At 41.1% G+C, this 243793-nt stretch overlaps 2 protein-coding genes and 1 long non-coding RNA gene across 3 annotated transcripts; 1 reads left to right on the forward strand and 2 right to left on the reverse strand.

Annotated features, from left to right (window-relative positions):
* Positions 1-48101: 48101 nt before the first annotated feature.
* Positions 48102-97030, reverse strand: AKR1D1 (aldo-keto reductase family 1 member D1). The gene is made up of 9 exons (XM_045792569.2): positions 96842-97030; positions 85086-85253; positions 81880-81996; positions 76043-76120; positions 71899-72021; positions 66655-66764; positions 65760-65925; positions 50947-51029; positions 48102-48790 (listed from the first exon to the last, which is right to left on the reverse strand). The coding sequence occupies exons 1-9, from the start codon at positions 96932-96934 to the stop codon at positions 48748-48750; spliced, it is 981 nt and encodes a 326-aa protein (XP_045648525.2). The 5' UTR covers positions 96935-97030; the 3' UTR covers positions 48102-48747.
* A 34241-nt stretch (positions 97031-131271) lies between these two features.
* On the reverse strand, positions 131272-133570 carry LOC148110340 (uncharacterized). The gene is made up of 3 exons (XR_015723808.1): positions 133044-133570; positions 132021-132286; positions 131272-131621 (listed from the first exon to the last, which is right to left on the reverse strand). It is a non-coding gene; the product is annotated as an uncharacterized LOC148110340 (long non-coding RNA).
* A 257-nt stretch (positions 133571-133827) lies between these two features.
* CREB3L2 (cAMP responsive element binding protein 3 like 2) lies at positions 133828-242031 on the forward strand. The gene is made up of 12 exons (XM_045792570.2): positions 133828-134332; positions 197010-197226; positions 210514-210689; positions 212072-212159; positions 215753-215937; positions 217981-218127; positions 219126-219184; positions 220479-220547; positions 232692-232791; positions 233079-233205; positions 234576-234792; positions 236452-242031. The coding sequence occupies exons 1-12, from the start codon at positions 134231-134233 to the stop codon at positions 236525-236527; spliced, it is 1563 nt and encodes a 520-aa protein (XP_045648526.1). The 5' UTR covers positions 133828-134230; the 3' UTR covers positions 236528-242031.
* The last annotated feature ends 1762 nt before the right edge of the window (positions 242032-243793 follow it).

Below are 243793 nucleotides of genomic sequence, written 5' to 3' on the forward strand. Positions count from 1 at the left end.
TCTAGGAAACTAGTACAGAGGGTTAGAGTAAAAGGAAAACAAGTCCATGGAAGGGGTTGGATGACATGATTCAGAGCTGTGGAAGAATGAGGCCTTGTACCATGTTTGTATTTGGATCACATAAGTTTCTTTCTTTCTTTCTTTCTCGTAGCTTTATTGAGATATAATTGCACATGACATCGTGTAAGTTTAAAGTGTACAACATGGTGATTTGATGTACATATATATTGCAAAATGATCACCATAGCAAGGTTAGTTAGCACATCTATCATCTCACGTAGTTACCATTTTTTTGTGTGTGGTGAGACCTTTTAAAACCTACTTTCTTAGGGGCGCCTGGGTGGCTCAGTCGTTAAGCGTCTGCCTTCGGCTCAGGGCGTGATCCCAGGATCCGCTGGGAGCCTGCTTCTTCCTCTCCCACTCCCCCTGTTTGTGTTTCCTCTCTCACGGGCTGTCTCTTTCTCTGCCAAATAAATAAATGAAATCTTTTAAAAAAAATAAAAATAAAAAAATAAAGCCTACTCTCTTAGCAATTTTCAAGCATACAAAACAGTATTGATAACGATAGTCACCACACTGTAAATTAGAGCCCCAGAACTTATTCATCTATAACTGGAAGTTTATACCCTTTGCTCTCAACACCCATTTCTCTCACCCCTCTCCCCACCCTCAGATACATTTCTTTACTGACATATCTCACGAAGCACCTACACCAGTTCTCAATAACTATCAGTAACCATAGGAAGAGGATTTTTTATCTAAGGAAACAGAACATGGAAATATTAATCTTTAAAAAGAATTTTTTATCACTCTACTTTTAAATCTCTTAATGAAACATGGTCATTCTCAGCTTTATTTCTGCTCTCTCTCTGATTTCCATTCTTAAGAGGAAGGCATTTTCACCTCAATTATTGTTTAACGTTTTTCCCCCACATTTAAAAATAATAGGGAGTAGTACTGTTTCTTGACGTAGGATTTTTAGGTATTATTTCTTGACCTCCTGTTGTGGAAAAGCCCTTGTAACCCTTCCACCTTGTGCCCCACATTATCTTCTCTCTATCTATCCCAAATAATATTGTTGAGTTTCCAAACTCTGCCAGAAGACTAGATCTCTCAATTGACAAAAGTCAATGAGAATAAAGTGACTCAATAGAAATAAGGGCAAAGGACAGGAAAAGTTACTTCACAGAAAAGAAATATAAATGTGAAAATATTTATGAAAAGTTGGCAAATATCATTTATAGTTTGATAAATGGAAATTAAAGCTGAATATACCATTTTCACTTCTCAGAACAGCAAAAATCTAAAAGTTTTACAATGCATGATGTTGGCAAAGTTGTGGGGAAATAGACACTTTCAGACATTGTTGGTGTGATTGCAAAGTGTTAAAATCTCTAGGAAGGGCAATTTTGCAATATCTATTAACATTACAAATGCATTTATTCCCTGACCTGGAACTCCTACTCATAAGAACTTATCCTGGAGATTTATATACTGAGAAATATATAAAATTACTCATTATATAAAGGAATATTGAAAGGACATGCAAGAAACTAATAAAAATAGGTAAGTATATGGAAGGGGTAGTCAGGGTGAATGAATTCATCTGCTTTTTGCTGAATCATATGAATGTGCTACCTATTATAATTCATAACAATATATATATAAATGCAGAGCTTATCCTTTAAAATAAAACTTGATAAATATCAATTAGCTTGCCAGCCTTTCTCTTCCTCTTGCCCTTGCTCTGTCTCCAACCATTCATCCATCCACCCACCCACCCACCCATCCATCCATCCATCCATCCACCCATCATTCATCCATATATCCAGTTGGAGACATTGCAGGTGTTTCTCCTGAATCCACCATTTTCCTTTCTCCTTTTCCATTCTGCGTGACTTATTTTCTCTCTTGTTTCATAGTTATTTTAGGAAGTCTCCTCATCATCATTTTCAGAATTTTCATTGTCTCTGTTCTGGGCTGCATTGTCTGTTAATGAAGCCACAAGTCTTATTTTCAGTACAATTCTCTGTTTAGATGGATTTCTCTAGTCACTTCAAGATATGGCATGTAAAAAAAAGTTTTTATTCTACCTTCATACTTAATATTATTTTTGTACCTGTGGGTTGCAAATAATTTCTCCTAAGAATTTCTGAAGTCATTGCTTCATTGTTTTCTAGCTTTCAGCGTTCTTATTGAAGTCTGGTGCCATCATGATTCCTGATCCTTTATACTTGAGATTTTTTCTTTCCTTCCTCTGGAAGCTTTAGGATCTTCTTCTTCTTCCTTTCTTTTTTTTTTTTTTGATGTAAAGTTCCATGATTTATTCCTTGCGTATAACACCGAGTGCACCATGCAATATGTGCCCTCCTTAATACCCATCACCAGCCTATCCCATCCCCCCCCCCCCCACCGAAGCCCTCAGTTTGTTTCCCAGAGTCCATAGCCTCTCATGGTTAATTCCCCCTACTGTTTACCCCCTTTCTTCTTCCCTTTCTTCTCCTACCGATCTTCCTACTTCTTATGTTCCATAAATGAGTGAAACCGTATGATAATTGTCTTTCTCTGCTTGACTTATTTGGCTTAGCATTATCTCTTCCAGTCCCGTCCATGTTGCAGCAAATGTTGAGAAATCGTACTTTTTCATGGCTGATATTCCATTGTATCTATGGACCACATCTTCTTTTTTTTTTTTTTTTTTTATTAATAATGATTTTTTATTATATTATGTTAGTCACCATACAGTACATCCCCGGTTTTCGATGTAAGGCTCGATGATTCATTAGTTGTGTATAACACCCAGTGCACCATGCAATATGTGCCCTCCTTACTACCCATCACCGGTCTATCCCATTCCCCCACCCCCCTCCCCTCTGTAGCCCTCAGTTTGTTTCTCATAGTCCATAGTCTCTCATGTTTCATTCTCCCTTCTGATTACCCCCCCTTTCTTTATCCCTTTCTTCCCCTACTGATCATTCTAGTTCTTATGTTTATGGACCACATCTTCTTAATCCAGTAATCTGTTGAAGGGCATCTTGGCTCCTTCCATGATTTAGCTATTGTGGACAATGCTGTTATGAACATTGGGGTGCATATGGCCTTTCTCTTCACTACGTCTGTATCTGTGGGGTAAATACCCAGGAGTACAATTGCTGGATCATAGGGTAGCTCTATTTTTAACTTTATAAGGGACCTCCACACTGTTGTCCAAACTGGCTGTACCAACTTGCATTTCCACCAACAATGTAGGAGGGATCCCCATTCTCCACATCCTCTCCAACAATTGTTGTTTACTGCCTTGTCCATTTTTGCCATTCTAACTGGCATAAGGTGGTATCTCAATGTGGTTTTGATTTGAATTTCCCTGATGGCTAATGATTTTGAACATTTTTTCATGTGTCTGTTGACATTTGTATGTCTTCATTAGAAAAGTGTCTGTTCATATCATCTGCCCATTTTATGATTTGTTTATTTGTTTCTTGTGTATTGAGTTTGAGAAGTTCTTTGTAGATCTTGGATACCAGTCTTTTATCTGTAGTGTCATTTGCAAATATCTTCTCCCATTCCGCGGGCTGCCTCTTAGTTTCTTTGACTGTTTCCTTTGCTGTGCAGAAGATTTTTATCTTGATGAAGTCCCACAAGTTAATTTTTTCTTTTGTTTCTCTTGCCTTTGGAGATGTGTCATGAAAAAAGTTGCTATGGCCGATGTCAAAGAGGTTGCTGCCTATATTCTCCTCTAGGATTTTGATGGATTCCTGTCTCACATCGAGGTCTTTCATCCATTTGGAGTTTATCTTTGTGTATGGTGTGAGAGAGTGGTCAAGTTTCATTCTTTTGCATGTAGCTGTCCAATTTTCCCTGCACCATTTATTGAAGAGACTGTCCTTTTTTCCACTGGATGTTTTTTCCTGCTTTGTCACAGATTAGTTGCCCAAAGAGCTGAGGGTCCATTTCTGGGCTCTCTGTTCTGTTCCATTGGTCTGTGTATCTGTTTTTGTCCCAGTACATGCTGTCTTTGTGATCACAGCTTTGTAGTACAGCTTGAAATCCGGCATTGTGATGCCCCCAGCTTTGTTTTTCCTTTTTAACAATTCCTAGGCGATTCAGGGCCTTTTCTGGTTCCACACAAATTTGAGGGCTGTTTATTCCAGTTCTTTGAAAAATGTCATTGGTATTTTGATCGGGATGGCATTGAAAGTGTAGATTGCTCTGGGTAGCATAGACATTTTAACTATATTAATTTTTCTGATCCATGAGCATGGAATATTTTTCCATCTTTTTGTGTCTTCTTCAATGTCTTTTAAGAGTGATTTGTAGTTTCTAGAATATAGATCCTTTACCTCTCTGGTTAAGTTAATTCTGAGATAACGTATGATTTTTGGTGCTATTGTAAATGGGATGGATTCCCTAATTTCTCTTTCTTCAGTCTCATTGCTCAAGTATAGAAATGCAACTGATTTCTGAGCATTGCTTTTGTATCCCGCCACATTACTGAATTGCTTTATAACTTCTAGTAGTTTGGGGGTGGATTCTTTTGGGTTTTCCATGTAAAGTATGATGTCATCTGCGAAGAGAGACAGTTTGACTTCTTCTTTGCTGATTTGGATACCTTTTATCCCTTTTTGTTGTCTGATTGCTGTTGCAAGGACTTCTAGTACTATGTTGAATAATAATGGCGAGAGTGAGCATCCTTGTCGTGTTCCTGATCTTAAGGGAAAGGCTTCCAGCTTTTCCCCATTGAGAATGATATTAGCTTTAGGCTTTTCATAGATGGTTTTTATGAAAGTGAGGAATGTACCCTCTATCCCTACACTCTGAAGTGTTTCAATCAGGAAAGGATGCTGTGTTTTCTCAAATGCTTTTTCTGCATCTATTGAGAGGCTCATATGGATCTTGACTCTTTTCTTGTTGATGTGATCTATCACACTGATCGATTTGCGAATGTTGAACCACCCTTGCGTCCCAGGGATGAATCCCACTTGGTCATGATGGATAATCCTTTTAATGTACTGTTGGATCCTATTAGCTAGGACCTTGTTGAGAATTTTGGCGTCCGTATTCATCAGGGAAATTGGTCTGTTATTCTCCTTTTTGATGGGGTCTTTGCCTGGTTTGGGGACCAAGGTAATACTGGCCTCATAGAGTGAGTTCGGTAGTTTTCCTTCTGTTTCTATTTTTTGAAACAGCTTCAGGAGAATACGTATTATTTCTTCTTTGAATGTTTGGTAGAATTCCCTGGGGAATCCATCAGGCCCTTGACTCTTGTTTTTGGGGAGGTTTTTGATCACTGCTTCAATCTCTTCATAATTAATCAGTCTGTTTAAAAAATCAATTTCTTCCTGTTTCAGTCTTGGTAGTTTATAGGTTTCTAGGAAGGCATGCATTTCTTCCAGGTTGTTTAATTTATTGGCATAACACTGTTGATAAAAGTTTCTAATGATCCTTCCTATTTCCTTGGTGTTGGTAGTAACCTCTCCCTTTTCATTCATAATTTTATTAATTTGGGTCCTTTCTCTATTCTTTTGAATAAGTCTGGCCAGTGGTTTATCGATCTTATTTATTCTTTCAAAGAACCAACTTCTAGTTCTGTTGATCTGCTCTACTGTGCTCCTGGTTTCTAATTCCTTGATCTCTGCTCTAATCTTGATCAACTGCTTTCTCGTGCATGGGTTAGTCCTATTCTTCTGTTCCAGCTCCAGTATCTTGAGGTGAGAATATAAAAACTGCTTTTTAGAGTTTTCTGTTCTTTTGAGTGAGGATTGGATGGCTATGTATTTCCCCCTTAGGACTACCTTTGCAGCATTCTGTAGGTTTTGGACCATTGTGTTTCATTCTCGTTGGTCTCCATAAATTGTTTAATTTGATTTTTAATCTCCTGGTTTATCCAACCATTCTTGAGCAGGATGGTTCTTAGTTTCCAAGTGTTTGAGTTTCTTCCAAATTTTTCCTTGTGATTGAGTTCCAATTTCAAAGCATTGTGGTCTGAGAATATGCAGGGAATAATTTCAGACTTTTGGTATCAGTTGAGACCTGTTTTGTGACCCAGTATATGGTCTGTTCTGGAGAACGTTCCATGTGCATTCGAAAAGAATGAGTATTCTGTTGTTCTGGGGTGTAGTGATATCTATGAGTTCCATCTGGTCTAGTGTGTCATTCAAAGCTCTTGTTTCTTTGTTAATTTTCTGCTTAGGTGATCTGTCTATTGCTGATAGTGGAGTGTTGAGGTCCCCTACTATTAACGTATTTTTATCTATATGTCTCTTTTTTCTGGTTAAGAGTTGGCTTGTGTATCTAGCTGCTCCCCTGTTGGGGGCATAGATATTTATAATTGTCATATCCACTTGTTGGATACATCCTTTAAGAATAATATAGTGTCCTTCTGTATATCTAACTACAGCCTTTAGTTTAACATCTAATCTGCCTGATATATGAATTGCTACCCCAGCTTTCTTTTGAGGTCCATTGGTATGAAAAATGGTTTTTCATCCCTTTACTTTCAGTCTGGATGTATCTTTAGGTTCAAGATGAGTCTCTTGTAGACAGTAAATGGATGGGTCATGTCTTTTTATCCAATCTGCAGCCCTGTGGTTTTTTATGGGAGCGTTTCGGCCATTCACATTGAGAGTGATTATTGAGAGATATGATTTTAATGATGTCATGATGCCTGTGAAGTCTTTGTTTCTATAGATTGTAAATTCCTGTTCTATATCAGTCTTGGGGCCTTTTTACTTTTATAGCACCCCCCTTAATATCTCCTATTGGGCTGTTTTCATAGTTATGAAATTGGTCAGTGTCTGGTGATCTTGGACGGTCCTTATCTCTCCATCAATTATGAATGACAGCCTTGCTGGATAAAGGATCCTTGGCCGCATGTTTTTCTCGTATAGAGCTTTAAAAATGCCCTACCAACCCTTTCTCTCTTTCCAGGTCTGTGTAGACAGGTCTGACGTAATTCTTATATTTTTGCCTTTGTATGTGAGAAATTTCTTCATCCTGGCTGCTTTCAATACTGTATCCGTGGATCTAATATTTGCGATTTGCACTATGACGTGGTGTGGCATAGGTTTGTCGTGGTTAAACTTGGGAGGGGTCCTCTCTGCTTCTTGGACATGAATGCTTGTTTCCTTTGCTAGATTAAGGACGTTTTCAGCTACAATTTGTTCCAATATCTCTTCTAGACCTCTCTCTTTCTCCACCCCCTCGGGGATGCTGATGATTCTGACATTGGAACGTTTCATTGAGTCAGTAATCTCCCATAACCTACATTCTTGAGATTGGATTTTTTTGAGCCAAGTTTCTGTTTTAACTTTCTCTTCTACCATACCATCCTCCAATTCACTAATTCGTTCTTCTGCCTCATTTACTCTGGCCATCAGAGCATCTAGTGTTGACTGCGTTTGATTCATAGCATTTTTAATTTCTGCCAGATTCGCTCTCATTTCCGCCCGTAGAGATTCTATATTCTCGTTAATATTTTCGTTAATATTTTTTTCAAGCCTACACATCATCTTGACCATTGTTACTCTGAACTCCATTTCTAATAATTTCATTATATCCATATCCATCAGTTCTGTGGCAGAGGCCACAGACTCATTATCTTTTCTTGTTGGGGGGGATTTCTCCTCATCATTCTATGAGGAGAGGTTGCGGGGTTGCCCAGAGCAGAAGTTATTGACCAGGACCCAGGCAGTGTGCACTTGTTTTATAGGGGATGTGGGCTTCTTGATTTTTTAGCCTGTCTTCTGCGGGAGGGCCCTGCTGCACCAATACTCAGGCAATCCTGTTTGGGTAGAGTTTCTGTGTCCCCTGCAAGGGGGGATGGGGATGGGCACAATGTGAGCCGGTATTTCAGGGCTTTTATTCCCTGGCGGCTTTCCCTGGAGGTTTTCTGTGACTCTTCTGAGAGTCAGAGGAGCAGTAGCCGAATCCTAGCCTCTGTCTCAGAAAACAGAGATCGTAGTCTGCTCTCCACTGAACTCTCTTGGCCTCTTTAACTCTGTTTCTGTTGGTGCTGCTTAAAACCCTGCAGTGTCCCGGGTTGTACACCTCACAGCCGGCGTCCCAGTCTTCGCTTCCAGGGCCCACATGTCTCTGTCCTTCGTGTTTCTAACAGTGCCAGCAGCCCCCGCGCGCGCTCCCGAGCTCCCTGTTTCAGTGTGGTTCACGTGCACTCTGGAGCTCCGGTTTTCAGTTTGGACATGCACACTCCTGAGCTCCCGGTTTTAGTCCGGTTCCAGTGAGCACTCCGGAGCTCCGGATTTCAGTCTGGTCTCTCACATGTTGCAAGGCTCACGGTCTCAGTCAGCTCTCTCGCGGGTGCTGTCCTCGAGTCCGGCCTGCTCCCCCGTGCAGGTGGCTACCGCTTCCCAGCGCCTGAGCATAGCGGCTCCCTCCCCCTTACGTTTATCTTCTGATATCTGTGTGCGGGTTCACGGCTCCCCGCTTCGTACCTCAAAACTCAGCGCTGGAGATGTTCATTTGTAGAGATCCAGATGTATCTTCCTTTGTCTCAGGCTGATTTCGTGGCTGTTCAGGATGGTCTGGTACCTATCCAGCTCGACTCAGGGGACCAGGTGAGAAAGGGTCTCTTACTCCTCCGCCATCTTAACTCCTCTCCTAGGATCTTCTTTTTATCTCTGGTATTCTGAAATGTCATGACAATGACCCTTGATGTGATTGTTTTAAATTTATTTTTTATTTTTTTTTTAAAGATTTTATTTATTTATTTATTTGACAGAGATAGAGACAGCCAGCGAGAGAGGGAACACAAGCAGGGGGAGTGGGAGAGGAATAAGCAGGCTCCTAGTGGAGAAGCCTGATGTGGGGCTTGATCCCATAACGCCGGGATCACGCCCTGAGCTGAAGGCAGACGATCAACGACTGCACCACCCAGGCGCCCATTGATGTAATTTTTAAAAATCCCTCCCCTCAATTCATTGTGCAGGTCTCTAGGAGGTCCCTTTCAAGCTAGAAACTTACTTGCCTTAGTTTGAAGAAAACTTGCCATTATTTCATTATCATCTCCTCATGTTAAAACTTTTCCTCCCTCCTACATGATCATTATAGATATAGATATAGATATAGATATATATAGATATAGATATATTTGTGTGTGTGTGTGTTCTGTTTTCTATCTCTACCTTTTGTTCTATCTTAGGGGAGATTTCCTTGGCATTATATTTCAGTCTTTCTGTTGAAATATTATCTCCACTATCATATTCTTAATTTCCAAGATTTTCTGAATGCTTCTTTTTATACCATCTGGGAAGAAAAAGGGTTAGCAGCTGGTCTGTTACTTATCCAACCTTCCTTAGGAATGCCAGAGGAAAGGGGGAAAAAAGGACCATGTCAAATCTTCTTTTGGCAAGCCAATGGTATGGTATGGAGAAGCAGAAAGAATGATCATTTTTAGAATGCTTTTTACCAGGAGGTACCTGGTCTGGCTAAGTTGCTTTTGGTTAGCAAGTCTAGAATATGTGGCTATATGGGGGCAGAGTCTGCTTGAAAATGTCAGCATCTGGTATGAAATTGTCAGCATATGAAAGGGAGATTTTTTTGTGTGTGTGTGAATAAAATAGCTTTTTTCTTTTGTGGTAACTGATGCTCGTATATAAAACTTGGAAACTTATATTTGTTCAATATATGTGTGATATATGGGTAATATATGTTAAATCTGGGGTAAAGCATGTCCTAAAGTGGCAAGAAGAATCCAAAGACCTGCCCTGGCCGTTTCAAACTTTTCCATGTTTTGCCTGCATGTCCTAATTATCTGCATCCTTTGAATCATTAGTAAATCTTGATATTGGCTGAAATCTGTGGTTCTTTTGAGATCTTAAGATCTCTGATTCGATAAGATGATCATTTGTGCCACTGCAGCATCCCATTTCATAGATCAATATTTTATCTCTTTGAGGATATCAGTTATGTTTGTTTTAAAATGAATTTTATCTCTGCATAGTCTCCATTTCCTTCAAATTCCTTCCTTCCACGTATTTGTTAGAATCTTTTTCATGTTAAAAGCTTTCCCCAAGGGTCTAATGATCCTTACCTGTCCGTCAATATTCAGATTTAGGGACTGCATGGCTGAGTGTGGCTTTTTAAGAGGGGGGTTTCACTGTAGGGTGATCAAGCAAGGCCCTTGGCTATTTCTTGGGAGACTTCAAAATGTCAGTAAGTATAAAAATTTCCCCTTGCACTGGTCAGTTTTTCAAGAGAAGTCTACACTTTCTGGAAAGGGAACTGTATTCGTTTTCTATTGCTGTTGTAACAAAGTACCTCAAATGTCTGTCTTAGAACAATATATATTTATATCTTATAATTCTGGAGGACAGAAGTCTGACAAGAGTCTCACTGGGCTAAAATCAAGGTGTCAGCAAGGCTGTGTTCCTTTCTGGAGGCTCTAGGGAAGAATCTGTTTTCCGGCTTTTTGTAGCTTCTTCTTTTTTTGTTTTTTTCAAAATTGATTTATTTATTTTAGAGAGAGAGACAGTGAGAGACAGTGAGGCCGACTGCCTGAGCGCAAAGTCCAATGTTGGGGCTCAATCCCATAACTCTGGGATCACGACCTGAGCTGAAACCAAGAGTCGGTCACTAGGCTGACTGCGCCCCTCATGCGCCCCTTTTTCCAGCTTCTTCTAAAGGTTTTCCCCCATTCCTTGGCTGTGGTTGCCTTCCATCTTCAAAGACACAAAGACCAGTTGAGTCTTTCTCAAATTGCATCTCTCATATCCTGATACTCCTGCCACCTGCATTCACTTATTAGGACCCTTCTCGTTACATTGGTCCCACCCAAATAATCCAGGTTTATTAGCAACCTTGGCTTTCCCTTACCATGTAACATAACATATTCACAGGTTCTGTGGATTAGGATGTACACATCTATGGGGGGGCATTATTCTGCTGTTATAGAGGCATATTTCTGGTTACTAGTATTCTGTAGACCACGTAGGTTTGGGAAGTAGAGAAGGAAAGTGGCATGTAGAATATTAGTTTCCCTTATTCTATAGCACCTGCAGCTATGTTTGTTGTCCTGAGTCCAGAGTTCAAGGCAACATCCAGAGAGCGAATTTCCAGTCTTCTGCCAGGGTGGAGGAGGAATGATGTCCTACCTTTGTGTGTATGGGCAGGGGGGAGGGACGTGTAGAGACCCAAATACTTTTTCACTTTCATCTAGTTCAAAATATTTAAAATTGTTCTTGAAACTTCTTCGTTGACCCATGTATTATTTAGAGTTATGTTGTTTAATGTCTAAATATTATGAGATTTTGCAGCTACTTCTTTGTTACTGATTTCTAGTTTAATTTCATTGTGATCTGAGAGCATACTTTGTATGATTTCTATTCTTTTAAATTTGTTGAATTATATTTAATGGCCCAGAATGTCATCATTATTGGTGAATATTCCATGTGAGCTTGAGAAGAATGTATTGTCACTGTTGTTGGATGAAGTAGTCTATAAATGTCAATTAGATCCGGTTGATTGATGGTGCTACTCACTTCAACTATATTCTTACTGATTTTCTGTCAATTCCTGATAAAGGGGTGTTGAAGTCTCAAACTATAATAGTGAATTTGTCTCTTTCTCCTTGTAGCTCTATCAGGTTTTATCTCATATATTTTGATTTCTGTTGTTAGGTACATACACATAAAGGATTGCCATGTCTTCTTGGAGAACTGACCCTTTTATCATTAGGTAATGCCTTTCCGAATCCCTGATAATTTTTCTTATTCTGAAATCTGCTTTGTCTGAAATTAATACAGCTACTCCAGCTTTATTTTGAATGGTGTTAGCAAGGTGTATCCTTTCCTTTTCTTTCCTTTTAATTTCTTTGTGTCTCTGTATTTAAAATGGGTTTCTTATATACAACATATGGTTGGGTCTGATTTTTTATCTACTCTGTCAGTCTCTGTCTTTTCACTGGTATATTTAGACTACTCGCATTTGAAAGAGTTATTGATATAGTTGGATTAATAGCTACCATATTTATAACTGTTCTGTATTCATTGTACTTTCTCTTTGTTTCTTTTTGTCTTCCCCTGTTTTTCTGTCTTTTCTGGCTTTAAATGCTCTTTTTATGATTCCATTTTTTTCTCCTTTCTTAGAAAATCAATTATGTTTCTTCTTTTAAAAAAAATTTGGGGGGTTGCCCTGGAGTTTACACAATACATTTACAACCAGTCTAAGTCCACTTTTAAATAGCACTATACCACTTCATAAGTGATATATATACCACTTTCTCCCTCCTTTCTCTTATAATATTGCTGTTATTCTTTTCACTTATCCATACAATATGATCACCTAATACATTGTTGTTATTATTTGAAGTGAACAGTGAACTATCAGATCAAGAAGAATAAGAAAAAGAAGATTTTATTTTCTCATTCCTTCTCTACTGTTCTTCCTTTATTTATGTAAATCTGGGTTTATGACATAAATAATATACTCCTTTTCTCTGAAGAACTCCTTTTAACATTTTTTTGAAGGGCAGATCTACAGGCAATAAATTCCCTGTTTTTGTTTGTCTGAGAAAATCTTTCTCTTTCACTTTTGAAGGATAATTTTTCTGGATACAGAACTGTAAGCTGAGTTTTTTTGTTCTTTCAACACTTTAGATATTCATTCTACTCTCTTCTCACCTGCATGGTTTCTGGAGAAAAGTTGATCCAATTCTTAACCTTGTTTCCCTATGGATAAGGTATTTTGTATTCTGGTTTCTTTCAGGATTTCCCCCCCCCTTTGTCTTATTTTCTGTAGTTTAAATAATATGCCTTAATATAGATCTTTGGTATTTATCCTGTTTGGTGTTCACTGAGATTTCTGGATCTGTGGTTTGGGAATTCTCATTAATTTTTTGAAAAATTTCAGATATTATTACAAGTATTTTCTTCTCCTTTCTCTCTTTCTTCTCCTGATATTTCCATTTTGCATATGCTATGCCATTTGTAATTGCTCCACATTTCTTGCCTTTTCTGTTTTATTTTTTCCCATTTTTTTCTCCTTGAATTTTTAGTTTTGGAGATTTGTATTGACATCTTCAAGCTCACTTTCCTTGGCTGTGTCCAATTGACCAGTGATCTCATCAAAGGCAATCTTCTTTCTGTTACATTTAAAAAAAATTTCTAACATGGCTTTTTGGTTCTTTTTTAGAGGTTCCATTTCTCAGCTTACATTATCCTTCATGCATGTTGTTCACTTCTTCCATTAGAGCACATGAGTCATAATTATTTTAAATTTCTGCCTAGTAATTCCAAAATATCTACCATATGTGAGTCTGGTTCTAATTCTTGTTTTGTCTCTTTAGACTGTATCTTCTTGCCTTTACCTTGCCTTGTAATTCTTTGTTGAAACCTGGTCATGATGTATTGGGTAATAGGAACTGAGATAAATGGGTCTTTAGTGTGAGGTTTTATGTTTATCTGGGTAGGAGTTAAACTGTGTTTAATGCTTGCTGTTGTGGTAGGTGCCAGAGACTTCAATTTTCTGTAGGGTCCTTGTTTATGTATACCCTGTTGTGTTTGTGCTTCCTTAGAAAGTCCTTCTTAAATAGAGGCTGCTTTTTGCAACTCTGTCATTTGTAATTCACTCTTGTTATACTGGAATTGTGTTGATATGGTGGTGAAGTATTGTAGAAGGGAAGCATTCTATAATTTTATAATTGAATCTCAGGTTTTTAAAAATGGGACTATGTCCCTGGGTTGTGACCTTCAGAAGTTTTATTTTAGACTTTCCCTCTCCTTTCATGTGAGACAGGAAAACCAGAGGAAGCTGTTTTGTCTAACTGCTCTTCCCCTAAATCCAATTAGGCTCTGGTAAAGTAGTTTCTCTGAGGGCAGACATTTTTTGTGGAGAACAGAACTCTCTGGGTGCATTTCATAGTGGTTACTTTCCTTCTGCCCCAAGTATGAGGAGGCTTTTCTATGATTTTCATCATGAGAATCTGTTGGAGCTCTTGGAAGTAAACTCATGAAAGTATCAGGGTCCATCCTAGGACTGGGCCCCAAGGAGTTTTTAACTCTCATGCTAGTCCTTGTTCAATTTCCAGGAACTAGTCAATAACATTTTAAGTGTTCTTACAGGCTTTTTTTCCAGTGGTTTCTGCTCTCTGAAAGTGGTGATTCACCCATCTCTCTATTTTTTAGAGTGGGAATTTGCCCTGTGACCTCAATTTTGCGATGGTTCTAAGAAGAATTATTGATTTTGTGTAGACTTTTTCTCTTTCTGAGGATGGGAGTGATGACTTCCAAGCTCTTTATGTATCGGAACAGAAACCAGACAGGCTTGCAGTTTTTTGGTCATAAAAATCTTCCTATCAATTTCCTTTCGAGGACATCTTTTGCAGGACTTGGGTTCAGAGAGTATCTGTGGGTGGTTTTCCAAGACTCTATCATTCATAAGTAGCTCAAAGTGGGAGTTTAGGGCTCTTTCCCTCTCCAGGTAGCTCTCTAGATAGTAGGTATCTCCTAGGTGGCCCTGAGCCATGATTGCATTGCAGCTTACAACTGAGGCAAACTCCACATGTAGCCACCTGCTTTGTAGACTCTATTTCACTTTGAGCTCTCCTGCTTTTACCCAACTACTTTTATTTAACAATTTAAAAAAATTATTTTCCCCCAACTACTTTTAAAACAGACTTTCAAATAATCCTCTTGTTTTTAGACCCACCTAAAATAAGCCAGTTACCATTCTTTCATCTTCCTTCCACCTCCCAAAGCTTGATTGGCATCCCCCCCGCCCCCGCACCTCCTAACTTTCCTATTCCCCTTGCTCTTTTCGGTTTATGACTTGTACTCCTTTACTATTGTCTTCAATGAAGTTTCTAGATAAGGAAAAGCAAACATGTATTCAATTCCCATATTCAACTGGAAATGTTTTCCCCCTACCTAGTATCAAAGAAAAAAATGATTCATGGCATATGTGTTGAAAGATAAACTTAGGCATATTGAATTTTTTTAATAGTTTATTTGAAGACAAATCAATAAGATTCAGGCAATGTCCAAACCAGAAGTGGTCAGGAGCACTCCAACAACAGGAGTTGAGTAAAAACTTTTTTTTTTTAAAGATTTTATTTATTTATTTGAGAAAGAGTGAGAGAGCACACAAGTTGACGGGGGGTGGGGGGAGGCAGAGGGAGAAGCAGACTCCCTGCTGAGCAGGGAGCCCAATGAGGAGCTCAATCTCAGCACCCTGGGATCTTGACCTGAGCTGAAGGTAGCCACCCAAACAACCAAGCCACCCAGGCACCTGGGAAAAACTTTTATAGGGAAGAGGTGGAAACAAAGCGAGGAAATTATCTGATTGGTTGAAGCTTAAGTATTTATTTTATTTGGAAAAGCCTAGTTGGCTGTTTGTGACTGGTTATCCTTAAGTTTTGATTTCTTAACCTTCAGGCATTTTAGGCTTAGGTTTTGGTTTGCTTTTATAGGAGTGTTAACAAGACTGACTTCATCTTTGGTCCTCCATATTCTTCATGCCTGCACAATGACCTCCCTCAGAGCTAAGTGTTCTAGGCCCTCTGGAGGTTAACCTACACCCTGACCAGAATCCGAGAAGGCTTGTTTTGATTTTCTCTAAAGTGGGGCACTGAAGACTCCACTTTAGGTAACTAGTAAAGACGACTGGCACACGCGTAGTGCCACTTTAGATAACTATCTGTGACCTCACCACAATGCCCCTCCCTCTATAAAAGCTGTGGCTTGAGGTCTGGACAGGGCAGAGAATAGTGATCGAGAAAGCTGTGTAGCTCTGGATGCTCTGTCCAATCTCCTGGTCAGTAAGTTTCCCCGAATAAAACTTGATGTAAGTGGTATGGAGCAGCTTCCTTCCTCTATGAGTCTTAAAGTGCCTTCTCAGTCTGGAGGATGCATTACTGACCCTCTTCCACCTTCTAACACTTATGTAAGCTACAAAGCCATTAAAACTGTAATCGAACTATTGGGAGTTCACTCATCAGTGAGTTACAGATAGAAACTACACCAGGTGGAGTTGTCACACAGAAAAACCTTGTTTGCAGCAAATAAGGAGATCATGGGGTAAGCCATGACTCCCTGAGCAAGGGTGAATTTAGGGTTAGGATTAATATTTAGAAAGGGGAACCTTGTCATCATGTGCAGAGGTGGGCATAAGGTGGTGCATGAGCCTTAAGGAAACATGCCTATACATACATTGTATGTTATGTTAATGAAGATTGTGCTCCTCCTTGGCCGAGATTTTAGTATTATAATGAGGTAAAGGTAACTATCTTCCACTCCCTGGTCCATTTGCATAGGTGTCAGTTGGTAGTTGAGCTCAATCTGGTCGGGGCTGCCAGAGCATTTCAGGGCAGTCATTATTGCTTGAGGGTAGTTTTGTTTTTCATCACAGGATGCTACGGCTATCAGGTCTTTTGCCCGAATTAAGAGATAAACTGGAAGGAAGAGCTTAAGGAAAAATGTGGGACAAAGGTCAGTGGGTAGAAGCAGCTGGGCTGTAAAGGTCAGGTCTTTGAGTCTAGCTGGTGACAAACCACCTGGGTCTAATGGCCTCCCTCTTGAGTTAACTTAACACTTGTTACAGACACTAAGGCAAATTTTATTCAGGACTATCGTAATAGGTACAGGTGCTACGGTAATGGGGTTTTGCGGTAGGGAGAGAGATTGGGCTCAGCTCTGAATATGACCAGGAAGAATAGGGATTTATAGCCAAGAAATGGATGGGGTGAGGGGGGTCTGTAGATGGGAAAGTACTAACAGAGAGGGTAGTTTACCCCTAATCTGACCTAACAGGATTCTTACTGAAGGCAGGCTAAGGTGATAAGATATTCCCCAGTGTGGGGGTGTAGGGGGGGTTGATGGGGAATGAGGAATTTGATCAGGTACAGAGTGATTAGATATCAAGGCTGGCGGATTCTGCCCTACTGACTTCACAGGATTCTTGCTAAAATTAGGCAATTCAAAGACAGACAAATAAGTTTAAGGTCAGCAGGTATAACTACAGAGGGCTCAGAGAAGCCTCACCGAAGTTCAGTCAAGGAGAGAATCTTTGTCTCTCCTCCTCCTCCTTCTCCTCCTCCTCCTCCTCCTCCTCCTCCTCCTCCTCCTCCTCCTCCTTCTCCTGTTTAATGATTATGACCAGAAGGTAAATAATATTTAGCCAACTCTTTCTCATTTATACTGTACTGCCAACCCAGCATTTCAGATTTCATCAAGCTTCTTATTGAATATAACTGTAACTTATGCCTATCATTATTGTCAGTCTAAGAAAATCAAAGCTAATACTTTCTGATTTCTGCAGACCTCTGTCATTATCTGGTGTTTCTTGAAGCCTAAAGCTCTCCTTTTGTAATATATCTGATGGTTGCGTGTGAGGGAAACAGAGTTTTTGGGTAAAGGTGGCTCTGCTATCAGATGCTAGAGGAAGGGGCTAAAGAACCTCATAAATTCTTCAGTAGAAAGCTGCAGGCTGAGTCCCTGCTGTCTTTGTTTGGAATTTAAAACTATTCCCAAGGTATGTGTGAGCATTGCTCTCTGTTCACAACACCTCCCCCATAACGTGGTGATCTCTCCAACCCATTATCTGTTTGCTTTTGAAAGAAGTGTGTGTATGTATGTGTGTGTGTGTATGTGATTACTTTGATTTTGCTTCTGCTCTGTTTGTTCTGATTTCTTTGGTAACTGCCTGCTTTTCTTTCACCTTTATCATCTCTTTATTTTATCTATTTTATTTCAGCTCTTGTGTGTTTTGTTAGATTATTTCTCTTATGAAAGTCTATTCTGGCTAAATAAAGGAAAGCATTGCTTCCTTTACCTCACTGAGAATAAACTGCATATAGTTTATTAAGAAATCTTATGCTTTATGAAGAAACTCTATTGGAGGTGGAGTTGCATGAGATTTTCACATGAGACTTTGTTATCTTGCTCTTCTATTGCTTGTAATTCTGTGCCATTTTTGTTTGTAATACTAGATTAATTTGTTTTTCATCCTATGCTTTTATTTGTTTATTTTTGTTGAAATTATCTGGCTCCTTTTTCTGGGAGAGAGGGAGTGCTGGTTTTAAGGCTGGTGACTTAAAGCCTGTTTGACCACAGAGTCATCCAGAGACAATATTAGAAAAAACTTGGCATTGAAAATTTTTCTTTTGAGTTTCCATTCATTTTGGAGCTCTCCTCTGTCTAAAAGTAGAGGTGAGATTATCATAAGGAGTGCCTCCACAGTGTCTTCTATAGGACTAGTGACCATTCAGTATTTCTTAGTTGCCTTTGTAGATGCAAATTATCAGTTCAAATCATCTAAGCAAAGAAAAAAGACCTCTTTAAGTCTAATCTGAGAAGAAAATCTTGGGAGTGAAGTCCCAGTTCAGAGAACAAAGGAAGAATAGACCAGAGGCTTATTTACCTTTCACTGCTTCAGGGATTCAGAGGCCAGCAAGCATACAGATGCAAAAGAAAGCTTAGGGCTAGACATTCTTTTTTCGACACTTTCTTTCTTTTGTGAGATGCAATAGGCAAGCCTGCCTGGGGGCAAGGGAGCTAAGGAGTTTCTAAACATGGGCTGAAGGCAATGTGATGGTAGGACTGCAAAGGCCTTTGTTATTAAGGTCAAGGGGATGGTAACATATAGAATGCAGAGAGGGATCCCATGGAAATGCAGTCTAGGAGGGTGGGGCTTGGGAAAATGATAGCAGTTTTCCCTCCTGGGAGGATTAGATCTTTTTTTTAGGATTTTTTTTTTCTTGGAGGGGATGCTTCCCCGACATCCCACCTCCTCTTGAGAATCTTGGACTATATTGAGGAGGGTGTTGTTTATAAGACAAAAAAGGACTTGAGCTCCCTAGTGATCCCCAGGCCTTAAAAAGATGTCCTTCTTAAAGGCAGGTGATGAGCCTCATCTTCCATAGTGAATGAAATACTTGTGCTGCTTTAAGTCAGACTGGGAAATATAAAACAAAAGAGAGAAAAATGAGCATTTGTGATTAGATTATCTTTACACTTAAAGAAAGGGGCAAAGGGGTTCAGGACAGGTCTCTCCAAAATACGCCACTTTGGCAAAGGTTATTTTGAGTTAAAAACAATAAAAATCCAACAATTTGAGGGAAAGCTCTTTGTCTCTCCCTTACCTGCCTAAGTTTACATTGGAAAGCAGGCCTGTACCAGCTTGAGAACTATTACCAGAGGTTCCTTTTTACTTAAGAACCCTATCTGTATATCAGGGCAAGCTTTGTTTTTTACACGTCTCTTCTTCTTCCTATGAATGGCCTTCCTCCCCTTTGTATCCCCAGACCCCTACACCTCTTCCTACATTTTGCTTTACCTGTCTTTGGAATCTCTCATATTTCTGTGGATTACCCATAGTACATAATTAAGCTTTTGTTTGGTTTTATCCTGTTAACCTGTTAACCTGTCTCATGTCAATTTAATTTTTAAAAACAGCCAGAAGAACCTTGAAGGGTAAGAGGAAAATTTTTCCTCCCCAACACTAGTATTATGTGTCCCAGTCAGTTTTATTCTCTTCTTAGGAATGGTTACTTGACATTTGAAGACCCCTAGTTGGGAAAACACATTCCAGGTGTGGCAGGTTAGCATTTGAAATCTTCAATTCAGAAGCCACATTCCAAAGGGGTTATGTTATGGCTTCAGCCATCCTTATCTTATATTTATCCCAGGAGCTTTGTATTGAGCATAATGAGATTAGAAAGGATTTTTCATTGATGAAATGAGTTTCAATTTATGTGGATTGGGGAAAAAACAGTTTTTAGGGATATTTTTGCCCTTATAAAGGTTAAAAAAAATTAAGACAGACTAACAGATTATACACTTTGGATTATCTCTCCATGCTTGAAATGTTGTAATGTTATACTGTGTCTAGGGCTGACTTGAGAATTAGTTTAGTCCTGCTCCAAAGCTGGAACATTGTTCTTCCTACCTCTAATGTCTGTAGGGTGCAGTTGGACAATCTTAAGGCCAAAAAGCCAAGACTTCATCAAACTCACCAAACCATTTATTTGACTGTTTGGGGGCCTAAATATTAAATATTTATACATGTGTCAGAATGAGATCTGAGACTGCTTACAGTATAACATGTCATCTGGAAGTGAGGACCCTATATTTGTCACCTGCCTCTAATTATTGGAATCCATGGATATCTATCAAAAAGCAGCTGATCACTGTGCATGACCAAACTGGCTTAGGTACTTTGAAACAACACCACAGCTCCTTCATGATAATGTTTATGGTGTTTGACCACAAATGCATGCAAGTAACCAGAGGAATATCTGCCATATTTGCATTTGTTTTAAAGATAATTTCTTCTTTCTCATATTATTCCTTTATAGCAACTAGAATTTAAATAGAATCACAGAATCTGGTAGAATTAGAGAAAGAACAAAATCCAGAGATGATCTAAGAAAATAATAATAATTATTATAATGGTGGTATAGGGGAGGGGTTCTGTGACTGGTATAAGAATTGACATAGGGGCGCCTGGGTGGCACAGCGGTTAAGCGTCTGCCTTTGGCTCAGGGCGTGATCCCAGCGTTATGGGATCGAGCCCCACATCAGGCTCCTCTGCTATGAGCCTGCTTCTTCCTCTCCCACTCCCCCTGCTTGTCTTCCCTCTCTCGCTGGCTGTCTCTATCTCTGTTGAATAAATAAATAAAATCTTAAAAAAAAAAAAAAGAATTGACATAAAACAGATTAAAAGGAGAAAAAACCCCAAACCTAATAATATATGTATGTGTAAGAGCCACACAAAGATATGAGACTCCAAAAGTGGCCAGAAGATTGAGACTTTTATACCATTGTTAGCTAAGGAAAGGCATAAAAGTTGGAGGCTGGAGGGAGTATGAAATTCATGGGAGGGTGAGAGGAGGGAACATATGGTAAACAAAGTTTACCCTGTCATGCATTTCAGTCTCTCAGGTGAAAAAAGTCATTTCTGATGAAAGCTCTCTTTTTTGGTACAGGCTCTCTTTCAAATGGAAGTTTCCTTTATTAATGTAGATTTCCCCCACAAATGGGGACTTTTTTTTTTTTTTTTTTTTTTTTTAGGCAATGAAGGGGGAGGTAAGAGCTTCTTCAGAGTCATGCTGGTTCTTGATTGCCTTTAACTCAAAATAATCCACTTGCCAAAGTTGCATATTTTGGGATGGCATGTTCTATACCCTTCATCAATAGTAATAGCTTTTTCCTTATTGCAAAATTAACTCTCTCAGCATATACAAAAATGCATTCTCCATGTATTGAAGAAATAGATATAAACAATTTAAAAAATTATAGAAGAAACTAGTAGTATTTTAATAATCTTGGGTGCAGGGAAGCTTTCTGAAATATGACCCAGAATAAAAAAACCCAGAAGATTGAGAGAATTAGTTAGATAAAAGTGAAATACTGAGGTACGACATAAGATATCAGGAAAAATGTTAAAAAGCAACAATCTGGCAGAAAATATTTTCAGTGTTTAAAAAATCAGAAAATAATTACTTGCAATTGTACTAATTAAATGATGACAGAGATGATGGTTCTTAATCACTTGGAGGGTGTGTCTATCTGTCATCTATTTCAATATCATAATTTTTCCTCACTTAATGACATAATTTGAATATATTTCCATATTATTAAGTATGCTTCTAGAAAATAATTGTTAACAGCCCAACAGAATTCCACTGTGCCGTGTGTGGTATAGAAGTTGCAGCTATTGCAACAGTACTGCTCTGGAGGAGATTAAGTTGAACACTGTCATCAGAGACCCTCCTCCATCCTTCTCCCAGTCAGTGATACACACTCGCTCTTTTAGATAAATGCTGGACAAATATTGAGCTTGCATGGTGTGCCTTTGTCTCATGGTCCAGTATTGCCTACTTCTCATGGTTCAGATTCATCAAAACCTTTCTTCTTTTTCTTCCTTTTAAGCAGAAGGTGAAAAAACATGCAATAACATGAAACCAGTAAATGTGTGAAAACTCCATGATGAATTTTCTCAAATTATAAGCAGCCTTCTCGATAAATATAGATTTAATCCTTCTCATCAATAGATATTTTCATAAAATAATCAGAAGCCGAGTTTCACATATGATCAAATACAATAACTCCTCTCTCCTGATACCCTTAAATAATCCTTTAATTGAGAGAGATATCAGATAAGACTCATTTTAAGAGTAGTTTCTTATTGATAGATTTTGCAAATTTTTTTTTCTATTTGAGGAAACATGGTATCATTTATCTAATTAAAATGAATTATAATTTTGGGAAGTTCAATAATTTTTCAGAAGATTTTTTTCAAAGTGTTAAAAGCTTTACATTTAACATGTTACATTCATGTAACAAGTTAAATAAAAACAATGAGATTGCTTTAATGAAACTAAAATACATTTTAAAATACAGTATTTTAATGTTTTTATAAATTTATGACATAGTAATAAATTCTCCTGATTAAAGTAAATTCTCCTGATTAAAAGGTAAAAAAACCCCATAAATGTGAAAAATCCATTCAAAATCTCATAACTCTTAATATTATTATATTTCTTTTAATTTTCTAAGCAGAGGTCTCTCTCCTCTTTCCTCTGTGGATATTATTACATTACACATACAATTTGAATTCTTCATTTTTCATGTGATATAAAGCAAAAAATTTTAACAGAATTTAAGTCTATAAAAAGGATCTTTCATCCAAATAATGCACATTTAAGATATGGACCTTCTCTCTAACAGCCAGAAAGAACACCATACTAAAATAGATGTGTCCATAAGTGAGTCCCTGTTCTGTACAGAACCTTTTTGGAATTTACAGAAGATACTTGGATAACATTCCTCATTTCAGCTTTCTTCCCAATGGCAAAGAGAATGGCTTTTGGCAGCTCGGCTTGTGATATACTGCCAATCACCAGAGGCAATGCCTGACAATTAACTTAGAGAATCTCATTGCTTTTGACTGATAGAAAAGGAAAGGGATAGTTTCCAATTTATAAATATTTGGTTTATTATTGCATGGCAGACATGAAGCACACTTTGTGAAAAGATACTGTTTATGTAAAATATATGCTCCCAATAGGTTGGCAAACAGACATCTTCTGTCTACAGATCAGTGATAGTTATAGCAGACATCCCTTAGGTACAGGCAGCTCTGAGGGTCATTGTACCTACAACCGTTTCAAGCATTGAGCCAGGCTTTTACATTTGTTCTTAACCTGGGTGCAGAGAGGAGCCACTCACTCCATTATGCATTTCCCTTCAATGAAGTCTAGCCTCCCTAAAGAAAGCCTGCTGTGGAAGGCGTGGTCTTCTCAAACATCACTTACATAGACTGTTTTATATAGAGGAAATAATGCATAGAACATAAAATTAATGCAACTGATCGGAGGTATTTTATCTATTTCTGACACCGGAATTTCCATCCTAGAAGTAGAAACCCTGACTATATGGAGAATGAAAGGCACATAGTACAACCATTTCAAAGCAAAACCCCCAGTGTGCACAAAACACAGCTTTGGATAAAAGATGGCAGCTGCGGAGCTGGAATGGTAGCTGGTTGCCATGGTTACCAAGGCTCTGATTCAGCCACCATATGCCACCTGGTGTTCTTAGCCTGAAAAAGCAGGTCTGTGGTGTCCTAGATTGGAGATAGAGCTATGATGGCCATAGTTGTTGAGAGAAACAGTACTGACCTGGTGTTTGTGCTATTTTACCCATTGACGGAAGATTTTGGGGCTACAGAATTATCATTTAAGGCAGGGGTTCAGTTGGGGAAAACACAAACACATGCCCTCTTAAAAAAAATCATTCTCACATAGAAACACTGCTATGTGTACACTCATTCTCAAAGATCAATCTTTGTCCTCTTTTCAGAGCAAATTTGCTACCCAAATCTGCTTGGTCATACAATATTGCAACAGCAACAAACTCAAAATGTTGGGTATAATCATTGCTCAATATTAGAGTATACCAATTCTCAGGCATCCAGAATCTTTAGTACTCTTATCTCCTTCTAAAAGTGCTGTAAGGTAAAGAATAGCTGTTTTGATTTTAATGTTGAATAGTGTCCAAATTGTATTTATTTATATAAAATATAGAATTTATATACTTATTATTTTCTATACTATATTTTAATATATAAATATAAATTATACATCAATTATAATACAATATCTATATAAATTTTTATATTGTTTCACAATGGAAGATAGAGATTTGGGCACTTGGGATTCCTTGAGAGTGTTCACAGTCATTAGGTTATTGTTATGCAATAGTAGAGAAATAATATAGCATACTATACAATAATAATACCATCTCTCAAATTTCAGCTCTTACTGTAAGTTTTGGGGACTTCATGTTTGATTTTTATATTTGTGATAAAGACACCAAGCAGATTTAGATTTTGCTGGTGATTTAACTTTGAAGGTTACCTTTTTCTCCAGTTGTGAGAGCTATTGAAAAAATGATTACTGATTTCATATTGACAATTTGAGCACTCAAAATTATATATGTTATTTTGCTGTCATTTTTACCAGTGCTGAGGAAGGAATTATGAACATAATAAATAAAATGGTTAAAATATAAGAAATATATGACTTTTAGGTTTTACTGCTATTCCTCCATTGTGTCAAGAATTTTAAGACTATGCAATTAAAAACAAAAATTCTAGAGACTGCTATAATATTTCATATCCTTTTAAGTTTTGGTATTCATTCCAGATAGCCTCATTGTTTTAATTAACTGTCTTTATAATAAGTAAATATTATAAATTTGAATTTGTAAACTGTATTATGTCAATAAAAAATAACTTTTATTTTTTATTATATTGGGGTCCCAAATATAATTTTTTCTCTCCAAAATGGAATGCTGCCAAAAAGCCTGAAAATCACTAGAATTGATGATGTCAGGACCATAGTCAAATACATTTTTTGAGGAGATTTGACCCAATCCCAGTAGACAAATCAGTTGAGGGACTTTCAGGGAATTTGGCTTCTATTCTGACGCAGATAGAAGTATGAGTCATTTTAATCACCCCTAAAAGAAACTCCATTAGGAGTCACTCTCCTTTTCCCCCTACATCTCCAAACCCTAGGCAACCACTAATCTACTTTCTGTTTTTATGGATTTGCCTATTTGTGACATTTCACATAAATGGAATTATACAATATATGGTCTTTGATGCCTAGCTTATTTTTTAAAAAAAAAACATTTATTTTTGAGAGAGAGGGAGAAAGAGAGAGAGAGAGTAGGTGGGGGAGGGGCGGAAGAGAGGGAGAGAATCTCAAGCAGACTTCCCACTGAGCGTGGAGCCTATCTCGGGTCTTGATCCCAAGACCCTGAGATCATGACCTGAGCTGAAACCAAGAGTTGAGCGCTCAACCAACTGAGCCACCCAGATGCCCCAATACCTAGTTTATTAACATACCATTTTCCATGTCCATGTCATAGCATGAATCAATACTTCATTCCTTTTTATGGCTGCATAATATTCCATTGTGTGGATATACCTGTCCTTCCTCACAGCCTCACCAGGGACTTTGTAATTCCTCAGCTAGCCCCAACATTGAGTAAGCCAGTTCCTTTTCATAAATCACTTCATAAACATACATGTATACATACTGGTTGCTTCTCTGGTGGAATTCTGACTTATACAGATTTTTCCCTACTTTTTGGCTATTATGATGGTTGCTATGAACGTTCATGTATGAGTTTTTCTGTGGGCACATGTTTTCATTTCTCTCGTATATATATCTAGGAATAGAATTGCTGGGTCATATAGTAAGTCTATGTTTGACATTTTGAGGAACTGCTAGGCTGTTTCCAAAATAGTTACATTTTAATTCTCACTAGCAGTGCATGAGGGTTCTATTTTCTTCACATCCTTGTCAACACTTGTTATTTTCTATCTTTTGGAGACTGCCATTTAGTGGGTATGAAGTGGTATCTCGTGGTTTTGATTTGCATTTCCCTGATGACTATTGATGTTGAAAATCTTTTCATGAACTTCTTGGCAATTTGCACATCTTTTTTGGGGAAATGTTTATTCAGATCATTTACCCATTAAAATTGGGTTGTCTTTTTTATTAATGGCTTGTAATAGTTTTCTATATTCTAGATACAAGTCCCTTATCAGGTATGATTTGCAACCCATTCTGTGGGTTATCTTTTCACTTTCTTGATGGTGTCTTTTGAAGCACAATAGTTGTGAATTTTGATGATGTCCAACTGATTAATCTTTTATTGCTTGTGCTTTAGGTTTATATCTAAAAATTTTCTTTCCTGACATTCTGCCCTATGGATTTTGGACTTGGATAGCCAGCCAGTCCCCACAATCCAAGCCAACCCCTGAATACAAGGTATTGAAGATTTATGTCTGTGTTTTCTACATGTTTAATAAATTTTGCTCTTACATTTAGGTCTTTGATCCATTTTGAGTTATTTTTTGTGGATAACGTGAGGCAGGGGTCCAGATTCATTCTTTTGCATGTAGATATTCAGTGTTGAAAAGATACATTCTTCATTGAATTGTCTTGACATCTTGTAGAAAATCAATTGGCCATGGATGTATAGGTTTCTTTTTTGACTCTCAATTCTATCCCATTGATCTGCTTGTCTATCTTTATGCCAGTACCACACACTTGTGATTATTGTAGCTTTGTAATAAGTCTTGCAATCAGGAATTATGAGCCCTCCTTTTTTAATATTGTCTTGACTATTCTGTGTCCCTTGCATTTCCATATGAATTTTAAAATCAGCTTGTCAATTTCTTCAAAGAAACTACAATAAGATTTTAAACAGAGTTTTACTGAGGCTCATGCATTTGAACTTTCCTGACTCTGTTTAACACCACTGGGAATGTATTTTGATAGAAAAATATGAATAGATATAGATATACTGACAGTCTTGCTTTGCATGGTTTTGAAATGTACAAATTTCATTTATCACAGTTTAGCTAGCACCAGCACCCCCAACAACATGGTCCAAATTTCAGTTACCACAATAAACTAACTGTGAATGATTCCAAACTTCACTGCTAGTTCTTCAGTCCACAAATCATTACATAGATAACAGATATGTATCATTATGAATAATTAATCATTAACAGACAGTCAGTGATGGGTTATTGTGCCTCTTTTTTCCCATCACACACAGACAGCAAAACATGTAGTTGTATTGCCTCCTTGCTTCCCGTTGATAAACCCATGCAACATTTTACAAAATTGGAGAATTAAAATAGAGAACTGGCCAGCGAAGATAAATGGAGAAAATAAACCAACCAACAAACAAAAAATGATAATGTCGAAGTGAAGTTTGAATCAAATATAAATGGAGTTATGAAAGAGATCGCTGACAATGGGGATGTGGCCATTGTCACTATGTGAGAGCTTCTAGACATGCAGCTGGAGGATCTTAGTGAAGGCAAGTTTATTGACAGAAATCTGGAAAGCGGGCATGAGGAAAAGTCTGAAGATATCCCAGAGGAAGTGACACTAGCAAAAAACTTCACATTGAAGGAACTCTCAGAGATGCCTCATGATGTTGAAATCACAAAGAATAGAATGTTGGTATCTGATACAAACTTAAAAAGGAATATGACAGTTTTCCAAAGTACAGAAAAGATGCTTGCTGAGTATAAGGTGTGAGAATTGTTAGTCACTAAATTAGGTAAAACCTGTTCAAAGTACTTTTGATAAGTTTTTCACAAAAAAAATGAAACACTTTAATTCTCAAATTTCTAAAATTTTAAATTATGGTATAGTAAATAAATATTAGTTGTCTTTTTTTAAATGTCCTGATACATTAATAATTAGGAGTAGTGTTTTGACAAAAATCGTGAACATCACAGTCAATTGTAATTTTTTTGTTGATTATTAAGATTGCTGTGCACTTTCAGCTTGCATGGTCTTTTTTCTAAAGTCCCACATGCAAAGGGAGAATTGCCTATAGTTGATATAATGTTGTTTATTGGTATAAATTTATGTGCACTTATCTTATTGAAACTAGTTTAATATGATCAATGCTTCTCTACATTAAACTTCAACCTTTTCCGTTGGGCCTGGCTCATAGAAGTTGCTTAATTTTACATATAGATAATTTCTTTTTCCTGAATACCTCATTTTATTATGTTTATATTTGTTTATATTTATTTCTGGATACAACATTTACTTTATGTATTGGTAAACTAAATGCTTTAAAATTTTCCAATTTTAAAAAAAAATTTTTACTATGCTGTGCTAGCCACCATACAGTACATCATTAGTTTTCAATGTAGTGTTCCATGATTCATTGTTTGCGAATAATACCCAGTGCGCCATGCAATACATGCCCTCCTTAATACCCATCACCAGTCTAGCCCACCCCCCATCCCCCTCCCCTCTGAAACCCTCAGTTTGTTTCCCTGAGTCCATAGTCTCGCGTGGTTCATTCTCACTTCTGTTTACCCCCACTTCATTATTCCCTTCTTTCTCCTACTGATCTCACTGCTATTTTTTATGTTCCACAAGTGAGTGAAACCATATGATAATTGTCTTTCTCTGCTTGACTTATTTCACTTAGCATAATCTCCTCCAGTCCTGTCCATGTTGCTGCAAATGTTGAGTAATCATTCTTTCTGATGGCTGAGTAATGTTCCATTGTGTATATGGACCACATCTTCTTTATCCATTCATCTGTTGAAGGGCATCTCAGCTCCTTCCACAGTTTAGCTATTGTGGACAATGCTGCTATGAACATTGGGGTGCATATGGCCCTTCTCTTCACTATGTCTGTATATTTGGGGTAAATACCCAGTAGTGCAATTGCTGGATCATAGGGTAGCTCAATTTTTAACTTTTTAAGGGACCTCCACAATGTTTTCCGAAGTGGCTGTACCAACTTGCATTCCCACTAACAGTGTAAGAGGGATCCCCTTTCTCCACATCCTCTCCAACATTTGTTATTTCCTGCCTTGTCAATTTTTGCCATTCTAACTGGTGTAAGGTGGTATCTCAGTGTGGTGTTGATTTGAATTTCTGTGATGGCTAAATATTTTGAACATTTTTTTCATGTGTCTGTTAGCCATTTCTATGTCTTCATTGGAAAAGTGTCTGCTCATATCTTCTGCCCATTTTTTTGATTTGATTATTTGTTTCTCATGTATTGAGTTTGAGAAGTTCTTTATAGATCTTGGATATCAGTCTTTTATCTGTAGTGTCATTTGCAAATATCTTCTCCCATTCCGTGGGTTGCCTCTTTGTTTTGATGACTGTTTCCTTTGCTCTGCAGAAGGTTTTTGTCTTGATGAAGTCCCACAAGTTCATTTTTTCTTTTGTTTCTCTTGCCTTTGGAGATGTGTCATGAAAAAAGTTGCTGTGGCCGATGTCAAAGAGGTTACAGCCAATGTTCTCCTCTATGATTTTGATGGATTCCTGTCTCACATCGAGGTCTTTCTTCCATTTGGAGTTTATCTTTGTATATGGTGTGAGAAAGTGGTCAAGTTTCATTCTTCTGTATATAACTTCCAATTTCTCCAGCACCATGTATTGAAGAGACTGTCTTTTTTCCTGCTTTGTCAAAGATTAGTTGACCATAGAGTCAAGGGTTCATTTCTGGAGTCTGTATTCTGTTCCATTGGTCTATGTGTCTGTTTTTGTACCAGTACCATGCTGTCTTTGTGATCACAGCTTTATAGTATAGCTTGAAATCCGGCAACGTGATGCCCCCAGCTTTGTTTTCCTTTTCAACATTTCCTTGGTGATTTGGTGTCTTTTTCTGGTTCCACACAAATTTGAGGGCTGTTTGTTCCAGTTCTTTGAAAAACGTCATTGGTATTTTGGTAGCATAGATATTTTAACTATGTTTATTTTTCCGATCCATGAGCATGGAATATTTTCCAACTTTTTGTGTCTTCTTCAACATCTTTCATCAGTATTCTGTAGTTTCTAGAGTATAGATCCTTTACCTCTCTGGTTAAGTTTATTCCGAGATATCTTATGATTTTTGGTGCTATTGTAAATGGAATTGATTCCCCAATTTCTCTTTCTTCAGTCTCATTGTTCATGTATAGAAATGCAACTGATTTCTGAGCATTGATTTTGTATCCTGCCACATTACTGAATTGTTGTATGAGTTCTAGTAATTTGGGGGTGGATTCTTTTGGGTTTTCCATATAGAGTATCATGTCATCTGCGAAGAGAGACAGTTTGACTTCTTCTTTGCCGATTTGAATACGCTTTATTCTTTTTTTGTTGTCTGATTGCTGTTGCCAGGACTTCTAGTACTATGTTGAACAATAATGGTGAAAGTGGGCATCCTTGTGTTCCTGATCTTAAGGGAAAGACTCTCAGCTTTTCCCCATTAGGAATGATATTAGCTGTAGACTTTTCATAAATGGTTTTTATGAAATTGAGGAATGTACCCTCTATCCCTACACTCTGAAGAGTTTTAATCAGGAAAGGATGCTGTATTTTGTCAAATGCTTTTTCTGCATCAATTGAGAGGATCATATGTTTCTTGTCTCTTTTCTTATTAATGTGATCTATCACACTGATCGATTTGTGATTGTTGAACCACCCTTGCATTCCAGGGATGAATCCCACTTGGTCATGATGGATAATCCTTTTAATATACTGTTGGATCCTATTAGCTAGGATCTTGTTGAGAATTTTGGCATCCATATTCATCAGGGATATCGGTCTGTAATTCTCCTTTTTGATGGGGTCTTTGCCTGGTTTGGGGATCAAGGGAATACTGGCCTCTTAGAATGAGCTTGGTAGTTTTCCTTCTGTTTCTATTTTTTGAAACAGCTTCAGGAGAATAGGTATTATTTCTTTTTTGAATGTTTTGTAGAAATCCCCGGGGAATCCATCAGGCCCTGGACTCTCTTTTTTTGGTAGGTTTTTGATCACTGCTTCAATCTCTTCACAATTAATCAGTCTGTTTAGATAATCAATTTCTTCCTGTTTCAGTCTTGGTAGTTTATAGGTTTCCAAGAAGGCATCCATTTCTTCCAGGTTGTTTAATTTATTAGCATAAAGCTGTTGATAAAAGTTTCTAATGATCCTTTCTATTTCATTGGTGTTGGTTGTGATCTCTCCCCTTTCATTCATAATTTTATTAATTTAGGTCCTTTCTCTGTTCTTTTGAGTAAGTCTGGCCAGTGGCTTATCGATCTTATTAATTCTTTCAAAAAACCAGCTTCTAGTGTTGTTGATCAGCTCTACTGTGCTTCTGGCCTCTAATTCATTGATCTCTGTTCTAATCTTAATCAACTGTCTTTTTGTGCCTGGCTTAGGCCTGTTCTTTTGTTCCATCTCCAGCTTCTTAAGGTGAGAATATAAGGACTGCATTTTAGATTTTTCTATTCTTTTGAGTGAGGCTTGGATGGCTATGTATCTCCCCTTAAGACTGCCTTTGCAGTGTCCCATAGATTTTGGACCGATGTGTTTTCATTTTCGTTGTTTTCATAAATTGCTTAAGTTCTTCTTTAATTTCCTGGTTTACCCAATCATTCTTAAGCAGGATTGTTCTTAGTTTCCAAGTGTTTGAGTTTCTTCCAAATTTTTCCTTGTGACTGAGTTCCAATTTCAAAGCATTGTGGTCTGATAATATGCAGGGAATAATCTGTCTTTTGATATCAGTTGAGACCTGTTTTGTGACCCAGTATATGGTCTATTCTGGAAAAAGTTCCATGTGCATACGAAAAGAATGAGTATTCTGTTGTTCTGAGTGTAGTGTTCTGTATATATCTATGAGGTCCATCTGGTCCAGTGTGTCATTCAAAGCTCTTGTTTCTTTGTTGATTTTCTGCTTAGGTGATCTGTCTATTGCTGAGAGTGGTGTGTTGAGGTCCCCTACTATTAATGTATTATTATCTATATGTCTCTTTATTCTGATTAATTGTTGGTTTATGTATCTGGTTCTCCCCTGTTGGGGGCATAGATACTTATAATTGTTATATCCTCTGTTGGATACACCCTTTAAGAATAATATAGTGTTCTTCTGTATTTCTAACTATAGTCTTTAGCTTAAAATCTAATCTGTCTGATATGAGAATTGCTACCCCAGCTTTCTTTTGAGGTCCATTGGCATGAAAAATCATTCTCCATCCCTTCACTTTCAGTGTGGATGTATCTTTAGGTTCAAGATGAGTCTCTTTTAGACAGCATAGGGATGCGTCATGTCTTTTTATACAATCTGCAACCCTGTGATGTTTTATGGGAGCATTTAGGCCATTCACATTGAGAGTGATTATTGACAGATATGATTTTAATGTTGTCATGTTGCCTGTGAAGTCTTTGTTTCTATATATTGTAAATTTCTGTTCTGTATCACTCTTGGGGTGTTTTCACTTTTATAGGACCCCCCCTTAATATCTCATGTAGGGCTGACTTGTTGGTGGTTACAAATTCCTTCAATTTCTGCCGATCTTGGTAGGTCCTTATTTCTCCATCAATTCTGAATGACAGCCTTGCTGGATAAAGGATCCTTGGCTGCATGTTCTTTTCACTTAGTGCTGTGAATATGTCTTGCCAGCTTTTTCTGGCTTGCCAGGTCTCTGTAGACAAGTCTGATATTATTCTGATGTTCCTGAGGAATCTCTTCCCTCTTGCCACTTTCAACATTGTTTCCTTGGATCTAAGATTTGCGAATTGTACTATTATATGACATGGTGTCGGTCTGTTCTCATTGATCTTGGGAGGGGTCCTCTCTACCTCTTGGACATGAATGCTTGTTTCCTTCAGCAGATTAAGGAAGTTCTCAGCTACAATTTGTTCCAATATCTCTTCTAGACCCCTCTCTTTCTCCACCCCCTTGGGGATGCTGATGATTCTGACATTGGAACATTTCATTCAGTCTGTAATCTCCCATAGTCTTTTTTCTTGAAAGTGGAGTTTTTAAAGCCATGTTTCTTCTCTTTCCATCTCATCCTCTAACTCACTAATTTGTTCTTCTGCCTCATTTAACCTGGCCATCAGAGCATCCAGTTTAGACTGCATTTGATTCATAACATTCTTAATTTCCACCAGATTCATTCTCATTTCAGCCCTTAGAGATTCTATATTTTTGCTATTTTTTTCAAGTGTACACATTATCTTGACAATTGTTACTCTGAACTCCATTTCTGACAATTTGGTTATATCCATATCCATTAGTTCTGTGGCAGAGGCCACAGTCTCTGTTTCTTTACTTTGTTGGGGGTTCCTCCTCCTTGTCATCCTGATGAGGAGAGGTCATGGGGATGTACAGAGCCCAAATTATTGACCAGGACCCAAGCAAGATGCCTTGGTTTTATAGGGACTTAGGGATGTGGGGTTCTTATTTTTTCAGCCTGTCTTCTGGGGGAGGGGCCTGCTGCACTGATACTCAGGCAACCCTGTTTGGGTAGAGTTGCCCTGTACCCTGGGGAGGGGGATGGGCACAGTGAGAGCCAGTTTTTTGGTTTTTCAGGGCTTTTGTTCTCTGGCAGCTTTCCGTGGCGGCTTTCTGTGACTCCTCTGAGAGTCAGAGCCGCAGTGGCCATATCCTAGCCTCTGTCTCAGAACAGAGAGATCGCCGTCTGCTCTCCACTGAGCTCTCTTGACCACTCTAACTCCGTTTCTGTTGGTGCTGCTAGAAACCCACAGCATCCCAGGTTGTACGCCCCACAGCTGTTCTCCCAGTCCTTACTCCCAGGGCGGGCACGTCCCTGCCCTTTGTGCTTCTAACACCGCCAGCCGCCCCTGGTTCCCACGCATGCTCCCAAGCTCCCGGTTTCAGTCTGGTTCATGCATGCTCCTTAGCTCCCAGTTTCAGTCTAGTTCACGCATGCGCTCCCGAGTTCCCAGTTTCGGTCTGGTTTCCTGGCGGCTACCGGTAGGCAAGTCCGGCCCGCTCCCCAGTGCAGGAGGCTACTGATTCCCAGCACCTGAGTGTGGCGGCACTCCCTCCCCCTTCCATTTATCTTCTGATATCTGTGCGCACACTCTTGGCTCCTGCTTCGTACCTCGAGACCCAGCGCTGAGATGTTCTGTTTGTAGGGATCCGGATGTATCTTCTTACGTCTCAGCCTGATTTCATGGGTGTTCAGGATGGTCTGGTAGATATCTAAAATTTTCCAATTTTTAAGCAGTATTGTAAGCATTCTGCTCACCTGTATATGTGTAAAATAGAAATAGTTTGACTCTGAATTTTTTTTCCTGCTTTCTCTGGAAAAAACAAACAAACAAAAAAACAAACCAATTACCTATCACATTCTGATAACTGAAAATTCAAGATATTTAAATTTTGAAATATACTGTTATGTATGAAAAGATAGTTTAGAATGCTCTCTAGATATAAAGCATAAAAAAATCAATGACTTTTCTTTTTCTTTGTAATAGTATACCAGTTAGAAATGGAAATTAGGAAAAAAATTTACAGTAGCAACAAATCTATAAATTACTCAAGAATAAATTAAACAAGAAAGGTGAAACACTGTCTGAGGGAAATTACACAGTTTTACTGAAGAACATGAAGTAAGAGTTGAACAGAGATATACCATGTTTCTGGATGGGAAGATTTTGTATAATAAAAGTGCCAACGTTTCTCATATATAAGTAATATATTTCATGCAATCCCAAATAAAAATAATTACCAAGAAATTGCTGAAAAAGAATAATAGTGAGGGAGGTCCTAACATACTAAAATATATTATAAAGCAACAGTAATTGGTAGCTTTGCTAGAGAAATAAACAAATAGATCAGAGGAATAAAAAAGAAGCCAGAAATAGACTCATGTACATATGGAAGTTAAGCATATGATAAATGAGGCATTTAACATCAGGGAGGAAAGGATGGCTCCTTGAATAAATGGCATTGGGACAACTGGATTTACATTAAAAAATGAATTTATAACTATACTGCATAGCAAATACAAAAGTATTTCCAGATGAGATAAAGATCTAAATGTAAAAACAAAGAAAAAACCAACTAGGATGATTAAAAAATAGAGGTGATTTACATAATTTCAGGATAGGGTAAAAAAGTCAGAATATCTAAAGGAAAATACTAATAGTTTTGACTATATAACATTTTATTTTATGTATAATATTATATATAAGTTGTACTTTATGGACAGGGGGTTGAGTTAATCATATGCTTATTACGAGTGCATTATTACAAGTGTGGGTGAGGCTCTTCTTTTTTTAATATACATACATTTGTATTTATGTATTGTCATTTATCCCTTTTTATCTTCTGACTCCCTTACATATATAAGCAACCATTCTAGTATTTTAAATGCATGTTCTTTTGTTTGCATTGCTCTAAATGGGTAATGTTGTTTAGGATACATGTCCCTGTGCAACCTGTATCATGTTTTGGATCTCATTCTGTTTCTTTCTTTTTTTCCCTTCTCACTTAGTGCTGTGTTTTAAAGATCCATATTGCCATGTTTACAATTAGCCTGTTGCTTTTCCTGGCTGCATAGTACTTCATGGTGTGCATTTTACTCACTCTCTCCAGCCATGGACAACTAGATTACTTCTAATACCCAACTAATATCAAATGATGCTTCCACAGATATCCTTGTGCATGCAACCTTATGGACATAGGTGGGAATTTCTTTTGGGTAAACACTCAGATGTGGAATAGATGGATTATAGGGTACACACGACTTAATTTGGTTAAGTGCCAGATTGCTCTCCAGAATGACTGTACTGGTAGACTACACTTGAATCAGGAGTTCATGATGACCAATGTTCCCCAATTTTTCTAATTTAACAGGTATAAAGTGAACTCATTGTTTTGTTTTCTAATTTGTATTTAAAAATAAATATATTTAATACAGATAGCATATAGTTGGGTCTTAAATTTTTATTCAGTCTGACAATCCCTGCCTTTAAATTTAAATTCTCAAATTACTTTAGATGTAATTCTGAATATTGACCAGGTTTGTGTCTACCATCTTGCTATAAGCTTTCTATTTTTTCCATCTGTTCTTTGATCTGTTTCTCTTCTTTTTCTGCCTTCTTTTGGATTAACTGAATATTTTTATGATTCCATTTATCTCCACTATTGCCTTATTAGCTCTTCTTTTTTTTTTTTTAATGGTTGCTCTAGAGTCTCCCTGATGTATGTTTAACTTAAAACAGGCTACTGTCAAATAACATCATATTCCAAATGTTATTGCAATATCCTTCCATTTTTCTATCATGTAGCTAGTTGGCAGCTAGTCTATAGGTCAGTCTGGGTACTTTGTCCTTGACAAGGCCAACTATTGGTATCTAATAACTTCACTGGTTTATGGATTCTCCAGAAGAATTTGGGAGTTTACATACAACAGCTGTTTCTGTGTAAGGTCTGCTTGGGTCATTCTGTTAGCCCTACCCTTAGTTAGGCCAGTGAGGTACCAGTTCACTCAGAGGATTTTCTCAACTCCCACTTTTGGTCAAATAAGTTCCAAATGGAGCAGATTTGGCCAGAAGGGGTTAGTCTCTTCTTGACACATTCTTATGGATGTCAGCTTGGGATAATGGAACCGCTGTGGCGTGATATCTTAGCGCCTGGCTATCAGGCAGTTGGGGAGGACACAAAAGTATGAGGACAACCATAAACATGAAGAGAAAATCAGGAACCTAAGGTTTGGCAAGAAAAGAAGCTTCCCTAAGTTTATATAAGCCATTTTCTGTGTGCCTTAATGGAATAGTTTTTTATTTGGTTTATCATCAGAACTAACTTAAAGATCACACATTTGAAACTTCTCCTCAGAGCAGAATCTTTGTAGAAATCAGTGAAGTCTAGTGTCTTAGATCCTTTTTGATAAGTTTTGATGTCAGGCTTTGTTTTAAATACTTGGGAAGGCTGAAAATAAATGCAACAATTGGACATTGATAGTGGTGCCCATGCTAAAAAGGGAAGGAAGGAAGGAGAAAAGGGAGTTGAGATAACAAAACCTAAGCTCAAACACGAATCTTGTATTCTGATTATGAATTGTGATTTGAAGGCCTTGGCAGGCCGCTGTTGTCTTGATTCACATATTCTTGAATTACAGAATTCACAGGAAGCTGTCTTCTTTGCTGGTGGTCTATTTCTGGGGCCTTTTAGTTGGCCTTGGGGTCATGTCTCTAGCCAGTTTGTATGGGCAGGTTGTAGAATCTTGAGTTCTTCTCTCCCTTTCTCCTTTCTGTGGTATATATAACATGAAATTTATCATTTTAACCATTTTTATGTGTACAGTTCTGTGGCATTAAGTACAGTCACATTGTTGGGCAACCATCTCCACCATCCGTCTCCAAAACTTTTTCATCTTTCCATACCTGAATCTCCATACCCATTAAATGCTAACTCCCCATCCCCTCACTCCTCCCCAGTGCCTTGCAACCACCATTCTACTTTCTGCTTCTGTGAACTTGACAACTCTAGGAACCTCCTATCAATGGAATCATACAGTATTTGTCTTTTGTGACTAGCTTATTTCACTTAGCAGAATGTCCTCAAGTTTCATCCAAGTGGTAGTACTTCTAGACTATCTAGTCTGTAGAGGTGTATTGCTGGTGTCCCTTTTGGATATGTGGCTGGCACCTGCACTATATAATGAGCTACATAAATAAGTAATAATACTCAATGAGATCAAGATATCTCAAGGTGCCTTTTTTCTTCTTAGAGCTCTGGGAATGATGTGGGCTTTTCATTTTAACATGAGTACTTTGCATACATTTAAAAAAATTTTTGTCTATAAAGTAAGTTTTCATCATTATTGATTATTGAAGATATTTCTGGGCAGGAAAACAAAATCCATTAAGTTTTTGTATCAGCATGTAAGTCTTTTGGCGAGAGACTACTTCAATTCAACCAGAATATTTATTTATAAATAATGATTAAAATATATATCAAAGCTTGAAACAATAAAATGAAATTCATTTGTTAATGTTCAAATGATTCTTTAGCTAGGGTTCAGTTCTTGCTTACAGCTTCAGTTTTTTAGGGGTTTGTAAAAATTATGCATAAGGCAAGATTCTGACAATAATTAAGGTTTTTTTTTTCTTACAGAATCTAGATTAAGTAACTGTCTTTCTTTTGACTATAAAGCTTTAGTTTCTGTTTGATATAAACTAGTAGGGATCAAATAATGCATTTTCTTCACTGGTTTTAAGCTTAAAAATGAGATTTTTTGGTGATGGTGGATTATCTCCAATAATTTTATTTGATTTCACAGAGAAATTGGGAAAATCCTTGATTTTCATAGCACAGCAACTTCATATACAACTTTGAAGGCACAATATCTACTATTAAGTATAGATGTTAATTCTTAGGCCTCTGATCATGTGGCATGTTTGGGTATCAGATAACTGTACTGAACAGAAGTGTTTATGAATAGTGAAAGAGGTTTAACATCGTTAGAAATTGCCAGAGGTTTGGGGTTGCTGTATTATCTGTTAAGGAATGAAAAGATCTATTTAGGATCTGGCTTCCAAGAGAGGGCTTTTGAAATCTTCATCTATAGCACCCAACTTCTGTATCCTTCTGAGAGAGAAGATTAAAAGGCAGAGAAGTAAGAACTATCTAGTTGTGTTTGCCCATGAGTACTAATTATCTGTCATCTTATCAAATTTATCTTGGCAAAAATAGACCTCATTATCATTTAAAGGCATATTCATCCTTTAATCTGCTAATTGATGACCATTCTATATAGTTTTCATTAAAAAAAAGAAGGGCAAATTAAAATGATGTTTAGTGACCAATGTCTTGTACTTTATCTTAGGTTAAAAAAGATTCGACTGAGTTAATTTTAAAGATTTTATTGGCTTTATTCAACTATTCATGAATCAGGCAGCATCCAGTCTAGCAGATGGAAAGGAGTGTCAGTAGCTGCACAAGATGAAAAACTTTTGTAGGCAGAAGGGAACAGGAACAGTTAAGTTGTACTAGGCAAAAAAGTAGATTGGTTGGGGATGGCAGGGCTGTGTGAGGCAGATTACCTAACTAGTGCTGATCAGATGATTCCTGACTGACCGCTTTCGGATTTCATTTCTAAGAGAGCTCAAACTGGAATTAAGTCTTGGTTTGGTGAGGCGAGGCTTGGCATCAGAGACTCCATTTTGGGCCTGTTGTTTTGATTTTAATACTTAACCTGGAAAATTTCTGGGTATTCAAAGATAATTCAACAATTAACTCAATTTAATATTAAAGTTTTACAAGTAAGGATTTGGGTATTATAATTTATGCTGGCATATTAAGTCTGTATGATTTATAGCATTGTAAGGATTCCTCTTACAAAGAATTATCTATTACAATTTAATCTAGTTTGACACATAATTTTAATATTTTATAATCTTATGTGAATTAGCTTATTTAACCATTAAAATCAGTAAAGGAAATTTAGAAAACTCGAATTTATTAGCCTTTTTATTAGAAAATAAATCCAGGAAAATATGCTAAATAATTTTATATAAGTAAAATCAGCGAAAAGATAGGTATTTCTGAGCCAAAAGTATTAAGCCAGTCTAATTTATCCAAGGAATCATCCTGATTATTATATAAAACTTTTATATAACTGTATAACTATGTGTCAGATATTAAAAATTTAAGTTGTTTAAAAATAATTTTTGCTTTTGACATATTTCCAAGTAACCAACTAGTTAACTGTTAAAGTCATAAACTTTTAAAAATACTTTTCCTTTTATCACTTTAACAAAACATTTGTTTCTTAGACTCAGCTCATTTAAAGCATAAAAAAGAAAGAGAATCCCTGGAAATCTTTGAGTTTCTCTTGACATTTATATTAATATTTGATATACTAATATTGTTTCTATTGGATAATTAGAATAAGAACTTGCACCATTAAATTTTAATAAATCTTATAATCTGATTTATTTTTCCTAGAGGTAGATAAGATATGTGTTTGCCTGAAAAAAAAAATTACATTTATAAAATGGGAAATTTTATCAACTCTTGTGCAAGTTGAAGTTGTGATGGTGATAAAACGACAGAATGGAAACAGGGATGTTGGTATTTATGAGAATATTGATCCATTAAAGAAACAAAGACCTATAATTATATATCAGCAGGACCTTCAGGGAAAAATTATTATTGAAATGAAAAATTATTATTGAAATTTTATCAGTTTCTTCTGAATATAACAGCATAAACTCTCCTTTTTTTCCGTCTCTACGTCCCTTACAATAACAGTCTCCTTTCTTTAGTGTCTTGTGTAGGACAACACCAAAACAAAAGGGTCCAGATAATTGCAGCAGGAATAACGGTCCTTCCTGCTGTTGTACAGCCATTGTTAGGCTTCTGCTAAGCCACTCTTTAGCCTGTAGCTGGACCTTGATGAGACAGAGAGCCTCCTGCCTCATCAGAACCTGGGAGGCGATAAAAAACTGCCTCATTTCAGCCTCCTTGGTAGATAGGGAAGTGAGTGACAAATGGCCTGATAGCAGTACCTCACAAGCCTCCTATGCACTCATGTTTTGAGAGGATGTTCAGCCAAGACTTGGATCAGCTGTGGTTCAAGCTTTGTCTCTGTGGCCTGTGTGGATACATGCAAGGTCAACAGGTATCAACACGTGGCTGTTCTTTTACATGACATACTAAAAAATCCGTCTTCAGGGACTTATTCTGAGGGATACATGAAGTATTCCAAAGGGACCTACTACCAGGTCAGAATGCAGTTTCCTGTTAAAAGAGCCTGGGAATAGAGGTAGAAAGTAGTGGTGCTGATAATAGATGCAGCTGGGACACCTGTGAATAAGGGCAGACCTCTTCATGTCACACACCTCTGAAGAATGCTGCTAGAATTCTTGATGTCATCTGTGTATTTAGAGCCTCTGTTCTTTTGGTTGTCTCCTAGACTCTCAATCACCCAAGGCCATTGTAGGCAAAACCCTCTTGCTGTCTTCCTTGCAGTTGGCTGGTATAATCTGTGAGCTGTTCTTGTTTCTAGTCTTCTATAGTTGGTCCTGGTGTTTAAATTTCCTTTCAGAGGCTCCTTGCCCATATGATACAGAGTTGGCAAGAGATGTAGTTTATGGTTTCAATGATGACATTCACATATTTGGCTTCTTTGTCTCTCCCAGGGAGATGCTAGAGGATAATATTAGTTTATACGTGACATAGCCATATGTGGAAAGAAAACTCTCTTCCTCTACCCACCTTAGATTCTCTGGCCAAGGCATACAAATTGGACTGACAAAGGACAGAATAACAAGAAAAAATATATGGGAGACTAATGGAAGGTAAAGTCTAGTTAGTATGGTGTTATATGGATTCCTCTGGTGCTCTCTCCAGGCTGATAAAGGTCTTAAGTTGTCTCCAGTGATTAACTTTGGTCTTTTTTGGTAGAAAGGGAGGACACCTTTGTAAACTGATGTCTCCCTTAAGGGAATGGGAGGGCAGAGATTTTTCCTTGTATCTGTTTCTTCTCAGTTGCTTCAACTCAAAATAACTCTCTCTCTTTTTTTTTTAAAAGATTTTGTTTATTTATTTGACAGAGAGAGAGACAGCCAGCAAGAGTGGAAACACATGCAGGGGGAGTGGGAGAGGAAGCAGCAGGCTCCCAGTGGATCAGGGAGCCCGATGTGGGGCTTGATCCCAGGACTCCGCAATCACACCCTGAGCTGAAGGCAGACGCTTAACGACTGAGCCACCCAAGCGCCCCTTAAAATAACTCTTGGTCAAAGTAGCATCTTTTAGAGTAACAAATTCTGGTGTCCTTCACTCATAATACACTGGTCCTTAGAGAGCCATGGGACCCCTTTAATCTTGATATGTCCTCCTATTTCCTCCTTCTATTGTCAATTTCTCCTCCCCTGCCCCACTCCATAGTTTTATCCTGGAAGTAAATGCCAGAACTGGCTTTGTGTTTTTCTTTCTTTTTTTTTAAATCCTGTCTATTGTGTGGTTCTTTGAAGTTGCCCCAGGCTGTGATCTGTTTTTCTCTCTAGTCTCAGGATTGTGATACCGTCTGCCCTTTGCTAGAATAGTATTCGCCTTGATTAGAAAGAAGTGGGTTTCAGCTTGAAGAACAAACACAGCTATTGTCTGCCCCCTCAGAACCATGTGTATGGAGGGAACGGCTCTAATGGAATGTGAGGTCATTGGAACCTCCAGTTTTCTTTCTTTCTTTTTTTTTATTACTCTAAGTTTGAAGCATATCTGAAATTGCTGTTATTTTTTGCAGCAGTTGCTTTGTGCTAGTACTTTGGGCTACAGTTTTCTGTTCTTATTTCTTTGTCAATCCAATTACTTTTGCTTTCTATCCTTCAGGATTTTTCATTCACTGATGGTACCCTGTCTTTATTCTAGAGATGCTGTGGATTTGGTCTATCTAACTGGCTCTCTGCTTAGTTATTTCAAGAAATTTGGGGCAGGAAGGAAATTAGATTACTGGCTTAACCTAATCCTTCAGATTGCTTCTATTTCTTAATAGCAGTCTGTTATTTATCAGAGCAAATTTCTCTTGACCCATGTTGTGGAAATAATTTAAAATTTCTGTTTCCTGCGTTAACTCATTTTCACTGGGACTCATTTCCCCCATGTGCTTTAAACTAAAATACTAAAAGCATGAAACCTGTTATCAGTTTAACAATCTGAGGGAAGATAAAATGCAAAACAAAAATATGAATGAACTGTAAAGGATGGGTGGTTTACTTTAACTGCTGTAAAAAATGAGCCCAAACGGATTAGTTTTAATTTATGTACAATGAGCTGAAATTATGGCTTTAGGAATAAACACGTCGTAACATCTAGCGAGAAAGACTCTTGTGTTAGCAGGGTTTCTCAACCTTGGCACTACTGATGTTTCAGCTCAGGTAATTCTTTGTTGTGGGGGCTGTCCTACTCATTATAGGATGTTTTGCAGCATCCTTAGCCTCCACCTACTAAATAGTTATCACCTCCATTTGCCTCCTACTAGTTGTGACAACCATAAATGTCTCCAGATGTTCCCTAGGGGGAGGATGGGATGAAACTGCCTCCAGTTATGAACCTCTCTGTTAAAAGAAAGAACCACTACTCAGAATAGCTTTTCTAATACTAGATGATAAAAATGTGTAACACAGAATTGTATGTCCATTATATCCAATTCAGTACTTTAAAATAGAATGTATCTTGTCACAGTCCCATGAAATACTTAAAAGATTGATTGATGATATCTGAGCTCAGCATGATTGGAATATAAAAGCTAGGGGAAGAAAAGCTCTAACACTACAAATTAAAGTAAGACAGGAACTTTTATAAACAAGGATAAATCAAGAAGAAAGCAAAACCAAAATTCAGAATGTCTAGAAGAATAGCAAAATTGATTTATCAAATTTTAACTAAGGCAGTTCAGAGTAAAATTCATTATGTTTATTGTTTATATTACTAACCAAGATAAACTAAAAAAAAAAAAACAATGAAAAATCAATGAAATAGGTATTCAACTTAAGAAGTCGGAAGTCTAGGGGCGCCTGGGTGGCACAGCGGTTACGCGTCGGCCTTCGGCTCAGGGCGTGATCCCAGTGTTATGGGTTCGAGCCCCACATCAGGCTCCTCCGCTATGAGCCTGCTTCTTCCTCTCCCACTCCCCCTGCTTGTGTTCCCTCTCTCGCTAGGTGTCTCTCTGTGTCAAATAAATAAGTAAAATCTTTAAAAAAAAAAAAAAAGACTACAAGCTTATAAAAAAAAAAAAAGAAGTCGGAAGTCTATAGACAAGGTAAGAAAAATAGGCAAAAGATCAGTAAAAGAAAAGAAGAGATTAATGAATTAGGAAACTGAAAAACAGCAGAACTAATTAATGAATTTTCTTTTCCTTTGGGAGATTTGTTCTAAGTGAAATCCAGAAGAAAGCAGAAATAACTTGACAGACCACTAATTAGGTAATAGGAAAAATTAAAAAAAAATAGACATACAAAGTAAGAATGGAAAGGGGAAAGTAAGCCCAGGTTTTGGAAAATTAAAGTGACCGGAAGAGTCCAAGAGTGTAAGAGCGGAGAGTTCAGGGACTTTTGTTTACTGATGTATCCCAATTGCCTAGGATAGAGCCCAGCAGAGTGGCACACAAAATCCTTTGTTGCTTAAATGAACAAGTATATTTACACTTGCTAAATTATATGACACTGATAAATTTTGAGAAGATGAATTTGCAAAATTGATCCTAGAAGAAATAGAAAATGTACAATCTCCCTATTGACAGAGCTGAAATTCTCAGGTAAATTCCACCAACACTTGAAGAACAAATAATTGTTTTTTTTTTATTTTTTATTATTTTTTTTAAAGTTTTATTTAAATCCTAGTTAGTTAACATAGTGTTATCTTAGTTTCAGGTGTACAATATAGTGATTCAATTACAACACCTGGTGCTCATCAAAGTGCCCTCCTTCATCCCCATCACCTATTTCACACATCCCCCCACTCACCTCTGGTAACCATCAGGTTGTTCTCTATAATTAAGAGTCTGTTTCTCGGTTTGTCTCTCTCTCTCTTTTTCCCTTTGCTCATTTGTTTGGTTTCTTAAATTCCACATGAGTGAAATCACATGGTATTAGTCTTTCTCTGACTGACTTATTTTGCTTAGCATTATACTCTCCAGTTCCATCCATTTTTTTTTGCAAATGGCAAGATTTCATTCTTTGTCATGGCTGAATGATAGTCCATTGTATATAGTATACCACATCTTCTTTTACCATTCATCAATTGATGAACGTTTGGGCTCTCCATAATTTGGTTATTGCTTTTTTTTAGGGGGGGGGTGTTGGCTTTTGTTGATAATGCTGCAATAAATATGGCCTTTATGATATTGAGGTATGTTCCCTCTCACCCTACTTTGTTGAGAGTTTTTATCCAGAATGGGTACTGTACTTTATCAAATGCTTTTTTTCTGCATCTATTAAGAGGATCATATGGTTCTTATCCTTCCTTTTATTAATGTGGTGTATATGTTGATTGATTTGCAAATATTCAACTACACTTGCAGCCCAGGAATAAATCCCACTCAATCATGGTGATTGATTCTTTTAATGTACTTTTGGATTTGATTTGCTAGTATTTTATTGAGAATTTTTGCATCCATGTTCATCAGGGATATTGGCCTGTGGTTCTCTTTTTTAGTGGAGTCTTTGTCTGGTTTTGGAATCAGGTTAATGCTGGCCTCATAGAATGAATTTGGAAGTTTTCCTTCCATTTTTATTTTTTGGAATGGTTTGAGAAGGATAGGTATTAACTCTTCTTCAAATGTTTGGTAGAATTCCCCTCTGAAGCCATCTGGTACTGGACTTTTGGTTTGTTGGGAGATTTTTGATCATTCAATTTCTTTGCTGGTTATCAGTCTGTTCAAGTTTTCTATTTCTTCCTGTTTCAGTTTTGGTAGTTTCTATGTTTCTAGGAATTTATCCATTTCTTCCAGGTTGTCTAATTTGTTGGCAGGTAGTTTTCATAACATTTTCTTTTCTTTTCTTTTCTTTTTTTTTTTTTTTAAGATTTTATTTATTAGAGAGAGGGAGAGCACAAGCAGGCGGAGAGGCAGGCAGAGGGAGAGGAAGAGGGAGAAGCAGGCTCCCCACTGAGCAGAGAGCCTGACATGGGTGGGGCTTGATCCCAGGACCCTGGGATCATGACATGAGCCGAAGGCAGACACTTAACTGACTGAGCCACCCAGGTGCCCCAGTTTTCATAATATTTTCTTATAATTATTTGTGCCTCTGTGGTATTGGTTATTATTTCTCCACTCTCATTTGTGATTTTATTTATTTGGGTACTTTCTCTTTTCTTATTGATTAGTCTGGCTAGGAGTTTATAAATTTTACTCATTTTTTCAAAGAACCAGCTCTTGGTTTCATTGGTCTGTTCTACTGGTTGTTTGTTTGTTTCTATCTCACTTTTTTCGTTTCTTTTTTTAAAGAATTTATTTATTTATTTGACAGAGAGAGAGACAGCCAGCGAGAGAGGGAACACAAGCAGGGGGAGTGGGATAGGAAGAAGCAGGCTCCCAGCAGAGCAGGGAGCCCAACATGGGGCTCGATCCCAGGACACTGGGATCATGCCCTGAGCCGAAGGCAGATGCTTAATGACTGAGCCACCCAGGAGCCCCTCTATCTCATTTTTTTCTGCTTGAATCTTTATTATTTCCCTTCTGCTGGCTTTAGGCTTAGTTTGCTGTTGTTTTTCTAGCTCCTTAAGGTGTAAAGTTAGGTTGTTTATGTGATATTTTTTCTTGCATCTTGAGGTAGGCCTGTATTGCCATATACTTCCCTCATAGGACTGCTTTTGCTGCTTCCCAAAGGTTTTAGACGATCATGTTCCCGTTTTAATTTGTTTCCATGTATTTTTTTTAAATTTCTTCTTTAATTTCCTAATTGACTCATTCATTCTTTAGTAGGATGTTCTTTAACCTCCATGTATTTGTGGTCTTTCCAAATTTTTTCTTGTGGTTGACTTCAAGTTTCATAGTGTTGTGGTTAGAAAAGATGCATGGTATGATCTTAATCTTTTTGTACTTGTTAAGACCTGATTTGTGACCTAGTACATGACCTATTCTGGAGAATGTCCCATGTGCACTTGAAAAGATTGTGTATTTTGCTGCTTTAGGTGTGTTCTAAATTTATCTGCTAAGCCTATTTGGTCCAGTGTGTCATTCAAAGCCATGGTTTCCTTGTTGATTGTCTGCTTAGATGATCTGTCCATTGATCATCTAGGGTGGGGTGTTAAAGTCTCCTACCATTATTGTATTATTATGCATGAGTTCCTTTATGTTTGTTATTGTTTTATATAAGGAACAAATAATTTAAAGCATCACTCTGATCTCTGTCTTGATCTGTACATGGTGTTCTCCCTGTATGTTGTTTGTGTCCAAATTTCCCCTTTTTATAAGGCACCTACTCCATTACGACCTCATCTTAATGAATTACATATGCAATGACCTGCAATGACCCTATTTCCAAATAAGGTCACATTCTGAGGTGCTCAGGGCTAGGACTTTAAGGTTTGAATTTGGGGGAAAGGGGACATAATTCATCCCAAAATAGATGGGATGCTTGTGAGGGGTGAGAGCAGAGGGAGAGGTGACACATAGAAGCTCATATCAGACTGTCAATCTTTCCTGGACTTCCTGTTTTCTGTCTTCAATTCTTCCCTCTCATCTCTGTATAACTAAGATAGGGTTCTCCTCCTCTAATTTTTAGAAATATTTTTCACCCTCAGAAATGGTAGGACTCTTTCCCAATGCCTGTCTTTTAAAAATGGTTTGAAAGGTATGGTCCCTCCTCCACACCAGCCCCCTGAAATATTTTGAAAAAGTATGATAACAGGGAACAGGGCTTAATTTTCTGTTACTGTACTATGATGCCCCTTTTTTTCCCCTTTCCCAGTGCTAAATGTACAGTAAGAACTTAATCAAAAATCTTTTATTGAATTGAATTCAGGTGATTCTTTCCCTCTCTCTATCTTTAGCAACAAAATGGAGATTCATGTGGTTCAATAAATCATCACATTTTATTATTTCTTGTAAATAAAATATTTTCCAGAGAACAGCATTACATTAGAATCAGTGAATACAGTGAGTAGAGATCAAATTTTCTTAAAGTACTGATTTCTCAGAAATGTATGTTTTCAGGTCACCGAAGATTATCTGCAAACAATTGGTCTTGGAAAGACATAGTTTTTGAAGAACTCTCTTGCCCTATGAGAGTGACTTAATATGAAATAAAAAAATACATTGCTGTTGTTGAACTGACCATTGGTATATCTCTATTGCAGAATTCTAATAATCTTCTTACTCAAAAATTAAAAATTTACATACAGTAAAATTACCAGTTACACCCAGCATCGGGTTTGAAATCACAACCCCGAGATTAAGAGTCACGTGCTCCACCAAGTGAGCCAGCCAGGGACCCCTACAGCCTCCTTTTTAAATACCTTCTTTTAAAATAGTCATCTTTGGGGGCACCTGGGTGGCTCAGTCAGTTAAACACCTGACTCTTGATTTCAGCTCAGATCTTGATCTCAGGGCCATGAGTTCTGGTTTCCCGGCATGGAGCCTACTTAAAAAAATAGTCATCTTTGGATTATTATATGATTCAGGGTTTTTTTTGTGTCTGTTGATTGTCTGAAGCTACTTCACATAATGGTGGATATATGATGAGTAGGGCAAGAGTGATAGGCATTGTAAGAATGGATCACCAGTTATGTTCATCCTCAGGTCCTTGAAAGCATGCAAAAGAGAACCAGCAATTAGTCATCCCTCAAACTAGGTAAAAGCTAAATGAACCCACACTGGATGGAAACAAACAACAACCAAATCATTATGTCTTTGCCGACCACTGTGGTGTTTAATTAGCTCCATTTTAAGACTTTTCTATGCTTAGACTTTTCTCTTTACACAAGGTGCAGCAAATCACTTCCTTGTTAATAATGCACATGTGGATCTTATCTTGGCTGCATCTGTGTTACAGTCAATGGTCCAAATCATCAAAGTCACTGCCAGCACGGGCATGCACTCACTCACCACCCTCTTTGTTGCCCTGTTAACTGCTATAGTAAGGAACTCAGACTACCAATGGCAGTGCTCACATTCGTGAGTTATGTATCTTCATATATTGCCTCATAGTCTTTTCTAAAGCCTGATGTTTTTCTGTCCGGAGCCCAGAAGACCTTGATCCAATAAAATATTAGCTTATAGTTTCTAAACAATTATTTCAACAGATTTAAACATATTTTTTCTTCATATACTTAAGCCAAAGTCATTTACATTGCACAAAACTTGAGCATGATAACATCACCACTTTATCTAAAGATAGTAAAACTTTTTCAAATTTCTTCCTCTGGGGGAACCACCCAGCCGAAGGTTCTGGCATGCATGGGAGGGAAAAATCAGTTCGGGAGCATTCTGAAGTCAGTATTCATCATGAAATGGGTATTCAGGATGATCACTCCACCTGTCAAAACAATTCCCCAAAGGGAAGAAGTTCACTGCAAATGTTGCACAACTGCGTATGTGACTAGCCTCCTTTAACAATCACTGACCCCTCCCTCTCTCCCTTACTCATTCTCTCTTTGTTTCTCACCCAATCTCCTCTGCTTTCCCTCAAGCCAGCATCTTTTACTGAAGCCCTGGACAGCACCCTTGGGTAAGTTCATGTGTACCTGTGTGTGTGAAGGCTGGCCGCCTGCCTCCCCATCAACATTTTGCTCAGAACAAAAGCACAGGAGGTGAGCAATGCCTGCCTGTGGTTTTTCATGCCCCTTCTCAATTCCTTCCTTCCCTCTGCTGTTTTGGCACAGGCTGCCTTCCATGTCAATGATCCACATAAGCACTTCTCTTCAATTTTCTATTCTCCATCAGTATCACTCTCTTCTCAGAGTTTTTACCTGCCCTTCTTACTGGACCTCCCAAGCATTGAAAGTTTGAGATTTAGAACGGTGATTAGTGAAGTAAGTTTCCACAGTAATAATGATGATAATAATGAACCTCTCCCTCACACAACAGTGATGGAACAGTCAAAAAAGGACTGGTGTGTGTTGTGCCTGCCATGGACCATGTCTAAGATTCAGTTCTCTGCAATTGCTAGGAGTTTTAAATTAAAATATAAAATAAATAAAGCCTCTTCAATATCAAAGATCAACTGGATGAAAAACAGAGAAGAATCATGGCCTAGCCTCCCTAAATGGTACATTTTTTTAATATAAATAAGGCCTACTGTTTATTTCTCCCTGCTGATTTTTCTAGTTATTTCCTATGAGTTATTTTCCCAGTGTTGTGAGAATTAGGTAGTAAACATGTCAAATGTCAAACTAAATAATGTCACCAACGAACTGTAAAAAAAAAAATCAGTACATTGGTGGATTGACTGTCTCTTACTATCTCTTCTTAATTTAATGATATTTATTCAATAGGAATAGTTCATCTTCAAGAGCTATTAATTAACCAGTAAGTGTTGGTTAGGTCTGTGTTTGTGTTTACCTTTTTGTTCCCAAGGCTAGGTGGCACCTTTTAATGTCAAATAATGTTTTGTCCTGGAAAATTCACATTAGGAGGCTGTTGTACTAATTCAAAAGTTGATTCAGAAATTTGATATTAGCATAGTCAGTGTGCTTTCTGACTCATGAGAAATAGTGGGACCAATAAGATAAGTGTTCAAACTATATGAACTACCCTAATGAGTGTTTTCCAAATGCTCACCCAGAGAGGAGATTACAAACAGATTACTAGCCAGGTGATTTCAAGAACTAGAAATAGTGGGGCGCCTGGGTGGCACAGCGGTTAAGCGTCTGCCTTCGGCTCAGGGCGTGATCCCGGCGTTATGGGATCGAGCCCCACATCAGGCTCCTCGGCTATGAGCCTGCTTCTTCCTCTCTCACTCCCCCTGCTTGTGTTCCCTCTCTCGCTGGCTGTCTCTCTCTCTGTCAAATAAATAAATAAAATCTTTAAAAAAAAAAAAAAAGAACTAGAAATAGTAATGAACAAAAAAAAGTGTGTGTGTATATATATATACCATATACGTATGAACTGTAGTCTTTTGTTATTTTAAAGGCCCTATACTATTTAGCGAATAAAGGGCTACTTCAGTTGATTAGCTGAAATTAGCAACATTTTGAAGGAGTATAAGGAATTTTCCTTGTGGGAAGTCAGCTGATAGGTGGTTAGAAGTTCCACATCTTACCGGCAAGCATTTGCCTAAAACCCTAGGTTCTTAGCTTCTAATGTGGTACTCTCTCTACTACGTTCCCAGGTCTCTTTCTTTTTTGTTGATAACTTTGCTCTAAATTGTGCATCACTTTGCCTTTTAGGCAAAGTAAATAGGTTCGAATATTTGTGTTGCTGTCGTATTAACACACATACACTATGACTTAATTCTCATCAAGGTATTTAGCCTGCCATTCCCCAACCTAAGTCATGGGATTTCCTAAATGCCAGAAATATTTTTAATACAATTGTAGCTTGTAGGAAGTTTCTAGAGTAAATGTAATTTACCCAGACCTGTTTAATATTCAGAACATGCTGCCCACTGGCCTTTACCCTTGTGATTTCTCTGCACCTAGGATAATCCGGTACCACTGGGCGGTACTTGATGAATGGTCCCCCCATACTCACATGAGCATCTCCACAAAGCGGACATTTTTATTCAAGGCCTCAATGTCCTTCATTTCTTCTTCAGTGAGAGAAAAGTCAAAGATCTGAAATAACAGAAATAAAAGACATTATTTAAGGTAGAAATTGGGTCAAGCCTAGGATCAGGGAATGGGGCCAGCAGCAGGAGCCCTTCAAAAATTTATAATCATCCTTTTTTTTTTTTTTTAATGAACAGGTTTAAAAGAATTATTCACCATGACCAAGTGGGATTTATTCCTGGGTTGCAAGGGTAGTTCAGTATTCACAAATCAATCAATGTGATATACCACATTAATAAAAAAAAGAATAAGAACCATATGATCCTCTCAATAGATGCAGAAAAAGCATTTGACAAAGTACAGCTTCTATTCTTGATAAAAACCTTCAACAAAGTAGGGATAGAGAGAACATACCTCAATATCATAAAGGCCATATACAAAAAACCCATAGCTAATATCATCCTCAATGGGGAAAAACAGAGCTTTTCCTCTACAGTCAGGAACAAGACAGGGATGTCCATTCTTACTATTGTTGTTTAACATAGTAGTGGAAGTCTTAGTCTGAGCAATCAGATAACAAAAAGTAATAAAAGGCACCCACACTGGCAAGGAAGATATCAAACTTTCACTATTTGCAGACAACATGATACTCTATGCAGAAAACCCAAAAGACTCCACCAAAAAATTGCTAGAACTACTACATGAATTCAGCAAAGTCTCAGGATAAAAAAATAAACGTACAGAAATCTGTTATATTTCTTTTTTCTTTTTCTTTTCTTTTTAAGATTTTATTTATTAGAGAGTGAGAGCATGAGTTGGGGAGAAGCAGAGGGAGAGGGACAAACAGACTGCGCTGAGTGGGGAGAACAATGCAGGCTTGATCTCAGAACCCTGAGATTACAACCTGAGCTAAAACCAAGAGTCGGATGCTTAACTAACTGAGCCATTCAGGTGCCCCAGAAATCTGTTGCATTTTTATACACCAATAATGAAGCAGCTGAAAGAGAAATCAAGGAATCAATCTCATTTACAATTGCACCAAAAACCATAAGATACCTAGGCATAAACCTAACCAAAGAGGGAAAAGATCTGTATTCTGAAAAACTAGAGAACACTTAAGAAAGAAATTGAAGATGACACAAAGAAATGGAAAAACACTCCATGTTCACAGATTGGAAGAATAAATATTGTTAAAATGTTTAATCCACCCAAAGCAATCTATACATTCAATGCAATCCCTATTAACATATAGTTTTTCACAGAGCTAAAACAAATAATACTTAAATTTGTATGGAACCACACAAGACCCCAAATTAAAAAAAAAAAAAAGTGACCCTGAATAGCCAAAGCAATCTTGAAAAAGAAAAGCAAAGCTGCAGGCATCACAATTCAGGAATTCATGACATATTATAAAAACTGTAGTGATCAAAACAGTATGGTACTGGCACAAAAACAGATACATAGATCAATGGGACAGAATAGAAAACCCACAACTATATGGTCAACTAATCTTCGCAAAGCAGGAAAGAATATCCAATGGAAAAAAGACCATCTCTTCAACAAATGGTGTTTTGTTGGACCACTTTCTTACACCATACACAAAATAAATTCAAAATGGATGAAATCAGGCTCCTCTGCTATGAGCCTGCTTCTTCCTCTCCCACTCCTCCTGCTTGTGTTCCCTCTCTCGCTAGCTGTCTCTATCTCTGTCAAATAAATAAATAAAATCTTTAAAAAAAAAAAAAAAAAACCAAAATGGATGAAAGACCTAAGTGTGAGACAGGAAACCATCAAAATCTTAGAACAGAGGCAGTAACCTTTCTGACACTGGCCATAGCAACTTCTTACTAGACATGTTGCCAGAGGCAAGGGAAACAAAAGCAAAAATGAACTATTGGGACTTTATCAAAATAAAAACCTTCTGCACATTGAAGGAAACAATCCATAAAATGAAAAGGCAGCCTATGAAATGGGAGAAGATATTTGCAAATGACATATCTGATAAAGGGTTAGTATCCAACATATATAAAGGCCTCAACACCTTAACAAATAATCCAGTTAAAAAATGGGCAGAAGACATGAACAGACACTTTTCCAAAGAAGACATACAGATGGCCAACAGACACATGAAAAGATGCTCAACATCACTCAGTACCAGGGAAATGCAAATCAAAACCATGATGAGATACCACTTCACACCTGTCAGAATGAGTAACAACACAGGAAATGACAGGTGTTGGTGAGGACATGGAGATAGGGGAAACTTCTTACACTGTTGGGGGGAATGCAAACTGATGCAGCCATTGTTGAAAACAGTATGGAGTTTCCTCAAAAAGTTAAAAATAGGGGCGCCTGGGTAGCGCAGTCATTAAGCGTCTGCTTTCGGCTCAGGGTGTGATCCCGGCGTTCTGGGATCGAGTCCCACATTGGGCTCCTCCGCTGGGAGCCTGCTTCTTCCCCTCCCACTCCCCTGCTGTGTTCTCTCTCTCGCTGGCTGTCTGTCTCATAAATAAATAAAATCTTAAAAAAAAAAAAAAGTTAAAAATAGAATTACCCTATGATCCAGCAACTGCACTACTAAATATTTACCTAAAGGATACAAAAATACATATTTGAAGGGATACGTGCACCCCAATGTTTATAGCAGCATCATCAACAATAGCCAAATTATAGAAGGGGCCCAAATGGCTAATCAAGTGATGAATGGAAAAAGGTGTGGTAGATATATATAATGGAACATTACTCAGCCATAAGAAACCATGAAATCTCTCCATTTGCAGTAATGTAGATGGAGCTAGAGAGTATTATGCTAAGTGAAGTAAGTAAGTCAGAGAAAGACAAATACCAAATGATTTTACTCCTATGTGGAATTGAAGAAACAAAAGAGATGAGCATAGGGGATGGAAAAGAAAAAGAGAGAGGGAAGTAAACCATAAGAGACTCTTAACCATACAGAACAAACTGAGGGTTGCTGGAGGGAAGGTGGGTGGGGGATGGGCTAAATGGGTGATGGGCATTAAGGAGGGCACTTTCTGTAATGAAAATTGGGTGTTATATGAGTGATGAATCCCTAAATTCTACTCCTGAAACCAATATTACACTGTATGTTAACTAACTAGAATGTAAATAAAAAATTGATACAAAAAATAATTGTTAGTTTGTTTCTTTCAGTTCTGTCAGATATTTCCTTTTACTACTTCTTCTATGTTGAAGCTCTATTATCAGTGACATACACATAAAAGATTTTTATGTCAAGAACTTATGAATATTAATGATGTACTATATGTTGGTTAATTGAATTTAAATAAATTTAAAAAATAATACAAAAAATTTCAAATATCTGCAAATGTGAGAGAAGTTGGGCTGGGGCTGGGGGCCCACATCCCCGTGCAGAGTTGGGGTTCTGTTCTGCTCTTTGTCTTTGAGACATTCCTGCTGGGGCCATCTTGCAGGACCGCAACAGCATATGTTCAGGACATCTAAAATCCAAGAGATTTTTTTTATTGTTTCTGGATAAGATGCTAAACCTCTGATTTTGGACTATGGCCTTTGTATGCTTGTTTTTAAAAAATATTCCCTCATTTCTAAATTTGCTTATGTGTTTTTTAAACTTTTAATTTGCTTTGTTTTATCCTCTTAATCATTTCTCTCATCATTTTTAATGTCTTCTACCTTTTAAATCTATTACATTTTCATTGTTTTATTTTTCTTAGCTTGTACATCTTTTTTTTTTTAAAGATTTTATTTATTTATTTGACAGAGAGAGACAGCCAGCGAGAGAGGGAACACAAGCAGGGGGAGTGGGAGAGGGAGAAGCAGACTTCCCAGTGGAGCAGGGAGCCCAATGTGGGGCTCCATCCCAGGACCTTGGGATCATGCCCTGAGCCAAATGCAGATGCTTAACGACTGAGCCACTCAGGCGCCCCCTTTTAGCTTGTACATCTTATACTCTGGTTTTATAATTGTCCTTTATTAACATTTTAATACTTTAGCTTATTTACATTTTTAACATTTGGTTTATTTATAATCATTTTCTCTTACTTTATTGTTTTAACTTGCTATCCCTTAACTTTTGTTTTAGTAATTTATATTTATAAATTTTAATTATATAAGTGATACATAAATATATGCTTTTTTTCTGAGAATTAAAACACTACAGAAGTGTATGGACATGCATGGAATAATAAATGAAAGGTCCTCTTGTTACCCACCACCCCGGTCCTATTCTTCTTCCCAAACATTCCTTCCAAACATCCAACATACTAAGAGCAAAATGCAATTAATTGGATAATATCTTTATTATTCTGCAACTTTCATTCATATAATATGTCTTGGTGATCTTTTCTGTCAAAAAAGACAGACTGACTTTAATTTAATCATGGAATTCATAGTATAGATGTAACATGATTTACCTAATCATTCCCCCACGGATTTCTTCCAGGTGCTCTTTTCAGGGAATGCTTTTCTTTGATTATTATCCAAGTATTGAGTTTATGAGATTGTGTCATGAACCTGAGGTATGCATTACATAGAAAGATTCATGAATGACCAATCACTTATAAAATAAATCCTTACTCAAACTTTCTTTTTGTTTAACATTAGGTCCACTTTTTAAGTATTGGTGAGTCATTTTCTGACTCCAGTGAATATATAATGTAAAGGGAAGTTGCAAATGTTGCCAAAGATGCAGGATTTCATAAAGTCAATGAAAGTGATCTTGGTTTGCTTTAATTATAGGCAAAATGTTTTTCAAATAGGAATCTGATGCAGTTAAAGTCGACTTTAGTAGATATATCAAAAGAGTGTGCTTTGAAAAAAAAATCAAAGGATTTATAATCTTCCGATGAAGCCCTGTGAAATTTTACCAGAATTATTCTTTTGATGATCACTTAGCAAAAGCCTTTGTGAAGTAGAGAATGTCACATTGTTTTTTTTTTAGTTAAATTTCTTTTTTTTAATTTCTTTTATTTTTTATTATAATTTTTATTATGTTAGTCACCATACAGTATATCCTTAGTTTTTGATGTAATGTTCCATGATTCATTATTCGTGTATAACACCCAGTGCAACATGCAATACGTGCACTCCTTAATACCCATCACTAGCCTATCCCAGTCCCCCACGCCTCTCCCCTCTGAAGCCCTCAGTTTGTTTCCCAGAGTCCATAGTCTTTCATGGTTCATTCCCCCTTCTGTTTACCCCCCCTTCATTCTTCCCTTCTTTCTCCTACCGATCTTCCTGCTATTTCTTATGTTCCATAAATGAGTGAAACCATATGATAATTGTCTTTCTCTGCCTATTTCACTTAGCATAATCTCCTCCAGTCCCGTCCACGTTACTGCAAATATTGGGTAATCGTTCTTTCTGATGGCTGGGTAATATTCCATTGTATATATGGACCACATCTTCTTAATCCAGTCATCTGTTGAAGGGCATCTCAGTTTGTTCCACAATTTAGCTATTGTGGACAATGTTGCTATGAACATTGGGGTGCATATGGCCCTTCTCTTCACTACGTCTGTATCTTTGGGGTAAATTCCCAGTAGTGCAATTGCCGGATCATAGGGTAGCTCAATTTTTAACTTTTTAAGGGATCTCCACACTGTTTTCCACAGTGGCTGTACCAACTTGCATTCCCACCAACAGTGTAAGAGGGATCCCCTTTTGCCACATCTTCTCCAACATTTATTGTTTCTCACCTTGTCAATTTTTGCCATTCTAACTGGCGTGAGGTGGTATCTCAATGTGTTTTGACTTGAATTTCCCTGATGGCTAATGATTTTGAACATTTTTTCATGTGTCTGTTAGCCATTTGTATGTCTTCATTGGAAAAGTGTCTGTTCATATCTTCTGCGCATTTTTTTGATTTGATTACTTGTTTCTCATGTATTGAGTTTGAGAAGTTCTTTATAGATCTCAGATACCACCCTTTGATCTGTAGTGTCATTTGCAAATATCTTCTCCCATTCCTCGGGCTGCCTCTTAGTTTTTTTGACTGTTTCCTAGGCTGTGCAGAAGCTTTTTATCTTGATGAAGTCCCACAAGTTCATTTTTTCTTTTGTTTCTCTTGCCTTTGGAGATGTGTCATGAAAAAAGTTGCTGTGGCCGATGTCAAAGAGGTTACAGCCTATGTTCTCCTCTAGGATTTTGATGGATTCCTGTCTCACATCAAGGTCTTTCATCCATTTGGAGTTTATCTTTGTGTATGGTGTGAGAGAGCGGTCAAGTTTCATTCTTCTGTATATAGCTGTCCAATTTTCCCAGCACCATTTATTGAAGAGACTTTTTCCCACTGGATGTTTTTTCCTGCTTTGTCAAAGATTAGTTGCCCAAAGAGTTGAGGGTTCATTTCTGGAGTCTGTATTCTGTTCCATTGGTCTATGTGTCTGTTTTTGTACCAGTACCATGCTTTCTTGGTGATCACAACTTTGTAGTATAGCTTAAAATCAGGCAATGTGATGCCCCCAGCTTTGTTTTTCCTTTTCAACAATTCCTTGGCGATTTGGGGCCTTTTTTGGTTCCACACAAATTTAAGGGCTGTTTGTTAGAGTTCTTTGAAAAATGTCATTGGTATTTTGATCGGGATGGCATTGAAAGTGTAGATTGCTCTGGGTAGCACAGACATTTTAACTATGTTTATTCTTCCGATCCATGAGCATGGAATATTTTCCATCTTTTTGTGTCTTCTTCAACATCTTTCAAGAGTGCTCTGTAGTTTCTAGAGTATAGATCCTTTACCTCTCTGGTTAAGTTAATTCCCAGGTAATATATGATTTTTGGTGCTATTGTAAATGGAATTGATTCCCTAATTTTTCTTTCTTCGGTCTCATTGTTTGTGTATAGAAATGCAACTGATTTATGAGCATTGATTTTGTATCCTGCCACATTACTGAATTGCTTTATAACTTCTAGTAGTTTGGGGGTGGATTCTTTTGGGTTTTCCATATAGAGTATCATGTCATCTGCTAAGAGAGACAATTTGACTTCTTCTTTGCCAATTTGGATACCTTTTATCCCTTTTTGTTGTCTGATTGCTGTTGCAAGGACTTCTAGTACTATGTTGAATAATAATGGTGAGAGTGGGCATCCTTGTCATATTCCTGATCTTAAGGGAAAGACTTCCAGCTTTTCCCCATTGAGAATGATATTCGCTTTAGGCTTTTCATAGATGGTTTTTATGAAAGTGAGGAATGTACCCTCTATCCCTACACTCTGAAGTGTTTTAATCAGGAAAGGATGCTGTATTCTGTCAAATGCTTTTTCTGCATCAATTGAAAGGATCACATGGATCTTGACTGTTTTCTTGTTGATGTGATCTATCACACTGATAGATTTGTGATTGTTGAACCACCCTTGAATCCCACTTGGTCATGATGGATAATCCTTTTAATGTACTGTTTGATCCTATTAGCTAGGATCTTGTTGAGAATTTTGGTGTCCATATTCATCAGGGATATTGGTGTGTAATTCTCCTTTTTGATGGGGTCTTTGCCTGGTTTGGGGATCAAGGTAATACTGGCCTCATAGAATGAGTTTGGTAGTTTTCCTTCTGTTTCTATTTTGTGAAACAGCTTCAGGAGAATACGTATTTCTTCTTTGAATGTTTGGTTGAATTCCACGGGGAATCCATCAGGCCCTGGACTCTTGTTTTTTGGGAGGCTTTTGATCACTGCTTCAATCTCTTCATAATGAATTGGTCTGTTTAAATAATCAATTTCTTCCTGTTTCAGTCTTGGTAGTACAGGTTTCCAGGAAGGCATCCATTTCTTCCAGGTTGTTTAATTTATTGGCATAAAGCTGTTGATAAAAGTTTCTAATGATCCTTCCTATTTCATTGGTGTTGGTTGTGATCTCTCCCCTTTCATTCATAATTTTATTAATTTGGGTCCTTTCTCTGTTTTTTTGAATAAGTCTGGCCAGTGCCTTATCGATCTTATTCATTCTTTCAAAGAGCCAGCTTCTAGTTCTGTTGATCTGCTCTGCTGTGCTCCTGGTTTCTAATTCATTGATCTCTGTTGTAATCTTGATCACCTGCCTTCTTGTGCTTGGGTTAGGCCTGTTCTTCTGTTCCAGCTCCAACTTCTTGAGGTGAGAATATAAAAACTGCATTTTAGATTTTTCTGTTCTCTTGAGTGAGGCTTGGATGGCTATGTATTTTCCCCTTAGTACTGCCTTTGCAGTGTCCCATAGGTTTTGGACCGATGTGTTTTCATTTTCATTGGTCTCCAAAAATTGTTTAATCTCCTTCTTAATTACCTGGTTTACCCAATCATTCTTGAGCAGGATGGTTCTTAGTTTCCAAGTGTTTGAGTTTCTTCCAAATTTTTCCTTGTGATTGAGTTCCAGTTTCAAAGCATTGTGGTCTGAGAATATGCAGGGAATAATCTCAGTCTTTTGGTATCGGTTGAGACCTGTTTTGTGACCCAGTATATGGTCTATTCTGGAGAAAGTTCCATGTGCATTTGAAAAGAATGAGTATTCTGTTGTTCTGGGGTGTAGTGTTCTGTATATATCTATGAGGTCCATCTGGTCCAGTGTGTCATTCAAAGCTCTTGTTTCTTTGTTGATTTTTTGCCTAGGTGATCTGTCTATTGCTGAGAGTGGAGTGCTAAGGTCCCCTACTATTAAGGTATTATTATCCATATGTCTCTTTATTCTGGTTAAGAGTTGGCTTGTGTATCTTGCTGCTCCCCTGTTGGGGGCATAGATATTTATAATTGTCATATCCACTCATTGGATACATCCTTTAAGAATAATATAGTGTCCTTCTGTATCTCTAACTACGGTCTTTAGTTTAAAATCCAATCTGTCTGATATGAGAATTGTTACCCCAGGTTTCTTTTGAGGTCCATTGGCATGAAAAATGATTTTCCATCCCTTCACTTTCAGTCTGGATGTATCTTTAGGTTCAAAATGAGTCTCTTGCAGACAGCAAATGGATGGGTCATGTCTTTTTATCCAATCTGCCACCCTGTGGCATTTTATGGGAGCATTTAGGCCATTCACATTGAGAATGATTATTGAGAGATATGATTTTAATGATGTCATGATGCCTATGAAGTCTTTGTTTCTATAGATTGTAAATTTCTGTTCTGTGTTACTCTTGGGGCCTTTTTACTTTTATAGAACCCCCCTTAATATCTCATGTAGGGCTGGCTTGTTGGTGGTTACAAATTCCTTCAATTTCTGCCGATCTTGGTAGGTCCTTGTCTCTCCATCCATTCTGAATGACAGCCTTGCTGGATAAAGGATCCTTGGCTGCATGTTCTTCTCAGATAGAGCTTTAAAAATGCCCTGCCAACCCTTCCTGGCCTACCAGGTCTCTGTAGACAGGTCTGACATAATTCTGGTATTTTTCCCTCTGTACGTAAGGATTTTCTTCCCCCTGGCTTTTTTCAATACTGTATCCTTGGATCTAATTGTGAATTGCACTATGATGTGACATGGTGTAGGTCTGTTTTCATTGACCTTGGGAGGGGTCCTGTCTGCCTCTTGGACATGAATGCTTATTTCCTTTGCCAGATTAGGGAAGTTCTCAGCTACAATTTGTTCAAATATCTCTTCTAGACCTCTCTATTTCTCTACCCCCTCAGGGATGCTGATGATTCTGACATTGGAACATTTCATTGAGTCAGTAATCTCCCGTAATCTACATTATTGAGATTGGAGTTTTTTAAGCCAAGTTTCTGTTTTAACTTTCTCTTCTACCATCCCATCCTCTGATTCACTAATTCATTCTTCTGCCTCATTTACCCTGGCCATCAGAGCGTCTAGTTTAGACTGCATTTGATTCATAGCAGTTTTAATTTCTGCCAGATTCACTCTCATTTCTGCCCTTAGAGATTCTATATTCTCATTAATATTTTCGTTAATATTTTTTTCAAGCCTACACATCATCTTGACTATTGTTACTCTGAACTCCATTTCTGACAATTTGGTTATATCCATATCCATCAGTTCTGTGGCAGAGGCCACAGTCTCTGTGTCCTTTTTTTGTTGAGGGTTTCTCTTCTTCATTATTCTGATGAGGAGAGGTTGCGGGGATGCCCAGAGCACAAATTATTGACCAGGACCCAGGCAGTGTGCACTAGTTTTATAGGTACCCTAGGGATGTGGGCTTCTTGATTTTTCAGCCTGCCTTCTGGGGGAGAGCCTGCTGCACTGGTACTCAGGCAACTCTGTTTGGGTAGCGTTGCCCTGTCCTCTGCAGCGGGGGGGGGGGGGAGGGGGTGTGGGGATGGGCACAATGTGAGCTGGTATTTCCGGGTTTTTGTTCTCTGGTGGCTTTCCCTGGCGGTTTTTCTCTGACTCTTCTGAGAGTCAGAGCTGCAGTGGCCGTATCCTAGCCTCTGTCTCAGAACAGAGAGATCACCGTCTGCTCTCCACTGAGCTCTCCTGGCCACTTTAACAATTTCTGGCGGTGTTGCTAAAAACCCCGCAGCATCCCGGGATGTGCGCCCACAGCCACTCTCCCAGCCCTTGCTTCCAGGGCCAGCTGGTCTCTGTCCTTTGTGCTTCTAACACCGCCAGCTGCCCCCGGTTCCCACGCATGCTCCTGAGCTCCCTGTTTCAGTGTGGTTCGAGTGCGCTCTGGAGCGCCAGTTTCTGTGTGGCTGCACATGCGCTCTCGATATCAGTCTGGTTCTAGTGAGTGCTCCGGAGCTCCGGTTTTTAGTCTGGTCGCATGCGCGTTCCTGAGCTCTCAGTTTCAGTCTAGTTCTAGTGTGCGCTCCAGAGCTCTGGTTTTCAGTTTGGATGCGTGCACGCTCCCGAGCTCCTGGTTACAATCCAGTTCCAGTGAGCACTCTGGGGCTCCGGTTTTCAGTCTGGTTGTGTGCGTGTTCCCAAGCTCCCAGTCTCAGTCCAGTTCCAGTGAGCACTCCGGAGCTCCGGTTTTCAGTCTGGTCGTGTGCATTCCCGGGCTCACGGTCTCAGTCTGTTTTTGCAGGGGTGCCAGTCCGCGAGTCCGGCCCACTCCCCAGTGCAGGTGGCTACTGCTTCCTGGCACCCGAGCGTGGCGGCTCCCTCCCCCTTCCGTTTATCTCCCCATATCTGTGCACAGATTCACGGCTCCCTGCTTCATACCTCAATATTCAGCGCTGGAGATGTTCGTTTGTAGAGATCCAGATGTATCTTCCTGCACCTCAGGCTGATTTGGTGGGTGTTCAGGATGGTCTGGTAGATATCCAGCTCAATTCAGGGGATCAGCTGAAAAAAGGGTCCCCTACTCCTCTGCCATCTTTTCTCCTCCTCCGAGAATGTCACATTCTGTTATCATGTAATTTTGTCAAGCATATTTTTAAGTTTCTACTAAGATTTAGTACACATATACAATTGTAACCTAAATTTTGTTGAATATAAAACAAGTAAAAATTATTTCATAATTTATTATTATTATTTTTAAGTAGGCTCCACACCCAGCATAGAGCCCAGCATGGGGCTTGAACACATGACCCTGAGATCAAGACCTGAGGTGAGATCCAGAGTTGGATGCTCAACTGACAGAGCCACCCAGGCACCTTTTCAGTTTTAATTTTAAGATAAACTTCCAAATTCTTCCTCCCTCCTTCCATTCTTTCTATGCAATGTTTTTCTTTATTTTATATGGATTTGTTTTCATTTTTTTAATGGCACAAATTATCCTAAATTATTCACTTATTTAGGATCTCACATAACTGAGTACCTGATATTCTGCCCCCCAACCAATCTGCTTCTCTTGTTATAAAGATTTCAAGAAAGAGAAAGGGTTAACTGTATTAAATGCTGTTGAATGACCTAGTAGGACAAGGACAGAGAAGTGATTATTGGATCAAGCAAGGTGGAGGTCATTGGTGACCTTGATAAGAGCTGCGTCAGGGTGAAAGGTTGGTTTCAATGGGTTTAAGGGAGAGTGGGGGAAAGGTACTTGGAGGTAGTGAGAATAGAATTCTCTTTTAAGGGTTTGCTGTGGACAGAAAGAAAGGAATGGATAATCGCTGGAGAGGAACGTGAGTCTAGATTGGATTTTACCTTTTAAGACTGGAGGTTACAGCATATTTGTATGTTGATGGGAGTTATGCAGTAGTGAGATAATGCAGAAGCGAGAGGGGGATTTTTGAGGGGTGCAAAGGAGTTATTAGGTATTAGTAACTGCAGTTTCCAAGGAATAACAATGGGAAATAGTGGCTGAAATACATAGGACAAGATCATTGTGGGGGAGGAGGTTAAAGAACCATCAGGCCAGGTTATTGGAAGGACTATCCATATGTATGTTAAATTCACTAAGAACTGTGATGGGAGTAGTTTTGGAAAGAAGGAAAGTGAGTCAGGAGATAAACCTTAAAAGAAAGGGGGTAAGTGGATGATGGCAACAAGGCAGATAGTGGATGGTAAAATTTGATTTTTTGTTGTTTTAATGTTAAAAATACCCTGCTTTTTAATTTTCTTCATTCTTACCTTTAATTTTATATAGTTTTTGTTTTTAATTTATGATTTAACTTTTTACTACATGATTCTTATTTCTATGACTTTTTCTTCTTTTATGGTAAACATATTTAATTTTCTCTTTGCCCTTTATGTTTTGTGGATATTTCCCATTCTTTTAAAATATTATTAAAGGTTTACTTTACCTTAGTTCTAAAAGAGAATAATTTTCTATTTTGTCGATTCTTGGTTTTAATACCCAGCAAAATTTGTGGTTACAGGGCAAGTCTAAACCCTATAGAGTGGAAATTGGCTATGATTTCCACTGTCATTTTCCTTGGAGATTTGTATCTCTTTCATAGTTTCTTGTGGTACGTGAACCTCTGAACTTCATTTCCTTATTATCAGGGCTACGGAAATATATCGACTATAACAGAAATAGTTGCAATAAAATTTTTAAGGAGAATGATAGTACCTTTAGTACAAAATTGTGATTCACTAAATAACATAAAGTCCAAAGGCTTTAACCTTCCTTTGCACAGACCACTAATAACCACTCTCATTTTCAGAACAGTAAAATTTTGAATCTTTGAAGCTATTTGTTTCAGGTGCATCAAAACGTGTTTTAATTTTTGATGAACTAACACATTAGCCATTTGGATAGCTTATTCTTTTAAGATGGCTGAAAACAGTGTCAACCCCTTTTAGTAAGAGGTATTTTGTTAAATATTAAAATGCTGTCAGTAGTGGTATAACTGTTTATCATTCTTCCCTCTTTTTGCTAGTAACAGCATCCCCTTTGTCCTTTTACGAACTTCTCTTCCACCACCTAGTAGGGCTGTTTGTCACATGAATTCATTTCCAGCACAGGAATAGGGATGCAGCCCAGGGGCCAATCAAAGCGTCTTACTCACCGGATATGATTAATATGGGAATGGTACATGACCCACAAAGGGACAGTAAGGGATTGATAGAGATCCACACAGAAGCTTTTGCCTATGATCCTCTTCACTGAATAGGAGTAATAGATTAGCCTGGAGCTGTCAGGGACTGTCTGTGCCACCATGTAGAGATAGAGAAGGTTGGCAGGGGGGAGGAGTGTGGAGGGAGAAAGGGAGCTCAGTCCTTTTTTAAATCATTTTAATACCCCTGGTCTGTCATGCCTGATTTATCCATGGACTTTTCAGTTATGTGACCCAATAAATCATGTCTCTGTTTGGTAAGTTTGAGCTGCATTCTGTCACGTGGTAGCAAAAAAGCTCTGAAGATAAATTGTCTGATATCATGAATATCTTCCCATGGCCATACTTATATTTTCACTCTATTGTTTTAAAAAGGCTATATAATATTTCATTGTACAAATATATTATAATTTGTTTTACAAGATTCTACTGAAGATTGTTTCCAGTTTTTTTTAATGACAAATCATGCTGTAGTAAATATCCAGATATGTGTGCATGTACGTGTAAATATAGTATCAAGATTGTTGGGTCAAATGGATATGTGGGTTTGAATTTTGATGGATCTGGAAAAGTGACATTCTACTCCTTCAAACCTTATACCCAGTTAGTGTTTCTAACAGGAGTATATGAAAGTGCCTGTTTTTGTACATATTCAATATTCTGAGTATTTTCCTATCTGAGGGGATAAATCTTGTCTCATTTTTATCAACTTACTTTTTGAGATTATTAAATTTATTTAACTACTTATTTTATTTAATAAAACTTATTAAACTACTGAGATTATTAAACTTATAAACTACTTATTGAGATAAAAACAACTTACTTTTTGAGATTATCAACTGATGAGTAAATAATTAATTTTACATGGTACTTTTCTATGGCTATACTTACCTAGAAGTTTAGTCTTGAATAGTAGCAGAGTAAACTAATCACTCCTTTGTCTAGTGGCCTCTTCTCACCTCTAAATTACGATGCTGATCACAGATTATTTATGGAAGAAATAAAGGCAGCTAGTATTCATGAAGTCTAATGATCCTCTTCAATAATTTCCAAATTTGTCCCTAACTTTTACCAGAGACATTAAGAAGGTGGAAAGTTTACTATTATGAATTTCAAATTTTATACCTTCCATTGCTGCTGCGCTGGTGGAGAAATGAGTAGGTAGCATCAAGAGTCAATAGGTAAGGAAACAGAAGAAATGAGGGAGCTAGGTAATGTACAAGCAGTAAAGCAATCCCCAAAGTGCTGGGAACTGTTTCAAATTCAGCTCAAGTTAAATTCAGATACACAGAGTGTGGGTTGGGGAGCAGGTGTAAAATAAAATATAAAGGCATTACAAGTTTCTTATTAATCTGAACAGAAGGTTCTCCAAAAAACAAAGAAACAAACAAAACAACTCTACTTTTTACATTTCCAGAAGCAGTTCTCTTACTTGAAAGTTTTCTTTGATCCTTTCAGGGTTAAAGCTTTTAGGAATAACAACCACTCCTCTCTGGATGTTGAAACGCAAAACAACTTGAGCTGCTGTCTTCTTATACTTTCGTCCCAGTGCATTTAGAAGTTCATCCTTGAGCAAAGGTGGAGAAGATACATTCACCCTTAAAAAAAAAATCAAAACCTGTATCATATTTAGCTCAAGTAATGAGAGCAGGTGGTTAGTCAATTACCCCCTCCTCTGTCTCCCTATCCACGTGGTCACCTACCAGGACACTTCAGGTCCCCTGTAACCAATTTCTCAGAGTGCGGAGCACTCAGTGAAGAGTTGCTTTTACCATGAAAATATTGAGAGAGGCAAGTTGAGAGAGCTGCCTCTTACAGAGGGTAAATAAATTTCTTTGATGGGTCTCAGAGACAGAGAACTGAGTTGGAAGTAGGCCTACAAGGGAAGGCAGGATGGCCAAAATGGAAGAAACAGAGGCACAACTCTTAGAGTCATCTTCACGCAGAAAAATTTCTACTTAAGTCTGTGGAACACATCACATCAGAAATGCTGCCTTTGAATCCAGAGATCAAGAAATGCTAAAATTTCAGGATATGGTCATGGCGAGTCGTTGTCAAATAATACCTAAACTAATGTTTATTGAGCATTTCCTATGTTTCAGGCACTGTTAGGTAATTTTATACATACGGTGTAATCAATTCTTATACCACCTCTGTGAGGAAGGTTTTATTAGCTCCAACTTGTATACATAGAGACTGGCTTGAAGAGATTAAATTTATTTCTTAAAATCACAGAGCCATATAGTCATGCCAGTCAAGTAATTCACATTAGTCTCATACTCTGCACCAAAGGAAACACTGCTGAAGAGACATACAGCATTGCTTACCAGGTTGGATTCCTAGAGGTCCCCAAAGGGCTGTATGCAATAATGACAATGTCATGTTGTTGGCAAAATTTCAAGAGTTTTGGCTGGGTGAAATACGGATGGCACTCAACCTACATGGTTGCATTGGAGAGCAGAGCACAAAATTAAAGCCTTGTGGTGAATGCAGTTTTACAGTTTTTAAAGAGTTTTTCAATAAAGTCCATTTACAAGTATGATGGATAATGAGGCAAATGCCAAATATTTGTTCCTAACAAGGAAGTTTACATTGTTTACTGGTGAGATTAATTAAAACAAGGTTAGTGAGGTCACCATCTGTGGAATAATTCTAAAATAAGTGGAGAGCAAATTCAATTTCATGAAGTTATCATAGTTTAAAACTTTGAGGGAACAGACTTAATTATTTACAGTCACCATTCCAGCAACTACAATTTTCTGTAACAAGAAAAACAGTCTCAAGGTTCAGGTTACAGTCTCAGTAAGTAGAAGTGACATGTTGCAGAAGCCCTCTCTCTGTAGCTCTCAAGCATCTCAGAATATTTTCACAAGGGGTAGAGCGTGTATAAAATGAAATCTCCCGATGAATTCTGTCGTTTTGGCCGGGAGTTCTTTACACCACCCAGTGCAGGCCTACGTTCATCTTTAGTATCTTACTGGCAAGATTCCTGCACCAAAAATACTTGTGTCACAAAGTTCTCAAAGTTTCTTCTTAACCACTATGGTAATTTTTGACCTATGATTTTCTTACCTTTTTTAATTAAAATCAACCAAGGGTGAATTAAAATAATGGAAACATATAGTTATTATCCTCATTGTCTGGAATAGTGCGTATTTGATGAGTTTTATTTCTAGAAGGCACAAGGAGATGCTTCTGATGAAATGACAAATGTAAACTGGGACTCTTCACGGTGGGTCTTCTTTCTGTTCCCTAATTTGATATACTTTTTTTCCCCTGATATAATCTTGTTCCCTTACCCTAAGAAACACTTGTAGGACTTCTCCCCCTTGGAACATTTCTTAAATAATTCTAGAAAGTAACACACAGACTAAAATAAAGCAGGAATCACACTTCTTAGTGTTTCCTTCCGTTACCCTCTCCGACTTCCAACATCGCTCTCTACTTTTTCAATTCCAATCTTGTCTATTATTGGTAGACCAGTCTCTCCAAAACATGTATTTTATCACGTCATTCCACTGCTTAGAAACTAAGTATGAATTCCTTAATTTAATGCCTGCCTGCTCATTCCAAACACAACATTTCATTTTCCCACAAGGATTCCTTTCTAATCAGATTGGCATCCCGTTGCTTGTCCCTGGCCTATTAAATATGTAGAAGTATGTATGTATATATCCGTATGTATATATGTGTGTGTTTATATATGCGTTGAACAGTTTTATAACCTACACTTTGAAAAAGGACTTCATCTGGCTTGTGGCAAAAGGTATGCATAATAAGGCTGTTACAAATAGAAATAAAACAAATAGGTATGCACATACCAAATCAGTGACTGAACGGAATCTGTGAACTGAACTTTGGGACTATACAGAGAGTTGCATTGGGCAACATACTAGAAACATCTGCTCAACAAAAGCTTTTGAGTTAACATATAAACTCAACAACATAACTTAAAATAATATAACTTAAATCTTTGCATAGACAGTTGTTAGGTAAAAATTCCAGGGCATATCACTAAGGGGACAACCAGTGGGGGAAATTCTGGGGGTCGGAGTGGATAAGCTAATAAGTTTCATGTGCATATGAATTCACAGAGAACCATATTCCTTCTTTTCAGAGCATTTATCTCAGTTTCTAATTATCGATAACTTTTGTGATTGTTTGATTAATGTGTGCTCCCCACTAGACAGCTAGTGCTGCAAGAGGAAGGGCTGTATCTGTCTTTGGTCACTTATGCATGCCTAGTACCTAGCAAAGTGCCTGGCATAAGGCAGTTGCTCGATGACTGTTGAATGAAAACATAATGATACAGAGAGGACCAAGCGAGCATCTTAGGAAGTATTACTGATGCTGCTGACTGTTACAGGAGGGGCTTCATCAGGACTATAGCTTGGTGGGGGCATTTCAGGCCAGTGAATGATCCTTGTTCGGTATGCTGGCATCTAATGCTCAGTTTAAGGTAGAGGGTAGTGATGGTTTCTGTTGTCACAGTGCCCTGATGTCATCACTGCCCTGGAACTTGTTCATTTTCAAGGAGAAGCATATCTATGTACACTTGCTTCCTTCTTTGCTAGGCATCTTGACATGTCTGTGGCTTTTACAACACTATTTGGTAAGTGTAGAACTTCGGATATCAAAATCTCACAAGGTGAAGTTAAGCTGGACAGAACCTGTGAAGGAAGACATTGACCCCATCCTGTGTCTTTCTGCAACAAAACGGTGTTGAATTTTCATTTCATTAAGTCACGCAAAAAATATTTATTGATTCTGAAATCAGGACACCTGTGATTTAGGCATTAAGTAAATAGGGTTGGGAAAAAATTGAAGAATTTGGAGATCTTTCCTTTCTCCCCACCTCGCTCCTTTTGTCTGTTAGTAGAGCTAGGTGTGTGAGATTAAATGGCCTGAGGTAGATCCACAGTCTTCTTTGAATTAGGTTGGGGGAACACCCCATGACAAATTGCCCACCAGGAAGGCTTTTAGAGAGATTAAGCCAGGGATGGAGCCTGGAGACACATTTGCTTAGATAGACATTAGGGGTGGTACTAAGGAAGCTTGGGAAGCTCAGGCTCTGAGAATGAGTATAGAGTGAGGTCATACTGTATGTGCCCTTGTTCATAAAGTCTATGAAAAAATACAAAATTTTGCCAATTATACTTTAGATTTATTCTAAAGGGAAAATTAGCTTTTAAATATGTGAATTCTGAATTATGCAAGATCTTTATGTATGTATCCCTTATATATAAAATATGTCCACCCTCTATAATGCCCACAACATGTCATCATGTTCCTGGACTGAAAGCTGCTCATTTTGTGTCTCTGGAGTAGAGGTAGTCCTACCCAGGGCACAGGGTAATGGGTGGTGGCCAGTAGACCGGCACTTTGATCTGTACTATCTCTAGAGTGTTGGTATATGCTATTTTCAAACACCATGAAGCAAATGAATAAGTTTGGGATATGATCTTCCAACATGTCTTGTTTCCCTTTCAGGGTACATTTGTGAAGCTATTCGTGATTCTTGTGCCAACATATCAGGGTATTTCCTCCTTGGCATGAGAAGACACACTGTCAAATTCTTATTCCACTTTTCATTCTGAGGTCAAACATCGCCATCTTTCTTTGTGTATTTGTAAGAGGAAACATGTGTCATTTTAACCTTTGATAACAGTATTATTCTTGGGGGGTGCAGGAGGGATTTGTGCTGGTAAGGATTAGAGTAGGAATAAAGGGATAGATTGAGATCAGTTAGGAAGTCAAGGGCTGTTGCTCTCTGCTCCTAGAGCATATGGTATAATGTTGGCTTAGGTGTCAATTAGGAAGTGATACTTCTAAATATAGCGACACTTCTATTTTAGCTGGCTATTGTCCTGATAGGTAATAATTCATTATTTCTGTTATGAACTCAAGACTGTTTTGAGTTACTAAAAACAATGAATCAAGCAAACAAATCAACCATAACTCCAAAACGTGAATATTTACCCTAAGAACATTTTTTAATGTAGCCTCTTAGTGTTTTTTGAAGTAGAGTGAAGAGAGTATCATTATCCCCATTTAACAAGGTGGGTAACTGTATTTTGTTGTGATTATAAAAGTAACATATGCTCACAGAAGATTTGGAAAATACAGAAAATCATAAAGAAGAAAACAAAATTCACTTGTAATTCACAGCCAGAGATAACCACAGTTAGTATTTTGATATATTTCTTTCCAATATTTTTTCTATGCATGTTTTTAAATAATATATTCACATCAATATTGAATTATATTTTGTATCCTGGTTTTTCCCTTTAATATCATGGCCATTGCTCTTTTCCTCAAAAATGATTCAAGAACATCTTTTATTAAGATTTTACATTATATGAGTTTTATAATTTATTTAAATATTCCCCTAATTTTTCATATTTGTGTTGTTTCCTTTTTTTTTTTTTGCCTTTATAAATAGTGCTGTGACAAACACACGTAAAGGCTTTCAGATTTTTTTTTTCACAAGGATAAATTCTTAGGAATATAAGACTGTGAATTTTTTTAAGGCTCTTGACACTTATTGCCAAATTGCTTTCCAGTAAGGCTGAACAAATTTGTACTTTCCAGCACTTTATCACTTGCTTATATGGAACATTATATTAAAAAATAAAACAAAAGCTTGCTAATTTGATATACAATACAAAGTAATACTTAAATTTCTGTAATTACTAGTGCTGTTGAACATTTTTCATGTTTACTAGTCTTGCAATTTGTCATATCAATTTTCTGTTCATAGTTCTTTTGCTCACTTTTCTGTAGAGCCTTAGTGTATTATCTTTAATTTTTTTCATTAATTTTTATTGGGCTTTTAATTCATAAGGATATGACCCCCCTTTTCTATTATATTTAAAAATATAATTATTCATTTTTTTGCTCTTTGTTTCTAATATTTTTAGAGTTAAATGTTTTTATACTGTTAAATATGTCAGTTTCTTTTGTAATTTTCCCATGGCTTCATTTTCTATCTATAGTTCTAGAAAACTTAAAATTGTTTTGTAGTATTCACAAATGACTTCCTCTTTCTTCTTTAACTCCTGATTAAAGAGATACTAGGAGTATGGCATGAGGCTAAGGTCTATATTTGTTTCTATATAACTAGCCATTTCCTCCACACTGTTTACTGAAAAATTTATCCCTTTGCCATTAGTTTGTGTTATTGTTTCTACATTAAGTTTTTAATATACTTGGGCCTGTTTCTAAGGTATTTCTTATTTTCTATTAATTTGTATGTTGGTTCTTACACTAATCTTACATAATTTTAAGTACTCTGTATATTTTAATATCTCACAGATCTAGTTCCTCATTATTTTTCTTCAAAAAATTTTTTGGATTATTTTTGTCTAGATTTGAACTTGCAAATCTTTTTTTAAGAGACATAAATTGAGAGAAGTTAAAAGACTTGTTCTTGGGGCCTTATGATGAGATATACGTAGAGTGACCCAAGATTTCTGACTCCTAGTTCAGGGTTCTCCTGTTAAGTAAATATTGGAATCTCCCCTTATCCCTCACACTCCCCCTCTCACCTCCCACCTCCTATCAAACTGTACCTGGTTGCTGACTGGCTTATATTTGAGTCCTGGTTTGTTCAAGATGAGCTCCAGCTGCCTGCGGTTAAAATTGGATACTCCAAGAGATTTCACCAAGCCAGCATCTTTGCAAGCTTCCAACGCCTGTTGAGCAAAGGCCAGTGGGTTAAGAAAAAAGCCTCAAAAAAATGAGAATGTTTATGAGGGTGACTATGAATTTTTTGAGAAGGAAAGTCCTTGGGTATGTTAATAGGCATTCTGTGAAGAAAAAAAAAAGTGGGAGAGACAGGCAGGAATTCTATAATTGAATTAGTTTGGGAACTATTGTACAGCATATCTTCCCCTTGCATTTTCACAATGTATACCAGTCCATTAAGAATGATCTTATTTCTTGAAATCTGTTGAGATTTACTTTATGACATGGTACCTGATCCATTTTTATAAATGTCTGGTGTGTGTGAAAATGTATATTCTCCTTTTATTAGATACAAATCTCTCCCTCCTCTTGCTCTGTGTCTCTCTCTCATGCATTTATGTATGTAAATACACACACACACACACACACACACACACACACACACACACACACACACATTACATACAAAATTGGGTCTAGCTTTTCCTGGCTTCTCAATAATTTAAAGGAATATGTCAGAAATTTCCCACCATATTAGAAGAATTTATCAATGTCTTCTTATAGCTTATTGACTTTTGCTTTATATATTTTGAAGATATTTTATATGGTACATATGTGTTTAAAACTGGTATATTTTCTTGGTAAATTGAATCTTTTATCATCATACTGTTTACACTTCCCTCTAAATTTTAGAATCAGCTTTTCAATTTCTTTTGGTATTTTGATTGGGATTCTGTTGAATCTTTCAATCAGTTTGGGGAAAATTAACATCTCAATTTTGTATTCAGTCTTTCTATCAAAAAACATGATATATCTCTATTCAGTCTTTCTACCAAAGAACATGATATATCTCTCAATTTATTTAGAGTTTTTTTTTTTTGGCTTAGTTGGTAGAGCATGTAACTCTTGATCTTGGAGTTGTGAGTTCAAGCCTCATGTTGGGCATAGAGATTACTTAAAAATAAATTGCTCTCAGTAATGTATGACATAGTTTTTACTGTTTAAGTTTGCACTGATTTTGTTAAATTTATCTCTAATACTTAATATCATTCAAAAAATTTCATTTCCAATTGTGTGTTGCTAACATATACTTTATATTTAAATACAATTTTTGTTTCCTGTCCTATGGGTTATTCACATGTATGCGTTTTAGTTTCCAAATAGGATGGCTTTTCAGATTTATTTTGTTATTGACTTCAAATTTAATTCTAATTTTATCAGACAGCCTACTTTGCATAAAGAATATTATTAAATGTATTGAGATTTGTTTCATGTCTCAGACAATAGATTATTTTGTAAAATGTTCTATGTGCACTTGAAAAATAACATTTTGTTATATTTTGGTGAAGTAGTCTATAAATGTCAATTAGGTCAAGCTGGTTGATAATGTTCAAATCTCTTTCATAGATTTTCTGTCTACTTATTATCTCAATTATTGAGAGAGAGGTTTTGAAATCTTTGACCATAATTGTAGATTATTCTCTTTTTCTTTTCAGTTCTCTTCATTTAAGCTTCATGTATTTTGGAGTTCTGTTATTAAGTACATAGATGTTTAGGATTGATCCCTTCATTATTATAAAACAAACTTCTTTATCCTTGGTAATACTTTTTGCTCTGAAATCTTTGCTGGTATTAAAATAGCCACTTCAGCTTTCTTTTGATTATCGTCAGCCTAGTATGTCTTTTTTATTCTTTTACTTTTTTTTCTTAACCTTTTACTTATTTGTATCTTTTTATTTAAAATGGAATTCCTTAATATATATAGTGGAGATTTGCTTCTTATCTATTCTGATAACCTCTGCCTTTTAACTGAGTTGTTTAGACTATTTACATATATTGTGATTATTAATACAACTGAGTTTAAATTTCCCATCTTGCTCTTTATTTTCTATTTTTGCCATCTATTCATTTTCCCTCTTTTCTTCTTTTCCTGTCTTTTCCTTGATTTATTATTATTTCTTCAATTTTTTTTTTTTTTACTTTATTGGTTTGTTTGCTATACCCAGGAAGTTTTAACATTTTCTCTGTATGTTTGATATTCTGAAATTTCACTGTAATGTATTTAGGTAAGAGTTTTCTTTTCTCTTTGGTAATCCATGCCCTTTATCTCTTTTTTTTTCCTTCAAATATTACCTCTTTTTTTTTTCTTTCTTTTTTTCCCCTGAGATTCCTATTGCATGAATACTAGAAATTCTAATTTTATCCTTTACATCTCTTAGCTTTTCTTTCATATTTAAAAAATTTTCTTGTCCTTTCTTTCTTCATATTGGGTGGTGGGGTTGCTCATTCTGATTTTTCAATCTGATAATTTTTTCTTTGTCTATATCCATTCTATTTTTATCCCATTGATTGCATTGTTTTACATTTTTCTAATTATTATTTTTTCCTTTTTAAAAAATGTATTCTTGTTCTTGTTACATATTGCTAACATCTTATCTCCCTGAATATATTAATTAACTAAAAAAGTTAAAAGTTCTTGGTCCTCTGCTCTGTTTATATTTGGATCTCTAATTAAGATATCAAGATCTAGCCTCTGCCCTCCGGGGTTTGTGACGGCAGCAGGATGGCTACTTTGCTGCTTCTGAAATCTGACAAGGTCTGCGTTAAGATGAAGAGGACCTTTATAGGCATCCCGATGTTTTGGTTTTTAATCATTAAAAGAAAAAAAAAAGATATGATGTGTCTTTGTAAAATAAATGCCTTGTAATTTGGGGTTGTGAACACATTTTTTCCTGGGGATACTGGCTATGTTATAGGGCAGTTCCTTGGAAGGGAACAGCAGATTCCAAACCTAGTCATCTACATTGAGGTCAGGAATGAGTGTATGGTCTCTTGGGTGGAGAGCCCCAGGCACCAGAAAACTCAATCAATGCCTCCTCACCCCCCAGAACAACTCCACAATTCAGATAATCAGCTATTACCTATAGAGGGGATGTCCACTTTCTAAATACCTTAGAAAGAGGTACTTGTTAGAGTGTAATTTCCCAGCCTTTGGGGTTTGGAATGGGAGAGGGAGGGAAACAACTGCCAGAGGTCAGATAGTAACTTATGTTTTTCTCAGCCTCTCACAAGTTCAGGATTTCAGTGCTACTCTGATTTGATTCCTGAAGACATCTGAACATGAGTCTTAAGTTTCTGCATGTGTGGAGCAGACAATATTTGTTCCAAGGCTATAGCAGGAGAGAAAAAAGAGCAAAAAGAACTCTAAGGTCCTCTCCTATGTTATCCTCTTACAGCTTATTGGGCTGCCTTCTACTCCAGGTAAAAGCTGCCATATTACCTCATAAAGAAACCAGTTCAAAATATCTGTACCCCTCACCCCCAACATGAATCCATACAGGTTTTCTCAGGACTTTCCCCTAGTTTTCCTACTCTTATGATCTTGGGGAAAGAGCCAACAGCTTGCTCAGAATTATTTTCAGTTTTTCATGTATCATTTAAAATTTGTTTCTTTTAAATATCATATTAATGATTTTTATAAATTCAACTTGAGAAACTTCAAAAATTTGTGAACTTATCTCATTTTTATATATTTTTTATTTTTTTAAAGATTTTATTTATTTATTTGACGGAGAGAGAGATAGCCAGTGAGACAGGGAACACAAGCAGGGGGAGTGGGAGAGGAAGAAGCAGGCTCGCAGCAGAGGAGCCTGACTTGGGGCTCGATCCCATAACGCCGGGATCACGCCCTGAGCTGAAGGCAGATGCTTAACGACTGCACCACCCAGGTGCCCCTCATTTTTATATTTTTATTTATGGTTATGTTAGAACTTATTTCTTTTCCTTTCTTTTTCTTTCTATACTTCTCTCTCCTTTGGCATTCTTCTTTTCCAACAAAAGAAAATCAAGAATTTTTCAGTGCAGAGAAGTGGGAATTTTACACATCTTTGCTTATGGTTAAAAATACCTGTTCTGACTATTACTTTCCATTAGGAGTAAAGGCTGCATTTCTCCATAAATGGAACAGGAATAATCAGATTGCAGTTTTAAAAATGTAGTCTTCAAGAAAAGAGGCCCATTTAAACTTACCTCCCAAGTGGCACACAGATTTGACTTGTGATATAACCATTTGCCATTCTCATCTTTAGGATAGATTTCATCTCCAGGCTACAAAAAGAATGAGCATAACTTATTTTATTTATATCTGGGAATTAAAATTATGGAACTTGAGTTGCCATTATGCCATACATCCTGGCCCTGGGTAAGCAAATCAATTTTAATTATTTATATATTTATATATAATAAATATTACACATTAGTCTCATTATCTCACCCTGGCATTCATTTGCCTTTATTTATTGACAGATTATTATTGTTCTTAAACCATGAAGTTCTCTCGTAATGAAAGGAATCTGTTCAACACCCCCCCCAACCTGGACTCCAGCCATACTTACAGACAAAACTCACAGGTGTCTGCACTTTTCTCTAACTCTGTTTTTCTAGATCATGGTGCTTTATATTTTTGGAAAGTAGACCCCAACTACAAAACATATTCTTCTCTAGCCAGACCACAGCCCACATCCCGGATGAGCCCTGGACAGAGCCCCTTAAAAAACCTGCCATCTCTTGCTCTACCTGGCCAAGAGTTGACCCCCCACACACACACACACCATGGGTACAGCTATAACCCTCTCACACCCTTCAAAACCCCTTAAGAGGCCCAGGCTGACAGAAACTTGGGGTCGACATTTATCTGGATGTCTGGCCCCCCTCCTCCCTTGGAGAGTGAATAAACTCTGTCCTGTTTATTGCTCCACTCTTTGTGCAATTCTTTGTCACCCTCATCACCAGCCACTCTAACCCTTAATAACAAAATCACTCATAAATAAAGGGTAGAAGTCGAGAATTAGGACTTTTAGGCTCATTTTTTTGACCTAACCCTAACCCTTTGCCAAACAGCAAATTTCTTACTCTGATAAGAAACCAAAAATCATTAAGTGTGAGAGGAAGTTCTTCAGCTAAGAAAAGTGTAGCTAATGAATGGAACACTGTCTATGTATAAGGGAAAACTCAGCACATTACTTCTTAGTTCTGACTAATGTACCCAGTGGTTCTCTTCTTTCCCCGTCCAGGCTCTCCAGGAGTTTAGCATCTGTTTCCTACTTCGCAAATTATCTCATATCAAACCTAGTTTTTGAGTGATCCTGTTCCAATGAAGACTAACCATTGGTTTTCAGATTTTTCCTTTTTTACCATATCTAAAAATGGGACCCATCTCTTATGGGCTTGGAAATGGCAGGATACAGAAAAATAAAAGATGATTTCTAGGTTCCTTGGTTGGCTGGTGGTGATCATCCCCTGAGTTTAGGCTAGTTATCTAGAGTTTTATTTTGGATATTTTGAGACTGACATGGCAATTAGACATTCACTGGGTATTTGAGGAGGCAATTAAACAGAGACGTCTGAGAGAGGCTCAGAGAGAAGTCTTGGCCATAGACAAATTTGGGAGTCCTCAGCATATAAAGTGGTATTCAATCCATGCGACTGATCACCTTGAGGATAGAGTACTGGGCATAATGACATTTGGAGGTTAATAGGGAAGAAGCTGTCAAAGTATCTTGAGAGGGTGATATCATAGAACCATGAGCTGAAAATATTTAAAGAAAAGGGTAGTAGTTGCCTGTATTGAAAGAGATCAAATAATATGGGAACGAAGTGTCTTTTAGATTTGGATGACAGGATGGAAGTCCGTAGACCTTGATAATAGGAATTTTTTTGCTGTTGTTGAAAATCAAGCAATTGGACAAAATCAATTATACTCCTAAAATTTTTTAAAATTTTTCCTTCTGTCATCTCACCTGAATGAAACTTCCCCCTAGTGATAACATTTTCTGCATTGTCCTCTTTAGTGAAAATAATTTCTTCTTAACTCCTCCTGTCTCATTGAGAACAGGAAAAGGGCTCCTTTTTCCTCAATGCCCCCTAATCATTCATGTTAATTACTCTTTCTATCTCTGATTTCTAAGCTCTTTGACCTTCTCAACACTTATGACCCACATTTTCACTCCAGTCTTTTTCCATATTTCTTGCCTTTTGCATTTCCTGGTTTTACTTCTGTTCTGAAATGGCTTTATGCCTTCATTATGAACTCTATTAAATAATTTTTACTTTTCCAGATTTTAATTAAGTCCTTATCAAGCTTGCACCAATGTTAAATATTTCTATGATGCCTCCCTTAAGCTTCTGCTGTGTCTACTTTACTAACCCATTCATTCTGATAAACCTATTGTCTTTGTCCTCTATTCCTGTTCCTTACTGCAAGACATTGCTAGAAGAATAATCCAACCCTCTAAAAACCCATGCTATTGATTCTCATTTCTGCTCAGCAGTAATTTCATTCATCTTTTAAAAATGTCTTATTGTGGGGCACCGAGGTAGTAGAGTTGGTCAAATGTTAGACTCTTCGTTTCAGCTCAGGTCGTGATCACAGGGTCCTGGGATCGAATCCTGCGTCCAGCTCCAAATAGTCTGCTTGAGATTCTCCCTTCTTCTCCCTCTGCTCCCCCCACAGCTCATGCTCTCTCTCTCTCTCTCTCTTAAATAAGTAAATTTAAAAAAATCCTTAAAAATGTCTTATTGTGATTTTTTGTATTTTGTTGTTCTAAAATTGTGTCTGCTTGTTAACTTGACATTTAAAAAAATATTAAAGTGCTAAAATATTTTAGCAAGAAAGGTTTCTTGTTAAAAAAATCATGAGATTCAAAAAGCATGCGATATTTTGGCTTCAAAGATTGATTTCTCAATTATAGGAATTATAGGTTCATGTGGGAAGTAATGTCATTATACTGTGTCATTTCTCACTGTTAAAAGTTTTACTGTCTCTCTGTATCCTTGAGCCTTGATTCCATCTAAGAATAGGAGTGGAAATTCTCTATTTACCTTTCCCAAAAAGATTTTACAAATCATTGGTCAGTCACAGAGAAGTAAATTTCATTTTCTCACTTTTAGATATAGGCTCTTTCCAAATCTTTAAGATTTGGCTTAGAAATCTACCATTTGAACACGACTGAAGTTAGTTGTGTGAGGATGAGGGCTGAGGCTATAACTCTCAAGAACCTGAAATATAATAAATCACTATAGTACACAGGGTATTGGGATTGCTAAGTTTGGGAGGACAAAGCAGAGGACAGTGTCATGTAGGAGAACAAATATGGGGTTGGAATCAGGGAACCCACCATTTGGTCCCATTCTAATGAACTTTAAACCTGAGTGAGTTACTTCCTTGTTTGGGGCCTCAACTTTATCTTCTGTGAAATTAGGTTGTTGGGATATCTTATTACTAAGGTTCCCTTCTATCTGAACATTTCAGAATATTATCTTTCATTTATTATCTATAAAATATTAGACATTGTGCCAGTAATGTCACATATATAATTTAAAGAGTCCTCACAGCACTTGTCAAGGTAGTTGCTATTGTCTCCATTTTACTGCTAATGAAATTGGAGTTCAGAAAGAACCAAAAAAAAAAAAAAAAGAAAGATCAAAGTGACTATTGCTAGTAAGTAATAAGGCTAAGGTCAGTCCCTCTTCTGTGTCACTCCAAAGTCCATACAGACTTTTTCCACTGCCCCGTGTTTAGGTAATGTGGAAAGAGATCAGGTAATAACCTGACCAGGTCATCTGGCTTGTATGTGACAGAGCTGGGATTCGAACTAGGCAGCCTACCTCTGGAGCCCATGCTCCTTACCACTATGCTAAGTGGTCTCTGATTAATTATAGTAGAAATACGTTATTTTGTTTTCTATCATACCTATGCTGTCTCCTCTGGAGGAGCTCTTTCCATGTTGTTTGGGTGGGCTGACCCAGCTCTTATTCTTGATCTTAGATGTCAGTCAGTCACCCATTTGGCCCTTAGCAAATATTAATCAAAGATTAATCAGTGACAGGTACATGACCAAAGGAAGGCTAGTCAGTATTTGTCCATGAGGTTTAACGTGTGGTCTCTCTTTCTCTGAATTCTCACATCGTGTTGACAATGTAGGCTTGGCAGGTCAACGGCCATTTTGCCATCATATAGAGAAGGATTTTCGAGAATGAAGCCAACCAAAACAGAGATAAAGGGCCTTGGAATTCTTAGCTCCTTTTTTAGCTAACACCAATTTGAGTTGGATTTCTGCCATTTATAACAAGTTCTGACTAATACAAAGATGTTGGGGTATGGCAAATAATGGGCCCAAAGTGGAAAATTCGTTAGGTCAGTATGGGATAGTGGACAGTGAGAAACATCCCACCTCCAGCTGAGAATTGGAAATCCTTGCTCTGCAATAGCATAGAATGTGTGAAATTGTTGCTTTGTTCTGTCTTGAGACTCAGACAAATAGGCTAAGGTTGGAGCTTTAGGGGACTTAGTAGAACACCACTGGGTATTAGAATTTGTTGGCCATTTTTGCAGTCTTCAGGTAGGTCTTGAAGAAAGATGTGTTTATTGCTAATGGGCTTATAAGATGAGAGATAAGATGCTATTTTGCTAAAATGGGTACTCTGTACTTCTGGATATCATGATGTCATCCAAGATGACAGAAGTTCAAATCTGAGCCTTCTGGAGATAGAAAAGTTAGTGACAGCCAAGGCAGGAAGGTAAGAATCCTGAAGGGAAGTAATATTGGACTTTGGCAGAATTCTGGTTGTGTCTGAAGGCAAGATCTCAGGCCACAGATGCCCTATTGGACAAAGGTGCACCATCCAATGAGTTGCAGACTGGGTGCCAGGAACACATTAGCTGTGCCTGCCTTATTTCAAGTCAGATGGAGGTCAGTAAGCTGAAGATGGGGCAGCTGAGTAAAACAAGGAAGTTCTTTACTAAGAGACAGAAACCATAGGCCACAGGTTAGATATAGGAAATGTGACCCTGTTAGATTTCTAGTTTTAATTACTCATTCAGGGACCTGACTGAATTTGAATTTACTGAAAGCCTATTACATTTTAAGGGATATTGCCTTGTCAACGAAATCTCAATCTAACCATAAAAGCCTACGAGTACCAAGGCCATTGTGAAGCCTCCAAACTTATATCTACATGAAGTAGAATGCAAAAAGGCACTCTTTCCCAAAGTCCTTGTTGGATGTGACCACAGAGGACAGTCAACAAGGAAAGTGTTTCCAGAGACAGAACAGGGGCAGCCAGTCAGGTTGGCTGCATAAGGAATTCTGGCCACTGTAATGGCAGAGTCTTTGTTCTTCCTGACTAGCAGCAGGATCTGATTTATCTTGTGGACAAGTAGCCAATTTTGTTTTTCAATCTCTCCTGCCCTCAATGAAATTTTAAAGCAGTGACTGCTCTTTAGCAGTGTATATGCAGGCGTGTTGGTGGTTAAATTAACAAGTCCAGAAATTGAGAAAGTTCAAAGAAGGAGTGAATTTGAACTACAAGAATAAATATCACATAGACACCCTGACCTTGAATCTGGCTCCAAAAAGATGACTATTCTTTGGGTTATTTCTTTTTGGAGAGGGTGGGTAAGTTTTCAGTTGTATATATTATGTTGCATTATGTCCTGCAGAGACATTTTCATGACTGTGTGAACAGGAAGAAGGGTGTGCCTGAATGCTAGGTAACTAAAATGTAGAATACAGTCAGGGGACTACATGTTGGTTTGATGGAGAGAGTTTAAACTATAATTGTAAAGACCAGATATAAGAGCAAGTGCATTGAATTATGAATCCAGAAACTAGGGTTGCAGGCCTGAGTCTGGTACACATAATCTTTGTAGGCATTTGTTGGGGTTGGTCAGTACTGATGTATAGCAACAAAACCCCTTAACACTCAATGGTGATAAGTAATAAACTAGCTTCATAGCTTCACATGCACAGCTGCTGGTTCATCGTTGCCAAAGAGCAGAGACCTAACCTTTAGGCATTTGAACTTACCTTGAAAGCCATGGGTATTTCAATGATGTAAAGATCCACATAATCTAGCTGGAGGACATTAAGTGTCTTCTCCAGGGTTGGGCGGACCATCTCTGGGACATGCCTTGTAGCCCACAGCTGAAAGAATAAAAAGGTGATAGTTAACTAACATCTATACTGATTTTTTAATAAAATGCAGGCCTTTATTCTTAACAAAGCACTCACATACATTATTCACTCATTTCATTTTACAAAAATATCTTTATGCTGCAGTGTCATCTGGGTATAGGATGAGCTCACACGACTCTTGACACCTGGAGTGTATTTTAGCCAAATATGTCCCAGAGGTTTGAAGATCCACCTGAAGCACAGAGCACCTAGCTCCGTGACAAAGTCTTGCCCTGCTCTCTGTTAATTTCTGAATTGACCCTCAGCACTTTCACTTCTCCTCATTGTGTACATAGGGCACATGCATCTGACCAGCTGGTTGGGCTTAGCGCTTTATTTTCATGACACTCTGATAAAAGAGGTGCTTTAGCGGAACAAGAAAAATGGTTGTGAGAGTGACTTCACTGGATCCTCCACCTTGTGACAGGTGGTGCAGAAGCTGGCAAAACTTTAAATTATTGCAAATGTTTAGATTTCCTTTTTCTGCTCCTTTGTTCTCATTTGGTCCTACTCAGACCCCAGGGAAATTCTGCCAATTTCTGCTAAGAAATTACTGGCTCTCTGGTTAAACTGATCATGTCACCAAAACAGTAGTGTGGAAGACCCAGCCTGGGCCTCTCCAATAAAGGTCAGTAATTTGACAGCTAGCCACAGATGAAAATGGGGAGATGTTGGTCAAACACTACAAACTTCCAGTTATAAGATGAATAAATTCTGGGGATCTATTATAAAGGATAGTGATTATAGTTAACACTACTATATTATATATTTGAAAGTTGCTAGAGAATAGATTTTAAATGTCCTCACCACAAAAAGGAAATTGTAATTACGTGATACGATGGAGGTGTTAGCTAATACTATGGTGGTAATCATTTTGCAATACATAAATGTATCAAATCAACATGGTGTCCACCTTAAGTTTACAATATTATATGTTAATTATACCTCAATGAAGCTGGAAAAAATAAAAGAAACTTAGCTTAACAAAAAAAAAAAAAAGAAAGAAAGAAAATGAAATTACTCAATCTCTAAAGTGTTAGGTAATGAAAGATAAAGGCTTAGATTGTTGAACTGGAGCATGTGTACCCTGAAGGTCTATAAAGCATAGGGTACTGAGGGATCCTCAGAACCTTGGGGTAAGTTAAAGTTAACACATCTTCTTAGAGCATCAAATTTGTTCAAAGTGTTTTTGCGGAAAAAACTTAAATTTCTGTACCCTTTTTGTCACAAGTAAGGGCAAGCAAAATTGGTAAAATTTGATTTTTCTCTATGTTGGACAATAATTTTTTCTTGCCTTAAATGCATAAAAAAGAGAAAACAATGTGGAAAGAGTAGCAGAAAAATGTGTTTTTTCATTACCGTGGGCCCCTTTGGTGTGTTATTGCTGCCATCCCATCTAGCTGAAATTTCTGTTTTATACATTTTAATTTATTTTTTATTCAACAAACATATATAGTCCTAGCTCTGTGCCAGGTACTGTGTTTAAGTGCTTTGTAAACATTAACTCATAGCAACTTTATGAAATAGATGACTTAATTGGGTTCAATTTTTCCAACACAATAAATATTGCAACAGCTTTAGCTGTTTACCAGGGGAGATGAGAAAAGTTTTTTGGTTTATTTTTCTGGGTGGTAACTTAAAACCTTATTTTTACATTGAAACAAAATAAACAAATGGGAACACATTATGGGGGGGAAATATAAGTCTGAAAAAATTTTAGGATGAGACATAAATCTCCATAACTATTTCTGGCTTTGGGTAGGCAGCTTTGTCCTAAGTTCTCAGGATCTGAGTTCAAGATTATTCTTCACCAGAAACATTTTGGGAATACCAGGTTAAGATTTGGTGTTTAGTCTAAGGAGACACTGTAATAATAAAATCTTAAAGAATCGAAATTGTAAAGCTATAATAAAGTAAAAAGCTTCAGGCTGATATTTTGGGATAGTGGCCCTATATAGCCCCTTAGAATCATAATCCATAAGTGACTGGGGACTTGGGGAACCACAAACTCCTAGGGAGCTTGGCAAGGAGCCTGAGTAAGGAGCTGGGAGGAGGGGATGTCTGGGGAGTGGATGAAGTCAGAAGCCGTATCTTCTTCTCTTTTAGAACACTCAGGAGAATTGTATTACTCATTCTCCAAAGTTGTACAGCTTTATTTCTGCAAAGCTGCCTGTAAATATGCATCTATATTTCCACTGGCTTGCATTTTAATCATGATGCTTTATCTTTCTGATTGCTCTTCAGTGGATAGTGATTTCTAACATTGGAAATTTCGAATGCTCCAAAGTAGTGATATAAACAAAACGTCATATATCCATACAATAGAGTTTTATGTGGCCATGAAAAAAGAAATGAAATTCTCATACACGCTATAACATGAATGAACCTAGAAAATGTTATCTCAGTGAAAGCAGATAGATACAAAAGGCCACATATCATATGATTTGGTTTGTATAAAAGGTCCAAAATAAAAAATAAAACTATAAAGACAGAAAGCAGATCAGTGGTTGCCAGTGACTGGGGGGAGAAGGAAAAATGGGGAGTGACTACTGGTGCGTATGGGGCTCTTTTTGGCGTCATGATAACATTCTGGAATTAGGTAGCAGTGACGGTTATGCAACTTTGTGAATACACGAAAAGCCACTGATTTAAATTGGTGAACTTTATGGTATGCGAATTGTAGCTCAATAAAAAAATTAGCGATTTATGGACAAATAGGCATAGAAAAAAAAGACGGCTGACCTTTTAAAGAAAGCTTTGGCAAATGCTTATGTAATATGAACCACCTCCCCCCCCACCTTGCCTCTACTCCCCAGTTTTTCCGCTTTGTAGATTTGGCTCTTCCCATATTGTCTTAAATCAATGCCCATGTATGAAGAAGGAGATTTGCCCTAATCTTCAACGGGCTAAATAATCAGTCCCTGAATTCTGGGCAAGAATGAGGAATTTGGGAGTTGAGAACTCACTCTTCTGGGTGAGCCCAACATTCTTTAACAGAGACAAGTGATACGAGATCCAATATTAATATAACGAGTTGGAGGGTGAAGGGAAGATCTTACCTTTCCACAGTAGAAAATATCCTCCCTCCGCACCTTTCCTTCTGCTATCTTCTCCCTGATGGCCTCCCCCACTTCGTGCTCATTCTGGTAGATATAGGCCCCGTCAATATGCCGGTACCCTGTGTCGATGGCAATCTTCACTGATTTCGCACAGGTCCCCTTAGGGGTCTGAAATGGCAAGGGCATTGTAGTGGGGAAGAAGAGAAATGGACCTTTCCTTTAATCATTCTTCATCAGGATACTCTGCACATAGACATTGTTTTACAACAAAAAGGACAAATTTCTGATTACATGCTGTTGTGCTTGGAAGATGGTGTCTGGAGGCTGAGGACACTGACCTCACAGGGAGTTTCCTTTCCACCCTCAGTGGGGGACTCCTTCCATACCAAGTCTGCCCTAGCTTTGTGGCCTCAGAAACGTAACTTGACCAGTTTTACCAGTGACAAGAGATTGCATGACAGCTATGTTGTTATAGGAAGGTACATGTTCATTGAAGAAGGCTCCATTATAAATCAAAGTTTTGGATAAACAGAGATACATCCCCAGAATGGAATATCATTCAGTAATAAAAAGAAATGAAGTATTACTATAACCACATGGGTGAATATCTATACAATTATACTAAGTGAAAGAAGCCAGATGAAAAATAAATACATTATGATTCCATTTATATAAAATGCCAGAAAATGGAAACTAACGTATTGACCAGATGCAGATCAGTGATTACTTGGGGTGGGGGACAGGGAGTGCAGGCACGGGTGGCAGGGAGGGATTATGAAAGAACACAAGGAAACTTTTGCAGTGATGGATATGTTCACCATCTTGATTATAGTGATGGCTTCATGGGTGTACATGAGTCAAACTTATCAACATGAATAATTTAAATCTGTACAGTTTATTGTTTGTCAATTATTCCTCAATAAACTGGGAAAGAAGAGTGTTGGGTGGCATGTTAGATTTTCAAGATATATTTTTATCAAATTCAGTAGCCAGATCTTTGTTCGTTTTATTAACCTTCATGAAGCATAAGACTATCCTCTCTCCTGAACATTGACAGAGCCAAAAGACCTGACAAACTCTTGACCCTGGAAGTATAAATTATCCATTCTTCAGATTGCACAGAAGTCGCTGTTCTTTAGTTATCATGACATTTTAAATGTACGAGTGTGTCTCATTTTAGTTACATTTTTTTCTTAAGGGGAGATAGAAGCGTTGATGGATATTTCCATGAAGACAAGCATCTAGTCTCGGTGAATAAAATGTTCAAATCATCTTTTAGGTTGTACGTGGAGTACAGGGTTAATCTTATTTGTAGATTGTAACTGAACTCATATTCAGACGGTGAGCATTCTGATCTCGTACACAAATGTTGAGAACTACTTGTGCTTGCTTCTAGATCTTCAGTGTTCTAACCAAATGCTTGACAAACCTCAACGGACCTGTGAATTCTGGCCCTCAGAAGTCAATTTATTGAGAATGAGTGAGACAAGAAATCTCTTGCATTTCCAGTGACTTTATCATCCTGGGCTGGATAGAAAAAGTCCTGGAAGCATAAATTATATTTTCTTTCCCTACTTCAGTTGAAAAGTCATCACTATTGAGAAGATGAGAGGATATGAAAAATGAACAAATCGGCTATACAGATGGTATTAGAAAATAGGATTCATAGTCACAAATATCAAATAGCTAGGAAAAGAGACACACATTCCAGGAATGTCATAAATACCTCTTTGGTTTTTTAAATTGACACGATTAATAGAGCTTGAATGGAAATTGAGGCCAAAAAGCCCCACAAAACATCCCGTAAAATGAGATGTTATGGACGACAGCAAGTATGACAACAAAAGTACACTGGAAGAGGAGGCTTAGGGTAGAATCCAGAAATTAAAGGGAAAAAATTGAAAATACTACTTCCATTATCAGGTATATACATAGTATTAAGAGAGAATATAGCTTCATATGAAATGGTAAATATAATCTCAGAAATAGCACTGAGATTTTGTGGCTGCAATTTGAGTTCTATAGAACTCAGATTTAATACAAGGGAAAAACCCCCAAACAATGCATATTAAAGTATATGCTTATATTTTCAAAGAACAACCCAAGACAAGAGGCTTAGGGGAGAGCATTTAGCATAAAGATGAGAAAGACAGGGGCGCCTGGGTGGCTCAGTCGTTAAGCGTCTGCCTTCAGCTCAGGGCATGATCCCGTGTTCTGGGATTGAGCCCCACATCAGGCTCCTCCGCTGGGAACCTGCTTCTTCCTCTCCCACTCCCCTTGCTTCTGTTCCCTCTCTCGCTGGCTGTCTCTATTTCTGTCAAATAAATAAATAAAATCTTTTAAAAAAATGAGAAAGACAAAGACTAAGTTAGGAGCATGGTACTGACCATTAGCCTGAAGTAATAGACGAATGATGTTTTATTTCATAAAGACATGGTGCAGAAATAAGTAATAGTAGTGAGAGTCTTCTATTATCCAGCTACCATTAAAGAGCCTTTTCTAAAAGCTGAATGTCTGGTACAGTCTTTGCTTGCTAAAAATATTTTCCTTCAGATGGCAGAAGCAGCCGTGAGGTGAATAACTATTTTGGACTTAATTCTAATCAATATGGAGGAACTAGTTGGAAATGTGGATGTGAGAAAAATGTTTCTTTATAATTCTTAAATGTAGCATAAGAGAACTGTATGTACATTCTGACAGATTCTTTAAGAAAATTCACTTTAAGGAAAATTCAGAAAGATCAAAGAGAATACCATATTTGGAGACTCAAATAAATGATATGATAGTAGAATCTTAAATGCAAAATTTTGACTCCACCATTAGGGATGATATCAGTGAAATAAAGAATTCTGTTTCCTAAAATGGTCAACAGCACCCTTCCTCCATTTAAGAAAGGGGAGAACCCTATAAGGTTGCGGTGCCATCTTCTAGGATGTAACACGTACCCTAGGTCAACATCCATTATATGGTGTTGTGTCCCCAGTAAGTAGAATACACAAGTCTGAACACACAGTAGGAGTGGTTCAGATTAGCATTACTCCCTTTGACTCACTTAGAAAATGAGTACTTCTTATCCCTGAATTTGAGGCTCTGTGGATCCTAGTTCCTAGTCTTAGGTCCCAGGGGTACCCCGTCTCCTTATTTCAAGAGCTCAGTATTTGAGGAAAGATGTTGCCATACTGGCAGGGGTAAGTAACTTTATCCCTGGAGGAGAGAGGGCTCCTTCACTGTCACATGATGAGCCAGGGAGGAAAACATTGGGCACCTAGGCCATCCAATGATATACCCCATCCCACTTTTGCTAGTTAATGGATAAGCGCAGCAGCCATGATCTGAGAAGGATAAGTGGACCAGGGACTCAGACAACTTGCGAGATGAGGATCTAGGTTGTAATATTTCATAAGCCACCTAGACCAGAAGAGATGTTGGTTAAGGGTGAGAGAAATCTAGAATGGGTAGTCCACAAGGAAGATAAGTTGCAACTTGAAGACAGCTTAAACAGCAGGAGCCATTTCATCCTGTTAACCTACCCCTTTAAAAACTTTTCCAGGAGAGAGACAAAATCCTGGAAGAGATTTTCCCAGGAGTGAACTTGGCACACAACGCCAGTAGGTTCAGTTGGCGCCGAGGGTAAACTGTAGTGGCTGTCATGGTGTACCACAGGATAAAGGCACTCGTTTGCTCAGCTGCCAGCAGTGTTGGCTGCTGGTTACTCACATCTGAGCCCCTCTATGAATGAGACAGGGTATAACAGCCTGGCTCTCTTACCTCAACTTAGCACAACGCTGTAGCACCATTCCAGAGCACCCTGTGGGACTAATGAGCAACTCTCCCCACTGCGCGGACTTACTTTTCTCACTCCCCTACGGGTCTGATTCCTGAGAGCACTCCCCCCTAAGCCTCCTGCATGCCAAGCTCCTTCTCAGAGGCTGTTCTCCAGAGTAGCCAACCTAAGACACCAGGGTAAAGAAGGATTTCTTAAACTGCGGAGAGTACTAATGATTCATTAAGAGCGATAAACGTGACCACATTAAAATCAAGAAACTCCGTTCATTAAGACACCATTAGAAGTGTAAAAAGACAAATAGGAAGAGATATTTTCACATAGCTGTAACTGACAAAGGACTCATACCAGATCTTTTACAAATCCACTACCTATAAGAAAACATTCATTAAAGAAAAATGCACAGAAGGCACAGTCACTTTGCAAAAGATATCAACATGTTTAATAAAAATATAAAAATCTGGGCAATTTCATCAATAGTAAAGGAAATGGAAATTAAACCACAATAAGAGATTATTCCACACTTACGAGAACTGCATAAATTAAAAAGACACCAAATGTTGGTGAGAATGTGGAGCAGGGGTACTCTCATAAATTGTTGGAAGGGGTGCAAATTATATGAATACCTTGGAAATTATTTACATTGACATCATTTCCGAAAATTGAAGATACATACTGAATGTTAGATATACACCTAGCATTGCCACTCCTAGGTGTATATCTTAGTGAAACTCATACGTGTGTACAATAAGACCCCTGTGTAGGACTCTGCACAATAGTGTCTGCAAAGCCCCCAACTGGAAGCAATTCAAACGCCCATCGACAGTAAAATGGATACTGACATATTCTTATAATTAAGCAATCACAGAGCAATAAAAATTGTCAAAGACCATGATTAATAACATGGGTGACTTTTACAACATTATATTTAGAAAAAGAAGCAGGAAAAAAAGTGCGTCCAGTGTTTCTATTCACATAAATTTTAAAAGTTGTATAGAAATGTATGTTACAGTTGCATAGCTCTTAGAATAAAGCAAGAAAGTCATCACCATAAAAAGTAGAAGAGCAATCCCTTCTTGAGGGAGGAAAGCATTCAGGTTGAGAAAGTTTCTGGGGTTTGGTATGTTCTAATTTTGGATCTTATAGCTAACAGTGTTAGCTATAAAAGTATTTGTCCGTCCTTAAGTCCATTGTATTTCAAAATTTTAACCATAAAAAAAAGAAAAGGAGGTAGATCAAAAATAAGAGGTAAGACAATAAGTTCCAAAGCCTTAGATTTGAAGAACTTGGGCCTAAAGCATCATTTTTGGCCTTGGATCTACCATGTTATCTGTTCTCCTTAGCCTAGATCCAATTGGTTGCCAGCTTTGTAGAGCTTCCCCCAACAATGTGTGCCTTCAGCCAAGTTACTTCCTTCCTAGGCTCCAGCCAAATTAATTTCCTCACAGCTACCAATCACATTCAAGTCTTTGTTCTTTTTTGCCTGATTTATTGTAGAAGCCTTCTCACCTGATCTCTATGTGTCCTGTCTCTTCTCCTTTTGATTCATTGTAACTTGGGCAGGTTAGTATTTTTAAAAAATAAACCAATGTTTTACTCCCTGGTATTTTTTTTGTTATCCCCAACTGCTCCCTCCTTCCCCACACCATTTTTTTGCAGCTTGATGTTTAGTACTAATTGCCTCTGGAGAGGAATGGTATATATGTATATATATACATATATACCATTATTCCATATATATATGGAAGGAGTGCATATATATATATATATGGTATATATATGCAATATATATATAATGGTATATATATATCATATTCCATAATATATGGAAGGAGTGATATATATATATCAGTTCATTTATATTTATTTATTATATTTATATAATGTATTTTATATACATATATATAAACAAAATGCAGAGGTCATTTCTTAGTGTTTGATTTTTAAAAGCCAAGGCTTCTGCAGCAGGTGTGTGAGGGTAAGGAGATCATAGGTACTGGAAAGAACTCAGGATATACACTATACTAAAAGTAAAAATAAACACCAACTGAATTCTTGACCCTCAGCATATTAGCCCACAGAGCGTTTTACAAAACTACAAATGAGTTGCTATTACTTAAAAATTAATAATTACTTTATAATATTTTCTAAAAACTGCTAGAAAATCAGGCCACATTGGACCCTTGCTCATGCATACCATCGGCTGTAGTGGAGAAAGTTGCTAATCTTGGACTGGTCAGTAGGATCTCTGGTTCTACTTATTCTTGCACTCATTCCCGTTATCAGAATGGGAAAGCAGGACAACATGGAGAAATAGACTTAGCTCCCCAGGACACTTAACTGTGCTTCCTGCCTGTTTCCTGGTCTCTTTAGGTAGAGGCTATAGAACCACCATCACCTCTGACAAAGATTTTTTGCCTTTGCATCATCCAACTTCAGCAAGAATCCTGATAAGTCAGTTTAGCAACACCCACCCAGCCTCCATATCTGATCCCCCTCCCTGTCTAATCAGGTTCCTCATCTGCCACCATTGCCCAGGTGATGTCTAGGTGGCTAGCAAGAATCACCTCTTATCCTGGATGTGTCCTCTCAGTAACTTTCCATCCACTGACCCCCACCTTGGTCCTTGGCTATAAATTCCCACTTGTCCATGTTGTACTAGGAGTGGGAGCTCAACCTCTCTGTCCCCCTGCAAAATCCCATCACAGTGGTTCCTAGACCTATCACGACAGCACTCATCCTTGAATAAAGTTCTCCTTATCATGCTTAACAATCATCATTGCATTATTCTTTTCCTTTAACATGCTGTCCCCAGTGTATAATAAACATACCTGGTATAAGAACAAGGTGAAACAGGGTTTCTTAGGTTGAGAGAAGGGACGGGATTCAATGGGCATTGAGGAGAAAGCAAGGGATATTTAAAGGATGGCAAAATCCTGAGAAGGAGTCCTAAGCCTGTGCCCCCTATCCTCTTCAAGCTCAGGGGCAGAACAGACTTGATGTTTCAGGCTCCCCCTTGGTACTCATCAAAGGTTTGGACTTCACCTCTCCTTTGCCCCAGATACAAAGCCTTTGGCTCACTCTCCAGACTGTGAAAACTGCTTGCAGCTACTGAAATCTCAACAAGGACAACCCAGGAAGGAATACTGGATCATTTACGACCCCCAATCTACTTCTTAGACCACTCCTTCTCCATAACTTGATGTTTCTCGATCTACCTCATAATTGGATTTGCTTATTGCTACTTTAATTTTGAACCAGTGTTACCTCTCTTAAAGCACTTCAGCTTTTCCTTACATTTTAGTTATATGTATCTTTTTTTCTGTCCTTGGTCACTCCACTTAAATCCCTTGTTTCTAGACCTCATTGTTTCAATCCCTGTATTACCTAGAAAAATGCCCCGCATGTGGTAGGCACACAATTAATATTTATCAAACTAAATTATTGCCCATTATTCAAAATATTTACCATTAGTCCTGGATTTATCTCATTTGCATGTCTGGTAACATTCTTGAGTTTTACTTGAAGTTTTTGATAAATATGGGGTATTGACTCCATGGACTGATGTTCATAAAAACAGAATTAATTTCTATCAAAATTGAAAAAAGGTATAAGACCCAAACTGTCACCCATCAGACCTTCCCTGATAGAGCTGTAGGGAAAATCTGTTGGGAGGCGGTTATAGACCATTGCATCCCTATATGAAAACATTTGGGAAGCTTTTAAAAGGAAAAAGTCACACAGATAATTTGCACGTTTTAGTTTTCATTAGTCATCATCAGGCGGGGTAATGCACAGAGTGGTTGGTGATACTAAGTGTTGGTTGCATCTCAAATTCCCTGAGTCCACAGGCATGAAACACCTTTATAAGAAATTTGGGCACATTAAGAGAAAGAAAACTCTTTGAAAGCCAGGAGAAGCTGGGCTGGGGACCCTCACACAGCTTCATAGTATTGTTCCTCCAAGTTGCTTTCCCAGTTCCTGTCTCCACATATTCTGGTGGAATCTAAATGGGGCAGAGGTCAGAGGAGGCACTGTTAGCCTTCCTTACTTTGGCCTTTCATGTCTGCTCCCACCCTTCTCCCCCCGAAGACCTGCCTAGATCTGTCCCTGGCACTCTCCTGCTCTCTAACTTCCGTGTAAAAAGTGAACAGGATCCCAGGACAGATACTGACTGACATGACCACATACACAAAACACACATGAATTTCAGTTAAAGAGTTACCTCAGCCTGGCATTTGCCTTGCACCCCTTGTTGTGGAATGAAGGTTTGAAAAAAATCTTGGGCATGTCAAGTAGAGAAGACTAAATTTTGGCATCAGACTTTGCCTTTAGGACTAAGACTGATTCTGAAGCTAAATCTACTTGAGTACTTTTATGTCACGGTGGCTGACTTGGGCATAGGTGGTTCTAGCCTCTGCTTCATCAGTCCTGGGAAGATGACAAAGGAGTTTTATCAGTTGCATAGCTTGGAATAGAAAGCCATGAATCTGCTTTATGTCAGATTCTCCTTTCTTCCCATTCCTCATCTCCCTCTGCAGCCCAACAAACCTTCCAGATAAATGTGGTGTATTTTTCTTTACATTAGAGTTTCTGATTTTGTGAGACATACCATTAACTCCATTTATTACTTTACAACTGGTAATATTTCACAAATGTAGTTGGTGTATGAATGATCTTCATTTCTCATGGTATTCTTCTTATGTCATATTGTCTAACTTGTGTATGTCTTCTGAAGGGAACTATAACTCTTTTTTGGGGAAATAACACATGACTGGTTTTGAATGTCTCTAACATATAGCATTTAATATTACTAAACATAGAGTAGGTCCTTAATAGTACTAATTGCTAGGCACAGCACTTTGAGCCCGACTGAGTTTCAGGACACACACACACACACACACACACACACACACATTCTACATACTTTCAGGATGTATATTCGTAGGTACTTTCATAAATGAAAATACACATAGAAAGTTATAGTTAGATATATGCAGTTTCATTGACATTAGATATATTCTTAACAGGTAATAGAGTATAGGGATTAGAACATTGGATCTGGGGGGCATCTGGGTGGCTCAGTCTGTTGAGCGTCTGCCTTTGGCTCAGGTCATGATGCCAGGGTCCTGGGATCGAGCCCTGTTTGGGGCTTCCTGCTCCTCTTTGGAGCCTGCTTCTCCCTCTCCCTCTGCCTGCCACTCCCCCTGCTTGTGCTCTCTCTCTCTGTTAAATAAATAAATAAAATCTTAAAAAAAAAAAAAAAAGAACATTGGATCTGGACCCAAAGTACATTGGTTCAAATCCAAGCTCTGTTCCCTAGCATTGTAAGTTTGGGGCAATTTTTTAATCTCTCTATACTTCAGTTTTATCATCTGTAAATGGAGTTAAATGGTATATCTTTACTAATGTGTTAAGGATTAAATTAGAAAATACATGTAATGTGAAGCACTTAAAGGAGTTCCTGGCACATGTTAAGTGTCCCCAAAATGTTAGTTGTTATTATCATATCCATTTATATCTCCCTAGCTTCTGATGCTCAGAAACATAGAGATCCCCTTTTACAAACTTATTAATTCGAAAGTATCAGCCGAATACCCATTACATACTAGATACTATCCTGGAAATAGAGAATTGAACACGACATTCTCCCTTTCATAATGAATTTCACAGTCTTGTGGGGCAGCTTTCAGAGAAACAAGGATTATAATACAGTATGATAAGAGCTACAGTAGAATCAAGTAAAAGGGGCCAGATGAACATGCAAGAGGGGCAAGTTGTGGTGGCTGGAGGGATGGGATTCTATGGAGCAGTGTCCTTGAGCTGAGTCTTCAAGGGTTAGTAGAAGTTGTCTAACTGAACAAACCAGGAGAAAGCATGTTCCAGGTAGAAGGCAGCATGTTCACAAGCATGGAGACGGGAGAGTTGTTCAAGGAACTTAAGCAGTTATGTTCCACACACAGAGGGAGAGGTGGAAGAGTGGTGGTAGATTCTGCTGGACAGACGGGTCTTGACTGAACCTTGAAAGCTCAGTGTGCAAGGTAAGGAATGTGGACTCTACCTTGTAATTGATAGACAGCCATTGAAATAATTAAGCACAGGAGTGACATGATCAGATTTGGGTCTGAGGAAGATCCTGACAGCCCCACTTTGGATCATTAATTGGAGGGGACAAAATAGAAAGAATAGCCTAACGATAAATTAAGAACCTCAACTAAGACAGTGACAAAGGAGATAAAGAGGAGAGTGTGAATTGAAAACCGATTTCTGAGATAAGTTGAACAGCCATCGTTTGGATGTAATGTGGACAAGGAGACATGAGGAAGAGGGCAGAATGAAGGAATATACTCAGACTTCTGGCATGGGGGGCTCAGAGTGGTAGTGTTATTTGCCAGGAGGAGAAGTATTTTGGGGAGTGGGGGAAGGGGAGATGGATAGTGTACTTTTGTCATACTGAGTTAGAGGTGTCTGTAAAGACAGAGTACATACTTGACTGTCCAACAGAATTATCCAAAGAGCTTGTTAAAAGCAGCCTTTACCTCTAAAGACCCAGATTCAGTACGCTAGAGGTGAGGCCTAAGGATCTGTATTTTTTTAAAAAATCCCCAAGTGGTTCTGATGTAGCCAGTCCACAGCTGTATGGGGATATGTAACAAAAAAATAGGAAATAGAGATTTAGGTGTCTCTGCATGGATGTTGTTGCAGCCAAGATTGTGAATGAATGAGGTCATAGACAGACAATGGGCAAAGTAAGAAGAGGAAGGGGCCAATGACTCAGACCATTGTAATTGTTCCAACAGTGGTTTTCCTTTGCATTATCAAAAACAAGGGGACTGGGCAGTTGCAGTGGAATGTGGGATTGTGATACAAGAGTTAACTACTCTTGGCTTATTTTTCTTTTTTCTGCCTTCCATTCTCTATGCTGCCACAGAGTTATCTTTCAAATGCACTGATCTCGTGATGCTTTTCCTCTGTTTCCAAACTTCACATAATTCCTCCTTTTATGCAGAGTGAAGCTCCAACTCCTTGGCATGGTATTCAAGGTCCTTTATGATCTAGTGTCAACCTGCATCTCCAGAGCCAGCTGCCGTTGCTTCCACCACTAATTCCTTTGACCAGCCACTGCGGGCTTGGTCTTTGCCGGACGTATCATTTATCCTTGTGCCTCAATACTTCCCCTTCTGCCCCAGACGTCCTGCCTCAGCTCTCCCTCTCTGCCTTCTAACTCACAGTTAGCTTTCCAGAAGTCATTCCTACGCAATCCCACAAATCTGGTAGCATTTTTACACATACCACTCTTTGTTCTGGTAATCAGCATTAAATTTGAATTGCAATGAGGAAGGCAGAAAGATATTTTTCTTATAAGTAGAAACTGTGTTTAAATGGAAACCCACTCAATCTTGAAAGTCAAATTTAACTATTCCCTTGTCCGTGTTTTCAGAGAGATGATTTATAGTTCTAGGATAGCATTTACTCTTATCTTCATTGTTCTACAATTAGCTATTAAAGAGTCTGCTTCCTCTATTTGATTTTTAATCCCTAGGCAGCACAGACACTGTTCTCTTCATATTTGAAGCTTCTATAGCCTAGTGCTTCATACCTGGGAGGTTTTTACTAAATGTTTGTTAGACTGAACTGGAAATTCTCAAATATAAGTTTTAAAAACCCCCCACAAGCAGTAAACTCAGAAACTTCACGTGCCTCAGTTCATTCTAATAATCCCCATTCAGCTAAATTTCAGCGAAGGAAGAAGAAAGGTCCCACTTTCTAATCCAAGATAATTTTAAATTATACCCTGATATAATTTTAACCTCTGGCTCAGTATTCAGGATGCCAAATAGTACTCCTTGGAGATTACTTTCATTATTATAAAAACCAAATCAATGAGATCCACTCAAAACGAATTAAAGATTATGCTCTAGGAAAGTTTCAAAAGCATTAAAATAAAAGAGAAAGAGAGAAAAAAAATTACCAGTTTAGGTTCTGAGTAAGTCCCCAGACCGATGACAGGAATGCTGTTTCCATCACTTAGAGGAACGCGGTGGTTTGCAGGGCTGAGGTTCATCCTGGAGAGAGTCTGTGTTTCAAGTTTTTAGGAGTGATTCTGGATGCCTCTAGAGAAGTCTTTTTGAAAAGATCTTCTAGGGCCTCGTTAATCAAAGAAAGGAGAGCCAGAGGGAGGAGCAGTGGGTGGGAAGAGAGATTAGCAGATGTATTTCTCAACCTGTTTTTTTTTTTTCAAGTCGTTTTGAAAAGCCTGAGGTTGTCCTTTGAACTTTATCAGAGGCATGTAAATAACATCACCCACTGAGAGCTGATGCTTACTTCTCTATAAAGAAAAGAGGGAAAACCCCAAAAGAAACAAATCTAGATGGCTTCTACCAGTTAGGATGCTTTCCCAGGCAAGTAACAGGCTAATCTCAAATTCTCTTAAATTATAAAGGACATTTATTGGCTCATATTTCTGAAAGCTTCAACATGAGGGCTAGCTTCACGTGAGAATACAGCAGTTTCCCAGGACTTGCCTGGGCATTCTGATGCAGCACAACTGAGAAGGCATCTGGGATTTTATTACCTAGTTAAGTTTGGAAAACACTGGGCCAGAAGAACAAGTGATGTGGCCCGGAACCAGTTTCTTACCTTCCAGTCCATGTCTCTGCTTCCTCGCTCTCTCGGCAGACTCGCTCGCCCCTTATTGTTAAAAGATGGTGGCCGGTCCTTGGAGTGACATGGTTCCAGATACAAACTCAACAAAATAGAGATTTTTCCTTACCCCATTGCTCACACAGCAACCTAGAAGTGGTCTTTTTGGTCTCCACTGCCTTTCTTGCTTCATGGATCCATCACTAAGCCAATCATGATGTCAAAGTGGAAATAAAAGATTGATCACCTGCAGACAACTAGAAGCCATTTCTAAATTAAGAGTTGGGGTTAATCTCATCTGGGCATAATCTGGAGATTGTTAAGGGAAAGGAAAGAAGTAGTGGGTAGAGAAACAACCAACAAATGTTTAATACAGTCTTCCTCCAAAGGATTGTGCTGTGTATAAAATGTGAGCTTTGGACCTGGTGACCTCAGCATGGTGAAAGTGTGCTGAAAATTGCCTCTCATTCACTTGCCCTCTTCCTGGGACTGTCATTCTCGTTTACATACATATGATCAGCCAGTGAATACAATGATTTAAACTAGGTTGGGGCAGATCACATGGGCAATAGTGACCTTCACCTACCTTTGTAAATCCATCCAACAAATACCTACTGTACACATTTACGTGTTAAGATGCTGGCTCGTATATGTTTCTCTATTTTTATTATTATTGACTTTTTGGTGTTTAGCTCAATGAACTTCTTGGATATTTAGATTCATGATTTTCATTTAATTTGGGAAGTTTGGGGGCATTATTTCTTCAAACATTCTTTTAGTTTCTTCCTCTCGTCTCCCTCTGGGACTCCTGTTATGTATATGTTGGTACTTGATAGTATCTCATAGGGGTCTTAAGTATGGTTTATTTATTTTTTTATTCTTTTCTCTTTTTTCTTCTTAAACTGGATGATCTTAATGGATCTATCTTCCAGTTCCCTAATTCTTCTGCCAGCTTAAATCTACCATTGAAACCCTCCAGTTAGTTTTCATTTCAATTATTGTACTTTTAATCTCCACAGTTTCTGTTTGGTTCATTTTTACAATTTCTATCTCTTTACTGATGTTCTGTATCTGGTGAGATGGTGTTTTCCTGGTTCCTTTAGTTCTTTCCCTGTGACTTCCTTTAGCTCTTTGAGCATATTTAAGAGAGTTGATTCATGTCTTTGTCTAGTAAGTCCAATGCCCGACCATCCTTACGGACACTTGTGATTTTTCCCCTGTGATATTTTTTTGTTTGCATGCTCTGTAATTTTTTGGTTGAAAACTGGAAATTTTGAATATTACAGTGTGACAGTTCTGAAAATCAGATGTTTCCTCCTCCTCGGGGTTTCTGCTGCTGCTTGTTTGTGGGTTGTTACTGTTTGTTTTTTTACTGACTTCTCTAAACTATTTTTGGCAAGTCTGTGCTATTTGTTATGTGAAAGCTGTGTTTAGCTAACTTAGCAGTCATGGTCACTTGGTGTTTTGACCGTTTCCTTCAATGCCTAGAGCAAAAAGTGAAAAAAAAAAAAAAAAAGAAAGAAAAAAATATTCTCTTAGTCTTTGCAGATTGGCCTCTTCAGGGCACCAGTTCAATGCTTAGCCACACTAATTACAATGCTGCCTTAGTCTTTGCTTCCAGCTAGCATGGAGCCTGAAGGCCAGTCGGAGATAAAAGCTGAGGGTCTTCTCAGAACTTTTTGACCACATGCCTAGCCCTGACAGTATGTGTGACCTTCTTGATTAAAGTGTCCCCCACCCCTCACCATCACATATCTCCTTTCCCAATTTCTTCCTTCCCAGGCTTTTCAGTCTGTTGGTTGTCCCAACTAACCCCAGGCTGCCAGAGCCAAAATTTCTTTCTTCTTAAGTTTATTTATTTAAGTAATCTCTACACCCAATGTGGGGCTTGAACTCATGCCCCTGAGACCAAGATCCACGCGCTCCACTGACTGAGCCAGCCAGGTGCCCCTGAAATTTCTGTCTTTAAATGCACACAGCAAAAGCCTCCTGAGCAGCTACCTTTGTCCTAGGAATGCTTCGAGTTAGGCAAAATAAAAGCAAACCTTTGCATGTTCCTTCACGGAGCCACCAGACAGACTGGGACCCACAACAATTTTTTGAGAGTAACATCTCCATTGCTTCCTGTGGCACTAGCATCCTCTACCAGGAATGTGGGCTTAGTCCTCATGGCTGCCATGGATCAGGGTTGTGGGGGATGGTCAGTGGGCCATTTGAACCACCACAGCCCTCTCTCTTACTGCCAAGCAGCGACTTCTTTCTTCACTAAGCTTACCCCTTGTTGTTTTAAGTTCTTGACTAGACTCCGCAGTTCTGCAAAAAAATGAGTCTGACACTTTAGCCAACTCATTAGTCGCTTTTTTATAAAAGGGCAGAACCCTGGAGTTCCCTACTCTGCTACTTTCCTCTTTCCTTTTTTTTTTTTTTAAAAGAATTATTTATTTATTTGAGGGGGGGAGCAAAGGAAGAGAGAGAGAGAGAATCTTAAGCAGGCTCCATCCCCAGTGTTGAGCCCGACTTGGGGCTCCATCTCACGACCCTGAGATTGTCACCTGTGCCATAACCGAGTCGGACATTTAACCAGCTGAGCCACCCAGGCACCCCTCCTCTTTTCAATTTTAAAAGTATTTTTTATTTCTGTTTTGCAATTGGATTATTTCTACTGAATTATATTCAGGTTCACTAACTCTTTCTTCTGTCTTCTTTCCTCCATTCTGCTACTGAGTCCATCCAGTGAGTTCTTTTTTCTTAGATAGCCTTTATTTTTTAGGGAAGTTTTAGGTTCACAGCAAATTTGAGCAGTAAGAACAGAGGGGTTCCATCTACTGCCCTGACTTTTCCCACTATCAATATCCCCCACAAGAGTGGTACATTTCTTACAGTTGAGGTACCTGTTTGACATTACTATCCACCAAAGTCCATAGTTTACATTAGGGTTCAGTGTTCACATTGTACCCTCTATGGATTTTGAAAGATGTATAGTGTCATGTATCCACCATACTGGTATCATACAGAATAATTTGATTGCCCTAAAAATCCTCTGTGTTCTGCTTATTCATCCCTCTCTCTCTCCCTGGCAGTCACTGATCTTTTTACTGTCTCCAAAGTTTTATCTTTTTTCAGAATATTGTACAGATTTTCAAATTGGTTTCTTTCACTTAGTAATATGCACAGGGTTGCTCCATGTCTTTTCATGGGTTGGTAGCTCATTTGTTTTTAGTGGTGAATTATACGTCATTGTCTGGATGTACCACAGTTATCTCTGTCTGCACTCTGGTGCCCGCTTTCTGACTGGTGGCGGGATACTAAAAGACTCCAATGGTACATGAGTTCTGCTCTTCTTTCCACTTCTACCTGCTGCTATTAATTTTTCAAACTCCTGAAATAACTTTCTCATATATATTTCATGTTTTGTCATTATTCAGTGACACTTAATCACATTTTGACTACTCAGAAAAACTAAATCTTTATTCAAAAAGAGCTAAGGATTGAGGTGTTGGTTTGCTCAGTCATTTGGGCATCTGACTCTTGATCTCAGCTCAGGTCTTGATCTCATTGCTGTTGGAATCCTGCATTCTATAATTCTGGAAAAGTTATTTTTGTTTCCAGAAGTCTTAGACCTTCTTCCCCTAGACCCTTTGAACACCTTACAGCTGGACTTCAACTGTCTCTTAGTGTGTGTTATCGAGATGTTCTTGTTATTGTTTGTATGTGTTCTGGATGGGTTGAAGCTTTCCTCTGCTGCAAGGCTGATGTTCTTTTGGTGGCAAAAAAACCTGCTAGAGAATGTGTTTCCCACTTGGGATACATTTTCCACAATTTCTAGTGATGGAAGCTCCCACTTCACTGGACAAAGCATACAAACTAACGAAATCTTGCAAAACCCTTGGAATTCTATCAGTATACAATCTTCCATTGATCCTTTGTTGTCTTGTGCTAGGATGGCCAGCTACTGTTAAGACTTTAATGTCTTATGTTCAAGCCTTTGTTCTACAGAGCATGGTGACCGGGTATTTTATAAATGTCATCAGAGGAAGACAGCCTTCAAGCCTTCAGGCCTCATTGAAAGGGATCTTATCAAGTGCTGCTGACCACTGACACTGCTGCAAAACTAAAAGGTATTGAGCCTTGGGTACACATCTCACAGTTGAAAAAGGCTGATCCTGTACAGGTGTTGGAGATCTCTAAATCATATTGACCAGGAGAAGATGTAGCTGACATAGAGGTAGACTGCTTCTGCCCAAGACAATGCATCAAGACTTCATACTTTAACTAAACATGAAACCTTTCTCCTTCTTTTCCTTTCCTTTCCTCTGACATTGGCCTGTAAAGATAACACCCTCCTGTTTATCTCCCAGATCATTCCTAAGCTGTGGTAACCTCTGGAATGTAGAACAACCTTTTATTTCAGGCTAGGAGAAAAATCTAATTTTGCCCCTAACTTTCAAAGGCAAAATAAGTGATCTCATTGGCCAACTCTAATCCCTGAATTTATAGTGTTAGTTTAGCAGGAAGTGTTCATGATTCAGGATTTGCTTCTTTGGTAAGTCCCTACTTGCTTGATTAGGTATAAATGTAATTGAGGCTATAATGAACAACTACTTCTTATTTCTTGAAATTATTGCAGAATCCGCTACTGAAGCAATAGGAGCCCAACAAAGATTCTTAGACTCTCTGGCCAAAGTTCTTGGTAATAAGATAGTCCCTGATTATCTTTTAGCTGAGCAAGGAGGAGTACTCATCTGCTCTACACTTTGACACTAGAAAATGACACTTCAATTGATGTAGCCCAAAGCTCCTTTCCCAAAATATTCTTCTTGTCACTCAAGTGTAGTCCCAGGCTTAAAGATATATGAGGATATGAGACTCCCCATTCTAAGGGACATAATGGACCCAGAACAGGTACTAACCACTCTGGCAACACAATGGGACCAGAACCAAAAGTTTGATCATTGATGCTTTCTTGTCAAGAAAGATTTTGATCAAAGGGAGGAAACCTAAAAGGAGATTTCACAATGGAACAAGCAAGCCTAGTTAAAAGAGTCTCTTTTAAAATAGGCTCAGGAGACCATAAAGGAGAAGGAATTTATGCATTGTCTTATCAGAGGAACCATGAACTGTTTGCCAACTGCATGTCCTCAGCCTGGACTTAACTCCTTCCTCACCATGACACCTGAATTGTTCCCACACTTCACATTGAAAGAAGCTAACACAATTTGACAAATTTTAATCTATTCACATATTAACTCAACCATCCCGGTTAACCTAGTTTCAATTCCTATTTTGTATAATGGACCTGACTGAGAACTGCCTGCTACTATTAATTTTTCAAACTCCTGAAATAACTTTCTCATATATCTTTCATATTTTGTCACTATTATAACCTTTCACTTTTATAACCCTGCCCTCTTTATGTCTTCTTCATAACAAAATTTAGGAATCCATGTTTCCTGAATTGCAATTTTAATTGCCCAAATAAAAGCCTGTCTGCTTTAATTTTTAGTGAATTCTTTCTTGGTTGACACCATTTTGCTTGAGATTTTATGGGAGACTTCTAGAAAGAGAAAATGATGATTGTAGTATAGTGCTTGAATCTTTCCAATTGCCCTCAGACTAGACAGAGAGCAACTAGGAGGGGAAAAAAAAAACACAACAGACAACTTCAATAAAATTGGTGACAAAGTAAACTCCATGAAACCTAGTGAAGCTTTATGGTGGGGCTTTATGCCCTAAAAATGTAGGATCCTGTGTAACTCAGATTTAGTCTATTAGAAGTTGTGGCTGGAACAGAAAAAGAAGTTCTGATGTCCAGAGAGTGTCCCCAGAATGCAGAAATTCCCCCTAAACCCTTGAGTCATCGAAGAGAGCATCTACATCTGAGTGGAAGCCTCAGAAAGCAAATCTGAAGATAATCACTGACACTGAGAAATGGAGCATCCAGTATGCAGGTAAACACAAAAAGCCCATGAATAGTCCCTGAGGGCTGCAAGAAGATCAGCAAGTCTTGAGGTAGTGTAATTCTTTTTTTTTTTTTAAGATTTTATTTATTTATTTGACAGAGAGAGACAGCCAGCGAGAGAGGGAACACAGCAGGGGGAGTGGGAGAGGAAGAAGCAGGCTCCCAGCGGAGGAGCCCGATGTGGGGCTCGATCCCGGTACGCTGGGATCACGCCCTGAGCCGAAGGCAGACGCTTAACGACTGCGCTACCCAGGCGCCCCTGAGGTAGTGTAATTCTTTAAGGACATCAGCAATAGCCAGGAAAAACTCACCTCAACAAAAACAGAATTATATTTTGAGGAAAAGACTGCTGGGAGTAGAGTAAAACACTGAGAACAAGGAAGAAAAGTGTTCCAGCTACTGGCAGAATGGACCAAGAGAAAGCAGATCTCAGAATTGCAGAAGTGGCTTCATGGGGAGATCATATGTTTGGATTCTTGATGGTAACAAGAGGTCTCCCCAGTAGTGAAGATAGGAAAATTGTTCTGGCTTGCTCCCACCCTCTACAAAAATACAGAATCCTTCTCAGACAAAAAATACAAGAAAACATATTAAATATCACAACAGAAAAGGATTGCAATCAAACCACATAGAGAGATGGCAAAAGGAAAGCATGATGAAAATGAAGCGCCTAATATCAACATATCCAAAAATCACACCAGAAAAAAAAAATGTGATCATTCAACACTTTTAAACTGCAAACTAATATTACAAAATGTGCTAGAAATTACAACATATTTTTTACCCTAAGTTATTTTGTACGTTTAGTATACTCATAACAAAAATGTATGGTTTTTTTTCCTGTAGCCAGACAAATTGATTATAAATACCATACAGAAAATACCTGAGTAGCTAAGAAAACACTTTAAGAACAGGAATGAAGGGAGCTAGTCCTAAAAGGTTAAAAAACGTGGGTGACCTTACAAGTATAGAAGAAAACTCTCCTATATTCAAAATCCAAAGACAATAATAATAAAAATATGTGCACACACACATTTAGGACATTTAAATTGGATCATATTCCTAATTAATGAACAGTGCTTAAAAACTGGAGAATAGTTAACAACACAGTAAGTTACTTAAAAAATTGAATGTTCAGATTAAAAGAAATTAAAATGGCCCTTAAGCATGTTAAAAGTTATTCAACCTCTCTCATAATAAGGGAAATGAAAATTTAAACTGAGACATTATTTTTTACGTATTAGACTGTAAAAAAATCTGCCCTATTGGAGATATGAGGAAGCAGGGATTTTCATGCTTCGATGATGGGAACGCAAGATGGTACACCCCTCTGGAGGGAAATTTGGCACGACCTAGTAAAATCAAATATACATTTACTCATTGATCCAGAAATCCTTGTTCCAGGAATCTATCCATAGTTACATTGGCAAAAGCATAAAATTATGTGTGCATAAGTATTCACTGTATAAATTATTCATATTTGCGAAATACTAGGAAAAATCCCAAAGAACCACTTGACAAAGACTATATTGCTGGCCCTAGAGCTGAGTCTTCAGTAGTCCATTACACAGTTCTATTAAGCCAGCTGCTTCCGCTTGAAGCTTAGACCATGATTTGTGCAGACATGAGCCCACTGCCATTCTTTCTTTGCCAATAAATGTGATCTCTGGACAGAGGCATTGTTGTTTGTTAAATAACTGTGATAAAGTATTCTGTAAATTTTTACTTTCTGGAAGAAGTATTGTGAGCAAGGAAGGCAAACCTGTGTCATATGTCCATTTCATGGTCAGTTCTGATACCTGGAAGTATGAGTCTTCCTAATTTGTTGTTCTTTTCCAAGATTGTTTTGGCTGTTCAATGTTCCCTGCAATTCTATATGCATATGGTGTCTAGTCTTTTTAGTATCATTTGTTGAAAAGACTTTTCTTTGGCCATTGATTTACCTTTGCTTCTTTGTCAAGGTGACCATATCTATGCAGGTGTATTTCTGGGCTATTGATTCTGTTCTACTGATCTGTTGTTTCATCAATATCACACTGTTTAATTACCCATAGATTAATTACCTATGGATTTTTTATATGTAGCAATCTTTTCATTTGTGGCTTATGTAGTAGTGGAACCAAAGGATTTTTATTCTTGTTTGCAAGCATGGATTTTATTAACAATAACTGAGGAAAGAATCAATCATCAGAATAAACCTGGATTAACTCTGCCTTTGATTTTTTAATATATAGGTAATTTTTAAGATCAGACAAAAACTGTACTGTGAATTAATAAGTTTTATAAACATCTGGAAATATGCAGGTTAAGTGGCTACAACTTTTTTTCAATTAACAGACTTTATTTTTAGAGCAGTTTTATGTTTACAGAAAAGTGAGCATAAAGTACAGATTTCCCATGTTAAACTTCTGCTCCCAGTTTTTCCAATGCATTTGTTATAACTGATCCAATATTGATACATTATTATTAACTAAAGTCCGTAGTTTACGCTAAGGTTCACTGTGAATTGTATAATCTATGGATTTCGACAAATGTAGGATGACATGTACCCACCATTGCACAATCCCACAGATTAGTTTCACTGCCCTAAAAATCCTCTGTGCTCCAACTATATTCATCCCTTCTTCAACCCTCTGCATGAACTCCTCGTAACCACTGATTTCACTGATTTTTTTTACTATTGCTGTGGCTTTTCCATTTCCAAAATTTCATATTGTTGGAATCATACAGAATGTAGGCTTTTCCAATTGACTTCTTCAGCAATGTGCATATCTTTTTGTGGCTTGATAGCTCATTTCTTTTTATCATTGGATAATATCCCACTGTATAGATATCAGTTTATCCATTCCCTTATTGAAGGACATCTCGGTTGCATCTAAGTTTTAGCAATTAAGAATAAAGCTATTATAAACATTCATGTGCAGGGTTTTGTGTGGTTATAAGCCTTGTCAGCATTTAGTGTTGATGTTTGCATATTAGTCTTCTAACATGTGCAATGGTATCTCACTGTTGTTTTGATTTGAAATTCCCTCATGACATATGATGTTGGGCATCTTTTTGTATGTTTATGTGCCATCTGTGTACCTTCTTTGGTGAGGTGTCTGGTCAGACATTTAGCTCAGTTTTAAATTGGGTTGTTTGTTTTCTTATTGATGAATTTGAGTTCTTTGTATTATTTTGGATTAGATACCAGTTCTTTATCAGATATGCAGTGTGCAAATATTTTCTCCCAGTCTGTGGCTTGTCTTTTCTCTTAACTGTATCTCTTTCTTGCAGCAGAAGTTTTTAAATGTTCATGACATTCCCCTTAATCCATTTTTTTCATTTATGGGTCATACTTTTGGTGTTGTACGAAAAAACTCATTGCCAAACCTGGGGCCACGTAAGTTTTCTCCTATGCTATACCCGAGAAATTTTATAGTTTTGCAGTTACACTTAGGTCTATGACCCATTTTGAGTTCATTTCTGTGACTGGTGTAAGATCTACGTTTATATTTGTTTATTTATACATAGCTGTCTAGTTGTTCCAGCACCATTTGTTGACAGAAGTATCCTTTATTGATTGCCTTTGTTCCTTTGTCAAAGGTCAGAGATTAGTTCTACTGATCTATTTGTTTATCCTGTTGCGAACACTTCACTGTTATGATTGCAGTAGCTTTAGAATAATTTTTGAAGTCAGATAGTATCAGTCCTCTGACTTTGTTCTCCTTCAGTATTATGTTTGCTATTTGGGGTCTTTCCTCTGACTTTGTTCTTTTTCAATATTGTGTTGGCTATTCCAGGTCTTTTGCCTTTCCAGATTAGTTTGTTCATATCCACAAAATAACTTGCTGGGATTTTGATTGGGATTGTGTTGAATCTATAGATCAAGTTGGGAAGAACTGACATCTTGATAATATCGAGTTTTCCTGTCTATATACACAGAATACTCTTCAGTTATTTAGATCTTTGATTTCATTCCTCAGTTTTGTAATTTTCTTCATATAGATCTTGTGCATATTATTATTTATTCTTGTACATACATATATATTTCATTTTTTATGTGCTAATCTAAACATTACCATGTTTCAAAAATCAAATTCCAAGTATTCATTGCTGGTATATAAGAAAGCATTTGACTTCTGTGTATTTAACCTATCCTACAACCTTGCAATAATTGCTTATTAGTTCCAGGAAATTTTTATTTGATTCTTTGGAATTTTCTATATAGATAGTTATGTCATTTGCAAACAAAGAAAGTTTTATTTCTTCCTTCCCAATGTGTATATCTTTTATTTGCTTTTCTTGTCTTATTATATTACCTAGGACTTCCAGTAAGATGTCGAATAGGAGTAATAAGAGAAGACATCCTTGCCTTGTTCCAGATTTAATTAGGAAAGCATCTAGTTTCTTACTATTTTTTAAAAAATTTTAAATTTAAAATTTTTATTTTTTTATAATAATTTTTTATTATATTATGTTAGTCACCATACAGTACATCCCTAGTTTTTTATATAAAGTTCCATGATTCATTGCTTGCATATAACACCCAGTGCACCATGCAATACATGCCCTCCTTAATGCCCATCACCGGCCTATCCCATTCCCCCACCCCCCTCCCCTCTGAAGCCCTCAGTTTTTTTCCCAGAGTCCATAGTCTCTCATGGTTCATTCCCCCTTCTGTTTACCCCCCCTTTCTTCTTCTCTTTCTTCTCCTACTGATCTTCCTATTTCTTATGTTCCATAAATGAGTAAAACCATATGATAATTGTCTTTCTCTGCTTGACTTATTTCGCTTAACATTATCTCCTCCAGTCCTGTCCATGTTGCAGCAAATGTTGAGAAATCGTTCTTTTTTTTTTTAAAGATTTTATTTATTTATTTATTTATTTATTTATTTATTTATTTATTTATTTATTTATTTATTTAACAGAGAGAGACAGCCAGAGAGAGGGAACACAAGCAGGGGAGTGGGAGAGGAAGAAGCAGGCTCATAGCAGAGGAGCCTGATGTGGGGCTCAATCCCGCAATGCCGGGATCACGCCCGGAGCCGAAGGCAGACGCTTAACCGCTGTGCCACCCAGGCGCCCCTGGACCACATCTTCTTAATCCAGTCATCTGTTGAAGGACATCTCGGCTCCTTCCATGATTTAGCTATTGTGGACAATGCTGCTATGAACATTGGGGTGCATATGGCCCTTCTCTTCACTATGTCTGTATCTTTGGGGTAAATACCCAGCAGTGCAATTGCCGGATCATAGGGTAGCTCAATTTTTAACTTTTTAAGGGACCTCCACACTGTTTTCCACAGTGGCTGTACCAACCTGCATTCCCACCAACAGTGTAAGAGGGATCCCCTTTCTCCTCATCCTCTCCAACATTTGTTGTTTCCTGCCTTGTCAATTTTTGCCATTCTAACTGGCATAAGGTGGTATCTCAATGTGGTTTTGACTTGAATTTCCCTGATGGCTAATGATTTTGAACATATTTTCATGTGTCTGTTAGCCATTTGTATGTCTTCATTGGAAAAGTGTCTGTTCATATCTTCTGCCTATTTTATGATTTGTTTATTCGTTTCTTGTGTATTGAGTTTGAGAAGTTCTTTGTAGATCTTGGATACCAGTCTTTTATCTGTAGTGTCATTTGCAAATATCTTCTCCCATTCCATGGGCTGCCTCTTAGTTTTTTTGACTGTTTCCTTGGCTGTGCAGAAGCTTTTTATCTTGATGAAGTCCCACAAGTTCATTTTTTCTTTTGTTTCTCTTGCCTTTGGAGATGTGTCATGAAAAAAGTTGCTGTGGCCGATGTCAAAGAGGTTGCTGCCTATGTTCTCCTCTAGGATTTTGATGGATTCCTGTCTCACATCAAGGTCTTTCATCCATTTGGAGTTTATCTTTGTGTATGGTGTGAGAGGGTGGTCAAGTTTCATTCTTTTGCATATAGCTGTCCAATTTTCCCAGCACTATTTATTGAAGAGACTGTCCGTTTTCCACTGGATGTTTTTTCCTGCTTTGTCAAAGATTAGCTGCTGAAAGATCCAAAGGTCCATTTCTGGGTTCTGTATTCTGTTCCATTGGTCTATGTGCCTGTTTTGTCTAGTTTCTTACTATAAAGTACTTGTTAGCTATAGGCTTTTGAAGACTTTATCAACCTGAGGAGTTTTCACTACTCCTAGTTTGCTGAAGGTTTGTTTGTTTGTTTGTTTGTTTGTTTGTTTTTACCATGAATGGGTGTCATAAATGCCTCTTCTGTATCTATTATACTTTTTCCTCTTTAGCCTGTTTATGTGATAAATTACATTAATTGATTTTTGGCTGTTGGACAGGTCTTGCATACCTGGAAAAAATCCCACTTGGTCATGGTATATAGTTTCTTACACGTTGTTGGATTCAAACTGCTAATATTTTGTTGAGAATTTTTGCATTAAAATTTGTGAGATATATTAATTTGTTGTTTTCCTTTCTTAAAATGTCTTTGGTTTTGGTATTAAGGTAATTCTGACCTCATAAAATATGTTAGGAAGTATTCGCTCTGCTTCTGTTTTCTATAAGGGATTGTAGAGAATTGGCACAATTTCTTCATTAAATGTTTGATAGAATTTGAAACTGAAATCACCTAAGTCTAGTGCATCTATTCCCATGGCATCAGTAGTGATGGCTCCTCTTTCATTCCTAATATTAGTAATTTGTGTCTTCTCTTTTTTTGTCTGAGTAAATCTGGTCAGAGTTCTATCACTTTCATCGATTTTTTTAAAAGATCATTGATTTAAAAATCATTGACTTTTCTCTACTGATTTCTTATCTCCAACTTCATTGATTTCTGCTCTAATTTTTTAAAATATCTTATTTATTAAAGAGAGAGAGAGAGAGAGAGAGAGAGAGAGAGAAGCAGACTCCATGCTGCACAGAACCTGACACGGGGCTTGATCTTATGACCCTGAGATCATGACCTGAGCTGCAATCAAGAGTCGGTTGCTTAACCGGCTGAGCCACCCAGGTGCCCCGATTTCTGCTCTAATTTTTATTATTTCTTTTATTCTACTTATTTTGAATTTGCTCTTTATTTTTTAATTTACTTTATTATTTTTTATTATGTTCAATTAGCCAACATATAGTTGGCTAAACATCATTATTATTTTTTTTTAAGATTTTATTTATTCATTTGACAGAGATAGAGACAGCCAGCGAGAGAGGGAACACAAGCAGGGGGAGTGGGAGAGGAAGAAGCAGGCTCATAGCAGAGGAGCCTGATGTGGGACTCGATCCCAGAACGCCGGGATCACGCCCTGAGCCGAAGGCAGATGCCTAACCGCTGTGCCACCCAGGCGCCCCTAAACATCATTATTTTTTAATGTAGTGTTCAATGATTCATTAGTTGCATATAACTCCCAGCGCTCATCACATCATGTGCCCTTCTTAATACCCATCGCCCAGTTACACCATCCCCCACCCCCTTCTCATCTGTAACCCTCAATTTGTTTCCTGGAGTCCAGAGTCTCTCATGGTTTTTCTCCCTCTCTGATATCTTCCCATTCAGTTTTCCCTCCCTTCCCTATGGTCCTCTGTGCTATTCGTTATATTCCACATATGAGTGAAACCACGTGATAATTGTCTTTCTCTGCTTGACTTATTTTGCTTAACATAATACCCTCCAGTTCCATCCATGTCGATGCAAATGTACGTATTCATCCTTTCTGATGGCTGAGTAATATTCCATTATATATATGAACCACATCTTCTTTACCCCTTTCTCATTCATCTGTTGAAGGACATGGCTATTGTGGACATTGCTGCTATGAACATTGGGGTGCATGTGCCCCTTCTTTTCACTACAATCTGTATCTTTGGGGTAAATACCTTGTAGTGCAATTGCTGGCTCATAGGGTAGCTCTAGTCTTAACATCTTGAGGAACCTCCAAACTATTTTCCGGAGAGGCTATACTGGTTTGCAATCCCACCAACAGTGTAAGAGTGTTCCCCTTTCTCCACATCCTCTCCAACATTTGTTGTTCCCTCCTTGTTAATTTTAGCCATTCTAACTGATGTAAGATGGTATCTCATTGCAGTTTTGATTTATATTTCCCTGATGGCTAGTAATATGGAGCATTTTTTCATGTCTGTTGGCCATTTGTATGTCTTCTTTGGAGAAGTGTCTGTTCTTGCCTTCTGCCCATTTCTTGATTGGATCATTTGTTTTTTGGGTGTTGAGTTTGACAAGTTCTTCATAGATCTTGGGTACCAGCCCTATATCTGACATGTCATTTGCAAATATCTTCTCCCATTCTGTGGGTTGCCTTTTAGTTTTGTTGACTGTTTCCCTTGCCATGCACAAGTTTTTTTTTTTTTTATCTTGAAGAAGTCCCAATAGTTCATTTTTGCTTTTGTTTCCCTTGCCTTTAGAGACGTGTCTTGCAAGAAGTTGCTGTGGCCAATGTTGAAGAAGTTACTGACTGTGTTCTTCTCTAGGATTTTGATGGATTCCTGTCTCACATTTAGGTCTTTCATTTATTTTGAGTTTATCTTTGTGTATGGTGTAAGAGAGTGGTCCAGTTTCATTCTTCTGCATATGGCTGTTCAATTTTCCCAGCACTATTTATTTATTTATTTATTAAAAGATTTTATTTATTTATTTGACAGAGAGAGATAGCCAGCGAGAGAGGGAACATAGGCAGGGGGGTGGGAGAGGAAGAAGCAGGCTCCCAGCAGAGGAGCCTGATGTGGGGCTCGATCCCAGGACTCCGGGATCATACCCTGAGCCAAAGGCTGACGCTTAATGACTGAGCCACCGAGCGCCCCCCACCCCAGCACTATTTATTGAAGAGACTGTCTTTTTTTCCATTGGATATTGTTTCCTTTGTCAAAGATTAGTTGACCATAGAGTTCAGGGTCCATTTCTGGGTTCTTTTTTTTTTTTTTTTTTTAAGATATTATTTATTTATTTATTCGACAGAGATAGAGATAGCCAGCAAGAGAGGGAACACAAGCAGGGAGAGTGGGAGAGGAAGGAGCAGGCTCATAGCGGAGGAGCCCGATGTGGGGCTTGATCCCATAATGCCGGGATCACGCCCTGAGCCAAAGGCAGACGCTTAACCGCTGTGCCACCCAGGCACCCCCATTTTTGGGTTCTTTATTCTGTTCCATTGATGTATGTGTCTGTTTTTGTGCCAATACCATGTTGTCTTGATGATCACAGCTTTGCAATATAGCTTGAAGTCAGGCATTGTGATGCCCCCAGCTTTGGTTTTCTTTTTCACTATTCCTCTGGCAATTCGGGGTCTTTTCTGGCTCCAAACAAATTTTAGGATTATTTGTTCCAGCTCTGTGAGAAATGTTGATAGGGATTGCATTGAATGTGTAGATTGCTCTGGGTAGCATAGACATTTTAACAATGATTATTCTTCCAATCCATGAGCATGGGATGTTTTTCCATCTCTTTGTGTCTTCCTCAATTTCTTTCATAAGTGTTCTATAGTATCTAGAGTATAAATCCTTTACCTCTTTGGTTAGGTTTATTCCAAGGTATCTTATGGATTTGGTGCAATTGTAAATGGGATCAATTCCTTAATTTCTTTTTCTTCCATCTCATTGTTAGTGTATAGAAATGCAATTGATTTCTGTGCATAGATTTTGTATTCTGCCACGTTGCTGAATTGCTGTATGAGTTCTAGTAATTTGGGGGTGGAGTCTTTTGGGTTTTCCACATCAAGTATCATGTCATCTGCAAAGAGAGAGAGTTTGACTACTTCTTTGCCTGTCTGAATGCCTTTTATTTCTTTTTGTTGTCTGATTGCTGAGGCTAGGACTTCTACTACTATGCTGACCAATACTGTTGATAGTAGGCATCCCTGTCATGATCCTGACCTTACAAGAAAAGCTCTCAGTTTTTCCCCATTGAGAATGATATTCACTGTGGCTTTTCATAGATGGCTTTAATGATATTGAGTTATGTTCCCTCTATCCCTATACTTTGAAGAGTTTTAATCAAGAAAGGATGTTGTATTTTGTCAAATGATTTTTCTGCATTGATTGAGAGGATCATATGGTTCTTGTCTTTTCTTTTATTAATAAGTGATTGATTTGCAAATGTTGAACCACCCTTGCAGCCCAGGAATAAATCCCACCTGGTCTTGGTGAATAATCCTTTTAATGTACTGTTGGATCCTATTGGCTAGGATCTTGTTGAGTATTTTGGCATCCATGTTCATCAGGGATATTTGTCTGTAACTCTCCTTCTTGATGGGGTCTTTGTCTGGTTTTGGGATCAGGGTAATGCTGGTCTCATAGAACGAGTTTGGAAATTTTCCTTCTGTTTCTATTTTTTGAAACAGCTTCAGTAGAGTAGGTATTATTTCTTCTTTAAATGTTTGGTAGAATTCCCTTGGGAAGCCATCTAGCCCTGGAGTCTTGTTTTTTGGGAGGTTTTTGATTACTGCTTCAATTTCATTACTGGTTATTGGTCTACGCTCTTCTAAGGTGCACCCTTCAGATTGTCTATTTCTTCCTGTTTCAGTCTTGGTAGTTTATATGTTTCCAGAAATACATCCCTTTCTTCCAGGTTGCCTAATTTGTTGGCATATAGCTGCTAATAATAAGTTCTAATAATTCTATTTCCTTGGTATTAGTTGGGATCTCTCTCCTTTCATTCATGATTTTATTAATTTGGATCTCTTTTCTTTTGGATAAGTCTTGCCAGAGGCTTATTGATCTTGTTAATTCTTTCAGAGAACCAGCTTCTAGTTTTGATCTTTTCTAGTGTTCTTCTAGTTTCTATTTCCTTGATTTCTGCTCTAATTTTCATTATTTCTCTTCTCTTGCTTGGTTTAGGCTTTATTTGCTGTTCTTTCTCCAGGTCCTTTAGGTGTAAAGTTAGCTTGTGCTTTTGAGATTTTTCTAATTTTTTGAGAGAGGCTTGGATGGCTATGTACTTCCCACTTAGGACTGCCTTCACAGTATCCCATAGGTTTTGAACCAAATGTGTTTTCATTTTCATTGGTTTTAATGAATTAAGTTCTTCTTTAATTTCTTGGTTGACCCATTCATTCTTTAGCAGGATCCTCTTTAACCTCCAAGTGTTTGAGTTCCTTCTCAATTTCTCCTATGATTGAATTCCAGTTTCAAAGCATTGTGGTCTGAAAATATGAAGGGAACAATCTCCATCTTTTGGTATCGATTGAGACCTGATTTGTGACCCAGTATATGATCTATTCTGGAGAAAGTTCCTTGTGCACCCAAGAAGAATGAATATTCTGTTATTTTAGGATGGAATGTTCTGTATCTATGAAGTTGATTTAGTCTAATGTGTCATTCACAGCTCTTGTTGATTTGTTGATCTTCTGCTTAGATGACGTGTCCATTGCTGTGAGTGAAGGAACCTACTATTAATGTATTATTATCAATGTGTTTCTTTATTTTGGCTCTTAATTGGTTTATATCATTGGCTGCTCCCATGTTGGGGGCATAGATATTTACAATTGTTAGATCTTCTTGTTGGCTAGATGCTTTAAGTATGATATAGCATCCCTCTATATCTCTTACTACAGTCTTTGGTTTAAAATCTAATTTGTCTGATATGAGGATTGCTACCCCAGCTTTCTTTTGAGGTCCATTAGTGTGTTAATGGTTCTCCATCCCCTCACTTTCAATTTGGAGGTGTCTTTAGGTTAAAAAATGAGTCTCTTGTAGATATCATATGGATGGGTCCTGCTTTTTTATCCAATCTGTTACTCTATGTCTTTTGACTGGAACATTCAGCCCATTTACATTCAGAGTAACTATTGAAAGATATGAATTTAGTGCCATTGTATTGCCTGTAAAGTCCCTGTTTCTGTAGATTGTCTCTGTTACTTTCTAGTCTGTATTACTCTTGGAGTCTTTCTTTACTTACAGAATCCCTCTTAATATTTCTTGCAGGGCTGGCTTGGGAGTCACATATTCTTTCAGTTTCTGCTTGTCCTGGAATCTCTTTACCTCTCTATCCATTCCAAATGACAGCTTTGCTGGATAACGTATTCTTGGCTGCATGTTCTTCTCATTTAGTACCCTGAAAATGTCTTGCCAGCCCTTTCTGGCTTGGCAGTTTTCTGCGGATAGGTCTGAGGTGAATCTGATGTTCCTCCCTTTATAGGTAAGAAACCTCCTCTCCCTAGCTGCTCTCAGGATAGTTTCTTTGTCTCCACGATTTGCAAGCTTCACTATTATATGTTGGGGTCTATCCTTATTGATCTCTGCCTCTTAGACATGAATGCTTGTTTCCTTCTCCACATTAAAGATGTTCTAAGCTATGATTTGCTCGAATATACTTTCTAGCCCTCTCTCTTTCTCCACCCCCTTGGGGATCCCAATAATTCTGACATTGGAACGTTTCATGGCATCATTTATCTCTCCAAGCCTTTTTTCAGTATTAGTTGTCTATCTCTGTTTTCCTCAACTTCCTTCCTTTCCATCAGCTTATCCTCCAGATCACTTAGACGCTCTTCTGCCTCATTGACCCTAGCTGTTAGAGTATCCAGTCTAGACTGCATCTCATTCATAGCATTTTTAAGTTTGGCCTGATTAGATCTCATTTCTGCCCCTAGAGATTCTATATTGTCACTTATGCTTTTTTCAAGCCTAGCTATTAACTTTATGATTGCTATCCTGAATTCAATCTTTGACATCTTACTTATATTCATATCGATTAGCTCCATGGCAGAGAACATTGTCGGCTCAGTTTTTTTTTTTTTTTTTGAGTTCTCCTTCTAGTCATTCTGCCCAGAGAATGATGGGTGGGTGAATAAACAGAGTCCAAAATATCAACCACGACCCAAGCAAGATGCACCCTAGAAAAATCCAGAGTGGTTGGAAGCCACCACAGAAAAACAAAGCCAAAATGAAACACAAGAATAAAATTTTAAAAAGCGGGGTGGGGGCGTGGGGGAAGAGAGACTATAATCTCACAGTGTGGACAAAGCAGGGTGATCCACTTGTTCCTGGGTGAATTTTGATCTGTGTGTTAGAAGACACTATATTCCAAAATTGCAAGGAAAGTAAAACATATATCTATATCTATATCTATCTATATATCTATATACATATGTTTTACAGTGTGTATATAAATATATAAATACAATATGTGTATAAAATTGAATAGAGTAAAAAAAGGATTAAAATGAAGGATATATCTATAAAATGTAGATGTGAAAAAATACAAGTTAAAAAGCAACTATGAAATATAAGTTGGTATAATAAGCATCTAGTTGAAATGGGAAAAAAGTAAAAAGAAGAAAAAGGGAAAAAGCATAAGACAAAGAAAAAAAAAAGAAAAGGAGAATTTTATCTGAAAAATAAATGAGCTGTGAGGTGACACCTAGATCTCAATATACTATTTTCCCCTGGTGTTGGAATTTTATGGTTTTGTGGGAACCATAGGCTTGTTGTCCACCTATTCTTCTGGTCTGTCTTCTGGGGGAGGGGCATGCCGCACTGTTTCTCAGGTATCCTTGCCTGGGCAGAGTCATCCCACCCCCTGTCAGGGAGATGGGCTCAGTACAAACTGGTCCTCTGTGTGGCTTTTGTTCCCTGGAGGCTTTCTGAGTCCTTCAGAGATCAGAGCAAAAACGGCGGTGTCCAAACTTCTGGCCCAGAGCAGAAAGATTGCAGTCTGCCCTCTTTGATAAACCCTTTGGAACAAACAATCTCTGCTTCTGTATGTGGCGAAACCGCAGCCTCCCCCAGTGCATGTCCATTGTAACTCTCTCAAAGGTAGCCTCAGGGACCCGGGAGTGCCACTGTTCTTTGTGACTAATGTCGCAAGCAGCTGAGGACTCACACGTGCACCTGAAGCTCCTGGATCATGTCTGGGTGCTGCCCTAATGTCCTTTCTGGGCTGCTACCACCCTGTGAGCTTTTGCTCAGTTGTGGGTATGGCTGTCTCACCCCTCCCAGGGGATGGTAAATGGCCACCAGGTTATAGTCCTTTTCAGGCTGCTCAGGAAAAGAGTGATTACCCACTGGCCCAGCTTTTAGTTTATGGCGACCTGAGCTGAGAGTCCACTCCTGGGCTTGCTGACCATAACCTGCTTCCCGGCTCCACTGTTTGGGCACTCTACCAGTTCAGGCACCCCCATTCACTCTGTGACTCTTCAGATCCCAAGACCACATGCCCCACCTAGAATTCTGCCTTTTCATTTCCAGAGTCTCTTTCAGAGAGGGATCTCTCTCACTACAGCAGATTTCCAAGGGTTCCGATTTTGCACTCCAGTGTTATATCACTTTCCAGGAGCCAGCTTATGGATGTTCCCTTCCCCTTCCATTTATCTTCCAATATCTCCCCACAGATTCATGACTCCACATGTCCTACCTTGTAAAAAGCAGTTGCTTTTCTGCTTGTAGAGGTCCAGATATATATTCTTACATCTCAGGTTGATTTTGTGGGTGTCCAAATGGTTTGATAGATATCCAGCTAAATTCAGGGGACCAGTTAAAATGGGGTCCCTTACTCCTCTGCCATCTTGCCTTCTCTTATTTATTTTTGGTATGATCTCCACCCCCCCACCATTGGGCTCAAACCTAAGACCCCAAGATCAAGAGTTGCACCCTCTCCCAACTGAGCCAGCCAGGGGCCCCAAATCTAATTTGCTCTTTATTCTCTAGTGTCCTAAGGTGGAAGCTTAAATTATTGATTTTAGATCTTTCTTCTTTTCTAACATATGTGTTCAATGCTATACTTTTCCCTTGGAATACTACTCTTGCTATATCTCTCAAATTTTGATAAGCTGTATTTTCATTTATTTCCAAATATCTAAAAACTTCTCGAGATTTCTTTGATCCATGTGCTATTAAGAAATGTGTTGTTTAATCTCCAAGTATTTGAGAAGTTTTCCAGCTATCTTTCTGTTATTAGTTTCTAGTTTAATTCCATTGTAGTCTGAGAGCATACTTTGTGTAATTTCTATTCATTTAAGAATGGGCATTAAAGAGGGCATGTGATGTGTTGAGCACTGTGTGTTATACACAAGTGATGAATTGTTGAACACTACATCTGAAACTAATGATGTACTATGTGTTGGCTAATTGAATTAAAAAAAAAGATTGTTAAGGTGTGTTTTATGGCCCAGAATTTGATTTTTTTAAAAAAGATTTTATTTATTTAAGAGAGAGAGAGCATAAGCAGAGGAAGGGGCAGAGGGAGAGGGAGAAGCAGACTTCTCACTGAGCAGGGAGCCCAATACAGGGCTTGATCCCAGGACCCTGGGATCATGACCTGAGCCAAAGGCAGATGTTTAACGAACTGAGCCACCCAGCCACCCCCAGAATGTGATTTCTCTTGGAGAATATTCTGTGTGAACTTGAAAAGTATGTGCACTCTCCTATTTTTGGGTGACAGTCTATGGATATTAATTAGATCCAGGTATTTGATGGTGCTGTTCAGCTCAATTATATCCTTATTGATTTTCTACCTTCTTGATCTGTTAATTTCTATTTCTCGTCTTAGCTCTATCAGCTTTTGCATCATGTATTTGTAAAAACTTTAGTCTAACTGTGGTAGGTACACACACATCAGGAATTAAGTTTTCTTGGAGAGTTGACCCTTCTGTCATTATGAAATGCGTTTCTTTGCTCTGAAATAGAATATTTGTAAGAGTTATACATAATAGGAAAAAAACCCAGAAACAACCAAACACCATTGACAGAAGGATAACAGATGACTTGCAGTGTATTCACACAATGGAACAGTATACCTCAATGAAAATAAGCATGCAACAGTTACACAGAACAACAGGCACAGATCTCGTAATAGAATACTGAGCTACCAAAAGAGACCTAGAAAACAACACACAGTAATGTATCTTTTCTATGAAGTTTAAAAGTTGTCAGAACTAAAATATATATTGCTTGGCACAGATATTCTACATTTCATTGATTATAAGATGCAAGCTGAGGAGAAAGTTTTGAAAGAGAAACACTGGAATGACAAAATAGAAATGAATAAAAATAGTTCCCTCTAGTGGAGATGGTGGTAGTTTGGAGTCATGGTGAAAGGTTTTGGAATAAAAGCAAATTTGTGAGTATATATATATATTTTTTTTACATAGTTTCCACCTTAAAAGTATGTATTTTTCATGTTAAAAAATTAGATCATAAAAGGAAAAAAGGAAGCCTTAAAAATAGAAAAAAAAAAAGGAAACAAATGAACCTAACTGTATGTCCACTTAATAAAATGATCTCAGAGAAAAAGAATTATTCCAAGTGACTTTTGAACACAGACCTTTGTACATCTTTAGTGAGATATAGATTAAGGATAAAAGAAAAAAAGAATGAATTTGAGCATGAGGGAACTACAAATAAATCTTATTCCTCTGTCAATAGTTTTATTTTTAGTAGTAATACTGGTATTGTAATTTTGAAAGTATTTTATGTTTAAGATAAAGCAAATAAATAAATATATTAAAATTATTAGGAACCAAGATTTTCAGTGTTGGAGAGCTATAAATATAAAATCATGCCATGTCATGTTAAATCTGAGTTGGATATACCAATATAAATTCAATTTAAAAATATATACATATATTCCGCATACTGAACAGGTCTAAAAGCAATGATGTTCAGCAGTGAACCTTGCTAGAGCTCAGATTTAGGTATTTACATACTTTTCTCCACTCTAGGGAATTTGGGCACTTCAGAGATGTGGTCAAATATGGATTGAGGCTGGGAAAGGATAAGGTGGGCTTGTCACTTGTGGATGTGCCAAGAGAAGGAAGCACCAAAGACTATTCTGGTGACATCAAAAAGACAGAAGTCAGGTTGTTCAAGCTGCTACTGGTAAAATTTGGGGCAATTTGATTATCAAAAATATTGGTGATTAAAAAACATTAAACAAATACAACTTCACAAGTCCAAAGTCACTAGAAAAGAAGAGCAGAAAAGATTTACAGATGACCATTGCAGACAATTATTATATAAGATACAATAGAAATTGGTAGTTAAAGAAAAATAATTAAAGTTTCGTTCTTCCTTTGGTAAGGAACAACAGTTCATCTCCACTTCATGAGAGATGACTCTTCTTGACTGAAGGATGCAGATGATTCATGTAAGAATGACAATATCACCATTTTGCAACTCCCATTAAATAATCAATTTAGGTGAATATCGCAGTGATTGACTCTACTTCCAAGTATACTGGGCAACAAGATAATTTGCACTGTGCCAAAATATCACCCCAGGGAGAAAAACATACCTTTGTATCAGTGTGATCTAGGAACTACCATCTTTTCTTTTTTAAAAAAAGATTTTATTTATTTATTTTAGAGAGATAGGAGAGAGAGAGAGAGCACAAGTGGGTGAAGGGTAGGGGGGCAGGGAGAGAGACACATTCATGTGTACATTGAACATTCACCAAAATAAACCAAGTCTCAAAAAATTTCAAAAGATCAAAAAACTTATGTTTCACAATATGTTCTCTGACCACAACAGAATTAAACTAAAAATCAATAACTAAGAGATACTCAGAAAATTTCAGCATATTTGGAAATGACGAAACACTTCTAAGTAAACTGTGGGTCAAAAGGAAAGTTTACAATGGATCTTGGATGGTATCTGAACTAAACAGTGAATACAAAACATATCAAAATAGGAGCACCCGGGTGGCTCAGATGGTTAAGCATCTGCCTTTGGCCCAGGTCATGATCTCCAGGTCCTGGGATTGAGTCCCACATCAGGCTCCCAGCTCAGCAGGGAGTCTATTTCTCCCTCTCCCTCTGCCTCTCCCCCTGCTTGGGCTCTCTCTCTCTCTCTCTCTCTCTCTCTCTCATATGAATAAATAAAATCTTTAAGAAAAAACATATCAAAATATATAGGATGCAGTTAAAGCAGTATTAAGAGGGGAATGTATAGCTATAATACATTTATTAAAAAGAAGAAAGATCTCAAATTGATGCAACTTTCTTCTCAAGAAGGAGGGTTTTTTAGTACTAGAGTAATTGGATGTCTGTATGAAAAAAAATCAATCTTGATCTCTACATCACATCATATAGAAAATCTATTTTGAAATGGATTATAGACCTAACTATAGAAGGTAGAATTATAAAGCTTTTAGGAATAATAAGAGAATGACTTCATTACCTAGGAGTAAGCAAAGATTTCTTAGAACACAAAAAGCACTAACCCTAAGTAAAAAATTTACAAAATGGACTTAATTGAAATGTAAAACTTCCACTCATCACAAGTCACCATTTAATACATGAAAAGGGAAACCACACACTGGGAGAAAATAGTCACATTACTTGTTTTAATACATGTATTTAAAAAATATATATATTTTTTAATTTAAATTAAATTAATTAACATGTATTATTAGTTTCAGAGGTAGAGGTCAGTGATTCATCAGTCTTATATAATACCCAGTGCCCTCCTTAATGTCCATCACTCAGTTACCCCATCCCCTCACCCCCCTATATTACATGTATTTGACCAAGGATTTATATGAAGAATATAAGAAGGACTTCTATATATCAGTTATAGGAAAGATAAACACCCCAATCAAAAATGGACAAAAACTTGAGAAGGGGCTTCATAAAGAAATATATCCAGATAGCTAACAAACGTATAAAAAGGTGTACAACATCACTAATCACTGGAGAAATACAAATGAAAACCACAGTGCACACCCACCAGAACAAATACAATTAAAAAGACTGTCAATGGCAGGTGTGAAGATGTGGAACACGTGAAACTCTCATATTGCTGATGAGAGTATAAAATGGCAAATCACTTTGGAAAACTGTTTGAAAGTTTCTAATAAAGCTCAATATGCACAGTAATTTCACACCTCCAAGAGAAATGTGTACATTTTCACAAAATAGCTTTTAAAAGAATGTTTGCAGAACCTTACTTCATAGTAGCCCTAAATAGGAAACCACCCAAAATTCCGTCTATGTGAATGGATAAACAGATAGTGCCATATACATACAATGGAATATTACTCAACAATAAAAAAGAACAAAGTATAGATAGAATTGATCCTCATTATCTATGGATTCTATGTTTGAGAATTTTCCTATTTGCTGAAATGTATGGCTAAGCCTAAAATCAATACGGCATTCATGGTCATTCATGGACATGCACAGAGTAGTGAAAACTTTGAATTGCTTGGTGTGCAGGTTTCTAGTGAGGATGAAGAAAGCCATGCTCTGTCTTTCTGTTTCAGCCCTCATATTGGAAACATGCATTATTTTTGTGGTCTATTTAGTTTTATCTTTTTCATATCTTTATGCTTTTTGATGGGGATTTCACTGTTTATTTTATTTTTTTTTAAAGATTTTATTTATTTATTCAACAGAGATAGAGACAGCCAGCGAGAGATGGAACACAAGCAGGGGGAGTGGGAGAGGAAGAAGAAGGCTCATAGCGGAGGAGCCTGATGTGGGGCTCGATCCCATAACACCGGGATCACACCCTGAGCCGAAGGCAGACGCTTAACCGCTGTGCCACCCAGGTGCCCCTGGATTTCACTGTTTAAAATGGCCCAAAGGTAGTGCTGAAGTGCTAAGTGCTTCTAAGTGCAAGGTTGTGACATGCCTTACAGAGAAAATGCATGTGTTGGATAAGCTTCTTTCAGGCACACAGCTCATATAGTGCTGCTGGCAGTGAGTTCAAAGCTAATGAATCAACAAAATATATTAAATAAGGCATCTTTAAACAGAAACACGCATAAACAAAGTATTTGTTTTGTTTTTGCTTGTTTACATGTATTAATCAGTTGACATACATTTATGTATATTGGTATGTTTGTTTATATGTATTGATGAGGTGAGTTAAGACTGAGCTTCACAGGAACCTACTGCTGTATTTCTCCTAGAAGCAATGACCCAGTATTCACTAATTCACTGTTTGTGGAGAATTTATTCCCATTACTGGGAATAACCAAGAATTGACTATATGCAACAACATGGGTGAAACTTAAAGACACTGTGAGCCACACACAAAAGGGTATGTACTATAGGATTCCATCTATATATTGGTCAAGAACAGCAAATCTAATGGAAGTTGGAAACAATGATGATGGGGAAGTACTGATTGGAAATAGCGTAAGGACACTCTTTAGGTTGATGGAAATGTTTATACCTTGACCTGGGAGGTACAAATTAAGATAGAACATGAGAACTGATTCTATTTAATAATTACACAGCTCTTCCAACCCAAACTTCGGTTTGCTAGCTGCAATGTTCTACAGCCACATGATGGCAGTGTTGTAGACATGACCAAATTTCTCACTGAAACTTAAGTTCCTTTTCCCTCTAGTTCAGATCTTTAGTTTCAGGCTGTCTTCCATTCTACTTTAAGTAATCTATGGCCTCTCTTGTGATGCAGTGTGAACAGTAGCCTAAAGTCAGGACCCTACATTGGTCGGAGGCAAATTTGTGGTATGGCAAAGAATATTCCTGCAGCCCATGTCCCTTCCCTGGCCTTCATGCCACTTCGGCTCCCTACTCCTTCCTAAGTTCCACTCCTGGAGCCCTGTCTCCATTCCTTGGGCACTTGGGGCTCATAGGCTGTCAAATTCAACAACCTGAGCCTAATCTTCCATTACTAGGAGAAGGTCACTTATAGGGACATTCAAAAGAGAAAAACACATTCTCCCATGTCATCTAACTGATGTTTCCAGAAGTAAAATTTGGAAATGGAGTTAATGCCTACCAATTGGGGAATAAAAAGTGCTTTATTTTGTTAAAAACAGGACAATAGGCACAAAATGGAGTTGCTTATGCTAAGCCCCATATCACCAAACCAAGTTTTAACTTAATTACAGGTTCTGTGCTGCCAGAAATGCAATCAATCAAGAGCCACCTGACCAGCACTTGTTAGTAATTTGTCTGATAGACCCCTGCCATCTCTCAAAGGTAGTAACCTTGCATAACTAACCTGCTTTTTTGCTTCATACAACTTCCTTGTTCCTGCTCTCTTCTGCCTATGAGAGTTTTTCATTTTGTCCAGCTCCTTGGAGTTCCTTTGTATTTGCTAGATTGGATTCTGCCTGATTCAATTGGTTTTTGCTCAGATAAAATCTTAAAATGTTTAATACGTCTCAGTATATCTTTTAATGGTCCTTTTTCAATTAGTCATTAACAAGAATGCACTAGATCTGTATCAGAGAACTAGGGGGATTTTCAAGCTTTATTGTTAAGTGAGACAAGCCAAATGCAAGGAAGTGTGCATAATACAACAATGATTAAGGTCCTCTGTCTGTATATTTGTATAGAATTACACAGACATAAAGACAAGTGTGGAAAGGTACATACTAGGCTGTTAACACCATTTACTAGGGATGAGATGGGATACCAGAAAAAATAAGTAAAAAAGACCTTCACTAAAAAAGACTCAGGTTAACCAAGAGCATGGATAATATTTTAATTCTATTTACTTAAATTACATATTCTGTGTGGAGATAAACACGTGCACACACACACACACACAGATATACATACATATGCACATCAGTCTATGTATAAATAAATCTAGTTTTTCCTATATATTTTCTGCCTTTTATGTCTAGTCCTTTCTCACACTAAAATTATGAAAGTATTTTATCGCTAATTCCTCTAGATAGCTTTATTTTATTTTATTTTATTTTATTTTATTTTATTTTATTTTATTTTATTTTATACTTTTGTCCTTAGTCTGTCCATCTGAAATTTATTTCCATGTAAGTTATAAGGTAGGGATTGAATAAAATTTAAATTTCAAACAGCCAGTTGACTCAGAAAATATTCTCTAGCATTCTAAAAGGAGCTGTAGTGTATTGGCAGGCTCAGTCTCAGTGGCAAAGCACTGTGAGTATGGATTCAGAACATGATTGTGTAGCTGCTCTGTGGCACTGGAAGGGTGGGGATCAAGATCTCTGGGGACAGCAATGATAGAACAGAGCCAAGGACAGGTGGCTGTAGCTGCTCGCACCTGTGCAACCCCTATTGTTCATGGTGGCTCCTGCCATCTCTGATCTTGCTAAGATGGGAAGAGGTTACAGATTTTTTTATTAGATTTTCTTTCTTTCTTAATATTTATTTATTTGAGAGAGAGAGAGGATGAGCAAGGGGAAAGGGGAGGAGCAGAGGGAGAGGGAGAAGCAGACTCCTCACTGAGCAGGGAGCCCCATGAGGGACTCGATCCCAGGACACTGGGATCATGACCTGAGCCAAAGGCAGACGCTTAACTGACTGACCCATCCAGGCACCCTTATTAGATTTTCAATACGATTTTATTAGTCTGATGTCTAGGCATTCATCTTCCCCTTTCTCAGATATTGAGGGACAGAGACCTGTTTCCTTGGCTTCAGGCAGAGTGGCCCCATCTAAGACCCACCTCAGAGGCTATTCTCTATCAACAAGCAATCCTATTTGTAGCCAAGGCCCCTGTGACTTCCAGCCCTTTCCAACTCACTGTCTACCCAGGGCATACTTCTCAGAGGTTGGAAATGGTAACCTTCACCTCCTCCTTTTGTTTGATTCTTTATTTCAGTGCTCAGAGTTCTCATTACCATTTATTTCAGATTCCTCAGGGTCAACAGGACTCTCAAGTCTACCTTAAAACCCTGGATCTCCTAGGGAGAGATTGTAGATTGTCCAAGATATCTTCTTTCCTCCCTGCTCTACATGCAAGAAAGAAAAACTACTGTGAAATAGAAAGACACCATCACTAGTTAAGTAATGATAACTGAAAGAAATTCCTTAAAGCTGGGAATTTTCTTCGTTATACCAAAGACAGAACAAGAAGAATTAAAAGAAGGAATGTCAAGTGATAGTAAAGGTTTGACTCTATTCCAAATTAGAATCAAAGGATAGAACATGTTAAAATAGAAGGAAAACTCTCAAAGGATGGTAGAAAGCTGAGTGTTATAGAACAAAATAGACAGGTGCATCTTTAGAATCCATTAAAACAATGTTGAGACAAGATAGATGGGATCACATGGTTGGTTATAATAAAAGAGAAAACTGCTCAAGAGGAATGAGAAGTTCTCAAAAAATGCAAATCTGATCATTTAACCACAAATGGTTCAATACAGAAGGCAAGGGGGCTGTACTTGGAGAACTCTGTGTTTGTTGGGGGAGTACTAGGGTGAGCTCTTGAATGAACTGCATGAAAAGAAGACAGAAGAGGAGTATAAGGGCATAGCATACACCTTGCAGAGTAACAACGGGGATGCTAAATTCTAAATGTAATGAAAGTTGCTTTTTCTTTCTCTCTCTCTCTCTTTTTTTTTTAAGGCTATGGTGGTTTTACCAAAGAATCAAACACATGTTTAGGGGCATTAAAATGATCAAGGAAGAGATATGCTTGCAGTAGGAACTCATGGGGGTAATGTTGATGATGGCTTGATAGGTGTTATGGGTTGAAATGTGTTCCCCCAGAATATATGTTGAAGTTGCCAGTAATTTAGAATGAGACCCTATTCAGAAATATGATCATTGCAGATCCAATTAGTTAAAATAGGTCATACTACAGTAGTGTGGGCTCTTAATTCAATATGATTGGTATTCTTAAGAGGAGGGAGAGAGATATATAGGGAGGAAAATTCCACGTGAAGACACAGACACATGAGGGAGGGTGCCATGTGACGATGGAAGCAAGGATCATAATGACAAAGCTGCAAGCCAAGGAATGCCAAGGTTGGACAGCCACCCCCTGAGGCTAAGAGGAGGCAAAGAAGGATTCTATCTAGAGTCTCACAAGGAGCTTGGCCCTGCTGACACTTTGATTTAAGACCTCTGGTATCTAGAACTGTGAGACAATTAATTTCTGTTGCTTTAAGCCACCTGCTTTGTGGTACTTTATTATGGCAACCCTAGGAGACTAATAGAGTTAGGCACTTCGTTGTGATGGCATCCTTTCTTGCCTGCCCCTCCTCTTCACAGAGTTCTCACCATTGATGAGGGAGACCTTTGTAAGCCAACTGCTGTCCGGTCTCACACGTATTCTCTGGCATACAATTTCACTTGGGAGGACCAACTCTTCAAGGCTTGTGTCATATATCAGTATCAGGATATGGCTCTAGGGATGCTTTTGCTTATTATTCTGTATTGCTTTTTCATGTGGGCTTAGGAAGGTTTTTCCTCTCAGCAAGAGAGGCAACAGGCTTGCCACTGAACTCTTTCTCTGATTCATGGGAAATGGAGGAAAGATCACAGTTTAGGACTGAGAACCAAAACAACCATATCTTTCTATCACCAACTTAAATTTCCTTAGGTGCTGTGATATTCATCTACTGGCTAAGTCTTGAGGTCAAAGTTAATCTCCAACTCCAGAAAAGCTTGAGAAATACCAGACTGGAACACATCTGCCATTGGGTCATATCTTCATACCTGACTGAACATGGCCTTTTCTTCCCCTAACCATTAGTCTAGGAAAAGGGTAAGTGGTGAGATTCCATTTCTTTTTTTGAGAAAGTTTTATACCCGGGATATATGGACATTTTATGTCTGGAATTCAAAAGGTACTTAGCAAAGTCTTGTGGATCAACTAAGAAATTATAGGACATAAAAACAGAAAATCAATAGACTAATATTTATTGAATACTCAGATTGAAAGCATATGGATGCGCTGGGATGCCATCCTTCAAGGAGGGTTTTATTTTCATGATGTGAAAATCTGTCACGTGCCCAATTCTGGACACAATTTGTCTTAATAATTAGGATGAAGGCATAGATAACATGTAGAGCAAATTTGTAAATAGATTGGCACATGGAAATATAGTAAATAATATCACAAAAAATCAGGAAAATATCTTGTTGGCTTTGTACTTGATTTTTGTTTTGGGAAAATATGACTTCTAATCATTCAGGTACCATTTATTTATCAAAAACAGAAAGGAGGCTCTGATTCAAGATGGCAGTGTGGGAGAATCCTGAACTCACATTCTACCATGGACCCACTGAAGCTACATGCAGAACAATTTCTTCTGAAAAAAAAAAAAAAAAAAAACCCTAACTAGCTGAGTGACTCCTATACATTGGGCAAATAAGAGAAAACCCATATCAAAATGGGTAGAAGAGCAGTAAATGGCTACATTAAGAAACAAGGAAAATCCCAACTAAACAACCTAACTTTATACCTCAAGGAATTAGAAAAAGAAGAACAAATGAAGCTCAAAGTTAGTAGAAGAGAGGAAATAACAAAGATCACAGTGGAAATAATTGACACAGAGACTTAAAAGACGATGGAAAAAAATGAAACTAAGAGACTTTTTTTAAGATTAAAAATATTGACAAACTGTTACCTAGACTCCCCAAGAAAAAAGAGAGAAAACTCAAATAAATACAATCAGAAATGAAAGAGGAAATGTTACAGCTGATATCACAGGAATATAAAGGATCATAAGAGACTGCTATGAATAATTATATGCCAACAAATTGGACAACCTAGAAGAAATGGATAAATTCTTAGAAACATACAGCCTACCAAGACTGAATCATGAAGAAAGAAAAAAAAAATCTGAACAAATTACTAGTAAAGAAATTTAATTGGTTATCAAAAACCTCCCAATAAACAAAATCCAGGACCAGCTGGTTTCATTGCAGAATTCTATGAAACATTTAAAGAAAAACTAATACCAATCCTTCTCAAAATTTTCCATAAAATCGAAGAGGAGGGAACACTTCCAAACTCATTTTATGAAGCCAGCATTACCCTGATTCCAAAACCAGACAAGGACACCACAAAGAAAAAGAAAATGACAGACCAATATCCCTGATAAATATAGATGGAAAAATCTTCAACAAAATATTAGCAAACCAAAGCATTAAAAGGATGATGCACCATAATCAGGCGGAATTTATTCCAAGGATGGAAGGATGGTTCAACATTCATAAATCAATGTGATATGGCACAGTAACAAAATGAAGGGTAAAAATCATATGATTATCTCAATACATGTAGAGCAGGCATTTGACAACATTCAACATCCATTTATAAGAAAAACTCTCCACAAAGTAGCTATAAAGGGAATATATCTTGACATAATAAAGTCCATATATGACAAGCCCACAGCCAACATCATACTCAGTGGGGAAAATCTCTAAGATCAGGAACAAGACAAGCATGCCCACTCTCAACCATTTTTATTCAAAATAGTACTGGAAGTTCTAGCCTGAGCAATTAGTCAAGAAAAAGAAATAAAAGGCATCCAGATAAGAATGGAAGAAGTAAAACTATTGCCGTTTGTAGATGACACAATATTTTATATAGAAAATCCTAAAGAGTCCACCAAAGAACTGTTAGAACTAATAAACAAATTCAATATAGTTGCAGGATACAAAAATCCCACATACAAAATCTGTTGCATTTTTATACACTAATAATGAACTATCAGAAAGAGACATTACGAAAACAGTTTCATTTACAATTGCATCAACCAGAATGAAATATCTAGGAATAAATTTAACCAAGGAGGTGAAAGACCTATAACTGAAAACTAAGACATTGATGAAAGAAATTTTAAAAAATTCAAACAAATGGAAAGATATTTCTTCATGAATTGGAAGAATTAATATTATTAAAATGTTCACATAACTCAAAGTGGTCTACAGATTCAATGTAATCCCTATCAAAATTCTAATGACATTTTCCACAGACATAGAATAAACAATCCCAAAATAGGCAAAGCAATTTTGAGAAAGTAAAACAAAGCTGGAGACATCATGCTTCCTGATTTCAAGCTATATTACAAAGCTATAGTATTGGCATAAGAACAGACAGATCAGTGGAACAGAATAGAGAGCCCAGAAAGAAACCCATGCATATAAGGTCAACTAATTTATAACAAAGGAGCTAAGAATATACGATGGGGAAGAGCAGTCTCTTTAATAAACAGTGATGTGAAAACTGGACAGCCACAGGCAAAAGAATGAAACAAAACCACTATCTTAAACCATACAAAGAAATTAACTCAAAAGGGACTAAAAACTTGAAGGTAAGACATGAAACCCAAAAAACCCTAGAAGAAAACATAGGTGGTAAGCTCCCTGACATTGGTAATGTTTGGTTTTTTGGATCTGACACCAAAACCAAAGGCAATGACAGCAATAATAAACAAATGTGGCTACATCAAACCAAAAAGACAACCTACCAAATGGCATTAAATATTTGCAAATCGCATATCTGATATGGGTTTAATATCCAAAATATATCAAGAACTGGGGTGCCTGGGTGGTTTAGTCAGTTAAGCCTTCAACTCTTGATTTCGGCTCAGGTTATGATCTCAGGGTCGTGAGACTGAGCCCTGCATCAGGCTCTGTGCTAACTGAGGAGCCTGCTTAAGATTTTTCTCTCTTCCTCTCCCTCTGACCACCGCAGTAACACACACTCTCTCTAAAATATATCTATATCTATATCTATATCTATATCTATATCTATATCTATCTATCTATTCGTACATACATAAAAAATGTTCAACATCACTAACCATCAGGGAAAGGCAAGTGCAAACCACAATGAGATATCATCTCACACCTGTTATCAAAAACACAAGAAACAGCAAATGTTGGCGAGGATGTGCAGCAAAAGGAACCCTTGTGTACCGTTGGTGGGAAGGTAAATTGGTGCAGCCACTATGGAAAACAGTACGGATGTTCCCCCCAAAAATTAAAAATAGAAGTATCATATGGCCCAGGAATTCCACTTCTGGGTGTTCATCTGAAGGAAACAAAACCACAACCTAGAAAAGATATCTGCAGCCCCACGATCACTGCAGCATTATTTATAATAGCCAAGACATGGAGGCAACCTAAGTGTCCATCAGTGGATGAATGGATAAAGAAAATGTGGCGTATATACACAATGGAATATTATTTATCCATAAAAAGGAGGAAATCTTATCATTTGCAACAACATGGATGGACTTTGAGGGTCTTATGTTAAGTGAAATAAGTCAGACAGAAGACAAATACTGTATGATCTCATTTATATATGGCATATAAAAACAAACACAAAAAAACTGAATATATAAATACAGAGTGTTCAGATTGGTGGCTACCACAGGCAGGAGTGGGTAGGCAGAATGGGCGAAGTGGGTCAAAAGGTATAAATTTCCTCAGGTATAAAATAAATAAGTCCTGGGAATGTAACGTACATCACATTGACTACAGCCAGACGTTGTGGTGATTTTTTTGCAATATATACAAATATTGAGTAATTATGTTGTACACCTGAAACGAAAGTAATTAGTCAATTACAATTATATGTCAATTATATCTAAAAAAAAAAAAGAAAAAAGATAGGGGAGCAAGTGCTGCTACTTTTTAAGGATGACAGAGAAGCTGGGGGAAAAAAAGTCATCACACTTGCTAAGTCCTAAGAATGAGAGGGAAAAAGACAGATGCTAGACTCAAGTGTAGAACAAGAAATGAACTGGCGAGAAGTCTTGTGTACACTGAATGGAAGAAGGAAACATTAAACAAAGGAGGATGAAAAAACTCACCATTAGGGATTGTGACAGTGTTTTTCGAGTACAGGTAAATTTCATGAAACATTTAGGGCATCAACTATTATATTACTTATTTTATGAAGAAAAAATTTAGTGGCTTAAAACAACATACATGTATTACCTTTAGTGTCTGTGGGTTGGCAATCTGGGTGCAGCTTAGCTGAGTCCTCTGGTTCCGTCTCTGAGAACGTTATAGTTATCTCCAGGTTCACCTTGGGGGTGGGGGAAGGAATCTGCACCCAGAGTCACTCACATGGTTTTTAGCAGGATGCGGTTGCTTGTTGGACTGAGGGATTCAGTTCCTTGCTGGCTATTGGCTGGACATCTCCCTCAGTTCCCTGCTATGTCGGCTTCTCAATAGGGCAGCTCACATGGCAGCTGGTTTTCCTTGGAGCAAGGAAGCAAGAGAGCAAAAGAGATCAAGCAAGTGAGAAGCCAGAATCTTTCTTGAAAGTCCATTACTTTTGCCGTATTCCGTGTTTTGAAGGCAGTCCAGCCCACACTGAAGGTTAGGGAGTTACACAAAGGTATAAACACCAGGAGCCCGCATAATTGGAGCCATCTTCGAAGCTACCACATGGGGCATAACTAGGGGCTGACTTCGTCAAAAGCAGAAATGCTTGATAGATAAATGTTTGCATCCCAACATTAAGGAGGATGTACATGTTTCTAACTTACTCATGTTGAGGGTTATGCTAAAACGATGTGGTGAAGGAGGGAGCAGATTGAAAAATGAAAATCAAGGGCCAAGAGAAAAATGAGAAACCTATTACACAAAGAAGGTACATGCCCATAAACTGGAATTTCTACTCAATATTAAAATATTCTCAAAAGTCCCAGGAGATAGGACCAGAGAAATGGAATAGTTCATATGACAATCTGCTGCTTAAGACAACAGAGTTCCAAGACCTTTGACTGACCCCACTCACCAAGAAATACTTACAAAGGAGGGAATACTTAATTTCTGAATGTGCCACTGAAAGAAACTTTTAAAGACAATTGGCAGACTCCTTTATATTTAAAATGAACAAACTAATTAAAAATGCCAAAAACAAAATGAGCAAATTATATTTTCAATGACTTTGTTTCCCTTAAAGGGTGAGTCTAAAACGGAAGAAAAATCACAGTGTTGGGGGACGCTTACCTGACTGAGCCACCCGGTGTCCCCGAATTCAAGGTCTTAACTCGCAGCTCTTTAGGATCTGGAAAAGCAAGCCATTGGCTTTTATCAAAAGTGTCTGCAGAGTGAATTGAAAGAAAAAAAAAAAAAAAAGCGAAGCCCATAAAAAAACATGTCAGGAGAAGAGCATAGCAGGAGGGCGAAAATGTGATGAACAACCTGACAATTTGCTAGAACTGTGCTAGTACAAATTCATGCACAATGGGGAAAATTTATATTTGTGAATATGTAACTTATTTTTTAAAAATCTCGAAACTCAAATGAGCTAATCTACATTAAGAAAATGGTTAAGACCATATGTAAATATATACTATTTAAGACAGTATATAAATCTGCCCACACAGCGGCTCTCTTTCCTTCCAGAAGCGCGCGCTAACTTTTGTGGATTCTAAGCAAAGATATTGAGTTCACCCTCCCTCCTCTATGAAATGTATTCTTGTCGCTATTTGATTGGCTATTCCTCCCAGGCGCCCCTTAATCATTGGCTACAGTTCCAGTCCATCACTCCCAGACTCAAGAACTCCATTGGTCCGCTGCCTCAAAGAGCGGTGGCTGGTTTCGCTCTGGCCGGAGTTCCCCGGTGACGCCAAAGGCGCTCCCCGCCCACATTCCAACGCCTGGGCAGAGACTTCCCGCTGCCCAGCCTTTCCGGGCGGGACGGGGCGGAAAGCCAGACTTCTGATTGGATAGGGCGGGCGAGGTGAGTATCCGATTGGTCACTGCCCTAGAGGGAGGTGGAGTCATAGTTGGGTCCTGGAGCCGAACTGAGGAACCCTGGGGAGTCTCAAAGTTTGTGTCTGGAGCGGTAGTGGAAAGTGGGCTTATTGCGAAGGGATTTTTCTTGGGATGAGAGCTGATCTCCTGCCTTCATTTTGGATAAGCGCCCTGCTTTAAGCCCGTTAGCCTTCAGCTAGATCCCTGGACAGCCTGTCTCCCCCGGCAATTCTCGATTTCCGAGGACACCGGACGGGAGCCCTTGGCAGTACTCCCTCAGGCAGAGCAGAGAACGTTTTCCCTTTTTAAGTGCATAAGCTTCAGGCACACGCGCACGCACGCACACACCCCGCGGAGCCGGACCTTACTCTCCGAGGCGGCTCTGCCCGCTCCCCTCCTGCCCTCAGCATCCTCGGCCCAGCGTCCCTCGGACCAGCATGGAGGTGCTGGAGAGCGGGGAGCAGAGCGTCCTGCAGTGGGACCGCAAGCTGAGCGAGCTGTCAGAGCCCGGGGAAACCGAGGCTCTTATGTACCACACGGTGAGGACTCGGCGGGGCGGGGAAGGGGTGGCTTGCAAGGGGGAAGTATTGTCATTAAAGGAACAACTGGGGACAGGGACCTGGGAAGGAAGTATTCGGGAAGAGACAGGCATGCCCACGATGAGGAGATCTAGGGAGAGGTGTGGTTTTCCCCTCTGAACAGGTAAATGTGGGCCGCTGGCCCTTTTAAAGTTCAGTAATAGTAATGACAGTTTGTATGCCGTTGGCAGTTCATATCCTACTCCCGAGTCTTTCACATCTGCAATATCATTAGCTCTTGCTCTCAGTATTGTAAAGCAGAAGGGGGAGGTGGTGGAGAATAATATGCCACTGTTGAGTTTGCTACTGATTTTTTTTGGAAGGCTTTAAAAAAACTAAACAAAGTAGGCATTTTCTTTCCTTCGCTGTCATATTCTCTCTCTCTCTCTTTACTTTTTTGTTTATATTTCAGGAAGTACACGTGTGTGTGTGTGTGTGTGTGTGTGTTTTGGAAAAGCCCCTTTTATATTAGGAGAGAGGCTACGTTATTTGGTTTCTTTAGCTGTACACCCAAGAAATCTGCTTCCTCTCTCTTCAGAGGAAAGCTCAGCAGAGCATGGAAAATCTGAGGCAGTTGCATATTTCAGAAAAGCTTTGGAGAAGGTGGGAAGGCTCACCAGTTCTTTGTTCAGTCTTATGCCTCAGGGACCCCTTTGGGGATTGAACTGTCACAGGACTACTGCACATTTCTTTTAGAAGTTTCAATTTTGCATTTTTGGTATTAAATTTGCAAAATGAAATTCTGTTTCCAACAGCCAGCAATGTTAATATGATTTTATGTGAGATCTGTTTGTTTGTTTCTTATAAATGGAGAAGTTTGTAATGAGAGAGTGAGAGAGAGAGAACGCTAATGGGAAAACGAGAAGCTTGGCCGTTTCCCCTTCATGATTTTTTTAAGGGGGTCAGTGCCAGGATATTTGAAACTTTTGCAAAATGGCCTGCTGGCTCCACCTCCTTGGCCTTTGCCTCTGGTTGACGTTATTTTGGGAAAAGGGATGAGGGCCTCCCAGTGATTCCCACCCGAGCATTTGTGATGGCTGAGAATGGCTTGTGGAAAAAATGCAGAGTGCAGGGCCGAGAGGGAGCGGTAGTTCATGCTGGGGCAAAAGCCAGATGTGTAGTGTGATCTGGGTTTTGCTCACTGAGGCTTTCCCTGAGGAGACCACGTGGGCTGCATTTGGACTGAGGGCCCAGATGTGCTTCCTGTTGTCAGTACAGAACTTAGAGCCCATTGGTCCTCAGATATCTTCTGGTAATTGGGTGCTCCAGGTGTTTCTACTGACATGGACTGCATTTTAACTGTGTGTGTGTGTGTGTGTGTGTGTGTGTGTGTGTGTGTGTGTGTTTGTGTGTTGGGGGGAGCAGTTCTTCTCTTTTGTTCTTAAACGTACTGTGAAAATGTATCATCCAGCAGCTGTGGCATGAATTATGCACAGGCGTACATACACATTCCCTTTCAGCCCGTGACAGACTAGGATTTGAGACGCTACCTGTGACTATGACATTGAGTCCAGACAGAGCAGTTTGGACTGGCTCTAATTAAGATCTTTATGCGCAGTTTCAGGGGTAGAGACCTTACATTCCTTTTGGTGTTAAGGGCTCAGTTTTTGTATGTTGTTGTGATGAAGCAGTGATGTGGGATTATTTTTCTTCTCATTTTATTTAATTTTTTTTTAACGACTTTTATGTCTACACTATGGGATGTGTCTCTCCTCTGGGCGGCTCACTTATATAAAATGCCACTCTTCCTTGCTCCAAGTCATTGCCAACACACTGTGTATGTGAATTAGTGTTGAAAGAGGTATTGCATTTAGTAGCACAGACGACTGGATTATATTCCTTCTAAACTAAGGGGAGTTTGGCAGATTTGAAAATAGATAACTTTCCCATCTGTTTCTTGAACTCTGTGGGGTATCCAGTTGCAGAGCTGCTTATTGCAGCTATTTGTCCAAAATGTGGAATAGCCTGACCTCCAGGTCTAAATAGGGATTTAGTTACCACATGCATGATTGCTAATGCCCTGTTTTAGCAAAACCCGTCACCTGCCTGATTTTAAAAACATAGAAGGTTCAAATTGCCTGAGGCTGGGATTGTACCGTCTCTGGGACTTCTGTGAACCATCAGGAGCAATGTTTTTCTCATTTGGTTAGTTGTAAAGGAGACTTCTTGGTTCAGAAGGACAAAGGCTTAGAGGGGACAGGACAGACGTCTGCGAAATAATGAAGGACATGGATAGAATGAATATGCACTTGCTTATTAGATCCTAACTTATTAGAGTGTTGGGCTTCTTCTTGAAGCTTAAAAAACAGTTTCCATACAGATGACAACATATTATTTTAAATCAGTGAGTAGTACTTTTATGAACACTGTTGTTTTTGGAGTATGTACAGGCTAAAAGTGGGTTTAGAAAAGATGGCGGATCTAAAAATGAGGAGTGTGTCTCTTTTCTGGTTTGAAATTATTGTGAGAAAACTCGTTCCTTCCCCTAAACCTTCCTGGATGCTGGAGATTTCTAAAACATATGTCGTGTTCCTCTAAGAGTCTGTGCAAATTACATTTCTGGGAATTCGTTGTGGGATTTTGTAATTTAAAGAGCAAAACAGGCTATGCATTTTATCTACTTATATATACACAGCTCATATTCAAAAGGATGCTCAAGAAATGGATACTTGTTTCTGGCAAGGGAGCCTGGGGATTGGAAGTCAAGAGAGAGAGAGCAGGGGTGAGGGAGTTATTTACATACTGTCCCTTTTGTACTGTTCTAATTTTTACCTCCTGAATGTATTTAGAAAACGTAAAATTAAAGCTTAAAGGCACCACGTAACACTGGACTAGAGGTAATTTTGGTCTGAGTCTCCCTAGGGAAAGAGGGGATCTGGTGCTCCATTAAAACTCAACACTTCCCAAGTCAGTGGAGGCCTTGGGTGAAAAGAGGAGGAAGCAGGAGTGCTTGGTGGAAAGGGGCTCTAAGGATGGAGGATTAACCGTCAGTCTGGGTCTGATAAACTTTATGATCGTGGTAACTTTCTTATATCTCAATTTAAGAATCTGGAAAATAAGGATTTTTTTTTCAATTTTTCCAGTGATGTTAATCTTTGTAAAAAAAACTCTACAATAGGAACTACGAAGTTTTCGCAAACATAATGACAGACATTCTGCTTGTTTTCAAAGCTCTTCATATAAATCCAGTACTTCGTAAGTTTGTTTAGTGGTTATGCACTACAATTTTATATCTAGTTGGTGCTTAAAGTGAAATGACCGATTCCAGATAGTGAGAGGTAGAGAGTTAAGGGGATGTTTAACCTGCCTGGTATCCGGATGCAAAGGTCATCTGGCTTCCACATCTGTCACTGAGTGCTGGGATGCAGTTGGCTAATGTCACAGGCTGGTGGTTTCCCCTTCCTCCTGACTGGCTCAGCGACTCCTGTGGCTCCAGTGGGATACTGAAGCTTTTGGGTTGATGTTCCACCTTGGAGACAACTATTGTTGCCCTGGTCAGGTTCTGAGGGGGAACCTGGGCTCCTCCTGGCTTGAGAAGATCATTACTTGTCATCTGATCTCCACAAACTGAAGGATGAGTAATGAGTTCTAGTAGGAGAATTGCAAAGCAAATATACTTTGTCTTCAAGGCCCTCACTTCACCTTTCTTGACCTTTGTTTTCATGTTTTCCTCCCTTCTTGGACCCCAAGTACTCACTGTAATGGTATTCTCTAACTCCCCTTAAATTTTGCTCTCATGAAAGATTTGATGAGCTTACACTGAATATTTAAATATTAGTAAGGCTTAACATATGACCCCTAAATGGGCATTTATATTTAACAGTAATTACTTCAGCTCAAAAGGTTGGATCTCTAAATGGAGAACTTAAGGCAATACCTAGGTTGTAGGGGAAGAATATTTGGGGAGTCGAGGGAGCGCTCACTATTCTTCTATTCCATATATGTGGCCCTTATTCATAAGGCAACCAGGTACCTGTCTTGCTAATTATCTATGATCTAAAGGATTTTCAATGGCTTTGACCCATTATATTTTTGTCTCTGAAATTGTTCTCATGGTGATAACACAGGTTGGGGGAAGGTAGACTCAGGCACAGCTCTGAAAGATGAGAGGGCAGTACTGAGTTTTGTGCTTGCCCTCTTTCTTGAAAGACCCCCAAATAATAACGTTGTGTGGAAGCAGAGTTGTCTGATGAGAAGTTGATCTTGCAAGAAATGAGACATTGCCTCTAGATTAATAATTGCATTAAATTATAATGTTTGCAGCTATCAGTAAGTGAAATTGATTCAGACTGCTATACAATATTTAAATTATTATGTCATATCATAGGAGGCCTAGAAGTATAGCACCATGTTTGGATGATTCGGCAACTCCTCTATTTATTTTTTAAAAGATTTTATTTACTTATTTGACAGAGAGAGAGAGAGCACAAGCAGGGGGAGCAGAAGAGGGAGAAGCAGGCTCCCCACTAAGAAGGGAGCCTGATGCGGGCCTGATCCCAGGACCCTGGAATCATGACCTGAACTATAGGCAGATGCTTAACCGACCGAGCCACCAGGTGCCCCTGAGCAACTTCTTTAAATGCCATCCATCTATGTGCAGATTTCATCTTTGGGTTGAACGCAACCAGAAAACAGCTCATTTCCAGATGAGTTTTGGGTGTTGGATTCAAAATGGCAATATCCAGAGGAAAAAGAGAGGTTAAGTCTTCCCTTGTCCCTTTTTAGGGTGGAAGAAACTTTTTTCAGAAGCCCACCTGCTGATTTCTCTTTGAGCTTCAGCGGCAAGGATTGGGTCACTTGACCATCTTAAAACCAATGGCTGGAAAGGGATTTACATGATTGGCTCAGAGTAGTCATTGAGGGATTGAGGAGCTGTTAGTGGCTCAATCAGCATGTAATGATCATTAGAAAAATTGAGTTGACAGTCCTTTCTTTAGTGTGTTTAACCAGTGGCTGTTTTCCTCAAAGAGATAGGCTAGCAAATGGAAAATATTTTAAAATCCACAATAATTAGCCTTGGAAATGAAAGATCAAACCGAGTCCTGTGCCCCTTGCAAAGCTCTAAGAGTGTTATTTAGCTGTGATAATAGCACCCAATGAAGGAAGACTATAGACACAGGACTGGCCTCTGAAATGCACAGAAAGGCTATCAGGGAGGAGGGTGTGCTGCAGTGTCCCAACCCACTAACTAGGAAATGTAGAATTAACTATATTATCTGACCCATCTGTATCAGGGTCAAATATTGGGGCCGGAGGTACCTAAGGAAGCCTGCAATCATGCTTATCGTGCAAGCCAAGAATGCCTTGTTTTGATCGAGGTCCACACAACCTCAGATCAGCAGGTGGAAAGCTGAATGTCAGTTTTCAAAGAAGCTGTTGTTTTTTCAGTTGCTTATGGCTATTCTAATATTGATAAGCCCGTGTGTGCTAGTTGGCATCTTGAGCTGCCTGCCTCAGCCTGGCTAGGCTCTGACCCATCTGCTGTCTTGGGCCAAATGGCCCTCGGCCTTGGTGGGGCGTCTAGTAGGGTTTTGGGCCTACGGCTGTAGGATGTCTGAATTGTCCAAGAGAGTAATTTTATGGATGAGGGGAGTGTTCATGTTCCCGGCGGCGGCAGAGTCAGGATTGAAAGAAAATGATGAGACCCATGATCTTTGGATCAACCTTGAGCCTATTCCTCTTCCTCCCTGCTCATCACATGCTCACCGTCTCTTTCAAATGAAATTCTAAGTGACCTCGATTTTCCCTGTAATCGAATCCTATGGGTCATCTACGAGGCACATTGGCCTGTTTTATCTACCAAGAATCTGAGGCCTGGACCATTAAGGGGATTTGCTCAGCTGAAACACAAGCTCCTTGAGGACAGGGGACATGACTTTGGCTTTTCTGTATTCCCATGATGCTTAGCCATGTGCAGGATACTCAGAGATACACAATAATTGCTTGATGCCTAATTAAGTGGAGTGGAATGAGGCAGTCTTGGAGAATGGATAAGCTTGCTGGTCTTGACCTCTTTTGTTCATATATTTTTTTAAACTCTGAATTCTTGTAAATGCTTCTGGAAATCTGAAAATTTAGTGTGAAAGCGACATGGGTAATTCAGCATCAATATCTTTTCTTGTTTAGTTTATGGAGAACAAGGTGGGAGCGTGGGTGATTGTCGAACAGCCCTGGTCTCCACTGGAGTGGAGGGCAGCTTGGAGGAAAGGGTGGGCTTCGGAGCCAGGCAGATTCGGTGTCAGGGGTCACTGGTTCTCCAGTGACCTTGGGCAAGGTACCTCACATATCACTGCCTGGCCCATAATAGATTCGCTTCTCTACCGTCTCCCCTGAGTGAACTGTCTTCTCTCTGGGGAAGAGATGCCCTGACCTCAGGAGTCTGACATCACTCAGGAAGCATGGGGGCCTGTTATTAGTCTCTCTCACACATCCTCATTTCCTGTCCTCCCCAGCTCCTACCTTCTGCTGTAAACACAGGTCTCTGCCTTGAACACATGTTTGCCAGATGCTGTTGCCCCTTCTTGCTCATTTTTTTCCCCTCTTGTTTACTGCCAGGTTTTCTCAAATAAGTAGTCAATACCTACTGCCTGCACGTCCTTCCTTTCTACTTACTTCTGCACCCTGTCAGTTCTGGTTCCCACTATTGCTAGAAGCTCCTGCAACTTCTCTCTAATCACTACATCTAGTCTTCTCTCTGTCCTTACCTGCTAGGCCTCATGGAAGTAATTTCGCAGCATTGACTACAGGTCATTTTTGCTTTGGCTTCCATGATGCTCTGGTGGGCTCAGCTTTTCCTTCTTCACTGGCTTCCTTGCTACCTGTGAAATGTGAGCGTTTGGTACTTGGCCTTTTGTTCTTTCTGTACGCTCCCCTGGGCTCCTCTATCACCTTTAATACAACTGGTTCTCAGATCTTTGTATCTATTATTTGTCTACTGATGAAAAGTGGGAGCTCTTTGGTATAACCCAAGATTCTTCTGGGCCCTCATTCGCTCTGGAAGAACTCTGACTGGGTAATCCTTGAATCTTCACGACACATCACTCTAAGAGTAGGGGACACTTTCAACCCCCTTTATCACTGCACCTCATTTATCTCAGGGAATGTTTACTGACTCAGCTCTCCTGCAGTATCAACCCATGAGAAGCTCACAGGTCATTACGGGGATGCTTCTAGAGTCAGTGTAACCCATCAGATGCGAGCTGTGTTTTGGCTGGGCTTGTGCTTCTTCTACGGGTTTGAGAAACGCTTTGTGGTGTTCCGGGGTTATATGTCCGATTTTTTCTAGGACTGAAGGTCGATGCAAACATCAGACATAACTTCTTAGAATCATGTACCATATATTCCTCTGTTTTGTATAGCTGACGTCAAGCTCAGTTGCCATTGGCTCATGTTGAACTGCCTGCCTCTGAATTGCTCTCTTCTGGAGTAGTTTATTTACCTAAACTATGCTGACGTTACTGAAGAGCTTTGAGGTTTTTTAAGAATTGAGATGGGTTACTCTGAACCACCCACATTCCTATGCCTGCGTCTCATTAGAAGTTTCAATGGCGGCTCTTGGAGGAGAGTTTTTCTTTGGCGCATCAGTCATTTTGTAGTGTGAACTCGTCGTGTTGCAAGTTGCTGGACATTCTGGGTCTCCCTTTATCCAGCTGTAAAATCCTATGTTTGTATCACACGGCCCCGGAGGTTTTTTTTTAACCCCATAGTTCTGTTCTGGGTATCCTGCTTCTACCTTTGAAAGGCTCTCAGCTTTAAAAAATGATTTAAAACACCAACAAGAAGATTGAGTTGATTGCCTGTATCATTGGGGCAACTCAGTTGGCAGATGTTGTGTTGCATTTTATAGCCTCTCTTTCCTGACTCAAGACCTTGCTTCAGTAGAACCCAGACAAAATAAAGAATGGAAAAACAGAGAGGCACAGAGAGGTAGGAAACATTTTTTTAACATCAGGAGAAAAAAAAAAAAAAGTCCTCTTCAGACTTCTTGGCAATTAAGAGGAGTCTGGGGGAAAAAAAATCCACAAACAGTTTCCTAGTTGTCTGAGTGGAAAATCCTGGTTTTTAACATTTCATATCTTGGAAATGTCTGAATAGTTTTTGTTTAAAGGGAAATTCCTTTTGGCTGAGAAAGAGCCTTCAGGATTCAAACTGATAGGGTGATGTTTTTAGAAAACTTGGAGGAAATAAGGATTTGTGATGAAAGCGCTTTCTCACTGGCCAATTGTGTTAAACAGAAATTCAAATCCAAGGTTACCAATCATAGCATTGTAAAGGTTGAGCTATTAACTCCTTCCTTCCCGTGGCTTCCTGTCCATGCATCCTGGGGAAACATCTCTCATAGCCGGTCCTTCCTCCAATTTGAGGAACTTAATGAATTGCTTTGCTAAACCTGTACGTGTTCTAGGCAAGAGGATATAAATTCTTGACCTTGTGGCTCTCCTGGTTGAGGGGGAAGGAAGCTATATAAACAAGTCATTAAATACCTGGTGTACATTTTGCATTAGAGCTGTATTCAAAGTATTTCTGGAGCACAGAAGATGGAATGACAATTCCAAAGGAGATGAAGAGTTTGGGAACACATCACAGAGCAGGTGATATTTATAGCAGGTCCTGACATATAAACAGGAGCTCTCTAGGCAGTGGGAACAGCAAGTGGAGAGTTGGAATGTGGAAAATGTCATGGTTGATTCTAGAAATCCCAAATAGTTTTATGTACTTTGAGAGTACTCTATGACAGGTGTTGGGAGATATGATAAGATCATAAAAGGTCTGCATGCCTTGTTAACCATTTGGATGTTCTTTTGTGGGCAGTGGAGTGGGAGACTGCTGGGCCTTTAACGAGAGGGACAGGAGGAAAAATGTGTTTTAGAAGGGAAACCCTAGTGGGTATGAAGGGTGGATTGGAGGGTAGAATTAATGGTGGCAAGATGATCTGTGGCTGGCTTTTTCATCCATGAGGTTGAACAAGACACTGCGAGGTCCTTGAACCTGACAGAGAGGAGCACATGAATAAGCAAGGGCTAAGAGCTAGACCGGGAGACTTGGTGACCTTGGGGCATGGGAGGGATCTGGGAGGCCTCCTGTTTTCTGAAGTGGCAGACTGAGTTGGCCATGCTTCCAGTGACCTGAAAGGGGATATTTAGACGTGGAATGAGTTTGGTGGGGAAAATAATGAGTTTGCTTTCAGACATAGTGAGTCTGATGTGTTCATGGAACCTCCAGGAGCTCTGTTTCAAAGGCACTTGGGAACTTGGGTTTGGAGTTTGGAGAAAGGGCTGGTCTGCAGGTGTAGACTGGGATGTTGCAAGTCTAGTGGGGATCAGTGAAGCTCATAGCCCGCAGAAGCTGGTCCAGGGAGGTTAGCTGAGAGTGAAGAGTGAGGGGAAGGCCAAGGACGGAGCCCTGGGGGCCCCAGAAGGGTTGGCTGGGGACCAGGAATCTGCAGATGGGACTCAGAAAGAACCGGCAGGAAAATGTGGAGAAAATCCAGGAAAATCCCATCACAGGAACCAAGAGAAGAGCTCGTTGCTACAGAGTGGTGAAGATAAAGGCTGAGTATGGCTTTCACCTGGCTTCAAGGACTGTGTGCAGGTCGGCTCAGCACAGCACCTGTGTCTCGGGGCCACAGCAGCCTCCCCGTGGTCTGAGCCCGTGGCACGCTCTGTGGCATTGTGCTTCAGGAGCAGAGGCCTGGCTTCCGGGCAGGAGCGGAAGGCCGACGGACAGGAACTAGGAGTAAAGAGGCATGGTGGATAAATAGACAACACTGCCTCTTTCTTTCCTTTGTTTTTGTATAAACCTGAAAGCAATCCTTAATATTGGCCTCGGAGACTGTCAGGGTGCCCATGCCCTTTTATGAGGGTACTTTCTTCATTCTTCTCTCTAGGCTGAGACATTCTGTCCCTGGATGTCCTTCTGGTTCATGACCAGGAGTTTGTGCATGTGTTCCTTTGTGTACATGTCATATCTGGCCTTGGGGCATACAAAAGGCTGGTTTCTGGACTTTGACACCTGTATGAGAGTGTTGGGATTTGCCAAGTGCCTGTAAGGTTTGAGCCTTTTCCTTTCTTTATTTCTTCTGATTCTTCCCATGAAAAAAGTATCGGGTAGACCCACTGATGACCAAAGATGAGTTTGATCACAGATACACCAACAGTATTCAATAGGAAAAAAAAAAAAAAAGCTAAATGGCTCCATTTTTGTATGATATACTAATAGGGGCAGGTGAGGACAAATGGTTTTGTTATAAGGATAGGAGTCTGAGGGTTTTCCAGTAGAAGGAACATTAAAATAAATGATGCAGCTTCAAAGGAAATGTGCAGCTGCAAGAAGTGCCTGGGTTTCAGGACCTGCAAAGGGGACTCTGGCGGGACATCCTGCTGCCCTCCCCGGCCCCCTGCATGTCCCCTGCACGCTGGGGCTGGCTCCTACCTTTGTTCTCTGCTGTGTGGGCGCCCTCAGTCCTCCGTGGTCCATGAGGAAGAGGCATGGGAGGGGGAGCTGTGCAGCCAGGACCCAGGGCCAGCACAGGAGGGGTGAAGGAAGAGGGAGTGGTGAGGAAGGAGAATTCCGCTTCCCTGCTGCCCAGGGAGGAAGCAGGTGGTCCCTCTCAGCCCGCCATGGCGCAGACACCTGTGAGGAGACACGAAGTTTGGGAACCACCCCCAATTCCAGCTGCAGTGTGGGGTGAGTGGTCTCTTGGCTGACCGGGAAATGGATGATTTTTTATCCCATTATTTCAGTAACGAAACATCTTATGCATTGGAAGTACCAATGTGTACAAACTTAAAAAAATAGACCTAATTTTTTAGAATAGCTTTAGGTTCACAGTAAAACTGAGCAGAAGGTACCGTGAATTCCTGTACACCCCCTGCCTCCCCGCACCGCACGCAGCCTACCCCCCTGGCGACATCCCGCTGCTATGAACTTTGGAACATGGATTCGTAAGCTGGGATTACCTGTGGCAGCTTTTGATTTTAACTTGGCTTTTTAAAAAGTATGTTGACTAATTGAATTTAAGTAAAAAAAATAAATAAAATCAGTCACAGACAAGGTTCCTTTTGTAGTCCAACAAGAGGCCAGATTGTCCCACAAGGGCCTGAAGTGTGGGGGGAGGGCAGTATTTTGTTTTGTTTTAATAAAATCTTACATCAAACAATTTAGGAGCAGACCTATGGATTTCAGTAGAATACAATTAAAAAGTTAAAATATGGTATTTCCCCCACCCCCAACTTTCCATTTACAAATGGGGTAAAGGACGCTGTCCTTTGGGAAAAAGGGTGGGATCGAGAGGGGAAATACCATATTTTTTTTGTAACCAAAGTGCCCAAAGCCCATCTTTGTAGCTGTGACTTTTAACTTCCTACCCTTCCTACCCTGAAATGGTATTCATTTCTGAAGCACGGCCAGGAGTTGTTTTTCTGGTTCTGCTCTGGATTTGCAAGTTTTCTTTCCAGGGCTCTTGGCAGCCCATGACCCACATTTGGGAGCAGCTGGAAGGCCTGGCGCTCTGGGCTGAAGAGGCGGAGGAGAACCGAGCCCAGGTGGACACAGACCTGCCCCCCTTGGGCGCCAGGGCATCGCTTTCTTACGAAGGTACCCACCAACCCCAGCCGTCTTGAGCAGCGGCATTTTCGTGTGTGATGAGAACGAGAAGCAGAAAACTAGCAGCCAGAAAACCATTTGGTGTTTCAGCTTGTTTACATATTTGGAAGATGAGGTGGGTCGAAACCCAGTGTTTCCTTCTGATTTAAATACACACTTATAGGAGGAAACTGAAATTAAGCCTGGGCCAGCTGAGAGGTGGGATGCTTGAGTAACTGAGCGTGATGAATGTGCAGCTTTCTTATTCCTACCCTTCCTCTTTCTGGTGTGGGATTCTGAAGGTCCCGATGTCTGCCAATGGCTCAGCCACTGGGGACGGGGGCTCTAGAAAAGACAGGGATTTGGAGGCAGCACGAACTCATAGCCCTTACCACCAGCAAGCCATGATTTCTTCAGTGCTTCCAACCCTTTTGTTGGCCCGGCACTCATGGGCAGTGATGTTGTCTGCCGGGTGCACCGAAGCAGTGGGTGAGGCTGGTCACAGCCCAGGGGTCCGTCCGCTCCAGCCTCTGCCTGGGACCCTCCTTAGGCACCCTGGGTGGGGAGCTACCAGAACAGTCCTGGGCACAGCTCAGGTATGCAATGCAATATCTGCTGCTTGAGTGAACGAATCCGTGACTCTGGGCTTACAGTCTGGTGCTAACACTCCTCCTCCCTTCTGAGGCTAGCTCACAGGCCATGAGCAAGGGTGAGTGACAGGGTATGAATAATGTGTCTATCTCCATGCCTGGTGTGTGGCCACTGCTTAGGAGATAGTAGTTTCCTGTGCTCCTTTTTTTTTTTTTTTTTTTTTTACTTCAGTAATTTCAGGGATGCTGAGGAAGAAAACCCTTGCTGAGTTCTAAACTTCGGGGGAAAACAACCAACCAAACAATAAAGCCTCTCTAATATGACCTAATTGTATGTATGCACGTATGTGTGTGTGTGTATTTACTTTCTCCAGTTTTATTGAGATACAATTGACATCTAACATCGTGTTGTGTAAGTTTAAAGCGCGCAGCATGATGACGTGATATGTGTATCTATTCAAAATGATCACCGCGATAAGTTGAATTAACGTCTGTCACTTCACATAGTTGCAAATTCATTTTCGTGGGATGAGAGCTTTTAAGATCTCTCTCAGCTACTTTGAAATATATAATACAGTGTTGTTAACTATAGTCGTTGTCTTGTGCCCACACCTCCGGAACCTATTTGTCTTATAACCAGAAGTTTGCACCTTTGACGCCCTTCACCCTAATGTAGCCTGATGGACTGTGACCAGACATTCGGGGGGAAAAAAAACCTCAAAGTTTTTTTTAGTTCCTTTCTGAATCTTTTTAGGCTGAAGGCCTGGTATCGCTTTGCACGACTAAATTCACACTTGGATTTTTCAGGCACCTGCTTCTGCAAAACTGAAATTGTTTGGAGGTTTTGAGGGGTGGGTTGGTAGCAGGTGTTAACATTTTTCACATCACAGGAGGGAAGGCTAGAGGGGTCTGGCCCATCCCCTGTTCCTGCCATCCCTGAAGCAACTATTTATGAGCGGGTATGAAGATCATTTGCAGTGTTTTTCTAATAGCGGGTATGAAGATCATTTGCAGTGTTTTTCTAATATAAATAACATTTCTGGCTAATTGTGAGATGCTGAGGAATACATTAGCATGAGAGTGGGAAGGGAACAGTAAGCCTGGGGGAGCAGCCCTGTGGGGCCCAGCTGTAGCACCAGGGAGAAGCCTGAAGGGCTCTCTGCTTGGCCCCTTCCCGGGGCTGAGCAATTTTGAATGCTGTTGATAAGCTGTAGCAAGTGGCATATAAGCCCCAGGCTCTCTTTCTGACCCCTGGCCTGACTGCATACAGCCTTTGACCTTCCAAAGTAGTTGATGTAAGGACAGCTGAGCGAAAGAACCTGCCCAGAGCCTTCTTGGGAAGCGGGTTCTAAGTTCGTCTTCCCTGCCTGCCTTTTATCTGGACTAACCAGCATCCTATCCAATAGAAGTTCCACAGAGATTGCGGCATATGAATGGACCCCCTCCCATAATGCCTTATTATTACTAATTTCAGTAGGGCTTTGGGAGGGAGCTGCTAGAAACCTGTGCCCAAATCGCCACCCTCTCTGGAAGTCATATGTCTTCTTTTTAAACAACAACGACATCACCAAAATTGCCGATAATGGGGCTGAATGCCAATGGGAGAAAATCCTTAGCTATAGAGGCTAGCAAATTTGAATGAGTTACCTGATGGTTCTTCTCTGCGGAGCTGCATGACTGCAAAGCAGCTGGCCGATTGGGGGACTGGTTCGCCCTTTGCTGGTTTTTCATGAGATGCGGATGACTTTCACGACAAGTTCGTTCTCTGGTATTTGCCAACCAAAAGAAAAATATCCTGGTGGGTAGATTTATTTTTCCTCCTTGCCCTTTTGAGAAACTACTACCTATGCCAAATTTGCTTCTCAAAAAAAAAAAAAAAAGAAAAAAAGAACAAGAACCGAAGTTTTAGGATTGGAACCGTATATGTCTCTTAGCTTCAAAATACACTAAGTTAAACATTAGTTTAGCTTTATGAAGCAAGAAGTCCTGAGCCAGGCTTTCTAGGACCAGTGTAGTGGTTGAACAGTGCTAGTGGGTCCCAGGATTGTGTCATGTTTTCATCCTGCCATCTTTAGCAGGTAGACCTTTGTCCTTCTGGGCATTGCCTCATGATTGCAAGATGACTGCATCACCTCCAGCATTACATCAGCTTTCCTGACAGGAAGAAAGTGGGAGGGCAAAGCAGAAGGGGGTACTACCTGTATTTGATAAGCCAACGCTTGCTCTGAGGTCCCAGCAGGGTTTTGCTGGCTATCCCTCACTGTCTCAGAGTGTCCAGGAAGGTGAGTGGTTTAGCGGGACGCCTTGCTACTCTGAACAAGATGGGCATGCGATGGTGAGGAGGGAGGACAGGATGGATACTAAGTGGCCAAGCAGCAGTGTCTGCCTCACTACAAAATAACACTTTTCCAAACTTATAGGATTGTAGATCTCATAGGGTCCTTTGATATGGCTGAGCACAGCCCCTTCATGTCACAGATAAGGGAACTGCTTTGTTTCCTTTCTACTTCTCTGCTCAGTGTGCCAAAACCCCCCAATTGTGCTTTTTGGCACTCCTGGGCTGAGCGGCTCGTCCCAGATGTATAAACTGTGCCCAGAATGTGAGTGGGCTGTGAAGTCCCTTTCACCAGGGAGGAGAGTGGCAGGGACACAGGCGGTTTGTATGTGGGAATCAAAAGGTCTGATTATGCTTTCTCAGGAAAAGCAGCTGGCCAACAGAAATTACTGGGTGCCTCTGAGTATAGAACCTGGAATCTAGCCTCCTGGAATGATCACAAAAAAAGAGAAGCTCAGCCCTGCCCTTGAGGAGCAAAGCCTAGCAAGGCCTCCAGAACCACATGTGTAAGACCCAGCAGAGACTCAGGCTAACGATGAAGAAAAGCCGTGGCGGACGGGGGAGCCAGGCCAGGAGGGCGGCTTGGAGGAACTGGCCGTGAGCAGGGTTGTGTAAAGGCCTATCATTTGGTGGAGAGCAATGGTGTCCCAAAGCAGTGGTTTGAGAGTAAGCAGCTTTGCCTGGTTGGAGCCATTTGCTAAGGGCTGCCTGAGGCCTGCTGTGTTCTTTAGAAGAGTGGCCTGAAGGCGACCCTGTTTATGGACTCCTCACAGGGGGAGGATGAAGTTTGCCAGATTTATTGGGATGTATCTGAAAGACCACTAGCTCTGTAGCAGCTTTCCCTGGATTTTTCGGTTTCAGTCCTCTTCTTCCCTTCCCCCATCTCCTAGGACCGCCTGGGAGCCCTGATCTTTCTTTTCTGCCCTTACTTCTGTGCCCAGAATGTGAGTGGGCTGTGAAGAAGCCCACTTCTTTGGGGACCCAGCCAGTCTCCTCAGCGCTAGATCTGTGTGCCTGCTAGTGCTCTGGAGGGCGTTCTCTGCTCTTGCCTCGGGGCATGTGACAGGAGGCAAAAATGAGGGGACCGGTGTCTCGAGCTCTCCCGCCCCACAATGGAGCAGGTGGACAGTGTTTTTGGCATTGAGAGTCTCTAGGAGTCTTAGCTTGGGCTGCTGCCACAAAATACCATAGACTGGGTGGCTGAAACAATGGACATTTATTTCTCCTGGTTTGGAGGTGGGGAAGTCCAAGATCAAGAGATTAGCAAATTCTTCCTGGTGATGGCCCTGTTCTTGGCTTTCTTTACATTGTGTCCTCACCTGGAGAGAGCGAGCCCTGGTGTTTCTTTCTCAAAGAACATTAATCCTATCATGGGGGTCCCACCCTTATGACCACATCCAGATACCATCATACATCAACATATGAATGTTGGGGTGACACAGTCTGTAGCAGTGAGGGTTCACTAGAGTTTCATGAGGCTCCCAAGTGACAAGTCGTGGTGACCAGAGCAATGTGCTCTCTGCTGAAAGAAACCTATGAGAAGTGAGCACCTGTCGAGTGGCGGTTCTGAAGCGGGGTCCGTGACCCAAGTGGGTCTGGGAACCTCCTGAAATGCTCTCCAGGACATTGAGGTGTATGCAAATGTGTGTTTTTCATCACATTATGACCCCCAAAATGTTAAAGGGCTAATGTCCTGGAGATCGTGGAGGCTGAAAGTGATCCGGTGTGTGCACAGTGGTACCCCCTGCCAATATCCTGTGTGCGTGGCTGAGAACCATTGCTGTGCTGCTGTCCGTCCCCCAGAATGTTCCAGAGAGGCCCTGCTCCCGCTTGCTGCTGTGCGGTCACTAGACCCTGACCGCTGACAGGTGAGCTTACCACCCAAGCACTGAAGAGAGCTTCCCTGCAGGCAGCACAGTTTGTCCCTTAAACCTAACCCTTTGTCTTTTGTCTTCTTGGGAACAAACTCCACCCTCCACTGCCCGACGCTTTTTTGGAGATGCATAAAAATGAGTAGTTTACATCATAAGCCAAAAAAAAAAAAATCTTACTTATTAAAGACATTTCGTAGTATTCTCAAGATACTGACTCAAAGCAGGCAAAAGTTGAAGCTGTCTTTTCTGACCATAAATGGAGGGCTCTGGCTCACGTACTCATTCATGACACCCAGTGCTAAAGCTAGCTCACCCTTACTTTGTTCTCCTCCACTTCCTGGTCCTCCCTCATTACGAATTCTCTATGTCCATCTTGAATGTTATTTGACCTCATATTATAGGTTTCCTTCAAGCCATTGAAATCATTTTTGAAACATGGTTAACAGGAAGAAATTTTAGAAGCACAGACCTTTCTAGAATCTGGGCTTAGCCGAGGGCTGGCTCACTCCTGACCTGGGTACCGTCCCTGAAGTCACAGAGGCATCGCTTCCTTTTCCCCATCCGGGCCCCTTCTTCCTGTGTCTCTTGTTCCATTCTTGTGCTCTTCGCTCTCGTCTTTTCTTTCTCTCATCTAGGCCCCCCCTTCTTCTCTGACTGTGCTCTGACTCTGCCACTGTTTCTAGAGCTTTGCTCAGTCCTGACAGCAAGTGGACCCAAGAACTCAGGGTTTAAGAACATTGCCTCATTGCAAGGACTTGTGGGCTCTGGCCAATGATGGCATTCTGGAGGGGGTCACAATAATGCTGTGCGTTGTGAAGGGTCTTTGGCCGGGGGGTGGGGGAAGTTGGAAACTGCAGAGTTGACTTTCCAAATGTCTGGGGCAGTTAGGGATCCAGGAGGGGTTACACTGTAACTGGGCCAGTGTATAAATAAAGAGCACGAGTAGCCAAGAGACGAGCTAGTCACTCTTACACGTCACCGAAGAATTGTTTTGGTGAACAGTGGAAAACTTCTGCCCTATTTTGCCTTTCTTGTCTCCTGCCCCTGCAGTTGATATACCGAGAACTTCCAGCCTATGGCTTTACCGGTTCTAGAGCAAACATGAGCGAGTCAGTTAGGTATTTTAGGAGCCCGCTCTCTTGTTTGGGAAATCTGATCTAGGTTTTCTATTTACAGGTGTCTGTAATGCTTGGGGGAAGCCCTGGGCACCAGCAGCCCCTCCTGCCCCTTTCTCCAGTTGTGTTTATCCAGGCCTTGGGGTGTGCCCTGTAGGCTGAGACCTTAACTAGGCCTCTGGTCACTTCTGTGGCTGACCCCGCCCCCGGGTAGCTTCAGGCCAGATGAACACCCTGGAACTCTGAGCCTCCAGCTGTGACCATCCCACTGCCTAGAGCAATGGTTTTTGATCTTGGCTACATGTTATAATTACCTGACAGCTTAAAAAATATTGATGCATGGGTCCCAGCCCAAGTGATTCTGATCTGATTGGTTCTGGGATAAGGTTTGGGCAGCAGGACATTTTAATAGCTTCCCTAGTGATTCCAAAATGAAATGAAGGTTGAGAACTGCGGCTTGGAGCTTTGCTACTCGAAATGTGGTCCAGGGACCAGTCGTATCAGCATCCCCTGGGACTTTGTCACTGACCCATTATCTCAGCGCCTGTGCTAGACTTTCTGGATGATAAGCTAAAGATCTGCAGCTCCTCGGGTGATTCCCATGCGCCTTCCAGTTTGAGAACCACTGGCAAGGTATCCTGCTGCCCTGCTGTGAGGCTGATTGGAGCCCAACCCTGACACACCGCACCAAGTGCTGATGCCAGGTCAAGCCAGATAGAGCCCAGGAAACTGACTTGGCCCCCCATAAGCTCCTTGGGGTTCAGTTCTACATCTGGGTGCAAGGGTCTGGGCAGCAATCCTATTTTGAAATTAAGGTCCAAGGGGACTGGCTGCAGCCTGTGCTTTGGGATCTCTTGGCCTGATGGCTTGACCTCGTGACACTTCGCCTAGTCTCCCTGGGAGAGTTTGCCCTGCCCTAACCCTGGGGTGGAACTAGGAAAATAAAACTAAAAACTGAAGTTTCAAGATAATGAATAAAACACGCTCGAGCTGGAATGACTGGACCAGAGATGATGGGTGCACAGCGCCCATAGTGTTCTTCCCCCTGCTCACCTGCAGCAGACACCTGCTTTTGAGCCCCACTGTTCTCCCTTCGCAGCTTGCACTTGACCCTCGCCCTTCTCAAAAGGGCATTCCAGGCAGACATTGCCAGTTCCTCAGGTTGTGCGCTTAAGATGCAACTATTCTGAATTTCCTTTTTCCCACAGTAGCATCAGTTACCGCTTGTATTGTGACTCTTCAATTTCATTGCACAACTTCTGAGTTCTCAGTAACCTCTGAGAGGCCACCAGCACCTCTCCCCTCATTTTGCCACTCTTTCTGGCCCTCACGGACAACTGGTCAACTGAATGCTCACGTCTCTGAGATTGTAATCCATGTCTCCATTCCACACGTCTTTCTCAAGCAGCACTCTGTGCCCAGTGCTACAATGGGCTGGGACTTGGGGAAGCACGGACTAGTGGGGACCCAGCCCCTACCTCAGCTGTAATACCCCTGCTGCCCTTCTCAAACAGTCTCATTGCTTGTCATTCCTCATCATTTGGTGGGAATAGCAGTGGATTAGGTCATTCGGCTTCCTGTTCCCAGTGTCAAGGCCTGACCAGTGTCCTACATTCATTGCCTGTTCCCTGCTGTTGGAAAACAATGTGACCTAACTTACTAACCTTCATATAGCATCAGGGGTGACCCTTCCCACCTTCCTGGACCATCAGCCTTCATGTTGACTTGAGCTCAGTGGTCAGGCGGGTGGAAATCGAAACTGTCAGGGAGTGAAGCTGGTGTCGGGGGTCCTAGGGAGCAGGAGGGACTGGAGAGACTGGGGGAACTCGGGACCTGTTCATAAGAAGCAGCAGTCACTCAGCCCCAACAGGCTGACAGACAAGAATTTAGACTCAGAATTGGTAGGTACCTGACTTTAAAAGAAGCTAGAAATAGAGACTTTTGTGTGAATCTCTTGCTTTTAAAAAATTACTCCCCTACGTTCTGCCAATAAATTAAAGCTAAAAACATAAAGTTGGTATTTTTTTTAAGTTCTAATTGGCTTTATTAAGTGATTCATGAATCAGACAGCATTCCATCTAGCAAATAGAGAGATACTCCCAAAGTAGATGTCTTTATAGGCCATTCAAAGATAAATCGTGGACTCTCCCCAAATCCACAGAAATCTAACAAATGCTCCAACCTGTATCAGCTGTGCTGAGATTGTCAGATCAAGCCATGGCTCTCCAGTGTTCTGCTTTATCTGCATTTCATAGAAAGAGTACTGTTTCTGCACCCATCTGAAATGTTGCTGGAATTAGAACCAGAAATGGCATCAGGACATTTTATTTGTTGTGTCCTGACTGCTTTTTAAGCTCATCTTTTCCATTGCTCAGTCTTTTTTGAGAGAGATTATTCTATCTGACCTTGATTTCAGTTTTTCTGTAAAGTGCTTTCAGATTACAAAGATGTGGCTAGAAGTCAGGTAATTACATTTTGGGTTCGTGGAGCTCAATAGTCTCTGATTTAATTTTATTTATCTTGGCCTCATTTGCTTCATTCGTAAAGTGAAGTGATAATACCCATTGACTTCACAGGGTTGGTATGAGGATTAAATGAGATTTTTTTAAATGTGGAATCAGTTTGGAAAATGTTAAGAGTGCTCCCTGATTCTAAAGTATTAAGTTCAAATTAAAAGACACTGCGGGATATTGCTTCTACATTTCTTAAGCAACACCCAACGAGGTTTATTGGAGTTGCTACATAGGATTGATTTATCTATTTGTTGTCTTCAACATGAAATTAATATCTAGGCTTTTCTGATATTGCTACTAATTATTTGATTAGATGCCCAGTGGGTTATACCAAGGCCCTTCTCATGATCACTACTTGCCATTCCTTTTTCTGAACTCCTATAGGCATTATTTATCCCTACAGTTTTATCTTGAAATTGTTGCATCACCGACTCATATGTGGGCTCTAGGTCTCTGAGCAGAAAGGGAGATGTTGCTGCTACAGTAGCTGCTGCCACCAAACCATTCTCCACCTGGGTTGTCTGGACTGAGAAACCTAGGCAGGGTTTATTGCTAATCCTCGTCTTCTTTTTGCTAGATTTTGAGAAGACCTGCAGCCCCTCTCCCTGCAGCCTTCTGCTGTAGATAGGACGCAGTGTAAGGAGGAGAAGGAAACTGGCAAGGATGGAGGGAGGTAGCTGGTCAGGGGTGATGTCCCAGTGTGTAAGCAAGTTCAGGGAGTGTCTTTAGACCCAAATTCTCCCCCCCCACTCCCCCACTCCCTGCTATGGCCTTGGTTCTAAGAGAATAAAAGCAAATCTTTCCAACCCCTACCTCCACATCTTTTGCCCTTTGTGTTTGTTGTGTGTGTTGGTGTGTGCATAGAGGAAGGCCAAGCACTGCAAGCTGCATAGCCTGTGAAATTCTTTTGTCTCCACCCTCTGGCTTGTCCCACTCGCACTGGTCAGGGCTCATGGGAAGCAGATACATTCTTGCCTATCCCTTTGCCTACATATTTGAATTACCTGAAGAGATTTTTTAAAAAATACTGATGCCTGAGCCCCACTTCAAGACTAACTGAGTCAAATATTTCGAAGATAGGGCATTGGCATTTTTAAAATAGTTCCCAGATCAGATTTGTATTTATACTGAGGTCTGCAGTTTATTATGTAACACATAACAAATAAAATGGGGTGATGGATGAATAGATTGGCAGACAGATTAGTGATAAGGCAAGAACAATAAAATGTTAATGGTAGAAATCTAGGACATAGGCACATAGTGTTCATTATAGAATTCTTTCAACTTTGCTCTGATTGATATTTTTTAAATTAAAATGTTGAAGGAAAAAAACAAAACAGCCTCCCACACTTCTCCAGATGATTAATTTGGGGTCGATGCCACTCAAGGCCTGATGTTTGAGATGCGTGGAGAGAGACCACATCTGTTCTGTGCAAAAGAGTGTCGGGTCACCAGGTCTGAGCACAGGCCTGGTGGCTGGGTGGCCATTGTATTTTTAGGAAAGGGACCCCAAGAAAGCCCCAGAAAGAAAGTAGGTGAGAGCAAACTCCTGTTTGATAAAATATCCATGTTGAACCCTTGATTAATTGAAATTCTGAGTGCCATTAACTCACATATTAGCAGAGAAAAAAAAATAGATGTTTTTGAAAGATGCTGATTCTTTTGTAGGAACATCTGGTTCTTCCGTGTGGGAGCCGAATCATCTTGGAGCTGAGAAGCCACTGAGGGTCATCTGGTCCAGCCTCCCACTCTGTGTCTTTCTCAATGGCCTGAGCTGAATTGCGTTTGATTTGTGCAGCTGGGCAGAGTGATTCTAAGGTCCCTGTTTGGAGGGTGAAATCACTTTTAATTCTAGCAAATGGATATAGTTTAAAACAGCTTTCCTAAGAGGAAAATAAAAGCTGTTTTGTGCAAGGCTTGACTGCCTCTCTCTTTTCCTGCTATTTTACAATTGGACGTTGAGGCAATGGGAAGAGAACAGTGCCTCACGGAGAGTGTGCCGTGTGCTGCCCGGGGTTTTATTTCCCACTGAGTCATGGGGCCTGGTCCTCCCTGAAATGTGCAGAATGAAGTCTTTTTCTCACTTCCCTGCTCCCCAAACTTCGTGCTGCTTTTAAAGAGTAACAGAAGCAAAGGCCCTTCTGTCCTGCCTGTGGCGTTGGGGAACAAACAACAAAGACCCTTTAAGGGAGGGAGCTGGGGCAAGAGTCCTGCACATGTGAGGTTACAGTGTGTCAGCCAGCCCCCTGGGAGCTGTAGCCAGCGTGTTGCAGAGGCCAAAATATGGGACTTGTTTGTGGGTTCCCTAAAAGAAATACCCTGCCGATTATGAGTCACTCTCAGCCCCCTTCCCAGAGCCTCTGGGGCTCCCAGAGAACTCAGACAGTCTGTTCTCCTGGACTTTTTGAAGCTTTGATATGGATTAAACTCCTGCCCAGTCTGTCTACACAGCTAATGGCCTTGTCGAGCCTGATCTGTAACTTCTCTTTCGGTTTCTACACCTATAAAATACAGAGAAATATTAGTCTCCCAGCCCTTTCAGCTTTTATAGCAACTACTTTTTATAATGCTTCGCAGTGTATATTCTACGTTATCTCCTTGGAGTCAGACAATCTTCTAAAAGGGTTTGAGTATCTCAGGGCGTGATGCCTAAATGTGACTTCCCACTCTGTAATCTTTCCTCGAACAACTTCTTTTGCCTCAATTACCATCTACATTATGATAGGCCTATAATTTACATCTCGAGCCTGGATCTCTCTCTAAGACCTGATTGTCCAGTTGCCAGCTTGCTTGTCCACTGGGCTATCTCAAAGATTTCTCAGTGAAGTATGTCGAACACTGAACTTGTGATGCTTCTCTCCCCCAGGCTCTACGTAAAACCTGTTCCCTATCTCAGTGATGGGTGCAGGCACTCATCACATCCTTGACAACCCTTCCCTAAACCCTCATATTCGGTCTGTCACTCAGTCTCTTGTGGACCTTCCCTCCTAAATGTCTTGACTTCGTCCACTTCTTCCCATCTCCTTGGCCTCATTAGGACAAAGCTACCCCCATCTTTTACCAGGACCTACTGCATAACCTATCAGCCATTCCTCTTGCATCTATTTTGTCTTCTCCTTCCCATTATCTCCAGGTCTAGGAGAAATGTTTTCAAAATGCAAATCTGCTTGGGTCACTGTCATTCCTTAAGCCCTTCGATGGCTTTATATTGTTGTTATGATTAAAAAAAAATCCTAAGAAGGCCTACATCTCCCTTGTGGCTTGACCTCTGTACAGCTTTTCCCTGGCAATCTGTGCTCCAGCCCTAAGAATTCCATTCCCTTTTTTAAGTGTTTAAAATCTATTTCTTCCTGCCACAGTGCCTTTACACACACTATTCCCTCTGTCCGGAACACTCTTCGCCTCTCCCTTTGCCCAGTTAACTGCTGCTTATCTGTTGAATTGAGCTTGAGCCTTATGGAAACTCTCCCTGCTCTTGGAGATCTGGTTGCCTTTATTTCAGAGGGATTATAACATTTTTGTATTTTCTGTTCATTATTTTGATTGATGGTCATCTTCTTACCCATTACTGTAAGTTCCAGTAGAGCAAGGATCTGTTTGCTTCTCATCACCATTATACCCGAGCACCCAGCATGCAGAAATATTTGTCCAGTGGATGAACCCAATGAGGGAGATAGGAGAGGTCTTTTTATTCACTTTTTCTTTTTTTTTAACGAAAGAGGATTTTTTTTTTTAAGGCAGATACTTGGCATTTTACTTTTCTTTCTAATTATTTCTATTTTTTCACTTTTATTTCTAATTTTATAATATGGATATTTCTGCCTCTCATCAGTTCCTTCCTCTATCATTCCTAATTCCTAGCTGATTCTAGCTTTGCTGCTGCAGAGTCAATGATGAGCAATCATTGGTTTGGAAATGCTCTTCAGAACATACAATGCCAACTCATCAAATGTTTTTAGATTGCCAGTCATCTTGTGAAAACTTGCATAATTAACTACTGGAGAACTAAACTGTGACTATGGATAGGAGAGTCATTAATTAAAAGCTCTGTATGGATCATTAAACAATGAAAGTGGGCTTCTAAGGGGAGGATTTTGAGACTGAATTATAAAGCCACAGCTGACTGAGACCCCTCTTGCCATTCTCCCTTTTCACCTGCTTGGCATTATGAAAAATAACCTGTCTCTGATGGGGTTCCAGATACACCATACTGAGTCTCTGAGCATAATAATGTATCTGGTGCCCATGGCCCTATGCTCCTACTTTCTTGGTCATAAGCATCTTCTATTACCTTTGGCTGCTTACTCCCTCTGAGGAACAGAGTAGACTAACTTGCCCTAGGTGTGCGTTCTTCTGGTTTCCAAGGGACACGTGGATCTCCATTGTGTTGAAAGAGAATGGGCACCTGTGGGTCACTGGCTAGGAAACCGTGTTGTGTGTTCCTTGTTGTAGTACTAAGCTGATTTAGTAAAAGCTTATCAACTTTGAGCACACACTCACTGTGAGCTTGTGGATTCAGAGAACACCCAGGATCTCTACCCATGAAGAGTCAACTCTTCTACACAAGGCAAAAAATGGGAATAGGGCTCCCTGTGACTAAGTCCGCTGTAAAGCTGAGGAATTTCAGATCATTTTAGTCTTTCATATAGGTTATTTCTTTAACTTTCTGGTGTGTGTGTGTGTGGTTGTGTATTCTCATACATAAATATTTTTGCGGAGACTCGAAGCTTCTATCCTGTATTGGCAATTGGGGACACTCCCCAAAGCAAATAGGAGAACTTTGTTGCCATGGTGTGAATGTGGGAACTTGCTAGTGTAAAAATCCTTCGTGTGTTGATTGATGCACAATGTATTTATTGAATGTATTAAATGTTACGGTGTTTAATTCCCCTAGGTAACTATAGGTTCATAATCAAGGTTCACATCTGCCCTTATTCATTATTTTCCTTTTTTAAAATCAAGAATAACTATTATTATTATTACAAAAAGAATATTACCCTGTTACAGTTATGGGGAAAAAAAGACATCTCTCAAAAACTCATTACATTCCCCTAAAACAGCTGTAAATTTTTTGTTGCATTAGCGTTCAGACATTTTTCTATGACTATTTCTTTTATATAGCTATAATTAATATTCTTCATATAACGTTTGTGTCATATTCTCTTACATCCAGTGATAGACATTTTTTTATTTTAATATTTACCTATTACTTTTTTTAAAAATTCCAGTATGATTAACATACAGCGTCATATTAGTTTCAGGTGTACAATATAGCAATTCAGCAGTTCTATCCATTACTCAGTGCTCATCACCATAAATGTAATCTTAATCCCCTTCACCTATTTCACCCATCTCCCCACCCCCCTCCCTTCTGGTGACCACCCGTCTGTTCTCTTTATTTCTTACTTATCACTTTGTAATGCCTATGTAGTATTCATTGCGTGTATGTTTTGTATTTCTTTTTTTTTTATGTTTTGTATTTCTTAGCTAATAGTCAAATATTAGAATTTTGGTGTTTCCTCCCTCCCTTTTTTTCTCTTTTAAAGAGGTTTGCTTAATTTTTAATTAATAATATTAGAAAGGTGGGAAGAGCCAGAATACACGTTATAAACATTCCATGGGTTTTTGTGACTATCCAGAGAAGTCCATGATTAAGGTCAGAAGAACGTAGGGTCAGGTGGTTTGCGATGGGGAGGGAGACCCTGAGTATTCTGAATGCGTAAGGCTTTCTGTTCTTTGTGCTCCCACATGTCAGAGCATTGCCCCAGAGGGAGCGGTTTCGGGTTCCACAGGGTCTGCAGTTCCCCTTCGTGTCTCGTGTAACAACCTAAATGTCTTCTAAAACCCTTTTTTTATATACAACTCAAATTCTGGGAATGCACGGGCAACTGTGGGCCTCTATGTAGACTTCATTGTTTTCTATTAAATTTGTGTGTTTCAGTATTCCAGCTGACCGAATTCGGGGACTCCGTTCCTACCGATGTTGGAAGCGTGTCCTATTCTAGGCTTTTACGAAATACAGAGATTTCTGAAGTATCTCCCACTGAGGCACACAGTTCTAAAGTAAGCGCGGCGTAGAGGTGGATATCCGCCGTATAACAGTTCTGTACGCTGGAGAAACAGCTCGAGGAGAAATCTGTTCTTAGAACAAGGCACATGCTGTTGGTTCCAGACATTCTTGCTGGAGGATACAAAAGTGGTGTTTAACGGCTGCTGGCCCTGCGCCCACTCTCCAGCCCCAAGGAATGCGCTCTGTCTGGGCCCGCACTCTCAGTCATCAAGGGCAGTTACTGTGGGGAGGGGAGAAGCCAGCCCTCCAGGTCCCCGGCCTGAGCTTTTCTTGCAGAAGAAGGAATCTGTTCTGACTTTGGGCTTCCCACCTAGCCCCTGCCCCTGCTCCGTAACGGCCCTGCTTACAGAAGGAGGCTCATTTTTCTTTCTTACAGTTGCTGTTTCTTCACTGCAAGTGCTTTACCCCGAACGTAAAGTTAAACACAGCGTTTATAGAAAGCTTTCTTTGGTAGGGAGCTGTCACCCTGTTCTCCCATCACAGACGTGATCTGTGGATCCACTCCAATATCTGCGGTTTTTGGCACATGCCATCTTTCCGAAATTGCTTCTCTGTGTTTTACATAGGAGGAAGAGAGAAAAAAAATTCTACAACAAATTGTCTATCCTTTGGGATTCTGTTTGGGCAGTTTAAGTGGGGATAGTGTTATTTTGTCCTTATATTATTATGATGATGATGAATTATCTTTTGTAATTATCGTGAATGATCTCATTTAACTCTTTAACCCCTTGAGTTAGAGATTATTTTTGGTCTCATTTTACAGGTGAGGAGACTGAGGTTTGAGGAGGTTAAGGAACTTGCTCTGCTTATCCATGGTAAATGGTGCGTCCACACAGGCAGCCTGAATCCAGAGATCCATGTGCCCTCAATCCCCACGTAACAGTACCTGAGGAACTTATTGGATCAATGCACATGTCCTGAGGCTAATGGAAGTTTCGTTTCTTAGGTTGGGGCTAATTTATACTTTTTTTCCCCTAAACTTTTTATTTTGAAAAATTTTAGACCTGCAAAAGGGTGTAAAAATAGTGCAGTGAAGACATATATCCTCCAACTAAATTCACCAGTTATTAACATTTTACCATATTAGCTTATCTGTGTGTATGTGTGTGTATGTGTGTGTGTGTTGTTTTGTTGCTCACCCTTTAAAAGTTAGTTGAGACGTTATGACATTTCGTCTCTGAGTACTTTATTAGCAGGTGTTTGAAGAACAAAGACATGCTCCCGAACAACTTCCTATCACTCAAAACAATTCAACGTCGGTGCCCTGCTGGTTTCTAATGTGTCCATGTTCCAATTGCCCCGGTTTTCCCCCCAATGTCTTTTATAGCTGGATTCTTTTCCTATCCAGGGTCTGATGAAAGATCAAGCATTGCTTTTACGATTTGTAATTCCTGATATCAGGCACATTCTCTTCTCAGACTAGGAACAGTTTGCTTTGGCTGAACTGGGAAGACCAGGGATTGTGCTGCAGGTCCAGACTTTCCTGTCCCTCCTGACTAAGCAGCCTCACAAATGTCCTTATTTGACATGTGTTGTTTTACTGGGCAGCATGTAGTCGGCTTTCTTCTTTCTTCCTTCTCTCTCTTCAGTGCTATTTTTTTTAATTCTCTCATCTCCTTCCTTTCTCTTTTCCCTTCCTCTCCTTTCTCCCTCCCTTTTCCCCATCCCGTATGATAGATACAAGACTTGTTCTCGTGCATCCTGATGACTTTGTGCTTCATCTTGGAAACTGATGATGTGGCGGGTGGGAGCTGCCAAACTGGATATACTTATAGGCTGGGACAGAGATCAGGTGATGAGATTAAGGGGGTGTACAGGGATGGGGCAGGGGCAGACCTAGCTGTGGACCTTATTGGAGGAGGCTGGGATGGCACTGCATGAGGCTAAGAGGATGGATATAAGGGTGGCCAGCTCCGGTACAGGGAAGCATCAGCTATGGAGGACAGGGAAAGGATGGGGTGTACCAAGATGGGGTGGAAATGTAGTAGGAAGACGAGGACTTTGAGGTCAAGCAGGCAGGTTAAAATAGCAAGGCTTAACTGGCTGGCTGTATGATTTTGGTAAGATTATTTAACTTTGGTTTGTTTGGTTTCTGTTTTATGTATTTATTTATCTTTATTTGGGTATAGTTGAATTATTTAATTTTTTAAGTCTCATGTTCTTCACCTACAAATGGGAAGAGTAATATCTGCCTTGTGGTGTTGTGTTGAGGATTAGGCATAATGCATGTTAAAGCAAAAATCCTTCATTTCAACACACTTGGTGGTCAGTCAACAGTAGCCATGAGGTATTTACATGGTGTTGCAACAGATGGATGGAATACTCCAGCGAAGGGAATTGCAGGTAGGTGATGGCTGTAAGTTCGTGCAGGTGGCCAGTGTGTGGCTGATATTTCAGTGGAAGAAGGTCCTTTGGAATGGAGTTCAAGTTCCTCTTACTGGGAACTTGTAGGCAGGTAACAGTGATCAGAAGCCAAACTCTAGTTAGAAGCCATGGCCTTTGGGATCTGGAAGAGAATCCAAGTGCCAGCACCAAACTATCCCATCAGGTTCAAGTGAATAGCAAGGGTGACTTGCTGCTGAGCCAAGTGGAGAGCATTTCTTGTTTGAGATTAGCATTAGGGAGGAACCAGGGTAGGGAGTGGAGCCACTCAGGCAGGGGAGCTGGAGCTCAAACCAAGTCTGGCATTTATTCTGTCTTAGATCTGCTATTGGTGTGATGATATTATATTAAAAAGGCTCTTCTTTCCTGGGTACTTGGCCTGAAATTGTCACTAGGTAGGTGATGATACCTTGATTATGAGTTCACCCAAACTGCTGGGCTGACCTACATTCACTCCCCTTCTGACTTAGCTTGAGTTGCCATAACAAAATACATAGACTGGATGACTTAAACAACAGAAACTCATTTCTCCCGGGGCGCCTGGGTGGCACGGCGGTTGGGCGTCTGCCTTCGGCTCAGGGCGTGATCCTGGCGTTGCGGGATCGAGCCCCACATCAGGCTCCTCCGCTATGAGCCTGCTTCTTCCTCTCCCACTCCCCCTGCTTGTGTTCCCTCTCTCGCTGGCTGTCTCTCTCTCTCTGTCAAATAAATAAATAAAATCTTAAAAAAAAAAAAAAAGAAAGAAACTCATTTCTCCCAGTTGAATAGGGGGAGATGGGGAGGGTGGGGAGACAAAAGGGGGGGAGAGGGAGATGGAGGAAGAGAGAGAAAGAAGGAGAGAGAAGGTGAGAAAGAAGGAGGGAGAGAGAGAGAGGGAGGGAGGGAGGGAGGAAAAGAGAGAGGGAGATCAACACAGAGGGAGGGAGAGAGAAAGGGAGGGAAAGAGAGAGTGAGATCAAGGGGGAGGAAGAGAGAGAGAGTGTATGCAAAGCAAGCACCAGGGAGGAACTCTCTGGTCTCTTCTTATCAGGGCATTAATCTCATCAGGAGGACCACACCCTCATGACCTCATCTTAACCTAATCACTTCCCAAAGGCCCCGCCTCCAGATGCCATCACATTGGGGGTTAGGGCTTCCACATAGGAATTTTAGGGGGATACAGATATTCAGTCCATGGCAACCTCTTTCCAGGCTCCCATTCCCAGACTCTTGAGAGTCTGTATGTAAGGAGAGGTGTCACCTCAAGGAGGGTGCTGTTCACATGTAGCCTCTGGAAGAAGGAAAATGATCCTGAACCACAGTCCTTGCAGCTTGTCAATGAAAAGCTTTTTCAGGGGAGCTCTAATTAACTCTCAGATTACAATTTTCTTTTTTTTGCCTCCAATTTTCTTTTTATGATTTGCTAATTTGTATTATTTTTTACTCTAGAGGCATGAACCTGAGGCACAATACGTTACTGCTGATTCTTTGTGAAATCTCCACATTGAACTTTCTGTAGTTAGAAGTGAGACGTTCTCCCTCTTCTCTCCGAAAGATTAGCTTGTTCCAAGCTTTCTCTTCTCTATCTGAGCCAGGATTAGAATCAACATACACCTCTTAAATATTCACATTCAACACCAAGGACACAGCCCCTCCTTTCTCCTGAGAGCTGAGCATCAGTGAATTTCCAGTTTTCTTTGTTGACTAAATTTGCTTTTGTTTTTACCTGCTTTCTGAAAGAGCATCAAATTACAACCTAAGCTTATTAGGACATGATTTTTTTTAAGTATTTAAACAAGATATATGATGAAAATAACATATTTTACAAATTATAAGCTAATATACATTAGGATATAACTTAAGAAGATGCAACTAGCCCTATGTTTTCACTTTCTGGAAGAATTTCATGTCTCTCCTTTTCTCTGGTCTGTGTCCTCTTTGGCTCCTTTGACTTGGTTGGCTGGTACCCCTCCGAACCTCAGCTCCCAAAGTCCCTAATCCCATCAGTGAATGTCATGTGCCTTCCCTGGAGACCAGTGGTTCTCAACATCTGCTCCGTGGACAGCAACAGGATCTGACAACTGGTTAGAAATACATATTTCTTGGCCTCACCCCAGATCTACTGAATTAGAAACTCAGGGGTGAGCCCCAGGCATCTGGGTCTTAATAGACCCTCCAGGTGATTCTGATACATGTTTGCAGTGGACTGAATATTTATGTCTTCCAAAAATTCATACGTGAAAATCCTAACCCCCAATGTAATGGTATTTGGAGGTAGAACATTCTGGAAGTGAATAAGACTTAGCACCTGTGTAGGGGCTCCTGGGTGGCGCAGTCAGTTGAGTGGCTGACTCTTGGTTTCTGCTTGGGTCATGAGCTCAGGGTCATGAGGTCAACCAGGCATCCAGCTATGTGCTTTGTGTGGAGTCTGTGTGAGATTCTCTCTCCCTCTCCCTCTGCCCCTTCTGCTTCGTGCTCTCTCTAAAATGGATAAATTAATCTTAAAAAAAAAAAAAAAAGATACAGCGCCCATATAAACGAGACTCCAGAGAGATCCCTGGTCTCTTCTGGCATATAAGGATGCAGTGAGAAGTTGCAGTCCATGAGGAACGGGGCTCTCACCATTTCCTGAATCTGTTGGCACCTTGATCTTGGACTTCTCAGGCTCTGGAAAATAAATTTCTGTCATTTGTAAGCCCTCCAGTCGGCTGTATTTTGTTACAGGGACCTGAAGGGACTAAGTGCAGAATTTCTGCCCTAGGCTAGGTGACTAGATTCAGTGGACTTACCTTCCAATTGCTGATTTTGGCATAAATAACAACATTTTGTTTTGCTCAACCTCAGCTGCAGAATTGGACAGGGTTAGGTGGAGTGAGACTTCAGAGGTCATCCTGGTTACTTCACTTCATTTTTCTGTCTTTCATGGCTTTTGTTCTCCTGTAATGAATATAAATGTATTTCTGTGCTCTGTGTGTATATGATGCGTGTTGGGAGAGAGGGAAGAGAACGGAGTTTTTCTTTTCTTTTTTTTAAGATTTTTTTATTTATTCATTTGAGAGCGACAGAGAGAGCAAGTGAGAGCACAGCAGGGGAGAGGGTCAGAGGGAGAGGGAGAAGCAGCTCCCCACTGAGCAGGGAGCCTGATGCAGAGCTCGATCCCAGGGCCCTGTGATCATGACCAAAGGTGAAGGCAGATGCTTAACTGACTGAGCCACCCAGGCCTCCCTCAAAGCTCCTTTTTATAGGGAAACTGTGAGTTATCTGAAGAGGGTGTGCTTGGTGGAGTCAGCAATGGTCTGAGCTGTTGTGGGGTGCTGTGCACTGCAGTGTTCCCTGACCTGCCTCTGGTTTTGGAGACCATCGCGTTTCCAGTGTCTTCACAAAGGCCATTTCCCTATCGATCTCTTTTCCCCTAGTAGATAATCTCTTTGGTGGAACTGGATTTTACTCACTACTGATTTGTGAATCTTTGTAATCAGAAAGAGTGGCCTTGGAAGAATTTGGAAGCAGGTTTTGCAGATAATTCAGTGTCTGACTACTTTGCATATCACGGCTGTTCCCCTCCTCCCCTTTACTGCAATGAACTGGTTTTTCTCGATGGCTTAGAATTCTTGTATTTGTCGAGTCCGTAGCCCCAGGTGCTCCAGTGTTTGCGCGGAGTGGTGAGAAGAATAAACACCCGAGGAAAACATTCCCCTGTCGAAAAACATGATGGATTTGGTTGTGACAAGTGCTTTGGGAGCCTGGGTAGACAGACTTGCCGGTAGATTTAAGTGAGGGTTTCTTTAACATGGTAAATTTAAAGGGGATAAGAGGACGTTTAGACTTTCTAGGGATCTGTTTCTGCTGAAAGTAGTTTGTGGCAAATTCTTATTTAGATGTTGCCATTATTCCTTCATATTTATTTTTTCTTTCTTTCTTCAACAGATATGCCACACACAGCGAAATAGGCTTAAAAAAAAAACCTACGAAAACTAAGAGGAGAATGACCATTTGTATTTTAAGGTTATCAAAACAAACCTAGTAACACCTGAACATAATTATTCCTGGATCAGAAATTTAGGGAGGAGAATTTCAAAGGATCCAGGGATAAAAATTAGATAAGCTCTGGGGCGCCTGGGTGGCTCAGTCGTTAAGTGTCTGCCTTTGGCTCAGGGCATGATCCCAGCGTTCTGGGATCGAGCCCCACATCAGGCTCCTCTGCTGGGAGCCTGCTTCTTCCTCTCCCACTCCCCTTGCTTGTGTTCCCTCTCTCGCTGTCTGTCTCTATCTCTGTCAAATAAATAAATAAAATCTTAAAAAAAAAAAAAGAAAAAAATTAGATAAGCTCTATGACCAAGGAGTCTACTATAAATTTAGTTGATGGGGGCGCCTGGGTGGCGCAGTCGTTAAGTGTCTGCCTTCGGCTCAGGGCGTGATCCCGGCATTAAGGGATCAAGCCCCACATCAGGCTCCTCCGCTGGGAGCCTGCTTCTTCCTCTCCCACTCCCCCTGCTGTGTTCCCTCTCTCACTGACTGTCTCTCTCTCTCTGTCAAATAAATAAATAAATAAAATCTTAAAAAAAATTTTAGTTGATGAAGGTAGAAGATTATTTAAATCCAACCTATGAAAAACCATGAACAATAAAGCAAAAGAATGTATCTAGAAGATAGAAGGATTGGTGCCTATTGGAGGACAAATATAAAAGTTTCATGGACTGTTAAAAACCAGTTTAAGGAGGCGCCTGGGTGGCTCAGTCTGTTGAGCGTTTGACTCTTGGTTTTGGCTCAGGTCATGATCTCAGGGTTGTGAGATGGAGCCCCACGTCGGGCTCTGGGCTCCTTGTGGAGTCTGCTTATCCCTCTCCCTCTGCTCCTCTCGCTCTCAAATAAATAAATAAATAAATAAATAAATAAAATCTTTAAACAAACAGTATAAGGATTACCAAAATGAAGCATGTATTACAAGAAAACTAGAGAGAAGTGAGTACAATATAAATTTTTGAAAAGCCAAGTTTGACATTAATTTCTGGAAAGCATCTACAGCTGACTATGGAATAGATCCTTTGTGAATAGAAAGAGAGTGGTGCTGGCCTAGCGGTAGAATGGGTTTGCTAAGAGGCATTCAAGAGAATGTAGATTCTGGCTTAAAACCAAAGAAGAGAGGAGTCTTTGGTTGTCTCTGTTCCAGTCTTTCTTATCAGCAAATTAGAAGATGACATAGGCCATGTGCTTATCCAGGCTTTTGTTGGGGTAGAAGGTTCTGGAGTGGGAAGGGGAGGAAAAGAGGGGGCTGATGTGAAGGAGGGAGGGGAGGAAGGGGAGATGGAGGGCTGAAGACCCAAGGGACTCAAAGCAGGAAGGGACTACTTATCTGTCAGAATCCATGTTCAAAATTACCCTGGGATTATTCCAGTGTAAGAGCAAGCAAGCGTGTGAGCGATGGGCATGATGAGCATGGAAGGGGTGGGAATGTATTTATTGAATAAATATTTATGGAGCACTTACTTGGTGCCAGCTACTGTATTCTGGACTCTGGGGATGCAGCAGGGAATCAAGCAGACAAGGGTCCAGCCTTCCTGGAGCTGTCATGCTAGCGAGGGAGGTAGAAAGCAAACACATCTGGAATTTCTCAGGCGGTGATAGTGTTATGGGGAACAGAACAGGTGGGGTGGCTCATTTACCTGGGGTAGTCAGGGAAGGCTTCTCTCATACTGTGGCATTTGAGCCCGAAGACAGCACTCAACCCAGGGAGGGTGGGGAAGGTAGTTCCTGAAGGTGCGTGCTGGGCCTGGGGGAGCTCTGCGGAGGGCCGGTGTGCCCAGAGCAGACTGAGCCAGGGGAAGAGGGGGCATGACGCTGGAGAAGATGGAGGGTGGAGGGCCCACAACGGAGAGCCGGGAGCCAGCTGTTCAAGTGAGTGACAAGATCTGAGAGTAAAAACTCAGAGTCCCTACTGACAGTCTTCAAATAAGTTCCAAAGTTCAAACCACAACCATCCAGCGAAAGTGATGAAGGAGGCAGCTTTTAGTTCTGCATAAGCGAAGTGATTCAAGCTGCTAAGTGTTGGTCTATGCGGTCTTTATCTTTAGAAGTGCTGTATGCAGTGTCCCTGCATTGAGACGGGTTTAAATTTAAAAACCTCCAACGTCCTTTTTCAATGTGAACATTCTGCTTCTTCCCCCTTGGGGAGCAAGAGTCTCCTGACTTTGGCCCGGATTTTCGGTGGGATGGCACATGGGGAAGCAGGGCAAGGGCTTGGCGGTGAGTGGGGATAATTGGGAGGAGGAAGGAGGGATGGAGACAGGTTCACGGAGGCATGGAGAAGCCGTCTGAGTCTAGACGAAAGCACCCAGAAAAGTGAGGGAGTCTGGCCTTGGGGGATGGGTGGCTGGCAGTGGGGAGCCCGAGGAGGATGTCATCCTAAGATCAAGCAACAGAGGCCTGGATGGTGTGTTAGCCGGTAGGCAGTGGGGGGATGAAGGATGAGCTTGAGAAATTTCCAGGGACAGAGCGTAGAGACTGCAGTCAAGGTGGCAATCCAGAGGCTCGTGAGGTGTGTCCCGGGCAAGATAAGGAAGAGCGTCAGTGCTCCAGGGACCAGCTCACCCCAGAGAAAGGCGGGACCCCAGTGTAGAAATGGGGTGGAGGGGTGGCGTGACAGAGGAGTGACTCTAGAATACCAGAGCCAGAGGTGATGCCTAGCAGCTGGGTCCACAGAAGCATCTGAATGTCCCGTTACAGCAAAGGTAGGAAGGAAGGACCTCCTCCAGAGAGGGCGACGTAGGCAAAGGCCGAGAGACCACCCGGGCTCCGGGGCCCTTGGGTGGAGGGAGTGACAGCTGACCCTACCAGAGAATATCAGACCGTGCTTTGCTTTGGCAAAAAATGGTGGTGTTCTTTCCCCAGTTTTGATTCAGGGGACTGAACACACTTTTCCCCAAACTGCTGCCTAATTATATGCTGGCCCGATCTCAGGAACACTGGAGGAATTAATTTAAATCGAAACGATTAAGGGCAGTTGAAATTTTAAAATTCTCATCTCTCTCCTCTGGTTTATAAATAATTTGGAAGAAGGAAATGAATTTCATGAAGAGCATAAAGATTTCATTTGAACATGTAAGTTTCTTACAAAAACAGTAGGTGTACTTTTTAAGGCTACATTTCTTTCTTAAATAAAAGTCAAATAATAGTTTACTTAAGATTATATTTATTTGTTCGTTTAAATAAAACCCATGTTTGACTTTAGTAGTGGTTGTGTTGTGGGAAACTGTTCAGGAACATGCGCCATTAGCCGGATGCTTTTCTGTGAATTTCAGGTAATTGCCCTCCTGATGCTGTCGCAAGTGTGTGCTTTGGGTTCAGAGACCATTGGTTCAATGATGTCTTTGATCAGATAATTCGATAACAAGCTAATCCTAACCATCTTCTATTTTTGCTGCTTTCTCTCTCTTTCTCTAAGTCTCGGAAAGGCTCTGGCCAACGTCAATAAAGTTCCAACTTTTTAGGCAGACTTGCAGTTGGCACAGCTGCATCTTTTTCGCTCTCCACCCTATGTGTGTGTATATTTATTTATTTTTGCATTTATTTATAGTCACTGTATTTTGAGCCTGCGCTCTCATGAGAAGTTTATGTTATGAGCTCAGCACTTACTATTCCGTGGAGGCTGTGTTACATAATGGAAAATTCGTGAGTTATGAAATCACACAGATGGCGGTTTAAATTCCGTCTCCAGCACATTCAGACCATGTGACTGTGGCAAGTTACTTAACGTCTCTGAGCCTCGGTTTACTGCTCTATAAAATGGGTCTAATTGAATTCACCTAATGGGGTGGTTGTGAAAATTCACAGTATAATGTGTATAAAGCACCCAGTGAAGGGTCTCTGTCAGCGGAAGTTGCTGCTATTCTGTTGTTTTGTTAGAGGACTACAGTGGGGACACAAAGTAATGGGAATTATAAAAAGTAGAACCCTGCAATGTGGACAAGTAGACTTCTGAGAACGGCAAGGGAGTGGAAGTGAAAGTTATTGGGGTGACGATTTTATCATTCTATTTTCTGTTGCACTGGTAAGCGCAGTCATAAAATTACTTTAAGTTCTCTAAATATTATACCCGCTTCCCTCACCCAGTGGTAAAGGATGAAATTGACCAAATGAATTGGTCTTTAGGACTTGGAGTTTTCATCATGATTTCACTTGCCCTACTTTGTAGAATATTTGGGAAATTATTGGTCTGGTTTCCTGTCTCTAAGGAGTTGAATGCCATTTGGACATATGATTATCTCTTCTCGTTCAGAAAGTTTTGGAATATGGTGTATGACTTTTTGTTGCATAACAAATTAGTGACTCAAAACATACAACCATTTATTTAGCCCACATTTCTGTGGACCGACAATTTGGACTTGGCTTGCATGGGTAGTTCTTCTGCTGATGTCAGCTGAGCTCACTCATGAGTCTGTGGTCAGCTGCTGGTCAGCTAGTTGCTTCTGATGGTGGCTGGTGATCAGCCAGAGCAGAAGAGGAAGGGAGTGGTGGGGTGCGGGACCTGGGGTCAGTCATCCTTCAACAGACTAGTTCTGGCTTATTCACATGGCAGTTCATTTCTGTGAGGGAGATTGGGAGCGTCAAAGACTCTTAGGTCAAGTTCTGCCCAGCTTCAGAACTTGGACAATGTCACTTCCCCCACAACTGTCGGCCAACTCAAAAGGTTATTCCAGAATCAGCAAGTAGAGAAATAGAGACCACCTCTTAATGTAAGGAACAGCACAGAATGGAGACCATTTCTGCAACCCTTCCCAGATGAGGACTCTATGATCTTCATCGATAAGTCAGTTGTAGTTCCTTGGAGTCAACGGATTCTTTCTCTTAGGCTTTACTTTTCATCTTTGTTTTGTTTTATTTTTTCATGAATTAATATTTTCTTTTTTTTTTAAGATTTTATTTATTTATTTGACAGAGAGAGACAGAGAGAGTGTGCACGAGCCAGGGGGAGAAACAGAGGGAGAAGCAGACTCCCCACTGTGCAGGGAGCCCAGTGAGGGGCTCGATCCAAGAACCTTGTGATCATGACCCGAGCCAAAGGCAGATGCTTAACTAACTGAGCCAACCAGGTGTCCCATGAATTGATATTTTCAAGACTGAAAAGAGATGCTTAAGTTATTACTTCCCTTATATCTCGACCAGAGCTCATGTTTGTAAAGTGCTGGCACCAGAGATTGACCCTGACCCTCTAGGACCTTCCTTGGGTTTCATCAATGACCAGATCCACTCACCCAAATCTAGGCAGTGGGTTGGCAGTCAGTTGGATGACCTGGCCGGAGGCTGCTCAAGGGGCCCTGGCTCAAGAGCAGATTATTCATTGTCCTTTGATGCAGAAGGTATGACATTCAGAAAAAGAGCCTCCCCACTTAATTAACTGGATCTCTTGGAACATTTAGACATTGCATTGCAGCAAATGCTAGGCAGATAAGGCAGTTCCTTAAATAAAGTTGTTTTGAACTCTTTTTAATCCATCCAATGATCTCAAGTGGCTGGGTTTGTTTTAAGTAGTTAAAGATTTATTTTCTGATTATTTTGAGGGAATAGAAATTCCAATCATCTCCCACAGACACCAGCGATCTTAGTGGTTTGTCTACAAGTCCCAAACTTAATGGGATCCTTTTTTTAAATATGAATGCTCTTCTAATTTGTGTTAGATCACAAAGTCTGTTAGCTGTAGCCTCGGCCCTTATGCCTTGGGTAACAGGAACTTTCGGAATTGTCTCTGGCCTATGAATTTTAAACTCAACTATATTCCCACTGACCCCAAGGAACTGCATGATCAAGGAAGAAAGTAGAAGGATCTGGGAGCTGCCTGCTTCTCAGTGACCATGGAAGTTAGGCATAGTGATGACCCGGATTTAGGAGAAAACTGACAAGTGATTGGCTTGGTTTACAGCTCAAGACGTCAGTGGGTCAGGCCTCCTACAGAGCATGCCAGACATGATGCTTTCACTTTCTGGGAGGAGATGCTGTATTACGATCATTATTCCACCCTATGTTACAGCAAAAATTAATAAGAACTCCTCTAAAATGTTTTGACTTATGGATCAGTGATTACTAGAGGAAATCCGGCAGAGGAAAGAGGTAAAGGTCATTGCATTTACCATTCTTCTTTTATACCCAGTCATCTTTCTCCAGGCATGTTCTTTAAGATTTTATTTATCTACTTGAGAGAGAATGAGAGAGAGAGCATGAGAGGAGGGAGGGCCAGAGGGAGAAGCAGACTCCCTGCTGAGCCAGGAGCCCAGTGCAGGACTCCAGGATCATGACCTGGGCCAAAGGCAGTCGCTTAACTAACTGAGCCACTCAGGCGCCCCTCTCCAGGCATGTTCTTTAAAGAAAAGTCCTGAAGCAGGTAAATTGAACGGAGGGAGTAGGATTTCTTTAGGTTACCAAAACATTATTCACTTTCTGAAAATGAAGAAAAATTATCCATCTCCTCTTGAGTTTAAGGCTTCTTTATTCGTTGAGGGAATGGCCTGGTTGTTTACCTACCTCGTGGGAGGTTGGGCTGAACCGACATTTCAGTGGGAAGAGTGACTTCAGAGTGGTGTGACCAGGCAGTCCTGTGGACGGTCAGGATCCAGCGCAGGAGGGCAGGGGAGGCAACAGGCTGTGGCTTTCATCGATTTATCAAACATTTATTTGGCTTCTGCCATGTCTAGGCACTGGGTTAGATCCTGTAGTCACGTCCTTGAAGAGCGGGAAATAGATAAAAAAGTGCATGAAGTACGTGCTAAATGCAGTAGAAGGAGTACATGTCAGGGCTCTGGCTACACGCTGGTGCATAGCAACCTGACTCCCAGGGTGAGTGGGAAGAGGCTGGATTATGAAGTGGGGAGGGAGGGAGGGAATTCCGGATGCCGGACCTTGTGTCCAAAGGCCAGGAGGGGTGATGAGTGCTGCGTGTTTGGGGAAATCCATGTCGTCAATGTCTGGCTAGACCAGAGCAGAGGCCCAGTGAGTGCACAGGCAGGCAGAACGGAAGACACACATGCTGAGAATTTGAATGTACACTAGTGGGAAACAAGATTAAATTCGCACACACTGGTTTTAGAAAGACCTCCATTTTATAAGATGAATCCTGTTCTTCTCTAAAAGCGGCTCTTCAACAACTGGGTTCATTGAGTTTTGCCACTTTCCTGCAAGGGACAGATCCCTTTTCCTAGAAAAAAGATGACTAGGTTCATCTAGCCCTGGAGAATGTTCTTTCACCTTTTGAATGGTTTGACTTTTCCGGCGAAGCATTGTGCTGTCCGTACTGATCATAACATTTAGACCCTGGATTGTGAGCTACAAATTAAAATAATTGTCATTGTGATTTTGTGCCGTTTCAGTATGGCATTTCCGGGGTTTGACTTCTCTAGAGCTACTCAGCCTGGCACGTGGATAGATTATGGAAACTATAGAGGGAAGTGGCAGTCTGAAAGGGGCTGAGGTGGGCTTGAGAGCTTATGTGAACAGGAAGGAGCTCTGTTTTGATCTGATGTTTTATCATTGAAAATGTTCAATTACATTGAAAGTGTACGCTTCTAGTTATATCTTATGCACCTCATACAGTTGCTCCTTTTTGATTTCATTTCCACTTCTAAGTAGGGAACAACTGGTTTACCATGGCCATCCATCATTTGCCTCCGAATGTAGGGTAGAGAGGTGGAGGACTGGTGTCTCTGTCGGCGACTGTCAGCGGAATGCTTCCCTTTAGAGTTTGTTTGGTGTCAAAGAAGAGCCCAGGCGCAGGGATCAGGGCGGGGAAGCTCCAGCATCACAGACGCCGGCTCACTGTAGTTTTAGAGCAGGGACCTGCGGAGCGGGGTTTCCTGAGTCTGGATTCCTTGTGACTCGGGGTGTTGAATGACTAAGTATGCCTGTGTTTAGGCAATGTCTGCAGTTTTCTTTCTACCCCTTTGTAGGTTGAGCAATGGTCCTGGTTTGCCTGGGACTGGGGAGTTGTCCAAGATGCAGGACTTGGAAGGCTAAAACCAGGGACTTTGGGGGCAAACTGGGGCAGCTGGGCACCCTCCCTCTGGCCCCCTGCCTGTCTCTCTCTGCTGCCTCCTCTCACACGCAGGACAGTGAGCATGCCAGACACCTTTGTGCAGCATTCCAGATGAGCTCAACACATGATGGAGCTGGGGAGCTGGGCAAAACAGAACGGTCTGTGTTTCAAAACAGAGGTACTCCTCAAGTAGTTTGGACTGGAGTTTGGCTGCCTGTCTTTATAGAGGGCGACACCACCCTGCAACACCCTAATTATTTCTTGCTGGACATTTATGAAAATCGCAGGTGGGGGCCATTGCAGGCCCCATGAGCGGGGAGCATACGGGCACCCCTGAGGTGACCCCTCCCACCCCGTTCCACTCCTGTTTCTCTTGGGTGCGATCGGCTGTCCCCACCTGGAGAGCAGCTGTAGTTGTAAGCTGTGGATTGTGTCCCTGGGATTAACTTCCTAGTCTTTTTTATCCCCCCCCCCCAGGAAAATAATATACAGTTGGAGCAAATTAAGTAGACACTGAAATCCTCTACTTTTGTCCCCCAAAGTTGTTCAGTGCTACAGGTCATTTCATAATTTTAGTTGTCATTTTAGCTATCCCTCCTGCATCCGCAGAACACATGCGACCTGTATCTCAAGATCAAAGGGCAGAATTCTCATTATGCTCGTGGAACTTCAGAATCCCACACAGAAGCCCGTGCTGTGGGCCTCTCAAGATTTTGATCTTCTTTCCATTAAGAGTGACTGGATTTTTTGCTTCTTATGATTCATCAAGAAAGTTCCATTTATCCTTCCATGTTTACTGCTCACAAACCCCTGCCTCTTTTTCCTCCTGGCGAAGTTACATGACTGTGTGATGTGACTGGGCTGTGTGAAAACCCGGGATCATACTAAGCATCAGGCAGTTGCCTAGAAACCATCATGAAAACAGGATTAGGTAAAGCATTTTTTCTATATTACAGCTGCTTTCTGATTTCAGATGCGATGTTACCAATAGCTCAGTGCATAGACCCCTTCACGGCCTTAAAACACAGATAAGTGAAAAAAGAATTTCTCAACAGAGATAAAATGATTTTTCCATAGTCACAATTCCAGGTGCTCACCAGCAGCCCAAATCTCCCCTCCTCCACAGCCCCTCTTGTACCTCCCTTTCAGGGGGTCCATGTGTTGGGGATCGTTGGCATGGGTTGAAGAACGTTAACATAAACCAACAGCTAGTCTCACACGCTATTATTCTTCCAATAGCCCCTCAACCTCAGCCAGACTGGAGTGTGTGCAGAGAAATTAGGAGGCTTTTGCAGTAATTTAGTCATGAAGAAGGAATGTGTGATGTGGAGTAGCAATTAATCAGCTAAGTGATAAGCAGGTCTTCCACAAAACAGCACCAGTGGCCAATGCCACTTGAAATCGACTGCACTGATTTCGAACTGAATCTCTAACGCTGAACCCTGCTGTCTCCCAGGAAATTAGTCGGGACGGAGTCAAGGACACAGAGGAGTGTACATGGACAGGACTTACGAAATGACTGACATATTCCTAGACTCCTGGAATAAGATAATGGGTAGATAAATGATGAACACTGGTTTGGGGTCAAAGGAGAAGAAGGAATCAGGAAAACCCAAGAGTCAGTAAGTCAGTAAATATTTATTGAGCTCCTCCTATCTGGCCCTTCCAGGTGTGGTGGGGGGTGGGTGGGGGGGTGAGGTGACTGTGAACAATGAGCCACTCAGGCTCTATGTTCTAGGGAGGGAGCAGGGGTCGGGCAATACAAGATGGACCAGACGAATAAATTAGATAATGGTAAATGCCATGAAGATGATAAAACAGGGTCCGTGACTACAGTCGAGGAGACACAGGCACTGCTTTTCTGGGCTAACATTTGAGGTGAGGGGCTGAGAATCTGAGGCCTTGGAGCAGTGTCCTATCAGCCCTGGGGAAGTAGGGCAGGAGGCTGAGTAGACGGTGGGGATAGAAATCAGAGCACGAAGAGAACCTTTGATGTTGCTGGACTGTAAGTCCCATCCATGTTAGGAGGGTCATTTTCAAGTTTCTCAGAAAAGTGAATCAAACCTCGCCAGTCCCCCAGATGGTTTTAATTACGTTTGGAAGTGTTGCCTCATATTGGATTAGTCACAGAATTGACAAGAAGGACTTGTATTTTTCCCACTGATATTAATGGGGGGGATTATTTTCCACTTAGAATTTTATTTTTAAGCCATGAAAATAACATTAGTGAAGTTGGAGAGATAAAGACAAATCTTCTATAATTCTGCTAACCTAGAGGCACTATGACACTACTTTGTATATTCCCTCTCAGTCTTTTTTATGTAATATATGATTTTAGATAGTTAATCTGTGGCTCTTTAAATGCCTAGCAGGCAGCTTCCCTCACCTCCTCAAATTTATATTCTGTGCTTACAAATTTTAATGACTAAATCTAGTCCATTCTCGTTTTGGGGCAAGTTATGTTCTATAAAGTCCTTTTGAACACTGAGTCAGTAAGTACCAAATCACTGCTCGTGGGCGAAATATAGGGTTATGTTCCTATGAGCCTCTGGTCACAATATTTTCATTAACCGATTAATACCTACCTTGTTTTATGTGTGTTTCTGTATAAAGACACCTTATTTAATATTTAAAAAAATTCATTCGCTTTGAACTCATGCCAACAGCACCGTAACTCATGCCTGAATGAAGCTTACCTAACACACAGGGCACATCACAGCGTTCTTGTGCTTAGAAACACTAGCCAGCACTCCAGGACTGCCTTTGGGGGCCATTTTAAATAGCAAAATTACCAACAAAGAGCATGTGAAAAATGGGGCAGTAAATAGTCTATGAAAAGGACACTTAGTTATAGTGTGAGAGGGGAACAGAAAGGCAGAGCCACAAACTCAGCTGAGAACGTGCACTGCAGTAAACCCAGAATGTTGCCACTCTGCGCGTAGTCGCGAATGACTGCGACAGCGCCACAAGTATTGATTGAGAGATTATAAATAAATGTTGGCAAGTAGGCGAATCCGCAAGTAGGGAATCTGCCTATGACGAGGATTGGCTGTGTATGCCGTTGTACTGAGTGGCTTTGCCGTGATTAACTGAACCATAAATGACTCACTTTGGAAAGGTACCAACACACTTCTCTGGTGTTTGTGGAGCCTTCATAATCCTTCCTCACTCTCCACCCCAAACAAAACCAATCCTGAAAAAAGCACTATGAGGGAGTAGCTCAGAAGCATGCGGTAGGAAATAGCTCTCTGAGTCTCAGTGGGGGATAAGGGAAATAATTCCACCTTCCATTTATCAGGGCTTTTGCATTTGCAAAGTTCTTTGATGTGTCTATGTAATTTGATCTTTACAGTGCCCCACTGAGGGAGATGGAATTGTTACCTTCATTTTCCCAGGGGAAAAAAAAAAAAGAATGTGAATTGATTTAAGCATAACCTGACCTTACCTGTCTTTCTGAAATCACTATCAGGTGTTTTGCCTTCAGCAGAGGCCCAGAGAGTGAGTCTTGTTCCTTTCTGTGATCCCTGCCAGCTTGGTGAGAGTAGATATCCCCATTGGAAAACACAGTGGCAGTCATATGGCCCACAAATGCATGACACCATCCACCCACATTTTTACCGTGGAAGATCAAGGGGCGTGTTGGAAAGAATGTAGTTTTCACAGTCAGAGAAATTGATTTTGATTTCCTGACTGTGCCCCTTCCTCAGCTGTGCGACTTTGGCTAAGTTGCGGAACCCCTCTGAGCTTGCCTGTTTTCAGTGATGAATTGGGGATAATGATAACACGTAACCCACATGTTTGTTGTGAAGATTGAACAAAATAATATATTCAGCCACGCTCCTCATTATGCCTCTGATGATGAGAACTATGTTGACAAGGAGAGAGATCCTTAGAGAAAATCAATAAGTAATCTTGACAGTGACCTTTGCTTCTTGGCAACTCTGCCTGGAGATAACCACCCTCACCAGCACCATTATCAAATAAACAGTGTACATTGGTTTCTGCATCAGTACGTCTAAGCTCACATCACTATTTAATCTTCTGTGACACATTACTTTCCCCTAGTATAAGAAATATAAATGTTTCAAAATAAACATTAATGAAGTCTTCCTTAGATTTTTTCCTAATCTTGACTGGGATATTGGCAAGCTTTATGTAAGTGTCGGCTGTTGAATGAAATGATAGAGGAGGCTTGCGGATATCACAGACCCAGGTAAAGCAAGTGATGTGGGACGAGGTTAGTGCAACACGGGCACCCATTTTGTTGATGGGAAAAGTGAAACATAAAGAGGTGACTTGAACAATAAGATCCTCAAACCAGATAAGGTGTTCCCAAGCAGCCAACCTTTGAGTCTACTTCACTAGGATTGGGGGGGGGGTGTCTAAAAAGATCCCCTTTATTCTGATAATTTTGCAATTACATGAGAATATGTAGGTCCTTCATAAAATGTTTTGAGATCTAGTTTACACCTGTACAGTGTAGGTGTATGTTTCTGGCATTATTTTTTTTAACTTCTGTGTGACGTTAGCAAAAAGATGGAACCCAACTGCTAGAGTACTCTCATAAGGTCACCATGACCTTATGGGGGTCATGTTGGGGGTGACGGGGTCAGCAATCTGGATGTTAAAGTATCAGTCTAAGTGGCTATTTTTTTCTGAACTTTGATAGTAGGTATCTCCCCGAGGGAAAACATTTGTTTTTGCTGACTTGGCCTTTGCGATTACCCTGAGACCAGTGATCTTTGGACACTGATGTGAGCTATTGACTCATTTCTCAACTAAATAGAGGGGCACCTTCATGTAAAACTTGTTTGGGACCTTTTTCCCATTCTTGTGTGAATGTCCCATTATATTTCTGATGACTCATACACAGCCATGCTTAAGCCTAGACGGAGTAACAAAGCTGACGTGGGCAATTTCCAGGGATCGTGCTGGTTTTCACTGTCATCGCCAGAACTCACGTGAATGGCCACTTTCTCATCATGTTGTACAGGTCACAGAACAAAGACAACAAAATGCATTTGATATACCTTCTAGGAGCTGACAGTCTAAGACAGACACATGGTTGGTAAATGGTCAGCTTGTTTTCATGAAGTTATTTTTCAGTAATACGCGAATATTCATGCCTGTGAATTCCGTAGGAAAATTCAAACTAAGGAATTCTTGTGTTGAGCCCAGCACACATTTGAATAGTCAAGAGAACCCTCTTAGAAGTAATATTTACCTCTACTGATTTGTGTTGCTCCAAGGCAAGTCAGTATTCTATTTCCTTCTGTTACTGGCAGTGGGCACCTACAAACAGTCTAATAGTGAGAAGTCTACTGGGGAACTTAGACACTGAAATCCCATTACATTTGGGTTTTTTTTGCCAACTCTATAGTGCATATTTATAGGAGATAGAGAAGCTGCGGGTAAGTTTTGATCGCCACTATGCTGCTTTTCTGGCTACCAGCAAGACAAAGCTTAGGCACTAGCCGAGAAAAATAGTTTGACCATGAATTGAGTTTTGGCATAACATAGTACCAGCCTCAATCATGGACTACTGAGCATGTTTTAGGCAGCCCTAGTAGGCCTTGAGCTGCATGACAGCATTTCTGTATCTCCAGAATTCAGCGCAGTTGCCAGATACAGTGAATTTTGAATATATCTTAGCTGAGTTAAAGCTGAAGAGGTCAGGGATGACTGGGTGACTCAGTCGGTTAAGGGACTGCCTTCGGCTCAGGTCATGATCCCAGGGTTCTAGGATCGAGCCTGCTTCTCCCTCTGCTTGCTGCTCCCCCTGCTCCTCTCTCTCTCTCTGACAAATAAATAAATAAAAAATCTTAAAAAAAAAAACCCAAAAAACTGAAGAGGTCGGAGAAAAGGGTAAGACCTAGGAGCAAAGAGACCTAAAGACATCAAGTGACACAAAAGCGTTATCTTGTGAGGTCCCTAGCGTGAAGCCTAGGAGAGGAATTGTTGAAGTCAGATGGGTGGTACCTGGTTATCCATGGAGCCGGAAACCAGAACAGGAGGGCCTGGGAGAGAAGCTGCAGAGGGGAAGGGCCCCAGAGCTAGTTAAGGTGCCAGCTCAAATGCAAGTCAGGCCAGAGGGAAGCTGGCACAGTTGTAAACCTCCTGCAAAGACAGGGCTGGGGAGGGAAGCAGATGTGGAGATGAATATTCCAGAAGCTACACCAGCCAACCCAGGCTGTGACTAGCCTTTAGTTAACATAGAGCAAGAAATAGGTTCTAAGTAAATGTGTCTATTTTTTTATTTCAAAAAACTCGTTCACCTTCCTCCTCTTGGTTTCCTTGTAAAAGTTTCTTTAAAAGAAAAGAGTCAACTTCGTCTTGGCCAGGAAAAAGAGACTTATCCAAACCTAGATCTGTGGTCTGGGAGGCCAGGTATGAAGTCATAGCTGCCATCTTGGCCTGAGTTCCCAGAAGGAGAGAACAGAGGGAGGTGAAGCAAAGCATCAGATTCAAGAAACAGGGGTGGAGTGCCTTGGACAGGTCAGGGCTAGGGCCACCCTTTTCAGTTTGAGGCCGACTAGAAGGCTCACAGAGTCTCCAGCCCCCACATTTGTCCTCGGGATTGACTTTTCCTCCACAAAAACATCTTCAGAGATGTGGACAAGAAGAGTGTGGGCAAGGGAGTGGACAGACACATAGCCAGTGAGTGGGTGTAGTAGTTCTCTATTGCTACATAACAAATTACCACAAATTTACTGGCTTGGAACAACACCATGTATTTTTCATGGTTTCCCTTGGTCAGGAGTCTGGGCGCGACTTCGCTGGGTCCCCTGTTGGCAGAATTCAGTTTCTGGCATCTGTAGGACTCTTGGTGGCCTGCAGGAAAATCTTTCGGACTTCTAGAACCTCTTTGAGAAGGCTTGCCTGATTAGGCCAGACCTACTCAGGATAATCTCTCTTTTGATGAACTCAAAGTCAGCTGAATTGGGACCCTAATTATATCTGCAAAATTACCTTTACTGGAGTGCCATAATATTCCCATGTCATACAGGCCACACTCAGGGGAAGGGGATCTTATAGGGTGTGTACACCAGGGAGTAGGAATCTTGGGGTCATCTTAGAATTCAGCCTCCCACGGTGGCTGAGAGAGAGTGAGTGGCCAGTGCTGGTCTATTCTCTCCATGTAGCAGACCGTAATTTTGGAAGGGGACATGGGGCTGGAGAACAAGGATTGAAGATATTATTTTAGGGATTTTTGGCTGGTGGCCCTAATTCATGAGAAAACAGAAACCACTACTAAATACAATCCAAGGATAAAAGCTCCCATAGTTGGGAGATGTTCTGGGCCCACCCTAGTGAGGGGATGGTGAATAAAAGAGAGCTCATTTTCAGGTTTGAGATTCTGTGGCATACAGAGTTCCCCACTGAAACTGTTTTTGAAAACAAACCGTTCATGTTCGCTAGTAGGTAGCCATGCTTGTTGGAGAAAGACCCAGTTGTGGGGCCTGTTTGTCCTCAACATGGAGGACAAAATTGAAGACATTTCTGTGTATTTAACATTTAAAGTGCCGGGGCGGGGGGAACCCAAGTCTGTGAGTTGGGGTATTACTGTTCTTACAGAGTGGTCTTGTAAGCCTGCGTCTACCAATGGGTTATTATTTTTTTTTATCAGGAACGAAATAGGGAAAATCTGCCTTCTGGGCAGACAATGTTGTCTCTAGTCAGCTCTCCCCACTGTTCTTTGTTCCCTGAGGACTATTTAATCCAGGTCTCACTTAATTTGATTAAATGGAGTCTGTTTTTAAAAACAAATGCTTCCCCCCATTATAAACTCATAGATTTTCAGTGTAGAAAATATAAATAGGAATAAACAACCCACATCTGTTGCTGTATATTACTAGTTACACATCTGTTACTAAGCAGAAACTTGTCAACATTTTGTCAGATAACTCCCCAGATGTTATAGCATTTGTAGATAATTCTCTACAACTGAAAAATAAAGGGAATTCAGTTGTTATGTTTGCTCTTTGATATATATATATTTTAACATTTTAATGTATTCCCAAACAGCTTTCTACAATAGCATTTTAAGTACCTACTTACTTGGATTCCGTACATACCTTCATTTATGGACACAAACTCATAGGGCCTATGTTACATTTCAGATAGATGATAAATACCAAGTCAGGGTTATCCGCCTTCGATCAGTACATCTTTCTTGGTGGTCGTGATCCTGTTGTTTTCACCCCGTGCTGCCTGTGTTAGGGGCTCCAGTGTCATTGACGGAGCGCTTGCTGCTTGCAAAGGCAAAACTTGTGCTTTATATTTACTTTTCCCCTAGTCCATCCCCAAGGTTACTTGTAAAGTTTTTAAATACCTCTTTTGTGAGCACGAAGCCCTAATAAGCAAACCACTTTGTTGAGACGGGAGTATTAGCACTGGCACAGTTTACTCATTTTACTGCGCGGTTGCAGACTTTGCGAGTCAGCAAGGTGCCCCTGCCGCACCTTCGTTCCACACACAGACTCTGTGTGCAGCTGTGTGAGCTGCTGTTTTTCTTTCCCTTGCCCTTCTCAAGGGGCTGCTGTGGCACAAATCTGTTTAAACAAAGATGAGCCAAGGATCAGACTTTAGAAGCTGGAGATTTAGCCTATTAGAAAACTGAGCTTTGCAAATGTTGAGAGTATCGAGGATTCGTGGGGAGAGGGGCAGTCAGATATTGGTGGGTGGTTGAGCAGTGGAGGGAAAAGAACTCAATGACCCAGACAGCCATCAAGACAACTTTTGACCTAGTGCCGCATTTCCCGTGAATAATGAAAACAGACCCACGGAAGAACCCAGATGAGCATAAACATCTTTCATGATCTGGCTGAGTCTACATATCACAAGTTCTCTTCTTTGGCTTTTTGAAATACATGGTGGATTGGTTGTGTCATGATGGGGAGTGAGAAGCTCCTAGCATTTAGTGTTCGGGGGCCTTGGAAGATGCCGGACAATTCCAATCAATGGAGAATCTTTTTACCTAAAGTAACAACATGGTCTGGTTGAGAACTTCTAACCACTTCACAATGTTTGGTTTCTTATAAGGATTGGAGCAGAAAACATGAAACTACAGCCGTGAATTCTGGGGCTTACTAGAAATTGTCTAGTCCTTTCTCTCTCTCCCCCATCTCTCGGAGTGGTTCTGCAGAGCTAAAGCTGGAAGGATATTGGTCCACGGGAGGGAGTATGGGCCAGGGAAAAGGAGTACAGCACTTTTTAGGTTAGATATTTCTCTCCATGTGTACTTGGGCTGCAAAAGTTGAGTCATTTTTTCTGATAAAATCCTGTCTGGTTGTTTGTCTCCTAGGCCAGCTGTTCAAAGGCAGGAATTAGCCAAGTACCGTCCAGCTGTTAGTTCAGTCATCCTCAGGGGTATGAATTCTTTGCCAAAAGAGCCTCAGAAAAGGCCAGAGAGAAGGACTTGCAGGGAACACTGACTCAGGCTTGAGATTTGTTTTCAGGCTGTTCTATTCCCCTCGGTGAGGGGAAGCAGAGGCCGCCTACATCATAACTGATCTCAGAAAGTCAGAGCTGCAGGAGGCCTGGGAGACCAGCTGGTTTTACTCTTTTATTTTGTATTCTAAGAAAAGAGACCCGGAGAGGTTAAATGACTTGCCTGAAGTTACAGAGCCAGGTTGTGACAGAGCTAGGTCTGAACCCAGACCTTTTGATTCCAAATAGAGCATTCCTTCTACTACCCCAGCAGCTGCCCTTTGACTTCTTATTTTATTTATTAATGAAACTTTGCTGGCTTTCTTTCCGAAACATTCCCTGCCCCCACGAAAGCACTGCATCATTATTACATTTAAACCTTCTGTAATTTCTGAGACCGTTGGCTTCAGGCATAAGGGAAAAGCACCTTTTATGACGAGAGAGCAAATGCTCCCTGTTTGTGACTCAGTAAGCAAGAATCCACTCCTTTTAAATAATGAAAAAACTGTAGAAGCGTTGCCCTACATTGTCTTTTGGGAGAAAAATACACAATTAAGCTGTTTAAGTTTTCACATGTGGTGTTTGCACGTTGTTTCCCCGAGGGACTGCAAAATATCTTCAGTTTGCTTATTCTCATAACAACCCTGAGATCGTTACATTCCATTCATGGTCTTTCTTAGAAAGAATGCAGGCTCTCTTTTTTTTACCTTCATTAGACATTCTCCAAGCCTTCTGAGGTCAAATGAAGAGGAAAGGCAGGATGGTAGCTATGTGACGGAATACCAGCCTGGTGGCCAAAGCCCATAGACGGATATCTTTTGAAGCACCTGGAGTTCATTTCCAGAGCAAGACTTGAGAACCTGAAAATATCCATCTTGGAGAAGCTTTGGCTGGCTGCTGTTGGCAGTCAGGACTAGGTGTCTTTGAACATGTCCAGGACATTTTTTCACAACCACCTTGCCCTATTTTTCTTGCTTTCTGCTGGCTTTGTCATGGCTTCTCAGTAGCCCCCTGGGTGATGATCTCTTTCTTCTCATCGGCTTACTTTGGGTTTTCCAGACCTTTCCTGTCGGTGCCCCACCAAGCGAACACTTAATAATCCAGTTTGGTGGTGACCAATTCTCTCATAAAAGTTTGAGTGAGGCGTTTCCATGAAAATTTGCTGGATTAAAATGAAAAAGCACTGAAGAAATATGGATGTAATGATGTTTCTCCATAATTGCTGTCTGTGGTGGAATATCAGGGTTTAGGACTGGAGATGTGGGCCTGGTTTTCAAAAGGGGAAGAAGAAGATATATCAGCTAGGAATTGATGGACTGAACACCGAGCCCCTTAGTAAGCGAATGAACAAACTAGAATCTGGTATAAGATCACCAGGAATAAATGAACCTCACAATCCTTTATAGTGTTAATAGGCTGATAGATCGGAGAAATGCTTAATAATTTGTCCCAATTTCAGCAAAGTCTGTAGTAATGATAACAATGAGACAACATTTATTGAGTTCTTATTAGTGAAAGAAACTGTTCTAAGTGAATAAACATCAAGTTTTGCTTTTAAGGATGTGCCTTGGCGTCTCTTAACTTTAGATTCTTCATTTAAAATAATGGAGCTTGGGGCACCTGAGTGGCTCAGTCGGCTAAGCCTCTGACTTTTGATTTCGGCTCAGGTCATGATCTCTGGGTCATGGGATCAAACCTGCATCAGGCTCCGTGCTCAGCTCGGAGTCTGCTTCTCCCTCTCCCTCTGCTCCTCCCCTGCTCATGCTCTCTCTTTCTCTCTCTCTCAAATAAATAAATCTTAAAAAAAATAATGGAGCTTACCTTTCCAGTCTCTCTCCGATCTCACCAGTTAACAGAGAGCTAACTAACTGGTGGTTCTTCACTCCTCGCTGTCCCAAGATTTCTGTCCTGACCAAGCTGTTGAGCTCTTGGATTCTAATAACATTTGGAGATAGAAGGGGGTTCATTACCTCAGGTGGTTGGGTTTCCTAAGAGGTGGGAACGTGCAGGAGCAGACATCCAACAGGTGTCCCACTCCCAATATTTGCAGTTGTTAACTGGCCGGTCAAGAGGAGGTAAGAAATAACTATGTGGGTGACTGTAGCTTTCATGTTCATAACCCATTCATGGTTCTCAGCCACTTTTTATTTGCCATACTTCCATATTATATCTGGATCAGACTATCTACGATTTTTTTTTAATCTTTGTGACAGTTTTGAAAGGCAGATTGTACTTTTCCTAATTTCAGTTGGAGTAGAAAGCATGAGTGATTTGCTCAAGGTTACTGCTAAAAACAACAGAGCTGATCTAGAATACATGTGTTCTGACTCTTGACTCCAGTGGATGGAACACTCCTTCACATGGTTAAGAGCCTCTGGTGTGTTTCAGCAGGCCAGCATTCCAGGGAGGTGGAGCATGTCTGTGAGATCTGACAGAGCAAAAGTCTAAGTGGCTTTAAGCCAGAACTTACCTGGGTTTCCTAGTTTGGCAACCCGTGGGATTCCTCTTGCTCTTATCTGGGGGTGAAGTGGTACCTCCTGGCAGTGAGTCACTCCCTGTGCATTTGAACAAGAAGGCAGATAGTATCTTGTACTCTTGAAGCACTTTCCCTTTTTCCTAGCCTGGCATTCTAGGGATGAGATGATCTTGGGAATCTGATGGCGTATCTGGCTCATAACTAAATAAGGTTTTTTGGTTTTTTTTTTTTCATGAGTACTTTATGGCTCCTTTAATTTTTCACACCTGATATCCTTGGCATTGGATCTGAACTTGAAACAGAATTGTCCTACTGCAAAACATATGTCCTATTCAAAGAATTCCACGAAGGAAGTCTGTGGGATTCTTCAGTCATTTGTTTGGTGATCCCTATGACAGTCACCGTCTTCCTGGTGACAGAATCAAGAGTGTAAAGATTTCACATGTTGCCCCAAACCTCAGTTTTCTCAAACTAAAATGACCAGATAGGCCCAGATTATTTCCAAGATTTCTTCAAGCTTCATCAGTCTTATGATTTGGAGCCTGTTGTCAGAATCAGAAGTTTTTCTGGAATGGCAAAATACCAGATTTTAGTTGTTTTAAGGTAGGTCCCAAGAGAATAGAAACAATGAATATCTTATGCCTGCCTTAGAGTTGAAGGCCCTGAGGCAGTGCCCTGGGTGTTTGCTGGTGAAGACTGGAAGGTGTGTGATGGGGCAGAGAGATGGAGTTGTTTTCTGTTGAGCGTGGAAGGCACCTGAGAGGAGGAGGAGTTCTGTCTGCAGAGGAGGCAGGAGACACAATCAGAAGACACTGGCCAAAACAAGCCTCCCAGCTGGCTTATATAATGAGAACACGAAAGGGTAAAAACTGCAAATTGGAGGTAAGGCAGAGAAGGAGGATTATCAACAAGGGATAAAACATCAATTAGGAAGAAACTTCAGAGAATTTGGGAGACGGTGAATAAGAAATTTAAATCTGCTTTAGCTCTGTGGGGACTTTGGACTTAGATTGCATTATGTTGGGGATTTTAAGTGTGGGAAGGTTGAAAGTAAACCTGTTGGCTTTGGCATGTGGTCTAGATCAGGCAGAGAGCCCTGCCGGGTTGTCGGTGTTGCCGCTGGCAATGTGGTGGCAGAATCTGGGCTTAGGGACTGCGAGAGGGAAGAAATGGCCGTCAAGATGGCTGCCGCTCAGCATCCCAGGTCTCTGTGGCTCCACCGCGGATGGAGAGAACAAAATGGCAGATTCTGTCCTGCCTCCACCTCGGAAGGTTGGCTTGATCATGATTTTGAATTTGTTTTTGGGGAGATTCAGCTGTCTGTGGTGGCAGAAGGAAGAGGCAAGAGAAAGACTTGAGGGGATGGTTTGAGTTTCTTAAAACAAATCAAAGAGGACTACCCCATCTGATATGGATTATATGTTATTTCTGGAACAGCTCTGCCTGCTCTAAAAGGATCCGAAGAATTTCCTCCCACAATCTGAGGGGACGTCCTGGTCTCAGGCCCACATTACAATTGAGAAAGCATTTGGCGGTCAGGAATCTGGTTGCTGAGTTCTCTGTGTTAGTGTTTGGGAGGCAGCAGGCCATGCTGGAAGTCAATGGGAACAGAATTGGAAACCAGGAATCCTGAGCTACTCCCCTCTTCTCCACAGCCCCCCATCCCCACCTTCTAGATAATTCTTATCTTGTCAAGACCAGATACAATAATGATGTGGAAGTGTTTTGTCCCGTGTAAAGCACTATGCATTTGACATGGCCTATTATTATTATTATTAATTATTATATTTTCTTATAATTTTTATTCCTGTAGGGACTGGTTAGATACTGTTAAACCATAGAAAGAGAGGCCTTCTACCAGGCTAAGCCTGGTTTGGGCTCCGAAAGAACTTAAGAAGCACATTTGGGGGCATTTGCTGCTATACATATAAACGAACTAAGAAGTAGGCAGATTGAATTTCTTTGTGCTAGGTAACCCCAAATCTCTGAGCTCTCCTTTGCCAGCAGGAGCCACCCACAGGGTGTTTCTCACTTACTCTCATTAGCTGATTTGTTTGTATAAAATGAAATAATGATTTTTTTCACCTCAATCATTAAGCAAGAAGACTTGCTATAGACCATCAAGATTGGATTGCATTTGGAGAAAATGCATCATTACTCATCCTAATGATGAAAAATTATGTCGTTTAAAAGGAATTAGTATTGGTGCATCTCCCTGGAAACAAATATCACATAAAAATTCATATTTACATAATAAATAAATTAGGGGTTAATTTTTTTTTTTTTTACAAAAAATAGAATACACCCTACCAATGGATTTATAATAGGATTCCTTTACATAGACATTCCCCAATGCCTTTACAATTTGACTAACCTATTTCACATACCTTTTATTTTTCACAAAGAAAGGCACATCTGGATACTACAAACCAACGGTTGGGTGTTTGGGCTCTTTAAGAAACAGTTTCTGCTACTGCTTGTGAAATGTCAGTAAAGCATATATCACTTTACCAAAAACACTACCCCTGCCCCCCTCCAAAAAAAAACCCACCATTTCAAACTGCCTGTGTAATAAGGATTTCTAAAGCTCAACCCCACATTTCTTTATTTAGAGAAATATGTATTATACCTTAATATTGGAACCAGCAAAAAACTGAGTGCCCTTGAAGTTTCACAGTATTAGGGTTTGATTTGTAAGCCTTTTTTTTTTCTTGTGATTTTGACAGAATAGCCAGTTTTCTCTCCTACTAGGCGTCTCGCTGTATCCTGTTTGCAGGGCAAGACCCACTCAGGTCTAAGGAACACTCTCCTTGGAGGTGGCCTCTGGGAGAGTGAAGAGGAGAGGGCGTTCCCTCCCTCCCTTCCTCTTCCCTCTTTCCCCCACCCTCCTTCCTTTCTCCTCCCTCCTCCCTCTCTCCCTCCTGTCCAATACTGGCCAACTGTGTGTTTTACTGGAGGGAAACCTTGGTTTCTAAAGTAAATTTGAGGTGTGCCCTCAAAATTATTTCTCTGCATTTCTTTGAGGCTTTGGGAGTTGTCAGCTTGCCCCTCCCACGTCCTCTATGTCTGTCCATGGCTCCAAGTCTTTGAAGCATTCTGTGCTCTGGGCAAGGCTCCTAGCTGCAATTTTTCGCTAAAAGCCCTTCTTCCCCTGCCTGTGAGCAAGCCTTGAGCCAGATGTGGGCAGCCAAGGCAGCCTCATTCCAGGCAGGAGGCCTGGAGAATAGAATCTTTGTTGGGTGCATTCACTGGAGCCTGGGGCAGGCCTTGGGCCCCCTTGCCTCTTGAGGGGGCTGCCGGGTGCTGCTGTGAGTGGGTTCCTCCCATGCCTCCTCAGCCTCACTGCTCTGGGCAGAGTACCACAGGGCAAACCTTGTTTTCCTAAGTTTTGAAAAGCTTTTGCATTTTGTATTGCCTGCAACATTTTAGAAAATTATAGGGTATTAGAGCTGAATGGGTTGATAGTAATGACCTATAACTATTTGTGTATTGTTGCTATGAACTCTGCTGAGGGGTTTTTAACCGGAGATCCCAGGAATCTTCCTCTCCTGTCCCTGGACAGGCTTGAGGAGGTGGGGAGCCACCGGGAATCTGTGTTTGTGGGCATGTTTCTGTAGGCAGCTTTCATTCGACTCCCAAAAGGGTCCATAGATCAGAAGAGGTGAGAAACCACTGAAATCAAGTCCAAAGTCCAGTCGTTCACTCTCCCCACCCCCTGAACACACACACACACACACACACACACACACACACACACACACACGAGTTCACCGACAAGGAGACTGAATCCAGAAGAGATGGTGTGACAGCCAGAGAAGCCCAGGGCTGGGCCTGGCTGCTCATGTTAGCTTGAGCGCAGGAGATGCCTGTTGGGCCCACCTCGGGTGGTAACTCATATGGCATCTCAGGACAGTGATCTCTTTATAAGACGACCCTTGTTCATCTTATAAATAAGGCCAGTGCAGCACCTTGCTCACTGTATTTGTTGCTGCTCACTGTATTTGTTGAAAGAGCGAAACTTCGTGGTGAGCAGAAGTACAAGGAAGACGGCTCAGTAGCTTGATGCATCCAGTTACCTGAACTCAAGAATTATGAATCCTTTGTTTTTCTCCTCCTCCCTTTTCCTCCCCCCATCACCTCAGTTCTTGGGGCAATTGTTAGCAGTGCGAGGCCGCCCAGATTGTAAGCCACTCGTTCCTTGGGCTCTCCTTTGACAACTGGTTAATGACCTACAAACATAAGGTCAGTGCTTCAGACTTTGTTTTATAAAGTAAGTCATGTATGTCAGCTTAAGCATTTCTCTTAATTGACCTGATCTCTACACGTGGATATACGTTTTAAACATTCGATGACACTTCTTTCTAATTGTAGGGAGGCCTAGGTTTTAATTGAGATTTGTTTACTGTTTACTGGGATAGAATGATAATAAATGGAGACAAGAGACAGTTGTTGAGGGCATGTGATATGTGGTCTGTACTGGGCTCTGAGTTTGCATCTTGGTTATGGAGTTTATAAGGCCCAAGGGCAAAGGGTTTAAGTAACTTGGCAATGAGAGAGACATCAAAGAAGAATAAAAATGTGTCAAATTAAGAGATACTTATTCGCAAGGACTGAAGTTGGTCAGGGAAGTAAAATATCTGTTGCAAGCTATGTCTGTCTAGGATGACTGTAAAAGAAATAGATTCTTTTTTGGGGGGGGTAGTTTCCTAATGGATAGGAAAATCAAAGGATATTCTAGAAAGAGCACTGTGAGAAGTCAGCGTGCAAGTACAAACGCCAACATTTTATTGTTTTCATTTTTATAGTTTTTTTTTTCTTTTTCCCTAAAGACCTTTTTAAAAAATTGATTGCTATGCCAGTGAAGTGCTGGGTGTATCACATGCATTATTTAACTCAGCCCTTACAACAGGAAGCTGGTACTGTTGTTCTGGTCACTTTACGGGGGGAGCAAACTGAAATTTAGAGACCTGAGGTCCTCTAGCACAAGCCCATACAGCTAGGAGCCAGGATTCAAACTCAGAGCTGTCTGGTTCCAGAGCTGTATCACCCAGTGTCATAAGGAAACAATTAGAGTTGGAATGAAAGTATCACGGGTTAGAATCAAGGGAGACAAGACTTTACAGGACAGCTGGGGCCACGCTGGAGGATATTAAATGTTGCGTCTTAAATAAGGAGGAGATGAGACCTTGACACTTCTTAAAGCAAGTTGCCAAGGGCCTTCTTCACTGATATGGGTGAGGAACACTCATGTCATGAGGCAGGGGTTCAACCCTGTCAGGAGGTTTCTTCCAACCCGGAGATTCTATGATGGGACCGTGAACCCTTTGGCAGGTGTGTGTCTCTGTCATCGTTACTGCTCCTATCCCGTGGAAGTGACGTAGGAGCCTCCCCGTCTAGCAACTCCCTGGCACGTTTCTACAATGAATGTGGAAGACCGTTTGTGGTGGACGAGGGGATGGGCTGTTGGTGAAATCTATGTGAATATTTTTGCAATTCCAGCCCCCACTACGTGTCAGCTTTGGTGACAGGCTTCAGCGAGGCAGCGTTCTGTACTAGAAAGTGCGTGGACTTCGGAGCCTGTGGCCCCAACCGTGGGCAACGTACCTGACTGCCCCAAAGCCTCGTTTTCTCACTGGCAGGTGGGCACATGTCTGCTTATAGGATAGCACCTTGCTCACTTCCTAAAAGTCCAGTATGTGAAGCACTTCTCCACCAGAGGAGGTGGCCTCTGGTTCTGTCCACATTGTCGTTGACGATGAGCAGCCGCTTCGTGTGTTATACCGGAGAGAGCTTCTCCATGCAGTTGGATCAGGAAGCTCAGACACCTCATTCCTAGAAGAAATACCGTGGGGAAAGTTCAGTCAGTTTGGAATAACGCGACCTTAGTTCAAGGCCTAGCTCAAGCAGTTGGCAACTGAGGCCTTGTGAGCTTTGATTGAGGGGAGAGCTATGAAAATACCTTGTGAATCCAGAGAGCTTGTCTAGACTTTTGGGCAGAGTGACAAAATGCTATTATGCCATGTCAACTAAAATTTCATAACCCTTGGACTCACACGCATCGTCCTTTGCTAAAGTCTTTGCAGGATCCAGGAAGACTCCCTGTTTGAGGAGGTTCATTTTCCTCTTTGGTTTTTGGTCTCCAGGACCACATGTCCCACTCTCGCTGGCTGCCAGTAATGACGGGCCGGTTCTGGCCTTGTCCCTGCACCAGCGGTGGGATGTTGGCCTGTCCGCTGCGTTCCTGAGCCCACAGTTGCCAAGGAGACCCAGCTGGAGCTGATCTGCTGGGCTGAGTCACAGCATCTGGTTGGGACAAGTTGGGACAGTATCTTTTCTATCACAAGTATCCCCCTGGGACCTACTCAGTGCTCACCACCTTGCCAAGTTCCTAGGTGTGCATGGAGGTCAGGCACAGTTGGTCCCTTCTTCTGAGGAGGTTCTTTTTCCAGAGAGGAGGTTAGCATAATGCATTCAGTAACAACTGCGAGTTCTTCAGGACTGCTATCATTTAGGGCTACTTTGTCTGTCAACGTGATAATTACTACAAAACCCAAAGTAGGGGGAGTTCAGGGATGGTTAGCAGAGTTAGAGAAGGTTCATTATTGGTTATTCGGGGGATGTTCACGAAAACACTCATTACTGCTGCTCAGGAGAAGGAAAATGGTGTCAGCCGAGTGGCCCAACCTGGCGGCTTCCATGGGAAATCAGGGCAATCAAAAAGAGCCTTGCCTCAGGGTAGAACAGGATTCCAGAGGTTTAGCATGGTCAGCACAGCTGGTCAGAGTTGACATTGCCACTCAGGGGACAGGGCTGGGAAATACAGGGACTGTGAGTTCAGCTCTTGAGTTTGCATTTTAATTTTGTGTTACTTATTTTGTTTTTTGTTACCTGAATGTTGGTCTTGAATTCTGTCAGATACTTGCAAAATATTCACCATCAGGCAACCAGGAAATTTGTCTTTGGGGACCCGCTTAGGGAGTCGGACCCTGACTTCAGGTTGTCTTATAGTCTGGAAACCTGGATCCCAACCTTAGCCTTGCATGTGTTCTGCTCCTTGCTATGCGCAGTGTGGTCTATGGACCAGCAGCATTATCTGGGAGCTGGCTAGAAATGCAGACCTCCAGGTCCACCTGGACTTGTGGGTCACCATCTGTGTCTTTTTTTTTTTAAGATTTTATTTATTTATTCGACAGAGATAGAGACAGCCAGCGAGAGAGGGAACACAAGCAGGGGGAGTGGGAGAGGAAGAAGCAGGCTCATAGCGGAGGAGCCTGATGTGGGGCTCGATCCCATAACGCCAGGATCACGCCCTGAGCCGAAGGCAGACGCTTAACCGCTGTGCCATCCAGGCGCCCCACCATCTGTGTCTTAAGGTGATTCATCAAAGTGTGAGAAGCACTGGCCTAAATGGCAAGCTCAGGAAAGGCATGGCTTTTCTGTTGTCTTCTTTATTATGTCGCATCCCCAGTACCTATTTCAGGTTTAACACATGGTGGCTGCAATAGCCATGAGTCTTCCTCTGACTTGGGCATATCTCAACCTCTAGGGACATTGTAAGCTTCTAGGGAACTAATTGTCAAGTGGGGCGTGTGGGGGTGGGGGAGGTGAGTGGGTTGGGGTTGACCTTCAGTGGTTGAAAAACGGAAGTGAGCATTAGAAGCACAGGTGGTGGGGGCGGTTTTCATACGGATGCTTTTGAACAACTCAAAGCCTCTGAAGGTGGGTCACAGGATTTGTATTTTTTAAAAAATCTTCCCAGCATGTTCAAGAATGTTTATTATATCACATATCATAATCACATATAATAATAAGATATTTAAATATCTGTCAAGAAGAAATAGATAAAGGAGCACCTGGGTGGCTCAGTCAGTTAAGCGTCTGCCTTTGGCTCAGGTCATGATCCCGGGGTTCTGGGATCGAGTTCTGTGTTGGGCTCCCTGCTCAGCGGGGAGCCTGCTTCTCCCTCTGCTTGTTGCTGTCCCTGCTTGTATCTGTCAAATAGATAAATAAAATCTTAAAAAAAGAAGAAATAAATGCAATGGAATACAAATCAGAAGCTGAAATGAATGAAATAGAGCTGCATGTATAAACATGAATAAATCTAAAAAATGTGTTTGGAGAGAATAATGTTGCAGAAGGATGTGTGAGGGATGTTACTATTTATTTAAAGTTTAAAATGTTCATATGTATGTAATGGAAATATGTATACGTGAACGGGGATGATAACCAAGTTCAGGGTATTGGTTAACTTTCGGAGGGAGGAAGGGAAATCGGTGGGAGCTTTAATAGTCCCTTCATGTTTTATTTCTTAACAAAAGAAGCAGTAAAAAAATGTTGCAGCAGCAAATATGGAAAAAAAAGGTTTTCCCCAAAAGAATGAATACATAATTATTCATGGTACTGTTTCTATACTTTTTCTGAATGTTTTCAATATTTCATTATAAAATGACTAAAACAAAAGTCTCCTGGTGATTGTGATGCAGGCAGTTGACCTTTGGGAATTCTTGCCTTAGATGTTTCTAGGAGTTTTTCAGTTCTCAATGTGTTTGTGTGCAGAGAACTCTCCCCCAAGCACCTCTCTTATTCTTGTAGATGGCTGGTGCCTATCAGGCTGTGCCCAAGGCCTGTGGCTTCCCTGTATTCTGTCCCCGTAAGATGCAGCCACTTCTCATGCTGGTGATGTTGGCGAAACCCATCAATCTAGCTCTACTTTGAGGACCTAGCCTACAAGGCCCTCTTCCCTGTTGTCTCCTTTTCTCCTTTATTAAAGGAGAAGTTCTGTCCTACAACTACCGTAATCTTACAGCTCTAACCTCCTGCCTTCCCATCCCCAAGGTGCATTCATTTTCAGAACACCTTCACTGACACTCCAGTGGTAGGGCTTTGTATCCAGATGGATCCCAAGAATTTTCTTGGCCTACCCTGAGCATCACCATTTGCAATCAGTTCTCCTATTGCTGTATGTGCTTTTGTAACTTCCTTTCTTACCCAAAGTGTCCCTAAAATTTAATCAGTAAGGATGACACCGATTAGTCTGTGACTCAGGGAAGGTTAAGAAGGAAGAAATGGCTCTGGCAGCTGGTGCCAGAATGGACTTTCAAATTTAATTTAATTTTGTTATTATTATTTTTAATGTAGTCTATAGCGGTAGTTCTAAGCCAAGGATGATTCCCCCCTCCCTGCCTCCAAACCAGGGGACATTTGGCAGTGCCTAGAGACATTTCCAGTTTCTAAAACTAGGGGAGTGCTACCAGCATTGAGTGGGTGCTAAACATCCTATAATGCACAGAAAAACCCCAGCCCCCAATAACAAAGAATTATCTGGTCCAAAATATCACAGTGCCAAGATTGAAAAACCCTGTTCTCCACATCCTCACACCATGCATATCCCCCTGTCAGTGAGGGAGAATATTGGGGGCTGTACCTCCGTTAGTGTGGGACCGTGGAACAAGGATACAGGAGTCCCTGTGACTATGTGTATAGACCATTCCTGTATCATCTTCACTGCATGGTGTGGGCTAGGGAGTCAGTGGTTGTTGGAGATCTAAGAAGAGAAGAGATTAAGGAAAAACTGGAGAGGAACAGAGTCCAGGAGGTGGGGAGAGCAGAGGGAAGCTGCCTCTGATGCCTTTGCACTTGGCACCTTGCTATTAATAGTACCCTCATGCTATAGAAATACAGGATAGCATATTTAAAAATATTGCCACTGAAAAATGTGGTAGAGAGTTTCAGTGATGACCTTTAGTGAGTTGTGCTCTGCCCCCACTTGTCTGCGTTGTGATTTTGCCATTCGTCTCATGAAGAAGTGGAGTCTGTTTTTCCACCCCATGCATCTGGGCTGGCCTTGTCACTTGCCTTGACCGAAAGAATGTGGAAGGAGCGTTGATGTGTGACTTCTGAGGCCATTCAGCTTTGTTTTCCTCCCTGTTAGAGCATTTCTGCCATCATGTGAGGGATCTCAGCCTGACGCAGTCTCTGAGAAAAGGGTCCAAGCATTCGGCTGGCCCGGCCCCGCGTAGCTCCCAGCCAACCTTCCAGCTCAGTGACACATGAAGTGAGCTCGTGTGCCCAGCCGGTCCACAAAGTAGTGAGGAATAATAGACTGTGGTTATTTGAAGCCTCTACACTTTGGGGTAGTTTGCTACACAGCAGTAGGTAACTGGACATTGTGCCTAAGTGACTTCATCTGAAGCAACGGACGATGTATTTGCCTTAGACTATCGTGTAACTATCAGATCATGGTTAAGAGTTCTTCCTCCTTTGTTTCTCGTAGCACTTCTCGGAACTCCTGGATGAGTTTTCCCAGAACGTGTTGGGTCAGCTCCTGAATGACCCTTTTCTGTCCGAGAAGAGCGTGTCGATGGAGGTGGAGCCATCCCCAACATCCCCGGCGCCTCTCATCCAGGCCGAGCACAGCTACTCCCTGTGTGAGGAGCCTCGGGCCCAGTCACCATTCACCCACGTTACCACCGGTGACAGCATCAATGACGGTAAACCCAGAGCGGGGGCAGCACCTGGGACCATGGCATCTTTGTCTCTGAGCTCCTTGGGGGTGTGGAGCACGTGTTACACTCTTGTTGGCACCCACTTTAGCCGCGTACCTAGTCCATGTAAAGTCCAGGGCTTGGGCTATGCAGAAACGCAAAGGGGCGTGGGATGCATTTCTTTATCCCTCGCTGGGTGCTCTGGGAACTTGCCATCACTGAATGGTAGTAGTTGCTTTCTTTGACCCTGTGGTTTGGGCAGCAGAGCATCCTTTTGCAACTCAGGTTGGCCTCTCTGGTTGACAATTCCAGGAAGTCCGTTGTTTTAAGAGGTCATGTCATTTTTTTTTCAGAGGAAGAGTTTTTCTGACCACTCTTCTCCACAGAAGCGTCTTAGGCGTTCTCTTAACCCATATTCAGTATGTTCTCTTGACCACATGTATATGAGACCTTGGTGAGCATTCCCAGGGCACCTAGCATTCTTGGTGACCCTTTCTTGCCCACCATCAATGCCATCAGTATGGTATTTGTTGAAGATCTAGTTTTCTGGGCTTTAGAGTATTAAGCAGTTATGCCATTTGTCTGTAAAGTGACTATCTTCCATGTCTGAACTCCTTTATCGCATATTATCAGTGCCTTAAAGTGTAGCCTTTCATTCACCTAGTGGTTCTTGAGTTCACAGGTGAGACATTGAAGGAAATATGAAGAAAAAAATGTGCACATTGCTCTCCTACAACTTATCATGTGGGGAACGTGAGAAATGAATACAACTGACAATAAAAATGTTGAACATATGCTAAAGGTGGTGATGAAGGTGATGTGTTCTGCAGGCAGACCTCAGTGTAAGGTCTATGTCAGTGACTAGTTAGGGGCAAACTACTTAATATAGTCAAACCTCAGGTTCCTCAAGTGTGAAAGGAGGATAAAAACAGCATCCACTTCATGTCCTGTTGTGAAGATTAAACATGCGAATCTATGCCAGCACCTAGCCCAGGACCTGACTCATAGTAAGGATATTGTTCTTAGCTGCTGTTGCAATCACTATTATTCCAAACCAGGAACTATAAGAGGAGAGCAGGACCTTAGGTAATCAGGAAGTTTTTGTGGAGGATTTCTCAATTTCCCAGGCTGTGTGCTCCAATGAAATATGATAGTGGGTTCCTACCCGTCAGACTTACTGTTGGATTATTTTCTTTTTGTTAGTTTATTCTTCATATGTCTGTTAGATTCAGTGAATTTGCTTTAGATTATAACCCTTAAGAGGGCAGGGACAAATTACAAAGCTGATGGAGCTGGTTGCTTAGGACTAACGAATGGAAACATTTCTCTGGGTAGTAGTTAGGATACTCGTCAAGTCAGGAGTTATATGGGATGAAGGTATAAAAACATTCAAGAAGAATGTTCACTTTTGTTCATAGTCATTCCCTATTGCAAAATCTCAAACAGTCCTCCATTGTTCATAGAATGAAGCCGACCTCACAGCATGGCTCTGGAGGCCCTTCATGGGCTGATCCTACCTCCCTTCCCCACCTTGTCCCATTGCTCCCTGTCTGCGTGGCCCTGGCATTGACTTCTCTACTCCATGCTTTACACTGCTTTGTCTACTCTGCGTTTCTGTTACCTTCTCTCACCCTCTTGTCAACCTCACTAGTTAAATTCTCACCGATCCCTCAAGACTCAACTCAGTGTCATCCAGTGTCTGACTCTCCCATCTGGAAGTTGTCAGCCTCTATGTTTTCATAGCACTGTTACTGTTTATTTGTTTATTTGTTTCATTTTTGCCATTTTTGTGGAGACTATTATTACACTTGTCCTTATATTTCAGCCATGATTTATTTTTCTGTTCTCTTCTCTATTTTGAGCTGGCTGCAACCAAGTGTGATTATGTGTTCCTGGTACTTGCTTGGCACATTGAAGGTATCTGATTTGAATTAATTGTGCAGGAAGTTGTTAAGGGAGAAGGTATGGAAAACTGAAGCATGTTCCACATCTCTGGTGATGGCGTCAGGGAAGACACCTGTTCTGTTCTTCCATGCATTGCTTGCTCGCTGATGATGCAGATACCCTGGGCTGTGTGCATTTGATCAGGTGGTATTTCTCGGCTTATAGCAGCTGTCTTGTATAGAAGCAAGCAGTGCCAAGGAGAAGTAGATATTTTATAAATGCTGTATGATTCACTCTTAAAATTCACTTCATAGCAATTTATTGAGTAATTACCTTGTACTTAACCTGACAGGGATTGTCCTAAGCGTTGAGGGTAAAAGAGCGAACACAATGAACAAAGATCTCCGCCCTTGTGGAGTTGACATTCTAGGAGATAGAGGTGGAGTAGAAAGTAAGAAAAGGAAAGAAGTAAAATACATGGTTTATTAGATGGTGATGAGCGATATACAGAAAAATAAATCAGAAAAAGGGGTCGGAAATTTCTGGAGGGGGTGGGCAAGGGTCTTAGTCTATTCGGTCTGCTTTAACAAAACTCCCAAAGACTAGATAGCTTATAAGCAACAGAAACTTCTTCCTTACAGTTCTAGAGCCTGGAAGTCCCAGATTTGGGTGCCAGCAGGGTTAGGTGAGAGCCCTCTCTAATCGCAGACTTCCTGTGCTATCCTTACGTGGTGGAAGGGGCGAGGGAGCTCACTGGGGTCTCCTCAGCTGTTTCTATTTGTGTGGGCTCCACCCTCATGACTTAAGCACCTTCCAAAGGCCCATCACATGGGACATTAGGATTTCAACATAAGAATTTGCGGGGAGCGCAAACATTCACCCCATAACAGGGGAGGAGGAATTGAAATCTTAAATAGGATAGAGGAGCCAAGGCCCTTCTTGGAAGGTAATGTCTGAGCAAAGATCAGCAGGAGATGAGGAAAAGAACTAGGTGTCTCAGGAAGAGGTTTGTAGGCAGGGGAAACAGCAAAAACAGAGGGCAGAAGCTGTGGGACTGGAGTCCTAACCACAGAGCCACACTTACAGTGAGATGGTTAGCGTCTGTGGAGTCGTCAGCCATTCTGCAGCCTTGCTGTTCTAGAATATGCAGATTAGAGAAGACCTCAGTGGTCTAGGCAGATTGACTTTCCCCTTCAATTCCATGTATGTTTGTTGAACACCTGCTGTGTGCCAGGCGCCATCCTACATACTTGAAGGACACAATAGTGAAACTGAGATCCTACCTCTAAGTAACTCAGGGTCTAGTGAAAATGCCGTGTACCCCAGTACTTTACCGGACAGAATATAAGCAATGTCCCAAGGGGAAATGAAACTGTAGGAGTTCAAAGCGGAGGGAGCATGCCCAGGGAAGATCATAGGAAAGGTTGCATGAATGAGGCAGAGTTTACGGGGGGCCTTGAAGCGTTGAGTAGAGCTGAAACAGTGGCAGTGGCTGGAGGGAAGCAGAGGGAGGCCTGAGGGCGAGGACATTGATTCTTTTAAAACAAGATCTCTAGTGAAATCACTGCAAATAAGCAGGTTTCTGAAAGTTCAAGGTCTTTTTCTCTTCTATGATGAAACGATTTCTCTGTATTTTAATTGTAATCAATAGAAATGCAACATAAGGGAACTCGTGAGTGCCACCTGTGCCAATAGTGTTGGGGAGAAAGAATCAGTGAGTCTTTTCCAGGAAGCCTTTCTTATCATTGGGCCAAAGCACGCACCTTTCAGTGCCTTCCCCTCGTGCCTTGTTCTGTTTGTAAATCCCGGGCTGCAATAGGGCTGTGCTAGTCATTTGCTGAGAACAGTTAATAGTCAAATACATTTTGCAGAGGGTTCCTGATCCACAGTTCATGTTCAGATATTAGTATTTCTCTGAGTTAAAGCCACCCTTCTCAGCCAGCAAAAGCTCTTGTATCAGTAGGGAATAATGAACAAGGAGAGTAACCGTTTGGACGTATGAAATCAAAGTTAGACAGTATACATGAGTGGATGGGGAACTTTCCCCGGGAAAGCTTTGTCTGGGTCTTAGCTTCCAGTATTTTTCTGAGTTTTGTGTGAAGGGGCAAATGTTTGGGAACAGAATTATTTTCTTCATTTGAACCCCAGTTTGCATCTGCCTTGAAGAAGGACCAATCCCAAGGATTCCCCTTGTGCCACGTGCCCTGTCAAGCAGATCCCCTCCCTGTTGGAGAAGGGTGGTAGCTCTTTAGGCAGTGCGTAAGGGGGCAGCCTTTAAAAATTGCTGTTCACATTTAATTTAATATTATTTTTCTCTTGCATTGGGAAAACAGCTTAGCAGAACTACGAGTCCTTGTTTCTAGTGATGGATAGTGAGTTAATTATTTCATTATACATGGGAAAGCCAGTGATTCAGATCTCCTTGTCCAATTTTCTTTAGATTAAGTGGAATTCTTCTGTAGTTGCCTCTAAGCCTAAAAGGAAGTGCTATACAGTTTGAGTAGACCCTGTCCTTGTTTATTAGGATTGTTCTCTTTCTTTTTCTCCTTCTTACCCTCTCCTCTTCTGACTCCCACTTCTTCCTTCTTCTTTGTCTTTCCCTATTCTCTCCCTGCTGACTCTCTCTTCTCTCCCTCCCTCCCTCCTTGAATCCCAGGCCAATTACGGAGAGCATATGTAGGTGCTCTTATCCTATTAACTTATCATGGGACGCAGATGGACTGTAGACCCCTAAAATTGTATACAATATTTTGGGCTATCTACATTTGTCAGTTTTTCTGCTGAGAGCATCTATACCTTTTTTTAGATCCTCAAAAGAGTCTGTGACCCCCCCGCCCCCCCCCCAAAAAGAGGTTGAGAAACACTGGTCTAAGATTACATAGGAGTCATCTATCTTCAGGACTGAATTTGACTATAGACTCCTCTGAAACACTAGTGCTAAAGAACTTCATGTGGGCTCAGCAACCACAAGGGCCAGCCCTTAGAATGTGGGCTCGGCCTTCAAAACCACCAGAAAGACATCCTGCATCCAGCTCGTTCATTTCTGTCCATGATTAGGACTGTTAACCATATGCCAGGCAGGGCTTTCTGTTCTACAAAAACAGAGAGAGAGAAGGTTATAAAGAGATAAGCAGAAACGTCCAAGTAAAATGTCTGTGGATATTTTTATACTCTGATGGGGAAAAAAGTTCATATTTGAATGACCAAGTCTTGCTTACCACATGGAAGGTATCTTCATGAGTTGCTCTATTTTAGTCATCTTCCTTTGTAATTAAATTGGGATGCTAGGTATTCATTTGCTTTGTTTTTCAATTTCTGTCTTTTTCCTAAAGAAGAAACTTAGTAGTGCTGGAGTAAGTCTGTTCAGGGATAACTAGACACGGCCACTATCCTCCCAGATGATATAGGAACAAAATTAGAACATACGTAAAATACCACCAGATTCAGCAAAAAATGTACAAGTATTGAAGTGATCTAATACAATATTTCTACCACACAAGAGCCAAGGTAGCTTTATTTTGGGTGGAATAAGGAATTGTAACTGTGGCTGTTCCAGGTTTGAGAGAGAGTGGGACCAGGGACATAAATAATAATTATCTTCCTTCTGATTAAGCCAGTTGGGCTTTTAGCGCTGGTAAGGGCAAGGGATGGCTGGGTAGGGTGGCTCGGTATGGAGACCCTAAATTTATGGAGCTGTTTTCACAGGTGGGAAGGAAAACTATAGTCTGTGAGCCAAAGATGAGCAGTGCTGCTGGTAAATGTGAAGCCTGGTGGAAACCAAGACTTGGGTTTTTTGGGGAAACAGATTTTTAGGAAAGTGGGATGGTGTTTTGGGAAAGAGTAGAAGAAAATGATGTCGCATGGCTGGTGATGCCAGAGCACAGGAAGATGTGCCTGGACATGGGTCCGTAATACAGGGAGGAAAGGGAAGGTGTATAATGTGCATGGCAAAGAAATAATGGGTTTTGAAATAACTGGATGAAGCCCACAGCGGGATTAGCACAGGATCCGGTATGCGGAGTAAAGGGTAGAGATGGGTCATAGATGATTGGGTTTGCAGTGTGCAGTGTTGAAGACATCTTGATGTTGAGATGTTCCAAGGAGGTGAGATGTCAAAGAAAGTCGCAGAAAGACAACGAACAGCTGTATCTTCATCACATTTTGTTCCAGCTACCGGCAAGAGCATCAGTCAGTCAGAGCCATTGTAGAGGGGTAGATTCAGGGGAGGAAAGGAAGTCGTGTTGCTCACCTACCCACAGAGAGGAACTGGGTCCTCTGATGTGGGTGGGCTGGGGATTCAGAGGTGGGGTTGGACAAGTAGAGGAGGAGTTGTCGTCTCTGAGTCTAGCACCTGGGCTATGATAGAAGCTCTTTTCCTATTCATCGTCTCTCTTGGTATCGCCTTTACTTTCTTTTTCTAACAGGCAAAAAGGATAATGAGGCTTCCCCCTTAAAAAAAAAAATAGAAAGAAGGAAAGAAAGAATGACTTCTTTGTCTGCCTAACCCCTAGAGTAGCTAGAACAGCAAACCAATGAGCACATCCATCTAGCAATTGAAATTACGTTGGGTATTCACGCGCGAGTCATCACTTTGCTTAAGGAAGAGAAGTGTACAAGAGAGGTTGTTTTGTGTGTGTTAAATAAATGTTTTGAAGTCAACCACGTGTTCCGAAGATATTTATTGAATTCATACTCTGAACACAGTATCCTCCAGGAGGGCCAGAGCAGCTAAATTCAGAACACCTGATAGTCTGCAGCGTCAAATTGCCGAGATTTGAACCTGGACCCTGCCACTTACTAATGGCAAGTTGCTCAACTCTCGTGTCTCACTTTTCCTGACCTTTAAAATGAAAATAATGATAATAGTACATACCTCGTACTGCTGTGGTGGGGATTACGTAAATTAACGTGTATTAAATGTTTACAACAGGGCCTGGCAATTAGTAAGCACTAAAGAAATCTTGCTCTCTTTAAGCCGATGACCGCATAACTAAATACGTAATGCACCAGGTGGCCACATAAGAATGACCAGAGTGAGGGGGAGAGGTTCTCCATGTGCAGGCACAGAAAGGACACGGAGTAAGGGAGGTGTGCGGGAGAAAGCGTGGTGATCACAGAGGTCCGTCTGATACATGGAAACATTGAGAACAGTGCCTGGCACATAGTGGACACTGAAAACATTTCAGCTAGTATTCATTGGTTTCAACGTGGGACTCTTTACCTCGGGAACATTGGATTCGAATTGTATACAAACCAAGGTGAGAAAATAGCAAACACAAATATTGCAGTTTTTGTAGTGGCTAATTATGGGCTCAAAACACATTAATTGACTAAAAATCACTTTTGGCTAGAGACCTACTTAATCATTGATCTGTTGAAAGCAATATACCAAAGTGGCAAAGACAGCAGGCTGTGAATGCCAGGTGAGCCCCACCGCAGCTGGGTAGCTTGGGGTGAATTATTTAATCTCTTAGGTTTCTTGTCTAGAAAATGTGGGTAATAGAATGCCTGCCTTACCTGGCTGCTCTTAGGATTAAATTAATATATGTAAAGCTCTTAGAATAATATGTAGCATATAGTAAACACTCACAGTGGAGTGTTTGCTCTTTTTACTGTTTTCACCCTTCATCATATCACTCATGACTGAAGGTTATTTCAGGGTCAAGGCTCCCAGGGAAAGGACCATGGACAGACAGGCTTCTAACTTTCATTTGGACATCGGGTGGGCTGTAGTTGAATAGGATTCTGACACATTCAGCTCCACTCTTGCCGTTCTCCCAGCCTCCAGCACCCAGCCTTAGCATTTTTTCCTTTAAGAGCTTTTTGCATCAAAAACCAGTCAAGATTTGCCAACTCCTTTGAAAAATTTCAAAGAGCAAACACAGTTATCAAACGCTGAGGGATTTAGATGAGGCATACTTTACAAAAATTTCCTTTTCACGTTAGCCCTGTTATACAAATAGCAAATGGGTATCTGTGTGTCTGTATCCTATAAGTGGTACTTGCCCCATGTGATTTCACTTTTTAAGAATATATACGCACACACTATATAGACATATGTCTGTATACATATATAAATATATATAACATATTTGTAAAGATACTGCCCCCTCCTAATTTAGAGTTGAATCTTTTTTTTCCCCCTCTTCCCGAGGAATCAGGATCTGTTCAGTGCCGTTATTTACGCAGTACATATGGAAATGATTGAGGATGTGCACTGTGGTGTTGCCTCCACATTGGCTTCAATTCTGTGTCTTTTCTAGCCCCTTCGGCACCCTGCTGTGTGAGTAGTCTTAGAGTCTAGCCCCACTTCTCACAGCAGCTCCATTTTGTCCTTGGATGGGAAGGACTTGCTCACCACCAGGAGATAGTGGCTTGTTTTTATTTCCTTGCTGATAGCTGAGTGGTGATGCTGAGGAAATGTGCCAGTTGGGTTTGACCTCTGACAGGAAACTGTTTATAAATAAAATCAGATGTTATGGGGGTTGTTCTTCTTCCCGCAGTATGCACTACTGACCTTATTGGGTGATGTTTTCCTTCTGAAGTGAAGCTTAAAAGGCATGTAAACACAATTTAGGAAAAAAATAATTTTTTTTTCATTCAATATCTGAGCATCAGGTTTTAAAAATTAGAGAGTATAGAGTGTATTGACTCTTGTTTTTGTAGTTTAACTCAATAACTCAAACATCTAAGGATAATTCCAGTTCTAAGCCATGGTGGCTCTCCTGACCTTTTTGCCAGTAAAATAAAACTACAAAAATAAGGTCAAGTGGAAAATTGTAATGCATGTTCTGTCCCTTTCATTCTACCCTTTGTTAACCCCCTGCCTCATAGGTTACATTTGTCATTTAGTTTTCTCTGATTTGATATTTATTTCCAGTGAGGAACAGAGGACAAGTCAGCACTTAGTAGTTTAGGATAAAAACCCTTTTCTCTAATGTCAACTGCCAATGGAATGCTGTTCTCACCAAGCTTCGTACTGGCTGACTTTGTTCACATGCAGTCATTTATTTTCTGATGTAACTGGTGGATCTAATCAGTTGATCTACAAATTTATTGATATGGTTCCCAAATGACGGTTTAGAGGAGTTATTACGGCAGGTAGGTGCAGCTATTTTGTTGCAGTGGGTTCTAACGTAATGGATTGAATTTCTTGTATACACATTCAGCTAGATTGTATAAGCCAGCTATATTATAGCTTCGTAACGAACCACCCCAAGACTCTAACTTTAACTACAGTCCTTTGTTATTATAGTCATATGTCTCTGCCTTGCCTGGAGGTTGGCTGCTTTAGGCGGGGGACAGTTGAGTGATTTTCCTAGGTTGAGCCAGATTCACTCACATGTTTAAGGCTGGGAGCTGGCTGATCTTGGCCAGGCTCATTTGGGGGGCAAACTCTGTTTTACATGTCTGCCCTCCTTCTCCTGGGGTCAGTAGATTGTCCTGGCACATCCTTTTCATTAGGATGTCAAAAGTACAAGTGTGTAAGTCCAGTTGTGCAAGTGCATTTTAAGGCTCTACTTGTGTTAGGAAGCTAACTTCCCTTTGGCCACAGCAAGTCATGTGGCCAATCCAAGGTGGGGATTAGTCCACAGTGAGAGGGCATTGCAAAATTGCATGGCAATGGGCATGGATAGAGGGGTGAGTATGGACCTGAAGCCAATTATGCAATTTATAACAGGCATGAAAGTACTCATTGACTGTTGTTGAGTCTAGGGACTCTGAATGGGCCCCCCCTTGAGCCACTGGGGCTTCTATCTAATAATTACCATCATAAAGCATTGTAAAATAGAGCAGGTAGAAGCAGGGACAGGGTATCCCAGTACAGGAAATTTAGAAATCATATAAAATCTAAAGAAAAAAAAAAGTCATTCATGTTCTGAATTATTCTCGAGATATTTTTACTATTTCGATATACTTCCTTTCAGCCTTTTTTCTATCACTTTCTTCATTAATAGTATATTAAATTTATGTCCAGATTTTTTCTTAATATTCTACAATAAATCTTTCTTTGCCTTGTTATTAAAAAGACTTTGTATATGGGGCGCCTGGGTGGTACAGTCGTTAAGCTTCTGCCTTCGGCTCAGGGCGTGATCCCGGTGTTCTGGGATCGAGCCCCGCATCAGGCTCCTCCGCTAAGAGCCTGCTTCTTCCTCTCCCACTCCCACTGCCTGTGTTCCCTCTCTCACTGGCTGTCTCTCTCTCTGTCAAATAAATAAATAAAATCTTAAAAAAAAAAAAGACTTTGTATGTGTAATATTACCATCCACATAAATGTTCCACATATGGATGCATAATAATTTGTTCACCTTGCCCTTGTTCTCTCCTGTTTTGCTTATTTTCAGTGTCTTGTGATTATAAATAATGCTACAGTAAGCATATCTGTGCACAAATCTTTATTTACATTTTTAGTTGTTTCTTTAACAGAAAAACTACTGGTCAGGAGTGCAGAGATCTAGGACTGCCACTCTTTCACTGTGTGATCTGGACCTGTGTGTCAATTTCCTCATTATAAAATGATCTATTTGAGCTCGATGGCCTTAAACTTCTTTCCAATTCAAAAATCATCTTCAAGTTAGAGTTATAAATTACTTTATTGAAGTGGAAGCATAAAGGCAGCACCAGTTTTTTTTTTTAAGATTTTTTAAATTTATTGGACAGAGAGAGACATAGCGAGAGGGGGAACACAAGTAGGGGAAGTGGGAGAGGGAGAAGCAGGCTTCCCGCTGAGCAGGGAGCCTGATGTGGGACTCGATCCCAGGACCCTGGGATCATGACCTAAGCCGAAGGCCCACTCTTAACGACTGAGCCACCCAGGCGCCACAACACCAGTGTTTTGTCCTCAACAAAGCTCACAGGAAGAGAGGCAACTTCCTTGGGCTTCTCACTTGGAAGAGTTCGGTTGTCTTTGAGAGAGGAAGTTTTGAATTGTCGTTTAAGTATCATTGTTCGTCCTTCAGTCTCCATTCCTGATATAGCAATGATTTTATATATCTCATATATATATGATATATATAGGACACTGAGCATTAAGAAAATCAACTATCTTGTCCTGTGTTTGCGGATGGCTTAGCTATACTGGAAGAACTGGTTGTATTACCTGTCTTCATTTTGTCTTATGGTTTTGTATTGCTTTTTGTTTATTTTTGCCTTTTTTTCCCCCTGTGAATTAAGCTTCATTACAGCAGTCATAAGTGCACAGCCTGGGGATCTGGCCTTACCTCACAATTTCCTGGTGTGACCTTTTCTCAGTAATGCCTCCTTACTGGTAATTTTAATATATACTGAGGCTGTATTGCATCTTACTATCTCTCTCCCAGTCTCTGGCAGGGATTAATACTGCTCAGTGTGGACAGGCTGTAAGTGTTGACTTCCCAAAGCAAAAGCATCCATATGTCATTGTTGAATAGAGAAAGTGTAATCTATGCCCTCTGTCTCTCCAGCTCTTCCCCAAATCTGTCTTGAGTGTGTCTTCCTTGCCGATGACAGAATTTTCTAGTTCTCAAGCTCATTTTGGGAGAGGCATTAGAATCTTCTTTTGGCTCTTCATCCAATTGCTCTCTCAGTTGAGCGGGGCACCCATCTGGCCAGCAGAATTCTGTGTCAAAGTACAGTGTGGTCTCTCTCTCCTCTGGCCGCCATCAAAAGGCCCTTTGTTTCCTCCCCCTCCCCCTCGGCCAGGATGTGGTGCGCACCCCGTGAATGATGGAAATTCTCCCATCACACCACAGCACTCAGCAGCTTTATAGAACCAGTTCCAAAAGCAAAACATCTTCAACCAACAGAAGTCTTGCCCATCTTTACTTTGCCTCAGGAAATAAATCCGGGCTGGGATAATTCATCAAGTCAGTTATAAACTGGATTTAAAGGGGGGAGGGCAAATCATTTTCCTTTGTACATGTGAATCGAATGTTTTCTTGGGTTTCAAGGAAGTTGCTTAGGAAACACAATTTTAGTAATTGTGAACTTTTGTTTTTAGCTTCTTTGCCCACTCTTTCCCCATCTCTAGCAGCTCTAAATGATCTTCATGTACCTTTCCTTAAGAAAGCTTGAGTCCGATTCTTGAGCATAAAATCATCTCCTTATGGGAACAACTTTGCTCTTCTGTGCAGTAATGGTTCACTAACTGTGTGTGTGTGTGTGTGTGTGTGTGTGTGTGTGTGTTTAAACATTTTCATAAAGCAAGGAACGTACCTTTGCTTTATTTTAGCCTCATTTTAGTAAACACGGTTTCAGGTGAGGAATGCTGACTTTGGGAATTTCAGACTTGTTTTTTCTTGTTCTGCACCTGTTTGCAATCTCCTTGTCTTTTCTCTTCCTGTCCATCTCCCTCCTTTTCCAGGGCTGTGCTTGGCTAGTAGCTCTGAAGTAATTTGGTAAGCAACAGGTGGACGTCAGCTCCTGGAAGAATGTGAGTTAAGTGTAGGGGTGTTTCTGTCTGTTCTTATGCCTTTGTCCCGATCCCCAGGCCTGTGATCACCATGCAAGCCAGTACTGAGCCAACATTCACACTCGCCAAGATCCAGGTCTTTTCTCTAGATATTTGGTCCATTTCAGTAAAGGCAGATGTTTGACACAAACTCTGAAGTTTCGCAGAGGGCTAAGTAAAGTTCTGGAAGTCTAGGTCAGGCTTAAGGCATAAGTGGGGTCATAGGGAAACTGGCGGACAAAAACAGGGAGTGAGAAGAAACTAAAAAAAAGAAAACAAATAACTTTCCACTGGGACAAGAATAGAGCCCACCCAACCATGGTCCCCAGTCCTCTCTCCTGAGACTCTGGTTATACCCCATTTGTTTCTTAATTTTAAATGTACTTATTGGGGCACCTGGGTGGCTCAGTTGGTTAAGCATCCAACTCTTGGTTTTGGCTCAGGTCATAATCTCAGGCTCGTGAGATCAAGACCCGTGTCAGGCTCCATGCTCAGTGGGGAGTCTGCTTGGGATTCTCTCTCCTTCTCCCTCTGCCCCTCTCCTCGCCACTCTTTCTCTCTCTCAAAATCTTAAAAAATTCTACTTATTTATTTTTAAATAGATAACACAGTTATTTGGTTTGAAAACCAAAAAGTGTAAAACATCACACATTGAGATTCTCCCTCCTGTCCAATTCCCTGTCAACCCAGTCTCCTTCCTGCTCTGACCGGGAAGGCAGGTTTCTTTCTTTTACATGGATCCTCGAGGTTCCTTTGGGCACGCTTACACTTAAGCGGATACAAGTAAAGATTCTTACTTCGCCATTCATTTCTTTATCCATTTATCTCCTCTCTCACATCCTCACCTTATTTCCTCTTATTCTACTTTCAGTAACTTATGGTTGGAGCTCTTTTTTGAGGAGCAAGATCAGTGGTCATTCATTTTACTTATGTCTGATACCCTGACCAGATTCATACATGTGCTTGTCTTTTTCCCATAGATGAAGTGGAAAGTGAGAAATGGTACCTGTCTACAGACTTTCCATCAACAACCATCAAGACAGAGCCAATTACAGAGGAGCCGCCCCCAGGACTTGTCCCCTCTGTCACTCTGACCATCACAGCCATCTCCACCCCTTTTGAGAAGGAGGAACCCCCCCTGGAAATGAATACTGGGGTATATTCCCTTTTCTTCCCTACACACACATTGGATCAAAAGACACGGATCCTCATTCTCCAATAAGGCCTTTAATCTTTTTGGAGCTAGTGGCTCTAGGTGTCTGCGGATATGTAATTGCATATGTATGTATGTATATATCAAGGGTATGTCAATTTGGGATCAGCATCGATTATATCACTTCCTTTAAAGGCATTGTTCAGAAAACTGGTAGCAAGTCTGATTTCATTTTTCCAATGATTGTTGTTACAAAATTAAGATAAATAGATGGATATCCATGATTTAAAAAAAACCCCACACTCCCCATGGGATTGATTTCTAGGCCAGTGGGAAGAGAGGGGTTAAATGATGATGGGGTCCTTGGCTCGTATTCCGGGGCTGATGGAAATGTCGGTCCTGTGTGATGTTTTCCTTCCCTCGTGCAATGTGAAGTTGCCCTGACCCAACTCAGGGATCTCCCACCTGCCAGCTTTTATTGTATTGCACATAGAAAACATACGAAATCGGGCATTTCTTCCTTGTTCGATTCCATGCCTACATGCCTACTCCATCTTCTCTCCGGGCATTTCCAGTGTCCAGTGATGGACCAGAATCATACGCGGACATCTTCTTCCAGATATTGGAAGCCGGTCCTGAGTTACCTAAAGTTCAGAGCCAGAGGTTTATAAACAATGACTCCACTGATGTTAAGTCAGATCTCCTCTGAGCATGGTGACCTATCTACCTATACCTTTTTAGGAAGAGGTCACACAGAAGCGGTAGAGCCGCCAAAGCTTCGGCACATACATGTTCTTAGCACTCTTTACATTCCATCTTGGAAAAGATGGGGGACTGTGGACAGAGCCCCTCGGCAGCTGCCTTCTAGAATGCCTTTCTCATTTGCTGCCTGGATCTGTTCATTGCCCTGGGCTCCTAGAGCGTGACTTAGTCTCCTTGCCCCACGAGATGTTAGTTCAGTTGATTTTTTAGTATGTAACTAGGAAAGGTCAGGGTCTTGGTCTTGCCCCACTCACAGGCCAGAGACCTTTTCTTCTTTCTGTACTGAGGGTTTCATACCGATGTTGTCAGTCCTGAGAGAGCCTGGAGGGAACGCACGCAGCTTGGTTCAGGCAGCTCCTGCTGTAGGACACACTAGGGGAGGCCTGTGGCCCTTTGGGATCCCTTGGGTTCGGCGAGCTGAAGTGCCGGCTTAGTCAGTGAGAGAGAGGCTAAGAACGAAGCCGTCTCCCTGTCAGAGAAGGAGCCTGGTTGGGCTCAGCCCGGCCTCCGCCAGCTCCGGGAAGTGGGGCCGCCCATCAGACTCTGATGACACATAGCTCCCCTGGGGTCCCTATAAGTTTGTTACTGGTTTTTAAACACTGTGTGTGAAATTCTTCCTACAGGTTGATTCCTCGTGCCAGACCATTATTCCTAAGATTAAGCTGGAGCCCCATGAAGTGGATCAGTTCCTCAACTTCTCTCCTAAAGAAGGTCTGTCAACTCTCCCCGCCTTCCTTGGGGTCCCCGGATGTCGGTGCTCGGAGAAAGGGAACGTGGGAGAAAGTGCTGCGATTAATTTGTACCAGAGGCATCGCCTGCTTTCTGAAATAGCTCTGCTCTTTAAAACCTTAAGTACAAACATTGAAAGTTAAATTGTAATTTCCCTTCTGTGTTAGACACTTGAATCTTTTATCTAAATATGCATATATGCCGAAGGCTTTTATGCTGAATCTTGTATTTTACTTTTAGTCCTAGCAGGGGTGGTTTTTTTTCCCCAAATCTTTATAGTCAGCTATGACTTGGGTGCTGAGGAACAAGGCAAGCGTTGCCCTTCCGGGTGTGAACGTGTGAACCAAGCCCCGTTCTCTGTGCTGCGGTGGGGAGCAGTGCAGGCCGGGAAACAAACTTCCACAAAGGCACCTTGCCTGTTTAAAACAGCGCAGTTTAAAGCCTTTGTAAAGTGAATTCCCAGTTTGTCTGATCATTCAGTGTGCTTAAAAGTTGATTTTAGGTGACAATAGTTGCAAGGAACCTCTTCCCTATTTATAAATTAGTTCATGCATCTCACTGGGCGTCTTGCCATCCATTTAGAACAAAATCATGTCATATGCTAAGTTGTCATACTTTCCGCTTTTTCTTTCTTTGTGTCAGTTGCTTTCTGACTTCTTCCTCTTGTTCTCAGATGAAGCCCATAATTAGGGATCCTGAACACTGACCCCCACCCTCCAAAGTGTCATAAAGTCGGAGGAAGCTTTCTTTGCCTTTTTTAAAATTGAGATACCCCTGCGTGGACCCTCTGCTTTTAATTTTGTGCCTTCGGACCTGCCATCCTCTTCCTTTTTATTTTTGTCTTCGGGGCGAGGTTGGAAGGACAGTTCATTAGTGTGGTCAACAAAAAAGAAATCTGTACGCGCGTTTGTCGTAGGAAAGGCCTCTGTGTTACCGTGTTCGCTTGATGTGTGCGTGTTACAAACGAGCAGTTCCCGTAAATCATAACCTCCTTCATTCCACTAGAAACGAACTCGGGATTTTATCTGTGACCATTTAATCAGGGTTGGTATTTGCCTTTATTATCAGTAAGAAACGATTACATTTTTTTTGAAATTGACAAAATCGACTAGAATCCATATAGAGAATTTCTTTCCACTGAGTGTTATCCATTAGTGCCTTTCAGCTTACATTCTGTTCTAAAGTAATTCCTTTCATTTTCATGAAAACTATCAAATACATCTTGCTCTTTTAGTTTACGTTGCAATATGCTTCAGAAAGCGGCCCAGCCGTAACAATCCCTTAGTGGCTTCAGACTCTGGGATCAGTGGAGGAGAAACATTTCAAGAGTAAAGTAAGTGGCAGGCCGTCCTTCCTCGTTATCCTAGATAAACAGAGAGGAGGAAATTCAATATCCTTGTACGCAGTGGAGCTTCTAGGCAAAGTAGCTTGTTGTCCCCAGACCTTTCAAGTAATCTGAGACTGGCATTTCAAATGATATTTAGAAATCTGATATCGAGGCACCTACGGCCAGGTCAGTAGGTCTTAATAAGGAGAAAAGAGGGAATTTCAGTTTCCCTCGCTTGTCCTGTCATGCCATCTCTGTTTTTTGTGGAGCACCTTCTGCTTGGAAAGGAGAAAAAGTATTAGAATAACTTGGATGGTGCTAAGTGAAAGGGCCAAGTAAGCTCTAGATACACTTGGCTCGTTCTCCAGAGTGTAACAGCACAATTTGGCAAACAGTGGGAGCCCCTAATAGGTTTTGCTCTTGGGTTTGGGTTTTTTTTTTTTCACCATTGTTAAAAGATAAACTAAGGCATATTAAAATTTTTAGAAGTCTGTTTGAGCAAAAGGGTATTCAAGTTGGCAGTGCCAGACCAGAAGTGGTTAGGAGCGTTCCGCCAATGGGAGCTCAGGGAGAGACTTTGATCCTTTCCAGAAGCGAAGTCAGGAAATTATTGATTGGCTATCGTTGAAAGCCTGGTTGGCTCTTTGTGATTGGTCATCCTTAGATTTCTATCTGGTAACCTTGATGCATCTACAGGCATAGATTTTGGTTTGCTGTCATAGACCACGGCATGAAAGCCACCTCAGTCCAATGGCCTCTTTGTTTAAGCCATTCGACACCTTGGTTAACACTCTCAGGACTCCGTTGTGGGGGGGGGGCACATATTTGAGGCCCCTGGAACTGTTGGCAGGGATGTTGGCACTAGAGATACAAGGATTATTTTAGAATATTCATTAGCTTACAGAGTACCCACAGACTCTAAAAAACCCAGGGAGCTCTTTGGCAAGACTTTGTCAGAGAAAAAGGGAAGCATCTAGTGAAAGGTACTATGTTAGAAAAAGAGGAAGAGAATAAGAGAAGAAAGAGCTGTGTGCTGTAAATAGCGGGGAGGAGGGCAGGAGGGGTGGCTGGGAGGCACATTACCTGTTACCTCGGATGTTCAGGTATTTCAAGGTATTTCAACCTGCAAAGGCAGCTCTGGGTGGGAACTCATAGGTCAGTTGTGCCTCTGAAGGCCCTTCCCACCTCGGGCAGTCTCTGGTTCCAGGAGAAGAGGAGGCGGAAGCCTTTCTGTGGCCCCAAGTGCTTCTCCAGCTGAGCTGCGGCTTCTATGCTAAAGGGCTCTATTGTCTTCGGGGCCCCCAAGGGGTGTGGGGTGAAAGGCTTACCCAAGGTTATGCCCCTTGGCTCGGTAACAGTGGCAGGCTCTCAAGGCATTCTGGCTTAGTGGGAGTAGAAAGGAGACCAGAAAAAGGAGAGCTCTTTTGTCAAAAAGGTTGAACTCAGAGTGGATTCTCCCTTCTGGAGCCCATCCCTGTTGCCCTGGAGATGTGGGATTGGTAACAGCAACTGTGGCTCACAGGCTCAGCGGACAGCGTGTCTGTGACTCCCCGAGGAGAGGCGAGTCCACAGGGAGGGACCATGCAGCAGCAAGGCCCCCAACACACACAGACACACACACACACACACACACACACACACACACACACACACACACACTTCTTTTCCAGTGCCTACCTACCTATCTACAGATGGATTTAGGATTTTCTGAAGGAAGAATGCCTGGCATCTTGCCTAAGGGGCCCTACCGTGCACATTCCTTCAGAAACAAATGAGCTTTTCTCAAAGCAGCCATTGAGAATGCTCTTGGGCCCCAGGTTTTGCTAATTTTTTTTTAAAGTACCTAATCCATGGACATGTTTACAAGCCAAACGATAGAAATGATATGAAGTGAATATGGTGAGAAGTTATACCGACACTACCACGGTCTACCCTAATTTCCCACCGCCCCTAAGAGGTCATAATTTTATTAAGTTCTTATATATTTTCCAGCGTTTCTTTATGCAGAGACGAGCAAATATGAACTGTATTCGCCTCCTCTCCTCTTTCACACAAAAGGAGGCGACTTTATACACGGTTCTGCACCTCGATGTTCGTCCTCCCCACCAACAGTATCGGTTAGAGATCTTTCCATATCAGCACATGCAGACTCTGACCCGAGTTTGGCCGTGTGGACGTATGACTGTTTAACCACCCCCGAGTCCTGCTCCGTTGCTGTCTGATGGATGAAATCTGCTCTTTTCCTCAGCCTCCGTGGAACACCTGCACTTACCTCCCACCCCTCCCAGCAGCCACAGCAGCGACTCAGAGGGCAGCCTGAGCCCCAACCCCCGCCTGCACCCCTTCGGCCTGCCTCAGACCCACAGCCCCGCCAGAGCCGTGGCGCGGGCCCCCTCGGCCCTGTCCAGCTCTCCTCTCCTCACAGCGCCTCACGTGAGTATCGGCGGCAGCCCCGGACGCCAACCCTTTCCCTTTGGTCACTCGGAGCTTCAGGAGGAGTGGGTGCCCTTCAAAGCCACTTGACTTTTGTTCTTGTAAGGAGGTCTTGGGTTGAATTGCTAAAACAGGGTGATGGCCATCTTAAAGAACATTTTTTAAGACCTGCCTATAACGTCACCATGCTTCACGCCGTCCTCCTTCTTTTCCTGTGCACGTTCTAGTTATTACTCGTATGTTTATTTTACACAGATGGGAGCACAAGGGATAAAAAGGTTGCGTGGACTTCCTCCTCGAAACCATGTCCCAAATACTTACCATCCATATAGATGATCCTGTGGCCTACAATAGAAGATAACTTATTTTTCCAAATAAATAATCTTTGATGAACTTCAGACTTTGAGATTAAATGTTTTAGTGTCGAAAGCTCAAAAATATAGTTCAACCCTTTTTTTTAAATCTGTGGTACAACTCCTAATCCAGAGACTCAGGTTAGAAAGCATGAGTCATCCTTCATCCCTAACGTATATAAGGGCACCTTTTTCCAAATAAAAAGAGGGACAGATAATTAACATTTTACTGTTCTGAAGGGTTCATTGATTTCTGTGAGATCTGAAAAATCATAAAATTATTATCAAACTTAGTGAATTTATATCACATAGAGAAAATTTGAATGAGATGAGGTATTTAAAAATTCTATAAGAACCATCTATCGATTAATATAATTTTGACGATTTAAAGTGAGTGTGCCCCAAAGTTCTGGATCTATGGCCAGGTTACGAAATCCTCCCAATGTCACACCCCCATAGTGTGTTGTTTGTGTTTCTTAATTAGCTCTTAGTATCAAACCCAAATACCTCTACTCTGTACTAGGCACCTTGACCCTTCGCTGCTTCAAGAACTTCTTATCCATTCTAGACAAAGTTGCATCTTCAAGTGCTTTTGAGAATACTGCCTTTTGCTTGGAATGCCCTCCTCTCTCTATGTAAATCATCCCCTTCCTTTCAAAAGGCCCAATGCAAGTCTCCTGTCCTACCCTAAGCCTTTCCTTCTCACACACTCATGTGTCTCTTTCCCCAGATTTTGAATGCACCTTGAGTTAATATTACAGCATAGTATTTAATTGCCCTCGGACTTTCATGTGTATTAATTCAGTGTCAATCTTGATCACAGGCCATGACTTGAGAGATGGTTTGTTTGGAGAGTTCCATGACATTTAACGTGGGGCTCAGACGTAATCGGGGCTCAGACGTAATCGGGGCTCAGCTTCTTTGACTATGTATAAACACGTCATTCCAGTGCCTGGGTGGCTCAAAGCATCTGTCTTTGACTCAGGTCACGATCCTGGGGTCTTGGGATTGAGCCCAGCATCGGGCTTCCTGCTCTCCCTCTCCTTCTGCCCTTCCCCCCTGCTTGTGCTCGTGCTCTCTCTCTCTCTGTCAAATAAATAAATAAAATCTTAAAAAAAAAAAAAAACCCACATCATTCTATTATGGGCTAAATGAGATGAGCTGCAGTCCTCATCTTCACTGATGATGGACAACCTGGGACTGTCCTGAAGCCAGAGACTTCCATGGGATGTGCCTGCAGGTGTATTTCTGAGCCCTGGCCCTGTAGCTGTCATTGGGGGACAAGTAGTGACCCCTGGTGTGTGGAGAGCATCTTGCAAGATTGTGTTTTCAGGAGAACAAGGAAACTCTTTCACCAACAGAGCTCCAAGTGAATCCCCCATCACTCCAAGGCCATGAAATCTCGAGAGATGTGGGAAATGAATCCTGTAATGTCACTTTTGATGTTTTAGCCAGTGGGGTACCTTCTGGGAACTGATAGGTGGAGGTTTCTTCACCCTTCCCTTCGATTGATAATCCTTGGGTTGTAACTGTCGCATGAGAGTGCGGTCTCCATCTTTGCTTCCACTTCAAACTGCTCGGTCTCTCACCCGAAGCAGATGAACATCCTTTTCTCCCAGGTGTTTGCAGGTTTCTTGAGCGTGCCCAGTTGTTCTGCTTTGACCCTTTTTCTGCCCCTTCATCTGCACAGAAACTGCAAGGATCAGGCCCACTGGTCCTGACTGAGGAGGAGAAGAGGACCCTGATCGCCGAGGGCTATCCCATCCCCACCAAATTGCCTCTAACAAAATCAGAGGAGAAGGCTCTGAAGAAAATTCGGAGGAAAATCAAGAACAAGGTGAGCCCTTCAAATCCAGGTGCTTCCATGAGCAGAGACCAGAATTAAGCCTGCATGCCTCCACTCCCCCTCTTCCCAGTGGCCAACACTGGCACATCTCATGGCGGGGGGGGGGGGGGCAGGGGGACAAGGCTCAGCCTTGCCCTTCCCCTCTGCAGGGAGCAGGAACACAGTTACCACGGACCCCTGTGTTCCTCCAGTCCCTCCACCCGTACTCTGGGTCAGTGGATCCCAGAATGGGTGTGCATGCTCCTTGGTGCCCAAGGGGATCCGTTCAGGGCTGAGAGGAAAACATTAGAACTCCCATTAATTTTTTTTATCTCAGCCTTTTAAGTTTCTGTTTTACGATGGACACAATATTTCCTTCTGGTGGGCATGTATGTAATTTATAAATAAATATAAATGCATTACGAGTGTTTACTGGGTTTTTGGTTAAAAGAAAATTCTGTAGTCCACTGTTCTATGCTTGGATTCAGGAGTCTTCTAGCCCTAGGTCCCTACAGTGCAAATCAGGCCTGGTAAGGCTGAGGGGCATGGCTAGGGCACAGACAGGCCACAAGGCAGGAGGCAGAGAAAGAAAGAAAAAGAGTGTTCAGTTGTACAACTCTTAGCCCACGTGCAGAACTGGTAGGGCGCTCATGTCTGATCAAGCCCAGCCATCTTCGTGTATGTGTTATAGTCGAGGCCCACCGAGTTGAAATCGTTTAGCTAAGACCGTACAGATGGCTTGTGACCCATGTGTTCTGACTCAGGCCTGCCGTGCCTCCCACGCAGGGCCCAGTTTGGTGGGAACAAGTGACCACACAGGCTGTTGAAACCAGGGAGTTCAGAAGGGGTGACTCACAGATGAGCCAGCAGGTTATCTAAATAAAGAGTGGCCACAAAAATGAGCAGGGCCTGGTGATTTCTGTGCGAACAGACTCCTCTCTTCCATGCACACCCAAGGGACTTACAGAGACAGCAGGAAGCTAATCCTTGTTTCTCCCCTTCTATCTCAGATTTCTGCCCAGGAAAGTAGGAGAAAGAAGAAAGAATACATGGACAGCTTGGAGAAAAAGTAAGCCTCCCGCGAAACCGGGTGTGTTTATTGGGTGATCTGCGCAGGGAAATGGGAGTGCGCAAAGCTTCTGTTTTCCAGAAGCAGATGAAGTTCATTCTGGCCACCATGAAACCCGTTCGTTCATCCGCTGTGTTTTGCCTGCCACCTAGTGGTTTTTAGAGGAGGAGGCTTTCTAAGTATGGCCTTAAGTAAAAAATACACTCCGTCTTAGCAGGTATTTGTAGCACGCTATTTCTAACCAAAGTAGGGCCTCGAAGTCTTCCTTTCAAACAAGTGCAAATATTAACATTCGTTCACATTCCTGGAACTCTCCTCAGAGGAGAGTTTCAGCCGGAAGGAGCAGTGCTAAGGAATCCCTCACGCCCCAGAGAAAGCGCGTAGGCAGTGCAGTGAGTCAGGCTGGTGTTCTATACTTTCCGTCCACTGTAAGTCATGCTACAGGCTAGCGACTTCCCACAGAAACACTCGAAGGCCACTTTTGTTCTTCTGAATAGTCCAAAGTATCAAGAGGGCTGTTAGAAAAACATGGAATGAAATACAATTTTGTACTAGCCTTAGAATATAGTTCTCCAGCCGACCAATGAATATCATTTAAGATGGAAAGGAGGACCCTGACCCAGAAATGAATCTTCCCGTGTGTCTGGGGAGAGGAGGAGATCCTGGCTGGTTCTTGACATTCCCACTGAAAGTTAGTGTCTCTACATCCTAATTTAGGTATTGGAAACTGAGCATGAAGTAGTCCCATTCTGTTTCATTATTTTCTGTAGGCTTCCAGGGTCAAGATGGTCTTTAATGCCTCTTGGGGGCATGCATGTTCCTGCAGCTGGATTCCTTGTCTTGAGGCGCTGGGTTTTTGTCCTCCCCTCTTGTCTATCCCAAGCCCCTTGGCTCCCTATCCGTCCTTCTGGCCAAGAGTACAGCCAGCAGCATCCAGGTCCCTGTAGTATGAGGAAGATGAATAGCAGGCACTGAGAGCAATAGGGACGAGGTGAAAGAAACTGAGGTTGGAACAGCCTTGAAGGACTTTACATTTTGTACCATCCCTATTCATTTTCTGGTCCTGAGGCACCTGTTACTCCTCTCTCTCTCTCTCTCTCTCTCTCTCTCTCTTTTTCTTTTGTCTTCTAACCTTTCTTCCCAACTCAGGCTGGCCAGGCCCTCTCCCTCACTTAACTAGACTAGCTGATGCCCAGTCCTCCTTCTCCAAACTCCACCTGCCTCCACCCCAGCTCCTGGCTTCGTATTTGCTCAACTGATACAACTAATTTTCTTCTCTCTCGCTCCTCTGTAGGGTGGAGTCTTGTTCAACTGAGAACTTGGAGCTTCGGAAGAAGGTAGAGGTTCTGGAGAACACCAACAGGTGAGTGTCACTGGAGTGAGGAGCTGTTCAAACTGCCTAGTGGAACATGGGGGGAAAGAGAGGACAGATCCAGGACCAGCATGGGAGGAAAGTGGAGGAGATCACACTGAAAGCATAGTTGTGCGAAGGTGCTTGGGACAGCCATACTCCACCCACCTGTTCCTGTTACACACGTGCACTTGCACACACACACGCATGCGCGATCTTTCCTTTTCCTAAGATACATGGCGGGAAGCTTGGAGGAGAATAAGGATGCTAAGTTTGATTCTCCTGAAAATGACATTGAACTTTAGAGGTGGACAGGGAGGGACTGGCCACTTCATCGTCACTCAATTTTAGTAACAAATGGTGTTTATTTGTGAAAAGAAAAGAGGAAACCATGTTTGTTTTTTAAATTACTGTTTATAAAAATAAATGACATTTCAAACCCATTTTAAAAATTAACTGTAGGACAGAGTGAGTTAATGGGCTCTTCTAGCACTTTCTTGTCATGTATTGTTTTTAGCACATCACAGATATTAACTCCTTTAACCTTCCAACAGTTCTATGAGGTGGTCCTATTAATATCCCCGTTATATAGAGGAGATCACCGAGACTCAGAATGGGTAGGTGATTTGCCCAACGTCACACAGTAAATGCTGGAGCTGTGTTTGATTTCAGGCAATCCGGCTCTGGAGCCTCAGTATAGGAGAAGCATATCTAGTGTTATCCTGGGTCATACACAAGAGAAAGGGGTTAAGGTATAGGGTTAAGAGTTGGAGAGTTTAATCCAGAATTCGTGTGTGTGTGTGTGTGTGTGTGTACACACAGTGCCTACTTATGCTTTAAAAATTAAAATATTCATTAGTCAGGGGATCCTGTTGCCCTTAGATGTTACAGATCCGACAATGCAAGTAGAGAAAAATAGACTTTTAGGTAAGAAAAATATTACTTAATCATTTTAAGGCTTCGCATTAATGCCTAATAATGATTTTGCAGTTGTTAAGGGATCAGGTTAAATCTATTTGCCTGTCATTTGATAATAATGTCAAATTTGGCTCCCATCTTCATGGTTTGCTGCTCAGGCAGCAGGCTTTTCTACTCATAAGTTAAAACTACCATCAATGGGAACACTGGCCATTGTAACCCCACTGGGCTTCCCTCTGCATTTCTGGGAAGGTATATGATCAAATAGCAGGTCAAGGGCAGTCCCCTCAGGTGCTCGGCACACAGGTGGCAGAGGAAGTAAACGCCACCCACTCCAGGTGCTCTCACCTTAATCCCCTGCGGCTAAGGAGGTGGTTTCCAGTACCTCTTTAGGATTCTGGTTTCATGGTTCCCTGTGGCCAACAGTCTCCTGAGGCTTCGCCCCTTCTGACTTCCACCTTCACTCCTGCCATAGTGGATCTCTGGGTCCTGAACCCCTACCAGAGTCGTGTCCCATCTTGTTAGCATCCCGAACGCCCGTCCTAGCACTCGCTGTTGCAGAAGCCCCATGCCCCATGTTCACGAGTGGGACAAATCCACACCCTGAATTGGTGAAAAGGGAAAGAGGAATTTATCCAAGATAACCTTAGAGTTTGGTCCCGGTTCCTCCTTGTCTAGGGACTCCGGGTGCCAGGTCTTCTCCCAACCACACGGGGGCAGCAGAGGTGCAGTACGGGCTGTGCTTGGGGGCGCCGGGCGCTTGTGATTAGAAGTGCTCTGCTGAGGGGCGCCTGGGTGGCATAGCGGTTAAGCGTCTGCCTTCTGCTCAGGGCGTGATCCGGGCGTTATGGGATCGAGCCCCACATCAGGCTCCTCTGCTTGGAGCCTGCTTCTTCCTCTCCCACTCCCCCTGCTTGTGTTCCCTCTCTCGCTGGCTGTCTCTATCTCTGTCGAATAAATAAAATCTTAAAAAAAAAAAAAAAAAAAGAAGTGCTCTGCTGAAAGGCCTCTCCTCCCCTCTCCAGGCTGACTGTGCTGTACCATATTTTTTAAAAAAGATTTTCTTTATTTATCTGAGAGTGAGGGAGAGAGAGAAAGAGAGCATGAGCAAGGAGGGAGGGAGTGGGAGAAGCTGACTCCCCGCTGAGACGGGGAGCCCAATGCAGGGCTCGATCCCAAGACCCTGAGATCACCTGAGCCGAAGGCAGACGCTTAATGGACCGAACCATCCAGGTGCCCCCAAATTTTTTTAAAACTTAAAAAAAAAAAGCCCCACACATGTAATATATTCCTCATTGCAGAAAAAAAATCAGAAACTACAGTTAAAAAAGGAAAAAAATTGCTATCTTTTCACCCAGATATATTTATATTTTTAATATTTTATACATATGTATTTATACACATACACATCCTCTTTTGTTAAGAACATTTTCCTTCTAACAGGATGCAGTGGACATATTTTCATATTAGTGTATTTCTACAGAATCCTTATTTCTATCAGAATCTGATAAAGAGCTATCCTGTGAGGAACACTGACATAAGGTGCATCTGATTCTGTCACAACAATCTGTGTTTTGCCATTATTTTTCTCTCTTTAAACAACAGCCATAGTGATTTCAATGATACCAGCTAGTATAGAATAGGAGTTATGGGAACATACGGCGTGTTTGAGCTTGGGGTCAGCATATCTCATGTTCTTCCCTGGGAGTCAGTGATGATTTTCCTCTTTTCTTCCTCACGGACTGTGTGGAAATTTTCCCCAGCATTTGGCCTATTGGAACCCCCACTGAGGAAACAACCTACCTCACGCTGTTGGTGCCCTGCTCTGTCCCTTGCCTGCCCTGTGAGTGGTCTCCTCCTGCCCAACTCACCTCTCCGGGCAGACAGCCCCTCTTTTGTGGTGGTAATGGCTGGCAGTTGACTAATCTGTCCTCTTCCCATCGATAAGCTTAGCAGGGGACTCCTGGGCTCATAATTTCTAAGTAATTTTTAGTGCGTTTTAGCTGGAGAGGTCAAGAAATGAAAGCAGTGTTTTGCTCTTGTTGAGACAGGGAGGGTGGGTCTGTATTCCCGCCCGCGTCTTCCCCTCCTCGAGGGCCTCGCCTTGCTCAGAGGACACAGTACCAACCACAGTGACTATAGTGTAACCTTGGCAATCTCCCACCCTACACCTGTCATGTGGAGTTGGTGGTTTGGGCATGTGGCAAGGGAGACTTTTGGTCCCTTTGCTCACATAACACTGCATCAGTGACGTGGTGTTTGAACTAAGTACAGGGCTGGGCCTAATGAACACACACCTGTGTTTGTGTTCCTGGCCATGCTTCTTGGATTATTGTCCTTCGGAGGTGGCTGGACAGACAGAGAACTGCTGTACATGAACAGGATCCTGCGTCACTCGAGTGGGGTGGGAGACCTTGGGCGCCATTATGTCATATGACATGACATGGTGGGAAAAGGGAGTGGATATTTCCTTGTTGACCAAATTAAAGGAAGACTATTTTTACATTTTACCACTTCTGTGTTACACCCCACAAACGACTTTTCCATCTCTCTAGATGAAAATGAGCGTTCCGATTCTGAGTCAATCCTGAATCTTTTGGTTTACACTGGACTTAGCAGCAGCCACCTAGCATAGCGGATTGTTGGTTTCTAGTTAAAGACCCCATTTTTTGAGCTCAGAAAGCTGGAAGAGGATGAGGATGGAAGAGCAAATGAAGAAATGCTCTTAACACTTCTGCAGCCTTACCCGGGAGCCTCTCGGAGCAGAGCCAAGCAGTGTGAAAGCACCTTCACACTCGCTCTGCTAAGGTGATCCACTAATTGCGTGCCATCAGGAAATGTGTGAGATGAGAGAGAGACAGTTTCCCAGGGGGCCTGTCTTCCTGCGCTCAATCAGGAAATACATTTTCACTTACACAGTCTGGGTGAGGCCTGTGTGTGTGTGTGTGTGTGTTGCTGCTGGACGATCATGGCTCTCCCATGCTCCTCACTCACTTCTGTGAGCTGCAGGCTCTCTGGACAGCCCTACCCTTGTCCCATTCCAGAGAAATCCTGCGCAGGTGACACACACCGCTCAGCCCAGCAGTTTTAGGTGTTGGTGGTTCAGTTGGCTCCTCTCCTTTCGGATTTTGCTCTGTTGCCCCTGTAGGGCTGTGAGCCACAGGTCCTCTCCTCCCACCCTGATGTGTGGAGCCATTTGTGGAAACTTAGACTTGAATTGCATGTTAGCAGAGACCATCTAATTTGACTTTGACTCACTTCATTTTATAGAAGGGGAAACTGAGGCTCAGTGAGGTTCAGGTCATCCAAACATCTAGAGGTAGTATGGGGACTAGACCTCAGCCACTTAAGGTTTAAATTACTCCATACCTTGATTTTTCTTCTGCTGTGCCCCTTTCTCTTTCAAGGACCACTGCCTTTCTCCAGCACAGGGCTAACTTAGACCTGAATAGGAAGGCCTTGCTTTGGACCTGTGTTTTCGAGGACCCTGCTCTGGCTCACCTCTAGCCACACGTCTCTCCATGGGAAGAGTAGTCGGCAGGCCCAAGGCCATGTTTGCATGCGGAGCTCTCACTCTACCCCTTCAGACCCCACCCTGGTACCTGGGATTCTGGAATTCCCTGCCCCAAGGGCCTTGGCCCATCTCCAGGGCCTGTGTGGATCTCCACCCCAAGTCTCTTCTTCGAAGGGTAGACCAAGCCATGAGGGGGCCACCCCCTAAGCTGATGGGTGTGTTGGGAGTTTGAACCTTGGCTGCTGTGTGCCTGAAATCCTGCATGGGGTATCAGGTCCTCTCAGCTGTAATCCTAACTCCACTTGTCTTGTTCTTGGAATCTCACACAGTTCCTGGTACAGGTCTTTCCAGCGAAGTGCACTGGGCTTTCACTGTGTTCCACCTCTCATTTGTTTACTTGGCCTCTAAGGCTGTGCCCATTTGCACCACACACTATTATCCTCTTCCCCGGGTTCCCCTGTTCTCTGTAGATTGACTGTCACTCCCGATCCCACCCGCTGCTGTACACGGAAAGACCACTGGAGTACTGGTGAATGATGCAGCCTTCCCCTCTGCAGACCTTGATCTTGCTTTAATTCATTTTCATTTCTCTGTTATCCATAACTTCCGGCTGTGTGAAGAGTAAAAGCTTTCTTTTCAGGTGAAAATATTTCAAACTCAGTGGATCTTTGGGCACCAGACAGAGTTCCCCAGAGAGACTGGAAAGGCATTTCAGTATAATTCTGTGGTTAAGTCAGCCGTTCCATAGCCCCAGAAAATGTTCTAGAGCTCTTTTGTTCCTCGTCCTGGGGAAGTAGGTAATAGAATATTTCAGAAGTATCCTCTGGTCCCTGCAAAACAAACCCTTTGTGATATAGCAAGTACCCAGAAAGAGGAAGGAGAAAATGCATCCTTGGTTTTTTTGTTTTTTTGTTTTTGTTTTTTTCCCATTTAGGCCAAAGCCCATGAACAGCCCTCAAAGCTGAAGTAAAAGATCATGAATAAATATTATTCAAAGACTAGGGTTTTAGTGCCCTGTGATTGCCCTTTATTTGCATATGTCACACTTCAGTATTTATCTTTATTTATTTATTTATTTATTTATTTATTTATTTAAAGATTTTATTTATTTATTCGACAGAAATAGAGACAGCCAGCGAGAGAGGGAACACAAGCAGGGGGAGTGGGAGAGGAAGAAGCAGGCTCACAGCGGAGGAGCCTGATGCGGGGCTCGATCCCATAACGCCGGGATCACGCCCTGGGCCGAAGGCAGACGCTTAACCGATGTGCCACCCAGGCGCTCCTACACTTCAGTATTTAAAAGTCGTGGAGATGGTTCATGAGTCTCCTTTCATCTTGTTATGCAGTGTCTGGAACTTTGAATTGTGTTGCACTCAATCGCAGCACCTCCCCACCTCCACCCCGGGACTTCGAGGTAGATGGTTTAGCTCTTGGACACCCTCCTCCTAACCCTCAGAAATTTAGAGACAATAATTCTAGAAGACCAGGGTGGGCATGGGGTGGACAGGGGGATTCAGGTGGGATTTTTTCCTTCAGAGGAACACGGATGCTTGGCTCTTCCATCATGAAGCCACCTGATATCCACCCATATATAATTACTGTGCATGTGCACGCTAGCTAAGTGGCACTTAGACTTTTCGATTGTGATCATTTTGCATTTTATGTAGTGACCGAGACATCCCATGGGAATGTATACACCACATGCATAACCAGTATGAGGGCTTCACAACCGAATGCTTATTTACTATGGTGATATCCTCTGCTACCGTGTGTTCTCGTTGATTGTTTCATTAAAAAATTCACCACTGACAACCCAAGTGTTTTCACAACCCACTAATGGTTCATGATTGGGAATTTGGAAAATACTACTCTGAGAGTTCTGTAAGGAGGTGAAAAAAGTTCCTGCATCTCTGTAGGAGGCTGACTTACCCAGAGAGTGCTTTATATGCACACACACACACACACACACACACACACACACACACACACACACACACAGCGTAGCCCAGCTAGTCCCATTTCTCAGTAAGGTGTGTTCTAAGATTTGATGAAAAGTACATCTATTGAGAGGTCCTAGTTTGAAGCTTCTGGCACAGCAAAAATTGGGAACCCCCAGTTTATTCTTTCTCCTGGGTTCTGGTTTGTCACTCCAGTGGGAAATTAGGTGCCTGAATGTTTTAAGGATAACATGCAATAACTATGTGACCATTTCCTCTCTCTTGCCCTCTCTGTCTCTCTTAAATAAAGGAAACAGTAGAATACAAAATTAAATGAAAGACAAAACCACGAGGCTGTTGATGTATTTCCCAGTTGTTAGAAGAGTATGTCTCGCCCTCCTGGCTACTTTTGAATGTTTTGCCCAATTTCCCTTGATCCGCCTCCCGAGATACAGGGTGATGCTTTATTTTGGGCAAGGCTGGCAGCTGCCTTTAACTGCTCTTTTGCAAGGAACTGTATGAGGAGAGCCACTCAGTTTATTTTTACATCTCACCACAGGACAAAATCCACATTTTCAATCAAGAGTTGGATACTCCAATTGAACAAGTTGTGAAAAATCTCTTGGCCCAGATAAATGTTTGCTAGGAGTACTCCTTTCTCTAAATTGAGACCTTGCTCCCGGAAGCCCAAGACTTCATTAAGCCATAATTAGCCATGGTCACTGATGATTTAAAATACAGTAATAAAGGAAAAGTTTATCCTGGGCTTTGACTGCACTGTTGGGTCTGTCCTGTGGTTGGCTTTTTATAGCTTTAGTTTGAAAATAATTCTTCCATTTCATCGGATGGCTGCCTTTCCTTCAGCCAGCCCTTCGTGCAATCAGGGTAACAGCTGTCATCCACGCTCCCAGTGCTGTGGGCTGTGGCTTCTGTCCCAGGGGCATCAGGGAGAATCCCACATCATTTCAGACCAATGTTTCAGTTAGGAGGCCCCAAGCTTCCTTGGAAAGGGCTGGCTTCATCTGTCATCAGTGGAAAGGGACAGCAAGCGCTATTGCAAGGTGTCTTTGCTTCCAGAAAGCCAGGGTACTCCAGGAGGGAGGATTCTCTCATTCTTTTGTTAGCTGATGAGGTTAAAGGAATTCACTCTGATTAGCCACCTAAACTCAGGACCGAGATAACTTGATTAAAGCTATGCAGCAGTGGTACGCAGATCTAAACTCAGCCAATCCCTGGTTCCAGTGCAGATGCACCAATCCTAAAGCCATACCGTCTGCTCTTCCAGTGTCCCACAGAGGGACAGGTCTTGTAGTTTCCATTTCCCTAAACAAAGCCCAGGTTTGACTTCCAGACACCTGATGCAGGGCAAGCAACACCCTTGATTCTTTTACCTCTCACTTGACATTTTATCTTTGGTACAGCCCGAGATGTGCCGGGAGATGTTTGTGTGCCCTTACTGTTTGTATTTGCATCATTGCCATGGAAACTTTGCTAGTATGTCTCTCATTGCCATTGGACTGATTTTTACTGTGGTTCTGCCATCTGTGGCTTGGCCCCTGTTGATAGTAACCTTTTCTTTTTTTTTTTTTTTTTCTCTTTTAGAGAGAGAGCTCGAGAGTGAGTGTCGGGGGGGAGGGGCAGAAGAAGAGAATCTTAAGCAGGTTCCATGCCTAGCATGGAGCCCAATGTGGGGCTCGATCTCATGACCCTGAGATCGTGACCCGAGCTGAAATCAAGAAACAGACTCTTAACTGACTGAGCCACCCAGGCGCCGCCATAATAACCTTGTCTTATCTAATGGTGGACATATCTCTTCATCACGCTCTTGTTGATAAGATGTTAATGTCACTGGGTTTAAGAAAAATCTACCTAACTAGGAGTTATTTTGGTTATTGATTTTATTAGGTTATTAACAAGGGTACCATGTTGTGGTGTGTTGGAAAGTCCATGAACTACAGAATCAGGTTTTCGTTTACATATGAGGTCTTCAATGTATGAGTTACATGTCTTTGAGATAGTTCTTTGGTATCTAGGTGTATGGAGTTCCTAGAACTCAGTCAGTGGGTGCTCCGTCACTGTTGATTTCCTTTCCTTATGACAAAAATGAGTGTTTCTGTTGTATGAATGAATATATATGAATTTCTCAGACTTGATTGGATCCTAGAAATCTGTTGAGATTTGGGGATGGATGAGCTCAATCACTTTCCTTGGGTGAAATCACCTGGCATTGCTGACTGATGGGCTTCAGAGTGTCATCATTTCCACCATCAGCTCAGTTCACCTTCACTGATCCAAGGAGGAGAAGCAGCCGCAAATGGCACATCAATCACTGTTGCTTTCAACCAACATTTCAAGTTAAAAAATATCTATTTTAAAACTACATGTTTTCTCATCTCAAAGAGTGGGATTATGAAGTGTAAGAAATCAGGGACCATGAAACAACTATTTTCATTTGCAGTAGATTCAGAATATAATTATCTTGAGTTCGGAGAAGATGTGCTGCTGAATGCCAAGTAAACTGCTATACAATTGGGAAACATCAAGCCTTCCCTGCTCACCCAGCCAGGTTAGATGGCCCGTTTTCCAAACTTGTAGCACTTCGCCTCTGTAGTCAGGGGTCCCAACCTGAGGCTAAGACATCCTACCACTGGTGTTGAGGCGTGTCTGGTCTGTGAGAGGTCTGCGTTCAGGGGCCACAATGGACCCTCCCGGGGGACTCTTCAGCCTAGGGAAGGGGAACCAGGCCTAGTGATCTCAACCAGAAATTTGAAGGGAGGAGTGATTTCAAGTAATTTGTGGATTTGGTTTTCTTGGTGTTCCACACTCTAAAGATGGGGCAAGGAGCAGGGAACAGGCAGGAAGGAAGTGTGGGATGGTCATGGGTGAATAAGGTTGGTTGGTAAAATAGGGAATTGGTTTCACTTTAAAAGCACCTTAGGACTTTGGAGCAAAAGGAAATGGCTTGGGTAACATCTGGAAAGCCTCACAGCACAGCTGAATTTGGACACCTCAGGCTGCTGGCGTGCCCCTTGGGAGTTGAGGTGCCCCCCACCCCCACCCCCACCCCCTGTCAAAGGGGCAGCCATTGCTTCAAGATGTGGTTCCTCGGCAGCAAGCAAGGAAACTGGGAGGCCCCTTTCCATAGTCTAGCAGGCAATGGAAACATTAGTCAGTACCACAGAAGGAGGCCAGAATATGAGAGAAAAGGGACTGTGCCCTATGGTCAAATACAGGTCTTATCTATGGGCTCACTTGAATCTGCTCTAGGAATCCCAAAATATAGCAGAGAGAACCCAGTGAAGGCTTTGGGGCCAGCACCACAGATGGTGGTCAATAAAATGTAAGCTACTGCCAGCCACATCTTAGCGCTTCGAGAATGAACGCTCACCCAGGAAGTGGGTGTGCGTTAGGTCACTTAGTGCCTGGTTTTGGAAAGGCAGCTAGGCTAGCGGCTAAGAATGGAGTGCTCTTCAGAAGTGCCGGGAGAAGAGGAAAGACCCGATGAGGAAAAAACTTGCTGCATTATATGACCATTTAGTTGCAAGCTTTTTTCCCCCCTCTTTTTTCTCAGCTTTTTTCAATTGACAAAATGGTTAGATATGTAGAGTATACATGATGATTTGATACACACATACATTGTGAAAGGATTCCTCACGTCGAATTAATTAATGCATCTACCACCTTACATGTTCACCTTTTTTTTTTTGTTTTTCATTTTCCAGTGAGTGCATTTTAGTTCAACTCTCTTTGCAAATTTCAATCATCCAACACAGGGTGACAGAGTAGAGTTATTCTGTTGTAAGTTAGATCCTCAGACCTTATTCATCTCATGGCTGAAATTTGGTATCCTTTTACCAGCCTCTCCCTATTTCTCCCAACCCCCAGACCTTGGCAACTACTTTTCTACACTATTTCTGAGTTCAACTTAAAAAAAAAAATTTTTTTTAAAGATTCCATATATAAGTGGTACCATAGGGTGTTTTTCTGTCTCTATTTGGCTTATTTCACGTAGTGTAATGCCCTCCAGGTTCATCATCCATATTGTCACAAATGACAGGCTCTCCGTAAGAGGAATTTAGAATAGTCATACTATCAGTATTTCTCAGCCTTGAGTAACATACAGAACACTTTTTAAAGAACATGTTGCCTGAATATACAGAAACCGGGTCCAAATGACTGTGATTATACTTCTAGATGACAATGAACAAAAAAATGTACAAGGTACTAAAAAGACCGCCATATTAATAGAATTTAAGTTAATGATATCGATTAATGGGATGAATGATATTGTTTTACTTAAATTCACCAGGACCACACAGGGTGGTGGTGGTGGTGGTGGTGGTGGTGGTGGTGGTGTTTGGGGTTTTTTTTAGTTCAGAAGGCCTACATGTTGTGGGCTGCCCCAATTCTGTCCCGACTCTTAGCCAGCTAGCTGCCGATAGCGATATCACCCTATGGTCAATGTGTCCCTGCTCGGCTTAAACCCGGGGAGAACTCGTGTCGTTGGCGCTTGTCAGGGTGGAAGTTGCAAACTCTGGAAGCGAGTCTTCTAGTACTTGAAAGCTCTTCAGGAGGTAGATTGTGTCTAGAGGCAGGTTCTCTGGGAGAGCCCAGAATTCTGCAAATGAGTGATTTGCTGATGTTTCCCAATGAGCTTGTCTGGCTCTCTGATGTGACATTAGAGCATGAATTTTTTTGAAAATTTCTAAGACTCAAGAAAACGCATCTGCTTATAAAATCATTCCGCTTCACCCTGTGCCTTGGGCTTGGGGAAAGGGCTAAGGCAAGGAGGAGCTTCAGCTCTAGGCTGCTCGCACAGAATCATCCCAGACGCTCTGACTCAGGAGGCTGTGTTGTAAGATCCTTTTCTGAGGCTTGCAGTGTTCAGAATTTGCAAAGAATGTCACCATCTGCTCTTTCTGTGACCTGATGTCACATAAATCAGAATATAGGATTCTTATCCCAAACCCTTCCCTTTGAAGGGTATGCACAGTTGTCCAATTTTAGGGAGAGAGCAACTCTTTTTTGCTCCTGCTCCCTGTCTCTTCCTGGAGAAAGATCAGAGTCTGTATGGGAGAGGATGGTTTCCGAGATCCCTGGCTCTGAGCATGCGTCCAATTGAGCAGACGTCTTTGCTCAGTCGTATTTTGGCTTCATTTCTGACTGTAGAGACGCCATGAGCCTGCAAGGACCATGTGTGAGGTGCTCCTGGCTGTTTGCCTCCCTGCCATTCCTGTTTTTCCTCTCTTTCTCCTCAAGTTTGCCATCTGAGTGACTGTGGTTCACGGATACTGCCGCCATTTCCAATGACAGCCACCGCCTCTGGCCACTCCTTCAGTTCTCTGCTTTTCTCCTTTCTTACGTCTTCTTCAGCATTTCCCTTCTTGTAGGTAAATGAATTCTCCTTGTCTCCTTGTACCACCATCACCTACCCATCAAAATGTTCTTTTCATTTTTTTGTTTTGTCTCAGTGGCTGACAGACAAGTCCCAGCATGTCAGGGATAATTTGAGGCATTCACCTCTTAGAACAGCACAAGAATGGGATAGGCTGCTAAAGTGGGGGCTCATTCCAAACTCTGGGAAGCTCTGTGACACTGGTGCTCGAAAACACTGGTGTCCATATCTGGTGTCCATACCTCCCTGCAAACGAGACTTTCCCTTGGCACCGTGTTCAAATGCAGACACAAAGCTACACAGTTTCCCTGGGGCATGGGAGCAGAGGTCACCTGAAAGCACTCTCTTCTGACTCAGACTCCCTTCATGGCTTTGATTTGCTGTGTTTGCAGAACTCTCCTGCAGCAACTGCAGAAGCTTCAGACTTTGGTGATGGGCAAGGTTTCACGCACCTGCAAGTTGGCGGGCACGCAGACTGGCACGTGCCTCATGGTGAGTTTCCCAAAGGGACAGCCGCGCAAGTGCCCTGCGCACCCCCCCACCCCCGGAGTCTCTAGTCTCTCCCCAACTTGCCATGTCCAGGTGGGGTTGGAGGAGCCGTGCGGCTTGCTCTGAGGCAATTTCTTTGTTCTGATGTTAACAGGGGGTGACCTGTTGGTGCTCTCAGGGCTGACAAAGGGGAGTCTGTGTCCCTGGACTTCCCGGGTGTTGCAGGGCTAGAGGTTTGCTCTGTGGATCATAGAATTGACAGCTCCCTGTGTTCTCTCCTCCCCCTGCAGGTAGTTGTGCTATGCTTTGCTGTTGCATTTGGCAGCTTCTTTCAGGGCTACGGGCCCTATCCTTCTGCCACCAAGATGGCTCTGCCCAGCCAGCATTCTGTGCAGGAGCCATATACAGCCTCTGTCGGTAAGTCGGCGCTCAGCAACTTGTAAAGCATCCTGTCATTTCTCCGGAGCTTTCTGAAAGCTCAACTTTCTGAAGGAAGTCTTGTGAGAAAGTCTTACCTTTAAAAAGTGGTAAAAGTGTAGCATCTCTATTGAAGGGAGAGAAGAGGGACCACAAGAGGGTCCCTTCTTGTGCCCCAACCCCCCAGGGCTGAGGCACCACTGGGAATTCTCTAGAGCTTGGCAGAGTACAATTTGCAAACTCTGGCTCTAGACTATGTTCCCTGGCAAATTCTGAGGTCTCCTTTTTGAGCTCAGATAGGGGGGAGGGATGTGGTTTGGGGCGGGGGAGGAGGTGGAGGGGGACATTAAGCTTTCCATGATGTTTTAAAGGAATTCCTGTGTTTCTCCTTCCACTCCGTGGAATTGTATGTTGCCATAGTAAGAATTCATGAAATGAGTCAGTCTGTCTTACAAAGCATTATGGCCAAGATTTAGAGAATTTAGAGACTCAGGTATTAGAGAAGAAGTGTGTGATAACCTCACCTAGATCCATGATCCCTTTTAAGTATGTAGGAAATAATGAAGTGGCCTGTGGGGATCATAATATATATGCAGATACAAATACATTAATAAGGACAAGCTTGGAATTGAGGGTACCGGATTTGGGGTAAGCACAGTTTTGCAGTTCTGAAAGGTCTCTGGTCTTCACCAGGTGGTTGTATGTCTGCCAGGTTTATGACAGAAATGCTAGCATTTCAACCACACAATTTCAGTGATCTCTTGGGAAATTCTTTTTTTTTCCCCTAAGGGAACGTATCTGTAAATTTAAATGAAAGCCAATGAGAGCAGAGTTTCTATGTTGTAGGAAATTGTGACAGAGCCATCTAGCTCTGCAATATCCTATAAAACAAAGAAACTGTCTCTGTCATTTGATTTATGGCTTTGGCTTTGTGGCTTCTCTCTGGTTTCTAAGTGAAAATGCAGTTTTCTGCCCTTGTACCTTCTCTCCATGCAAGACCAACCCATTGGAAATATTTCTTATTTTAGCTGGTCTGGACATCTCCAAGTATTTGACTCCCATTCTTCATGAATTGTTTCCCCCAGATGGTTATGGGTGGGCAAGGAGGGGAGTTTTATTTTCAAAGCAATGGGGGGTGGCAGTTTGCTTCATGTTTATTTGCTTTTCTATTGTTCTTCCTGCACTGTATAATTGGTATAATTTTTCAATGCACAAAACTCTGAAACCCTGAAGCCTTTATGGAAAGCCAACTCCAGCTGGCACCCTCAGTTCTGGGCAAAAGAGCCCACAAATTGTCATGTGCTCCCGGCCTCGGCGTTGGGTGAGGGGTTGGTCTTTCGCTAACACCTGTTACTTTGCTGTGTCCTCAGTGAGATCCAGGAATCTGCTGATCTACGAGGAGCATTCTCCCCCGGAGGAGCCGTCCAGCCCAGCCTCGGCCGGGGAGCTTGGGCACTGGGACAGAGGGGCCTCTCTGCTCAGAGCGTCAGGGTTGGAGACCAGGCCTGATGTGGATCTTCCCCATTTCATTCTCTCAAATGAGACCAGCCTGGAGAAATCAGTGCTGTTGGAGCTACAGCAGCACTTGTGAGTCAAGGACACACAGATGCAACTCCCCTAATACAGTGAGGATGGGTTGTGAGTCAGCAACCAGGACTGTGGGGTGTAGACTTTCCCAGAGGCCCAGTCCAGCCCCTGGGCTCTTGCAGGACCTATTTCTGGGACCTGGGACTCTGGAGAGTCTCTACTTGCCAACAGCTGCCCTTAGCAGAGATGAGGGGTGGCGGGGGGGAAGACCTAGGATGAGTTGCCCCCATGTCTGCTTTGTCACTGGAGAGGTGGCCGTGGTAGCTCCAAGAAGTGGGCAAAGGGCTTGACTCCCTCCTTCCTCCCCTCAAAGCCTCATGAGTAAACATACAGCCCGGCCTTAGCAGTGTGCTTGCCTTGCAGATGCAGCCGTAGGACACCTTCCCTACCTTCCTTCCAACTAGAAATACCTATATGTTGTACTATATGTTCATATAGAGTTTTATGATTTATATATAAATAAATGCATTAATTATAATTATATATTTACATTGAGGGACATCATTTGAGAGGCGCTGTGCATAGACCTGTTTCCATATTGAAAATAACACTGGGCTCCAATTCTCCATGCATTGTTTCTTTTAGATCTTTAGGGGGGAGAGTCTTTTGGGAAACATAAAGGCTTATAGGTTGGCCGGATATTGTTATTGTGCTGGGGGGGGGGGGTTCCTGAAAATGCCAAACAGAACAGGAAGGAGGGCCTGCGTGCACACTCCTGGTTATGCATAGCGTGGTTGGTGATCTAGCTGAACTCACCCCTGTGCTTCCCAGAAATGATGCTATTCCAATGCAAGTGCTCCCACTTGAAGATTCTCTTTCAAATTCTGCACCTTTTTTCTCCCAAAGCTGTGGCAAAGGTTCATAATTACATGTATTTTGATATGTTTACACGATACATGCATATTTAACGTTTACTAGCACCTACTCCCTTAAGTACTATGCAAATGTTGTATATAAATCCTTTTAAATACTTTAAGAGGCTAGGCGTTATTATCTCCATTATAGAGAAATTTGTAGAGGCGCCACTGGGAGCTATGGAAGACTCCACTGCTTGATTACGTGGCTCATGCCGCAAGTTCTCTCCCTTCTTGGCTCAACTATTCAGGGCCCCATTGAAATTCTCACTTGTTCTGGGACATCTCCTTGACACTAAAGCCCTCAGCCCTCCTCTGAGTGCCTAGAGACTTTCTAGGCTGTTATATAATTTAATAATGTGTTTATTTTCTGTTATATATTTAGTGTTATTTCAACTTAGCCTTTTTAAAAAAATTTATCTGAATGATTAGTATTCTAGACCAGGGACCAGACTTTATCCTTTTATTCTCTTCTTTCCAGAGTCTAGTGTAGGGCTAAGCATCCTCCATAGATACATTCACTTAAAGCAGTTTATGACAAATCAGCATCAAACCACCATGCTTACCCTCTGGGTTGGGATGTCTCCTCTTGGGTGAGCATAAAGGTAGGAATATGAATGAGCCAGTGGGCTGGTCGCTGGAGACTTTGGGAACAGAGGGTTGCTAGTAGGTGGGCAAAGAATGAGAACCCACTTGGGCCCTCCCACAAAATTGCAGTTGTGGAATGATTACATCATACTCCCAAGCGTGAGAATCGTACTTGTCGGTTGGTGGCTAAGACTCTTTCCTTTTGGTATCTTTCCAGGGTCAACGCCAAACTGGAGGGGAACGAGACACTAAAAGTTGTAGAACTCGACAGAAGAGTGAACGCCACTTTCTAAAGAGGCTGTCTCCACCTCTCTCTCTCTCTTCACTCTGCTTTCCCGTCCCCAAACCACCTTGGTCATAAGCTTTTCCTTTTTGCCTTTGATCTGGACGAAGACAAGGGCGCACGGTCGTGGCTTTGGATGGGAGGACAGCCTGGGATTTCCACCTGCGGTGAGAGAGCACCTTCCCCTCCATCCCATGTCCCCCTGAAGAAGGGAGCCCAGCATGCCTCCCTCCCTCCTGTTTACTGCCATAGGAAATTATTTTAGGGTCGGGGCTGGGACAAGCAGGCTCATTTCTGCCAATAGTGCCAAAAAGTTACTTCCTGATTTTCATTGTGGGGTGTGACCACCTCTTTGAAGAAGAGATGACTCTTGTTCATGTGAGATCCCAGATGCTAACCACAAAAATACCAGGATGCCTGTTGGGATGTGGCAAAGCACTGACCGACGTCCTGCCTTCCTCAGCCTCTGTCTCCGGTGTGTCTGCCCCCGACAGCCCCGGAGGTGCCAGTGCCTTCAGTGAGCACCCTGCCACTCTGCCCCGTCAGAGCCCCCTCGTCAGAGCCCTCGCAGAATTGTCCTCCCCGCACTGGAGCGAGGGCTCCCCCTCCCCATTCTCAGGCCGCAAGTGCAATGCCTGAAAGAATCAGGCTTTTCTACTCCAGGCGAACCTGCCCCATCTTGTTGCTTATAGGGCATCCCCACAACCTGTGTCCCCATATGCCCATAGGTCTGCCTCCCCGGCTTCTCCTCCCCATTTGTAAATAGTATTTATTAGCTCGCTGAGGCTTCCCCACTAGCAACCACACTGAAAAGATCCGACGCCTCCCTCCAAACTGGCCTTTAGAGCTAGGAGGGCACCCTTAGCTCTGGGATCCCCAGTCCTCCAGATGGTGTTTTGTTTTGTTTTTCCATTTTCTTCCTCTTCCTCCTGCTCCTTCTTCAACTGGAGGTCTATAATTATAATTGGGAAATCCCCTTAAGCTTGTGTCCTCCTACAGAATGAAGTCAGAGGGAAGGATGAAGCAATGCCTTCATCGGGTCTGTCGCTCTATGGTCCAAGGCTTTTTCTGTCCTGTTTTTTATCCCCGTAAGAGAAGGGAATCCTTGTCCCCGACAACAGGCGTGTCGGACAACCTTGCTGGCTTGCCTCTCCACACCTGCTCCTGGCCCCCTCCTCCCAACCCCCCACACTTCTGCTTTACTCTCCTCTTCTGCCTCAACACAGGGGGTGGGCCTGAGGCCTGGGGTTGGAGTAGGTGACATTTGTGTATCCACAGTCTTACCTTTTATAGTCAGGTTTGGCTACTTTGCAGCTTACCCAAAGAGATAGAACCTAACCCCCTGACCTACTTTTTTTTGGTTTGTTTAATGATTAAAAGTAACTTTTGTAGTTCAAAAAATTCTTTCTTCTTTCATACAAATAAGAAATGGAAATTGCCTTTTTATTGTATAATGTAGAAAATTCCCTTTAAGTGTTTTCCCTAGCTTGTGAAAGATTTTGTGTAAGAAATTCGCTTACATTTTGTATTTTATTTTTAGTAGTAGCTAAAGGACCTTGAGCTTTAACTCCTCTCTCTCTCTCTTTTTGGTCTACACTGTCATTGAAACCTGCACTTACAAGGGATTAAGCTCATACCTAGGCCTTCCACTCCATATGAGATGCAGGATTTGGTGTCATTAGCATTTTTCCATCATACCTCGTAAGCAGATCCCTGCTTTGCTGTCCTAGGTACATCTGGGGCTCCCGGAGAGTGATTCCTTTTTCTCTGTGTCTCTCTGCTGTGGTGGAGAGAGTTCCAGACCAGGAGATGCCAAGTGTGTCTTCTTGGCCATATGTAAAGCTGGATCGGGGCTGCTGTCTGCAGTCTCAGGGCCCCTTACATTGGCCAGGGAGGGCAGAGGCCGTGTGAGCTGTGCGGAAAGAGGGCTTACTAACGTGCCCCCTCCCCCTGCGTCTCCTCTCCATTCCCTTCTTCTCTTCTGCTCTAGATCTTCCTGGGCCTGGCTGGTGTCATGTAGCCATGGGCTGCCGTTGACCCAACCTTCTCTTTAAAATGCTGTGTAATTACCAGGCACAGGTACCCGTGGGGGACTAAGAAGGTAAAAAAAGTGAACTCTAGTGGTATTTGGTCAATGAGAAAGGAAAGGTTTTATATTGAAGGGCAGAAGTGTGAGCATAGGTCAGCCTACCCACCTGCTGTAGTGGAACCAGGTCAGGTTTTGAAGGCTCCTGGATTAGCCAGGGTAGGAAACCTGCTCTTCTGAAGGGGGCGGTAGAAGGGGGAAGGCCAGCAAACGTCCAGTACCTGCCCTTAGTACCTTGAGGATTTTATTTTCTCTCCTACCTACCTTTGCCTGTCATCTCCCTCTCCATACCTCCAGACAGCAGGCTGTTTCCTCTGGGAAGCTATTCTTCCAGAACTCAAACTGTATCTGGAAACATGAGACATCAGCCTGGGAGCTCAAGTGGTCACAATAAGGGGGTTCCAAGAACCAGCCTTGTTGCCGGTTTGAGAGAAACCTCTGCCCTCCACTCCCTGCTTGGACAGATCAAGGGAACTAAATATTTAACCCTTTAGGAGGATGCCGTGGGGCCAAGAGGACACAGAGGAGTCGGATAATGCCAAATAATTAAGGGATGTGTGCTCGTTTGCTGTTCTGGGGGTAAGGCCAGGAATCAGTGGGTTTGCTTCCCTCCCATAGAGCAGTCCCATAGACCAGTCAGCGATGCGTGGTTAACCCTGAAGATTGCAAGTAGAGGCAGACGTTGGCTTCCCAACTTCAGTTTTGAAAACTATGAGACTGTCCGCATCCCCATAACCCATAAATAATAAATAGGCTCCTCATAAATACATTAATTCTATTTTTCATCAGGTGAACAGTGTTTCCTCTTCCCTCTCTTTGATTACCCTGGTGAAGGAGATGTCTTTGCACACATTCCGAGAACAAGCACTTTTTCACTGGGTGAGCCCCCGAGTAACCCAGACCCCCCTGGCGTGGCCCTTGCCACAGCTCTTAACTCTGTGCTTAGAAATGGATGCGGGAGATGAAAGGCCTCGGTGCCAGTTTCAGAAAGAATTTCTGTGAAGTGTTAGGACTCTGGAGCCCCGGTCACATAAAGAGAGTGTTATGTAAAAATCTGACAGCTGAACTAGGTTGCTCCTTTTGTGGGGGGGGGGGGGGAGGTTTGACACCAGCGTAGGCAAAATTAGATAACCTTTTGCTAATAGAAATGATTTTCATTCGGAGAGCTAATTTGTAGGTTGTGAGAGCAGCTTTTAGCTCAACTTATTTACAAACCAACTCTAATTCCCATGTTTTTTTCTTCCTAAATCTCTCAGTCGAGCCTGAATGCCAAAAGAGGGCGGTGAATCTCGCGTGCCCTTAGAGCGGGAGTGTTGAAGTGATTCATCTTTATTCTAGCAGCGAGGCGGTGTCCAGAATTTTGGTCACATGTGTTTCATTAAAATTTTTCAACACTTCATGGCTCATGTCTCCCATGGCCTCAGACCAAGCAAAACCACAAAGAGAGAATCAGAGGCGCCTTGGGGCCAGCCCTTGAACACACACGGCCTATGGGGCGTGTCCTTGAGCATGACGCACAAATGGAGACATCCCGCTCTTTGCGGAGGCAATGGCCCATGCGTGCTGGTCTTGCTAACGAGGGGGGGGGGGGCTGGAGATGGAGGAGAAGGCTTTTGGCCTCCCCCTTGTCTGCATGAGTCACTGCGTTGGTTCTGTCGAATCCTGCCTTTGCAAAACCTTTATTAAAGACACCGGCTCTCCTGCTTGCGGTGCTGACGGGACCTGTGAAACCATTAGCAGGTAGTGCTCTAGTGAGAGCCTTTGCATTTGAGTGCTTTTCAGCCGAGACACTTAGGAGACATGTGATAGCGGAGCCCCTCTGGGGGGCAATTAGAGGAGCGAGTGGGAGGCTGTGAAGGAGCCAGAGACAGATTTCAGGTTTCCCATGCAGCCAGTCCGTCTGTCCGTCTGTCAGTCCTAGGAGTTTTCAGTTTTACTGAGGCAGAGTTCTGTGTGGAGCCCTAGGAATTGTTGGTGAGTGGGGGGGCTGAAGAGATTTCGTCAATCAATACCTATTCAACAGACAAAAGAGCTAGGTCTCTCTCTCTCTCTCTCCCCCTTTCTCTCTCTCTCTCTCTCTCTCTCACACACACACACACATTTCCCCCTGCCTCAAACACTCATCTGCTTTAAATGTGCCTTAGAGATTTCCTCCAGGATGACGGAAGACTCCCCTGTCCCTGGGAGACATTACGGATAGCTGTGACGTATTAGACTGAAGCGAGCGTGGGGAAAGAACTTTTTCCAGAGGCCCCAAAATGGGTTCCTAAAAGTGAGCCACGATCAGATTTGCACATCAGGAGAAAAGAAGTAGAGTTTTGTCCATTAGGAAAATCCCATTTTGTAGAACTGCAATCACATCAAAAAATGGCCAGCCTGGATTGAAGTTATGATCAATCCTCACAGCAGAGCATTTTCTCAGGGCCGAGGAACGTGGCCCATTCGAGGATTAATGCTGCATCTCTCTGTGGCCAGAGAGCCTGCACTCAGCCCAGGAAGAATCTAGGCGGTGTTTCATTCTGTCATTTTGGGCATCATGATTCAGGAACGCTTTATTTTTGTCTTGGTTTTGAGAAAGAAGAGAAATAGTATTTCTTGAGCACTTATTAAGTGCTGGGTACTGTGCTTACTAAATTTTGGCTTTTCATTTTATAGAGAAAACAGGGCAACAAGTTACTGGGAGACAGATAAACCACTAAGTGATATGGGAAGTATCCACTTTGTGGATTTGGTCGGGCAGATTGCTTTCTGGGAACTTGTAAGGTTGTCCGGGCAGGAAACACAGTGTCTGCTCCCTGTGCTGGCCCTGCCGTGGAACGTTCAGTTCTTTGCTTCCTGCTGGAGGTATTCACCCGATGCTCATGTCCGACCTTGTTCATCTAGTCTTCTGTGAATTCCATCTAGCAGGCTTTGCATCCTGGAAAAGAAAAAACCAGGGGATTTAGCTCCATTCCTCTGCTTCTGTCCATTGCTCACCAGCTAAGTGAGAACATGAACTTTTTGTACCACGGACCCATGGCCTACACTGCTTAGAGCCTCTCCCTTGCAGATAAAATGCTTTAAGAGTCTATGGAAAACACCAGCACACCTTGTTGAATCGTGAGGGACCCTATTTAAACAACGCTGAGCAGACCCCAGACTGTACTCAACCGTGAGCTTTAATGTCTATGCTGACAGGCTGGACTTCTCTCTTTTGTAATAGTTCTATAGACCAGCAATGTTGAAGTCTACATGGATTGTGAGTCTATTATCTTTCATATTGTGCTGTTTTTTTTTTAAATGGCTTTTTATTCTTTATCATAGCTAAGTAAATACCAAAAATTTAAAAAAAAGCTTTGTAGGGTACTTGTACTTAGTTTGGAAAAAAAAAATGAAATTGTTATGCTTTTGTATTTCCATTTCTTGCGAATAAAAATATTTTTTCTTAATTAGTAAAATGTTGTCCAGTCTTTAACATCCTGGTAATCTGGTTTTAAAAGCATTTTGCTTTTCTGATGAGCATGGCTTTTGTATATGTGTACCTAACCGTTCTTTTCTGATTATCTAGTTGAACTGACAGAAGAGCCTCCAACCGGCAATTTGTCTGATATCTAGGACTGAAATCCAACCCTCCGTTGGAGGAATATTGAGAAATGTAATTGTTTTCTCAGTCACGGGAAGAAAAACAGCGCTGTGAAGAGATTTTTGCCATCTGACTGCTATGTTCATTGTCTCCTGCAACTATGCGCTAACTAGATTACGGAATTCTTCCGATTTGATCCTGCTTTCCCCATCTCGGGATGCTGGGGAATGATGGTCTGGGCTGGAGCCAGGAGGGAAGGCTTTTTCTTCAGATGGGCAGCTGCAGGGAACGCCTAGCCCAGTGTCGTGCTCCAGAAATTCTAATGAAATGGTTGATAAAGGTCAACGCACTCAAGCAGAATCCTCATCATTCCATTGCAATTTCAGCCTTCAAATTTAATTTTCTCCACTCAGAAGAGAGAGTGGGGCTTCATTTAGCCTCAAAAAGAGTACGCAGGATGTTAAGAGATGAAGGCCACGGACTGAGCTTACCTGCAAAAAAAACTACTTTTTTTTTTTTTTTTTTAAAGTAGCATGCCTATCCTGCTTTAGGCTCAAGGGTGCATTAGTCTCCTGCTGCCTTTCCCCTCTGAGCACCTGGACCTTCTCTTCTATTCAAACACAAGGGGCCTCTCCCTGTAAAAGCTTTTAGTAAAACATTCTCCCTCTTTTTTTCTTACATTGGGAGCCGATTATGGAAGCCTCCTTCTCGACATGCTGGTATCTGTCCAGTGATGAGTGGAGGGGGCAAATACTCACTGATTTGAGAACATGCTGTGTTAATCATGCCTTTATATTTTCCGTATTCCTAATGCTTTGGCATCCGAGGCCTTGCTGACCCAGGAGGGACTGCCCCTCCCAGGGCTAGCCAGTTCCTAGAGACAGTAAAGGACTTGCCTGCAAGCCCAACTTTCACATGCACACCAACCAGTCCAGAGCCCATACCCCAACCAGCCCGAGGGTCCACTTGCCCCCTGCTTCAGTCCCCCCAGGGCCCCGTACCAGACAACTAGAGACAGTCCCTATGCCCAGAGAGCCCACTGAGATTATTCAAACTAGCTGATCCTAAGCCTGCTTACCTTGTCTTGCTTGTTCCTTCTTGTAGAAACTTCAACAAAGGTTCTTACTGACTTTTCCTCACTCCCTCTGCCTCCCGACCGACCATGGGGCCTCTAGGGCATGGTGTCCTCTCTCCTCTTGGGACCTCTGAGTAACAAACTATCTTTTCATCAGCAAACCTCTCTTCATTTGGCAGCCTCACCATATCTGAATAAGAATTACCTACTTTTTTTTTTTAAAAAAAGATTTTATTTATTTATTTCAAAGAGAGAGAGACAGCGAGAGAGGGAACACAAGCAGGGGGAGTGGGAGAGGAAGAAGCAGGCTCCTAACGGAGGAGCCTGATGTGGGGCTCGATCCCAGGACTCTGGGATCACCCCCTGAGCCGAAGGCAGATGCTTAATGACTGCACCACCCAGGTGTCCCAAGAATTACCTACTTCTAAGAACACATTACTTAGGCATTGGAATGTCAAGTTAGAGCCTGATCCCAGACTCGTGGGCATTCTGGGTTTCACAGATGGGCCTACTATGATTTAGGGCAAAGTAACACAGATTTCTTGTCTTATTT

This window comes from Ursus americanus, chromosome 3, assembly GCF_024610735.1.
Source record: "Ursus americanus isolate L20-20 chromosome 3, mUrsAme1.1.p, whole genome shotgun sequence".
NCBI classification, from domain to species: domain Eukaryota; kingdom Metazoa; phylum Chordata; class Mammalia; order Carnivora; family Ursidae; genus Ursus; species Ursus americanus.

Bases quoted from the DNA above. Each gene is read 5' to 3' on its own strand.
- CREB3L2 (XM_045792570.2), top strand. From the start codon at position 134,231: ATGGAGGTGCTGGAGAGCGGGGAGCAGAGCGTCCTGCAGTGGGACCGC. The intron at 134,333-197,009 runs GTGAGGACTCGG...TGTTTCTCGTAG, and splicing joins AGGCTCTTATGTACCACACG to CACTTCTCGGAACTCCTGGA. The intron at 234,793-236,451 runs GTGAGTCAAGGA...GTATCTTTCCAG, and splicing joins TTGGAGCTACAGCAGCACTT to GGTCAACGCCAAACTGGAGG.
- AKR1D1 (XM_045792569.2), bottom strand. From the start codon at position 96,934: ATGAACCTCAGCCCTGCAAACCACCGCGTTCCTCTAAGTGATGGAAAC. The intron at 76,121-81,879 runs GTAAGTTCAAAT...TTCTTTTTGTAG, and splicing joins AAATACCCATGGCTTTCAAG to CCTGGAGATGAAATCTATCC. The intron at 65,926-66,654 runs GTAAGCAATGCT...TTTTTTTTTAAG, and splicing joins ACCTCTAGGAATCCAACCTG to GGTGAATGTATCTTCTCCAC.